This window comes from Canis lupus, chromosome 33 (assembly GCF_011100685.1).
Source record: "Canis lupus familiaris isolate Mischka breed German Shepherd chromosome 33, alternate assembly UU_Cfam_GSD_1.0, whole genome shotgun sequence".
In the NCBI taxonomy this organism is placed as follows: domain Eukaryota; kingdom Metazoa; phylum Chordata; class Mammalia; order Carnivora; family Canidae; genus Canis; species Canis lupus.
The window spans coordinates 28,913,397-29,191,035 of NC_049254.1; the positions used below are offsets into that span (position 1 = coordinate 28,913,397).

At 39.9% G+C, this 277,639-nt stretch overlaps 5 protein-coding genes and 3 pseudogenes across 7 annotated transcripts; 4 read left to right on the plus strand and 4 right to left on the minus strand.

Moving 5' to 3' along the window:
• Positions 1-10,261: 10,261 nt before the first annotated feature.
• On the minus strand, positions 10,262-129,937 carry ZNF148 (zinc finger protein 148). Of its 3 annotated transcripts, XM_038583070.1 has the most exons (9): positions 129,698-129,937; positions 88,059-88,194; positions 79,788-79,892; positions 77,851-78,199; positions 52,283-52,408; positions 43,250-43,373; positions 41,783-41,866; positions 17,395-17,513; positions 10,262-17,055 (listed from the first exon to the last, which is right to left on the minus strand). In XM_038583070.1, exons 4-9 carry the CDS (start codon positions 78,181-78,183, stop codon positions 15,457-15,459), a joined length of 2,385 nt encoding a protein of 794 aa, XP_038438998.1. In that variant the 5' UTR covers positions 78,184-78,199; positions 79,788-79,892; positions 88,059-88,194; positions 129,698-129,937; the 3' UTR covers positions 10,262-15,456. The 3 variants fall into 3 exon arrangements, with proteins under 3 accessions (XP_038438998.1, XP_038438996.1, XP_038438997.1); XM_038583068.1 differs by lacking the exon at positions 79,788-79,892 and having other exon boundaries at positions 129,698-129,936; XM_038583069.1 differs by lacking the exons at positions 79,788-79,892; positions 129,698-129,937 and adding an exon at positions 128,918-129,048.
• Positions 117,768-119,070, plus strand: LOC119867347 (annotated as a pseudogene).
• On the plus strand, positions 129,920-147,279 carry LOC119867348 (basic salivary proline-rich protein 3-like). Its single transcript, XM_038582490.1, has 3 exons — positions 129,920-130,258; positions 142,205-142,352; positions 144,698-147,279. The coding sequence occupies exons 1-3, from the start codon at positions 129,920-129,922 to the stop codon at positions 144,805-144,807; spliced, it is 597 nt and encodes a 198-aa protein (XP_038438418.1). The 3' UTR covers positions 144,808-147,279.
• A 12,140-nt stretch (positions 147,280-159,419) lies between these two features.
• Positions 159,420-161,239, plus strand: LOC111093781 (SH3 domain-binding protein 1-like). The gene is made up of 2 exons (XM_038582487.1): positions 159,420-159,523; positions 159,606-161,239. The coding sequence occupies exon 2, from the start codon at positions 159,867-159,869 to the stop codon at positions 160,515-160,517; it is 651 nt and encodes a 216-aa protein (XP_038438415.1). The 5' UTR covers positions 159,420-159,523; positions 159,606-159,866; the 3' UTR covers positions 160,518-161,239.
• Positions 161,240-170,816: 9,577 nt separating this feature from the next.
• LOC119867271 (collagen alpha-1(I) chain-like) lies at positions 170,817-186,788 on the minus strand. Its single transcript, XM_038582491.1, has 5 exons — positions 186,539-186,788; positions 182,906-182,974; positions 180,956-181,159; positions 173,086-173,239; positions 170,817-171,492 (listed from the first exon to the last, which is right to left on the minus strand). Exons 1-5 carry the CDS (start codon positions 186,786-186,788, stop codon positions 171,354-171,356), a joined length of 816 nt encoding a protein of 271 aa, XP_038438419.1. The 3' UTR covers positions 170,817-171,353.
• A 4,415-nt stretch (positions 186,789-191,203) lies between these two features.
• LOC119867272 lies at positions 191,204-192,001 on the minus strand (annotated as a pseudogene).
• Positions 192,002-194,451: 2,450 nt separating this feature from the next.
• On the minus strand, positions 194,452-264,660 carry SNX4 (sorting nexin 4). Its single transcript, XM_038583072.1, has 14 exons — positions 264,496-264,660; positions 249,413-249,534; positions 243,093-243,228; positions 242,866-243,015; positions 242,341-242,388; positions 236,145-236,200; positions 231,835-231,907; positions 225,455-225,516; positions 209,385-209,450; positions 205,832-205,921; positions 204,438-204,537; positions 202,080-202,225; positions 200,283-200,397; positions 194,452-195,635 (listed from the first exon to the last, which is right to left on the minus strand). Exons 1-14 carry the CDS (start codon positions 264,634-264,636, stop codon positions 195,588-195,590), a joined length of 1,353 nt encoding a protein of 450 aa, XP_038439000.1. The 5' UTR covers positions 264,637-264,660; the 3' UTR covers positions 194,452-195,587.
• Positions 264,661-269,849: 5,189 nt separating this feature from the next.
• On the plus strand, positions 269,850-274,898 carry LOC100856629 (annotated as a pseudogene).
• Positions 274,899-277,639: the final 2,741 nt, after the last annotated feature.

Sequence of the window (277,639 nt, forward strand, 5' to 3'; positions counted from 1 at the left end):
GGCATATTTCCTAATCCTTAAATAACTTGCTCGGCTTCCATGTGGGCTTCTGAAAACAGGAGGGCAGCTGGGAGTACTTCCCACGCCCACATGAGCCTTTGTGTGAAAATCCCTAAAAATAGAGGTTGTTCTTTTAAAAACAAAAGGGAAGGCAAAGCCATGGGAACACTGACAGAGCCCCAACATCTCCGGCTCCAGTAAAGGTTTTCTTTTGGGTGTGGAAAGATACATAACATGAAATGTGCCATTTTAGCCATTTTTAAATGTACAATCAGTGGCATTAATTACTTTCACTTTGTTGTGAGGTCGCTGCTGTCTTCTGTGTCACCCCAGGCGGCACCTCTGCGCCCACTGAGCAAGAACCCCCCACTCGCCCCTTCCCCGGCCCGTGGAAACCTCTAATCCACTTGCTGTCTCTATGCATTTGCTTCTTCAAGATAACCTCATATGAGAGGAATCAGACAGTATTTGTCCTTCTGTGTCTGGCTTATTTCACTAAGTATGTCCTCAAGTTTCATTCATGCTATAGCGTGTGTCAGAACTTCATTCCCAGCAAAGACGTTCTTAATTACCCATCTCTGCCCGAGGAAAGACTCCCAGAACAAATTCCACATTAGCAATCTGGAACCAAAGGATGGGTAGGTGGGCAGGATGACACTGTCAGATTATATCTACTATACATCCGTGCGTTACGTCTGATGGCTAGTAGGCTCCTCTTTATTATTCACTTTGGGGTCACACATGACACTTTTTTTTTTTTGCCCCACGTTGGTTTCCTATTTGCCATCATCTTCTGATGAGCTGCTCTCTGAGTATCTTGTGAACTTTGAAGAATCCACATTCAATTTCATATCAGCCCGAGTTAAAAACATTAGAAAAGGAAATCCATCCACACCACTGTTCAAACCACCTGCTCTCTGTCACTCATTACTTTCTAAATAAATGAGAAGTTCCTTTCAAAGCTTATAAGCATCTTCAGACCTAAAAACAAATATTTATTTCTTTTCTTCATATTAAAAGTAAGAGAAACCTATCCATTTGTGAAGAAAAAAAAAGTATATCTTGCTTAACGTAGATTTATCTCATAACAACAGTACTTTAAAGTAAAACCCACTTTTGTTGTATTGGAAAACAGTATCTTGCATATCCTTTGAACAGAACAATTCCATTTTTATTTACTTTTTTTAAAGAATTTTTTAATTTACTCATGATAGTCATAGAGAGAGGAGAGAGAGGCAGAGACACAGGCAGAGGGGATACTACCCTATTTGACCTCATATAAGGATGTTCACTGCATCATTAATCTGTAATAGTTAAAAAATTAGAAACTGAATGTCCATTAATAGAAGATTGATTAAGTTATGGTATAGTCATGCTATGACAGCCAGCATTAGAAAGAATAGGTGTCTTTACATGTACTGATACAAAACTCTGTTCATCACATATTAAGTAAAAACAGCAAGTTGCAAAATAATGTATATAGTTATTTTTTATAAATCAGTATATATATATGTAGCTATTATGGAAAAATACACATCAATCTGTTAATAGTGGTTATCTCTAGGAAGTGGGACTGAGATAGTGGGTGAAGTGGGAGAGAAATCTACTTTGGTGTACAAATTCTGGATTTTAAAAAAAGATTTCATTTATTTATTTGAGAGAGAGAGAGCATGAGCAGGGGTAGGGTCAAAGGGAGAGGGAGAAGCAGACTCCCTGCTGAGCAGGGAGCCTGACTTGGGCTAGATCCTAGCACCCTGAGATCATGGGCATTTTCAATGCCAAAGTCAGAAGTTTAACTGAGCCACCCAGGCCCCCAACAAATTCTGGATTTTTTTTTTAAGATTTATTTATTTTATTTTATTCATGAAAGACAGAGAGAGAGAGAGAGAGAGAGAAAGGCAGAGGGAGAAGCAGGCTCTATGCTGGGAGCTCGATGTGGGACTCGATCCCAGGACTCCAGAATCAGGCCCTGGGCCAAAGGTAGGCGCTAAACTGCTGAGCCACCCAGGGATCCCCCAAATTCTGGATTTTTTAATGAGATTTTTTTTTTTCATACAATCAGCACATTACTCTTGGAATCTGAAAAAGATAAGAAAATTAAAAGAGAAACAACATGGGACAGACTGTATTTTCAAGATGGTTGCCCTAAAATATCCCATCTCATATGCTCTTCTTGCAATATGATATTAACATTCCTTCAAAAAGAGGTGGGGTCTAGGGCAGCCCAGGTGGCCCAGAGGTTTAGCGCCGCCTTCAGCACGGGGCCTGATCCTGGAGACCTGGGATCGAGTCCCACGTCGGGCTCCCTGCATGGAGCCTGCTTCTCCCTCTGCCTGTGTCTCTGCCTCTCTCTGTGTGTCTCTCATGAATAAATAAATAAAATCTTAAAAAGAGAGAGAGAGAGAGAGAGAGAGATGGGGTCTATGTTCCCTACCCTTGAGCCTGAGCAGACCTTTGTGAGTGCCTCAACTGAGGTAGGAACGGAAGCTATGACACTGCTTGACTTCCTGGGTTTAGAATATAAAAGCAGTAGGCGGTCTATCTGGATTCTTTGCTCTCTGAGCCCTTATACTTGGAATTCAGCCACCATGTTGTAAGGAAGCTGGACCACATGGGGAGGCCACATGTGGGTGTTTCCACCAGTAGCCAGCATCAACTGCCAAACATGCGGGAGCAGCCTTCAGGTAATTCCAGTCCCCAGCTTTAGGTTCTTCCAGCTGAAGTTTTCAGCAAAAACAAGCTGTCCTTGCTGTCCTCTGTCTGAATTCCTGACCACAAAAACCATGAGACATAATAAATTGTTGTTTTAAGCCACAAAGTTTTGGGGTATTTTGTTAATCATCAATAGATAGTGAATAATACATAACACATCCAACCAAGATAAAAAAAATGGGCTAGGTTTATTCATTTCATTGTTATATATTAAAAAAATCATAATATTGTTTTTAAACTCACTTCTTTTCCATTCAGGAGCAACTCCAGCTCAAGTTGAAGTTCACAATAGTGAAGTTGTTGCTCTGTGAGCCTTACTCCACTTAGCCGCCGACAGAAGCTCCTTCGCCTCTTTCCCTTCCAGTGGTTGGTGCCAAGAATTGCCCCCTGTGTGAAGGCTGGAGAAGATACCAAGCCCTAAAAAATGACCCCATTTGTCATAAAGTCTGAACTCTGAGGAAGGATCAGAGCTTGGACAAAGTCGACCAAAACACAAATGTAAAAATGGGCTGAAAACGTTGAATTCTGATGTAAGTATGTATATAGATACAAGATTATCTCACAGCCTGGGCACTGGAACCAGAGTCAGAAGGGTCACAGGAGGGGGTCAGCTAGTCCCACGTCCTCTCCCCGGGCTGGATTCTACAGTCACCTGGGGGTGGTTTCAGAAAACACCAGTACCCAGGGCTGAGGTGGGGCCTGGGCATCAATCAGTATTTTCTCTTAATTCCTCAGGTGATTCTAAGACGCAGCCAGGGCTGAAAACCATGGAATTTCTAGCTCAGTGGTTTTGGGGAGGAGGGGGCTTCTTGTCGCCTCTCTTAAAATACTTAAGGGACAGAGTATATCCTGTCCACAGTTGAGTCTTCCTCCAGTTATAATTTTCAATGACAAAGAGAAGTTGGGAAATCAGTTACTCAGGGAGCACAAGAAATTGGTTATCTATCTATGCTTCTTTTTAGTTGGTCATCGTGATGCACCTCCCGGGGACATACCTAATATACAAAAAAAAAAAAAAAAAAACTCACAGGAATTGTGCACGCACACTCAGAAAAGTTTGCTGGTTCTGAGGGCACACCCGAGGTCTGGTTCCTGTACCGGGCTCTCCCCTCTACACAGCACAGCCTCTCTAACCCAGGTGAAGGGATAAGACGGGGAAAGGTGGAGAGGTGTCTCAGCAGCCCCAGATGCAGGAAGGACGCCGGTCTGAAGGCCTGGCCGGCAGAGCCAAACCTGACAAAAGTACGAGCCCCTCGCACAGGCTGAGGTCCCCCAGCTCCCAGAGAGGTGGGGTCAGGGCCCCCGGAAGAAGAGCTTTGCCCTGGCTTTCTGCGGGTAGGGCTGAGTGGAGAGGGAGGGGCCGCCACTGTCCTGCTGTCAGGTGTCCCCAGCTCCTGTTGAGATCCTGTTCCTCCTCCAGGATCTGTTTGTTGATTCTGGGAGTTTGCCCTCTGACAGGAGGAAGGCATTCTCTCTCCAGTAGCCACGTGGCATCTGGGTTGAGCCAGGATCTAGTGGGACAAGAGAACACGGGGGTGGGGGGGTGGGGGGGTGGGGGGGGGTGGAGAGAGAAGCCTAATGAGCCGGGTCCAGTTTGTCTCATGAGTGACAGCGACAGCTGTCCTGGACTGTGGCCACAATGCGATTAGCCTTCAGCACTTGCGTGGTTCCCCTACACGGAAGACACACTGACAGATCCTTCTCGGGTGGGGAGGAGAGGAGGCAGGCCATGATTTGAGTCCCGGTTCTTCTTTTCCGCCACGGTCTTTAATGTGTCGGAGCCTCAGCTTCCTCATTTGCAACATGGAGTGAACCGTGAGGCTGCCAGGCCTACCTGTCAGAGTCCTTATGAACATTCAGGAATTTTGATGAGGATTGAAAGCAGCTACCTTTTGTTTTCAAAATCCACCACCTTGCCTCCCTCTGTGAAAGTCACAGGACCAGTTTTCCGGTCCCACCGCCGCCGTCTCCAGGGCCTGAGTCCCAGGCAGCACCTGCAAACTCTTTGCACCCTGTGGTGTGACTCCAGGTGTGACCCTGGATGCTCTTGACAATGTTCACGGGGTATCCGTTCATCGGGAAGCACCGAGCCCAACGCTGACACACAGTGGGGAGCAAGATGGCTCTGGACAGGCAGGGGGCAGAAGAGCCACCTCTGCTGGAAAGAACTGGATGGCGGGGAGGGGATCTGCAGCGGGGCGCGGGCGCGGTGGTTGTGATCTAACCAGGGAGAGCGGGATAAGCTTTTCTGAGGAAATGAAGTGGGGCTGAAATCAGGGCCAGGGGTTAATAGGTAAAGAGTATAAAGTCTTTGTGGCAGAAGGAGGCATGACCAAATGTGAGGCTGAGCGATTCAAGAGCGCAAGAGCAGAGAGGCCTAACCTCAGAGGGCTCACTGCGGGGTCGCGGGGGCCGGGGGCAGCGGAGGCAAGGAGCTTAGCGGTTATCCGAATAGCAAATGAGAAGCTTCCGAAGGGTTTTTGCAAGGTTGTTATCTGCAAAAAGGACCGGAGGCCATCAAGAGTCAATGTGCAGAAACTTGCAGGAGCCCAGGGAAGACTGGAGGGCGGCTTGGCCTGTGGTACTGTTAAAAAGGATTTGAGAAATAGTCACTAGTCTAGGCCACCATGGGTTGTCAATCCAGTTGATCTCAACATAGAACATTTACTGAGCCACCCCCAGCAGTGAGCAAGATCACTTTCCAATAAGGTCACACCTGTGGACACGCTTTTTTGTTTTCGCCCCATGCTGCTGGGCTGGGGAAAGCGCTGGGACCTTTTGCTCATTTACGGAATTCTGGCCTCCTGTCCTTTACTTGCCCTTCTCCTCTACCAGGATCCTCTCATTTCCCTGCGGCCAGAGGGTAGTAAGGAGCTGGGGGAGGACACGGCCCTGGGGGCTGTAGTTCTGGCCACATGCTCTGGCCCATTTCTACAGTAGGGCTGGGAAAGCAGGTGCAACGTATGAGATGCCGCGTTTCGCACTAGCCACCGATCCTCGCACAGGTCTCCGGCGGGAATCTTTTCTACAAGCTTGTGGCCAAGCGAGGAAATCTGGGATTCCCGGGCTCCCTAAGCATAGCACCATCTCAAAGCCATCAAACCACCACCATCACCTCTAACACTGCCACTGCCGGCAACTCTTTCACCAAGTAACACTGTTCATTCATTCATTCATCATTCATTCATTCATTCATTTCTGCTTATGGGTGAGGCACTGTTCTATATTCTGTGAGTAAAATGCCCCCAAGCAGCTTACGGACTAATCCAGGGGTCCCACAGTCTTTTCCTGATGAACAATTGATTTTGGATTTTCCTAGAACATTAATACTACAAACACTGAAGGTAAATAAGTTGCATGAAAGGCCAGGCGTCACGCAACGTCAGTCAGCCGCTTCCCCCTGGTGTATGCACTCCACAGCACATACCCAAGTCGTTCAAGAGGAAGGAGACAAAGGAGATAGCAGAGAACGGAGAGACATGGTGCGAGAAAAATAAACACAGGAGGAAAAGGTGGAGGAGCAGGTCCAGCACGTGCACACACACCCGCACCCTTCCTCCTGCCTGGGGAGCTGCTGGGTTCCCACCTTACCGTCCACGGGGCTTTCTGCCTCACGAGCACCCACGCTCCTGCTCATTTTTTTTTAAGATTTTATTTATTCATGAGAGACAGAGAGAGAGAGAGAGAGAGAGAGAGAGAGAGAGAGGGAGAGGGGCAGAGACACAGGCAGAGGGAGAAGCAGGCTCCATGCGGGGAGCCCGACACAGGCCTTGATCCTGGGACCCCAGGGTCATGCCCTGGGCCGAAGGCAGGTGCCAAACCACTGGGCCCCCCGGCGGTCCCCTCCCTCATTAACCCGGAGCTTGGGGCCAAGTGGTTCAGTACCTCCTCACTTTGCAGGCCAGGGGATCCGCCTGTCCCCCCACGACCCCCTGCAAGTCTACGGGCTTCTCAACATTCACTCCATAGACGTTTGTTCTCCACAATGTCGCACCCCTTCCAGAGTCCCTGGAGATGGAACCTCCTCCACCAACTTGCTGGCCCTTGCTGGTCAGTGCGATGCAGACGAACCCCCCACACCCGCTCCTAGGTTCCGAAAGCTGGTAGGGCCAGCGGGTCGGGACCTCAGCCGGTCTGCGCGGCCCGCCATCCGGGCTGCCAGGGCCTGGTCCACGCGGCTCCACCCCGCCTTGCGCCGCTCCAGCAGCACGAACCGGGGCTGCTCAGCGTTTATGGCTTATAAACCACCTCAAGGGGCTGGTGCTCCTGTCAAGGCCAAGTCTAGGCTCGGGGCCGCTAGGCCTCCTGCTGTCCGGCCAGTGCGGCCTGTGCGGCCTGTGAGTCTGGCTCCTCCTCGCCTGCCCGCCCGCCCCTGGTCACCCTCAGCCCTAAGCTGCCCTCCGGCCGGGAGGCCCAACTCAGCAGCCTGCCCGGGACAGCTGCTCCCGGCATGTCCAGCCCCCAGGGGCTCCCCGTGGGTTTACCTGGTTGTATCCTGTCATTTAATTTTGTGCTCTAGCAAAACTAACTTTCACGTGGCCAGTGACGAAGGCCAAAGGACAACTGTCCTGGAGGCCTACGGGTAAACCTTACAGTGGCCCACACAGACACCTTGAAGGAAACAGTCAAGGAAAAGAGATGATCAGATAATTAGGGGGCAGTGGGGGTTATTTGACATAAAGAGCATCATAATCATGGCTGGGGGTCCTGACTAGCAATGTATAGACTTCAACAGATTTAAACTAGTACCGACCCCATGAAGACTGTGCTTGGAGGACTCCTTAGCACTGGCTCTCTACCTCCCGGAGAGCAGCCTCTAGCATCCATTTCCAGCTCCCCGCGGAGATGTAGGTGCCCCTCATGTTCACAAATCCCTAGGGAGTACGCATTTCCCATTCCGGTGAATAGGTCAGTTCCTTCTGAACAAAGGCTACTGTTCTCATTTCCACAGTCCAGGGTTGAATTGTAGCCATTAGTGTGGTATTTTAATAGGGATTTTTTTTTTTTAAAACAACGTTCTTTATTTCCACTGTATTGGCCTGTATTTTCTATCTTCTGCAGTTTGTTAAAATTATGTTTTCCAGAAAACTGCCCTAAAATAAAGAAATCTACCACTTACCCATTTGATGAGGAATAAGGTGTAAGTTACTCAGCACAGCGCCCAACACATCTGAACACTCAATATCTATCATAGAGTACAACCGCACCCCGTAACTGATATCACTATGAATACCTTTCAGATGCTCAAATAAAGATGTTAGTAGCCTCAACCATCTCTTATTTGCATCCAGCACAATGCCTGCAACTTAGTGGGTGATCGATGCTCAATGAATATTAGACCCCAGCAAATAAGAATTCAAATCATTAGAAACAGAATTACTATCACAGATAATCCATTTCTTTGGCTCCCTTCACCATCCTGACACGAGCATCAGTTTCAGAATCTTATTAAGAATGGGAGAAGCTAGGGAAAATGAAGTTATGATTTTAAAAGTTCATCTGAATAAATGGGTAAACATGCAAAAAACTCAAAATATTCCCTATTTTACCATTCAAATTCATTTCTAAATTGGAGTTTTCCCAGTAGTTGAAAATCACTTTGAAAATGGTCATTCCCACAGTATTACATTTCACATCCTAGTTCTTACACATACGCATATACATCTGCATGGGTGTGTGCATAAAATGTTTTACTATAAATGTCCTTAAGGACATTTGAAAATGACAAAAGAACGAAAATTATGAGGCCCCAAATTTTACCTTCAGTTCAAACTTTTATGCTCTACTGACTTTTATCAACCAAATGGATATAACGTACCCTAATACCTGATCAGGCCCACGGGGTAGGGGTGGGAGCAAGGTACAGGACAGCCAGTAGTCTGAAAAAAAAAAAATTTCTATCCAAACATATAGTCGTAAAAATCTTCATCCTCCTTTTGTGCATGATAAATTGTCAAGTAAGACTCCATGATGATGCATTAATTCAAGGGACTTCAATTTCATTTTTTCCTTGTAACCTTCAGAAGGTGAAAGTATCACGTAGAGTATTTCCCCACCCTTCTCCCTACCATTTCCGATCATTCAAGGACAATGGAGATCTAGGAAATGGATTAGTAGACTATCAGTGTTATGATGTGTAATTACTTACAGCTCCATGCTAATAAAGCCAGGATCCTAGGACTAGTCTCTGCAAAGGCCAGTTTAGTTTGTATCTGTACCATGACCTGGACTGTACTCCTAACTGCAGACAGCTTACTTACAAATGTGTCCGTCCCACCAGTCACAAGAGAGAGGACCGGCAAGTTGGCAAATGGATAAAAACAAAACTATCTTCGCTAATGGGGCGGGGGGGGCGGGTGGGAGGCCCAAACCCCACATATGATGGGTTAATAGAATCTTGCCCATAAAGAAGAAGAATCACATAATTTTTAATCCTGTGTTAAATGTATTTCAAGTCTCAAGTACCGGATGACAGGAATATTTGACTCCTGAATTTTAGAACTAATACATTCTACACAAAACCACATACAGTCAAGATCCTAATTTGTTACCCAACTTGTGTAAAAACTGCTAATTCCATACAAACATCCTTTTACTTCTTTAATATAAATCTATGCACCAGTTTTTAAATATTTGCCATTAGTTATTTGGTTCAGAATATTGTGAAAAATTCAGCTAGGAAATTATTCATAAAACTGTATTCTGTATTCTTTTTTTATTTTTCAAACAGCAAGTGTCCACATTTAAAATGCAGAATTTGCAAATATAAATTAGTCTAATAATTCATTTAAAAATGAAACAAAACAGCTTCCTGTAGTATCACAATACATAAAATGGTATTATAAACCCCCAAGTGGTAAGGTTAACTACATGACAACAATGCCTGAAGCTGTGAAACTCATTAAACCACTTAATGAATAATAGGTCAGTTTGAAGAACATGTCTATGTTCCATGACTATGCATGAAACAAGCTTTCATTGTATTATAAAGGCTCAGCAATTCATTCATATCATAATATGGGGTCAAGCAAGATTTTATTTTTACAATGACAATTTAAAAAATGCATTTAAACAAACAAACAGAAGTCCCCCCGATTGTTTAAAAACAATTCTATTTGGAGGGTAAAATATACTTTAAAACATACCGACTTACCAGATTTCAATTGTCAGGCTGCTGACTACTGATGTGAAAGTTTGTATTTAAAAATATCACAAATATCTTTAACAGTGAAAATTTCAATGTGATAAGTTTCATTGCAAAGCAATTTTCACCTGAGTAGATTTTGAAATTTAGTGCTCATATATTTGGGGGGAGGTGGGGAAGGAAAGACCCACTTGTATAAGATACTGAGTTTACAGCTGATTCTTTCACACAGATAATCCAGGGGGTTGAAGAAACATCTGCTGTGACCTTCCCAGGACACATGATGCCCCTCTTTCTCCTGGAGATTTGTTCTGACATTATGAATTCTCAGTATCCATAATATTTCCACTTAGTTACCCATTCAAGCATAGCAACCCAATTCATTCAGTTTTATACAACAGTGTCTATATTATGTACATGTTTAATTATCAATAGGAAATAGAAAATAAAAATTTACAGTGACTGAGAAAAGGGTCAGAAAACGGGATAGGAAAAGTAATACTGTATAATCAGAATATCCTATATTATCCTACCAGTTTTAATGACAGGGTTTTTCCTTTATTAGTTGAAATACAAAGAAGGCATAGGGGATCCCAGGAAAATAACACTATATATCAGAAAATTCAACGTGCTCCACCATCAGGATTTCCATCACACATTTAATTTCTTCTGTACAATTTTTATAAACGTGTTTGTCTTTTCAAAATCATCAGATTTCCAGATTAAATTCAGCACTACACAGTATGCCCTTGAAGTAAAATGAGGTTACCTGCTTTATTTGGATACCAAGTTCCCTTCCAGACAGCATTAAAATAAAGACAAGACTACACAGATAAAATCCAGTATAATTCAAATCCAACAATGAAAAATTTCCCCCATATTGTTGCAAAATTCGTTCTACTGAAATGCTTTGCTACAATAATAAAAAGCATACATTACATATAAAAGATACCAGTGTACTAAAAAGTGACAGAAGTGGACTAGCAAATCCTTCAAAGCACATTATATAAATGACTAGCATTTAAAAACATTTCTCCTATAAAATGTAGGTCATATACATTTATAAATTGGCGGTTTTATTTCTAAAGCAGTGATGTGTGTGTTCAAATAGTTAGCTGTTCTGTACAGTATAATATCTACTCAATTCAAACTACAATAGGTTTGTCTTTCTTTGTATTGAAGTTGAATAAATTCATCTGATCAGTTGAGAAATCAAGCTTGAAAAATAAGTATCTAAAAATCAAAGTAGAAAGTTGAGAATTATTGAAATGTAGCTATGAAATATGAAGAGAACTATTTCACAATGGAGCTGAAGTCACCTCAAAACTTATGGGCTTGAATCTAAAACAGAAACAAATATTAAAATCCAAAGCAAACCACAAAGTTAGGTAGCAGTACAGAAGCAGGAAAACAAAACAAAACAAAACAACACACCCCCTTCCTTCAGTGTGATGGGCACTAAGTTTTGCGGTCTTCCTCCATCTTGCAGAAGAGTGGTAAGGCCATTCAATGCTTAGTGAGAGTGAGTACAGATGAAGTCAGATTTAGCCTGTCTCCCCTGCAACTTCAATTATGCTGTGTAAACAGTGTTATGTTCCAATAGGAGGAACAATGGAATTTGCTTATAAAAACTGATTAAAGATAATCATTATTAAATGAAATAAGGATAATTAATAACTCTGAAATGTTTTTAGAACTTTCCTGATGCTACTTGTAAAGTTAGCACTGCTATGTATTATTGCTTACATACAGTACAACATCATATGCCTTCTAACATAAAGCAGTACTGTGATTTGTTTGTACATATTTACAGATTCTTAAAAACAAGCTGTAAAAACATTACATACTTTCAGACAATACAAATTAGCACATTGGTACTCACTTCAAAACAAATGGAATGCATAACATTAATAAACATCATAAAGGAAGACTCACATAAAAGTCCTTGATTGTCAAGACACGTTTATATATAAACTCTAACTGTGCAGAATTAAAGATTCAATCATAGGTACATCCTTATTTGATGAACCATATTTACAGCATGGTATTGCATAAAAAAATAAAATAATGTTTACAGGGTTTTACTTTTTTATCCATTGGATTAAAGAAAGCAACAAACACAACAAGAAATGTTTGTCTGCTTTAGTTTTGTTTCCTACCAAAGTTTAAGTGAAAAAAGGAAACATACGGTTTTATTTGCAGAATATAGCAAAAACAACTGGAAAATTATTTCCCTGAAATAAAGCAATTTGAAACGGAAAAAGTTTAAATTAAATTGCAGTGTCAAAAAGTTTCTCATTGATTATAATAGTGCTTCTTCAAGTAATTCTACTGTGAAAAAACAAGTTCTAGTTAAGATGTTCTATGTCTAAGAAATGTAGTACTACAGTAATGCCTACTTTTAAAGTTTCCCGGCTTTTTTTTTTTTTTTTAAACAGCCCTTTAAAAACTCAAATTGATAAAATGAAAGAAGTGGCAAAAGATCTAACCTAGCTGGCACTTGCAAGTTTCTCTCCCCTGTGGAAATGAAAGCCTACCCTGAGCACAAGACCTCTTTTGCCTCTCAGAAAGAGAAAATTACCCAGCCACTGACAGTCCTCAGCCAGAGCTAAAAGGATGGGTTTCTATGGTATCAAGTAGAAAATCTGCAAGTAAATCCAAAAGATTTAAGAGCCACCCAAATATTCTGAACCAAATGAAATATGTATACAATAGTTAAAAGAAAAAAAAAAAAACCCACAAGCTTTTAGAAGATGTTCAGCAGATATTACCTCATCTAACACGATCTGTTTCCAATCTTCAAACGTTAAGAGTAGGTCCTAAGTGAAAAAGCATACTTCACTCACATTGACCCGAAGTTTAATGGTGTGTAAGAGCATGTTTTAATAGAACAATTTGCTCACTGATAGAAATGAGAAAAACATATTGCAAAAGGGTATCTCATATCCTCAATATTCTGATCTACGGCAGCACAAAAGGCTACTTACTTGTACTATTAATGCCCAGATAGAAATGAAGGAACTTTCTAAACTGAAGCGGGGAAACCCAAACTGCTGAGATGTTTATCATATGATGATAATATAAGGTAACTCTGGTAGGCATTTAGAATTTCACAGTAAGAGAGTGATGACTACTATACTTAAATGGTGAGTCAACAAGTTATGCCAAAGTATCACCTTTCTCAAAAATGCTTATAATGTGGTAGAAAAGTCTGCCATTACGTAGATTTAAAGAAATGTGTTGAAGACAGGAATTCAACACCTGAAATTCCGCTTGCATAACTACCATTTTCAGAGGCCTTCCTTCCTTAGCTTACCCTAACTGCTCAGCAATAGAGTCACATTCTAAAAACTGTGCTGGTGATGTTAAAGCAAACATAAAACTGTATACTATACCAAGAACTACATCAAGTTGTTAACAGAACAAAATTTTTGATCAGGCTCAAATAAAAATCAACTCAGGAAATAAATGCCTATTTTCAAATAGTAGTATGAGAAAAATACAAATGCCTATATAGGATGAGCACAGTTCCATCTTTAACATCTCATCTGAATAAAGGCTTCTTGCAATTGTGTGATGTGTAACCCAACACACACCATTCTTAAAAGTCAATAATGGCAGAACTTAAATATCTACTTCAAAGAAGTCTAAAATTCTTGAGAAATCTGGCAGCAAAGAAAGCTGTCAAATAGGAAAATTAATATTTCAAGCAAAGCTTAATAACCAAAGCATAGAGGAAACCACATTAAACATAATTTATACTTATTATCACAAAACACCAAAATATTCAAAATAAATGTAAAAGATGTTAAGGGTGGTGGGTATTTCCTTTGTTCCCTTTCTTTATGAGAACACTCTGGGGATACCATTAAATAAAAGAAAAAAATAACTTAAATGTATAACATTCTATACTGAAATAAAGACTGCAGATCTATATAAGGGCCAATATAAAAAGTTAAAGTGGAAATTAGCAACAATAAAGTTTCACCTTCCAAGGATATTAATTTTAGATTATCATTGGTGCTACATCAGTATGTGCATCATGACAAAGATGTTGGAAATTAAAATAAACAAAAAGTTGGAACAAATTAAAGAGGATAGTAAAATCAACAGAACTAATGTTATTTTCCAAAAATTAAAACTGTCCAATGTGTAACTCAAACCATCAATTCTTTAGAAAAGTATATATATGTGTTTATATAAAAGCACTATTTATTGTACCATGCTGTATTATTTTAAGACAAAGTATTAAAAAAAAAAAACATTCGTGGTATAAGGATAAAGTCTGTAGTTTATTTAGATTTTGAAATGCAACAAAAAGTTTCCGATCACTCATCTAGCTGAAAAAGAAATTGTAGTTACTAGAATTAGTAAACACTTTTGGTTTGTAAAATTGTAATGAGCAGTGTTCATTAAAAAGTAATTCAAGATAAAATAAGCAATTAAAATGCCCATTTCTTTAGTTTCTCTGGATACTGTTTAATTATCCAATCTATCAAGATTCTAGAAAGAGAAGGATTAAACCAGGTTTTACAGTTCCAAAGATACCCAATTTCCTTTTATTGCCAAAATTAAAATAGTCAATTATGAGATGATTATGACACAACCATATCAAACCTAAAAATCTAATTTTTTTTTTACTTTGAGAAATCAAAAATACCAAATAGATTCTAAGTGCTCTATGTTAACTGAAGTGTATATGTAAAGTAAAATACAATTAAGCTTTAAAACGTGGAATATACATTTTGTGTAAGCATTATGTTCTTGGGAATGTAATCTACAGAATATCTTTTTACTAAAACTTCAAAACCTTGATACCTGCACATGAAAAATCATAAAAAATATCTAAGTACAACTGTACAAAGAAACTGACACCAATATGCATACTTCCATAGAGAAGTGAATGCTTCAACAGTTACGTATTTTGGTAAAAGTTTTGAAAGTATGCATATTTTAAAAGTAATTAGGCTTTTAAATAGTGGAGTCTTAGACTATCAGATTTTTATTATTTTTTCTCAAAAAAAAAAACATGTCAATATAATGCAAAATGAAAATCAAGGGTATATGGCATTATCATTCTTATTAAAAGGTGGTTTCTTGGTTTCTTTTTTTCCCCCTATAGGACACACTAATTTATTTAAGCCATAATCTCTTGACATTTAAACTTTTAAGTTCACTCTGTCTGTAAAGTATACTCAGATTCCCTGCTGAAGTGCAATGACTATGCTGAAAAACTTAGAAACAGTATGAGTAAATTTCACACAATTACTAATCTCCTAAGAATGTACAATGTTATCAGTTAGGAAACAATTGTGCGAAAGTCTTTTTTTTTTTCCTTTTAAACTCGGTGTAGGTGGAATAGCAAGTTTCTGCTCTAAAACAAGTAATGCATTGCTTCTATAAAGGTGACAACATGTAAGGCAGTTCAAAGAATGCTGACTAACCAAACAAAATGCAGTTATTGGATTATCTTGCTATTCATATCAGCTTAACTGGTTATAGCTCATTGCTCTTAAATCTGTACAGCACTCCATTTTACACAGAGTAACCCCACTCTTGATTAATCTGTTCTAAAGTGCCAGTATTATTTACACATTTTTTTAGCCAAAAGTCTGGCCGGTTGTGGCATCAGGTGAAGACGTCATCCCAGCTCTATTATCATTTACATTCACCAAGGGAAATTCTGGAAATTCAGCACTTGTCCCTGGTCCCCGCAGGTTCACCTGTCCATTGGCAGTGCTAAACTGAGTAGCTATTCCAGCTCTTGATCCGTGATACGGAGCGCGGAAGGGCTGTTCAAAGGAGCTCATTTGGTAAGCTTGGTGGACAGGCTGAGCCTCAGCTTTTTTCTGAGAAGTCACTTGATCCAAGAAGTCCTGTGTGGAAGTGGCAGAAGCATGGTTTGTCTCATCACCTGAAAAGGGAAACGAGTGCTGTGAATCACCAACTATGAGGCCAAAGTGGGACTTATCTGGAGTTGTTCTTAGTGGAGAGTTCATTCCTGATCGGAAGCTGTTGATGGGCATGGCTGCATAGACTTGCTTGTCTATGGAGGAGAACGCTGGCGGATTTGGAAGGGTCTGGTTGTCAGTCACAAAGTTAAGGCTCGGGCTATTCAAATAGGCATCATTTTGGCTAGTTCTGTCCAAAGCCTGCTGCAGAAACTTTGAGTACTCCTGCAGCATGTTGGCTTTATCTGACGAGGATGCTTGGGAGCTTGATCCAACATTCTCTGCCTGCGTGACCTCGGGGACTTCTGAGGAATTTATGGATATGCTAGAAGTCACCTCAGTGTCCGCAACACTGAACGATATCTCATGCTGTCCGTTAGCTTTATGGGAGTAATGATCCAAGAGAGTCTGCAGTACCTCATCCGGAATAACGTTCTTGTCATGGTTACTCTTAATCTCCACATTCAGCGCCTGTGAATCTAATATGGACGCCGTCGTGCTTTCATCAATGACACTGGCCACCGCCGCTTGTGTTACAGAAGGCTGGGAGGCGATGGTACCCACGTTCAGCGCATACTCCCTACTATTGTTACTTGCTGCCTGAAGATACCGCTTCTTCTTCAAAAACTGCATGGCATCGTCATAGTTGGTGCTGCTGTGCACAGGCTTACTGGGCCCCTCTTGCAAATTGTCGACCTGATCGATGTCAGCATTGCCTTCTGAGTCCAGCAAAGCCTGTTTATCCACAAGTTCAAAAGCGTACTTTGAGACTTTACTCTCTTCGTATGTGGATAAGGGTGAAATGGTTTGATTTTGCTCCAGTGGCTGTTTCAGACTTCTCTTGCTATTGATTTTTTTGAGAACCAACTTAGGTGGATGGATTTCTCCTGATGCATCTTCTAAGTGCGATCCCCCAACCGAAGAATGTGGCATTTCCACGGCGTACTCTGCTACCATGTACTCATCCTTTACTTTAGTACTTGAAGAATAAAGAGGCAAGTAATCATTTTTGTCTTTCTTCAGGTCAGATTTGTCCAAAGCACTCTCTTTGTCCATCCCAGATGACTTTTTCTCAGTTTTTTGCCTTTTCTTTTTTGGCAGTGAATTATCTTTTGGTGATGTAGAAAAGCCAGAATCTTCCTCAGATGTCAGAAGGCCACCTTTGATGGCACATCTGTTTAGTTTTTTGTCATGATTTTCATGGCACATACGTTTATGTTTCAACACACGATCTGTTCTGGAAAAATACTGTCAAATTCAGATTTTTGGCAGTCAGTTTTTTGTTTTAGTTTGTGTTTTTCGTCAAGCAAGAAAAGAAAAGAAAAAAGTAATTAATATAAAGATAGATAGAGGTAAAATAATATAAGTAATTCCAAACTAACTTGTTGAGCCAGTTGTTTATTAGAAATCTAATCAGAAGCAGCTGGGATGGGAAGTTCTTCAAATAGTTCTAGTAGTCACATTTTCTAATTTAAGAGAAGTATTTTATAATTTCATGTAGAAGAATTTCAATGTCCATCATACCTCAACAAAGTGATTTTTAAAAAACCCAAACACCAAAACCAAACATTTCAAATCACTCCTTACCTGTAAACAGTATTCACACTGGTAAGGTTTTTCTCCACTATGAGTTCTCTTATGCCTTTCCATGTGATATTTTTGTATGAATCTCATACCACATTCATCACAGCGAAATGGTTTTTCACCTAGTACATGATATAGAAAGTTTAAAACAAAACAAATATTGTAAAATAATGAATTACTTTACCACAAGAATCTCTAAAGAATAGCTCTTTAAAACTGTCATACTCTCCTCTTTTCAAGTGAAAAAATTCTTCCTATATTAAATACATCTTTCAATTTAACTTGTAAAAAATATTTTGCTTTACAAAAATAAAAGACTGGCACGTGCCACTGGAAAGAAAAGTCTGAAAGCAGGCATACTCAACTTCCCTACCTTTCTATTGTATGTGTACATAACATACTCTTTCCATGGAGAGCAGCAGTACCAGGAATTATAGCAATGTGAACACCGTTTCAGTAGAGTAGCTGACACTTTTAATCTTTTTTATTCAATCATATAAAATAATATTTTAGAATTTTTTTTGAAAAAAGAAAATGTTACCCATATATAGTCCAACACAATTCTTGAGTACACCTTTTCAATTCTTCATTTCTTTTCAACAAATATTTGTGGTTAAATGAAATCTGAATCCTAGGAAATATTCTTAAAAATCTAATTTATTAAAACATAAAAAGAACTCAAATTAGAGACTAAGTTTCAAAAGGTTTGTTTATACTCATCCTTTTTCTTAACTCAAACCAGCATTTCTCATGTCCTTTTGGGGAATGAATCAAACAGTACTGCTAATCAGACACACAACTCCTGCCTCACCTCCTCCATTTTATTTTTAAACATTTCATAAGGTCTTATTAGCTGTAAGGAACCATAACTATGGAGATCTAAAGTAGTTTTTACTGATAAAACCACAGTAAACAGAAAGGTGTGACAGTAAGTTATCTTGAATAACACTTTTTTGGGAAGCTATTGTTTCATACATTCAACAAAATCTCACTGAATACTTCCCCTCTACCCATAACCTTGCTATAGGAGATTGAAAGTGTAAGATTCATTACTTGGCTTCAAAGAGCTTATAATGTAATTTGGGAAAACAAGATATACACATTATAAAGAGACAATTAACAAAACTATGTCCAGCTCCAGTTTACCTTTACAACATTGTATCTCACTACTCTTAAAACTTTTCCTCCAGCCACATCAAAATACCTATCATCTTGAGCTATTCTACCTCTGCTGTGGATTCATGCTGCTTCTTCAGTCAAGAATGCCCACCTAGGGTCGCCTGGGTGGCTTAATCAGTTGAGTGTCCAACTCCTCATTTTGGCTCAGGTCATGATCTCAGGGTCGTGATGGAACCCAGGACAGGCTCTACACTCAATGTAGAGTCTGCTTGAGATTCTCTCTCTCCTCTCCCTCTGCCCACCATTCCCTGCGCCCTATGTACTACTCTCTCTCTCTAAAATTAAAAATACATTAAATCTTAAAAACAAAATAAAATAAAAAAAAATCCACCTCTCTGTTCAGGTGCCACATTTCCTTCAAGTATCAACCCATATCCTCTGGGAGCCTTTGCCCTATTCTTCCAGGGAAAAGGTATCTTTATTTTTTCTAAATCTCCACAGAACTTCACCTGTGCCTCTACTATAGCACTCATAAATGTCATCCCTATAATTATTTTGTACATCTCTATTCTACTAGATCACGTTTCTTTTGGTCAGAATTTGAGTCTAAATTGTCTCTACATAGCTCAAAATACTTTGTGCAATTTTTAAATGCCAAATGAATGGCATAAATTATTATTACAGTGATTACTAGGAAAAATGTTACTGAGCTGGTATGATTTGGAAAAGTTTCTTCCAAGTGTTAGAATTTAAAGTGAATAGCACTTTTAAAGAGACTATCTGTGATTAAAGCCAAAGAAAGAAAATGTAGAGGAAAATAACAAGAAACTGAGAATTTAGTTACTATAAAATGTCCAGGAGAAACGGTACCTAAGAAGAGAATTCAATTGGTGACAATTATTTGAAAATTTTCAAGAATGCAACTTCTGTTAAAAAAACAAACAAACAAACAAACAAACAAACAAAAACTTTTATAATTGCTATCAAGTTACCAAATTGTAGGGTTGAAAGAAACTTGTGGTGGTTTTCGAACTGGGTCCCCACAAAGATCGCAAAGGGTGACGCTGGTGTGGCAAATGACTTTAAGCATGCACTCAGATTTCAGGACATAATAATTCCACTTCTGTATACTGGGTTTTAAATAAGCACTCCAAGGATTCAGAGGCTAGATTTAGAGCTTAACACAACTAATTGAGACCAATTCACTTATTTCACAAAAAAATACTAAATTCCAGAAAAGTTAAGGCACTTGGCCAAAGGGTTAATAAGTGAATAACTAACGAAGTAATGGAAGCTGGGAAAGAAGACCACGTATTAAGAAAGTTGGGAAGTGAAAAAAATGAAGAAAAGGAGATGAGAAGTAACAATTAGGAGGCAATCCAATCAAGAGCAAGTATTGATAAGGCTGGGGACATTGATTTATCTGAAGGCAGAAAGGAAGGAGCCAGTGAAAAAGAGAAATGAAATACTAAAATTAAACTGAAATATTATGGTTAATAACCAAAAGAACAAGATCTCAGAAGGTCTAAGATGAAAAGCGAAAGAAAGTACAGGTTATATTTTGGAAAAAAAATAAAGCATATTTCCATATTTCTTTGAAATAAAGAATGTAGATGATAGAGCTTATCAAGGTCAGAAGTTAAAGTCATTTCCCAAAAGTGAAAAATGATAGAGGAGAAAATTAGTGAACTGATTAGAATTCAATTAATTCTGCATAATATTCATGGACTAGATTTAATATTGTTTAAGATGGTTAATAATCTCCAAGTAGATCTATAGATTTCAAAGCAGAAATTGATAACCTGCCTAAAATTCATTTGTAATGCAAGGGATACAAAATAGCCAATAACAATCTTGAAAACGGGATCCCTGGGTGGCGCAGCGGTTTGGCGCCTGCCTTTGGCCCAGGGCGCGATCCTGGAGATCCGGGATCGAATCCCACATCGGGCTCCTGGTGCATGGAGCCTGCTTCTCCCTCTGCCTGTGTCTCTGCCTCTCTCTCTCTCTCTCTCTCTCTGTGACTATCATAAATAAATAAAAATTAAAAAAAAAAAAAAAAACAATCTTGAAAACAATCTTGAAAAATTAAGTAAGAAGACTCATACTTCCTAATTTCAAAACCTAATACAAAGCTACAGTAATAAGTTAGATAGTGTGGTAATTGGGTAAGGACAGACATATAAATCAAAGAACCAAACTGAGAGCCCAGAAATAAACCTTTACATTTATGGCCAATTGATTTCCAACACAGGTGCCAATACACTTCAACGGAGGAAAAATACTCTTTTCAACAATGATGCTGGGCCAATTTGATGCCCACATCCAAAAGAACAGAGTTGTACCCCTACCTCACATCATATACAAAACTTAACTCAAAGTGGATCATAGACCTATGAGAACTAAAACTATAAAACGTTTAGAAGAAAACATAGAAATATCTTAACCCTGGATTAAGCAATGATTTCTTAAACATGACACCAACAGTCCAATCAACCAAACAAAAATTACAATATATTTCATAAAAATTAAAAATGGTTGTTCTTAAAAAAACACTATCAAGAAAATAAAAGGGAAAATAGGCAGCTGCTGTGGGAAATAGTCTAGCAGCACCTCAAAATGTTAAACACAGAATTATCATAGGACCCAACAATTCTACCCCTATATATATACCCAAAAGAAATGAAAACAGAGACTCACTCAAACAGACCCTTGTGCCCAGATGCTCACAGAAGCAGGATTCATAACAGCCTAAAGATGCAAACAACTCACTGTCCACCAGCAAGCATTATGAATGCATAAATAAAATGCGATATATACACACAATGATATATTATTCAAGTCATAAAAAGAAATGAAATTATGATACATGCTACAACATGGATGAACTGTGAAGAAATTACGCTAAGTGAAAGAAGCCAGGCACAAAAAGGACAAATATTGAATGATTCCACTTAGATGAGGTACCTGGAGTAGGCAAATTCACATAAGTAGAATAGAGGTTACCAGGGACTAGGAGAGGGAGGAAAGGAAATTTATACTGTTTAATGGTTAGAAGGATTTTTTGGTCATACAATATTGTAAATGTACTTCATGTTACTAAATTCTATCCTTAAACATGATTGAAATGATAAACTTCCATGTTATGTTGTCTTGTTTTTAAAGTGAAAAGATAACCCAGGTAATGGGGTAAATTACTTGCCAATTATATATCTCATAAGGGAAGTGCATCCAGTATATGAAATGAACACTTACAAAAAAGACAAATAATCTAATAGGCAATGGATCTGAACAGACACTTCTCAGAAGACAGGCAAATATCCAATAAGTACATGAAAAGATGCTCAACATCATTACTAATGAAGACTCAAGAAATGCAAATGAAGACCACCATGAGATACCACTTCACACTCAATAGGATAGTTAAAAACAGATAATCAGAAATGTTAGCATGGGTGTAGAGAATCTACCCATATTCTCAAGACACATTTGCAGTTTCATCTTTTACATTAAATCTGATGTATTCCGGGTTCATCCTTAAGTTCATATGACTGACTAGTTTTCCCAACGCCATTTACTGAGAAGTTCTACTTTGTGTGATCACTTTTTTTTTTTTTAAATAGACACAGGCAAAGGGAGAAGCAGGCTCCATGCAGGGAGCCCAACGTGGGACTCAATCCCAGGTCTCCAGGATCACGCCCTGGGCTGAAGGCGGCGCTAAACCACTGAGCCACCAGGGCTGCCCTTGTGATGGCTTCTTTATCAAAATCGTATACTAGTTCCACAGGTGTCTTTCTAGACCTTCTACTCTATTATGTTCCATTGGTCTGACTATTCATATGCTAGAATGAAAATGTTATGACTTTATAATACTCTTTATCATCTGGTAGGGCTTATCTCCCTCATTGTTCTTGTTTTTGTTTATCCACTTTCTGTATTATTTCATAATTATCTTGTCTAGTATTTGGGGTGGAGGGAAGGGACAGCTGCCTGAAATGTTTATGTTAACTTATAAAAAGAATTGTATCCTTTAGGATGTTGACTTTTCTCATCAAAAAAAACGGGGTGGGTGGGTGGAGGAGTATGCCCTCCTCCCATTTAACCAAATTTTGTTTCGTGTCCTCAACAGTGTTTTAATGATTTCTTCATATGGGGTTTTCTACATTTTGGGGGGATTTTCTACATTTCTTGTGATATATAAACAAGGTACTTTTTTTCTGTTACATCTTCTACTGTGGGTGTATACAAATATATGGTTTTCTATTTTACTGAATTTATTAGTTGGCAATAATTTTTCAGTTGATTCTCATGGGTTTTTCAAGTATAAAATAATATTGGTTGCAAAAATAGTTTTTTTTGCCTCAAATGTTTTTCTTTTGCATACTTTTGCTACCTGTTTTTCTCAAACATTATAATAAAAAGTAATAGTGATTGATAATGTGTTCTCTATCTTATTCCTGACTTTGATACCAAAAGGAAATCTAAGTCAGAATCCAAAATATGGGGCGCCTTGGTAGCACAGTCAGTTAAGCATCCGACTCTTGGTTTCTGATCAGGTCATGATCTCAGGGTCCTGGGATGGAGCCTGTATGAGCCCCTGTACTCAGCGTGGAGTCTACTTGAGATTCTCTCTCCCTCTGCCTCTGCCCTTCCTGTTTGTGATTTCTCTCTAAAATTAATAAATCTTAAAAAAAAAAGGAATCTAAAAATGTAAAATAGATTTTAAACAATAGTGAGCCAAGTAAGCACTACCTTGACTTATAAACATTGTAGTCGGATTTTGAACTTATAAACCACCATTATCCAGCTACTTATTGAAAATAAGTGTTCTAGAATAAAAGATCAACAATGGAGATTACATTAAGCACATAAAGACGTTACCAAATCAACTGACTCTATATCAAATCCCATATGCTGCGTTCCATAAAAAGAAAGAAACCCATCATCAGCTTATTTTCTTTCTTATTTATGGCATTAACTTCATATAAGACTGGACAAATGCACATCAGCTTTCTTTTCTTTAAAAGAAATTAACTAGGGTATCAAATGATGAAGAGCCACTCTCTCAAAAACATATTTTTATCATTAAATTTTTTTTCCTAATTTGCCTTTTTACATTAACTACAACCTACATTTTTATTTCATATACATTTAAGAAATATGATATAGGTGCTCTAATGTGGACAAGGAGCATAACAGAACTTTTAGGCAAAAAACCCAGATAGTGCGACTCAAAATTAGTGAAATTTCAGGTAGTTATCTTTTCTGATTTCAGCTATCAATTAAATAAAGACAAAAAACAAACGCTACAGTTCTAGGAACACAGCATGAAGTAGTCTCCCTCAAGTACTCTATTTTTTAAAGTGTCATCTTAAAAATACATAGGAAATATGCATTCTAACCTAGAATACCTGTCTTATTTATGTCTTCATTCTTAACATTTTACTGAGTCACCTACTACGTGCCAAGCACTTGCTGGGCACTCTTACACTTAAATCAACTCTAGTCTTGTCAATTAAGTACACTGTCCCCATTTGCCAGGCTAGGAAACTTTTGCCCAAAGTCATGGTATTAATAAATCAGGCCCAGGAACAAATCCTGATGGCATTCTTTCATCTCCAAAAAAGCCCATCAGCAACAAATGCATCTACCTCATGGTTTCTCTCAGAGCAATCTCAAACTGTGGATCAATAATATAGTAAGTTGCATCCCAGGCTTTCATCAGTTCATTTAGCAAGTACTAAGTGTCTGTCAGTGTCTGGAAATGATAGGAAAACAAAAGGAGTGGAATGGTTGGGATCTAGGTCTTCTTGTTTTTTTCCCACACTATCTGGTAGTTGGTAAGTTTTTACAAAGGAATATACCACCACAATCAACACAATGAATTCATCTAAAACCACAAAGTTTCCTGTTACTCTGTATAATCCCTTCCTCTCGCCCTTGTCACTCCATTCCCCCTTCTCCAGGCAACTGATTATCTGTATCCTGTCCCTATAGTTTATGTTAATTATTATTAGGAATATTTTCAAACATATACAAAAAGTAGAAAAGAATATACTCATGTGCCCATCACTCAGCTTTAATATAATTACCAACACTCCAGTCAATTTTATCTAACTCTTCCCATTATTTCTTTCTTTCTTCTTTTCTTACTTTAAGCAAGCAAACTTTTTATTGGAGTATAACAGCCACAGAGACATTAAAGAAATCATAATCACAGCTCACTGAATTTTCACAAAGTCCACTGACTCCTTTAACTAGCACCCATAATTAAGAAATAGAACATTACTAACATCTTCTAAGCACCATATGAAGCCTCACCTGGTCACAATCTCTCAAAGATAACCACTAACACCAGAGATTAGTTTTGTCGTTTAATAAACTATTACGGAAATCTTAAAGGGTGCAAAAAAGCACTCAGAAGATACCATTATCATATTCTGAAAAGAGATTTATTGAGCTGTAATATATCCACACAAAAGTATACAAATACATAAATGCAGTTCAATGAATTTTCTCAAAGAGAACATACCTATATAAACAGCATCCCACCCAAGTAACAGAATATTATGAGTACAGAGCCCTTCTATTCCCTATCCATCAGTAATCACTATCCTGATTTCTAGTACATAACTCATTTTGCCTTGTTTATGAACTTCAAGTGATTGGAGTCATGCAATATGTATTCTTTGGAGTCTGGCTTCCTATACTCAACGTTATGCTTTTAAGATTTATCCAGAACACCATGTTCTGGATTCTGGATTCTGTCATAGGAGTGTACTTGGATTTATTGATTCAATTCTTGATGGAAATCTGTGTTGTTTTCAATTTTGGGCTATTAATAGTAATGCTGCTTTAAGGTTCTTGTACTTGCCTCTTGGTATATATATGTACACCATATAAGCATAAAACTAGGAGTGAAAACGACAATGTCTAGGGTTTGTGTATTTGCAGCCTTGGCAGATACAGTTGACTATAGTGGATGTCCCAATCTACATACCTGCCAGCAGTATATAAGAGTTCTAAATGATCCACATCCTTTTAAGTACTTTGAACAGTGTGTATTTTTCATTTTAGCCAATCTAGGGTGGTTCAAGTGATATCAGATTGTAATCTTAATAATCTTTCTTATGGCTAATGAAACTGAGTACCCTTTCGTATGTTTACTAATCATCTGGATATCCTTTTTTGGTGTGTTAAGTGACTGCTCAAGAGTTCTCCCACTCTTAATATTAGCTTATCTTTTCCATAATAGATTAATAGGAATTCTGTACATGTTAAGCTTAGTTTTCACTTTTTTTGTATTTATTCATGAGAGACAGAGGGGGAGGGGGAGAGACACAGGCAGAGGGAGAAATAGGCTTCATGCGGGTAGCCTGATGTGGGACTTGATACTGGGACGCCAGGATCACGCCCTGAGCCAAAGGCAGACACTCAACAACTGAGCCACCAGGTGTCCCAGTTTTCACTTTCTTAATGTAGCCTTTAATGAAAAGAAAGTCTTAACACTAATGTAGCCCAATTTGTCTATTTTTCTATCATGAGTAGTGCTATCTATATCCCAGCTGAAAAAGGTTATAGTCGTGTTTTTTTTCCCCTCTGTGATATTTTCTAGTGGTATCTTCTATTTCACTAACCTTCTCTTTCATTGACTCTATTCTTCCATTAAGCCTATGTTATATATAGTCTGTATATCAATTATTTTTTTCAGTTCCAGAATTTTCATTTTCTTTTTTTATGGATTGCAATTCTCTGGTAAAAAAATCCCCATCTTTTTTGCCTATTTTCTATGCCTTTTCTACCATTTTCTTAAACATATTAGTCATAGTTTAAAATTTAAAGTCCTGAGGCAGCCCAGGTGGCTCAATGGTTCAGTGCCACCTTCAGCCTGGGGCCTGATTCTGGAGACCCAGGACTGAGTCCCACGTTGGGCTCCCTGCATGGAGCCTGCTTCTTTCTCCCTCTCTGCCTGTGTCTCTGCCCCCCCCACCCTGTGTCTCTCATGAATAAATAAATAAGATCTTTAAAATAAATAAATAAATAAAATTTAAAGTCCTTCTCAAATAACTATTATTTCAGCCACCCAAGAAATTTTTATGGTTTCTATTTTTCCTCTTACCTTTCTGTGATTCTGTGCTATCATTTGGTATGCACTGAACGCAAAACACTATGTATGAAAAACTATAGAGGCTCTGGATGATGTCAATGTCTTTTAAAGAGGGTTCACCCTTTCTTCTGAGCACTTAATGTAGGGGCTGATAACCTAAATCCCCAAATGGATTAGGCCAGCTTGAGGCTGGGTTATTTTATAGCAAGACCAAGATTCTGGCTTTTCAAAACAAATGCTTTCTTCTCTTCTCCATTTCCTGTCAACTTTTAAAATATGGTCAGTGACAAGCAAACGGTCTTACTACTTTAAAACTTAGTAGCAACTACAATACTTTTACAATAATATTTCTAAAATTTTACATAATCTGTTTTAATAGTACCAAGTCTCTATGAATTTCATTATAGACTTTTAGATTATTCACTGTGAATGAGGATCTTTGCTGAGATTGTGCCATTTATTTAACATATAATGTGGTAAAAGCATTTTAATTGCTGCAAACAAAGCATGAATCTCACTAATTACTTCTATAAAATGAGAATAAACACAAATAAGTTACATGTTAAAAATATTTTCCAAGGTAATTTATTTTCCATGTGATGTAAACTAAATTCTTTTAGTGCTTCAGTCTGGTACTAAAGATTGACTGATATGAAATAAATACAGTTTAATTAGTTTTTAAGATAATAGATACTACATTAGAACACTTATATTATCTGCTGCATACAGAAAATTATTCATAATATTCTTTAAAATATTAAGCTTATGCTCCTTATTAATAGGCAGAAAAATGAAGCCTAATATTTCTACCTAATTTTTAGCTTGGATTTCTGTATATTTCAGAAAATAACTAATGTAGATTCATTACCATTTTATTTTTTTCTTATATTAGACTTAGAAATATGAAGTTAATAAAAAAGAAATATGAAGTTAATATTGCATATAAAAATAAAATTAAATGTAACATTTTGAAAAATACCAAGAAGTCTTTCAAGAAAACAAAGAATTTTCCAATCAATTCAAAAAAACAAGTCTATGGGAGAAAAAAAACTGCAAATCACATATCTGATATTAAATAAATACATAAAGAACACCCAAAGCTCACAGTAAGAACAAACAATCCAATTTTTTTAATGGGTGAAAGAATCAAAGAAACACTTTAACCACTCCCCCAACTATGTACATTTGCACACAGATGGCAAATAAGCACATGAAAAAATGTTCAACATATTTGGTCCTTAATGAAATGCAAATTAAAACCACAGTGACAGACAAGTGCATGCCTCTTAGAATGACTAAAACAAAGAAATGTGACAATGCTAAGTGCTGTCAAGGATACAGATCAAATGGAAGGCTCATAAGTTACTACAGAAAGCAAAATGTGATGTAATACTTGGGAGAACAATTTAATGGTTTCTTAAAAAGTTAAACATACACTTAAAATATGACCCAGAATTCCACTTCCAGGTAGTTTCCCAAGTGAAGTGAACACATGTTCACACAAAAGCTGTAGGCAAATTTTTATAGCAAACATTTATAGAAGCTTCATTCATAAGCACCCAAAACTAGAAACAACCCAAATATACCTCAGTTGGAGAATGAATGAACCAACTGTGGTATAACCATACAATAGAATAGTACTCAGAAGTAAAAAATAATGAAATTCTGATGCATCAACAAAATGGATGACTCAAATGCACTATGGTAAGTGGAAGAAGCCAGACTCAAAGATTATCTCCCATATGATTTAATTTATAGAATATTCTGAAAGAGGCAAAGGATAGGAATTGATGAGGGTTTAACATGAAAAAGATACAAGGAATTTGCAGGAGTGACAGAATTGTTCTATATCTTTTTTTCTCTTTCTTTTTTTGAGAATACAAGCTGGGGGAGGGGGCCCAGGGAGAGGAACAGAATCTTAAGCAGACTCCATGCCCAAAAAAGAACCAAACACAGGCTCAATCTCAAGATCCTGAGATCATGACGTGAGGTGAAATCAACAGTTGGATGTTTTAATCTACTGAGCCACCAGGCACTCCCTCACCCCGCTTTTTTTTTTTTTTTTAAGATTTTATTTATTCATGAGAGACACAGAGAGGCAGAGACATAACATAGGCAGATGGAGAAGCAGGCTCCCTGTAGAGAGCCCGATGTGGGACCCAATCCCAGGACCCGGGGATCACGACCCGAGCCAAAGGCAGATGCTCAACCACAGAGCCACTCAGGTGTCCCTCACCCTGCCTTTTTAAGTAGGCTGCATGCCCAGTGTGAATGAAGCCCAATGCAGGGCTTGAACCCCCCGAGATCAAGACCTGAGCTGAGATCAAGAGTTGGACACTTAAACCAACTGAGGACCTCATGTTCTGTATCTTGACTGTGGTAGTGCTTACACAAATGAATATATTTATACATTTGTATATGTAGTATATACGATAAAAACAGTAAAGCTTATTATATGTAAATTGTACCTTAGTTTAAAATAATTGAAAGAAGTCTGAAGTCAGGAAAACATACTTCCCTTAAGATGAAAAAGGTAATGAAAATTTAAACTATCTAAATGTTTATCTATACAAAACACTGGAAAAATTCTCAGCTATTTTGCAAAATGAAATAAATCACTATTATTAGCCTGTCTTCCTCCAAAAGATCGAAACTTTCCAACTCACTGATGAATACGTAAGGTACTAGGAACTAACTGAAGTTCTCTTTTGATTATTTTTACTTTCTCGGTGAAGTAGGAATCAGGTAATCAACTGAAAGTGAGAGGGTAGGAGGAAATGTTGGGAGGTTTATGAAAATAAAGAAGGTATGGAATATTGTTTGGGAGTAAGGTAGGCAAGCTCTTTCTGTAAAAGATCAGATAATAAATATTTTAGGTTTTGAGAGTCCTCCAATCTCTGTCACAGCTAATCAACGCTGCTACTTGTAGGGAGAAAACAGCCACTGACATTCCATAAAAAAATGAATAGGACTATGTTCCAATACAATTTTAATTACAATTAACAGGCAGCAGGTGGAACTGGCCCAAGAGCTGCAACATGGACTCTATGTAGGTGAGCGGTAGATTGAATGGACTAAGGAAATACATTATTTCAGCAGGCATTAAGGACCCCACTTAACAGTTAAAGTGACCCTAATTCACTATAGCTTTCTGTTTTATTCCTGAGATGGAAAGAGTTAAATTTCCCAAAGCTGTGATTTAGCCAAGTGAGTACTCTGTAGAGAGAGAGCAAAAAGCATGAGTGTAAAGCAAGAGAGTGATTGTGATAAATGAAGATAGAATTTAAACTGGAAAGAGGTGATGAGGAAAAGGAAAGCTACTGAAAAGGGGTAGAATCACCAGAGTGTAGGTCCTAGTAGATATAAAAGATTGTTGAAACCTAAGCACAGAAGGCATCAGCAGAAGTGATAGGAGGTGGTGCCTGGAAAATGAGAAACTCAAATCATGAAGAGATTAAGGTTTTGTAGGTACTAGCCTATGATATGACTAAGAGCGAGACAGAATGAACGACAAGGTCATCAACAAAGCAGAGGTCTAAGAACTGAGATAGTAGGACTTCAAAGAATAAATTTTGACAGCAGTCAGCAAACTAGTCAATAAAGAGCCAGAGAGTAAATATATTAAGCTTTGTGGGCAAAGAGGTAAAAATCAAGGATATTGTATATATATTTATATAACAAAAGAGAAAAAAACCTTCATATTTTTACTGATGAGATTCCACATTTAAATGAGAGTAATAATGATGATAATGATAACATAATAATAATAGAACATAGAATTTTGACCACACAGATGTACTAATGAGAAGACTGGAATTATGTTTTATGGGAAGAGGTAGTCTATCACTGAATTGGGTTTCAAAGTCAGTGTTCCCTACCATCAAAGCTGATGACAAATGTTTATCGGCTAATGTTCATCCGTAATATTTTACATATTCTTTAAAACGGTTTTGTCACAAAAATACTGACATTAATCCATGAAAATGTAATTTTAATTAAAAGAGTCACTCATCACTTGGAAGGCATTTATAGAATTCTGTTAGATTCTTTTCTTGATATCTGCCTTTTGCATGCCATTACATTGCAGCTTAATTACTTCCTACTGAAGATGAGGTAGATGAGGTATGGCTTAATGGTTTGTGAAACACGGAAATTTCTTTTGCATCACATCAAGGTCTAAGATCTGACAAAAACATAGTTTGAGGCTGGAAAACATATCTACCCTGTATCTGTGTAGGAATGGAGATTTTGCTTCTTGTAGCTTGTAGCAGCATGGGAAGTGTACAAAGCAGCATTTTGTGATGCAACATTAGCAGCTGTCAAAACAACTTTACAATAGAAGTTTCACTATAAGCACCGTTTTCCCCTCATAGTATTAGGTTTAATTAAGAAACACTTTCAAGTCTTCAGCAAAAGCTAATTTCCAAAGCCATTTTTTAGTGTGGTTGAGAGCAGTTTTTCTCATTCAGAAAAATTTAACCTTAGATCTATACTCGCAAACTCCTAATGAAACGTGATCAAATCTAACATTAAACTGTTATACAGTAGGTTAAGTCAGGATATTTGCTTCTGTATCAGACAAAAATTCATGAGAGCAATAATGGTTAAATCCATTAGAGTAAATGAAGATTGCTGTTGACATTACTGGTTCAAGGACACATAATAAATTTAAATGCTTTCCACAAAGTACTGCTCATGTAATACAATGAGTAGCCCAAAAGCTTTAAATGCTTTACATTTTCTCAAGCTTTGTAAATCAGTCCAACTAAACTTTTTCAGCTCTATATATACTTCTCCCACCATGAGCTGGAACACATCTTAGTGAAGTCCACTTTGGATTATACCAAAATAATATTCACATACCATGCAATTCAACCATTTAAAGTGTATTATTCCATTTTGAAAATATTCTTGCCTATCGTTGTTCCACAAAGGCTAATTCTTCAGTCACTTCAAACTTGACATGTTAAGTTTGGTAACATCTGTCAACTCATCGAGTCAAGGAAACCATTTGAAATCACTTGCCTTGTTTTTTAATTGACTACTGATGTTGCTCCATGTAGGATTTTATTTGAAAACCAGGATAATCCTGGTTTATCACAATAAAAGTTTAAAAACCAATAGCCTTTACTACTATAACTCCGTTAGTTGCTTGTGTTTAAGCTATTAAATTTCACTTGTACTTATTATTCTTCCTTTAAAACATCTTTCACATCCATTTCATTCAATTTCTAGTCTTTTTTTTTTTTTTTTCAATTTCTAGTCTTAATGCCTTGTTCATAAGTTCAGGCCCTCATTACTTTGCCAAAGTATGACAGTGGCATTCCTAAGAAATCTCATTATAAAAGCAGTAAGAGAAAAAAGAAAGACTGAGATTAGTTTTAGAAATTATTTCCCTATAGGGGGAAAAAACCTAATAGCTAATTAATTAATCTGAAACTGAAATATTGCTGAACAAATAAATCCAGACTGTTAAAAGAAGCGATAGCTTCAACTTTCAATTCAGCACTGCATTTGATATAATGTAAACTTTCTTTATACACAATATTCAGGAACATATTTACCATTCAACAACTGTCATCCAAAATGTAAAAGCAAAGCAAATGTAACAGATTAGAAATACAAACTATGATATGAAATACAAGAGAAGAAATGACCCCAAATGCTATTATTGTGCTAAAATAGTCTGTTACCATTGTCTGTTTCTTGGCTACAATCTTATCCTTTTTAATATCACAAAGAACCTAAGTAACGTCAGTTAGCCACTGACCAAGTTCTCCTATAAATAATAGTCTAAAAAATTAGTCTCAGTGATTAAGCAGAACATCAGGCAATGTAGGTAGGTAGTCTCTACTCCTCCCTGCAACAATCATTCTCTTCTCCACTCCTGCTTAGCAAATCATTTCCTTAATGAAAGCCCCTAAAATGTCTCCTGCCTAGTCCCTAATTTTTTATACCCATGGCTTCTGCATGAAATACCTTTGTATTTTTCACTAAATCCTAACATTTTAAAATAATAACTTTCATTTCCAGGTTCTCAGGAGCCCATCCCCCATTTCCTCCCAATCCTGGCATTAGAAAAATAAAATGTCTTAACAGGCAGGTTTTTCTAGGGATAAATAAGTTAGACCTCAAAACTCAAAGCGTTACTGATCAGGCTCATGATCTCATGTTCCCTCATCAGACTTAAGTCCCTCCCCTCTATCCAATGATAAAGCACTAAAAGGTGATGTAGACAACAACATACCAGACTGAAACTTAAGGATCAAGACAGTTCTTCATTATATAAGTACAACAGGCCTATATAGAGAATAATATGCAGCTTCAAATAGCAATATGTGTTGCTCCTTTTGTCCTGGTATTCATTTTATTTTTTCATAATTCCATCTGTCTTTTTTTAAATTTTAAATAATTAATCTATAATCTACTCAATTTCCCCACAATAATTAAGAGTTGACTGAATATATTCTCTAAAATAATTTAAAACACATACTGATCTTGCTCAGCAGTTATTCTTCATGCACCCTTAGAACATCAAAATCAAAACAGATAATGAAAAATAGTTAAAGAAGAATCAGGGGGCCCCCGAGTAACTCAACTCAGTGGTTGAGTATCTGTTTGCCTTTTAGCTTAGGGCGTGATCCCGAGGTCCTGACTCCATCCCACATTGGGCTCCCTGTATGGAGCTTGTTTCTCCCTCTGCCTATGTCTCTCCCTCTCTCTGTGTCTCTCATGAATAAATAAATAAAATTTTTTTAAAAATAAAGAAGAAGAAGTTAAGCCCTGTAGAGAATTTAAAGACAGAGGAAAATACATGGTGGTGGTGGTGGTGGGGGTAAATCAATAAAATTCTATTTAATTTGTCTATCAGCTCCTTTACACAGCTGTGATGAAGAGACAGCAGCAAGTCCTGTAAGAAATAGAGTAGGAAGTACTTTCATCAATAACCAATAACACAAACAACATAAAAGCACTACGGGAGATGAAGCTGGAGAGAAATAACTACCTCCTACTACATTAGGATGTCAATCCTATGATATACAGTTGTTTCTTTTTTTTTTTTTTTTTTTATACAGTTGCTTCTTAACAGTGTCACGGAAGCTCAACTCTCTCCAAAAAGATCTACAGAAGAGTAAAACAAGTTATAAAATATGTAGAAGCAGTTACTATTAACACATCTGCCTTCAAAGAATGTCAAAACATTTCCATAAAATTCCAATCAGAGTTGAAAATGATAATAACACTTAAGAATTTTTGAAAAACAAACTCTTCAGAGATAACAACTAAGGATCTTAAAAGTACTCAGAAAATAAGAATGAATGACCTTGATAAGTAAATTTAGATTGCCTTAAATATTCTAAATCCTATTTCTTCATCCTGTACCCATACAGTACATTTTGTCACTCTTCTACCAAAGGCCAAAATAAATTACATGAATTCTGAAACTAAATGTCATTAGAAGTCAGTCAAATGAAAAACTTTATCAACAAATAAAAAAACATTTCTGTCAGCCAATTCAGACATCTGAAAACTTAATGAATTTAGATGTGAAAAGCATGAATGTTGGTCATCCACTCAACTGGTTTCTAGAATACTAAGTAGTAGTTGTTAAAAAGACAGCTTCAAATATTGGAGAATCTTGGAGGTCTCCAAGATTGAATTGTGTTTGAATTCAAGGAAGTAATTGGGTATTATTTTTCCAAAAGAATCTGTAAAACAGCATCAGATCCAGATACAACTGTCTTAATGCTTCATCTTCTGTAGAGTGTGAAATAATAGGGGTACAGGGGGGTTAGGGAAAAGCCCACATTAAAGAAAGGCAAACTAACAAAAAAATAACTTGTCTTGTTCTAGACGGACATGTTCTAAAGTAACTGAAAATGATTTAAAAAATTATCAAAACAAACAAACAAAAAAATCAAAACTGAGAAATCGCTGCCAGAAGTAGCTTTCAAAAAATTTAGGAAGTTCTATGCTATGTGTTAACTCAAATGTGGGGAGTCCTCTTTCAGCTTTTTTCCTGAAAATTAGTGCGTCCTATACTGTTCAAAAATGAAGAGGATCTAAAGTCCAAAACACATAACTTTGTTTCACTGTAATAATCAATGGTTCCCAAGTTTTGTCTACTTCTCACAAACTGGTCAAAACTGAAGCAATATCACATTTCTTGAAGATTAGCAATGTCATTTGTTTTATTTTTTTTTTTAATATTTTATTTATTATTTATTTAAGTCACAGACAGAGAGAGAGAGAGGCAGAGACACAGGCAGAGAGAGAAGCAGGCTCCATGCACCAGGAGCCCGATGTGGGATTCGATCCCGGGTCTCCAGGATCGCGCCCTGGGCCAAAGGCAGGCGCCAAACCGCTGCGCCACCCAGGGATCCCAATGTCATTTGTTTTAAAAACTTTTTTAAATACCTGAGTATAAACTTAATTAATAAATTTGCAATTTTCTGAATTATTCTTTATATTATTATAGTTAACAAAATATTCTTCCAATATGGCATTTAAATGCCCTGATATTTTAATGCTTACAGGATCATAAATTAGGCACTCCTTAGCCTGGCATCAAAATCAGACAACAGAATTCTAAAATCAAGCTTTCTAGTCTTATCTCTTCATCTCCACTCTTACCTCCCCCTTTTCTGTTCTACTCAGAATGGTTATTTACACACTGTCCATCTTGTCTTTGTTTATTCCTTATCAGGTGGAATGTGTTCTTACTCCTCCTACATCCACAGACTTCATTTCAGGTAGCTGTACCCAATCACATGCAAGCTGTAAGCCTAGGTCCAGGAGTGGGGCTCTGCTCTTAGTAGAAAAAAATAAAAACCTTCACATTTAAAACCAAAAGTTTTTGGGACACCTGGGGCGGGGGGGGGGGTGTGTGTGTGTGTGTGTGTGGAATCAGCGGTTTAGCGCCTGCCTTCGGCTCGGGGCCTGATTCTGGAGTCCCTGGATGGAGTCCCGCGTCGGGCTCCCTGCATGGAGACTGCTTCTCCCTCTGCCTGTGTCTCTGCCTCTCTCTGTCTCTCATGAATAAAGGAATAAAATCTTAAAAAAAAAAAAAAAAAAAAAAGTTTTGGGGAGCCTAAGTGGCTCAGTCAGTTAAGTGTCCAACTTTTGATTCACCTCAGGTCATGATCTTAGGGTCATAAGATTGAGCCCTGCATCAGAATCCAGGCTGGGCATGAAGCCTGCTTAAGATTCTCTCTCCTCTTCCTTTGCTCCTCTCTGCCTTTTCTCTCCCTTTCTTTAAAAAAAAAAAGAAAGAAAAAGAAAAACACCCAAAAGTTTTTGTCAGTCAACTCTAAATTTCCTTCTTCTTTTTTTAAAAGATTTTATTTATTTATTTGAGAGAGCAAGAGACAGAGCATGAGTGAAGCCATAGGGGCAGAGGGAGAGGGAGAAGCAGATTTTCCCCTGAGCAGGAAGCCCAATGCGGGACTCATGATCTGGGATCATGACCTGAGCTGAAGGCAGACTTAACCAACTGTTGGTTCAATAGCCTTTCAATAGCCTAATGGTTAAGGGCATGAACTTTGAAGACCTGGATTGTGTCATTAACCAGTTGCACACACTGGGGCAAGCACTTAAATCATTTTGACCCTTAGTTTCCCTATCCACAAAAAAAAAGAGTAACAGTACCCCCTTCTCATAGGACTGCTGTGAGGATAAGGTGAAATAACTTATGTACTGTGTTAATTCAGTGCTTGGCACAGAACAGGAACTCAAATTTATTTGAGTATTATTAGGGTTATGATACTGAATTCGTAAGAATTTCCAGCTTTTTAACTAAGTTAAAAGTTTCTGGTTCTTTTAACTTAGCATATCTGACACACTGCTTGTTATCCTGTTATCTGGCATCTGAAATTGTCTTGATAGCTGTCAGATTTCTAATTAGCTACTCTCTCTGTTTCTGAATTTATCAACTGCAGATCTGCTTACCTACCCTTGTCCAAACACATTCCCAACTTCAGTACACCCCAGATTTTTCTCCTGGTCCTGGCTTCATCATGTTTGGGCTCTACCACCTATAGTTCCCAACGATGACACTTAACTGCCATGTAACACACAGACTACAAAGTCTAAATCCAACCTCGCAGGACTATGTAAGTTCTATGTCTTCCATGAAGCCACCAGACTGAATCCTCACTGGTCTATTTCTTCTGAACACCTAAAGCACACGTTGTCTGTGCTACTTGTATAGGATGTGTCAAATTGTGAGTCATGCAGCTCACATGTTTGTTCATTCAGTAATGGTACATAAATAAGAATGAGACCACTTCAAGAGATTCACAATTTGTTAAACTAGAGACTTGTCAAAACAAATGATAAACTCCTTTTTAAACTACAGACACTTATGTACTAACAATGAACATCTCATATGGATTTGAGAAGGGGTATTCACATAAAATATAAGCACTTAATGGAAAACCAGGCAACCTTCCTCATACAGCCTCTGGTTCCCTGTATTTTAGCACTAATGTAAAATGTTAAAATGGAGATGATTTTCAGAATAACCTCTCTGATCTTGTGTGTAGATGTATGAGCTGGGTATGTGATTACTTTTGTATCTTTACGGAGATATTCTGTTATACAGTGTTAAGCTTTTACATGTATTTTATGTGTAATCAAAGCTTTTAGTGTGAATTATCAATAGTTTTGCAGAGGAAAAAAAAAACGGTTTCTGAATGCTTTGTTAAATCAGACAATGTCAGTGACAGCAATCTGTAGTTCTCTGCTTAATCTTTCTTGGCAAGCTCTGTCCATGCTAGCACTATCTAGGTTCAACAATCACAATGCCAGCAGCTCCTAGTACCGGCAACATCCTCAGTAGCACAAACAGCATTCACTCAGTCCCTTCATCTCCACGAAGAAGATAACTCTAACTAGGTCTGTAACACTTTCTTTCAGTAAGATCTCCCTATTAAAGCTCATACACTACAGATTAGGGATTCAAATAAGGAGAGGAAAACCGTAAGTTACATTAATAACAAGTATAATGAAGGAAATAGTGTTGAGCTAACTTAGTCAAGGGTGAATCAACATTCTTACTCCACTCCACTAGCCCAACTGGTTTAAAAAAAAAAAAAAAAAGGCTATTGTGCAGCTTTTTAACATGATTGTGAATAAAAGTCACAGTCAAGAGGAAAAGCAGATCAACATATGTTTTCAGGCATAAAGAAGTGTTAACTTAGGAGACACATTTACCAGTGTTTCTTCCTATATTTGTATCTATAGAATTGTATACATTAAGAACTAAAGCATTTTTTAAAAAGGGGGGGAGAAACTAGTGAATATGAGTTAACTATGAATGATTTATTTTCAAAATCCTCTTCATTGTGCAGAGCAAGATCATTCTATAAAATCTTCCTCACATGCAAAGATGGCTCATAACATTTTTACCAATAAAAAATTATGCAAACTGCCATACAATAAAATACAACCATAATTTGCTAAAAGAGTCAGACTATCAAGACAGGTATTCTGTGGCTTACTATTTACAGGAATTTAGAGAACGAATATCAAATTAAAATAAAATACTGAAAATTGTATTAGGTTCTTTACTCCTCAAACCCACACCTCCTCGCCCATGGCAATAAGACTGGCATTTTCTTAGGGTAAAATGGTGACAAGGTGACTAAAAAGAATACAACTGGATATATGTCATTCTAATATGTAGTCTATACGATTGGAAGTTGCAAAGGAACAGGCACCTTAGATAAAATAAAAACACCTGATCACATCATAAATCTGCCAGTGACAATGAATGTTTAATCCCAGTGTGTACCTGACCCTAAACAAAATGATCAATTAGATTTTTATCTTCAGGGACACCTGGGTGGCTCAGCAGATGAGCGTCTGCCTTTGGCTCAAGGCATGATCCAGGGGTCCTGGGATCGAGTCCTGCATCGGGCTCCCCGCATGGAGCCTGCTTTTCCCTCTGCCTGTGTCTCTGCCTCTCTGTGTCTCTCATGAATAAATAAAATCTTAAAAAAATTTTTTATCTTCAACCATGGCTTCAAGTCTTCACCTTCTCACCCATATCCCCAAACATACCATAAGTAAATCTATAATACATTCACAAAAAGATATAAATCTCCCATAGTTGCCAAAAACAGCAGTCCCAAGAATATTTGCCCTTTTCAATGCCTTAGGCTAAAGGAATAAAGCTTTAACCAGAATTTTAGGCATAGCCTCTGGATGCAAAAGTACTCTCCCTTAAAATGACATTTCGGAAAAAAAAATTTTTTTTTCATAGGCTAAGCCAAATTTTGGAAACATAATTGATAACCTGTCCAGGCTGAGTTTTAAAATTTTCTATTTGAAAACCAAATCAAGCTAGGTTCTCAGTTTTCAAAAGCCACAGATTGCTTGACTGCTGGCAAGAGTAGCCAAGTAGGTAATGATTTTTAGTCATGTTGCAAATGGAGCAGAGTACAGGCTTGGGGGCTGGGGAGACTGGAGGAGACAGTACAATATATATAATGAGACCTAAAAGAATGAGGCAGGCAGTTAAGGAAAATGGAAACTGTACGAACTAGCAGTTCTTCTCACAACAACTTTGAGAAGAACTAACTATTATTGTGATGCATTCTTCTAAACTAAGAACCTACGGAGAGAAAGCCTTGACATGGGTAAACTTTAGAGCACTACGCCCTCTCCAAAAATGAAAGCCATTTAAAACATGAAAGAATAGTAAGGACTGAATAATTAACATTGAAGAACATATACGTGGTTCTAAATATACACACCTTCAGATAGGTATAGGTTCTAGTTATCTTGATTACAAGACAAAAATACCTTACTGTCCATAGACTGAGAGTCCATAAAAGGAACCAAGAAAATGAAGAAGGAAAGCCAATTCCCTTTTTATCAGCTCTACCTGGGGCATTGTGGTGACAGTGAGCAGTGAAGCAAAACTGAGTCTCCATAAGAAACCGTCAGTGACCAGTTAAGGAACCACAGTGACCGGTTTGCCCTGGTTCCTCTCAATTTCTTCTCTCCTTCTAACTGTATTGTCTATAACATGAAAACCCCAGCCTTTGCTTCCACCCCTTTTAGATATTCTAAACCTGGTTATGGCTTAGTGGCATAGCAAGAAAAACTCAAAAAGATCAAAAGATACTGTTACGCTCCTAGTCCCATTCTGCAGTTAGTAATTTCACATGTGTACCTGGAGTCACAGATTTAGACTGGAATCTAGCTCCATCATATATATACTAGATTATACACATTTAGAAAAGTTTCTCAACTTTTTGTGTGCTTATTACTTCTTCATCTAAAAAAATGAAGATAGCAATAGCTCCTCTCAAGCTTAATGTGAGAACTAAATGAGATACTAACAAAACATTTAGGACAATATCTGGTCTTAGTAAATCCTCAATAAATATTAACTATACCAATTATAATGTTTATATCCAAGATACCCACCCTGGCTTAGCACTGTTGTTTTTACAGTGAGGTTACAGAATTGTGACCAGCACATTAAAAAAGAATTTACTAGAACAGAACAGAAAATAGCAGAGTGCAATATGGGAAAGTACTGTTTCAAAATCTTTTTTGTCAGACCCACACAAACTCTCTCTCTCCCCTCCTCCTCTCTCACATGCTGCTGTCTTTCTCTCAGCTGAGCATCCTGCAGTCTTCCTGTGTCGCTTTCCCTCTGTAACCTTCAACAGCTAACACATCTGGCTCTTGCTCAAGGGCACAAGAACATGTTGTATAAAACTCTACAACACTCATCACACTGTGCCTGTTTATATGTATGTCTCTCCCATTAGAATATAAATTCCACAGAAACTATTTTTTTTTAAAATCTATTTCTGATACCTGAAAAATACTGAAGGCTCAGTAAATTTTTGTTGAATGAATGAGTAAATCATCAAAATCTAATGGTATTAAAAACGTGCAAAAATTTTTAACTGCTTTATCATTATTGGATCAGGTTTTATTACTGTAAAGAAATATAAATTTAGCTGTTAAGTCACATAAAATCAATAAAGTTGGTCTTCCAAAGTGCCTTTCCACCTGGAAGTGATGAATAAACGTTTACTTAAGAAACTGAAATAGGTGTTGTACATAATAATCTTTGAAAAGTAGAACTTTATTTAAAGCACACGGATGTGCTGCACAGTTGAAGTTGTACTTAAGGAGACCAGCCACATTCATGCTTCTTTATTAGGGACAAAGAAAGGAAAGTGATTAGATGGAAGAAGTTGCTTCTTTTACGTGACAAACTGTCTAGGATCCCCTTTCACAGGTACTGTAGGGACCATGAGAACACATCTAAATAACAACAATGGGCAGGTTCTGCTGAAGTACTTAATATAGAGAAATATGAAGAACTTTCATATTTTCAATATTCATATATCACCATCATTCTCAATTCTACTTAAATGTAAGAATCAAAGTAATACAAATACACCAACTCTTCTTTCATTCCATCACAAAAAGGCAAAACACTAGAAGTAAATTCTAAAGAAACACTTTTCACCATGCTTACAAACATCAAAGTCAAAAGCTGACGGTCTACTAAATCAAGGTTACATATAACACTTGGTTATACACTTGTCAAAAAATTTGTCAAAAAATAAAACAAAATAAAAGTCTGCTCTAAAATGAGACTTAACTTTTTAAGGTATGGGTTCCTTTAAAGTGATCTTCTGAAATACCTGTTTCTAAATCAGTACTTAGCTAACACACTAAAAGCTCCAATTTATCAGGATTACAACTTTCTTAACACAGTAAAATATATACATAAAACATTAGCACTTTGCTTCTTCTCCAGACTAATGAAGAAGAATGATAGTTTTACCTAACCCTACACTTATTAAATATCTTAGGAAATAGCTATTTCACAAAAATCTCCTTTTGTCATTTCAAATATATTTTAAGCTGTTAGGAAACTCTATTTGAAAGTAATTTACTGGGCTTGGACATTAAAGCCAAGTCTTAACAGTTGGGACTGATTTATTGAAAGAAAAAATAAGAGTTGTGATACATACTCTTAAGAAATAAAACCGGTAAAAAAAAAAAAAAAAAAAAAAAAAAAAAGAAATAAAACCGGTAACAGTGGCAACACTCTGCTGCTATTTGTTAACCATTCTCTCCTGTATTTGGAATGGGAATTTTAATGACCCTAGGAAGGGTGGCAACACTCACCAGTATGAATCTTCTCGTGTCTCTGTAGCAGGTACTTCTGTATGAAACGCATGTCACATTGACTACATTGAAATGGTTTTTCACCTTAAAATAATTTCACATCCACAAATTAGTTACTGGATAAAACACAGTTTATAGTGACTATTTCTGAGGAAAGATAAATCTTAGAAGCCCAAATTCTGGAAAATTCCAAATTATCTACACAATATTTTTATACTGTTCGTTAATTTAATACAATTTTGCTCAATTTTCCCCCACAATTATAAAATTCACATTCTCACAATCACACATAGATTAAATCAAATCCGCTCTATATCCAAAAAAAAAAAAAAAAAAAAAGAAAGAGAGAAGAGAGGAGAAGAAAGAAAAAAAGAAAGGAAAAGAAAAAAGAAACAATTTAAAACAATGTAAAAATCAGGAGACTAAAAAGGGCTCTGGGTTCTCTACTGTGTTTTAAAAGGCTCCTCTCTCTTTTTATCTGAAAAAAGACCCGCCTACCTTGTTCTCCATGGCTAACTATCCCTTTATATGCCCTTTCAATTATTTTCTCTGGAACCTTCAGAACTTTCGAACATCTTCCTCCCCCTCCCCCCGCCTTTTAAAAAAAATCTTGACATCATTCTTCCTCTGCTAGAACCTTTCCTTCTAAGTATTCTTGAGGTTTGCACTATGCAAACAAACTTTTCAGAGATCCTAAAACATTCTCACCTTATTACTTTTTCTCCTTCCTTTCCAACCATAACTTCTGAAGAGTAGTTTACTTCAGTTCTCAAATTTTCCACCACGTGCCTGTGCTTTAACCCTTATACTCTGCTTTCTTAAAAGCTATGTGATCTCTTTAGTATTTATTCCAATATTTTTTTCCCCCTCAATTCTCTATCTTCCCTGCTGGTTGTGTCATTGCTCATCACACCCTCCCTTGAACTATTCTTTTAGCTTTTGAGACACTCTATTGCCTAGTTCATTAAACCTACCTTACTCCTCTATCTTCCTCACCCCACATCCCTTAATTTAACCTACATGACTAGTCTGTTTCCCCAAGGATCTGTGATTAGTCCTTAGTTCTCTGCTCTCTACAATGTCATGGTCTTAATGATCATTTTTTAATATTTGAAATTCATATTTCTTAAATTCATATTTCGAATTCCATCTGGACGTCTTGTAGAGAAAAATAAATGTTGACAGGCTTTTAATAATACATTCTTTAACTGTTTCTCTAGCTGAAAAGAACACATTAAGCCAGATAAGTGTCCAATTAAGACTAATTAATTTTGCACATCCCTGCTCACTGTTTCCTCATTTAAAGTTTTTCCTGGTTTCCTTCTGACATTCTGGCCTGTGGTAATCTCTGATTTAAAATGCCAGGTTAGCTACAGTCTTAGAAATGAATGACATTTACACGAGAAGGTGAAAATAGCAACAACAATAATCTTAATGGCTATAAACCCATTTTAATTCAAGAAATACCTGTATGAATGAAGACATGTCTCTGTAAGTGATAGTTCGTTCTAAAGGCAGCATTGCAGTGCTCACAAACGTGAGATTTAGGGGTTTTCAAACCAAGTGATCCATCCTCATTTATTGTAAGGATCTAGTTTAAAAAAAAAAAAAAGGTAAAAACAAAAGTTTTAAAAACAATACTAACCTATAAAAAAGGTAATGCCTTTTAATGCAAATAATGGTCACCAGAAATTATGAAAATTTTTTCCCTAATCTTGAAAAGGCTGTTAGAATAATGTTATCATTAACTGTAGAAAAGTACAATGTGACTCAGTAGTCTGTCCCCTCTTCTCCAAAGGTAATCTCTGACAAGAGTCCCTAAATGCTCTCTGCTGGGGTGATGATAATTTTATTTTCAATTTCAAATTCTCACATAGGTAGGACAAAAGTTTTATGCTTTGGATAGACATGCGGTAAATATCAATCAGTACAGGACTGGCTAAATCATGGAAAATGAAAGCCATTTATCATTATGTGGTTATAAAATTAAATGAGAAAGCTCCATATATACTTATATGGGAAAAGCTCCAGGATTTATTAAGTATGAAATGCAAGGTTTAGAATACAGTACATAATTTTGCAAAGTTTTGTGCATAAGAAAGTACATCCAAGGATACACATTTGTATATGCATAAAAACTATTTAAGAAGGACACACATGTAATGCATAAAGCCTCCGTTTGTGATGGCTGGGAAACTTGGCAGAGGGAAGATAAAGTGGAAGGGGGACTCTATATTGTTTATACTTAAACACTTTTCTGAACCATATAAATGCTTACCTATTTTTTTTTTTTTTCTGACTAAAGAGAAAAGAGCAACCTAAGTTTTCAAGTCATCTAGCAAAGAATTTGAAATGTGATTCAGTCTAGGATCTCTAAGATTATTCATTCTAGGACTACTAAACTATTGTTGAGCAAATTCCTAAAAACATTTGCTGGATAAATAGAATGGGTATTGGAAGGAAGACAGGTGACGACAAATCGTATCTTCCTGGGCTTCCTGAGGTTAATATTATGGGCCTGGTCAGGATAGTGCCAGAGAGAAGCTCACCTTTGGGTTTCACGTATTCCAATTTCTCAACCATTTGTTCCACATCCAACATTAAATTGTCTCTCTCATCAGGCACATGGCAGAGTAAAAACAATCTTTTTTTTTTTTCTCATTACTGAGGAGACTTACAACATGTCAGAATATGGCGTGAAGATAAGCAGCAAAGAAAACCAGTAGGAGATCAGATCATGAGGAGCATGGCAAGTAAGAGGGAAACAATATTGGAGGTGGGCACATGTAGCACAGGAGCTACGAAACTGTCTCCCACACAGGATAGAAAAATCTAGGGAACATCTCGAGAAATACAAAGGCCTGTGGAAACTGATTAGGGCCTGTAAACACACAGCTATGATCCCCTTCTCAAACCTAGAAAAAAGGAGAGCTAAAAGGGAAAAGTCTTTAATTTTTGAAACATTTTTTTACTTTAAACTCAAGAAGACAACTCAGCCTGTACTGTATGTAAATCAATGGTAATTATTATGCAAATTATACAGGATATTTGGGTTCTGGGCAAACTGCCAATGTGACCAACAATGCTTCAAAGTCTATGCACCAGAGCCATAAAGAGAAACATTTGGCACAAGAATGGAAGTGGGTGTCACAGCTTCCTGATGAGAGTCAGTGAGAATAGAAAGTTCCATCCCTGGCCAGTCGGTTTAAATTTTTTGATCCCTCTAAGTCACAAAATAATATGCAAGTTAACACTGTACAAAACAAAAAAACATAAAATCTTTCCAAAGAAGATTCAAAATACTTCTAACATAAAACAAATCACAAAAAGATGTTAAACATTTTATATAAAACAGAACTAGAACAAGATAGCACCAGGTATTTTTTCACATATGTTGATAACAAATAAGAAGATCCAAGTGCCAAAACACATGGCAGCTCAGTAGCTTTCTGTGGCATAGCAACTGCGAGGAGAGTCTCTGTAAGGAACAAATGTGGCCCAAGTTACTTAATGTGAAACGGATGTTACCCCTGACTGTACAAAGCCCTTTTATGAAGAGTTAAGGAGTTCTAGGTCATTGTTTTCTGGCAGTGGAGGTAATGCTGCCTTTCACTGTGGATTCAAGCCTTAAGTCAAGGTGGATTTTATGGATGAAACAGCTAACACTGGCTTGTGAATAAAAAGACTGAAAAATCTAGCACATTTAAACGTTCAAAGACAGAAAAATCAAATTCTTAGACATTTTATATTTATTTATTTTTAAGATTTTTATTTATTTATTCATGAGAGACACACACAGAGAGGCAGAGACATAGGCAGAGGGAGAAGCAGGCTCCCTGGAGGGAGACTGACAGGGAAGCCCAAGGTGAGACTCAATTCCAGGACCCCAAGGATCACACCTGAGCCAAAAGCAGATATTCAACCACTGAGCCACCCAGGTGTCCCAACATTTTTATATTTACTATTTCTTTCCCTTTCTCTTTTTTTAGGCCAGAAAAACATATATTTGTATTATGGACACTGAATAAAATTCATCTTGTCTCAGAAGAGCACTAGTGGCTCTTCCAATGTGTAATCTGTTTTAAATATAACCACATGATTTTGTCTTTTTTTTTTTTTAAGATTTTATTTATTTATTCATAAGAGAGAGAGAGGCAGAGACACAGGCAAAGGGAGAAGCAGGCTCCATGCAGGGAGCCCAACATTGGACTCAATCCCGGGTCTCCAGGATCAGGCTCCGGGGCTGAAGGCAGGAGCCAAACCACTGACCCACCTAGACTGCCCGATTATCTCTGCCTTATTCACCACTATTACTCCCAGTATCCAAAATGGTGTCTGAAACATAGTGAGACTCTATAAAATGTCTAATGATATTGTTGCCTGCTACCTATACCAAATACCGTCACAGCTCACCACTTTCATTCTTTTTAAAGATTTTTGCCAAATGTGATAATTTCTCAAGGTGATAATTCCCAAAACTTCAATTTCTGGAAGCCACTAAATAGTGCTATAGAGATGTGCCTATACAAAGAACAAGGCCCTTAGTGGATAAGAAATGGCACATTAATATAAGCAAAATTTTTTTCCTTGGCATAGCCGTGGTTTCCTTTCTTGTTCACACCCTTTCAAGATCTTTGAGTAGAATGTGATCTACCTGTTAAATGTGTTTGCCTTAGAGATTAGCAATCTCATTTGCTACTAAACCAGTACCATGAAATACTTTTGCTTTTCTTTTTCCTCTCAACACATGAACATTATTACAACTAAAGACTTTAAATTTTAAGGTTTAAATCCTAAGATGCCTGCTATAATATTTCCACATGATTTATCTTACTTCCTCTCATTCCTACTTTTGGAGAAATATGGTATATTATAAAGACCAAGAAATCAGGTTTTATCAAGAGTGCAGAAATTAGTAATAGTCTAAACAGTACTTAACATATTTGATTTTCTTAACAGTTTATAAATTTAAAACACAATTTTTCAGTAAAAAAATTTAAAACCAAATGGAACTCTTCAATTAATGTGCTTTCTTAACTTCATGGTCTATTAGTAGATACATTTTTTGTTCTGAGTCAAATCTATTACCAGCTAGCTACTATATACAGTGATGACTGTCTTAAATAATACATCAATTTTCATAAGGCAAAGCACTAACAAAGCTTTATGAATTTAGAGATTTTTTACTCAAGTGTCACTGCTACTGAAGAACCTAACACCCTTCAGTGAGAAAAAGTTTTGCTGTCTAAAAGGCAGAAATGACTTTCTCCATTCTCTTTGTTACATACTATTAACATTATTAAGGTATATTTTAAGGTAATGATTATTGGTTTTATCATACATTTTCAACCTAAATAATCTAAACCACCAAAACCTAAAAGACAATGTAGAGGAGATGGTTTAAATTTCTCATGTATTCTGAGTCAGCTCACTGCAACTGGGGGTAGAGAATGAGATCTTCAAAAATTCTCTTTATTTTTCAAATCCAATTAGAAATAAAAGAACAAAATAAATAAATAAATAAACAAACAAACAAACAAATAAATAAATAAATAAAAGAACAGTGCCATCCCAAAGACATACAACAAAATAACATAGCCATAACTGTCCACAGCAATAACCAGCACAACATCTGAGCCTCCTGGTCACCTCTAATATCCCACCCTGGCACTGTCAGTTTAATTCTTGAAGATTTTCACTATCTCTCCATACTAGATTTTACACATTACAAATTTCATTTTTAAACAAGCTTTTGACAGTTCCAGAACACAAAAGTCACTCTATTGTAAGCATGGTACAACTACTAATACTCAGCATAATAACCCTGAGTTTTGGAAAAGGTCTTTTAGGTTTCCTATGTATTTGGCAAAAAAAGTATGTGATATTTTTTTAAAAAAGATTTACATCAAAATGTTTTAAGTTAGGATTCAGTTTTGTGAATCCTAATATGTCTTTCTCAATGAGAGATATTAGTAAAACCAACACATGACTTTGTCAAAGTGAAGTTATAGGTAATTTACCCAGAATACATAACTCCCTAAGAAAACCGGAGAAATAAAATACTAATACACTACTTTACTTTTATCTTCTTCATTTTTCTCTTAAGTAGTGTTTTGTACTTCCATTCCCCATATCTTACAATCAGTTCTTCAGCTTCAAAGTTACTTCTTCCACAATCAAGTCAACACACAGAGAAAATATGAAATATGCCTGGTATATCTATTTCTCTATATCCTTTAATTAAGTTTTCCTCATTTATATAGTTCAATTTAAGATCTTTTTGATATCTACATCGCAAATCTTCTCTGGGAACTAATCGTGTATAATATATTGCTAAGAAAGGACTCTATATAATTTATAATCTATTTGATTTGTGGAATACTTTGGTCATTCTTGAGTTCAGCAGAACTCTGAATAATCAATTCCTACTCAGACCGTGTAAAGGGTTAAACAAACTACAGCTCCTTTCTTCCCACCTGATAAGAAATTCTGCACATAATAGGCACCCAAACTGCTGAGGGAATGAAAAAGGAGATACAATTCAAAATAAGAAACAAGGAATTAAAAGTACTCTGCTCGATCTCATGCAATTACTAAGACATTTGAAAAGATCCATACAACGTACTGGATTAAGGTAATATTGTTATATTTTTCTAAAAAAGATTCTTAAAGTTCATTGATGTTGACTCAATAATCCTCACAGAAACCTTCTGTGGTGAGAAACATTATTTCCTAATTCACCTAACAAGTCAGTATCAAAGTCAAGTGGTAAGAGCCATTCCTTACTTCTTATTCCAGAAACTTCTAGTATTGAGACTTAAAATTCTCGGAGTTCCTGAGTGGCTCAGTCAGTTCAGCAGTTACCTTAGGCTCAGGTCATGATCCCCGGGTCCTGGGATGGAGCCCTACATCAGGCTCCCTCTGTCTCTCTGTCCCCTCCCCCTGCTGTGCGTGTGTGCACACACTCTCAAATAAATAAACTTTTTTTTTTTTTTTTAAATAAACTCTTAAAAAAAGAAAGAGAGAGATTCCAAAACGTAAACGTAAATCACAATTGCCTTGGACTCTTTTCAGGTATAAATGGAAAGCCCCTCAATAAGCATCCCCAAGGACAGGACCTCAGTATATGTAACTGAAAAAATTCTATAGGTGACTCTAATGAGAGCCAGGAGGAGACCCACTGACATGAATGCAAGAAGAATGAATTAAGTTTACTAAGACTTTTCACGCATTTCTGATAACTTTAGTTCTCCACAGCACTAATTCACAACAAAACAAGATCTCAAAGGGGCAATGGAACTAGGTACAGCAATGTAAAAAAGAATAGCATGTCATTAAGGAATGAGACAACGAAGCAATTAAGCGTCAAGAAAACACTTAAAGTCTACCAGCCAGGAGTTTTCAAGGTAAGGGGGAAAAGTCCTAATATCTCAGTCCTTCCAAAGGGCGCCATTATAATACATATGATTTTTTTTAAACGTTTACACATAACAGATATCAGACTAGACATTATAGTTCAAATGCACTATATTTAAAAAGAACACATTAAAGATCCCCAACAAAGTTAAAATTAAATTAAATTTGACATTTAAAAGGGATAAGATTTTATTATGCAGAAAATTACTTTCATGTTAGCTTAATCCATAGTACCAAATAATTTGACCTAGCTAATATTCCCTAGCTTCACAACTCTCTTCTTCAGGCATGCTGCCAAATGTATTCTGGCAATTTTCAAATACCGAATTTACCTTTGCCATATTATAGAGGCTTAGAAAGCAATTACTGCTTAAAATCCATGGCAGCTAAAGATGACTTAACATCACAGAACTTTACTACAGAGCTGATCCTGAAAGGAGTTACATGGATCCGTAAGCTCTAATATTTTAACTAGAAGTCTATCACATTAGTTATATTTCCTACACAGACCCCCAATCTAATAGGACACAATGATGGCACACACTCAAAATATTCATAATGGCCAAATTCAAGATGTGGGAAAGGTTATGGGGGAGAGTAGAGTCCTCTAAGCATAATAAATTATAATTCTTAGTGAAACTTAAAAATGTTTCTAAGAAATTTAAAACAAGCAACACACTGATTTATAAATGTGAGATAAGCTTTTCTTTCTCTTTTTACAAAAAGCAGAAACCTGTTACTTTAATGAAAAATATCAAGTGTCAATTCTTCAAAACATGCTTGAGAAAATATAAACTCACTGGTTCTGCCTCAAATTCTAAGACTTCAGACACAAAAACTATTTATCCAAAGATTGTAGACCAATGTTAAAAACCATCCACAACCATTCTGTTACATGTAACATGTCATGACAATTTAAAAATAATTGTTTCTGTTATTCTCACAACCTCATCTTCCATTTTATTCCTAGTTATTTCACTCTCCTAAGAATTCCCTAAAGAGACCTCTGCAAAACATTTTCTTATATATACTTTAAATAGGCCAAATCTTTCATCTAGCAATTATATATATACTTACATAATACCATTAGAAATAGTCTAATACATTATGAGTTTATCTACAAATTAGACAAGCAAAATAGCTTAAGACCTCTAAAAATCTGATCTATATTTAGAAACACCTAGAACATACCACCAACTAAAGATTCCAAGTAACACCCTAGTAGAAAATAATAATCTGAGTTTTAGTCAGAATTTTAGGATACAAAAAAAAGCAAACAAAAAAAAAAAAGAATTTTAGGATACCTTATACTCAAGAATAGCACCAGAAAAAAAAAAAAGGTAATATCAAGAAAACTGCAAAATTTTCCAAATATTGTTTTTTTAAAGACTTTATTCCCCATAGATTGGCAGCAAACCCAAAATAACATAATTACTATCGTAATTTTATAAATTCTTTTCCTCAAAACCTTGTATTGTTCTATATATGAAGAACTTGATTTATTCGTTACTGTAAAAAAAACAAAAATATATAAGTCACTGAGAAAAAAGTTAACCCCAAAGAAACAAAGGGAAGGAGAAAGCCAGGGAGGGATTTTACAAACACAAAATATAAAATATAAAATAATTAAGGAAGAAAAAAAGTTTAGTATGGACAGTAACTAAAAAAATTAATTAAAATTTAAACTATAATGAAATGTGCATCTTAAGCCACAAAAAACGAAGTCTCACACTTGAAAGTACAGAAAGACATGCCCTCTGATTGATTCAGTAGCATATGAAGATCTATACATAAATATTTTAAGTGCAGCATTATTTAAAATGAAGGCAAAGAGAAGACAACTTCCAACAGAGAGCAATCACTGAATATGTGATATATCAAAAAATAATACATTGTGCAGCTAAAAAATCTTCACAGACCATTAATAACTTTAAATGTAAATATCTCTTACACACTTAAAAAAGATCACAACATTCAATCAATCTATATACACAAATTTGAATACAGAAAAGGAATATGGCAGAAAAATTATGTTAGTTATTTCTAGGCAATAGGACTATGGGTTATTTTATTCTCTATATTTTTTAATTTTCTATAACAGGTATAACATATATATCCCAAGAGCTGTAGTACGTTGTTAATGTTTACCAACAGAGTAAGGAATCAGGTGGTGGGAAGTGTTTGCTGATATCCATGGTGTAAATATTCTCACTATGGCTAATTTTAAGTTACCAATGATCTTAGCACTTGCTTGCAAAATTCCTGTAAACTTAGCAATCAGCTCTGGCAAGCCAACCAGCTGGCTCCAGCGTATCACTGGGTCCAAAAATAGACATGTTATATAAATGATGATGACGATCTAAATCACAAATGCAAAAACAGGGAGCCATCAAAATTAAAAGGTCATGTTATATTATCATCTTTAAAAAAATCCTTCATCACTTTACTGAGGGAAAGATGAAAATAACTATAAAGATGTAAACATACTATTCAGGGTTCAGAGATTTCCCAGGAATATCAAAATGCTACTTACACTCAACTATTAACTATACTGAAGAGGAAAAAAAGCAAGCAGTTACTACTAGTATTTACTAGGTCACTTATTTATTAATCTATTCACTTACCCATCAAGTATTTATTAAGAGTCTATAGGCTCTTGGGATACAACTGTGAATAAAATGAAGTCCCTGCCCTCATGGAGCTTACATTCTAGTACAGGTATCCCAACCTTTCCCTGATGAATAACTGGTGCTCTGAATTTTCCTGAAATCCTAATATTAAAATAAATAAAACTAATATGAATGAAATGCAAGGTCAGAAAAGAGAGACGTGGAAAAAGAAAATTTTGTTTTTAGAAAAAAGATGGGTGAAAAAAAGTGGAAAAATTAAAACCAATGGCCCACCACCTCCATGCAAACACGCACCCCGATCCTCCTGGTGATTCTGATACAACATTCCAACTTTACTAAGCCACGTGAGATTTTTGTTTGCCTTATGGTCCAGTCAGGTTCCTGCCCTTAATATTAACCAGTAGTAGTTTGGAATTAGTAGGTTAGGGACTACCGTCTTAATATATTCTCTTACTTTTGCAGGAGAACGTTGTTTCCGTTTCTTCTTTTTCTGTAAGTCTACTGGCTCTCTGATTTGTTTTTTGTCTCTCATCAGTTGCTCAGATACATCAGTAAAAGTAATTTCCTGCTTTACACTTATCTGTTAAAAAAAAGAAGCCAATTTTAGAAATAAACAAAAAGTCCATTGTGACAAAGCCATTGCATGTTTAATCCTTTGCTAAGCCTACATATAGGTGTTTCCAAAATGATTATCTATGTATGTGAGTGCAATAGTGTTGAAGAGTTCATTAATAAGAACTAGGAAAATAAGAATCAAGAGTATATAAACTAAGGAATAGACTAAGATTTTACAAAAATCTATCAGGAAAAGAAGATTAGATATCCTGGGAAAAGATTTTAAAACCAAAGAATAAAGGAGAAGCCAGGACAAAGTAAGATCAATTTCACTGCCACATCTAAGGAAACTGATGCTGAAGTTTTAGAAGCACAAAAAGAAGCTTATACTCCAAAAATCAGTAAAATACTGGGCAAGAGAGGGGTATTCAGACTTCACAGTAGGCTTTCTCTCAATTTATAAAATATCATGAAAACAACACAAAATTCTGAAAGGTAATCACATCAAAAGAAAAGTAAGACAAACAATGAAAATTTAATTATCTTTAAACTCAACACTCAGAGTATCTTAGCTTTAGCCTGTACTTTCCTGGCCTATACATCAAACCATCACCGAATGAAGATGTTTATGCATATGGCTTAAGGTCACTGCTATGTTCAAGACAATACTAAATACACAACAAATAAATGCCACAAGATGCTATCCTATCTTCAGATCTCCGTTTTCACAAATAAGAAAGATGCTTGTCCTAAAACAAAAAGAAAAAAACAAAAATGCACCAAGACACTTAGGTCAGTAATGGTAGTGCCAATTCTCATCACAACTGATCGTAGTCATCTGCTCTTTAATACTACATTTTGCATCTATCCTTGAAATGAAACACAAGAACCTTAAAACTAAAAACCTTTCAAGTCAGGTTGCCCGGGGGACTTAGTGGTTTAGCGCCTGCCTTCAGCTCAGTGTGACCCCGGGGTCCTGGGATCGAGTCCCGCATCGGGCTCAGTGCATGGAGCCTGCTTCTCCCTCTGCCTGTGTCTGCCTCTTTCTCTCTGTGTCTCTCTCATGAGTAAATAAATAAAATCTTAAAAAAAAAAAAAAAAAAAAAAAAAAACTTTTCAAGTTAACAGGCTCTGAAACATATTAAACATCCTTGACCTTTCCACCATGTGAGGTTGCAATGAGAAGTCTGCAACCTGGAAGAGGGCTCTCACTCCACCATGCTGGCATCCTGATTCTAGACTTCTAGCCTCTGAAACCGTGAGAAACAAACCTCTGTTCTTTATAAGCTAGAATAAATAAATAACTTCTCAATAACAATCCAGGAAGTACCATGTACCAGTGGCTACATTTTCCAAAACATACACTAAAGGATGGTGCAAAAGATTATAAATATCTTACAGATTCACAGTGTAAAGGTGGAAGGAAGACAGCTGTGTAAAAAGGATTCAGGAGGAAAATGCGACATAAGGCAAGGATTTCAGGATGACAAAATAATGAATCAGAAGCTTTCATAAATTCCTGAGGTGTAGGCAGTATAAGAATCAGAAATCAAAAAGAACCCTGGTACAAAAACAGGATATAAATGATTACTAGGTTAATCATTCTACCAGGTTATAGAAGAGTAATAGCGAATCTTCTTATGGCTTCTTTTGGTATCATTATTTGCAACATAAAATAAAATGGTAAAATCACCAACAACAAGGCTTTGGAATACAGACATGTTACTACCTCTGAAGTGATGTGTACTGAAATAACAAAACTTAGGCTGGGTGTGAGACAGGAGGGATGATTACAGACTATGTAAGCAGCTGCTGAACTGCTCTGCCCCATTTTGCAAGGGCACCAAGAAGTAATTCCAACATTTCTGTCAGCTTCTAAACTGTAAAAAAAAAAAAAAAAAAAGAAAAAGAAAAGTGAAAAAGAAAATGTAGGCATGAAGCAGTAAGAAATAGAGGGATTCCTTTTAGCAAAAGTGCTGAGTATAAAGCAAATTCTCAATAAATTCTGCATTTAACAGATATTCACAAACCAAGGAAGAGCCTTTATGTGTAAACAGTGAAAAGAATTAATCAATGTATCTAAACTTTTCAGTTATCTCTACATATATAGAAAGTGGTATATGTACTAGCATTTTCAAATGTAAGGCATACTTTTAACATTTGAAAGCACAGCCTCAAACCTAGAAGTATCAATGGATTGAAACACTGTGAAGGTTAGGCACACAGGAAGTTACATTTTCAGAATGTATCAACAGGCTTATTACCATAAATGGAATAAATTAATCTCTTCTACATATAACATAACCACACACTAAAGTATACACATCCAGCCTAAGGTGCTTAGAAAAGATGGAGGTAGCTCCAAACATAAAGAGATGGATAGGTATGATGATAATAGTAAGTCAGCTGGAAAGAATGAGTCACAAAAAGTCTGAGAAAACCTAAGTCTTCTTTGGCCTTAAGAAGACAACCATAACCACATGTTTTTATAAAAATATGAAAACTCTTTTTTAAAGTAGGCTCCACAGCAAGCATGGAGCCCAGCATGGGGCTTGAACTCATGATCCTGAGATCCAGACCTGAACTGAGATCAAGAATCAGATGCTTAAACCCACTGAGCCACTCAGGCACCCCAAAACATAAAAACTTCTTAAGCATGATAAAAGAGACCATAATTCATCGATGTTGTTTATTCATTCCTTTGAGAACTATCTTTACTAGAAAATCAAGTTCTCAGTGTTATTTTTCACTTAAAATAAACCAAAGTGTAATTAATCAAAGCAGCATCTACAGATACGTGATATCTGAAAAGACTAGTTTGCTGGATTTTTGAAACATTCATTAGAGCATCAAGGAAATCAACAGACTAGGAAATATGTCAAATTAAAAAAAAAAAAAAAAACAGAAACTTTGGTTTCTTCCTTATCACTTAAGCTTTACCATTCCACCTCATCCCGTGTATAACTTCTTCTCAGATGAGACCTGAATTTCAATGCTATTTTCACTACCAACCCAGACATAGCATCAAACTGTCAATCACCCATCCTCCTATCCTTCTTTCATAAGCTCTGACAAACTCACCTAAAACCTGAAGCCCCCTCTAGACCTCTCCCTTTGAGACTAGGGAAGTGGTCAGGGAGGACTCCTATGTCATACCTACCTTCCATACTCCTCTAACTTCCTCCCCAACACTTTTAGAAGAGGTAGAGTCCTTGCCCCTTGCCACAGCCCAAGCTGGTACGTTCTTGCTACTTCTAAAATATACCTATTAAATTGATGTTTTCCTCATTTTTTATTGCTCTCACTTCATTCTCCTGATCTTAAATATAAAGGCAATCTCTCTACAGGGAAAAAAAATCCTTCCCTCGATTCCTATGATCACTAGTACATCAAGCCCAGAATCCACAATGACTCTTTCAAGACTTTTTTCATTTCTGGCCCCCAAATAAACAAACTATCCTACTTTTATATTTATTTTATGCACTTGTATCTTATCTTGATATCTACAAGAAAGATATTCTTTGGTATTTCCCATAATGGCTTATTTATTCGTGCAACAGCTACTAAGTGCTTGCTATGTGCTAAACTCAGTCTTAATTTTTGTTAATAATTTAACAAAAGCTTTATAAATTTACTAAAATTCTAACACGTACAGAGCATAATTCTAGATACTGAGAATATATTCAAAATATAATAAGGTCTCTTTTTCAAAGGCCTTAAAAATGTACGTGGGGAGTTTTGATGCATTACAAAAACAAAATGAAACAAAACAAAAACAAAAACAAAAAATCCCACATCTAGCAATTTAAGATAGTACATGTTAGACTCAAACTAAATGAATGGTACCAGGAATAAGGGCAGGAATCAAAGGGAAAATTAATGAGATTGGAAAGAACCACAAAAGGCTTCATGAATGAAACAAGAGACTTAATCAGAGCTACAAGTGTATCATATATACATACTCCTTTTATTTTTTCCTTCCAAACCTGCTACCCTTCCCAACTTCTTCCTTCCAGATTCAATAATCTTAATAAGTGATATAACAAATGTGAAATATACTAAAATAAATTTGCCAGATATAGTGTGTGATGAATAAATATTTCATTTGGGTTGCACATTTTAATCTACCCTCTACTCACAACTCCCAGGTTAAGAAGGATCATATTGGATTCTTCCTTTTCTTCATTATCAGTTTAACCTACATCCATATCCAGCAACACTCTAACTTTATCAACCTTGTTGTTTTAAGGCATTATCATCTCCCCCATATACTCTCCCATGAAAAAATGGATATAAAATTGTTTTTTGGGGATGCCTGGGTGGCTCAGTCGGTTAAGTGTCTGTCTGCCTTCGGCTCAGATCATGATCTCAGAGTCCTGGGATCCAGTTCTGTGCCAAGCTCCCTGCTAAGTGGGGACTCTGCTTCTCCCTTTCCCTCTGCCACCCCCTCTGCTCATGCTCTTTCCCTCTGTTGTGATAAATAAATAAAATATTTACACACACACACACACACACACACACACCTGTTTTCCTGTCACCTCCCTAGTGAGGAATCTACAATAGCTCCTTGTTGCCCATGAAATCAATTATACACTCCCCAGCTCAGCTTTCAAGATTCTATATGATCTACTTTACAGAAGAGACTTAGGTCACTTGGCAGAAGTAGGTGGCCTTACCACCTCTCCTATTTCTGGAGCCACATGATTCTTTCCATTTTCAATTTCCTCTCTACTCTGTGCTACTCACTCCATTCTTACCTATCTCCAAAACTCTGCTGCCTTTCTAAAATAATCTCTATCACAGCTACATCTTCTCTGCCCAAAAGCACACTTACATTTCCCCTATAAAATCATTTCTCGTGAACCAAAATTTTTCTCACCCAATTTCCTTCTTCTGGCTAAACTTTTACAAAGAATAATCTCTAATGAGAATATCGACAAGATAACTGCTCCAAATTTAGAGAAATGGTTATTCCTGAGAGTAAAAGTACACATCCATATAAAAAGGATATATTTATTACTAGAAGGGAACTGATTCAAAGTATTACACCCAGGAAGCAAAATCAAGTGTTTGAATGTAAAAAGAAAGATTTAACACAATTAACTGTACTGCAAACATACTGTCTAAAGAATAATGTCAGCAATATTGGGGAATATTCATGGAGTCCGGAAAAAGAGAAAATTAAGACCAAGAGTGTCTGTGTGTGTCTGTGCGTGCACGCGCATGTGTCTATTTCCAAGATAGTTTTGGCAAGAAGAGTTAAGTGTAACTGGTCAATAAGAATATTTCTGACTCCAAGCTCACCAAGTCACAGAATAGGGCAAGGAGGGGAAGCAGCACATGATGAAACAGGCCTGTGTGTGATCCATGAACTATATAACCCTTACTTCTGCCTGACCCAGGATTGCATTCAAAATTTTGAAGGGAGCTATATTTATCAGAGTTTGACAAAGTCCACAGTTATCTTTTGATCTTGAAGGGTTCAGGGATCCACTGTTCACGGCAAATATTCTAATACTTCTTATGATAAATCTACATTTTGGTTGCTATGCTAGCAACTTAAAAGCTACATAACTGTAAGATGAAGTAGATGAAGTGCTCAAATCAAGCTGTCTTACCTAATACAGTGCTGACTACCCCCACCCTACCTGGACATTCCATTCTTTCAAATTCCATTAAATTTCTCTTCCTCATGGAATTTCTTCTCAATCCATCCTTCTAGTATATAACCTTCGTTTTGTAAGAGTTTCAGTAAATCTTTATCAATGGTTCTCAAAGTGTGGTACAGGGACTCCTGAAAGTCCCTGACACCCTTCCAGGTTGTCCAGAAGATCAAAAATACTTCCATAATGATACTGGCTTTTTTCCACTCTCCTCTCATGAATACACACTGGTAGTTTCCAAAAGCTAACATGTGCTGTCACCACAGAGTAAATGTATTAGCAAATATGAGAATCCAGTTATGTTACAATAAGCCAGATAATATACATATTAATAAAACCGCAAAATACATTCTTAACTTTTTGTTTTAGAAAACAAGGTTAAAGTCCACTAGAAATGTTGTATGTTATTTTTCGTAGAACTAGAACATACAGTACTATGTATATGGAACAACAAAAGACCCCGAATATCAAAAAACAATCTTGAGGAAGAACAAAGCCAGAGGCATCACAATCCCAGATTTCAAGATATAATGCAAAGCTATAGTAATTATAACAGTATGGTACTGGCACAAAAACAGACACATAGATCACTGGAACAGAAAAGAGACTCCAGAAATAAAATCACAATTATATGGTTAATTGACCTAGTGACAAAGAAGGCAAGAACACACAATGGGGGAAAAATCAGTCTCTTTAATAAACAGTGCTGTGAAAACTAGACAGCTACATGCAAACAATAAAATTGGACACTTTCTTACATCATACATGAAATTAAATTCAAAACAGACTAAAGACCTAAATGGGAGGTATAATACCATAAAACCCCTAGACAAAAACATAGGCAGTAACCTCTTTGATATCAGCTGGCCAAGGAAACATTTTTCTAGATATGTCCCCTCAGGCAAGGGCAAAAGCAAAAATAAACTATTAGGATTACATCAAAATAAAAGGATTTTGTACAGCAAAAGAAACCATCAACAAAATGAAAAGGTAATGTACTGAATGGGAGAAGACATTTGCAAAGGATTATGTCTGATAAGGGATTAATAACCAAAGTATATAAAGAACTTATACAACTCAACTCAAAAAAAACAAAACAAAAAGCCCTACAAATAACCCAATTAAAAAGCGGGCAGAGGATCTGAATAAATATTTTTCCAATGAAAACACAGATGGTCAACCGACACAAAAAGGTGTTTGCTAATCATCAGGGAAATCCAAATCAAAACCACAATGAAATATCACATCTGTCAGACTGGCTAGAATCAAAAAGGCAAGAAACAGGAAGTATTGGTGAGGATGTGGAAAAAAACTCTCATGCAGTATTGGTAGAATATAAATTGTCCACTGTGGATAGGAGTGTGGAGGTTCCTCAAAAACCTAGAAAGTGAAATACCTTACAATCCAGTAACTCCACTACTGGCTATTTACCCAAAAAAAGCAAAAACACTAATCTGAAAAAATATATGTACCTCTATGTTTATTGCAGCAGTATTTGTAATAGCCAACATATGGAAGCAACTTAAGCGTCCAATAATAGGTAACTAGATTAAGATGTGCTACATGCACACATAATGGAGTATTTCTCGGCCATAAAAAAGAATGAGATTGTGCCTTTGCAACAATATGCACAGACCTATAGGACAGTATGCTAAGTAATATAAATCAGAGACAGAAATAAAAATACCATATACTTTTACTTCTATGTGGAATCTAAAAAACAAATGTACAAATAAATCAAAAATAGCAGAAACAGATCCATTAATAATGGAGATAAACTGGTGATTGCCAGTGAAGAAGGGGTAGGAGGATGGCAAAATAGGTAAAGGGAGTGGGAGGTACAGGCTTTCTGTTATGGAATGAATAAGTAACAGGGATAGAAGATACACCATAGGGATTATAGTCAGTGGTACTGTAATAGCATTGTATGGTGACAGATGGTAGCTACGCTTGTGTAAAGCACATCATAACACACAGAGCTGTCAAGGATCACTACACTGTACACCTGAAACAATGGTACACAGTATGATACTGTGTGCCAACTACGCTTCAACAAAACAGTAAATTAAAAAAGAAAGATAGCCTTTGTTAGGAAGTAAAAAAATACTGCAATTGGTGGATGGCAGTTAGCTAATGATTTGCCCATATAATCTTTTAAAAGGTTCTATGTTAACTTGCAATGGGATGTTATTTATAAATTAATAAATAAAAATTTTAATTTCTCAAATGATACATAATGATATATATAACCAACATAAGCAAGAGTTGTTAGGAGCATTCAAACGTTTTTAAGAGTCAAAGAGTCGCAAGATCAGAAATTTTGAGAGCTGCTGACCTAGGTACACCTTAACTATATACTTTGTTCCCTTCCTCCTCTCCATTCAATCTCTTTTAATACAGATACCTGGACTCCACCGACATAAAGAAAGTAGTATAGAATGTGTTTGCATGCATGAGGCAGCAGACATACATGTATTTCCTAGTTTTGTCCACTGAGATTACCAAGGAGCAAGGACGTTTAACACACCTAGCACGCAGAATTTAGGTTCTAAACACTATTATCCAAATAAGAGAAACTGAGGCTCCTTGGAAAAGTAACTGACTCCAGAGCTCGGTGGAACAGGAGAAACAGAAGATGACCCTGGAACATCCAGACACTAAAGGGTCAGAAAAAGGATGGACAGGTGTCAAAAGGACATGAACCAATCTGGAGGAGCTCTTGGCCAACAAAGCTGGAACAACTTGAGCAACAAAATAAACACCACAGTACTGGATTGGAACTCATAGAATAAAATGAATATCCATACTGATGTAAATTGAAATAACCGAAAAAAATTAATAGGGGAGAAGGGTTAGCTACCATTAACACAAATACAGCAAGAAGGAAAATACAAGATAACAGTTAGGCAAACACCACATTAATAACTACGACCAGCAGGGTCCACTAATGGATGCTTAACATCAGTAGGTAGAAATTTGAGGAGGTATCAGATATTTTTTTAATAATTTTTTAAAAAGATTTTATTTATTTATTCATGAGAGACACAGAGAGAAAGAGGCAGACACACAGGCAGAGGGAGAAGCAGGCTCCATGCAGGGAGCCCCATGCGGGACTCAATCCCAGGACTCCAGGATCATGCCCTGGGCTGAAGGCAGACATTAAACCTCTGAGCCACCCAGGAATCCCAAGATATCAGATATTTAAACAGACTCAAAGATATTTTTTAATTACAAAGGAAAAAATCATGACCTTATAGTGAAAAAAACTGATACTACCTCAACAAAGAATCAATCAACCACCTCAATCAAATAATCAAGATATTATTATTATCACCAGTAATAAAACATATCAACATTTTGTACCAACAATCCTTTCGGTGGGGTTGTCAAAAATGCAGAGCTTCAATCTGATCATGAGAAAATATCAAACTCGAACTGAGAGACATTTTACAAAATAACTGACCAATACATCAAGTATCAAGTGTCAAGGTTATAGAAGACAAGGAAAGATTGAACTGCTTCAGAATGGAGATTTAAGAAGATGGAAAAACTAAATACAGTGTAGGATCTTGCACTGAATCCTTGAACAGAAAAAGAGCATCTGGAGATAAACAAATGAAATTCAAATAAGGTCTGTAGTTTTACCAACAGTAAGTTCCTGGTTTTGTTAACTGTAATAATGGTTGAATAAGCTTTGATATGAGAGGAAGCTGTGTGATGGGTTTATATGCACTCTACACCATTTCTACAACCTTTTTATATATCTAAAATTATTACAAAATAAAAACTTAAGAAAATTTCAACTTTTCTAACTACAAAAATATTTAACATTCCAAAGTTACATACTGTATACATTAAATACGTATAGGTCTTTTGTATATCAATTATTCCTGAATAATGATGTTTTAAAAAGTCATTAGCATTTACATGGTCTTCTAAATTTGTGGTTCCTCCTCCTCAGCGTGATAAACAAAGATTCATCTACCATTTACTGCGTGCTAGGCACTGTCCACTGTCCTAGGTTCCTAAGTGGTAGGGAGGGCAATGAGGAGGGAGGGCAGCACATGCTCTCTAGCCTGTACAGTCTATTGCAGTTCATCTCACAATTAACACTATTTTCATCCCATTTTAAAAATAAGAAAACTAAGGCCCAGGAAGGCTAAGTTACCTGTCTAAAATCCCCCTAATTAAGAGGGGAAATCAAAATTTATACTTATGTCTTCAAAATCTAGCAACTGAAATCTTAACTGCTGTGATCTGTGAATTAATTATTACCTCATGTTACCAATAAGAAAACTAAAACTTGAGGGAAGTGTCTTACCTAAGCTATTATATATCAACACTAGAACTTAAACCAAAATCTTGTATCTTTTAGTCCAGTGTTAGTTCCATTACTATAACAGCTTCTTAATAAATCAAAATTGTTAAAACTTATTTTAAAATAACTTTTACAAGAACATTTTACTTTTCCAAATATGAGCTACAGTTTGCTTGCTGACAGAATATGGAAAAGATTTTAGCAGTTCTAGAATGGCTACTATGAAAGGGAAAGAAAATGATTTTAACTTTTTGTTAAGTGAACAAAACATCACCAATATTTGGGTAAACCAAATATTTGAGTTTTCAATCCTAACTCTCCAATTACTATCTGGCTGAACTTGGCTTCCGGGAGTAGTATGGAAAAACAAGAAAAGCCTAAGTGGGGAGTTAAAGGAAATACAGACTAATTCCAAAAAATATCACTAGCAGTGTGAGCCTGAACTAAAATTAAGTCACTTGGAACTTTTTTCAACTATAAAATGGAGGAAATAATCCTCACGGAATTCCTGCAGAGTTAAAAGAGATTATGTATGTAAAGTATGAACTACAATACACAGCAGTAGATAGTAGACAAATTCTTGATGCCACTAATTATCATAATCATTTCTTTATCTCTTAATCATGGTAGTAATAATATCCAGCTTATATACAACAGAAAATCAAATGAGATTACATCAAGAGAACCTTGAAAACTTTCAAGTTCTAAACAAACAGTTATGGTTATTAATTATTATCATACAATTACAGATGCCTAACTGCTTAGATACACAAAGGGTTACCAATTTCTACAGAACATCTCCACTTAGACATCCTATTATCTAAATCAGTGTTTCACATCAGAACCTCCTTCCAAATTCTCTGCCTTTCAATACGCTATATTACCTCAGTCTCCTGTTTAAAGACCTCTTTTAATTTTCTTCTCCACTGCCAATCCAAGACCAAGTCCACTTGTTTTTTTCTCCCTCAACATCATTTACAAATCTAGAAAGTATATTTCCCAGTTCCCACTCTAGATCATTTATAAAGATATTAAGTTGGAAATCTCAAAAACTACAAGGAAGAATAACTGGTGAACTATTATGGACTACAAATTGACCAGGATATATCAAGACTCTTAAGAAATCTATACTAAAGAAATAATCTCACATGGCAACAGTGTCTACATATAACATAACAGCATTCTTTATGATAGTAGAAACAAAAGTGCAAACAGTCTAAATATCCAGTTAATAAAGACTGAGATATATTAATTACAACACAACTATTTGACATTATACAGTTATAAAAAATTTTAGTTTGGGATAATTTTAATGACATAGTGAAATGCTCATGGTTTGATTACTAACATGTAATTATGTAGTAAGTATATTTTACAATTTTATACCAACACACAAATACATATGCAGCAAATTTTATACAAACACAAATACATAGACAGAAAAACAAAGAAAAAGGAAACACTAAAATGCTAACAGGGAAATGTTAGTAGTGATTATCCTAGAGTAGTGACAGTACAGCAATTTTTTGCTATCTTCTTTATAGTTTTAGAATTTTTACATTTCCTCAACAAGTATGTGTTACTTTATAATCTTAAAAAAATTAAGTCCAGTGTTAGTATAAATCCCTAGTATTAACCAAAGAAAACCATCTTTATCATTATCTTAACATATTAAGTTGTTCTAAGAACTAAAATATTAAGCCAGCAAAGTGAAACTGAAAAAAATCTCTACGGGTGAATGGGGGGGGGTGGGGGGAAAGCCATCAAATAAACCTTGATCCCTATCTCACATCATCAGCAAAAATAAATTCCAAACAGATTATTAAAGCTTCTAGAAGTTAACAAAATAAAGTATCTTTGTGACTTTGGGGTAGGCAAGAATTCTTATAGAAGATACACAAAACACTAACCAAAAGGAAAATTCTTATATATTAGATATTATTCACATTAATTTCTATGTATCAAGAGTAAAAAGGCAAATCAGAGTAGAAAGATAAGAGATATACACGAAGATATATATAAATATCTCCAACAAACAGATAAAGAATTACTACAATTCTGTAAAAGAATAGAAAAATGAACAAAAGATAAACATGTGCCTTACAAAAAAATAATTATCCAAATTGCCAGTAAGTGTGAAACAAAAAAAAATTTGCTACTTTTCAGTGAAACACAACCTGAAATCACACTATAATACTACTACCAAACCAAAATGGCTAAAATTAAAAGGAATGACAATACCAAGTATCAAGAATATGGGCAATTAATATAAATTGGCAAAACTACTTAGAAAATTTTTGCCACTACCTACTAAAGCTGAATATATAAATATCCAAATTCAATCCTAAGTACATAACCAACAAAAATGAGTATATACATGCACCGAAAGACACATCCAAGAATATTCACATCAGTATTTTTAACAATAGCTCACATCCTGAAACAATCTAAATGCCTATTATACTAGAATAGGTAAATTTTGTTATATTCACACAACTGAGGCTTATATAGAAATAAGAATTCCATTACATGCCACAATGTGGATACATCTCACAATCTGAACCACGAAATCAGATACTAGAGAGTGCACACTTCTATTTATAAACGTATAAAATCAGGTAAAACCACCAGGCCATGCTAAAAGTGTTATGGTAGCAGTTATTTTCAAGAATCAGAAAAGGGTTGTGACTAAGATAGATAGAAGACAAGGAGGGCCTCTTAGATGCTAGTAATAATGTTCTATGCCTTGATCTGAGCAGTGGTTACTCAACAATGTTCACTTCTGAGAAAATTCCTCACTTACAATTTCTGTATGTTTCTGTATGTTTTATATTTCAATAAGAAGACATATGCCTAGAGAGAGTGTTACAAATGTGCAGATACATACAAATAGATATAAACACAAGGAACATGCTTATGTATACAGGCATGATCCTTTCACCATTATTACTTCATTCAAACAAATCTAATAGTAACATAAATATCCATCAATATTACCTTAAATAAGGCACACCAATTACTGGTCATTAAAATAAATTTTATATTCAATAACAAAATTTTTATGTGTTTTAAATGAACATAGCTAACCTCAAAAGCATACAAATAGCATCACCTAATATATATAAAACAAAATATATGCATATTTTCATAAGATACTTTAAAAACATATTATATAGAAATAAATATACATACATACACACTCTGCATGTTTGTTTATAAATTAACAATTCCCAGAAGGATATCAAAATAAGTAGGTATCTTTTGGGAATTAAAGTAAGTGTTGGAAACATTTTTTACTCTTTATTGTGTTCTAAATGATTTTAATCTTTACAATGACTATGTTATCATTTATAATAACCTACATCATACTATTATGAAAAAACCAAAGTAGGTATCTCTGAGGCTGATCTAGCAAAGCTGACTCTATAGCCTTGTCCATTATTATTTTCAATTTGGGTACTACTGTTGTAAGCAAGAGAGTATAACGCTCATTCAGTACCACTGTCTCATAATTCCAGATCAATTAGATATCAAAGATCAGACAGGACTATATTAAAAGATGTTATAAAACTGGCTAGGTTATTAAAGTCATCTAGAGGGACGCCTGGGTGGCTCAGTGGGTAAGCGTCTGCCTCGGGCTCAGGGCGTGATCCTGGAGTATCAGGATCGAGTCCCACGTGGGGCTCCCTGCAGGGAGCCTGCTTCTCTCTCTACCTGTCTCTGCCTCTCTCTCTGTGTCTCTTGTGAATAAATAATGAAAAATAAATTAAATCAAATAACTTTAAGAGCATGGGAGGATTCTACAAAATATACCAATGTGAGTTAGCTTCCTAATACAACCTCTTAAAAGAGATACCTTGACTCATCTGCTTATCAAGTAAACTGAAATAATAAATAAGTAGTAGTATGACTCACACTAGAAGAAACTATGAAGTACAATTATTTACACCATGTTTTCTCCTCATATATTGATTCCTATCAAATATGGCATTTTCTAAGATCTATATAGCCTGTGAATAAAATCTCATTAAAAAAAAAACGACATAAATTACCAACTCTTCCCCTTAAAATAAGCTCAATTAATGAATCTATTTATGAAAATGATATCCAAAGAGTATGCTGAAGTAAAAAGTATTTGAATGGGAAGAATAAAAACACTTCTTAAAACATAGAGCCCCAATAGTAGCCAATGCAATCACCTCAAAAGACAAGGATCCCAACAGCCAACGAACATAACAAAACTACTTCTAAATCCCTCAGATGAACTCTAAAAGAAAATGGTAATAAGAACTGGCTACAAGTAATAAATGTTAAAAAAAAAAAAAAGTATACAATGTAATGGGGATAATAAGTGGGGAGTTAGCTAGAAAGAGAAGAAACATATCCTACCAATGACTAAGCAAATAAATATGAAGGCAAACAGATTTGTTACCTCCCGGGATGCTTGTGAAAGAGCATTTGTCACCAATAAAAGCAAGCCAATTCTGGAATTCAACCAGAGTACAAAAAATATGGAAAAATAAAAAGTATCTTAAAATCACTGAAATGGGTTAGTTATTTTTTCTTTTTTTCTTTTTTTAATAAGAGGGAAAAAGGTACCCATTACAAGACAGATACTCAAATTGCTACATCTGCATATTAGGTTTTTATTGACTAGAATAAGAGGCATATGTGAAAATAACTATACAATCCTTCTGAAATAACAGGATTTAAAGGAATTTAAAATCTAAAAAACAAACAAACAAAGGTCTTATACCAATGGCCAAATACATTTTGAGCTTCCTAGGCCATTAAACAAAATAATCATAAATATGAAATGCATGAAAGTATTCCTACAGTTTTGTTCATGCTGTTTTATAGCAGATATTCATGACTAAAATAAAATGCTACACAAATGAAGTATATTTTTTCAGGAGTTATAAATACCTGAAATACTTTACATTTTATTATATCATTCTATGACTAGGACATGATTTTTTTATAGCTCCTCATTTACAAAATCCTCTTGCTCAAGTGATATAATCCAACAGTTTTCTAAAAAACAAATGTGGCATATAGCATTATGAATTACAACTTGCTCCAATTTGTCAACACAAACATGTCTTTAATCTTTATTATGCTTGCCATCAAACTGGAAAAATAGGGGGATCCCTGGGTGGCTCAGCGGTTTAGTGCCTGCCTTTGGCCCAGGGCGTGATTCTGGAGTCCCAGGATCGAGTCCCATATCAGGCTCCCTGCATGGAGCCTGCTTCTCTCTGCCTGTGTCTCTGCCTCTCGCTTTCTCGGTGTCACTCATGGATAAACAAATAAAATCTCAAAAAAAAAGAAAGGAAGAATAAAGACCATAAAGAGCTAAGATTTCTCAATTCCTACTGAATGAATATAAGAATTAAAAGAATGAACCAAATACTTTTTCCACTTTTCTAAAATAAATTTAGTTTGAGTTAAAAAGCTTTCTAGCACAGTGTTTCCACTAAAATTTTCTGCAATGTTAGAAATAACCTAAACTGTTATTAACAATCATTAACATTAATTAACCTAATTAATTAACCTAAACATTAACCTAATGTTAATAACCTAAACTGTTATTAACAATCTAAGAAAACTCAAAATTCAACTTTAGTTTTTAGTTAACAAAACAATATGAAATAAAGTTCTTTGTGGCTTCCAAATGAAGGAACAAATAAAAGAAGAAAATCACTAATACGCTCAATATTTATTTTTACAAGTCTTCAGCACAGAATCTAAAAAGGATGAAACACCTTATAACTTAAGTTTTCACACTTTTGGGGACCTGGGCCATATCATTCTAGATTAATGCCCCCTCTTTAATTCAAAAATATATATTCATGATCCCAAGACCTCCCTTCACCATTATGCCACATTAGTGGGAATGGCTAAGTAAAAATAAGTGATATGACTTCTTGTGTATGTTGTGTTGTGGTCTACTATCAAGCAATGTTATACAAATCCTAAATTCTGCTCTTTGGTATATGGTATGAGACAACTTTTCATTGACTCATTCTCAGAATGGACTCAAATTTACCTAGGAGGAGTAGCAGAACTCAGTTACAAATTATCCGTACATGTGGAATATGAAACAGACATTTAAGAAGTATTAGAAGAATAAGAAGTTAAGAAAAGTTCAAAGTATACTGGTAAATGGAAACAGTAGATAAAACAGCATGATCCTATGTCTGGTGTACATATCAAAAAAGCACAGAAGTAAAAAAAAAAAAAAAAAAAAAAAAAAAAAAGGCACAGAAGTACATATACCAAAATGTTAGGAGTGTATAGCTATCTGGTGTTGGGAGTATGATAGGGTATTTATCATATACCTATATTCACACAAAAATCTAATGAATGTTCACAGCAGATTTTTAATAGCCAAAATATGTAAACTAAAATGTCCTTCAGTAAGTGAATGGTTAAACTATGGTACATCAACACCATGGAATACTATTCTGATAATAAAAAGGAACTAAAATAAATAAATAAATAAATAAATAAATAAATAAATAAATAAATAAATAAATAAATAAATGGGAGCAAGTTACTAATACGCACAAGAACTCAGATGGCACTCAAAGGCATTTGTTAAAGTGAAAAAAGTCAAATCTCTAAAGGTCATACACTACGTGAGTCCACTGATAAAACATTCTCAAAATGCCAAAAACAGAGGTGGAAAATGAATCAGGGAGAGGATAGCCAGGGGTTAGAAATGGTGGAAGAAGTGTGACCACAAAGGGGTAATACCACAGAGATCTTTGTCATGATGGATTGATTCTGACTCCTGACTGTGATGATGGTTATACATACCTACATGTGTGATAAAGTATACAGCATGGACATATTATAGCAAGGTCAGTTTCCTGATTTTGAGACTGTACTATAATTATGTAGAATTTAAGCACTAGAGGAAACTAGGTGAAGGGTACATGGGACCTCTCTACTAATTCTGTAACTTCCTATGAATCTATGTAGTTTCAAAATTAAGTTTAAACCAAGTAAAAGGATAAATCTTTTCCCTTCCTCCCTTCCTCTTCCTGTCCCTCCCTCTTCACCTGCTCTCCATGGACCATTCACTCCTAAAGCCATAAGCTGAAGCATCACTAAGTATGAGATCCTGGACAATATAAACGGGCATGTGCTGCACAAAGCAAGATGTCAAGGTGTAAGCAGGGTGAAGAGGTTCTTCACAGAAGACAACTCAGGATGAAGTGCCAGAACTCAAGCACCATAAGGGTCTACGTTATAGGGGAAAGGTAGCCTGGAGCAAGATGTTGGAAGCTAAGTGAGGCGAAGAAGGTACAAAGTGTGAGCATGGACCAGCACAGTGAATAAGGAGGACTCCATATGGTGATGAGGTCCAGTACAAGTTGTCAAAGCACACGCAGGCAGGAGGGTATGGACTTCCATGGAGTATAGTAACCTTGACAGAGGAAGAGGGCATCTACACAGGAAGATGGAGTGACAAATGGTTTACACAGGGCAGGTGGGGGAGATGAGATCAATAAGGAAATATATTAATGATAAAGAAAGCCAGGTTTCTCACTGTCTGAGAAGAGTTATAAAATATGGAAGAGAGAACCTAAAACGTACTCTCTGGTAATGGGCTGTAATTGGAGGGATCAGAGTGATTCATAGTTTTAGAATACTGATAGATATAGAGATAATTACAGGTAGAAGGGTGTGTGTGTGTGTATATATACACACACACACACACACAAATGTATATAACTATATAAATACATATATTCTCTGGCTTTGTTCCCTGACAGGCCTGGAAGCAGCTGTATCTCAACAGCAATGAGCAGCACATTAGGCACCCAGATCTTGCCTTCTAAAAGCCATTCTCCACTAAAATGAACTAGGGCTCCTTAAAAAATGCTGATTCCAGTAGTGAAGCAGGAAACGTGTAAGTCGGGCCTAAAACATCTTATGACAGAAGGTAAGGATGTGCTAAAAAGATTGATGGGACATGTCAAAAGAACATAGAAGTTAGCTTGAAGAAGCTCCAAAGGACCAAATCTTAAGCCAAGCATTAAAATAATCACAGTAATAGAGTTTCACCAAGTTAATAATACTCCTAATCCCATTCTGATACAATAAACAAATTAAAAACTGTAATGAGGAATAAGATTAACTTTACAGTGACAAAATTTGCCAGATGCCACTTTACTCAACTTATCAAAGTGAACCATCACAATGGGGCAAATAAAAATCACATGCCACATATTAGAAATGCAATGCAGAAAAAACACAGCATCACTTTTTGCAATATACGTCCCAAAGATAGTAACTTAAGTACCATTAAGAGGAAAAATCAGATAAACTCAAACTGAGAAACATTCTACAAAAGAAATGGTCTATAATCTTCAAGTATCAGGATCATAAAATTTAAAGTGAGGAACTAATACAGAGTAAAGAAAACTCAAGAAACATGTCACTTAATGCAATATATAGTTTTCAACTGAGTCATTTTACAAAAAAAACTTTAATAGATGGAACACAACTAGATCGGTAAAGGATAAAAAAGTGTTGAAGACCAATCTAAAATATATAAATAACTTATAAAACTCAACAAAAACCAAATAATCCAAATAAAAAATAGGCAGAAAATATGAACAAACATTTCTCCAAAGAAGACATACAGATGGCCACAGACAAATGAAAACATGTTCAGCATCAGTTACCATGAGGGAAATGCAAATCAAAAATACGAGTTATCACCTCACACAGGTCAGAATGGCTAAAATCAACAACACAAGATACAGGTGTTGGCAAGGCTGTGGAGAAAAAGGAACACTCGTGCACTAGTGGTAGGAATGCAAAATGGTGCAGCCACTGTGGAAAACAGTATGGAGGTTCCTTGAAGTTAAAAACAGAACTACCATCCAGCAATCTCACTACTGGGTATTTACCCAAAGAGTACAAACACACTAAGTCAAAGGGATACATGCTGCCCCCCTATGTTTGCTGCAGCATGATTTACAATAGCTGATTAATGGAAGCAGTCCAAGTGTTCATTGATTGATTGATGAATGGATGAAGAAAAAGTATACATATACAATGGAATGTGATTCTGCCATAAAAAAGAATGAAATCTTGCTATTTGCAACAGCATGGATGATTCTAAAAAGTATAACGCTAAGCAAAATAATTCAGCCAGAGAAAGACAAACACCATCTGATTTTACTCATGCAGAATTAAAGAAAACAAATGAAGAGGAAAAAAAGAAAAAACAAATCAAGTAACAGATTCTTACTTGTATCAATATATTAAGTTACCAGAGGCAGAGGAGTGGAAGAAGGGGTTAAATAAATGATGAGGATTTAAAAGGGTTACTTTGATTACTGATGTATGAATTGTTGAATCACTATACTATATACCCAAACTAATATTAACTGTGTGTTAGTTAACTAGTTGGAATTAAAATAAAAACTTTAAAAGTGTCGAAAACCATAACTAGGACAAAGTGATCTACTTGACATTTATATAATAACCTACCCAATAGTTTCCAAAATACACATTCTTTTCAAGTGAGTATAAAACATTGACCAACTAACCATATATTGAGTCCTAAAACAAGTCTCAATGAATTTAAAAGGACTGAAATCATACACTGCACATTCTCTGACCACAACAGTTAGCTATCAATGACAAAAACTTTGAAACATTACAAGCTAAGCAAAAAACTTCTAATTAATTCATGGGTCAAAATGAAATCACAAAGGAAGTTTATAGCTCAAATGCTTTTATCAACAATGAAGAATGACCTAAAATAGTCCTCTAGCCTACTTTAAAAGGTAGGAAAAGAAGATCAAATTAAAAACAAAGTAAGTAGAAGGAAGGAAATAAGAAAATAATAAAGATGAGTTAAAGCTGAAATGAACAGGGCACCTGGGTAGTTCAGTGTTTGAGCATCTGCCTTTGGCTCAGGACGTGATCCCAGGGTCCTGGGATTGAGTCTCGCATCAGGCTCCCAGAGGGAGCCTGCTTCTCCCTCTGCCTGTGTCTCTGCGCCCCCCCCCCCCCTCGCTCTGTGACTATCATAAATAAATAAAAATTAAAAAAAAAATAAAAATAAAAATAAAAATTGAACTTGGAGGGACGCCGGGGTGGCTCAGTGGTTGAGCGTGTGCCTTTGGCTCAGGGTGTGATCCTGGAGTCCTGGGGTCATGTCCCACATTGGGCTCCCTGCATGGAGCCTGCTTCTCCCTCTGCCTGTGTCTCTGTCTCTCTCTCTCTCTGTGTCTCTCATGAATAAATACATAAAATCTCAAAAAAAAAATGAACTTGGAATTTAAAACTTCTCACAAAGAAAACTCAGTACAAGATTAGCTTCGGTGGTGAAGCTATCAAATATGTAAAGTAGAAATGTACAATTCCTACACCAACTCTTTCAGAAAATGCAGTAGGAAATACTTCCTAACCCATTTATAAAGCTTGCACACCCAAAACAAAGATATTGCAAGAAAATTAATATCCCTCATAAATGTACACTTAAAAACTATTTTAAAATGGGCAGCCCTGGTGGCGCAGCGGTTTAGCGCCATCTGCAGCTCGGGGTGTGATCCTGGGGACCCGGGATCGAGTCCCATGTGGGGCTCCCTGTGTAGAGCCTGCTTCTCCCTCTGCCTGTCTCTCTGCCTCTCTCTTTCTCTGGGGCTCTATGAATAAATAAAATCTTAAAAAAAAAAAAACTACTTTAAAAAATTAGTTAACTGAATCCAGCAATGTATAAAAAAGATGACACATCATGACCCAGTGCAGTTTATCCCAGGAATACAAGGTTGCTTTAATTAATACCATGTAAAAATCAACATTCACCTTAAGATAGTAAGGAGAGAAAAACAAAATCATGATCACTTAATAGATGTAGAAAAAGCATCTGATGAAGTTACAAATTATTTTTGTTTTCAAAACAGCAAACTTGAAAATTTCTTCAATGTAACAAAGATCATCTATAAAAAAACCTACAACTCAAATAATTCAGTGAAAAACTGAATGCAGTCCCCTAAAGATAAGGAACAAGGCAAAGATGTCATCAATTCAATATTGTACTGAAGGTCCCAGTCAGTACAACAAAACAAGAAAAAGAAGGTATACTGGTGGTAGGGGTAAAGGTGGGGGTGCGGGAAAATATATTAGAAAGGAAAATGTAAAATGTATGAACAATATGATCAGACATATGACTCTGAATAAACCTAAGGAATCAAGAAAATGACTACTAGAACTTCTATATACATGTAACAGTCACAGGATACATAGTCAATATAAAAAGAATCAACTACATTTCTATATACTAGTCATAAACAATTAAACATTGAAATTTTTTTAAAATGCCATTTACAATAGCATCCAAAACACGAAATACTTAGGGATAAATTTAACAATGTATTTCCAGTAACTCTACATTGAAAAGAACAAGGCTAAGATAAATTATAGATAACCTACACAAACATAACAATATACCATGTTCATGGATTGGAAGCCACTATTATTTAGATGATGTTTTTTATCAAGTCAATATGTAGAATCAATGTAATCTCAATAAAACCCTACTTGGTTCTTTTTACAGAAACTGAAAGGCTGATTCTAAATTTCATATGGCAATACAAACAACCTCGAATGGTCACAAAAGTCTTGCAAGAACAACAAAATCAGAAGACCACAATACCTGACTTCAAGATTTACTATGCAATATTCAGCAATTAAGACAGTGTAATGCAGATGCAAAGACAGACACTAGATCAAGCAAAGAAAATGAAAACCCAAGAAAAATGGCTTAAATTCTATAAAGAGGTACCCAAAAGAAACAAAAAAAGGTCTTGTACAAGAATGTTCATCACTCAAGCAGCTTTATCCATAAAGACTGAAAACTAGTCATAACATGAGCATAAAAGGGGAAATGAATAAACAAATTTTAGGACAACAACACAAATAATATTACTCAAAAAAAAAAAAAAAAAAGGAATAAACTACTTACTGATACACTCAACCAACATGGAAAAACCAAAAACACTGTGCTGAACAAAAGAAGCCAGACCCAAGAATGACATACGATTCTATTTAAAGTTCTCAAGGGTATTGATCTGGAAGAAACAGACAGAAATCCTCTAGGATGACAGAAATATTCTGTATCTGGATGGGCTGTGGGCTATACAAGTCTATGCAGCTGTCCAATACACATACCCACAGACACACATATACATGTTTTTTCACTCAAAAAATATTTGGCTGCCTACTATAACCCAGGTATTGAGAACACAAAGTTAGAAGGCAGGATGTGGAAGAGCAACCTTATAGTCCTGCAAGCAAAGAAATGCAAAATGTTAGTTATCATAATGAAAACCAAACAAAAGAGAAGTCTTTTAAGATGAGAAGTAAAAACCAGTAGATTGCTAATCAAAGAATATTTCAAGTATATACAACATATACAGAAGTAATAGAGGGGATCCCTGGGTGGCTCAGTGGTTTGGCGCCTGCCTTTGGCCCAGGGCGTTATCCTGGAGACCCGGAATCAATTCCCACGTTGGGTTCCCCGCAGGGATCCTGCTTCTACCTCTGCCTGTGTCTCTGCCTCTCTCTCTCTCTCTCTCTCTCTCTGTGTCTCTCATGAATAAATAAATAAAATCTTTAAAAAAAAAGAAGAAGAAGTAATAGAAAAACTCATAGTGGAGCTGGGCAACTAAAGTAATTTGATATGCTTAAAGTATGAACGGGGAGAGAAGCTACTGAACTACAACCTAAGGGGTTGTTAGAAGAGATCTGATTATGATTATGCAGGCTCTCTCTGCCTCTGCAATAGGCTGTATTTTAGCTGTTTGGCAACAGGAACCTTTGAAGAAGTATTCATAGGGAAGTGAGAAGTATAAATCTCATTTGGAAAGATCACTACAGAAACTACCTGAAATACAGACTGGACAAGTCAATCTATATTTATAGGACAGTCAGTCCTATTAAAAGACTAATGCAATCTACAAAGGACTTCATCAACAGCAAAACACACAATCTTCTCAAGCTCACGTGGAGCACTCACAGACCACTTTCAGAACCATAAAACACACCTTAACAAATTAAAAAGAACAAAAATCATATGATATATGCTCTTAGACCACAAAAGAATTATTCTCGAAAGTCGTAACAGAAAAATAGCTGGAAAATCCTCTAAACACTTGGGGATTAAACAACACACTTCTAAATAATATGTGGATCAAAGAAGAAATCTGAGGAGAAATTAAAAGATATATTGAATTAAATGAAAATAAAATTACAATTTATCAAAATTTGTGGGAAGCAGTAAAAGCAGTGCTTACAGGGAAATTTATAGCATTGAATGCATATATTTGAAAAGAAGATCTAAAATCAATCATCTAATCTTCCCCCTTAGAAAACTAGAAAAGCAAATTAATCCAAAATAACAGAAGAAATTATAAAAATTAAAGCAGAAATCAGTGAAACTGAAAACTAGAAATCAATAGAGAAAATCAAAAGCTGATTTTTTTTTTAAGATTTTATTTATTATTCATGAGAGACACAGAGAGAGAGAGAGAGGCAGAGACACAGGCAGAGAAGTAGGCTCCATGCAGGGAGCCCAATGTGGCACTCAATCCTGGTCTCCAGGATCAGGCCCTGGGCTGAAGGCAGCACTCAACCGCTGAGCCACCTGGGCTGCCCCAAAACTGACTCTTTTAAAATAGCAGTAGAATCAGAAAGCCTCTACTGGGGTCTGGAGAAAAACAGGGAATTGTTGTCCAACAGGTATAGCGATAACTCAGTTGGTTAAGCATCTGCCTTCAGCTAAGGTCATGATCTCAGGGTCCTGGGATCACAAGCCCTGCATGATGCTCCCTGCTCAGCAGGGAATCTGCTTCTCTCTCTGCCCCTCCGCCCACTCACATTCTCTCTCTTACTCTTTCAAATAAAAAAAAATAATCTTTAAAAATAAAAAATAAAAATATAACAAAGGAATATTATGAACTCTATGCCCACAAATTTGATAATCTAGGTGAAATGGGATCAATTCCTTGAAAGGCACAATCTGTAAAAACTCACACAAGAAGAAATAAACAATCTGAACAGGCCTGTATCTACTAAAGAAATGGAGTCAGTAATTAATAACCTTCTAAAAAAGAAAGTAGCAGGCCATATGTACTCACTGGTGAATTCTATCATACATTTATGGAAGAAATTATACCAATTCTCTACAATCTCTCCCAGAAGTCAAAAGCAGAGAAATACTCCTAGATCATTCTATGAGGCCAGAATTACTCTATTTTAATCAACATCAGATACGAAGATAGTACAAGAAAACTAAACCAATGTACATCATGAACATGGATACAAAAATCCTCAACAACTTATTAGCAAAATGAATCCAACAATATATAGTACGAATTACATACCACAACTGAGTGGGATGTACTACAGGTATGTAAGGGTGGGTCATCATTCAAAAATCAATTATGTAATGCATCACAAGAACAGACTAAAAAAAAGGTAAGGCCACTGCAATAGGCTAGGTAAAAATTGGCGAGCACAGATATTAGAACACAAGTATTATTCATTCATTCACACAATGTGCCAACACCCAGGATGCACTGGAAAATAAGACAAAACTCATGCTCTCCTAGAGCTACAATCTATGAGAGAGACAGACCCTTAACAAGTAACCACAAGTCCCTATTGCAGGAACTCAACCTAGACTGAACAGAAGGGGAAACGTGGATAATGATGAACCACTAACTAGATTAAAAAATACAGAGCAGGTATGGCTGAGGGGAATACTACAAGCAGGATGTATGAAGGTTCTGAAGCAAAAGAAAAAGCAATAGTGTATTAAATATACTGAAAGAAATCCAGGCTTAATATCACAGAAAGAACAGAAGAGGATTACATTATGGTTATGGTTTTGATGGTCATCAGGAAAAAATAAAAACACAAGGATGCAAAAGAGTCATGGGTGCCTACAAGAGAACACATTAGTGATTAAACCATGACATCTAGGATAAACAGGAAAAACTAAAGAGCTGATATAGTTTTTAAAAAGATAATAAAAAAAATACAGACACTAGGAACTGCCAAGTTAACAGAATTTGAAGGAAAAAACTCTCGTGTCTTATCTTTTTCTAGTTATGTTCAAGATTCAATCTTTCTACTCTTCAAGGAAACCCAGAACTTAAAACAAAATCTTTAAAATTTAATCACTTAAAATTTAATACATAGTAATCCTGACAGAGAAATAAATTTCATCCTGGAAAAGAGAAGTTTCTAAACTGTATAGAATACAAAAACTTAATTTTGCTTTTTCAAATGTGACTTCTGTCAACATTTAGTATACCTACTCAAGAACACTCATTTGAACTATTAAACCTTTAAACATTTTCTGATATTTCCTCAATGATTTGAAGTATTACTTAACACAAAATTAATTATGATTCTAGCTATAAGTTATATTAATCTTATAAAGGAATTACTTACAGGGACATTAAGTGCATACTGTAGTCCTTGAGGAAGTCTTTCATGTGTTTCCATCTGCTCTTCATCATTTTTCACTGTCTCCTCATGGACCATGAGTTCATCATGTGATATCATATCCTGTTGTCTCATTTCACTTTCTTGTAACACTTCATCTGCAGCAAGGATCTCCTGGTGAGGCATACTCCGGTCTTGAAGTACTGACTCCTGCAGTTCCCCAGACACGGTAGACTGGCCAGACACTCCACCCATTACAACCATTGCCCTGGAAGACTGCATTTCGTCTATGCCGCCACATTTAAGAAATAATCCTTCCAGTTTGTCGTCAATGTTCATGCTTAAGTATAACTGCCTAGAAAGACCAAGTTTGGCAACAAAGCATAATAAATTAGTTTTATATGTCTACTTGATTCTTTTTAAAATTTTAATTATGAAAGGTACACACTTTAATAGAAAAATTTTATTCATGTAATTCAGTATTCATCTCCAATGTTAAAATTACCAAGGTAAGTTTCCAAGGCTGGTAGAGTAAAATGCAAATTTTCATTTTTGACATTAAGGCATAAAATCTTAACCTATATCATTATGAAAAATGAGTATGACATAAAGCAAACTGGAGATAGCTGTAACAAAGGAGTCATATCTTTTAATATAGTAAAATATCTTTTTAAAAATTTTTGAAGTGCATTCATTAATAAATAGACAAATCACCATCAGGCAAATCACTAAATATATAAAATATATAAAATAATAGCCACATACAGTAGTAATAAAAAATGAACATTAAAACAGAACTACCATATTTTATCCACCAAGATGGTAGCGCCTCTCTAAAAAAAATATGTTCAATGTTGAGGTAGGTTAAAGAAAAAAAAGACACTCATTTACTAACAGTAGGAGAATAAATTAGCTCAACTATTTTCAAAGGCAATGAATGCATCAAAAGCCGTAAAATATGAAATATTCTTTGGAAATGGAAATACATTATGTATTCAACAAAATGAAGCTGGTTAAAATATCTTCATTCATACATTATGTTTTAAACTATAGTGATGGCTGTATGACTTGGTAAATTTACTAAAACTCCCTGAATTGAACACTGAAAATGGGTACATTTTAGAACATGTAAATTATATCTCATAGTTTTTCTTAAAAATAGAAATCAGAAGAATAATAGCTACCTTTGGAGGGTTGCTATTGATATTAGGTAGGAAATGGGGGGTATCTGAAAGCTGGCAATATTTTTTGAGTTGAATTCTGACTGCACAGGTGTGCACACTTTGTAAAATTTTCAAGTCGTACATCTGCAATATGTGCAAGTTTCTGTCAATTATACTACAATGAAAAGTTAAAGTCTGCTGAAACTCAAAAAACAATGTATACAGCAATAAAAGTATTCTTGAACAGTATTTGAAAATGTGGGAGGATATCCCAATATATTAAAGGAAATACGTGTGCGTTTGAATGCACATAGGTTTATCTAAAATGCTAACAATATTAACATTACCCCTGGGTAGTGAAATTGTTGGAAGTTTTTTCCATATTTATATTTATCTATATCTATAATTTGAAAACTTACTATAATAGAATTTTATTTTTTATGCATGTTTTTAAATTTGTTAAAATGAAATAAGTGATACTTCCATTACTAATATAATCTTAAATAGAGCATGATTAAATTTAATAGGTCATAAGAACTAGACGTTATCAAATAATAACATTACCTTATTTATTCATTATAGAAAAGACACGCAATATTAAATCTGCCCTTCTAACTCATTGCTGTAAATTCAAATTCCACTGTGTTACCCTAGGAACTAACATAATAATCAGAAATCCAAAGAAATTCATCTTAACAAAGGTGAAAGCACTGTCACAAAGTTTGTTTTCCAAAATCAATTTCTATTGTCAGCCTATGTAAAATTAACACACATACCTACCCAAAGGGAAGGGTCCATAAGTAGTAAATGCATTAACTAGGTTTCAGTTTGGTCACCTCTCTCCTGAATTAATCAGGTAGGTTACGGTTACTATTTTGATCATAGCTTTCAGAGGTAAAAAAAATGATCAGTTACATTCTTATATATTACTGAAATTTAAATACTCTTTCATTTACTAAGGTTATCATTTACTGAGAAACCTGTACTTAAATGAACAACTCAAAAAAACACATAAACAGCTAAGTAAAAACATACAAAAATATAATTCATACTTGCTAATCTTATCTTCCCTGGTACCAGGTAGTATCAGTCTAGAATACATAAAACAAAGAACCTACAATCTGATTTTACTTTTCAAAATACTTAAGTAGAAAACTTGAAAAAGCTATAGGCCAAAGATTTTAAGTAAATCACCAAAAACTTGTTCTTTTCTAAATATTCTATTTATCACAGTTCTTAGAAGATAAACTATCCCACAAGTAAGTGAGACATGAAGTCTTTACAGGGCTAAAATTTACTTATTCTGGCCATTTCTTTGGAGGTTCTTACCAAGTCAATTACATTCTTCTCATCTATTTAACGTTTTCTTAAAGAATGTGGAAAGCAAAAAAAAAAAAAAAAAAAAAAAAAAAGCAAAAGAATGTGGAAAGCCCCTAACTTAAAAGGGAATTATGTATACAAAAAGCCACCCTTTAAAAAAAAAAAAAAAAAAAAAGCCACCCTTTACTGCAATTCTTCATTGCTGCTATTGTCACATACACCATTATTAAAAACAAAACACAAAAAACTTTTAAGGAATATAGGAGAGGTCAAAGACGTCATTAAAAGGTCAACTTAAAGAAACTGACTTAGTGCAGAACTTAGTTTGAAGAAAAAGTAGCCCGGTTGAAGCTGACCTGTTAACCCCACACAAGGTCTACATTTCCCTAAAGCAAGGGTCCCCAAACTCCACTGTTTTTGATCATGCACCTCATCGCTTTTTATAAATTGAGCATATCCTAGGGATGCCTGGGTGGCTCAGCAGTTGAGTGTCTGCCTTTAGCTCAGGGCATGATCCCAAGATCCGGGATTGAGTCCCACATCGGGCTCCCTGTGAGGAGTCTGCTTCTCCTTCTGCCTATGTCTCTGCCTCTTTCTCTGTGTCTCTCATGAATAAATAAATAAATCTTAAAAAAAAAAAAAAGAAAAATTGAGCATATCCTAGTATATGCATACTATTTAAAACTATACCTCTAAAATATTAACATAAAATGTACATATGAACACAAACATTATATTTTAATTTTTTTACTAATGTTATCCCTAACATGAGGATAAAAGAGTTAAGTACTGGGCAGCCTGGTGGCTCAGCGGTTTAGCACAACCTTCAGCCCAGGACGTGATCCTGGAGACCCGGGATCAAGTCCCACATCAGGCTCCCTACACGGAGCCTGCTTTTCCCTCTGCCTGTGTCTCTGCCCCTCTCTTTCTCTGTGTCTCTCATGAATAAGTAAATAAAATCTTTAAATAAAATAAAACAATAATATAAAATAAAATAAAATGAAATGAAATGAAAAATAAAACCCTAAGTACTCAAGAAGTCAAAGTACTTTGAGGACAGAGTCTATTTTGAAAAAAAGGCAGGCTTACATTAAGTGCCAGAGTGAGGGACTTGGAACAGGAAGATACCACACTTCAGGATAGAAAAAGTAAATGGAAAAGGGGAAAGATTGTAAATATATGACAAATATGATCTCTTCAAAAAGTTTCTTGAAAAGAGGCTATAGACACAGAAAAAGGAATCTCTCTCCCTTTTTTACATATAGTTTCTTATTACTATGACCCCAAATTAAGCCATACATTTTAAGTAATTGGCTAGCCAAGAAACTGTTTTGAGAAAATTATTTCCTTGAAATACAAGAAGATGCTAAGATACAGATTTCATTATCAGTGAACACTACTCTGACAAAGGTTTAAAGCAAGCCTTGGAAATATCTATCAAAATGAAAACCGCACATACCCTGACCCAGCAACCTCACTGCTAAGAATATACACAATCCTATAAAGTAATTCATCAAAATTAACTAAAGATGTATGTACAAGATATCTGGTGCACTTTTAGTGGGAAAAGACTGGAAACAACCTAAGCATCCACTGACAGATTATCTCTTAATCATGATTCAACCATACAATGAACACACATGGTCATAAACGGAATGAAGACACTGTATGTGCTGGGTGAAAAGTTCTCCGAGGCACATTACGTGAAACAAAATCGAGGAGAAGATAAAGTGGCCCATACTTGTATCACACATCTCAACTAGTAACTGGGCAGTGTAAGCTGGACAGGAAATGAGATAAGGCTCTCATACAATAGTTAATTTCACCAAGTTTATGGTAAAAGGAAAAAAGGACAAAGCCACACTAAGAAAAATGATAAGACCTTTTTTTTTTTTATTGTCCTTGAAGCTCTCTTACATACACTTATATAATCTTTAACTTTCTCCCTTCTAACTCCTACGTGGTGGTCTCAGGCAAAACTCTCATGTGCTTCACTGCACATTCAACAGCTGGAATACAACAAAAGATCCCATGCTCAAGAGTTAACACAGGCTACTTCCCTTCTCTAATTTCAGCTACTTTCAAGGAGGATCAATCAGGTGTAAAGAAAGGAAACTGATGTAATCAATCTACATTAAAATGCAAATAGTTAAATGTCTCTTCCTGCTAAACTGTCAAAAAGGCCACTGCTTTTTGACCCAAATAGCTACACAATTAATGGAAATTCAGGTGTTAGGGATATTACACAGCAGAGAGGAAGAAAGAAATAATGCTTCCTTTAAATCATGTCACTTACATGAAAGCCTGCTCTGGAAGAAAAAAAAGAAACAATTTTTGTTCCCAGGAGCCTCTGTCCAAGGGGCAAAAAGAACGGCCTGGTGGAGTAATAAAGCAACCAGCCACCCTGAGTTCTTTGCAATGACATATTCTTTTTTAAGGGGCTGTGGGCAGCTGACAAAGTATAAAACGTCACAGCTGTTAAGAACCAAGACAAGACAGACAATGACGTCCTAGGGCTAATTCAGCTAAAGAGCCCTCTTTCTTCTGAAGTTTAGAGTTACCCAGAAAAGGGATCATTAAAAACTAGAATACAGCAAAAGAGAGGGAAAAAGGAAAAGGCCAGCCCACCTTGGGCCAATTTCTCCTAAATTGCACTTTACCAGATTACTTCAAACTGTCTTCTTTTCCCCCTTCTAAGTTTTATTCTTCCCTCATTTCCATCACTCTGTCAAAAAAGCTGACAGATACAGCAATAGGCATATTTAGGGGGCCATAATAGTTTCTTGCTCCACCCCATGGTCCCTCGCCCATACACTCCTTACCATCCTTTCCTACTGAAAAACGTTTGGTTCAGCTATGTAAAAGTAATTCAAATTGTGGTCAAGTAGGTAACCCCTAGTCATTTAAACCTAATGGCAATGCTCTACTAAAAGAGAACATAAATTACTAGCCATCACTGTCTCCTGTCTTCCAGAAGAGACAGCTGACACTCCTTGTCATCACCTTCTAATTTAATGCTTCTAATCAACTGTGTGCAAGCAATTAAAAAGTAAGCTTTATAGATTTATAAGATGAAATAGAGTAAATAAGCTTTGAGTCAGGGTTTTCAGTAAGAAATTAAACACATGGACTTTTAATTCAAGCATCTGTGATCATTATTTCTACTCTAAGCTGAGGGGACTGTTTGGGCTAACTTTCAGAAGACAAAGTTAACAGAAACAAAACATATGGACAAGTTGGCCACTACTACTCATTTTTAATCAACTATGCAAAGCACTTAAAGCAACTACTGATTTAAGGGAGTTCTATACAATTAATAAGAAAAATATCTTTCTAAATTTATTAATAGGTTTGAGTCTATACTATAAAGTTCAGAGATTATCATAACCTGGAGTGGAAGGGCAACTAGTATGTGTTGAGGATCTACTACATGTAAGACAATGTGCTGAGTATACTTACATACATTTACATCACTTAACATGTGTATAGTAACATTCAGGACAATAATAGTATATCCCTATTTAACCGATAAACTGGGGTTTTCCCCAAGTCACGTAGCTAGGAGGTACACTGGGATTTCAAAACAGGCTTAGCTGGTTTAGTGCACTTTTTGCCACACTATACTAACCTTCGCTACTTGAAAAGGCTCTGAATGCATTAGGAACTCAGAGAACTCCTCTTCTCACTCACCTACTCTGAGGCCACTCTGTCACCATTGCTCGGCTTGGTAAAGCAATCCATGCTCGGCTTGGTAAAGCAATCCAAGTCTCCTTAGCTGGCTACTCCCACCTCATGGTACCATGGGAGAACTTTGTGACACAAAATAGCTTTTTCTCTTTTGGAAGAAATGGACACTTCCTACATTTGCTACTTTCCCACTTCCATCTATTACTCACATCTTAGTAAATTTCTCTTATTCTTTTTTTCATAGGCTTACATATACCGTCTTAATCCTTCCATTGTCTTCAAATCTTTACCAAGTTACTTCAGGAAACCCTCTTCCTCTTACCTCCCCATTTTCACTTGGAAATCAAACAAAATAATCCTAACCATGGTTGATAAATATATGAGTGGTTCTAAAGATATACCCATATGAAAAGAAAGAGGGTTGTACGTTTTAAGGTGAAACTGATTTGTAAGACTCCTGTCATAATCCTCTAAAATTTTTGAAAGCAGCTAGTTCCCGTTCAGAACATACACAAATATTCATCTGCCACTTTATCACCTTTAATTAAATCTTGCATTCAAACATGAAAGAAATATTTCTCACTTAAAAATACTCCTTTTGTGTTTTATTTATTTAGTTTGGTTGAATTATTATTTTCCATCCAACTTTTACTGAACAATGTAGAGCTTCCAACTTTATGAATTAAAACAGATTATAGTGGGCAAGCTTAGGAATTAAAAATTATTCTTTTCCATGGAAAGAATAATTTCCAACTCAAAATATCCCACCCCCCACGCCCAAATCAACAATATCTCTGCCTTGTACCAGAATCCATTCAACCTATAAACTTCACTTGGAGGCAGAATTACTCAAAGAAACCTATTCTGGAACAGTAGAAAAGCTAGGCTTTACAAATTACTTCTGACCCAAAGCATGTTCAGCAAACTCCTTGTTGTCTGAAGGATGCCAGTTGTATTAATTTGGATTCTAATATTTCTAACCCATGTAAGGGGTCAGTGAGGAATTATACCTTAAAAATAGCATTGGAAATACAGATATCAATCAGCCTCAAGATCAACTGGTTAGACAAAGCAAGAGACAAAGAAAACCATGATCAATATGGAATTAACAATTTGCCCTGATCATTCTTATGAAGTTTCCTATTTTTTCATCCTTCAAAAGAATCATTTTATCTATACAGAGAATGTTTCATCTCTAACTTAAAAACAATGCTTATTTCTTGTGTAAGTATATTCCACATTCTGAAACCCCTTCAGCTACACCTTTATGTAACTACCGTTTTGCATCCATAAAGCATTATCTTGTAAACTATGCTCCTTGATGATTTTTAAATTACTACTTGTTCAAAATATTATAATAGTATCATTTATGACAATGACAATTGGACAAAATGGCCTTTCTGATCAGTGCTAGCAACAATAAGACATTAAATAAGAGAAAGTATAGGCTAAGATCCATCATTTCACACAATATAACAAGAAAAACCCCTGACCCTTTTTTAACCACAGAAAAATAATTTGTAAATATTTAAGTCAAAATTAACAGGCATTTCTATATGCCTGCATCCCCCCTCAAATAAAGTAGAATCTAAGTATATTCTATATTCCAAATACCCATCACTGATGTCTTCTAAAACAATGTTAACAAGAAAACAGTGATGTTTAAAAATATTAAAACATCAAATTTTTGGCAACTCATACTATTTAAGAAACAGCTATAATTTATCTTGAAGGGGGAAGGGGTGGTAAACAAAAAAACAAAAAAAAAAAAAAAAGGTCCAAGCAAAACAGAATCCTACATTCTGTTGGATCTAGTTTTTTCATTCACCACATCTTATGCCAATATCCACAATTCAAACATTAACATTAAAAATACTCTGTTAGGAAACTATGAATTTTCTACAGTCTTGTATAATAAAAGGAGTAGCAAAAAGACTTCTTAAAACAAACTTCCCTGTACACTATGAACATTAAACACCTAAGTTATTTTTATTATGTACTACATAGTAACCAAAACCCATTTCAGAACAGAGAACTGTTAACTATTAATATCAACATGTTTTAAACTTAGATAAATGCTCTCACTTTAATAATACAAACCCTGTTTGTTAAGTACAGAACTAAGGATGCATTTTTACCTTCATTACCAAAAACACCTATAACATCTTATACTATTCAGTAATAAACTTAAATCAAGGCCTACTATAAAATGCTGTATACAAGTACAGAAATTTATCAAAACTAGCTGTTATCTCCAGTTTCTTAAAAAGGGTACCAAAGGTAAAATATGCTGACATAAAACATGGTGGCAAACTGACAACTAGTTTCCAATTCTTTAATAAATTCTGTAATAGAATATATAGTATTTGATACTTGTTTCAAAATACAGTATTTAAAGCAAGACAAGAACCATAAAAAACAATGTATGATGAAATATTTGTCATCTAAAAATAACTATCTCAAGTGTGTAATGTCTTAGAGAATAAATTGTTCTAATCTTATCTCAACATTTAGAATAACAGACTCTTTAGAATTAGAAGGAACTAGTTACAGATCATTTTGCTCTACGTGTATCCAAAAAGATCCTCCTAGCCAAGGCCCCCACCCTTGTTTTATTTTTTTAATAATAAATTTATTTTTTATTGGTGTTCAATTCCATCCTTGTTTTAGACTTTAAAATATTAGACACATCATTTCAACCTATTGGCAGTTCAACAAAATGAGGAATTATCTCAAGTCTATTTTAACTTTTAATACCTTCTGCCTAGGTCTCTGCCTCTGTGTCTCTCATGAATAAATAAAATCTTTAAAAAATATATTTTAATGTTAACCTAAACTAGACAAATAGAAAGTAAATCTGATATAAATCCTAGTATAAGAGACAACAAATTCCTCCTTCTTCCCCACCAACCTGTTTTCTCCTTCTTACCTAATAGTATGGCTACCAGGTAAGACTCATTTCCCAGCCTCCCTTACAGCTGATTGTAGTCATGTGACAATGTTATAGCCACTGGAATATGAGTAGAAATAATATATAGAACTCCTCTTAAAGGGAAGGAAATGTACTTCCTTCTCTCTGCTGACAGACATAACAGTAACCATCTTGGACCCCAACAGAGAAGCCACATATTACGAACAGCAGAGCAAGCCGGGGCGCCTGGGTGGCTAGGTCAGTCAAGTGTCTGCCTTTGGCTCAAGTCATGATCCCAGAGCCCTGGAATCAAGCCCCACCTGGAACTCCTTGCTCAGTGGGGAGCCTACTTCTCCCTCTCCCTCAGCTGTCCTCTTGCTTGTGCTTGCTCTCTCTCTCTCCAATAAATAAAATCTTTAAAAAAAATTTAAAAAAAGAATATCAGAGCAAGATAAAAATGTCCAGGTCATGATTCTGGAGCTTCTAAAAATCTCAGTACTGTTTACACATGGACTTTTGAGTAAACATATTTCTACCTTTAAAGCCTCTGTCATCACGGCCAAGTCTATATTTTAACTAATACCTCTAATATAAATGATTAATGAATTATCTACGTGACTACTTCCTTAGGGTAGACAAACTTACAATTATGTACAAATGTACAGTATGGTATGTTTTCTTATATTTTAAAAACTGTATGCCAAACACCATTAAATTTTACTAACAGGTCTAATTTCCCCATGTATGAAAACAGAGTTTCCATGGAAATTCTGAAAAATTTAATGTAGGTTTATATGTATTAATGATGGGTGGGTGAAAAATACAATACCCTACTGAGAAAAGGGTTAAAAGAGAAAACAACTTCCCACTTAAATTTCACTTCAGATTACATAATAAGCTACACATATTTTTCTATGCTAAACTTAAAATCTAAAATGATATCATTATTCCTCAATTTTCTCTTTAACACTGTTTTCTCAAGAAAAAAATTTAAAATCCCAAGTTTCTAACAGATACAAACACCAAACCATAAACTATACAAAAATCAACATGAAATTTTATCACCAAAAAATGGTTTCATATTTGAAAAAAATAATTCATTCATAATTATGAAAAACAAGTGGTGACATTACCTGAGACTAAGGTAAAAACGAAGACTTCAAGGAAGGGAATGCTGTAGAGTTGAAAAAGAAATCATGGTTGAGTTTCTACCTTTCATAAGTTTCAGGGACCCTCAACACCACCTTAATCACTTATGCCATCCAAGTCCTACAAAAGAAAAGAAAAGAAAAACATACAACAAAATACATTACTTATGAAGGGAAAAAATACTGTAAAAATACAACATGGAGAAACTGGTATGAATAATGAAGTGATCATTCTTTGTAAAAAGGAAGCTAGGTCTGAATGACCAGTACAATAACTTGCTTTTAAGTCTGAAACCAGGAAAATAAAATAGGTAAGTAGTAACTAAAATAACCTTGATCTTATAAAGAATAATTTGCCTAGGTGCACCTGGGTGGCTCAGTCGGATAAGCAGTCAATTCTTGATTTTGCCTCAGGTCATAATCTCAGGGTCCTGGGACTGAGCCCCCCCGCCCCCCCTCAGGCTCCATTGTCAGCAGGGAGTCTGCTTCTCTCCCTCTGCCACTCCCCCTTCTTGTGAAGGTATGCACGTAAGCTCTCTCTCTCTAAATTAGTTGTTTTTAAAAAATTTTTTAAAGAATAATTTGCCTAAATCTGGAGTCTACAGCTTCAGAAATATGTGACATTGAGGAAAGTTCAGAGACATATAAAGTTCAGAACACATATAAAACTAGAAAAGATAGGATCCCTGGGTGGCGCAGCAGTTTGGCGCCTGCCTTTGGCCCAGGGCGCGATCCTGGAGACCCGGGATCGAATCCCACGTCAGGCTCCCGGTGCATGGAGCCTGCTTCTCCCTCTGCCTGTGTCTCTGCCTCTCTCTGTGTGTGTGACTATCATAAATAAATAAAAATTTAAAAAAATAAAAAAATAAAACTAGAAAAGAGAAGCAAAAAAAGAAAAAAAAAAAAAAGAAAAGAGAAAGCAAAGATTAAAATACCATTTAATAGTACTACTCATACCTGTTTTGCAAAGTCTATGAAAAGGGAAGCAAACACAATACCAAGCCTTACAAATAACAAATAGAACTAGTCTGTACAGAATATGTATTTATTCACCATAGAAACAAATACAGTTGTAAAATTCTGTTAAATATTTATAGAAACATAATCAGCCAGGTCATCTCTGACAGGAAAAGGTGACAATAAGATGAAGCTACTCAATCAACAATCACGGGGAGATGGTATACCAGATCCAAAAAATAAAAATAGAGAACATGAGCTATACACAATAAATCTTCCTGACAGTATTTCTGAGCACAGTAACAGACACAAGAGTTTATGGAATTTCCTACCATATAGGTCTTTATTAAAAGTTATTAGATTCCTGGGGTGCCTGGGTGGCTCAGTGGGTTAAGCATTTGACTTTTGATTTCCATTCAAGTCATGATCTCAGGGTCATGAGGTCAAGCCCCATGTCAGGCCCTGCACTTAGTGTTCCTTTCCCTTTTGCCCTCCTCCATTAGTGCATAACTCTCTCTCAAGTAAATAAAAATTTAAAAACCAAATAAATAAAAAATAAAAATATTAGGTTCCTATTTGTCCATAAGTTTATAATACTCCACAGGAAGCTTGGAGACCAGATGACATATAAAATATTCTATGACTTGAAATCAGTTTTTACAATAGTGTAAGGCAAGAAGAATGGTCTTTCTCACCTAAAACAAGCCAGTAATATTTCTATCTTTGAACTTCTTGAAAGTATAATATTAATTCATTTTTTAAAAACATTTCAACACTGTATCCATATTTGTTTAAATGTTTACTTATTTGGGGTGCCTGGGTGGCTCAGTCATTTAAGCATCCAATTCTCGATTTAGGCTCAGTTTATGATCTTAGAGTTGAGAGACCAAGCCCCACATAGGGCTCTATACTGGGTGTGAAGCCTGCTTAAGATTCTCTCTCTCTTCCTCTCTCCTTCTCTGCCTCTCCCTCATCCCTCTCTATATATAAATAAGTAGATTTTATTTTGGCCAAAAGCCTATCTGGAAAAATAGACATGAGTATTCAGGAAAATTCTGAAATGGAAGGATACAAAGGGATGAAGAGTCCCATTAGAATTTAAACTTTAAAAAAATATGGATACAGGGGCACCTGAAGGCTCAGTTGGAAAGAGCATTCATTCAACTCTTGATCTCAAGGTTGTGAGTTTGAGCCCCAAAAGTTCAGTGTAGAGATTACTTAAAAAATAAGGAAGGGGCAGCCCGGGTGGCTCAGCAGTTTAGCACCGCCTTCAGCCCAGGGCCTGATCCTGGGAACCGGGATTGAGTCCCACATCGGGCTCCCTGCATGGGGCCTGCTTCTGCCTCTGCCTGTGTCTCTGCCTCTCTCTCTCTCCCTCTCTCTCTCTCTCTCTGTCTCTCATGAATAAATAAGTGAAATCTTAAAAAAAAAAAAAAGTAAACTTTATATTTAAAGATTTCAAAACATCTATAATGTGAAAAGAATGCATATTTTAAAATTTTTTAATTATGAAAATAAGAGATTCTCAATAAATGTACGAAAATTACATGGAAGAACAACACTGAAAGAAAACCTGAAATTGAAGAGTATAGTAACTAAAAAAAATATTTTCTAGAAAGGCTCAATGGCAGATTCAAAATGGCAGAAAATCAATGACCTTTAAGATGTATCTACTGAAATTATCCAATATGAAGAACAGAGAGAAAATAAGTTGAAATAAATTGAACAGAGCCTTGAAGACCAATTAATTAACATGCTGGAGTCCCAGAGGAGAGAACAGAAAGGACAAGAAAAAAAGATTTTAATAAAATATTAGCCAAAACTTCCCAGATTTTATTTTAGTAAAAAGACATCAAATCTACAGTCTGAGAACTTCAGTGAATCTCAGATAAATACAAAAAGATCCACACCTAGACATGTCATAGTCAAACTGCTGAAAGCAAACACGAAGAGAAAATAACACAAGCATAAAGAACCATCAATCTGATTAACAGCAGATATTCAATGAGAAACAATAGAGGCCAGAAGATGGTGGAATGACATATTCAAAGTAATGAAATAAAAAAGCTGTCAACCAAGAAAGTAGCAGAATCATCCTCCTATAACGAAGGCATAACAAAGAGTATCTCAGGCAAAAAAATGCTGAGAGAATTTTTTTGCTAGCAAACCTGCCTAACAAGAAATACTACAGGAAGTTCAGCAAGCTGAAAGTAAAAAGACAACAGATTTAGATACCCAGGAAAAAAAGAAGAGCACCAGAAATGGAAAATATGTGGGTTAAACTAAAGGACTCTATAAATATATTTTTCTCATTTCTTCTCTCAACATCCTTAAAAGACCTAAGAATGTATGGCAACGATTATAATATGGTATTGCTGGATCCACAGTATATATAAATATAAAATATATACAATAATAATGGCACATTAGAGGAGGGAGAAAATGGGGCTGTATTAGAGCAAAGTTTCTGTATTTTACTGACAGTGAATTAAAGTTAATATTAAGCAGATTGTTAAAATGCATAATGTAAACCCCATGGCAACCACAAAAAAACTATATTTGTATTTATATTGAATAAAGAAAAAAGATCAATGGTACACTAAAAAACATTTAACCTTGGGACACCTGCTTGGGCTCAGCAGTTAAAGCCTCTGCCTTCGGCTCACAGTGTGATCCTGGAGTCCCAGGATCGAGTCCCACATCAGGCTCCCTGCATGGAGCCTGCTTCTCCCTATGCCTGCGTCTCTGCCCCTCTCTCTCTCTCTCTCTCTCATTAATAAATAAATAAAATATTTTTAAAAAATTAATGTAAAAGAGAAGCACTAAAGGAGGCACAAGGGAATAAAAATAAGAGACATATTAAAAAAAATGGCAAGGGCAGCCCAGATGGCTCAGCGGTTTAGCGCAGCCTTCAGCCCAGGACATGATCCTGAAGACCCAGGATCGAGTCCCACATCAGGCTCCCTGCATGGAGCCTGTTTCTCCCTCTCCCTGGGTCTCTGTCTCTCTCTCTCTCTCCCCCTGTGTCTCTCATGAATAAATAAATACAATCTTAAAAAAAAATGGCAAATGACAAATATAAACCCAACCATGTCCATAATTAAATGTGAATGGTCTAAACAGCCCAATGAAAAGGCAAAGGCTGTCAGACCAGACCAAAAAAAAAAAAATGTTGTCACCAAGAGATATACTTTACATTCATGACTGAAAGTTAAAGAGGGATGGGAAAGGATAGACTATAAAAACAGTAACCAGGGATCCCTGGGTGGCGCAGCGGTTTGGCGCCTGCCTTTGGCCCAGGGCGCGATCCTGGAGACCCGGGATCGAATCCCACGTCGGGCTCCCGGTGCATGGAGCCTGATTCTCCCTCTGCCTGTGTCTCTGCCTCTCTCTCTCTCTCTCTCTCTCTGTTACTATCATACGTAAATCAAAATTAAAAAATAAAAAATAAATAAATAAAATAAATAAATAAATAAAAACAGTAACCATAAAAGAGTTGGAATAGTTCTATTAATACTAGATAAAGCAGGCCTTAAGACAGATATTACTGAAGACAAGGACAAATATTTCATAATGATAAAATATCAGTAAGCCAGGAAGATATAACAATTACAAAGGTGCACCTAAAAACAGAGCTCCAAAACAATGAAGCAGTAACGTTCCTGAAAAAATAAAAAACTCAACAACAATTTGAAATTTCAATATTCCAGTCTATATAATTGATAGGATAACTAGACAGAATTTTAGAAAAGATATATAAAACTTGAATCACAGTACCAACCAACTAGACCTAACTGGTATATACAAAAAAGTTCATAAACAATGGAATAATATTGTTTTCAAGCACACACGGAACATTCTCCAGGTTAGACCAAATACTAGGCAACATAACAAGTCGTATAAATTTCAAAGAACGGAAGTCATACAAAGGATGTTCTTGAACCAAAACAAAATTAAATTAGATATCAATTAAATTAGAAACTAGAAAATCCTCAAGTGTTCAGGAATTAAATTTCACACTTCTAATAATTTGAGTCAAATACAAAATTAAAAGAGAAAATAGATTATATTTTTAACTGAATGAAAACAAGAATCTCAAAATCTAAAATGCAGCTAAAATAGTATTTAGCAGGAAGTTTATAATTTCATATATTTGAAAAAAATTTCTCAAATCAGTAATATAGGCCTTCACCTTAATAAAACAGAAAAAGAGCAAAACTAAATCCTGAAGTAGACAAAAGGCAATAATAAAGGTCACAGCAGAAATTAAGGAAATACAAAACAGAAAATTAGAGAAAAACTTGGTTCTTTTAAAAGATCAACAAAATTGACTTCACAAAAATTAAGAGTTCTAAGACTGAAACTAAGATTATGTTATTATATGTTATTATACCTCAAAAAAATTTTTAAGAATTATAAAGGAAGGAATATTATAACAATTTAAACCAACAAAATTACACAACTTTTATGTAAAATGGACAAATTCCTAAAAAGACATGTATTATCAAAACTGACTAAAGAAAAAAAAAAAAAGGGATCCCTGGGTGGCGCAGCGGTTTAGCGCCTGCCTTTGGCCCAGGGCGCGATCCTGGAGACCCGGGATCGAATCCCACGTCGGGCTCCTGGTGCATGGAGCCTGCTTCTCCCTCTGCCTCTCTCTCTCTCTCTCTCTCTCTCTCTCTGACTACCATAAATAAATAAAAATTAAAAAAAGAAAAAAAAACTGACTAAAGAGAAAATAGAAAAATCTGAATATAACAAATAAACAAAGTGAATTAGTATTTTAAAATTTCCCACAAAGAAAAGAACAGGCCCAAATGGCTTCACTGATGAATTCCTTCAAATATTTAAGGAAGAAATACCAATCCCTCACAAACTCATTCACAAAACAGAAGAAAACAGTATATTCTAAAACTCAATCCATGAAGCCAGAATTACCCTGATACCAAGTAAAGACATCACATGAAAACTACTCAATGTCTATAATTATAAAATTAGATATAAAAATCCTTATAAAATATTAGCAAACATATAAAAAGGCCTATCTGTCTTGACCAAGTAGGATATATTCCCTGAATGCAAAGGTGGTTTAACATCTGAAAAACAAGTAAGGTTAATACATTATATTATGAGAATACAGGACAAAAACCACATGGTTGTTTCAAGAGACACAGGAAAAAAGTATCTGACAAAATTCAGCACCTATTCATAATAAAAACTCTCAAAAAACGAAGACTAGAGAGAATAAGTGAGTTCAACAAAGTCACAAGGAACAATTTCAGCAAGTCATAAACTATTAAAGCAATAAACAAAAATCAATTTTATTTTTGTAACGAAATTAGTTTAGTATCACAATTTACTACTATAAATTTGAATTGATTCAAATTTTCTTTCTTATCCCTCAGTAGTCTCAAAATGTTCAAGTAGATTGCTCCCAGACATTTTATCTTTTTAGTTATCATGAATGTCTACTTTTCCTTCCATATTAGTCCTAATGCCTATTATTTATATTAAAAAATTACTTGTGTAAATTAATTTCATAAGCAGTTCCTTTACTGAATTCTCTTAATACTAACAGTATACAAACAAGCAAGCAAAAGAAAAAAAGAAATGATTTCAGACGCATGCCCTTCAAAAACATGGAAATTCAGATATAAAAAATGTGGCATTTCAAATACACAAAAGAAATGCATCATTCAATAATTGGAATGGGGACAACTAGTTAGCCAGCTGGAGAAAAAGTAAAGCTAGTATTCTACATTTATTGTTTAAACCAAATATATTCAAAATAATATATTGAGATTTTAAGCAATCTAAACCATAAAAGGCAATAGAAAACCTGTATCTCTTTTCATATCATAGTTCACTGAATCTAAAACTACCAATCTTAAGCTACATGGCTATTTTATGGATTATTAAGAAAAAAAATAATAATGTCAACCCATGACAAACCAGTGATTCATGTCTTTCAGAGATGTGACAACACAGAGGAAAAAGTGAGTCCTGTAACCAATGGTGAAGATCTTTTAAACTGTACACAGAAACCCTCAGCCCCAGCCATAAAAGAAAAGATCACTAAATTTAATCATAAAAAATGAAAACTTCTAAAAAGGCAAAAATAAAATCAAAGGATAAGCAAAAATTTGGTGAAAATAATTTGCCTAACAAATGGCTAGGGGCTCAGCACATAACCAGAGATCACTGAAAATATACATATGGCCAATAATAACGGAAAAATGCTCAAGCTCACTCATGATGAAATTCTGGAAAGCAATACTAAACAACAAAATACTGAAAAATATTAAAAAGTTTGACACTAACTAGTGTTGTCACAGAAATAGATTCCTGATAAAGATTTTCCTGATAGAGATTTCCTATCAATAATCTTTAGTTAAGGGATCCCTGGGTGGCGCAGTGGTTTAGCGCCTGCCTTTGGCCCAGGGCGCGATCCTGGAGACCTGGGATCGAATCCCACGTCGGGCTCCTGGTGCATGGAGCCTGCTTCTCCCTCTGCCTATGTCTCTGCCTCTCTCTCTCTCTCTCTCTCAATCTCTCTCTGTGTGTGTGACTATCATAAATAAATAGACATTAAAAAAAAAGATTAAAAAAAAATAATCTTTAGTTAGCCAATTCATGCACCTAATTATCAAATGTACACACTCTTTGGCCCAACAATTTTTCCCTTAGGAATTTATACTGCAAATTTATTTCATTTAATTTTTTTTTTTTTTTTTTTTTAAGAGAGAGAAAGTATATGTGAATGGGAATGGAGGAAGGGCAGAGTGAGAGGGAGAGGATCTTAAGCAGACTTCACACATGTAGCCCAATGTATGGTTTGATTTTATGACCCAAGCCAGAATCAAGAGTCAGACACTTAATTAACTGACTGAGCCACCCAGGCACCCCCTATAATGCAGTTATATTTTAAAATACATGCAAAGACATGCCCAAGAGTATCCAACATACTACCATTATAGCAAAAAAACTAAAAATCTAATTATCCCTAAATAAGTTAGTAGTTCAAAAAAATAATAATAAGTTAATAGTTAATTTGATTATGGTATATCCAAATACTGGAATAGTACACGGAATGAAATGAGAAAGAATGATATGCAAAAATATAAAGTTAACAACAAAAAAGGCATATTGCTTATGTATGGTGTGATCTCATCCATGTAAAGAATGTGTAAATACAGGTATACATATAAATGTCTGCATATATATAGAAAATGTCTGATAGGATACACACATACAACACACACACACACACACACACACACACACACACACACGTTAACCCTGAGTAGGAATATGGAGGGTCTTTTTAAAAAATCTTGTAACATTCTCTATTGCCTAAGTGTGTAACCTCTTACAATAAACCTGGATAAGGAGAGATGTTGAACATGACAATTACTAAAATATATGGAAAAATAAAGAAATCTTAAAATAGGCCACTGTTAACTATTATTTTCACATTCTCATTTTTAAAAAAGATTTTATTTATTTATTCATGAGAGACAGAGAAGCAGACACAGGCAGAGGGAGAAGCAGGTTCCCTGCGGGGAGCGCAGGACTCGATCCCCGAAGGCAGATGCTCAACCACCGAGCTACCCAGAAGTCCCTTCACATTCTCATTTTTAAGGAATTCTCAAATCAAAGTTTATGAGAAACTTTAGAATTTTTATGATCATTAAAAACCGACATGAGACTATGTGCCATTGACAGATATGTAAATACCCTGAAAACTGTTAAATATTTAATTTTCTTTCATTTATCTGAGGATAAATGCACAGGCCTAACATATGTACCAACATAAGCCAAACAGAAAGGAGAATCATCAATCTTCCTAAAATAAGGGAACTGGGGCCTAAAAAAAAACACATGCAAGTAATCTAGTAAAGTGGGAAAGGATAATGATCTAAATCCTATAAAACCATTAACATTAACTCTTTCAATGTAGATATTCATAATCCATATATAGCAATACCATGCTCGCTCGCTCTCTCTATACACACACATATATATATTATTCATGCTTATATGTAAGTGGGTATAAAAGGAAAAGGGATTGTCCAATAGATACAGAGTACTATCCAACAGTTGTGATCAGTGCAGTTCATAAGCAAGCACATGGGCATCTATCACAAGTAAAAATTAAATATTGAGTAAAACAATGTTGGATTACCCCTATGTTAGACAAATGCCCATCCCACCAGATTACTTGGCTCAAATTCCAAGCTCCTAATTCCACCCTCTATCCCATAAAAGGACAACATACAGGTTACCCTTCAAAACAATCAGGATTAGACATATTCTTAAAGTCAAGTAAAATAGCAGTATCTATATATGCTAAATATGCTAAATCTAACAATTTCTTTCCATAGTAGATACTGTTGGAGTAAATAAAATTAGTAGTAAATGATATTCCAAGGAAATGAGGAGACACTAATTGGACTTTTCCTAATTTAATTTCTAGTTGAGGACTAAGATTTCTTTAAAACCCTGGCAATAACCCAGAATTATCTTAAACAATTTGAACAAAGAAAGTACAAGTGGATTGGTGGCTCAGTTGGTTAGGTGTTCGACTCCTGATTTTTACTAAGGTCATGATCTTGGGGTCATGGGATCAAGCCCTGTGTCGGGCTCCACACTTAGCAATAAGTCTGCTTGAGAATCTCTCTCCCTCTCCCCTTGCCCCTTCCCCAGTTTGTGTGTGCATGCATGTGCACACACGCTCACTCCCTCTCTATAAAATAAATACAATCTTTAAAAAAATAAAAAATAAGTAAACACAAAATGTGTTTCATTAAAATCTTATGTTGATACTCTACATTATTCAAAGAGTATGTTTCCCAATGAAACCCCAAAGTAATGTTTCCCTCAGCTCAAAAGTCTAACTACATTAATATAGTTTTTAAAAATACGAAAACATTAAGTATTTAAACTTTCAAAGCAAAGGTATTTAATAATGCTGAAATGATCTATATATTTTTTTTAAATGCTATGCTATATAAACCTTTTAACAGAGACTAATAAAGAAAGTTAATACCCTGTGTTGATACTGCACTGATACTGGACACATACAATTTCTTTTATGTAACTGTAGTATTTTTTCCTAGCATATGAAATGAAGATAATGAAGACTGAAAACTGAGATTTAATTAGAAACAAAGAAGAGGCCAAACACAATTTTTTAATTCAGAAGTAATAAAATTTATATAGTAGCCCTAACACATTTTTAGGGATCCATAAATATCAGGCAAATCAATAAAAGCTATAAATGAAAGGCAAAACAATTAAAGAAACTTTAAATCTTTAGAAAATAACCAATATATTCAAAGTTGTGTTTATATCATTTTATCAAGGGATCACAAACATGACAGCATTTTCTAGTCCCTCAGCCAGTCAGTAGCTTTGTTAGTAAAATAGTTACAAGCCAAAAAAATCCATTTAAAAAAAAATTTATTTATACTAAGCTCTTAATGGCTGGCTCAAAGTTTTGTTTCCAAGAATTCAGAAAAGCATATATGCCACCTTCTCGATTATATTAATTTTTTGAATATGTATTTGCCATAAAACTATACTATTGTGGTAGACATTATTAAAAACAAGTAGAGCAAAACTTGTACTACACGGTTATTCACTATTCTATGCTCTTCACTTTTAGAATTTTTAATTCAGAATTAGAATTTCTAAAGCTATAGGAATAGTGTAACTTGAATAGAAAAAGCATGGCAAAGTATATACAGGAAGTAAAAAATCTCTTCAAATTATATATTTTAGCATTACATTATGAGTCTCTTTGAAAGTTGATTGGATATATTTACTTCACAATCAAGACATTATTACATACGCCATCATCACAGAATATGGTAAAATCTACAGACTGGACAAATGTTTTCAAAATGTTAATATTCTGTTGAAAACATTTTCACAAAAAGCCTACTCATCTTCTTGCATCACTTTTTATTGAAAGCCCTAAATTAAGTCTCTCATACATCAAAGAACATAACTAGACTTGTTAAAAGAGAATGAAACAAAAAAATAAAACAGTAAAGTGATAAGGAAAAGGAAACAAGTCTCTCTGCCACACATGCACGCACACACACACGTATACACAAAATAATATAACCTCAAAGTCTAAATGTGTAAACAGAAATTTGGAGTATCATTCCCATCACCTTTCCCCTACCACGGAAACATACAATTTCCTCTAATTCACCTACCACAGTCTGTCTCTGGAACCCTAATTCATTTAGCATCATCTACCAATTTCACTTCTCCTTCCAACTCTCTATCATTCCTCCTCCTCTTCCACACCTCTCCTATCAAGCTGAAACTAAGGCCCTGTAAGTACAAAAAGAGATAATAGAATAAAATACAGTTACTTGGACAACCACCTAAAGGTCAGTTATGATCTTCCTCTTCCATGCTTCTCTCCCTCACATCAGGAGTTAGTGAATATTCCTTCATAGCAATTCCTCTGATTTAAGATTTTGCTGGTTAAATATTCTCTAATTATATCACTTGTGCAGATATAAACAGTGAATTAAGACTAAAAAATATGTTTTAAAGCAGGAGCATTATATTTATGCTATCAAGATTTTTTTTTAACTTTTATTTATTTATGATAGTCACACAGAGAGAGAGAGAGAGAGAGAGAGGGGCAGAGACATAGGCAGAGGGAGAAGCAGGCTCCATGCACCGGGAGCCCAGCGTGGGATTCGATCCCGGGTCTCCAGGATCGCGCCCTGGGCCAAAGGCAGGTGCCAAACCGCTGCGCCACCCAGGGATCCCAAGATATTTATTTTTAACCAGTCAATGACAGATGTTAATAAATCCATACTCTACTGTAAATAAGATTTTTAATTTTACATGCTATGAACCCAAACACTTACTTAAAAATTAAGGTGATTTTTCTACCAATACCAATTTTAATAACTATGGCACAGAAAGAAAAAAAATGAAATACTTTGCAGGAACCATTTAGCTATTGTCCTTCCATTATTTAGTTCTGAAAGACTGGCAACATTCCTATATATCAGCAAGCGGACTGATTCATTAATTAAGCCAACATTTTGTCATTAATTGAGTTGGCATTCAACCACCCGATATGCATGTACAACATGCTACCTAAAATGCATAAGACATGCATAAACATCATGGTCTCCACCCACAGGAGTTCATAATTTAGCGAAGATGGTAAGTATACATACAACAAAGTGTAATAATAACATGATATGGGCTATAAATGATGGTGAAGCAATTTATTATAGAAAAAAATCAAAGCAGAGAGCAATCACAGGTGCCTGGGTGGCTCAGTCAGTTCAACATCCAACTCTTGATTTCAGCTCAGGTAGTGAGATTGAGTTCCATGTCAGGCTCTGCAGTTAACCTCGAGTCTGCTTGAGATCTCTCTCTCACTTTGCCCCTCCCCACCACTCATGCTTGCTTGCTCTCTAAATAAATACATACATACAATCTTTTTTTAAAAAAAGGCAGAGAGCAATCAATTCTCCTTTGTTACCAAATGAAAAAGAAGTAATATTTTAATGATGATTCCACATTTAAAAATGCAATGAATATATGCTTCAGACTTTGCTTAGTCCTAGTTTTTTGTAGGACTTTGCAGGTATTAACTTACTTAATCCAAACAACAAACTTATGAGATTGATACTAGTATCACTCACATTTTAACAAGAGAAAAAACTGAAGGGTTAAATGACTTACCAAAGGTTTTAAAACTAGTTAGTGGCAGAACCAAGATCCTTATAATGATCTGTAAGGCCCTCCACAATCTGTTGTGCTATGGTCTCCTCCTCCTCCTCCTCCTCATCACCACCACCACTACCACTTTCACCGCCTTTCAGACCTCATCTTCTATACTCTCCCCTCTGTTCACTCCACTTGAGCCTCACTAGCCAGACCTCTTTATCTCCATAGATCTTCTAAGCACGCTACTGCCTCTAGGCCTATTGTACTGGCTGTTCTAGGCCTGGTACACTTCCTCCCAGAGATACTCCTAATTAAATCTTTACCTACATCAAGTCTTTGCTTAAACATTATCTTATTTAAGAGGCTTTTTTCTGCCATGCAATTTGAAACTGTAACCTGCCACCACATATACTTACCCAATTTCCCTTTTATCTGTCATATTCTTGCATAGTAGTTACCACCTCTTAACATACTATATGCAATCTATTTGTTTATGATTTTATCATTTTTCTACCCCCAACTATAAGCTCCACAAGGGCAGGAATTTTGTTTTGTTCAATGATCTATCTTAGGTGCCTAAAACAATGCCCTGCACATAGGAGATATTTAGGATTTTTAATGATTATACAAAGTGTAACTCCAACGCAGAAATCAAGCTCCAGAATCTTAACCACCACACGACACTATCATAGGTAACAAAACTAAAACATCTAGAAAAGTCACATTAACCTAATGATGCAGCAGAACTTGGTATCAAAACCAGTCTAGTGAGATTTTGGCAATACTGCCCTTCAACTTGGGAAACATCCCCAAAAGGGCTCGAAGATTCAACCTACTAATGACTGAGTCTACTATAAGCTTTATGAAACCTTGTATCACGTACAAAATAATTCTTAGCAATGTAAAGAACCATTTAATCCTACCTAATTTCCAGTCTTTCTTTTAAAAGAATGCTAATAATGAATTTCAGAAGTACTGTTGGAAAAGCTACAAAAACTGTTTGCACTTTACAATAGAACAGAAGAAACTTTTTTACTTTTTTCATATACTTCACATTTTCCATGCTTAGTTCTACAAACCTAGGCAACTTCTACCTCATTAAGTATCTTCAAAGTATATCCGGATGTTGTTTGCTGGTGTATTTCAGCCTACCCAATTGTTTCAACTGTCATCTTTGCCTAGAAAACTAAGATTGCAAAAGATGAGGTTTTATGAATTAATGATCAAAATCCAGAAAGAAACCCCTTAAGAACTGTCAAGAGTATGAATTTCTAAGAAATAAAAATATCAAGAAATATAGTAAAAATTTAGCTCTCTTGTAAGTATTTCATTATATCATGTACCTTAAAGGTTACTTCCAAATATAACCATTCCAGGAAAGCCATTCATTGATAAAAACTATAATTCTTGGTTAATTACCTCTTTTAAACCCCATCTTTTTAAAAAAGATTTTATTTATTCATGAGAGACACAGAGAGAGAGAGGTAGAGGGAGAAGCAGGCTCCATGCAGGGAGCCCGACATGGGACTCAATCCCAGATCTCCAGGATCATGCCCTGGGCTGAAGGCGGCGCTAAACCGCTGAACCACCCAGGCTGCCCCTAAAATTCCATTTTTAGTTTTACTGAAATGTGAATGCTTACAAGATTTTAACTATTGATGCTCCTATATTGTAAACATGGATTTTTAATTTTACATGGTTAGTCAAGTTCTAGTCTTAAATTAGTTCTTTTGTGATTTAATGATACTTTCTGAATGATGTGTTAAAAAAAAAAAAAAAAAAGCTTGTTCCAGGCAAGAGATTTCTATGAATATGATTAGAATTTCTACACAGTACCAAACCACAGACATATGTGTTTTTAAATTTACACTGGCTGCGTAAAAAATTAAAGTTATTAGAACTCTATGTGAATGATGGTCTAACAGTGTATTTTTCATCACCAGATCTTTCCCCAGTAGGAATGACAGCCCAACAAATTCAAATCAACCATCCTAGAAATTACCCTGTTCAGGTCCTTCTAGAACTTGGACATTTCCATTTCTACTCTCAACAAAAATGAGGCCAATATCTTATAAACTTTGCAATTAATGTAGCTAATCCAGTTAGTTGAGGATGAAAATCCTACAAAGGAGTAATCAAATTCTTAAAAGAAAACTGACCAAAGTGAGTAAAATAAACCCATGAACTGAAAATGTTCACCTGCCCTTGACCTTTTCAAATTACCTAAATAAACACTTGTCAAACAAGAAACCAACTGTCTATGACAAGCATTTTTATAAACTCCTTAGACTATACATCGCTAAAGAGAGAGAACTAACCTAAATTACCTGTTGAGGAGAGACACCTCCCAAAAACGATGACAACTATCAAGGAACTATGTAATCTTTTCCCAAATTTTACTAAAAGAAATTCATTTTTAAGATTGGTAAACCACACTCTCAGCCGGTAAAGCTTCCAACTCTGGGTTTCAGGTCCAGTTGTGATCTCAGGATCCTGAGATGGAGTGGAGTGCTGTGTGTCAGGTTCCATGGTGGGCATGGAGCCTGCTTGGGATTCTCTCTCTCCCCCTCTGCCCTTCCCCCTCCCACACCTGCACAGTCTCTCTCTTAAAAAAAAAAAAAAATTAGTAAGTAAAATTACGGGAAAGTTGCTTTACTTTTACTTGTACATAAATTTTTACTAAATGTACATCAATTTGTAAACAATCATATTTTATACAGTGATGATCAAGATCACTCAAGCAAATTTTCAAATGATCTCCTCAAAGATGGTACAAGCATACTCTGGTAAAGTACTTCATGGTATACTAAAGTGCTTTCACTTGTTGCATTTCATCTGACCCCCTATAGTTATCTAGACAGGTATTATTGTTTATCTCCGAGGTTCATGGGATTAAGTACCCAAGTCCTTCCCAAGTTAAAACATATTTAATGTTACCCTAAACAATATCCTGGGAGGGACCCCTAGGTGGCTCAAGCAGTTGAGCGTCTGCCTTTGGTTCAGGGATCGAGTCCCACATGGGGCTCCATGCGGGGAGCCTACTTCTCCCCCTGCCTGTGTCTGCCTCTCTCATGAATAAATAAATCTCTAAAAACAAACAAAAATGTCCTGGGAGTAAAAAAAAAAAAAAAAAAAAAAAATGTGTGTGTGTGTGTGTGCACGTGCATGTGTGTGCATACATATAAACACACATGTGAAGTATATAAATGAACATAAAAATTTAAAGTGCTATCTACAATAGTTACCATATAAACAGAAAATTAAATGCATCTGAGTTTTGTAACACAAAAATTATTCCACACTAACTAAAGAAATCCTTAAAAATTATAGTATCCATTTAAAAATTAAAGTTTATTTACATTTGATTTTTTTGTTTTATAAACAAAAACGTTAAAAAATTAAGTCAAAGATAAGAAACTGGAGTTATTACCTCTCATAAGAAATATAATTAAAAACTCTCATTTAAAAACTTGCGAAAGGTCCACAAAAAGCCAGTTCATTCATCTTGACAATTTTCATCTTAACACCACAATCATTTTTATCTCTGTCTAGAATGCATGCCCAGAATTACACTAGACACAATGTAGAGGTATGCCCACACATAAAACAAATGGGTTTTTTGTTTTGTTTTAAGATTTTATTTATTTATTCATGAGAAACACAGAGAGAGAGAGGCAGAGACACAGGAGGAGGGAGAAGCAGGCTCCATGCAGGGAGCCCTACTTGGGACTCATCCCCGGTCTCCAGGATCATGACCTGGGCCAAAGGCAGACGCCAATCCGCTGAGCCACCCAGGGATCCCCCTGTTTTGTTTTTTTAAAGGAGAAAGAAGTTTACTGAATACAACACAAGGGAGCAGCAGGCAGGACAGCAGAGGAGAGGCTGTCTGCAACAAATGGTTTTTAATCTGATTAGGAAACTGATGATTTGCCATCAGAGTCATTCAGAGAATACCTCAAAAAGTGGCTGCAAAGGAGCACAGTGATTTCTCTGTAATTGTAGTAACTATATTAAGTTTGAACAATTCATGAAATATGTTTGTGAGGCTTTTTCTAAATAGAAGTCAATTTAGCAAGTCAACTCATCATTTAGAAACACAGGTTTATGCTAAAGTAGAATGGGCATTTTCTTATTTGGGCCAATTTACTCAGAAAAGTCGGAAATTTCTGCCCTTTTCAATCTATGAATCAGAAACAGATTAAACTGGTTGCATAATACAAGATTTTCAGTACTGCTCTGAAAAATGTAATATATATTTAATATAATATACCACTGGAATTATTAAACATCTTAGGTGCAAATAATTTATTAAACAAACACACCTTTGAAGAAAATATTCAGGATTTATAACCTCATTTTAACTAACTACATAACAAAATTCTGTTTATGTGACAGATGCCTAGTAAAATAGCACATATCTATTCCCTGGCACCGTCTTTAACAGGCTAGGGCTGACTTGCCAAAAACTTCTTAGGTGTCTGATATTCTGATTTATAACCAAAGCAAGCTTTAATATAGTGCTTAAAACTTCACAAAGCACATATCCATATACCATTATTTTCAAAACTGATATAACCTGACTGGAGATCATGTAAGTTCACAAAAATTAAGGAACTTGAACTCCCACTCTAGACAAGATGGTGCAAATCTGTTTTTCCCTGCCCCTCCTCACTATGCACAATTATAAACCACTGAAATAATACAAGAGACAACCAGAGGAAAACTGAAAATGGTAAGGAGGCAGTGAACCAGTTTGGGACAGGAAGACAAAAAAAAAAACAAAAAATAGCAGGGTGTTTTTAGTCCCCACCCCCAACAGAAAAAGGCAATCCAAACTGGCATTTCCCGACCACCAACTTAGCAACAGAAGGCAGACCAGATAGTCACATTCCTCCCCCAAATTAAACTGGAGTCCCTCTACAATATAAGGAGGAGATCCAAACAGAAGTCCAGCCAACAACAAAGACCAGGGGAAGAAATTTTTCCTTATCCACTTGGCCTGAGCAACCGGTTTTCCACCTAGAGATACAGAGACAAGCAGGCAAAACTGAGGAACACAACCAGAGCAAGCAGCTGAGTATAAGCCAAGCCACTCCTCCCTCACCCAGAGACAGGGTGGCAGGGAAGAATGCGGAGACGCTGTATGAATAGTAGAAGGATCCTACCACAATCCTCTCCCATCTCAAGATACCAGAAACCCTGCATGGGGAAAACTCTTTTGCTCCCTTAGGCAGCACCAGCAAGGACTAGTGGGAGCCTAGCAGCATCGGATCAATTAAGGTGACCACAAAGGCTCTGAAAATTAAACTGCCACTGGAAACACAGCCTATAAAAGTAGGCCAAAATCTGTATGCTAAACCTAAATAGGGTATGTCTGCTAAAATAAAAATATAAATAGCACCCAGAGCCTCCTAACTAATAGATAAAATAGAAATGACTCAAGACGTCACAAAGTGAGAAAAGATTATCAACTAAGGCCAACACAGAGATGAATCAGACACTGGAATTATTTGACAAGGATTTTTATTTTTTTATTTTTTAAGACTTTTTTTAAAGATTTATTTATTTATTCATAGAGAGAGAGAGAGAGAGAGAGAGAGAGGCAGAGACGCAGGCAGAGGGAGAAGCAGACTCCATGCAGAGAGCCTGACATGGGACTCGATCCTGGGTCTCCAGGATCACGACCTGGGCTGCAGGCGGTGCTAAACCGCTGCACCACCGGGGCTGCCCTGACAAGGATTTTTAAAAACTGTAATAAAAATGCTTCATCAATCAATTATAAATTTTCCCAAAACAAGTGAGAAAATGGGAAACCGAAGCAGAGAGAGTTTATTTTTTAAAAGCAAAAGAAAATTATACAGCTAAAAAATACAGTAAGAAAAATCTGAAGTCACTGGATAAACTTAGTACAAACATGGAGATGACAGGGAGAATCATTGAACTTGAGGACAGAAAAACAGAACTTACCCAACGTGAACTATGAAAGAAACAAGAAAAAAAACCACCTAAATCTTGGGTAACTGTAGGTCAATAACAAAAGATCCAACATTCATATCACTGGAGTCTCAGAGATAAAGTAGAGAGAGGAGGTAAAACAGTATCTGAAGAAATGATGGCTGAAAACTTCTCAAATGTGGCAAATACAAACTTACAAATCCAAAAACCTGAGTAAACCCAAGACAGGATAAACACAAAGAAATTTACACTAAGATACACTATAATTAAATGTTCAAAATTAAAAACAAAAAAAACTTTGAAGGCAGCAGACAGAAACAACATACTACTTATAATAGAACAACAATGCAAATGACACCAGATCTCTCATCTGAAATCAGAAAGACCAAGAAAAGAGGCATATACTTTTTGAATACTGGAAAAATAAAGAACTGCCAACCAAGAATTCTATATCTAATGAAACTATTCTTCAGGAATTATTAAACATTTTTTTAAAGATTTTACTTATTTATTCATGAGAGACAGAGAGAAAAAGAGAGAGAGAGAGACAGGCAGAGGGAGAAGCAGGCTCCATGTAGGAAGCCCGACATGGAACTCCATCCCAGGTCTCCAGGGTCAGGCCCTGGGCCGAAGGCGGTGCTAAACCGCTGAGCCACCCAGGCTGCCCCGGAATTATTAAACATCTGTTTAACAATCCATTTAAGCTGCTACAACAAAATACTACAGAATGGGTGGCTTATACACAACACTAGTTTATTTCTCACAGTTCTGGAGGCTAGAATTCCCAGATCAGGATGTTGGTATAGTTGGGTGAGGCTCTCTTGCAGGTAACGGAATTCTCTTTGTATCCTCACAGGGCAGAAAAGGGCAAAGGAATTACTCTCTGGCTTCTTTTATAACAGCACCAATTCCAATCATGAGGGCCCCTCCCTCATGACCTCATCACCTCCCAAAGGCCCCAACTCCTAATAGAATTTCAGTGTATGAATTTTAGGGAAATGCATTCAGACCACAGCAAGGAACAAATAAACCATTTTTACAAAGCATTCCCAAAACAAGAAAAACTAGAAGAATGTGTCACTTGCAGCCATACTTATAAGGACTGGTTGAAGAAAACATTCCCAACAGGAAGAAAAGAACTATTGGTATACAACAGATTATCTTTTCCATCATTAGTTTTATAAATCATACTTGATGATTGAAACAAAAATTGCAACACCATTTCATACCTAAGACAATTATGTTTAAAACTTGAGAAGGTAAAGGGTAATATAGAAGTTTACACACATCTGTTGACGTTGTAATCTGCTGATATCAGCAGACGGTTATAAATCACCCGGGTAATAACTACAACAACCACTGCAAAAACTACACCAAGACAGTCTCAAAAACATTGTAAGTAGATCTTCTACACATTATAAAAGATGGGATCCTAAAGAATGTTCCAATAATCTGCAGGAAGGCAAGAAAAGAGAAGCAAAAACCAAAAACCAAAACAAGCAAAAAAAAAAAAAATTGCAGCCATAAGTGATGACACATCAATAATCACCTTAAATGCAGATACCCTAAGTAAACTCATCAAAGACAGACTGGCAGAGCAGATTTTTTTAAATGGCCCAACTGTATGTTGCTAACAAGAAATCTGATAACATATGCTGAAAATAAAGTAATGAAAAAGCTGTAACAATACTTTTCAGAAAAGCACAGTGGCTATATTAAAACACAACCAACCAACAGAATATAAATGATATACAGTTGATCCTTGAACAAATCCCTCACCCAGACAAAAATCCATGCTTACCTTTGACTCCCTCCAAAACTTCACTACTAAAGCCTACTTGTTGACTAGAAGTCTTACTGGTAATATAAATAATACATCAACACAGAGTTTTTTATCTTACATGTAGTATATATTCCATTTTTACATAAAACTAGATAAAATGTTAGAGAAAATCATAAAGAAAACACACTTACAGTACTGTAAAAAATCCATATATAAGTAGACCAGCACAACCCAAGCCCATGTCATTCAAAGGTCAACTGTATACAGAATACCCTACCCAATGACAGCCTAACACACTTTTCAAGCACCCAGAGAACATTTACCAAGACAGACCATACCCTGAGCTACAAAACAAACCTCAACAAAATTTTTTTAAAAAACATTTTATTTACTTCTTCATGAGAGACACACAGAGAGAGGCAGAGACACAGGCAGAGTTTGGAGAAGCAGGCTCCCTGCAGGGAGCTTGATGCACAACTGGATCCCAGGACCCCGGGGTCACAACCTGAGCCAAAGGCAGCTTTTCAACCACTGAGCCACCCAGACGTCCCAACCTCAACCAATTTAAAAGAATTAAAATAATAGAGTGAATTCTGTGACCATAATGGACTTAAACTAGAAATCAGTAACAGAAAAACAACAGAAAAACCTCGTAACACACAGGAAAAAACCAAAACACTTCTAAAAAGTTGATACATCAAAGAGGAAATCTCAAAGAAAAATTTAATATACACAGATACATAAAAATGAATGAAAATAAAAACGTCAAAATTTGTGAAATGCAGCAAAGCATTAGTTTAAAGGAAATTCATAGCACTAACTGCTTACATTAGAAATGAAGATCTGGGATCCCTGGGTGGCGCAGCGGTTTGGCGCCTGCCTTTGGCCCAGGGTGCAATCCTGGAGACCTGGGATCGAATCCCACATCGGGCTCCTGGTGCATGGAGCCTGCTTCTCTCTCTGCCTGTAACTATAATTAATTAATAAATAAATAAATAAATAAATAAATAAATAAAATATTAAAAAAAAAAGAAATGAAGATCTCAAATCAATAACCTCATTACCTACCACAAGAAACTATAAAAGGGGGGGGGGGACATAAACCCAAAGCATGCAGTAGGAAGGAAATAATAAAGAACAGAAAATGAATGCAACTGAAACAGGAAAATGGAGAAAATCAATGAAGCAAAAATTTTAGGTCCCTAATACGACTAACAAATAAAAACAGAAAAGATACAAATCACCAATATAAGGATTAAAAAGAATTATCATTGGGCCACCTGAGTGGCTGAGTCGGTTGAGTGCCCAATTCTTGGTTTCATCCGACTCTTGGTTTTGACTCAGGTCATGATCTTGGGTCATGGGATCTGGGATTAGACTCCATGCTGGGTGCAGAGCCTGCTTAAGGTTCTATCTCTTTCTCTTCTCTCTGGCCCTCCCTCCATGCACACATGTACTCTTTCTCTATCTCAAAAAAAAAAAAAAAAAAAAAATTCCAAAACTGGTTTAACATCTGAAAATCAAGTAATATAAATAATACACCCTATCAACAGAATAGGACAAAACCTTTATCTTTTTGTAGATCATCTCAGCAGATGAAGAAAAATGTGACAAAAATCTAACCTCTTAACAATAAAAACTCCCAGGACATTAGGAATAGAAGAAAATTTCTTCAACCTGATAAAGGTCATCTATAAAAAAATCTAACAACATTATACCTAAGGGTGAAATAATTAATGCTTTCCCCCTACAATTGGAAACAAAATGTCTATTCTCTCTTCTTTGATTCAACACTGTACTAGACATTCTAACAAGGAAAATTAGGCAAGAAAATTAAATAAAATGCATTCACAATGAAAAGGAAGCAGTAAAATGCACCTCTATTTACAGATGACATGATCTTATATACATAAAATCCTAAAGAGTATACTGGGTGGCTCAGCAATTGAGCATCTGCCTTTGGCTCAGGGCGTGATCCTGGAGTCCCGGGATCAGGATCCAATCCCACATTGGGCTCCGGGCAGGGAGCCTGCTTCTCCCTCTGCCTAGGTCTGTGCCTCTCTCTCTCAGTGTTTCTCATGAAGAGATAAATAAAATCTTTAAAAAATAATAATAATACACTAAAAAACTACATTAATCAAGACTGTGGTACTAACAGAGGAACAAACATATAATATAGATCAGCACAACAGAAAATCCAAAACTAGACCAACAGATAATACAATTCAATGGAAGAAAGATAATCTTTCCAACAAATAGTGCTGGAACTACTGGACATCCATCAGCAAAAAAAAGTCTTGACCTAAAATCTCACAACTTTATATAAAAATTAACTCAAAATGGATCATGAATTTAATGTAAACGTAAAACTACACAACTTTAGATGAAAACACAGGAGACATCCTTCAGGACTTAAGGAAAAAGGTTCCTGGACGTGGAACCAAAAGCATGATCTATAAAAGAAACCAGACTTCATCAAAATTAAAAGCATTGCCCCTGCGAAAGAACTTGTGAAGAAGATGAAAAGATGAGCTGAGGACTGAGAAAATGTTTTGCACACCATGTCTGATAAAGTCTTATATCTAGAACATATAAAGAACTCTCAAAACTTACTAATAAAGAAATAAATGTATTTCAATTAGCAAATGAGAAAAAGGCATGAACAGACAAGTAAGTTCATATGAAGATGTTCAATATCATTAGCCATTAGGGAAATGCAAAATTAAAGCCACAATAAAGCATCACTATATACCTAATTAGAACAGCTAAAATAAAAAATAATGATAAAAACAAATGTTGGCAAGCATGCAGAATAAGTAGATCTTTCACACATGGCTGATGAGAATGTAAAATGGAACAGCCACTCTGGAAAAATAGTTTGGAACTTTCTTATAAAACTAAATTTGCCCTTGCCATATAACCTAAAAAGCTCACTCGAGCATTTATTTCAGACAACTGTTCACAAAATCCTGTACATGAATGCTCATGATCACTTTATTTCTCAGTAACAAAATAGTAAATATACCCAAAGTCCTTCAAAACATGAGTTTTGGGGGGGGGGGCATCCCTGGGTGGCTCCGCGGTTTGGCGCCTCCTTTGGCCCAGGGCACGATCCTGGAGTCCTGGGATCGAGTCTCGCATTGGGCTCCATGCGTGGAGCCTGCTTCTCCCTCTGCCTGTGTCTCTGCCTCTCTCTCTCTCTCTCTCTCTCTCTATGTCTGTCATGAATAAATAAATAAAATCTTTTAAAAAATGAGTTTTGGTTCAATGAAGTATGTGTTAATATATCATTCTTGAAATAACAAAACTAAAGAGATGGAAAATAAGATTGCAAAGAGACAGAGAGAGGCTTTGGGGTGAGATGCAAACATAAAGGAGTAGCATGAGGGGTTTTCTTTGTGGAGATGAACAGTTCTGTATCCTCACTGTGGTGGTAGTTAAATGAACTTTTATACATGGGGGGAAATGCAGAGAACCACACAGGCACACAAATGAATTCAGGTTAAATAGTGCAAAATGAGTAAATCCGGCAGTTAATAGTAAGATTAATGTATCAATGTCAATTTCCTTGTTTTAATGTCTTACTAGAGCTTTATAAAATTTGTCACCACTGAGGGAAGCTGGGTAAAGGATACATAGGATTCTACTAATTTTGCAACTTCCTGTAAGTCTATAATTACTTCAAAATAAAGTTTTTTTAACAAATAATATGAAAGGGGAGAAACTGGGTAGAGGTATAGATGAAACAAGAATGGCCATTAATTGCTAATTGTTGAAGCTAGTTATATGGAGGTTCACGATACTGTTTAATTTTTTATTTAAAATTTTCAATTTTAAAAAGTTAGTGAAAATATAAAAAGGTCATATATCAAAATATTAACAGCAGCTTCTCCAGTTGATTTTTTCTTTTCATTAATACGGATTTCAATTTTTTTTCTATAAATTTTTTATTTAAAAGTTTTTAAAGAAATCTTTGTTTATAAGATCCTTTGTCGGGACACCCGGGTGGTTCAGTGGTTGAGCGTCTGCCTTTGGCTCAGGGTCGTGATCCTGGGGTCCTGGAATCAGGCTCCCCGCAGGAGCCTGCTTCTCCCTCTACCTATGTCTCTGACTCTCTGTGTCTCTCATGAATGAATAAATAAAATCTTTAAAATAATAATAATGAGGGATCCCTGGGTGGCGCAGCGGTTTGGCGCCTGCCTTTGGCCCAGGGCGCGATCCTGGAGACCTGGGATCGAATCCCATGTCGGGCTCCCGGTGCACGGAGCTTGCTTCTCCCTCTGCCTATGTCTCTGCCTCTCTCTCTCTCTCTCTCTCTCTCTCTGTGTGACAATCATAAATAAATAAAAATTAAAAAATAAAAAATAAAAAATAAAAAATAAAATAATAATGATAAGATCCCTTGTCATTTTACTCATTTCAAAAAAACACTACCAAAAATAATTTTTAAACATAAAAAGAACCCACTGATACATATTCCTCTGACAATACACTGCTCAATTTAAAAATATTTCATCTAAATACTCAATTTATATTTCATCCAATTACATTTCACCTGAAAGTTCCAGTATCTTTTTCTACAATTAAACCAAAGGATCCTGCTAGAACAGATTGACAATTAGCACAATAACTCATAGTTATAGGCAACACTTCAAGACACCCAAAGATGATTCCACTTTGCAATGCTGCCTAAGAGATCATAATTAACTTTGAATTGTTTTAAAACTGTATTTGGTCCTTTTAAATTTTCCAAACACTTTTTTAAAAAGCAGATGCTGCCAAGTTTACAACAGTTACAAAACCATGCTGATGAATTCAACAAACACATGGGAATCTGAAAAAGTAACAATTCACTAACTACTGAGAGTCTCACCATGCAATTATTTTGTAATTCAATTATTTATACGTATTTGTATACCAAGCAGAAATGATCAATACTATTTCTCTCAGTACTAAAATTTTAATTAAATAAATTATAATAAAAACGAGAGACTTGAGCTCTGCTTTATCCATGAGAACGCGTATAGGTCACAATCTCTCTGAAACCCCATTTCCTAATGTACATACCAAGAGTTAAATTTGTTAATCTTGCAGCTCCCAAACCCCAAGTACTGATTACCTAAAATATATCCATAACCTTTGACCCGTGATCATTCTAATGACAACTTTGGAAAAAAGTTTATAACAATGTGATACAGAGATTTCAATCACATTATAAATAACTTTTATAAATTTAAATTATTTGGGAGAATGTTATTCTCAACCTGAAGTCAGGGTTTCCACCTGCTGGATACCAATAGAATCCCCCAGCACTGGCAACCAAAAATGTCTCTAGGGGTTGCCAAAATCACCCCTGGTGAAGAACTATCGTATTAAATTATTAAAAATGTCCAGGTTCTTTGGGAGATGGGAAGGAGGAAGAAGAAAGATGGGTTTTGTTTTTGTGATACAAGAGGAAAGGGATAAGAAAGGTTAGGAACGAACAAAACAAAAAAGCCCAACTGCAACTCCTATACTATGAAAAGGTACTGCTTCGGGGGATCCCAGGGTGGTTCAGAGTTTAGCCCCTGCCTTTGGCCCAGGGCCTGACCCTGGGGTCCCGGGATTGAGTCCTGCATGGGGCTCCCTGCATGGAGCCTGCTTCTCCCTCTGCCTGTGTCTCTGCCTCTGTCTCTCTCTGTGTCTCTCATGAATGAATGAACAAATAAATAAAATCTTAAAGAAAGAAAAGGTACTGTTTCGTAAAAGGCACACCAAAACACCAGATAACCAAATATTGTTGTGCGAAGCTAATGCAGTAATAGGGAGAATAACAGTATATAAAGCTGAGAAGAAAATCCACAGGTATTCCGTCTCTACCTTTTCAGGCATCTTCAGTAAAAAAAAGAGCCAAAATTTTTTGAACCAGAGAGAAATGAACTTAACCTAATTCCTCTTCTCCCTAGCATTTGTGAGGCTGAACATTCACAAGTTACCTGCTATTCTCCAGCCAGAGAATACCCACGTGAAAAAGTTAATTACAATAAGCATCTATTTTAATCAAGTGTAAATGGGCTACAAACGCCGAGAAAGGTTAGCCTCGAGGAATATCCTAAGGTGCCTTTTGTAATTCAAAGAAAGGCCGAAGACCACGTGGAGAACTACCTTTAAACGTTGCAACAGAAAATCAAACGTTCACACATTCACTTTCCGGCTCTTTAATACTCACTACGAAATCAACTCCGCCTGCATTTTGCACCAAACAGAAAAATACCCAGTTTCCTCAGTCTATTCTCGGATAGGTCACCAGACTGGGAATGAGAGACCCAGAGTCTATTCCCGGTTGCAAAACAGACTGGTAATCTCAAGCAAATTATTCACCCAGGTTAAGGTCCTGCACCCGAATCATGCTGACAATCCTGAAAATCTGCCCAGAAACAAGCACCGCGGAACCCAGGGCTTCCTCCTGCACCAAGGGACAACTGCAAACGTATTTTTAGCTATATTAAATCTAAAAATCTGCATAGGATTTTATTTATAGCAACATTTAACATAGCTGAAATTTCACAACTGAGCGGTGCCTTTACCATTACCCCCTAGAAGATTAATGCTTTAAAAAAAAAAAAATCACGCCGTGCCCAATTTTGCAAGACTCCCTCTATATGCAAACTACACAATCATAATTATGTAAAACCAAAAAAAAAAAAAAAAAAGCTGCTTTTAATGGACGGTCTGGGGACGAGGCTCCAACTGTTGCATTTCCGGAGCGCACCCCGCGGTGGTTCCCGACGCGGCAGGAAGTCCCGGGGGCGGGGGCGGGGGCGGGGGGCGGCCGCCTTACCGCGGCTCGCGGGCCCCCCTCGCGGGCCCCCCTCCCGCTCCCGCCCCCGCTCCCGCTCCCGCCCCCGCTCGCCGTGCGAGTCCGGCCAAGGGCGCCGCGCCGGGCGGGGACCACGGGGACCACGGGGACCGCGAGCCCGAGCCGCCCGCAGAGCACGTGCGGGAAGGGGGCGGGGGGCGGGGGGGCGTGAGGGACGCCGCGGCACGCGCCGGCCGCCAGCTCGCAGGGCCGCGACCCGGAAGGCGGGTGTCGCGAGGCGGCCCTGCCCGCGGAGCCCGACGTCCCTGCGCCCCCGCCCCCGCCCCCGCCCCCCGCACGCGGGCGCTCACGCACGCGCACACTCACAACAAAGGGAGCCGGCGAGCCGCGTGCGTGCGTGCGGCGGCGGGGGGGCGCGGGGCGGCGGGGCGCGGGCCGGCCCCCCCTCAGGCCAGCGCCTCCTCAGGCCGGCGCCCCTCCTCCTCCTCCTCCTCCTCCTCCTCCTCCTCCCCCGCCCCCGCCCCGGGAGGCCTCAGCCCCTCCCGCCCCGAACCACCGCCCGGGAGGCCGCGTCCCGCTAAGGCTCCTCACGGTAAGACACGACTCGGGAACTCTTGCTTAGCCCTTCCGCCCGATGCTCCACACCGTACCTCACTCGTCCTAAGTTTTCCCCTGCCTTCCGGTTTTTGACCTATGTCCCCCCCAAAAACACGATCTCCCCAAACCGCCTCTCCAATGTTACTCTTCAAGTTCACTCTTCTGGTATAAACAAGCTTCCTCACGAATTCCTTCCATTACTTCTCCCACTGACCTACTCAAAACCTCTCCACAATGAACTTTGACAGTTTACATCAGCTCCCACCAAACCGACTCCTGGCTCTCTCAAAACTGCATTTCGTGGCGTTCCCTCATTCCCTCCGAGCTGATGCTCTCCAACTTAACACACAAATTTGCCCCAAACTGCCCTCAAATTTTGTGAACCAATTCCAGAGAGGCTACTAGTCCCTGAAAAATCCATTTCCCAAGCATATACCCCCAATAACCTGACAGTGATCTTTCCAAACATTCTCTACCACGCCAGTTACCACTCCCAACTCAAGACTACCATTTCCATTTCCCCAAATTATAGAATCTAATCAAATTAACACTCTATATCATTAAATGTATCTACACACGCAGGCGTGGATGTGTTGACACACACATAAAGGCCCCTACAAAACATCAAGTGTGTAGTTCATCCTAATCTCTGGGATACCGGCTCTTGTCAAATTTACAAGGAAAACTCCTTGATGCCAACTAAGATTTTCAGGCATCCAACCTCTATCTTGTGAAGTCACTTAATCTGTGAAATTAATACAATTACCAGTAAAACCGTCTCTCTCCATTTCCACTACAATCATGCCCAATACCTTCCTTAAGATATCCATCATTCATCTAATCCGCGAACCCACTCAGATATTCAGAATATACTCTCACTCAGAGGCCAAGCTATGTCAGAGGCAGGTCCTGGTAAACCACTCCAGACCAAATCAGGCAGGTTACAGCAAAAACATGAAATGGTCAAAGTGCCCTCCCTGGACTCTCTTAGGCTTTTCAAAGTTCCTGGTCTCCATAGGTCCTTCATCATTAACTTTGGTGACTGACTAAATGTAGAAGGGATGGAGGGGGAGAGTGATGAATGACCTAGGACTAGATTCTGGAAGGAATCCTGAAGCAAAGCTGCACTTAGGTGGAACAGCAGTAACATGTATTTTGTGTCTTGTCATATTTGTCTCACTACCACTAAATATGCTCTCTCTGAAACGTGCGTAACATCAAAAACAGGGAGGCTCAGAAAGTATTCTTTGTTCAGAGGGTGAAAGCATGACTTAATCACATAAGGAATATAATACAAACGCAAAGAGTTTAAAGAATACAGCATTGGGCCAGTGAATGGTTTAAAATGTCAGCTGCCAGGACCACAGCAAGGCACTGGTGGAGAATCTCAAAAACCACAGTTGGGTCAGCACTGAGAGTCAAGCCTTTGAAAGTACAAGGGAAAAGTTGACAGACAACAAAGTGATAAAAATGAACACTACTGCAGAAGTGGACAAGCAAAAGTTTGAGAGCAAAGACAAAGCCAAAAAATAAAGAGCCTGGTCCAGGTCTTAAATACCATCAATGGAAGATGATGAAGGCTTCAAGCACTGGGATTTAAAAACAAATCAAAACAAAACAGTTTGTTTTAACTATATTTTGTTTTTGGAATTGGCAATACAGCTCCTTTAAACATGTTCAATCAATAATAACTACAAACAAGCCAGGGAAGCATGTTTAGAACTGTACATCTGGGACTTAACTTCTATATAGGTAGTAAGTGAAATGAGAAAACACAACCAGCCTCCTAAGAACACTAAGAAATATATGGGAACTTTCCAAAATGCTTGGAAATGCGCTCCTTCCCACTCTCCCACACCAGCCTCAGCCCTCTCGCTGGCTGTAGAAAATGGTGAAAGAAACCACTTCCTATGATGTTGGGGGGGGGGGGGGTCAAACCCAATGCCACCCAGGAGGAATTGAAAAAGGCTTATAGGAAATTGGCCTTGAGTACTACCCTGATAAAGAATCCAAATGAAGGATTTCTCAAGCTTATGAAGTGCTCTCTGATGCAAAGAAAAGGAGGAGAAGAGGCAATTAAAGAAGGTGGAGCTGGTACTGGTTTTGGCTCCCCCATGGAGATCTTTGATATGTTTTTTGGAGGAGGAGGAAGGATGCAGAGAGAAAGGAGAGAGAAAAATGTTGTATGTCAGCTCTCAGCAACCTTAGAAGATTTATATAATAGTGCAGCAAGAAAACTAGCTCTGCAAAAGAATGTGATTTGCGATAAATGCGAAGGCCAAGGTGGTAAGAAAGGAGCAGTCGAATGTTGTCCCAATTGCCAATGTACTGGCATGCAAGTAAGAATTCATCAGATAGGACCTGGAATGGTTCACCAAATTCAGTCTGTGTGCATGGAGTGCCATGGGGAACGGATCAGTCCTAAAGATAGATGTAAAAGCTGCGACAGAAGGAAGATAGTTCGAGAGAAGAATCTAGTAGAAGTGCATATTGACAAAGGCATGAAAGATGGCCAGAAGACAACATTCCATGGTGAGGGAGACCAAGAACGAGGACCGGAACCAGGAGATATTATCATTGTTTTAGGTCAAAAGGACCATGCTATTTTTACTCGACCAGGAGAAGATCTTTTCATGTGTATGGATATACAGCTGGTTGAAGCCCTGTGTGGCTTTCAAAAGCCATTATCTACTCTTGACAATCGTCATCAACTCTCATCCAGGTCAGATTGTCAAGCATGGGGATATCAAGCATGTGCTAAACAAAGGCATCCAATTTATCGTAGGCCATATGAGAAGGGTTGCTTCTTAATCATCGAATTTAAGGTAAACTTCCCTGAGAACGGCTTTCTCTCTCCTGATAAACTTTCTTTGCTGGAAAAACTCCTACCTGAGAGGAAGGAAGTAGAAGAGACTGATGAAATGGACAAGTAGCACTGGTGGACTTCGATCCCAATCAGGAAAGATGGTGCCATTACAATGGGGAAGCATGAGGATGATGATCATCATCCTAGGGGTGGTGTTCAGTGTCAGATCTCTTAATGGGACCAGTGAAGAATAACACTGCTGCTGGCATTTTATATGCAGTAGTGAATGAGTGAAGGACTATAAGGATGCTGAAGTACTTTCTACAACCTGAGCTTCCTCAACTCCTAAAACCTTCAGCCGCACTTCAGCCACCCACACACATAAAAAAAGGAAAATAGAAAAAAAAAAAAAAAAAAGGAAAATAGGTCATCAATTGGAAGTGCAATACCTAGGATTATCATTCAGAGACCTTCTTTTTTGTTGTTTTTTAAACCACAACTACTTTATAGTTCTACACCTGCTCCTTATATCCTTTTGGCTTCCCTAGTCTCCCTTCACAATTTAAATCTGTCCGTCAGCCATTTACTACTCCCTTTCAGAATATCATGACCTTCCATTACATTGACCATGCACCTCCCCAATGACAATCTTCACCATCTGTTTTCTTTACATCCGCACACTGGGTGTCAAGTGCTACCAGAAAGCTATGAAATCTTCCATGGCTGATTCATTCTAAATGTAATTCTCTATTTCATTGACTAATCCAAGTCATTTTCATATTTAAATCTTTAATCCCATCAAAAACTCAATCTCTTCCATAAAATTCCTTCAAATCACACCTTCTCCACCTGTAATCAAATCCTCTTTACAGCTTCTAAAATGCTGTATCTTCATCCATCTGTTACTTCTTGCCTCTAGTTTTGGAAAAAGAGCTGTTGTTCCTCCTTCTTAAAATAAACTTAATACAATTCCTACATTCAATGTTTCCATATTCTCCCAACCCACTCAGTCCTTTACCTCCATGCACTGTGGTCTCTGAACTGCTTTCCTGAAGACCAAAAAACAATTGTATGTACCAAATCATATGACCCACCACCCAAGTCCTTATCCCCTCTCTGGCAAGGACATGTGAACGACCTCTTTTGTTTTATGTCACTGTACCACAGTATTCTACTGTAGTCTCTCTAGTTGCTGCTTCTGTCTCCAAGAAGCACTGGTCCTCTACTTAGGCCAAATAGTGGATATTTTCCCCAAGTTCTGTCCGGTAGCTTTCTCTAATTCTCTCCCCCTTCAGCGTCTCATCCCTTAACATTGCTTCTACATTTTCATTCCTCATATGGATATCCTCCCTCAGCTCCCAAAAATAACCTTTAAACCATCCCCCTCTGCTACAACCTAATGTATTCCTTAGGAACTGGAATATGTGATGATTTCTTTTTACCTGTATTCTTCAATCATTGCTTCAATTAATACCTTAATTATTAGTCCAAATAACTTTATTGCCATTATGACGCTACCAAATCCAGAATTAGTGGTAGCTTCAATTACCAACTCGAGGTACATATTCCCAAGTCTCTACTGGACCTCCTTCCTCAGTTGAATCTGGTATTTCTAACTCTGGCTAAGTAAGTCCCCTTGCATACTTCCACTGGTGCCTCACACACTGGTCATGTGTCTTAAAACCAAAGTAATTATTCTTCCCCACCAAAATAGTTCTGCTAACTGATCCAATAATTTTTATTAATGGCACTACCATCCTCAGTTACCCAAGAAAAGCCCCAAAATTTTCCTTCTCTTTCTCTTTTCCTCTAGTTCCCCAAAAGCCACTTGCCATCAAACCTTCAATTCTTTCTTCTATATATCTCATTTCTTTTATTCCCACTACCACCACCAAAACTTAGGTTTTCAACACTTCACACTTCTGTCATAGCCTTTTGACTTGTCTCCTAGTCACGAGGTTCTCTTCATTGCAAAAACAAAACATAACGAAACAGGTCACCACATATGTCTTCTTAAATCACCTCATTTCCGCATCAAAAATCATCAATGGTTCCCCAATGCAAAGTTAAAAATCCTTAGACTTCCAAAAAATAGAAACTAGCCAACTCTCCAATAATCGTGAAATGAATAAATACACTGTGATATGTTCATAATAGAATCCCACAGAGAAATGAAAAAGAATGAACTACTACTATATGCATCATGGATGAATCTCACAGACATATGCTGAGCATAAGAAACCAGACACAGATGTATGATACCACTAATAAGAAATTGAAAAACAAAACTACTCTGTTGTGATAGAGACCAGAATAGTACAGCTGACCCTAAACAATGCAGAGGTTGGGGAGCCAACTTCTCCCCACAGTGGTCAAAAATTCAGGCGTAATTTTTGACTCCCAAAAACTTTGCCAATAGCCTACTGTCGACCAGAAGCCTTACTGATAACTATAGATTAACACATATTTTGCATGTTATATGTAATATATACTGCATTCTTATAATAAAGAGAAGAAAATATTAAGAAAATCATAAAGAAAATACAGTACTATGCTGTAATTATCAAAAAAATTCCAGGGCAGCTCTGGTGGCTTAGCGGTTTAGCGCCGCCTTCAGCCCAGGGCATGATCCTGGAGACCCAGGATCAAGTCCCACATCAGGCTCCCTGCATGGAGCCTGCTTCTCCCTCTGCCTGTGTTTCTGCCTCTCTGTCTGCCTGTCTCTCATGAATAAATAAATAAAATCTTAAAAAAAAAAAAAAATTCCACTTGTAAGTGGACCTGTACAATTCAAACCCATGTTGTTCAAGGGTCACTATAGTTACTTTTCATTGAGCGGGACATCAACTTAGAAGTGACAAACGAGAGAGCCTTCCCAGGTGTTGGAAATGTTGAACTGGATGGCGGTTACATAAAGGTCTACCTACAAAAACTCACTGTCTTGTAACCTTAGGATTTCAGCACTTTATGTAAATAAGGTTGTAACTCAATAAATATTTAAAAACCCATTTAGACTAGATTGTGATGTTTCCTCTACTTTACAGCCTTATTTCCCTCCATTCATAACATGAACCCTAAATTCCAGCTCATCTAGACCACCAAACCCTAAAAGCATCCGCAACTTTTCTGTCACTCATTATCACACTCCCTCTTTTTGGAATACCAACCCTCACCACTTGCCTGCTATAATCCTTTAAGGCCTAAGCTACACACCAACTCCTCTCCAAAGTCGAACCTGCCATAGGTACTTCTGTCATGGACAGATGTGTACACATTTTTGTCCCTGGATAAACTCCTGAAGAAAATGATGTCATTTATAAACATATATCCTTCACAATGCCTACCATGGAACCTTGTGCACAGTATATACAAAAATATTCCCTGAAGAAATTATTGCAATCCCGCAAAAGCACCCTTCAATCTCACCCCTCCTTCTCAAACCAATCCATTACTGTCTCCATTTGCAAATCACTCCTCTGTTTACGTATTTAATCATTCAACAAATAATTGAGGACCTGCTATATGCAATAAACTTTAACTTCCCACTCAAACATCCCCCACTAACCTACCCCAACCTATATTCCATTTTCAGTTGCTGCCTTTTGAATCTTACCACAGCTCTAAATTTCCAGTCATCCTCCCCTCCGCTCACCGTCCAATCACATTCTCCCCCCTCATTTCTAGTCCTACTGCTATCAAACAAATTCAAGCCCTTAAGTTTCTCCAGTGGCCTCCTAACTGCGTTTCTCACCCCCCTCAATCTTACTATACCACCACACTGCCGCCAATCTCCCCTGTACAGTACAGCTATCATCAGATGAAGGTATTTAATATACAGGCTTTTATTCCATTCTCTACTCAAAAAAGTTGAGTAGCTATACGTTAATGATACATGAACGTACTTTAATCCTACGTTAGCATACTTTAATCCTCAAATCGTCACCATGACCCTTGCCAGAAGGTATAATAATTATCAATTTCTTGATGAGAAAGTGGAGTCTCAAAAGGAAGTAATTCTCTCCATAATAATAGCACAGGTAAAACAGAAGGGCCAAGACTACAACCTAGCCTGTTTGCTTACTAAGCACAACATCAGATCAAATACAAACTACTTGGCTTAGCTTCCAAGGCCATCCATTTCCTACCCAACCCCACTGACTCTTCCTACCTTTTATCATATTATGGCCTATTCACGAACTCTGTGTTCCAAGCTATAAGTTGTGATCAATTGTTTAGTCATGAAATCAGTGTGTGAGCGACAGCCACCTTTTTTTATTTTTTACTTTTTTGCCAAACAGAGCAGAATGGGAAACATACGCGTGCATCCAGCATGGTAAGGGATATGGTTATTGAAGCTTTTTGTTTTATACATACACATATTCATACATGCATTTTATTAGCTGAAGATGAGGATCATGGTAAAAAAAAAAAAAAAAAAAGTTAAACACTAACTCACTATTTCCCATAAATCCTTGGCTTTCTCACCTCTAAGTCTTTGTTTTTGCTAATCCCTCAGACTGGAATGCTCACTTTCCAGATATTTCTACCAGCCAGAATCCTATCCATCTCTTCAAAGACTAGCTAAAATACCACTTGCATGCCATTAAATGTAGTCCCAGGTTTTCCCCTAGTCAAATGTTTTTTCCTACCTTTTAACTTGAGTAACATCGTTTTCCTTCTATGTTGATCATAGTGGAGTTATTTGTGCACAAGTCCAGCTCCACTACTAGACTATAAATCCCAAAGGATTTATTCCTGACTACACTGAACAATGCTTTTACATATAGCAAATGTTCATTATCTGTTGACTGAACTCACCCCATCATTTTCTGAAAACTGTTACAAATCCACATCATAAATAAATTCTGCTACATTCTAAACTCCTGTTTATTCTTATCCTTCAAATTGTCTTACCATCTTCCTCCCAAAAATAACCATTTCAAGTAATCCTTTACACTTTCAATCTTCTTTGCTTTGCACTAAACATAAGCTATCATATATCAATAATCTTGTTCTTCTTTCATAATCATACTTTCCGTGGGATAACACCTTTCCTTCTCCATCTGGTTATCCTCCACTTTATTCCTAGTTTTCTAGCATTCATAATAATAGACCTTATATTTTTTAAACAGATTCTTCTTTCATTTTCTCTTCAACTAGACTTCCTCAATTATTTCAACTCATATTATAGCATACATTTATCTGTCAGCCCCATTAAATCCTTTGCAGAAAAAAGGCAGGTTATGAATAAATAAACTGAAACTATCAGAAACATATAGATCATTTAGAGCTCCTGAATTATCTGATATTTTCTCATTCATTCAACAAGCATGTGTCTACTAGACATATGCCCTCAATTCTCTGACTATTCTATTCTGTAATTCAGAAAGCAGATTTGAGAAAAGCACGCAGGAAAATGCCAAGATAGCAGAGCCAAGTTGACTCATGCTCTTCACTCACAGAGACCAAGTAATTTGTGGGGTACAGGCTCATAAAAGGAAAAACTAAAAGTTACACTAGACATAGATGGAAACAGACCCCCTCCCTTCGTTGTTCCAGGGAGCTCAAAATCTACCCAGCAAAGGAGAATTTGAAGAGGAACAAACCAGTAGGAGTAGCTAAAATGAAATAGGCAGAAAGCATTTAGACAAAAATAGATCCAGACTCTAGGTTCATTCTAGGGCTGCAAGAGAAATTTGGAGCAATTTAGTTCCTCTCCTGAGATCCCTAAGGAATCCTTTCAGATATCTAGCTAAAGTATGGTACACTTAAATCCTTTCCCCAAACCTCAGCCAATATTCATTTCTCCATTCCCTAAACTCCTACAGCATTTACTGTCCATAAAACTCATTTGGGATCTTAACCATAAACCATCCTGTTCACAGTAATCAAAGTGTTTGTTAACAAATAAACCCAGAATTTATTTACATATTAAACTCAGTGAGACCCTCTGGGAGGTACCACTAGCCTATTTATTCACTCTAACCATCCAACCATCTGATGCACTTCACCAACATTTATTCGATGTTTGACTACCTACAAGTGAAACGAACACCACTGCTCAACATATTTCCAACTTCCTCTCAGAGTGTTTTCCAAAATCAGTTAAGTCAACCAAGAAAACCATTCCTATTTCTGTGACTAGCTGAATTTAAACCAAAACTATTCTTTATTCACTCTATTTGCTATTGATAGATCTTCAGCATTTTTTTTTTTTTTAGGACTTTAGTTATTTATTTGAGAGAGAGTGAATGAGAAAAGAGAGAACACAGGCCTGGAGAAAGGGAGAGGCAGAGGGAGGAGCAGACTCCCCACTGACCAGGAAGTCCCTGTGGGACTCCATTCCAGGGTCTGAGCTGAACCCACTGAGCCACCCAGGGTCCGATCTTCAGCATTTCTAAAAATCAAATCTTTCAGACTAAAAAGATTTGTCACCAATGAGACTATTCAGTGTAACATTATGCCTCCTATTATTTATAACTGTGCCGTTCTGAAGGGATAATGAACTCTGAGGGTAGGGACCATGTTTAACCCACCTTTACAAGTCCAGTCCCCCCACAACACACAACAGGCACTAAATAGATAAATTCATAGAAGGTGCTAGAGGCTCAGAAGGGAATTCAGAAAAAGTGATCCAAAAAAGTTCTGAATGCTACTAGTAAAAATGACTACCAAAATACATAAATTCTCCTCTGGAGGCATACTTTTGATTTGTTTTTTTTTTTTTAAATCAACTTTTTGAAATCTTACACTATTACTAAATTACTTCATAACTGTCTTTCTCCGCCTAAAAGAATAAAAATACTATAAATTCCTTAAGGGAAGAAATTTCACCTAACAGTTTTTTATTATCATGCCAAAAATGAATTAAATCAGACATATTCTTAAAACAGCTAAGTCTCTAAGCAGTCATTTAGGTAAGAAAATCCAAATTAAACCAGTCACCAACTCCAGATCCAGATTTCAAATTTACTTCAGATTGGTGTGCCTGGGTGGCTCAGTCAGTTAAGTAAGTGTCCAACTCTTGATTTCCACTTAGGTCGTGATCTCAGGGTCATAAGACTGAGCCCTGTGTGAAGCCTGTTTAAGATTATCTCTGGGGCGTGGGCGCCTGGGTGGCTCAGTCAGTTAAGCATCTGCCTTCAGCTCAGGTCAAGATCCCAGGAGTCCAGGGCTCCCTGCTCAGTGGAGAGTCTGCTTCTGCTCCTCCCTCTACTCCCACATTCCTTCCTTCCCTCTCCCTCCCTCTCTCCCTCTCATCTCTCCCTCTCTTCCCCCCACCTCCTTCGCAGGTATGCACATGCATTCATTCTCTCTCTCAAATAAATAAATAAATAAATAAATAAATAAAATCTCTTTTTTTTTTAGAAAAAGATTCTCTCTCTCCCTTCCCTCCCCGCCATGCTCTCTCTCAAAAATAATAACAATAATAATAATTTACTCAGCTTAAACTAGCCTCAGATCAGACAAGAATCTTTGGTCCCACCCCTTCAATGTTTCAGCAGGATTTTTCCAGTCCCATTCCAATCCATTCTCTCTTCTTCCCTTAAATCTAAAGGCTTCAGCAGTCAGCTATCCCCTTTGTCCCTCACTCTCTCAAACACACAACACACACACAATTTCGTCTACAGTACTCCCATGGTACTTAGCAATTTGACACAGTCCCATTATTTTAACTAACAGTGAACACTACTTTCTATCAGTCATTCAACAGGTATTTAATATAAGCACTTAAAAATCAAACTGTTGTGAGTTTCCCCATAGATAAAAGAAAGTCTGGGCTCCAGGGTAGGTTAGTAGCCCTTTCAAAACAAGGAGAGAATAATTCCCATAAGCAAATACAAGATTTAGCAGTATATAATCTGCATGTGAATGCTGTTCTTATCCAAAGTAAGGATTCTCCAGAGGTGAGGTTACTTAAACAAGACTTCTGAAAAGGGGAGCAAGTTTTCTTTCTATTCTCCCCATCTGTCGACAGACTTATTTTGTTGGTGACGTTAAACCTCACACCTAAATTTCAAAAATCGGTATTTTATGAATCAACCCTAAAATATGAGCAGCATACTTTCTTCCACCATTATTCCCACCATATTAGTGACTTAAATATGCAAATTTCCTTGTAACTGCCACAAACCTCAGTCTCACCACTGTAATTTTAAATCTCTTTCACATCAACTATATCCAAATGTCCTCAGAATCCTTCACCCTTTCTTTAGCCTCCTACAAAATTATCACCACCTCCATCATACCCTGACCTTCATCCTCTTCCCCCTTTTATCACATTTCCCCATCCCTCCCTCCCTCCCTCCCTCCCTCCCTCCCTCCCTCCCTCCCTCCCTCCCTCCACAAAAAAGGAAACACATTATCCACACCAATTTATTCCTTCCTAAAAACTCCTGTAATAATTGCCACAGAAGCCTGGAAAGAACAATCAAGGGTCATTTTAATCCATTCCCAGATTCCCCACTCTAAAACTCTCCAGAAGACCGTCAAAGAACACTGCACAGTCGACCTGTAACTAATTCCAAGATGAACAACTATCATTGCCGAGCAACTCCTCCTCAGATCTGTAACCAGGAACCCTTATGCGGCAAAGATGTTGTTTCCCACAACCCAATGTTTCTTACAGGTCCATCCCTTAAACTTCACTTTACCTTCTCACCCAGTCTATTTCCAGTCAAATTTTAAATGCTCTCTCTTTAAGCACATTATCTAAAGATGTAAAGAGAGCTAATAAAAAAGGTAAAATAATAACCATCAAAGGCTTGAAAGGAGGAAAATGGGGATAACAACGCCAGCGACACAAATCCTTTCCATTCATAGAAGTCTTCTGACTCCACAATGTCATTTTGATCAATCGAGAAATAACAGTACACGCACATTACCCGCAGACCTGAGGAAAAGCATGATAAGAACTACAAAAATTAAGTAGTAGCCTCTGGAAAGTGGGACCACAATAGATGGGTGAGACAGGGGCTACTGCTTTTCATTATAAGCTCCCTCAGGACAATTTTACTTTTTAATTATGTATGTATATTATTTCATGCAATTTAAAAGGGAATAAAAATAATAATGACATGCTATACTTAAGTCTGTTAAACTTCAAACATTAAGTGATAATATACAGTGCAGGTGAGGGGAAAGAAAACAGACCCTCTCATTCTGTGATGACAATAAAAGTGGTTATATCCTACTATATAATATGCTGAAGCCCTTGAAGAGAGTAAACCTAAATGTACTGACAAAAGTTTTCCAAATAAAAAAAAAAAAAATCTTGGATTATTTCCATTAAAATTTTTTTAATAAAAGCCCCTCTCATCTCTAATGCTACATTCTCAACCTCCTTTAGATACATTTGCTAAACAAACGAATCACTGAATTTTCCCATCCCTGTCCCAAATTTCTTTCCATCTTTCCCATTAGTCCCTCCACCCTCTATCTACTTCCAGAAAATGATTTTTTTCATACCACCTTCCCCTCAGTTGAATTAATATCACAGTGTAATGTGTGGTCTTTCTTAATAATAAAAAGTGAATGATTTTTCGGGTAGATCTTAAAAGAGTACGGGTCTAGCCTCTATTTGCCTCTTGAAAATCTGGTCTGGTGGAAGCTCAGCAAATCCAAGAGGCCCTGGTTCAGTTCCTGATGTGGAAATGCTAATACTCCCTGTAACCTGGCTCTAGAATCGTGCAGTCTCTTCAGGTTCCCCTAGACCTCGAGACAACCAGTCCTGACCTCCTTGCAACCCAAGACCCACACAGATATTCTAGATCCTCCACTCTGCAGGCTGATGCATTTTCCTCAACACCACAATGCCCGCCTCAGTGAGAGTACACATTCAGGAGCCGTGAATGGCAGAAGGTCTCCCACCGGCCTCGGAGTTAGGGAACCAATCCATTCGGACTAATCTGAGCTCCAAATGCAGCCTCCAAAGAAAGGCCACCGTGCACCGACCCCCCCACCCCACCCCCCTCCTCCTCCACCACCACCACCACCACCACCACCACCACCACCATTAATTACAAGCCTGGGTACTGCGACCCAGGGCGGATAATATGGCATCAGTTCTCCTGGACCAGATAAGCTGAAGAAGAAAACCGCCAAGTCAAGTAATTTCCATTCCAGCGTTCCCGTTCACCCGGCCTCTAGCAGATGACAATACTTCCAAATTCGCTAAAATCTAAACTCCTCGCTCAGGGAGGGAATCCCCTGCAGGCCAGGCGTCTCCTTACCGTCTGTTTCAGGAATTCTCCCGGTCACCGGCGGCGCAGGTCTGCGAGGTCCCAGACCAAGACCTACGGGCTCACGTCTGATGGTCAGTGACCCCCGAGCACTGCGGGGCCGCAACTTACCAGGTGTCACCTACGGGGGAGCCCCAACAGGTCCAGAGCTAGGCCGCCCTGGCCCGTCTGGGGACGTCCTGGGTCCCCGGGCCAACCTCTGTTAATCCCAGCACTACATCTGTCTACGCTATCAGGCACTCTCCGCATAGTCTCCGGCGCCGAGCACTTCCTCTGGCTTCAATCGCGGTCCTCTCTATGCGCGGAAACTCCTGGGGTCGCCTCCTTCCCTCGCCTCGCGAGCGCCTCGGCTCCTTGCAGGGCGGCAGGCCCGCCGCGGCCGCACAATGAGCGCCCCCGGGCTCCCCGGGGCACCGTCCGCGCCCGCCGCGGCCCCCGCCCCCGCCCCCCGCGCCCCGCGCCCCGGGGCACGCTCGGGCTGCACGGCCGCTGCGGCCTGCGGCGCGGAGGGCGCGGAGGGCGCTGCACCAGGCGCGGCGGCCCAGGCCGGCGGCGGCCCCCGGCCCTGCACACCCACGCCCGCAGCCTCGCGCCCCGGCCCGGCCGCCGCGCCGCCCCCCGCCGCCCCCGCCGCCGCCCGCCGCCCCCCGCCGCCCCGGGCCTGGCCGCCCCCCGCCGCGCCCCGCCGCCCCGGCCCGGCCGCCCCCTCCCCTCCCCTCCCCTCCCCTCCCCTCCCCCCGCCCGGGCCCGGGCCTCCAGGCCCAGCTTTACCGCGGGCGGCCGCCGAGTCGCGCGGTCCCCGCCTGCCAGCGGCCGCAGCTCCAGCCTTCCCCGCGGCCCGGAGAGGAGGGCGAGGGGGGAGGGGAGAGAACTTCGGCTGTGGCAGCTCCGGCGACGGCTCCCACCCCTGCGCCTTTCTCCTCTTCCTCCCCCTCCTCCTCCTCCTCCTCTTCCTCCTTCTCTTCCTCCTCCCAGAGCAGTCGAGACGCAGACATGCCGCGGCTAGAGCGCCGCCGCGGTCGCCGCCGCCGCCGCCCGCGCGGTGCATTGTGGGACGCCTCGCGCCCCGGCCGCCCTCGGCGCGGCGCCCGCCCTCGGCGGCCCTGGGGGCGGGGGGGACCCGGCGGGGAAGCCCCGGCGCCTGCGTGTCACTGCGCCCCAGCCGCGGGGCCGCCGGGCGGGCCGGGAGGGAAGGCGTCCGAGCGACCTCGGCCGGGCCGGGCCGCCTCCTCTCTCCGCTCTCACCCGCCGTCCCCCGGCCCACCTGCGCTCGTGGACCCCGCTCCGCAAACCGGCCAACGCCGTCGGGGCCCGCACCCCGGGAAGCAGGAGGTGAGAACCACCCGGCTCCTGGGCAGGTGCTGCGCAGGGCCCCGCAGGTGTGCATCCCCCCCGGCCCCCCCCCCGCGCTTCACCTGGGCCCCCTCCCCCGGAGCTTCACCTGGAGCCCCCCCCCGCGCTTCACCTGGGCCCCCTCCCCCGGAGCTTCACCTGGAGCCCCCCCCGCGCTTCACCTGGGCCCCCCCCCGCGCTTCACCTGGGCCCCCTCCCCCGGAGCTTCACCTGGAGCCCCCCCCGCGCTTCACCTGGGCCCCCTCCCCCGGAGCTTCACCTGGAGCCCCCCCCGCGCTTCACCTGGGCCCCCCCCCGCGCTTCACCTGGGCCCCCCCCGCGCTTCACCTGGGCCCCCTCCCCCGCGCTTCACCTGGACCCCCCCCGCGCTTCACTTGGGCCCCCCCGCGGCGCTTCACCTGGGCCCCCTCCCCCGCGCTTCACCTGGACCCCCCCCGCGCTTCACTTGGGCCCCCCCGCGGCGCTTCACCTGGGCCCCCTCCCCCGGAGCTTCACCTGGAGCGCCCCCCCCCCCCCCCCCCCGCGCTTCACCTGGGCCCCCCCGCGGCGCTTCACCTGGGCCCCCTCCCCCGGAGCTTCACCTGGAGCCCCCCCGCGCTTCACCTGGGCCCCCACCCTGGCGATTCACCTGCCCCCCCCCGCGCTTCACCTGGGCACCCCCGCGGCGCTTCACCTGGGCACCCCCCTGGCGATTCACCTGGGCCACACACACCCGCGCTTCACCTGGGCCACCTCCTCCCAGCTTCACCTGGGCCCCCCTGGCGATTCACCTGGGGCCCCCCCAGCTTCACCTAGGGGCACCCCTCCCCCGCCCTCCCCCGGGGGCCGGCCAGGCAGACGGAGCTGCAATCGCACCGCCGCCCCTCCCCTGGGGGGTCCTTTAAGTGACCTCAGCCAAGCCGTGGCCCTCTCTGAGGACGCCCTCCTTCAGCTGAGGCTGAGCACCCGGCCTGAGCCGGGCCTGAGCTGCTCCGCTCGCCTCGCGGGGACGGCTCCAGCGGCTCCTCTCTGGTCCCCACCTCGGGCAAGGTGGACCAGGCCCGCCGCCTAGACCTTGAGGGATCCGGAGCCTCGGAAACTCACCACGGGACGAGGCGCCTTCCTCGCCGTCTCCTCCGAATCCCCCGAAGATGTGTTCAGCATCCCTCTGCGATCCGTAACCGTAAGGGAAAGGAAAGGGGTCACAGTGTCTGTGCGACCATTTCTGGAGTTCTCCTTCCCTCGTCCACGCCCACCTTCCCACCCCTTTGCCAACTGCACGTTCATTGGAATAGTGCTTTTTGGCGAAACTCCAAACTCCCGCATTCTGCGCTTGAGATGGCACTGAATTAGATTAGTGTCTGCAAGGTTAATGTTCCCCCAGGCCGAGCCTTAGTAAATCGGGAGTTTACAAATAGCGGAGGCCCCCGAGGTTCAGCCTAATTTAGACACAGGTAACTAAGAAGAGCACGGATAAGCCAGAGTTCCAGCATCAGCTCTCCATGTGATTTGTCCAGTCGAAAATACAAATTTTCATAAAATGATGGTGCATCTCGTGAATGCTAATTGCAACAAAGCAGTGACACAAGGTAAGGCAAGAGACAGTTATCTGGAGGACAGCCTTCTGGCAACTTCTAGCATCTGCAATGACATGGAATTCAGATGTTAGAATATAAAGCACCTCTGGCAGCAAAGAAACAGACTGAATATTAGGTAATAGGAAAACTAATAACTGAAAAAGTATTGAAGGCCTGGCAGTCCCACTCAGTGGGTTAAAATTGGTTAGTTTGCCGTGAGGAGTAGATCTAGTTCTCTGCTCAGCACCACAACAGAAACAATAGAGAAACAATTGCCTAACAAGGGCCGACTAAAGAGCACCATAGAGGTATGACATCAGGAGTGATGATGGGGGGACGCCTGGGTGGCAGTGGTTGAGCGTGTGTGCCTTCAGCCCAAGGCATGATCCCTGAGTTGTGGGATCAAGTCCCACATCAGGCTCCCTGCATGGAGCCTGCTTCTCCCTCTGCCTGTGTCTCTGCCTCTCTCTCTCTCTCCCTGTGTCTCTCATGAATAAATGAATAAAATCTTTAAACAAAAAAAAAAAAGAGTGATAATGGGGACCAAGTTTATGGCTTTTCTAAGTCAAACTTCTGGAAATATTTCTCAGCCCCAATTTGCTTCTCCATGCCCCTCTAGCTCACCTCCCCAAATGCCAGTCTTAGGCATTCAGCCTCCTTCCTTTCCTTTTTTCCTTAAAGTTTGAAAATAATTACAGACTCGCAAGAAGTTGCAAAAATACTACACTCATATTTACCCTTTACCCAGCCTCCCCTAAAAGTGACATAAAGTTCAAATAAGATGTCAAAACCAGGGCAGCCCGGATGGCTCCGTAGTTTAGCACCGCCTTCAGCCCAGGGCGTGATCCTGGCGACCTGGGATGGAGTCCCACGCCGGACTCCCTGTGTGGGGCCTGCTTCTCCCTCTGCCTGTGTCTCTGCCTCTCTCTCTGTGTCTCTCATGAATAAATAAATAAAATCCTTTATTTAAAAAAATGTCAAAACCAGGAAATTGGTGATGGTATATTACCTCAAACTAGACCACAAAACTTACTTACCTTTTTTTCTTTAAGTCTGCATTTGTGTGTGTGTGTGTGTGTGTGTGTGTGAAGTCTTATTCCATGTATGGATTTGTATAACCACCACTACAACCAAGAGCTAGAACTGTTCATCCCCACAAAAGAACTCCCACCTGCTACCTTCTTATATTCACAAATCCACCTCCCCTTCCATTCCTCCTATTCCATCCCTGTCCCCTAGTAACTACTGTTTTTCATCTCTATAGCTTTGCTATTTCAAGAGTGTTATATAAATGGAACCACACAGTATATAACCTTTAAGTTTGATGTTTTTACCTAAACAGAATACCCTTGAGGACCAGCCAGACTGTTGCAGATAGCAAACATTCACTTCTTTCTATTGCAAACTAATACCCTATTGTATGTACCAGGGTTTGTTCATTCCCCAGGTGAGGTACAGTTGGGTTGTTTCCAGTTTTTTTGCCATTACAAATAAAACTGCTATGAACATTTGTGTACAGGTTTTTGTGTGAACTTAAGTTTTCATTTTCCTGGCATAAATGCCTTGAGAGTATGATCAGTGGGTCATGAGGTAAGTATGTATTTAATTTTTTAAGAAACTGTCACTATTTCCCAGAGTAGCTATATCATTTTACATCCCCACTAACGATGTATGAGAGATCCAGTTTCTCCCCCATCCTCACCAGTACTTTGTATTATCACCCTTTTTTGTTAACTGTTTTAACTGGTATATAGTTCTCTCTTCCCAAAACTGGCTCCTGAACAGGATGCCAGACATCTCTGTAACTCCTCCTTTCCTTGGTATGCTTTTTTTTTTTTTTGGTATGCTTTTAAATAAGCATACAAGATCACAGGCCCTTTTTGTTGAAGGATTTCATCATGTATCGCTGTAAAGAAACACAACTCTTAAGGGTAAATTATATTTCTTGAAACACTTAAGTTTATATAGCTTATGTCTCTTTTGACACTCTTTTTGAGATAGCTCCAGGAAACCTCTGTTAAGTGGGCCTAGAAATGTCTTCTGGGAGATGTCCACATTAGACTAAGCTGCTCAGGACACAGTCCACAGGTAGCAAACTTCAATGCCCAACAAGCCAAGCAGGTAACATGAATAGATGACACAAGCCAGATGCAAAGACAATTGACATTGGAGGGACTATGAAGAGCCAGAGCTAATCTGAAGGGCACAGAAACAAACTACTCATTTCCAGCTGATGATTTCCAAGTGGGATGCGAAGATCAGAAAATGAAGAAAAATCAGGAATCTGAATTTTGGGGTGAACTCTCCCAAATATCGGTGTTGGCAACTAATTCCACTTTAAAACAGGGAAGCATGTCAGACAAAACAGGTCTGTGGGTCAGATTCAGCCTACAGCCAGCATTGTATCTTTTTTTTTTTTTTAAGATTTTATTTATTCATGAGAGACACAGAGAGAGAGAGAGAGGCAGAGACACAGGCAGAGGGAGAGGCAGGCTCCATGCAGGGAGCCCGGCGTGGGACTCGATCCTGGAACCCCAGGATCACACCCCGGGCCGAAGGCAGATGCCCAACCGCCGAGCCACCCAGGGATCCCCCACCAGCATTTTATCTTATCTGATGTGGACTAACCCAGAGAAGGCTGGCAGCACTGCCCTGACGGGGAATTCTGAGTGCCTCCCAGGGCCTCTTTCTGTTCCTCTGGTTCTGGAATGGCTTCTTTCAGCCTTGTGCCTCTGGCTTCTCTTGGAAAGGAATGTACCCTCTCTTGTCCCCAAAGACTTCACGAGGTCTTCAAAACCTTCTATACCAACCATCTTCCAAATTTCCTGGACTTCCCAGGCTCAGGAGTATGTGGAAGCACTATCTTCTCTACCCATGTGGTTGCCTGCGGCACAAGCTATTTGTGAAGTCTGTTTCTACCTAATGGGAAAACATGGGCTTCTTTTTTGCAATGCTCTAAATCCATAGCCTTGGGATCCCTGGGTTTCGCGGCGGTTTGGCGCCTGCCTTGGGCCCAGGGCGTGATCCTGGAGACCCGGGATCGAATCCCGCGTCGGGCTCCCGGTGCATGGAGCCTGCTTCTCTCTCTGCCTATGTCTCTGCCTCTCTTTCTCTCTCTCTCTCTCTCTCTCTCTGTGACTATCATAAATAAATTAAAATTTAAAAAAAATTAAATCCATAGCCTTGTCAGAGATTGGTCCAAAGGAGCCTGCCCCCCCCACCACCACCACCCCGCTACATCTTGTCATTCCTACTAGACCCAGGGAAACGGCTTTTCCTGTTCCCATGGACCATCTTTTCCTGAGACACCTCCCCGAGTTCCTGCTGCAGATCTGAAGGGCACTTCACATCATTGATATGTTCTAAAATTAATGACCAAGATAGGGAAACAAATTAAATGCTCATCAACAGATGAATAGGTAAAGAAAAGGTAGTGTGTATATATGCAATAGAATATTTATTCAGGCTTTAAAAGGAAGGAGATCCTACCATTTGTGACAACATGGATGAACCTAAAGGACATTGTACTAAATGAAATAAGGCAATCACAGAAAGACAGCTACTGCATGATCCCACCTACATCAGCTATCTAAAATAGTGTCATTGAAAAAAAAATAAAAATAAAAAAAAATAGTCTCATTGAAGCAGAGAATACAAAAGTGGTTGCCAGGGGCTGTGGGGCAGGGGAAATATGGACTTGGTATTCAATGGGTATAAAATTTCAGTTATGCAAGACAAATAAGTTCTAGGGATCTGCTGTACAACATTGTGCCTGTAGTTAACAATAAGGTATTGTGCATTTCAAAATTTGTTTTCTTAACAAATCTCAAATGTTCGGGGAGGAGGGTGGGGGGTGGGAGTGAATGGGTGACGGGCACTGGGTGTTATTCTGTATGTTAGTAAATTGAACACCAATAAAAAATAAATTAAAAAAAAAACATACTATTGAACAATTCAGAAAAAAAAAATCTCAAATGTTCTTACTGAAAAAAAAAAAGAGAGAGACAAATAGACAAGGAAACTCTGAGAGGTGTTGGATATGTCTACTCTCTTGAATGTGGTCATGGCACCGGGGTTTGCATGTGTCCAAACCCAGCAAATTGCACTCATCAAATATGTGCAGTTCTCTGAATATTAATCACACTTCAACAAAGCTGTTAAAAAAAAACATTTAAAAAACATCATGAATGGCCTACTCTCTCCTACTTAGGATATATAGTTTAGGTGGTAAATCCCTCCACCTCCCTGGAGCATCTGAGTACTGAGTGATGCTAATTTTCATCAGCTGGGAAATAACTATAGTTTTCAGGGATTCAAGGGAAGACATGAGTGAAAAGTCAAGATGCAAAGGAACACAAGAATGAATGAAAAGAAGGCCGTAGGGGCGCCTGAGTGGCTCAGTGGTTGAGCGTCTGCCTTCGGCTCAGAGCATGATCCCAGGATCCAGGATCGAGTCCCACATCAGGCTCCCTGCATGGAACCTGCTTCTCCCTCTGCCTATGTCTCTGCCTCTCTCTCCGTGTGTCTTTCATGAATAAATAAATAAAATCTTTAAAAAGAAAAGAAAAGAAGGCCTTGTAACAGAATCATATTGGCAGGAAAGGAAAACATAAAGTCAAACATTATGAGGATAATATCCTATTAGGACCTGGTGGTTAAATCCACAGCTGCAACTAACCCCTCCTGGATTTGAATCCTACCTCTACCATTTACTAGCTTTGCAACCTTAGCAACTTTACTTCTCTGGGCTGTCAAGTGCCCCATCTAGAAAATGGGACTAATAATAGTACCTTCGTCTTAGAGTTGTTAAGAATAGCAAGTATTAATACATGTTTTAGAACAATTTCTGGCGCAGAGTTGAATGTTCTGTATTTTTTCGGATACAGATGGTCCCTGACTTCCAATCACTTGGTTTACGATTTTTCGACCTAATGGTAGTACAAAGGCAATATGTATGCCAGACTTCAAATTGTGCAGTTTGACCTTCTCCCGGGCTAGCAGTGTACAGTGTGATGCTCTCTCGTGATGCTGGACAGCGGCTCCCGGTCAACCACAAGACCAGGAGAGTAAGCAGCAGGTATGCTTACAACAATTCTGCACCAGGTGACCATTCTGTTTTTCACTTTCCCTACAGTATTCAATAAATTACATGAGATATTCAACATCTTATTATAAAAAAGGCTGTTGTGCTAAACGGTTTTGCCCAACTGTAGACTAATGGAAGTGTTCCAAGCACGTTTAAGGGAGGCTAAGCTACGACGTTCAGTGGATTGGGTGCATTAAACGCAGTTTCGATTTATAGTATTTTCAACTTACAAAGGGTGTATCAGGACCTAATCCCATCATAAACTGAGGAAGATCAGCGTTATTATTCCTGTTCTTGTCCTTGTTATTGTCACTGCTAAAAGGGACACAAGTATGATGCTGAACCAAATTTCCTAAAAATAAAATTTAATAGGGAAAAAAAGTCAGTTCCGCAAGTGGATTGAGGCAAGGGAAAAGAGAAACTATACAAGTACTCCCTCAAAGATTATTTCCATGGAGAAGTATTTTACAGAATGTTTAGCATGGGGAATAAAAACGTTATATGATAGCTAGATGGAGCTAGGAAAAAAACTAAGCAATTAAGCTGCAGAGAAAATATGTAACATTATTCAAAGAATTTATTTCTGAGCATAATCTTTGCCTGAATAATTTTATTTATAAGGCTGATGAAATTGGTCTATTGTGAAGATGCTTGCTATTTTCTACTCAGAAAATACCAATAAATTAAGTTCCTACCTCTTCTCTCTCAAAGTTCAAGCAGAATGAAGAAAAATTAACTACTCATATATATTAAAGCTGTGGGTTTTATAAAAAAGAAAGAATGGCAATTGGAAAGTTTTATTATTCTAGAGCTTTCAAAGATTTCATACATTTGCTGACTGCCAGGTAGTGCAATATAACGCCCAGATGAATTTTTCTTTTTTATTTTTACTATTTTCTTATCATTTATTTTTATTTTTTTAAAAGATTTTATTTATTTATTCATGATAGACATAGAGGGAGAGAGAGGCAGAGACACGGGCAGAAGGAGAAGCAGGCTCCATGCAGGGAGCCCGATGTGGGACTTGATCCCGGGACTCCAGGATTGCGCCCTGGGCCAAAGGCAGGCACTAAACCGCTGAGCCACCCAGGGATCCCCTATTTTCTTATCATTTAAATTAAAAAAACATGTCACAGGGATCCTTGGGTGGCTCAGCGGTTTAGCGCCTGCCTTCAGCCCAGGGCGTGATCCTGGAGTCCCAGGATCGAGTCCTGCATGGAGCCTGCTTTTCCCTCTGCCTTGTGTCTCTGCCTCTCTCTCTGTGTCTCTCATGCATAATAAAAAATCATAAATAAATAATAAAAAGCATGTCAGAATTTTGGACTTCCCAGAAAATATTAAAACTACCCTGTCCACTGGAAGGCCTGTGCAATAGAGTGTAGACATTTTCATGTGCTACACTGAACACCTAATACTGTAAACATACTATAATGATAATGTCTCACATGGAAAAAGAGAAAATGCTGGGGTAGCAGTAAGCCATAGCTTTTTAAAATGTTTTTAGTTAAGCTTTGAGGAGAAAAAAGACTTTTCCCCTAAAGTATCATGTATGAACCTACAACACCCTGATCACTTTCTCTCCTTCTGGACTATATGGATAACCTGGATCACCTCTTAGAACTGGTCCTAGGGGCACCTGGGCAGCTCAGTCAGTTGAGCATCCAACTCTTGGTTTTGACTCAGGTCCTGGTCTCAGTGTCATGAGATGCAGCCGGGGTCCTTGCTCAGCTCAGAACCTGCTTGAGACTCTTTCCTTCTCCCTCTCCACTGCCTCCTACTCCTCCCCCCTGCTCAAGTACACACACAGGCTCCCTCCCTCTCTCCCTCTCTTGCTCTCAAATAAATATATAAAATCTTAAAAAAAAAAAAAAAAAAAAACTGGTCTTAAACTTTAGCTGCAGTGGCTGCACTGCTACGTGTGTATACATAGGACATTGCACATTGCACATACCCTTGGATCACCACAGTTTGGCCCCCCTCCCAGCTCCCGCTGTATAGTATGACTAGTTAGCAAGTTGGTGACCTACACAAAGGGAGACACAGCCATTTAATCTCTTGCCAGACATCACCCTCTTAGTGCAATGCTGAACAGGTCTCTCTAAAGAGCTCTTGCTACCTCTGCAGCCAGTCAACTTAATAGTTTGCTTTTTTTTCCCCCTGGGTTTTTGTTTTCCTTTCTTTTCTTTCTAAATGAGGTGTGAAAAAGCTCTAGGTTCAGTTGAAGTTCCTGATGAAGAAACACACCTGAGATTTTTTTTTCAGTGATAAAATCTGCATATTTGTATTTCAAACAATGTTGCCAAAACTTGATGTAAATTCCCTTTTCCTTTTTTCAGCTTAATGAATTCAGCCTAAATCTTTATAACATGTGTTCCATGTCTTAAGAATATATGTACATTAACAAACAAACAAACAAACAAACCTGGGCACCTGAGTGGCTCAGTCAGTTAAGCGTCTGTCTTTGGCCCTGGTCCTGATCTCAGGGTCCTGAGATGGAGCCCCACATCAGGTTGCAGCTCAGTGGGGAGCCTGCTTCTCCCCCTCTGCCCTTCCGCCCAGCTCGTGCTCTGTCTCTCAAATAAATAAATAAATTCTTTTAAAAAAAACCAAAAACCTACCCTGTTGCTAAACAATTGTGGACATAACACAGAGAAAGTTTGTTTCCCAAAAAGTGACCATTTTCCTAGCTACCGATGTTCACTATAAACATTTATTACAAACCCACGTATGTGCAAGGCTCAACAAAAGAGGTAAAAAAGGTACAGGGTTACCCTAAAGTTCATCAGCTCTGAGGTAACTATGGTTTGAAGGGATTCAGAGGAAGAAATGAGTGAAGGTCAAGATGCACAAAAGCACAAGAATGAAGTTCTCGGGGGGAAGCTGTGTCACCCTTTCTTTTTTTATTATTATTATTTTTTTTTTTTTTTTATTTATGATAGTCACAGTGAGAGAGAGAGAGAGATAGATACAGGCAGAGACACAGGCAGAGGGAGAAGCAGGCTCCATGCACCGGGAGCCCGACGTGGGATTCGATCCCGGGTCTCTAGGATCGTGCCCTGGGCCAAAGGCAGGCGCTAAACCGCTGCGCCACCCAGGGATCCCTGTGTCACCCTTTCTTTGATAGCGATAATTGATGTTGCATAAAGTCAACCATTTTACACTTTCCTGAAGAAAATTATATAGCTATGTAAGCTTCATTCTTCCCTTATGAAAAAGAGGGGAAGGGAGGAGCTCAGAAATCAGCCGATTTGGGCTTTAGTTTTGTTCCTAAGAAAATGTTTCAATGTCACAGCTAAAGTCATTACCCGTTTAGCCTCAGACCCGCTGCCATCTGACTCTGCACGTGTGCCCCGCAGACCTCTAGCAAGGATGGCTCTGGCATCCAAAATCCTGGAGTCCAGGGGGATCCCTGGGTGGCTCAGAGGTTTGGCGCCTGCCTGAGGCCCAGGGCGTGATCCTGCAGTCCCAGGATCGAGTCCCACATCAGGCTCCCTGCATGGAACCTGCTTCTCCCTCTGCCTGTGTCTCTGGCTCTCTCTCTCTCTATGTCTATCGTGAATAAATAAAATAAAATCTTAAAAAAAAAATCCTGGAGTCCAAAGGGAGGGCTCCCAGTCAGCATGGAGCTGGTAATATTTGGGGCATTTTGTTTCAAAGGCCAGAGAAGTGTGCAGCGTATTGGGAAAGTTTTCTTTTTTTTTTTTTCTTTCTAATGTTTTGGTTGTTTACAAAATTAAACATCAGTTATTTGGAATTTCCATTTATACCAAATATCACAGTCCCCGAGATGCCAGGTAGTAGAGCTATTACAGAAAAGAAATAGTTGGGATGCCTGGGTGTCTTATTTGGTTAGGTGTCTGCCTTCAGCTCAGGTCATACTCTCAGGGTCCTGGAATCAAGCCCTACATCGAGCCCCACATCAACCCAACATCTTCAAGCTCCTTCCTCAGTAGGGAGTCTGCTTCTCCCTCTCCCTCTGCTCCTCCCCCTGTTCATGTGCGCCTCTCTCTCTCTATCTCAAATAAATAAATAAAATCCTTTAAAAAAAAAAAAAAGAAAAGAAAAAAGAAAAGAAAAGGCAGCCCAGGTGGCTCAGCAGTTTAGCGCCGCCTTCAGCCCAGGGCGTGATCCTGGAGACCCAGGATCGAGTCCCATGTCGGGCTCCCTGCATGGAGCCTGCTTCTCCCTCCTCCTGTGCTTCTGCCTCTCTCTCTCTCTCTCTCTCTCTCTCTCTCTCTCATAAATAAATAAAATCTTTAACAGAAAAAAAAAAGTGCACGTTATACCAACTCTCTTCTATGCAAGACCTACATTAGGACCTGTTCTGGTGACTGAAAGAAATCCAAAGGGGATTTTCGTTTTTACCAAAAAAGGCAAAAAGTGAAAAGAGAATTCAGGGCTCGTTCTGCAGCGAGCTGTCACCCGGCAGCACGCACCCTTGGCCCCTCAGCCTCCTTCCCTGGGGACTACACCCAACATCTCAGCATCCAGCTGCACAGCTCTGAACTGTGTCTGTGACCACCTGTGCTTTCTCTCGACTTATTCTGTGCATCCGTTAGCAAGATGTGTCCCTAAGATTTCAGAAAGGCCTAAGAGAAGTCATTTTTGGGGGGGTCTGATAATGCTCAAAACTTTTTTCATATACATTTGTGGCAATTGCTTCCTTGCTTTATACCGTTTCAGCTTACAAGTTTTCGAAGGAATGCTCTACTTCCAGATACTGGGGGGAAGAACTGGGCATAATAAAATAACATTAAATGTACTGAAAACACGCATGGGGTATGGATTTTAATATTAATTCAAATATTTGATATTGATCTTATAGCTACTTCACACTGAGTAAGAGAAAGCATGCCCAGATCTGTCTCCCCTCTGTGCTGTAGCTTTCCCTACAAACCCCGTCCTCTGTCACCAGAGGGACCAAAAGTCTCTTAGGCCACAGACAAACATTTTACCTCATTTATGACCTCTTCCTGGGCAGAGAAGAGAGAACAATGTCATGTGAAGCAAAGACATTAGAATTTGAGCCTACCTGTCTCAAATAGCAAAACCAAAGGTAATGTCCCCAGGGCGAGGAACAACCCTCACTGCTGTCACTCAACTATGTTTTCTGAATGGCTGGTATGTGTCAGACTACGTGCTGAGTGTTAGTGACATTCGTTTCCTTGAGAAATTTGTGTATTTGTTTTCCTATTCATTAACCAAATTAATACTGCTTGTCTGGTACCAGACACTTAATACCCGAAGTGCCATGGTAACTACAACACTCCCCCTCCCCAACAGGAGCCGGCAGTCTTCGGTGGGAGCACAAGATATGAAGACGACACTTGCTTCAGGGGGATGCACTCTGAGCCAGGGAAAAGCAGGGGATCCCAGACCCAGCTTCTCGATGGCTTCTCCCAGGTGACATTCATGCTGGACCTGAAAGGAGGTGACTTGGGGGTTCTGGTGGAGTTCTGGACCAAAAAGGACCAAAAGGAAGCAGAATGCAGTAGAGTCCTAGAGCCAGAGAGCTCAGTGCAATAACTGGGACCTGCCAGTTATTCAGAATGAATGAGCGCAGGAAGTGGTAAAGAGAGACAGAGAGAAAGAAGGGGAGACTGGGCTGGTGGAAAGCACCAGAAAGCACCACAGTGGCTCACAGGCCCAGCAGAAGCATCTAACCTTTGTCCTGAGAGCAGGTTTCCCCCAAAGCACGGCTGGGGTGGCAAGGAAGAGGAGTGTAGGCGGTACACAAGCCAACACTTTTTGTTGATGTTGTTGTTGGTAGTTAGTAGATTTAATATGCATTTGAAAAATATATGACTCATGCATCTGACATATCACTTCTCTTAGATTATTGCTTAAGGTGAGGCTGAGTGACAAGAATGATTCAATTCATAGGCAAAATATTAAATATGATCTATTAGAGTTGGTACATGAATAATCATAAATGACTGATGTTGGGGAAAACAGCCTAAGACCAAGAGAGTTCCAGGGGAAGATTTCATGCAGGGAAGCAACCTGAGCCGACTTCCGAGTTGGAAGGAAGACTCTGGCTGTAGAGAATGCTAGAGTAGCATTTGTCAAACCTCCACTTACAGTCCAGACTCTGAAACCAAGTTTAAAGCTGTAACTGGCAGGGAGTTTCTCAGTGAAATATAATGGGATCGAATAAATAATATCACACAATATCACATATAACACGACACACACGGATACACATACTCGCAGTGGTGTGTTCATTTGTTCATTCACTCAAGTACTTTGCACAGAGCATATACCATACGCGAGGCACATAGAATCCAGCTGCTGAACACGATAGCGTCCTTGGGCTCACAGGGTTGACACATTGGTGAAGCGAGGACACAATGAGACGGCAACCAAATACATACATAAGACAATATTCTTTTTGCAGGAAATTTTTTTAAAGATTTTATTTATTTGAGAGAGAGAGAACAAATGGATGAGGAGCAGAGACAGAAGCAGACTTCTTGCTGAGCAGGGAGCCTGATGCATTACAGGTCTCAATCCCAGGACCCCAGGATTATGACCTGAGCCAAAGGCAGACACTTAACCAACTGAGCCACCCAGGCCCCCCTGGTGTGCAGGAAATTTCTACATACAAAAGACAATTTAAAAGATGGTACGCTTTTGGTTTTTTTAATTGAATTTTTTAAATTTAATTTAAATTCAATTTATTAACATATAGTGTATTACTAGTTTCAGAGGTAGAGTTCAGTGATTCATCAGTTGTGTATAACACCCAGTGCTGGGATCCCTGGGTGGCGCAGCGGTTTAGCGCCTGCCTTTGGCCCAGGGCACGATCCTGGAGACCCGGGATCGAATGCATGGAGCCTGCTTCTCCCTCTGCCTATGTCTCTGCCCCTCTCTCTCTCTCTCTCTCTCTGTATCATAAATAAATAAAAAATTAAAAAAAAATAACACCCAGTGCTTATTCCATCAAGTCTCCTCCTTAATGCCCATCACCCAGTTACTCCACCTTCCCACCCACCTCCCCTCCAGCAACCCTCAGTTGGTTTCCTGGCTAGGAGTCAAAGATGGTAAGATTTTAAAGGCAGTAAATCCAAGAGAGGAATGTCAGCTCCACATAGGGTGTTTCTCACTCTGTGTCTCAAGATTAGAAATAGTGCCCAGAACATAATAGCTGCTCAAATATATCAGTGGAATGAATGAATGAGAGATTTTGTTGGTTCAACTTAAGGAGTAACAATAGAAATTAAGAGAAATAGATGGGTTCAGGGCACTAGGGTAGCTCAGTTGGTTAAACATCTAACTCTTGATTTCAGCTCAGGTCATGATCTCACGGTCGTGTGATCAAGCCTGGCATCTGGCTCCACGCTCAGCAGGGAGTCTGCTTGAGATATTCCCTCTCTCTCTCTCCCTCTACCCCTCTCCCTGTTCATGTACTCACTCTTGCTCTCTCTCACTCTCTCAAGTAAATAAAACTTTAAAAGAAGAAATATATGGGCTCAAGGATATATTTAAGAGATAAAATATTTAAGAGATAAAAATATTTAAGAGATAAAATACACAGGGCTTAGTGTGCAAAATAGATTTAGGGGCTGAGAGACAAAAAGAAGAGGAACTGGCCTATTCTAGACATAGTAACCAGAGTGATCATGGGATTTCTCCACTTAAACCCTCCCACGGCTCCCCACTGTCCTCAGAGTAAAACCCAAAACTTTACAATGGCAATCAGGCTATACGTGATCTGACTTGGGTACCTCCCTGACCTCATCTCTAATCATCTCCCCCTCGTTCTCTCTGTTCCAGCCGCACTGGCCAACTTGCTGTTTCTCAAACCCCCAGTTCAATTCCTGGACAAGGCTTTGAACTTGCTATCCTCTCTTCTTGAAATGCTATTTTCCCAAATATTCATATAACACAGTCCTCGTCCTTGGAGGTGTCTCCTTCTTCATAAGATCTATTTCTGACCGCCCCCTCTAATACCACAATTCACTCTCCATGGCATTCCTTGGTCCACCTGCTCAGTTCCCCCAACGGCATTTATTGTGATACATATCTCACTCTAACACGGTATATAATTTATTTATTATCTTCATTGTCTGTTTCCCCACAAGACTGTAAACTCTCCTAAAGCCTGTAACACTGCTTGGCACATTGCAGGTGCCCCATAAAATGTTTATTAAATAAAGAAATGAAAGATGACGCTTAGTTTTCTGGTTTGAGTAACCGGGTGGATGGTGACTCACTGAGGCAGGAAACACAGGAAGATGAGGGATTTAGTGGGAAAAAGCAGTTCAGTTTGGGACATGCTGCCTCTAAGTGTCTTTGAGACCAACACCCAGGTGGGAATGACGTTTAGGCAGTTGCATTTATGGGCCTGGCGCTAAAAAGAGGGTCACTGGAATATAAATTCGAGGGTCTCTGGATTACAGATGGCATGTGAATGAGTGTCACTGGCAAGAAAATGTATGTAGAGAAGAGAAGAACTTTGAGAAAAAGTAGGAAGGGAGAGAGACAGCATGGTCGGGAGAACCCGTGAAACAGAGAGAAAGAAGAAACAGGGAATGAGGAGGAAAAACAGGAGTTGTGAAAGTCCGTGGGAAACTCCTTCTAAGAAGGAAGTTATATTAGTTTTCTGCAGCTGAGGAACCATTACCCCAAAACTTAGTGGCTTCAAACAATGCACCTCTAATATCTCACTCTTTCTGTAGGTCACGTGTCCATGTACCACTTAGCTGGGTCCTCCGTTTTAGGGTATCCTACAAGGCCACAATCAGGGTGTTAGCCAAGGCTGTCGTCTCATCTGAAGGGCTGACTGGAAAGGGACCCCCTTCAAACTGTTAGCAAACTGTTCCTATTATTGGCAGGATTCAGCTTTCTGAGAGCCGTTTGGACAAGGGCTCCTCAACTATCTCATCCTTCTCAACTATCTCACAACCCAGGAGCTTGCTTCAACAGAGCAAATGCTCAAGAAGACTCGGGAAAAGTGTAAGCAAGTCTTTCATAACTTAACCTCGAAAGTGCCACGTCATCCCATCTCACTTTTGTCTTACTCTCTTCATTAGAACAAAGTTCCCAGGCTCAGCCCACACGCCAGGGAAGGGGATTACAAAAGGGAGTGAATACTAGGAGGTGGAGATCACTGGGATCCATTTTCCAAACTGCCTCCTGCAGAAGATATGTCAGCAGTGTTAGGTGTCGAAGAGTAATCAAGTATCCAAGGGATCTGGCAATGAGGGGAAGCCATTTGTTATTTTAAAGAGAGCTAGCTTACAGTCCCGTAAGCCAAGGCCAGATCATAATATACTGAGGAATGAATCTGAATAGAAGAAGTAGAGACAGCAATCTGAAACAATTCTTTCAAGATGCTTAGATATGAAGAAAAGGATAGAGATAGGGTGGCAAAAGGAAGGAATGATGGGTTTTTAAAAAAAAAAAAATGAAAGAGATTTAAACGTGTTTAAATGTTATTGGGTAGTCATGAATAGAATGGAAGAGATTGTGGTCAGTCAGAGACAAATCACTCAGACAGTTCAATAACGAGTAGAGAAGACCAGTAGTGAGTCTAAGAGAAGATGATGAGGGCCTAGATAATCGCCTTTTATCAAGCCCGTGCTGTGCTGTCCAGGCTTATTGTACTATCTCTATTATCTCACTTAATTCAACTCTCAAAGGTAAGACCTTTATCACCATTGTATAGATCAAGAAACAGGCCTAGAGAAACTAACTCACCCAAGGTCACATAGTAAATAAGAGGAGTAAAATTTTAAATCAACCTGTAAGCCAGTGGCTCTCAAAGTGCAGCCCCAGACAAGCAGCGACAGCTAACAGGAACTTATTAAAAATGCAAATGATCAAGTCCCACCCCAGACCAAGTGAATCCGAAACTCGAAACTCGAGGGGTAGAGACCAGTGACTTGTGTTTTAACATGCTCCAGAGAACTCTGAAGTCTGAGCAGCACTGCTCCAGGTACTACTACCTCTCAAGGCCCAAACTAGGGCGGGTGAGAGAATTAGTCAGGAAGTTAAGGGAGAGTATCAAGGTAAAGAAACCCAGGATGCCTTCTAGGTTTCTAGCTTAGATGACTGACAGAGAAATCACCAGAAGAGGGAGGAGGTCTGGTAGAGAAAGATGGTGAATTTAGTTTTGGACAAGCTGATTCTGAAGTTCCTGTAGCCACAGGTGGAGCTATCTAGCAGACAAATAAATATATGTGTCAAGTGGTTGAAAGACAGGCCATGACAGACAGGCCTGCCCCTAATATTTGCAGGGCCTGGGACAAGAGTAGAAGTTACCATACAGGCATACGAGCATCTAAATATTTAAAAGTTGTAAGTCAAACTAACTTATTGTTAAAATATTTGGTCTCTTGGGATCCCTGGGTGGCGCAGCGGTTTAGCGCCTGCCTTTGGCCCAGGGTGCGATCCTGGAGATCTGGGATCGAATCCCACGTCGGGCTCCCTGCATGGAGCCTGCTTCTCCCTCTGCCTGTGTCTCTGCCTCTCTCTCTCTCTCTCTCTCTCTCTCGCTGTGTGCCTATCATAAATAAATAAAATTTTTAAAAAAATAAAAAATAAAATAAAATATTTGGTCTCCTTTTACCCTGACCCACATATCTTCATGATGACAAAAACTGTTAAATCATGCATAAATCAATGGCTTTTATATGACTGAACGTTGGCAAAATGGCCAGGACACCATGAGAGTTCTCTTGATCGGTTGGCAGTTAGGATAAGTCATAATAAAATATATACATAATTCATGAATTGCTGTTTATTTCCTCCGTGAAATTTATTTATTTATTTATTTATTTTTAAATTTATTTTTTCATGTCTTCATTTCAGCAAAATTTTCAATAATGTTATAATGAGGTTTTTCACATAATTTGTGTGCAATTGATAGTGTGATTCAAAAAGTTAAAAAAAATAAATGTAATAATATTCAAAGTACCCAAAATTTTAAATAAGTTGTCATTAAAAATGTAAATCAAAGAAATAGTAGTCTTTAAATATCATCCTTCATATAAGTTTCTCAAAGTTCTTTTCTTCAAAACTATTCAAAACTATTAAAATTAAAAAGCAAAATACAAATTATAATTATTATCAACCATTTAAGTCAAAACTACTGGAAGTTGAAAGTTTTAATTTTCTGACAATTTAAGTCTTACTGAATATTTTTATCAAGATAGACTTATTACCAATTCCAGCAATGTTCATTTTTTAGTTATCTTCTGCTGCATAACAAAGCACCTCAAAACTTAGTGGCTAAAAATAATCTCTTAATTTCTCATCATTCTGTGGATTGGCTGACTGGTTCTTCTTTTAGTCTCTCTTAGGGTGGCTCAGCTGGAGCTGGGGGGTCTAGGATGATCTCATTCACATCTGTGAGGCCTTTGCGGGAATGGCTAGGAGGCTGGGACATCTCTCTCTACATGGTTTCTCATCATTCCATAGTCTGAGTGTGCCTTTCTTATATGATGATCGGATCCCAACAGGAAAGCAGAAGTTGCTAGATCTAAGGCCCTGTCCCCAAACCGACACAGTCTCTTCTGCCCTGTTCTACTGGTCAAAGCAAATCATAAGGTCATCCCAGATTCAAGTGGAGAGAAACAGACTTCTCTCTCTCTCTCTTTTTTTTTTAATATTTTATTTATTTATTTATTTATTTAATTATTTATTTATTTATTTATTTATGAGAGAGCACGAAGGAGAGGAAGAAGCAGACTCTGTGCTGAAAATAAGTCAATCAGAGAAAGACAATTATATGATCATATGATCTCACTCATATGTGGACTTTAAGCAACAAAACAGAAGATCATAGGGGAAGAGAGGAAAAAAATGAAACAAGATGAAATCAGAGGGAGAAAAACCATAAGAGATTCTTAATCATAGGAAACAGACTGAGGGTCCCTGGGGGGGAGGTGGGGGTGGGGTGGGGCAACTTGGTGGTGGACAGCAAGGAGGGCACCTGGTGTGATGAGCACTGGGTATTATATGCAACTGATGAACCACTGACCTCTACCTCTGAAACCAATAATACGTTATATGTTAATTAATTGAATAATAATAATAATAAAATGACTACGCTGAGTACAGAACCTAATGTGGGGCTCAATCTCACAACCTTGAGATCTTGACCTGAGCTGAAATCAAAAGCGGGAGGCTTAACACACTAAGCCACCCAGGCACCCCTCCTTTTTTTTAAAGTAGGCTCCATACCCGTCATGGGGCTTGAACTCACAGCCCTGAGGCTGAGTCCCATGCTCCACTGACTGAAGCCACCAGACACCACAGATGCCAATTCTTGATGGGAGAAATGGCATGAGTGAACAAAGATGGGAAGAATTCTTGGCAGCTATCTTTGAAAATAATGTACCACAAGCCATCTGGTCGGTTATCTACAAAGCCTCACACATGTTATGCCTAGATCTACATATACACAAATTTAAAATTACCCTATTAAATGATAGGATATACGATTAATAATAATGTTTAATATTGTAAAATTCCTCCGTCACTCTGTGCTACTACTGGGGAATACCAAGAGAATCACAATTTAGAATGTGGAGAGTAGCAAGAAAATGATGTTCAGCACTACTGGGAAACACTTTGTTATGCAATAATCTATTATACTCATGCAGTCTGAGAAGGATTTGACAAATTAATTGTCTAAATACTTACCCTGCTCCAATCCTCTCCAAACTCAGAAGCAGCACGCATCTCCAATGTCAGAAGCATAAGTTTGGAGGCAGTTGCTTTTTATTTGAGGAACACAGGGCAAGCAAGGTGGAGAAGGGTTTCCCTGGGACCTGAACAGTGCTAGTTAGCAGAGAGGATGTTTAGAGATACAGGTGACACCATACCTGTGCTGAGTGCTGGATCCTGAACGATAACGGTGCCTAGGGAGTCCTCAATGAATTTACACTGTCTGTGTTTGCACAATCAGGGGCCATTAAAGTACATAATCTAGGGCAGGACCCTCTCGTCTAAGTGTAACGGAGGTGCTGGGTAGGTCCCATTGGAAAGGGGTAACGGGAGATTGAAAGACAGAGAATCCAGGAAGAGTGGTGGGAGCGAGAAGAGTTGTGGGCCAACAGAGATGAAACTCTGGGGAATAGACACAATGTTTATAGAATAGAGGGGCTGAAAAAGCCATCAACAGAGAAAGTGACTAAATTATGGCATATTCATTCTATGAACTATTAAGGAACGGCTTTCTCTCATTCTCTCCATCCCTCTGTCTTTGTTTCTCTCTTTCTATATATGAATGGACCAATTCCTAAAGTAAAACAAAATAAAAACAACCAACAAGGTGTTGAATAATAAGTATAAGATTACTTACATAATATTTATGTTTTTAAGATTTAGTTTGTTGGAGAGAGAGCTCAAGCACATGAGTGGGGGGCAGATAGAGGTAGAGGGAGAGGGAGAAGCAGGCTCTCCACTGAGCAGGGAACCTGAGCATCTCGGGGCTCAGTCTCAGGAGCCCAAGATCATGACTTGAGCAGAAGGCAGATGCTTAACCAACTGAGCCACCCAAGCGTCCCAACTTATATTTATACCACACACACACCTGCATAGAAAAAGGACTAGGGACGCCTGGGTGGCTCAGTGGTTGAGCATCTGCCTTCAGCTTAGGTCATGATCCTGGAATCCTGGGATCGAGTCCCACATCGGGCTCCCTGCATGGAGCCTGCTTCTCCCTCTGCCTGTGTCTCTGCCTCTCTCTCTGTGTCTCTCATGAATAAATAAATAAAAGTTAAAAAAAGAAAAGAAAAAAAGAAAGACAGACAGACTAGAAGAAAATACACCAAACTGCCAAGAGTTTGGAAGTGCAAAGGCAAATTTTCACATTTTATTCAGCAACTGAGAATAATTTGTTGCCTCTGAACATGAGTTTTCTTTTATGTAAAGCAGAGATAATAGTCACCTTATGGAGTTCTTTCTTAAAAATTGAGACATAATTCACTCACCACAAAATTCACCCCTTTAAAGGATATCACTCAGGTTTTTAATACATTCACCAAGTTGTGCAGCCATCACTACCATCTAATCCAGAATGTTTCGCCACCCCATAAAGAAGCCCTATACCCATTAGCAGTCATTCCCTACTCCCCCCTTCCTTCTAATCCCTGGTGACCCCTAATCTACTTTCTGCCCCTCTGGATCTGGCTATTATGGACATTTTATATAAATGGAATAATATAATATTTCAAGGCTCAGGGCAGCCCAGGTGGCTCAGCGGTTTAGTGCCGCCTTCGGCCCAGGGTGTGATCCTGGGGACCCCAGATCGAGTCCCACGTCGGGCTCCCTGCATGGAGCCTGCTTCTCCCTCCTCCTGTGTCTCTGCCCCTCTCTCTCTCTTTCTCTCTCTCTCTCTCTCATAAATAAATAAAATCTTAAAAATATATATTTCAAGGCTCATCCATGTTATACCATGTAACAGTGCTTTATTCCTTTTTTGGCTAAATAATAGTCCATGGGATGAGTGTATCACAACCTGTTTATCCATTCATCAGCTGACAGGCTTTTGGACTGTTTCCATCCTTTTGCTACTATGAATATTGTTGCCATGAAAGTTCCTGTACAAGGTTTTTTTGTGAGCATGTGTTTTCATTTCTCCTGGGTATATATCTAGGAGTCAAATTGTTGAGTCATATGGTAACTCTATGTTTAACTTTTGAGGAACTGCCAAATTCTCTTTTCTTAAGATGTATTTATTTATTTTAGAGAGAGAACACGAGCAGGGGAAGGCTAGGGGGAGAGGGAAGGGGATCTTAAGCAGACTCTGCACTGAGCACAGAGGTCCACGCAGGGCTCGATCTCACGACCCTCAGATCGATCTCATGACCATGTGCCACCCAGACGTCCCTTGCCAAATTCTTTTCTACAGCAGCAGTACTATTCTACACTCCCATCAACAATGTGTGAAGGTTCCAATTGTTCCACATCTTGTCTACATTTGGAATTGTTGGTCTCTTTGAATCACAGCCATCCTAGTGGGTGTGATGTGGTATCTCAGTGTGGTTTTGATTTGCATGTCTCTGACAGCTAATGATGTTGAGCATCTTTTCACACGCTTATTTTCCATTTGCGTATCTCCTTTGGAGAAATGTGTATTTCTTTTGCCCATTTTATTTATTTTTATTTTTATTTTTTTAAACATTTTATTTATTTATTTATTTATAAGAGACACAGAGAGAGACAGAGAGGCAGAGACACAGACAGAGGGAGAAGCAGGCTCCATGCAGGGATCCTGACGTGGGCCTCGATCCCGGGACTCCAGGATCACGTCCTGGGCTGAAGGCGGTGCTAAACCGCTGAGCCACCCCAGCTGCCCTCTTTTGCCCATTTTAAAATCATATTGTTTTTCTCTCCATTACACACTGGATATTATCATATAGGATATATACTGGATATTAATCCCTCATCAGATATGGGACTTGTGAATATCTTCTCCCATTCAGTGGATCATCATTTCACTTTCTGGATAGCGTTCTTTGAAACACAAAAGCTTTTCATGTTGATGAAATCCAAATTATCTCTTTTTTAAAGCTGCATTGATGTCATAGTCTGAAAAATAATGCCTGAGGTAAGGTACCAAGGATTTACTCCTACGTTTTCTAAGAGTTTTAGCTATAAAACTATATGTTTTAGCTCTTACATTTAGGCTGTTGATCCATTTTGAGTTAATCTTTTTTTAAAAAAAAAGATTTTATTTATTTATTCATGAGACACAGAGAGAAAGAATCAGAGATGCAGGCAGAGGGAGAAGCAGGCTCCTCGCAGGGAGCCCGACGCGAGACTCGATCCCAGGACCCCAGGATCACACCCAGAGCCAAAGGCAGACACTCAACCACTGAGCCACCAGGTGTCCCTGAGTTAATCTTTACGTGTGGTGATAGGTCATAGAGTTCTTATGCTGATTCTACAAAATGAATATTGCATACCCCAAGGCATATAGTAAGCTCTCAATGACTGGCAGTTAGTATTATTGTTGTATGATTTGTTTTTAGAAACCACCAAACACACAGTAGTTATTGAACAAAATGCAAAGGAAGAGCAATCTTATTATTCTGTGGTCACACCTTCTTTTTTGAGAAAAAAACAATCACTCACACTGATTGCCCACCTTATTCACCATCTTTGGCAACTGCTGCTTGTTTCTTTTTTTTTTTTTTTTTTTTTTTAATTTTTTATTTATTTATGATAGGCACACAGTGAGAGAGAGAGAGGCAGAGACACAGGCAGAGGGAGAAGCAGGCTCCATGCACCGGGAGCCCGATGTGGGTTTCGATCCCGGGTCTCCAGGATCACGCCCTGGGCCAAAGGCAGGCGCCAAACCGCTGCGCCACCCAGGGATCCCCTGCTGCTTGTTTCTGAAGGATGAAGACTTGCCTTAAGTAGAGACTTCACAGCAGAGGCAGTTCCCAAGGGCGCCCCCAGCACCATCCTGGGAAATGGGCTACCTCTGGCACAAGCACAACCCTTCCCAGGGTGACTGCACAAGAAGGAAAACATGCATTTTGACGTAAGCGTGTGTCATGAAACTTCCCCGTTGCATCCTTGGGTTTCCATTTTCACACGATTGTGTATTTCTTCATAGGAGTTTCATGTAGAATTAATTAACTTTTGAGGATTCACCTACTGCCCAGATGCTCTGATCATCTGTACTCCAGCTACCCAAATACGTCAAATACCTTCTCTGAATTTTCCGTATTCCCAGTGGCTCCACACAGGTCTGTCTTTGGGATAGTCTTGCTGAAACCTCAGTGTCTTTGATGGGAGGGTGGGGTACAGTTAGGGTGGGGTAGGGGAAACTTTGCCCCCAGAGTACATTTGGCAATGTCCAGAGACATTTTTGGTTGGGACAGCTGAGGGAGTACTACTGGCGTCCAGCGGGTAGAGACCAGGGACACTGCAAAATATTCTGCGATGCACAGAACAGCCCTCCAAAACAAAACTTATCCAGCCCCAAATGTCACTTGTGCCAAGGTTGAGAAGCCCCAACTAGCTGAGAGGTGATTAGGCCCCCATGTTGGACTAGGGCAGCAAGATGGGATGGTTCTCGAATCAGACACGTCTGGCTTCAAACCCCAGCTCTACCGCTGAGCACCCCTATGGCCTTGAACAAGCTCCTTAACCTCTTTGAGCCTTAGTTTCCTAATCTAATAACACAGCTGATAAATACAACAGTCATCTAATACATACTTAAAATTTTCTAATATATGGAATCTATGACATAGTAACTGGCACTAGCTCACATTAACACAGGTGACAATATCTTTATAAAAATAATACCTTATTTTTTTTGGTCAGGTTTATTGAGTTAATGTGGTGACAGTAAATTCATTTTTTTAAACTGTATAGTTCAATGAGTTTGGACAAATGTACACAACTGTGTAACCACATACAATCAGGGGATCAGTTCCAGTGTGCCCCCAATTCCCTCTTACCCCTTCATAGAAAAAAATCCTTACTACGTTGATCTACTTTCTGTCCCTGTCCTTTTTTTTTTGTCTTTTTCAAAATGTGACATAAATGGAATCACAGAGCGTGCGGCCTTTGAGCCTGGTTCTTTACTTCCATAATGCTTCTGTGATTCCACTCTGATTTTGCATGCATCCCGGTAGCTTTGTTCTTTTTTATTGCTGAGTAGTATTCCATAGTTGAATTGTACCACAGTGTATTCATTTACCAGCTGACAGCCTTTGGTTGTTTCCAGCTTTTTGGCTATTTTGAATAAAGCTGTTATAAACATTAGCATAAAAGTCTTTGTGTGGACAGGTGCTTTTAGTTCTCTTGGAATAAACCCGTTTAACGCCAAGCATGAGACTTCTGGGTGCTATGGTGAGTGTACGTTCAACTTGGTGAGAAACCACCAAACTTTTCCAAAGTGATTGTACCAAGTCCCATCATTGATCTGCAACCTCTACAAGCTAGCTAGCACTTGGTGGTGTTGATTTTTTGTTTTGTTTTGCAACTTAATTTTTGTTATCCTAGAAAGTAGGTGGTGGTATTGTGGTTTTCATTTGCATTTTTCCTAATAACTAGTGGTGTTGAGTTCCTTTGTTTTGATTTCATTTTACAACATACAGACCATTTTGGATGCTTTAAGTCTCACAAAAACTATATTAGGTAGGTAGAAATAAAACAGCATGTTCATCCTGAGCAGAATTAAATGTATGCCTTCTCTCCACCCCACCATCTCCAAAGGGACTGCTTCCTCATTTCCCATAAGAAAAGAAACGTCTGGTTTTGGATACTCTCTAGCAACCTCGAGCTGCGGCCAATCTGCGTCATCCCCACTGTGTAATTAGAGGCTAGGTGCCCACGTGTCTCATTTTTAGGATCCTGTGGGCTACACTTGGCCCAGATTAGGTTATACTTTAGGCATTTTGCTGCATATCTCTTCTTTCTCCCTCCATGTTCCATTTCTCAGAAGGCACTTCAAAGAACAAATAGATCTGGGCTGGAGTGAATGAAGAGTCCCACTCTCTGAGGATGGTGGGGTGATAGAGACCTCCATCGGGCACATTCTCGAAGTAGGGAAGCAAAGAAAAGCAAAACCCACCAGCCCACTAGGGCGCAGGGTCCTGGCCTCAAAGCCAGCAAGAGCAAGCTGCCTTGCACCCTAAGGTCGTCAATCCATGGGGATTCCGCTTGTTTCTCTAGGTTGACATTGGCGTGCCCTCGGTGTCTGTAGTTCCTTCTCCGCCTTCTCACGTAGAACCCCCCCCCCCCCCGGTTATGGTTTGCCAGAGAAAAGCCAAGATTTGCAGTTAAATTCCAATTTCAGATAAACAATAGATAATTTTTTGGTGTAAGTATATTCCCTGTGACATTTGGAGCTTTCCTTCACTGCCAGTGTTGGAGAAGTTAGCATATTTTTATGAAGGAAGTCAAGCTCTTACTTGGGGAGAGAGACAAGCACCTATCTGATTTCTGTTAGACCTATGTTTGTTTCTGTTTTGTTTTTTAAAGATTTTATTTATTTATTCATGAGAGACACACACACACACAGAGGCAGAGACACAGGCAGAGGGAGAAGCAGGCTCCATGCAGGGAGCCCGATGTGGGACTCGATCCTGGGTCTTCAGGATCACGCCCTGGGCCGAAGGCAGACACTCAACCGCCGAGCCACCCAGACATCCCTTGTTTCTGTTTTGTATTTTCTTCAGGGGCAGGTTCTATAAACAACTACTTATGGTCCCCACCACCGCATCAGTCATGACACTTCAGAAGCAAAAAGGACCAGAGCTGAATAGCAGTGACCTACCTTTCATTAACAATTCCTGTAAAAAGGCAAAAGAGCAAAGCTACTTCTGGGCTGGCTCTGTGTAAAGTCAGATGAACAACTGACTACCCTGCCTGTTCGCCTCACGCGGCCAGGGAGGGAAGCAAGCCGACCTCTCCGAAAGGGTCACTTAAATTCATTCCACCAATCGGCCTGATATACATTCTATTGCTTCAACATTAAACTTTTTGAGTTATTGCACTGCTTGCGTCCCCACTAATAGCGAGCCTCCCCTACAGAGAGGGCACAAGAAAATTCAAGCTCACCAGTGTCTCACACAGGTTAACAGGAGGATAAGTGCAAAGTGCAAAAAAAAAAGCAAATCCGATGAGCATAACTTTTAAAAAAATGTATCCGCTGCCTCCTATGCCCAAGTTCGTCTGTGCATCGTCCAAATGCATCCAATTTTACTGAACATACTTAGGAGTGTGTGTTATACAAGTCTGAATAGTTTAGTAATTCCCCCCAATGCTAGTGGAGTAGCTTGGATTTGAATTAGGATCAGTGTCATTCTTGAATTGGGTCCCCCTCCTAATCTACAAGCTCCTATGCCATAATTAACTAGGGGAAAGAAAAACGTCCTAGTAAAAATGCTCAGCAGTGTTGTAGGAAAGACCTCGGTTGGTCAGCCCCATCGCACAAAGCCCGTGATTCCACCAAGTAGGCAGAGGCCACCTATGTGGCTTTGACAGTGACGTGAAAGATGGGTTCCAGGTGCCACGGCCATGGATTGTTCAAGAGGCAACCCTGGCACTCCCGTCAAGTGTCAGGACTAGATACGAGCGGCCAAAAATCATTAACACAAAGGGAATGAAACTATCCTACAGTTTCCAGAGACCAGAGCAGGGAGGAAATGAGGAATCCAGGCAGGCAGGAAAATCCAATCACGTTTCTAGCCACTATGAGGTGACTGTGACTCTGAGGTAATGTCTGGGCCAGCCACGGCTTGGTCAGGGACCGGGACCCGTGTCCTCAGGTGTGGGTGCCAACAATAACAAGACTTACCGCTTACAAAGCACTCTGCAGGTGCCAGGCTCTGCTGCCAGCACCGAACATCTATTAACCATTTAATCCTCACAACGACCCTTTGAGAGAAGTCCTCTTATTCTCTTCCTTTTGTCCATGAGGAAACTGAGGCAGAGAGAGGTTAAATAATTTGTCCAAGATCCCACAGTAAGTGACAGACCCGGGATTCCAAGAGGATGGTCTGGCTTTAGAAAGTCTACGCTTTTCACCAGCCCCTGCTGCCGTGTGCTACGTATCTGCACCTGGCAGGAGGCGGACCCAGGGGCCCTGAGAAGGTCTGCAGAAAGGGGTGAAACTATGAGTTGGAATCAGCTTAGCAAAGGAGGGCACTGAACATGGAGGAGAAAGTCAGTGGAGAATGGCCGTGGTTAAGGGAGGGATAGAGAACGGGAAGCCACTGAGATAGAGAAGGAACCAGCAGAGGGGTGGGGAGGACATCAGGATTGTGTGCTAGCAGGGGAGCAGGAGGAGGAGGAAGCTTCGGGAAGAACGGGCATCTATGGTGCCCAGTGCTACAGGGAGCTGAAGAACAGTAGGGTGTGAGAAAAGGACCCTGGGATTGGCACTTTGAAGAAGTTTGCATCGACACGATGAGGCTTATTCTGTAAGAATATAGATTTGACAGCTGTCATAAAGGTCAGACGACAGTGTCAACTGTATTTCGTCACACAACAGGCCAGCATAAGGAGTTCAGGGCTGGGGCGCATGGGTGGCTCAGTGGGTGAGCGTCTGCCTTTGGCTCAGGGTGTGATCCCGGGGCCCTGGGATCCAGTTTGGTGTTGGGCTCCCCGCAGGGAGCCTGCTTCTCCCTCTGCCTCCCTCTCTGTGTCTTTCATGAATAAATAAATAAAATCTTTAAAAAAAAAAAAAGAAAAAGAAACAAGGCTAATAAGGCCATGCCGCCTTCGTGGGGACCCATGCCCCTTCCCACTTGTTTTGCTCTGTCATCTTGAGCAAATGGTTTCTATCTCGGGTCTGAAATGACAGTTCCCACTGTCCCTCCACAGTCTAGCCAGGAGGAAGGTAAAAAGGAAAGGGGGATAGCACGCCCCTTCCTTTCAAGGGGTGACGGAAGAGGAAGACGGCCAGCTCCTGGGACACGAGTCTCTATGACGGAGGTGCTGGGTCACTCCTGCAGTTAGATGCATCTACGGGGGGTTTGCAGGGAGCGGATGGGGTGAACCGATAGAAGAAAGTGCCCCCCGAGGAGCTGGGGCGCCGTGGAACCAGGGCAAGTGAGGGGAGTCTGAGGAAGAGCGGAGAGAGAGGGGGGCTGAACAAAAGGGCCAGAACTAGGTAGTGAGTGGGAAAAGGGGGGGGATCAAGAAAGAAGAGAAAGGCCAGCTGCTGGAGAGGGTGCGGACAGCTGGAGAGGTCACGCGGACTCGCTCTCTCTGAAACCAGAGGGCAGGAGAAGGCCATGAGGGAACACAGAGACATCCTAATGTGGGGAGCAGGGAGGTAGCCCGAGCTGCGGCTCGGGTGGCCCCAATCCCGGGCATGAGGGTCCCGGCATCTGCTGGCATCACGCTCCATGGGCCCGACCACATCTGGTGGCTGGAGCTGCCCCCCCTACCGAGTTAGAGCCCTGAGGGCCCTGCTCCCCCTAACCCGGGCGGCTCGCGGTTGGTCTCAGCTGCTGCCTGCTGACCACGGCACGCGGTGCTCGCCCAACCCGGGAAGACGTGATCCACGCCCGGCCCACGGGCCCACACCTCTTCAGCTTCCCCGACTCCGCGGTTACACTGGTTCAGGGCACGCAAGTTCTCCTCCCAGCAGAGTAATTCCTGGCGGGCGGAGTCTGTCCCGGGAGATTCCACTTCCAGGCCTGCTCCCTTCCTCCCTGAAACCGGAGAGTGCGACGTTGGAGACATTGTGGATTTCGCCGGCTCCATCTAGGTCCTTTGCTATGACAGGATTTGTGAGGACCCACTCGAGGTCGATGTCGGCTCCCTCCAGTGTGATAAATAGCATCGGGGCCCCTGGGTGGCTCAGTGGGTGGGCGTCTGCCTTCGGCTCAGGTCATGATCCCGGGTCCTGGGATCGAGTCCCGCATCAGGCCTCCTGTGTGCTTCTCCCTCTCCCCCTGCCCCTCCGCCCCACTCGTGTGCACGCACTCTCTCTCTCAAATAAATAAATAAAATCTTAAAAAAAAAAAAGAAATAGCATGAATAATAGGTGCGGGTTTTTTTTCCCCCTAAAAGGAAAATATCCATTCAGGGAAGTCCTTTGTGTGTATTCGTTTCCAAATGCCGTCCGTCCCCACGTTTGAGATGTCAGGCAAGCCAGGACAGAGCTCAGGAATCCAGGTACTGCAGACAGGGAAACCACCTGCCCCAACCCCTGCACCCCCGGTTTATGTGTTCATTGTTTCTTGTCTCTGTATTTCAGGATGATGAAGTTCGAGGAAGAAAATCAAATCAGATGTCCCCTTGTCAGCCGTCGAGCCCCCAAAACCAGAAAGTCTTTTATTATAAGGTGATTTTCTGTGCTGCTGTATTCAGGACCCAACAAGACGACTGGGAACTGGGGCTGCCCTGAGTCGGGTCAGCCTGGGGTCAGAGGCCCCTCCTGGGGGACGCTCGGCCCCACGACCCCGGGGGACCCCGGCCCCCCCAGCCTCTCCCCGACACAGGCCCTTTCTGCGGTGAGATGCAGAAGAACATGCTCGCTGCAGAGAGACGCTCTCCAGGTCCAACTACGCCAACTGCAGAAATCACGTCATTTCTGACCACCCCTCGTCCCTCGGCCCGAGGCCAGGAGGCAACGGCGTGCGGCTCTGCCCCCACCCTCGGACGGACCAAGCCGCCTCGGCCTCTGCCCTCCGTGACCCCTCTGACCTCGCCTCCAAGACAAGGCATCTTGAGAGTACCCGCTAGGCCCCGACCCGCTGGCAGGAGCCGACGACAGGTGTGCGGGCGGCCAGGCCGCCTTCTTCTGGCTTCTCGAAGAAGAGTGACTTCTGAGCCGGTGGCTGGGCCACTGCCTCTGCTGCTCGGGGCCTCCTGCAGCCCCAGGCCCCGCCGCTCTCTGCGGCCACCGACACCCACTATTGGTCTCAATCCCTTCCCGCCTTCCAGAGTGTTCCAGGAGCGCCGGGCCGGGCACCCCCCCAGTCGCCCCATGTCACCTCTGTTTGTCGCCAGCCCGCACCGCAGAGGGACCCACGGGGTTCCTTCTGCCCCCTGCAAGGGGAGCACTTTCTTACCTTTGCTCTTCGTTACTTTCCACCGACGGACCCCCCTCCTTTTCCGTATTACAGAGACAAGGCACAGAGCAGACCACCCGTTTTCAGGATGTTGACTAGCAACAGGGCAATTGAACCAAAACTACAAAGTGGTAGTTATGTCTAATCCTTGGTACCAAATTGGCGCTAAATCTCGTCTGTCCTTCTCTGACCGCACAGTTCTGGCCACTGGAGATCCACACCTCCTGCAGGCCCCTGCCAGGGTCTCCGCTGCCCCAGCCTGCACCCTCCCGCTCCCCCCCACCCCCAAATCACAGAGAATCCTTGGTACATCTTGATACTTTGTGATACAACAAGGGGTGTTTCACGGCCCTTGCTTGGCTCTGGGTGTCACGTCGTGAGAAGTACATTGACAAATTTTGATAGTTTTGAGGGATCTGGAAACCATCTTACGCCGAGAATGTCAGAGAAACTGAGGACGTGGGCTAGAGAAGAGGGCACATGGGGAGTGGGCCTGGCCGGCACAAGTGCCCCGACACTGCAACAGGGCAGACGTACAGCTGAAGGGGCGTATTTGCTGTTTTCAGCTCAACCCAAGCGTGTGTACACTAACCAGCCACAGGGGTACAGACTGTTCCAAGAAAAGGTAAGTGCCTCTTTATATAAATTGTCCCAGCAAGATTAGCTGACCCTCCAGCAGAGATGTTCCCGACACCATCCTTTTGTCGGGTGAGGGCTTGGCCTTCCCAATCCATAATTGTTTATTTCTATGAAGAAGATGGAGAGAGGGCAGCCCGGGTGGCTCAGCGGTTTAGCGCCGCCTGCGGCCCAGGGTGTGATCCTGGAGACCCAGGATCGAGTCCCACATGGGCTCCCTGCATGGAGCCTGCTTCTCCCTCTGCCTGTGTCTCTGCCTCTCTCTCTCTGTGTGTGTCTCTCATGAATAAATAAATAAAATCTTAAAAAAAAAAAAAAAAGATGGAGAGAGAATCTGGAGGTTTTGGGGTAACCATGAGCCCGTCAAACCTTGCTGCCTGCTTGCCTCTAGACATCAGTCAGCTTTTACCTATTATTATTATCCTTTGAAAATTCTGACACGCTCTCCAGGAATTTAAAATATTCCTTTCTGCAGGATGACACAGCTTTGCCAGCTTTAAATTTTAAACTTCAAATCTGCTTTGGAGCTAAAAGTTTGCTTTTATAGTTTTTAAAGGTTTCTAGCCACAGGAAAGGTGACTTGAACTTTGGAAATTTGCTTTTGAAACTCAGACCTATCGACCAACGTACTGGTGAGCCTGAACGTCCCCCTGGCATGTACACGTAGCCTGTTTGACTTACCTTTGCCCTCCGACAGACTAGGCCTGCCTCCCACGTAGAGCAGTGGTTCCTGAATCTGGCTGCGCATCAGCATCACTGGGATTTAAAAAACAAAACAAAACAAAAAGGTAAAGTAAATGACCAGGACCCCCGTTCAGAGCTACTGGCTTAACTGAGCTGCATTGGACTTGGGTGTGGGTAATTTTTTAAATTCTCTGGCCCATTCTAATGTGCAGCCAGAGGTGAAAAGCCGTTCTCAACAGTTTGGGGGCTGCCATTTGAGCCCATGTTCCTCTCAGACATCCCTTCAGATCAAGCCGGTTTGCCTGGATTCTAGAAGCTTAACAGTGCCGTCATATTCCAAGACACTATCCAGGAATGAATGAATTCCTTAAATCTGTTGCTTTGATCCTTAGTGGACCTCATGCCTCAAGTCCAGCAGACCCAACTATGATGGTGGAGGGACAGTGGGGTGGAGGCTGAGGGATGTTTTTACGTCTCTAATGACAAAATCGATGGGGTCAGCATCAAGCTAAACTCAGCTACCAGTGTTCTGAGAGTTTCTCCTGCGTCCCCCTTTGCCAGCACAGAGTTTCCCGATGCCTGGACGAAAATGTCTTTCTCTGAAGCTTCAAAGTATCAGACAAGAGAAAGCATTCCTTTAAGGAAGCTTTTTGACATGCTGATGCACAGCTGTTTATATTCAAGAATAGCTATCCACTCGGAAAATCACATCTGTGCTGACTATCGGAATAGAGCTGCCCATGGGAGCTGATGAGCCAGCAGGACCCATCCTTTTGGATGGTACTAAATCCATATCATCCCCACACAAAAGTAAGCTCCACAGACCTACAGAACTCACAGGTCTTCCCCACTTTTATAGAACAGCACATGACACAAAGAGGGTGCTCAAGAAATTTATTCAACGGATGAATATGTGAATAAATGAATCAAATCATAGTCAAGGCCCAGAAAGAACTCCAGAAGCTATCAAGATTGCTTAAAAATAAATAAAGTATTGATTTCCAAATTCTGGTTTCCCCAGAGCTTCACGGAAATGCTCAGGTCCCCGCAGAGCAAGACCTGAATGACTTCACATGTTAACTTGGAGAGCAACTGGGTGGCAGGACAAACAGGGGTCAATCCATATGAAGCCTTGGATCTACCTCCAAATGCTCAGCCCAAGCTCTGTCCTTGTCAGAGTTTTCTAGCCCCTATCCCCATTGGCCTGAGTATCACAGAGTCCCCCTCCACAGAGCTGCCTCCCTCACCCCAGGCTCCCTGCTATTAACTATACTAACTAACCCGCTCCACTCCAGGGGTAGCCCCTCTCAAATCTACTTCCTGTGCCCCAGGTCTCAAACCCATACCCCCACACCCTTGCACAATTCCAGTTTTAGCAGGGATAGAACACTCTGCCCTGCCCAGCTGGGTGATGCATCACCAAGCCCTCCTCAGAGAAAGCAGATTAGAAAATCTTTTTTTTTTTTTTTTTTTTTTTTGTACCTCAAAAAATTAGAACTAGGCTTGTCCGGCCCTGGCAGTGTTAGCAATCATGTGCTAGAGAAGCATACAAATTTGAGTAAAAAAAGCCAAGCAGCTGCATTCTCTCAATCCGCGGGGCCCCAGCACACACCCCATAGAGAGTAGAGATCCTTTCCTGGAATATGGAATGTGGGACTCAGTGGAAAGATCCTGACCTAACCACCTTTCTCCTGAGCTTTCACATCATCCACCTAGAAGAGACCTGGGCATAAAGGGAAATGTTCACATCCGGTGCTTTTTAGTTTCCCTGTCGGCCCGGCCGCTGCCCACATGACTGGGCTGAGCCGAGCCGTCCTCTGAGCCTCTGACTGGTACAATAAGGAACCTTCACTTTGAGGCTCGCTCAGCTTTCTGATGAAAGGAAGTCACTCTGTCCCCGTGGAGGTGTTGCCCGTGTCATGTGCAGTTGGAAAAATCAGATGCTTGGGCCCAAGAGTTAACGCACTGAATCTCTTCTTGTCTTCGTCACACTCTCTGTTGAGGTTCAAAACGAGGGACTTAAATGCTGGCGACCTAGGCCCTGGCATTACCGGCTTCACAGATGTCCCCTCCCCGCCGCACCCGTCACACTGCGAAGGCCTGTGAATCTTAATCGAAGAGGGAAATAGTCCAGCAGCTTGATCCGTAACAATAACCTGCGCTCGCGAACTACAGGTTGTGGCCCACGAGGAGCAACGTTCAGATTTCTACTCAAGGGGCCCTTGTCACTGGGGACGTCATTCCCTCCCCGCTGGTGCCCCGCTCTGGGCCGCTCGGAGGGAGGACGGGGGAAGCGCCCCTCTGTCTGCGGCATCCTAACCTCGGAGAGGTCGGGGCCCTGGCAGGCACCACATTGAAAGTAGCATCTAGTTAGCAGCCGCCTGAGGTAGCTTTCCCCAACTCTCCCCTAAAATACACACAGACACGGAAAAAGATTAAAACTCTAAGTCATCCAGTCATTTAAAAAATATTCGTCTGGCAAGCACTGAGTAAACAGTCGCTGCTTTCAAGGAATTTCTGGTCCAGTCACTATACCAAACTCTGTCTTCCTAACGATTGCTGTGTAACAAACTACCCCAAAACATAGGGGCTTAAGACAACATGTATTTTCCCACAGTTCCTGTGGGTTGGAGTCCAGGAATGGCTTAGCTGGGTGCTCCGGCCGTAGGTCTCTCACAAAGCTATAGTCACCCCCCCATTTTTTTTAAGATTTATATTTTTCTTTATTTATTTATTTGAGAGAGAGAAAGAGAAAGAAAGCACACAGAGGGAGAGAGAGAAGCATACTCTCCGCTGAGCAGGGAGCCCAACATAAGGCTCAATTCCAGGACCCTGGGATCATGACATAAGCCAAAGGCAGGCACTTAACCAACTGAGCCTTCCAGGAGCCCCAAAGACATAGTTATCTTAAGACTCAACAAGGAAGGACCCACTTCCTCACTCATGGGATTGTTGGAGGGATTTGGCTCCAACAAATGGTCGTTGGACTGAGGATCCCTTGGGTTCTTGAACCAAGGATCCCTTGGGTTCTTGAAACATAAGCTTCTCCACAGAGCATATCACAGCATGGCAGCCTTTGAGGAGTTTAAGATGGAATGGAGTAAACCTGGTGACAAGCAGGAGCACTTCTAGATTCCCCACCCATCCCTGCTCACTGCTGAGATTTAAGGGGGGGTCTTTAATATCTCATGCCTACCCATCGGCATCTAGACTTTCTTCTTGTCCCTTCCCTCTCTGATTTTCCCATTCAGGTAATGTCATGGGCCTCTCTCTCTCCGTACCAAGAACTATTGTAGGCAGTGAGTGAACAAAACACATTTCCAATTCTTAAAGAGTTTACATTCCCATAGAGAAGATAGATAATAAATGAAAAATGTGTAGTGGACCAGAGGATAGGCGTTGTAGAAAAAATAAAGCAGAATAAGTGGGGAGAAAGTGCTAAGGAGTGTGTGTGTATGTTATGGGAGGTTTTAATGTGAGAACTGAGCAAAGCAGCACAGGAAGGTGCAGGTCTCGGGGTGGTAGGGTGCTTGGCATGTTCAAGGAACAGCAGTGAAGTCAGCGGGGCTGGAGCCAAGTCAGCGAAACATAATAGACACAAGGTCAGAGGGGTAGGTGGGTCATGGAAAGTAGTGGAGTTCACTGCACAATACTTTGAAAGGCTTCATAAACCACATTAAGACTTTGGATTTTCCTCCGAGATGGGACACAATGGGCAGATTTGGAGAGAAGCAGTAAATGTGATCTATGTAAGACCGCTTGGTTGCTAGGTTTGAGAACAAACAGTAAGTGGGGCAAGAATAGAAGCCAGAAGAGCAGTGGCAAAACTACGGAAATAATCCAGGCAAAAGTGGTAAGAAGTGATTGGATTCTGGATATATTTTAAGGAAGAACAAATAGGGTTTAATGAAAGACTGACTATGGGATGTGAGAGGAAAAGGGGGCATTAAGGACAGCTCTAAAGCTTTTGGCCTGAGCAACTGGTGCCATTTATAGGGAAGAGGAGCACTGGAAGGGGAGCAAGATGGGAAGGATTTAGAAATCAAGAATTCTGTTTCAAATATGTTAATTTGAGATGCTTATTAGACTTCCAGATGGACATGTCAAGTAGGCAATTGGATAAATTAATCTGGCATTCAGGGGAATGATTCTGAGCTAGAGATAGAAATCTGGGAGTCATCAGTTTACAGACATTATTTAAAGAAATAAGGCTTGATGAATTCACTAGGAAGTTAGGGTAGATAGAAATGCAATCTGAGAACTGCTCCCTGGGGCACTCCGACATGGAGAGGAGGATGACGGGAAAGCAGCAAAGAAGTAGCTAGGTGGGAGGAGAATCAAGAAACAGTGGTGTCCTGGAAAACAAGCGGAGAAAGTATTCCAAGTTTTTGGATCTTCCTTTTGTTTTTCAAATCTAATGTGCATAAAAATCACTCTACAGGGTTTGTACACAATGCCTTATTTACTTATTTTGTGGGAAATTTAAAGGATTTTCAAGGCACATTTTGACTTGGCTTGATCTTAGCTTGATCCCCATGTACTGGAAGGGCACAAGCACTGTGTATTAGAGTCAAGTGTCAGGAGGCTAGTTCATTGAATGTCTTTGGATTATTGCAATTTTTTAAACTGTTCACTGAAGAGAATATCAGATGCGGAAAATTAGCAGGCTAGTATAATCATATAAAAGCCTCTAGGGTATTCCTTTTTAAAAAAAATATTTATTTATTCATTCATTCATGAGAGACACAGAGAGAGGCAGAGACATAGAAAGAGAAGCAGGCTCCTCACAGGGAGCCCGATGTGGGACTCGATCCCCTGACCTGGGATCAGGACCTGAGCTAAAGGTAGATGCTCAACGGCTGAGCCACCCAGGCATCCCCCTCTAGGGTGTTCCTATCACCCAGTTCAACAATGATCCATTCACGGCCAATCTTGTTTCTATTATATTCCATTCACTACCCTACCCCCAATACCATTTTTTCCCAAAACCTTTTGAAACAGACTCTCAACAGCCTATCATTTTGCCTATAAATATTTTAGTATGTAACTTTAAAAATAAAGACTTTTTGAAAAAGATTTTATTTATTTGAAAGGGAGAGCACAGTGGGGAGGAGCAGAGGGAGAGAAAGAAGCAGGCTCCCTGCTGAGCAGAGAACCCTACTTCCAGGCTCCCCACCCCATCCCAGGACCCTGGGATCACGACCCGAGCTGAAGGCATTCACCCAACCAACGGAACCACCCAGGCGCCCCCAAAAATACAGACTTTTTTTTCCCCATTAACACAATATCATCATCAGCCAAGCAGTTAATATAATTTCTTAATATTGTAGGAAATCCCATCAGTGCTCAGATTCTCAACCGTCTGATAAATATGACTTTTTAAAACAATTTGACTCAGGATCCAGGCCATACATTGGGGATGTGTCTTTTTAGACCCTATACTTTCTCCCTTTCCCATTATATGTCCTCTGGGAAGTTATTCGTTGAGGGGAGAGGGGAGAGCTTCCCTCAGTCTGGATTTTGATGATCGCATCCTCGTGTTGGTGGTGGTGAGATGTTTAACATGTTTCTGATCTTCTGAATTTCCTGTAAAAAGGGAATTGAATCTAGAGGCTCGATCAGGTTTGTTAGATTTTCTTTTTGGCAAGACTACTTGATAGATGCTGCTGTTTTCGTCCACCAGGAGTCCCTTCAGGTCTGCGGGCATCTCTTTTTATGCGATTGTTAGCAGCTGCTGGTGATTGAAGTCTAGATCCATTATTACATTACGGGTCGCAAAATGATTATAATTCTATCTTTCCTTCTTCATTTATTGACTGTAATGCTTCTATAAAAAGAAATTCTCTACAATCTGTATTTGGTTTCTCAGTGATACAGTTCATACAGGAAAGGCAATATAAATGCTTGATTTCCTACCTTGATTTAAAATAATGAGTTGGTCTCTAGCACCCTCCCACAGAGACCAATCAGGGCTTGGAGGGGGCGGTAGTATCGTGAACTCACGGATTTAATGATGTGATGTGTTTCCATCCATTGCAACTATCCTGACAGAGGTTCAAATTATCCGTCACTGGCATTGAAAGCCCCTTCGAATCAGTTCCTGAGTCCTTCGGATGCATATAACCTTCACTATCTGGTATGACGAGAAGTTCAGGTTTATTTTGTATGTTTCCAACCTAGACCTGGAATCAGTGTTTTCCCCTAGAAGCCTTGGTTCCTTTTCATGGAAAAGGAATTGAAGTTGTTATGTACCATATGGGGTCACAGAATCAAAGAGCCAGGCAGTAGGTGTTGAAGATGTCACCTCAGTGAGCAAAGCTGTACTAGAGTCCTCTAGAACTCAGAATTTGACTGGAAACTATTCACACCAACCTCCTCTCAAGCTGTTGATCTAAGAAAAGGATGCTATTATCTCCCAAGCAAGAGATAATTGTTTCATTCAATCCAAGTAAGTAAAAAGAGAAAAAAAATGGAGCCTATGAAAAAATGCTACTGAATAAGAGAAGGGACATATCCCTTCCTCCCTAACTAACGAACAAGAAGAAGGGACAAATTCCTGAAAATGCAGGCTACTGCAGGATGAAAAAGAAAATAGAGGGAAACTGTTTAGCATCCTTGATACAATGGAGGAAGAGCAGTCTTTCACAAAACATGAGCAGACAGCCACAGGATGAAAACAAGCTGAGAAGAAAAATAACAGAATAAATAGAAAGGTAGACGCAAGAGTATAAGAATTCTCAGGGAAAACTAAAAACACAAGAGCAAAACCATGATCAGACTCCCTGTATGCACTACTGTCATCCTCACCTAACAGTGTATGAGAAACATCTTTCCAAATGTCACTGAATATTTTTTTTTACCGTGATATTCCTAATGACTGGACCGCATGGGTAATTCAATATATGAAGGGTCATACTTCATTGAACTTATCCCTTCATGTTAGAAAATTAGGTATTTTCTAGGTTTTTCTGCCATTTTGAGCAATGTGAAGAGGACACATCTTTGCATGTCTTTCCATGTATTCAGTAACTGTTTACCGAGCATCTAATGATGGGCTCAGGGCCAAATGCTAGCGCACATGGTGGTGAAAAAGATAGACATAGTTCCTGTCTCCATGGACCCTGCAGTCCAACAGGGAAACAGGGCAATTAAGAAATTTCAACAGTTTTACAATAAATCATAGAGAAATTTTATAGTCATAACGAAGCACATGGCCAGGATGCCTGAACTACTTTAGATTTTCCTGAGAAAGTGACATTGAATCTGAAAGCTGAATTATGAGAGGAAGTAAGCTAAGGAGAGTGGTGTAAATAATACCTTAGAGCAAAGGAACAGCATGAGTGTAAAGAGAGTAAGGCACACTCGAGACAAAAGAAATTCAGTGGCAGGTCACAAAGGGACTTGTCTCTGAAGGACGTTAGGCAGGGAAGTGTCACGGTCAATGTTTTTGTGATAGAAGCAGCACTCTGGAACACCGTAGACACTGGGTTGTAGTGTAGCGTGACTAATGTAGGGAGGACATTTCCAAAGCTGCTCGGCAGGCCAGGCAAGAAAGGGCAAGTGGGCTTCCAAAGAAACAAATGGACTTTGGAAAACATTTAGGAGAGGCTGGTCCATTTGATGTGGGTGCTTAAGGGAGAAGGACTCAAAGCTGGATCCCAGATTTCCAACTTTAGCAGCCAGGTGGTACCACTTACTAGTAGCAGGAAAAAGAAATGGGAGAAATGACAGATTCAGTTGGGCAATGTTGAGTTTGAGAGTCCTACGAAATTCTGAAGTAGAAATGTCCAATATGCAGTTGGACATACAGATCTGGAGCTCAGGATCTCTCCTGAGACCAGGACTGGAATTCTAGATTTGGGATCCATCAGCATGTGAGTGATCATCAAAGCTTTAGGAGTGTTTACAGAAAGAGAGAAAGAAAAATAATCTAGGACAGACCCCCGAGGAAGAGTGCCAACATTTAAGAGATGGGCAAAGGAAAAAGATACTTAGAAAGGGTAGGCAGAGGGATAGGAAGAAAACCAGAAAACATGCAACTTTATATAAGCCTGTGTCAAGAGGAAGGATGCGGCTAATAGCACCAGATAGTTCAAAGAAGTTAAGAAAGACAAGGGCTGAAGAGACTCCATTGGGTTGAGGGACCATCTACACACCACGACAAGGGGAGAGTCTGGGGCGAGTTGGATGTGGGAGCTAGATTTCACAGACATGAGGCAGCTGAAGGTGACGAAGCAGTCAATCTCACGCATGGCTTCTGGCCCAACTTGAGAATCACTGTCTTTTACTCAAGGCAAGCTTAACCCACCCACGTTTATTGTCCTAATGGTTTTGTTTGGGTTTGCATCTTTCGTTTTGTTTTATGCTTTCTAGTTCTTATGTTCCCTTGCTATTTCGTTTCTATTTTTTTCTGAGTACACCATTGTGTTTACTATTATCTCTCAGAGTAAACTTTTATTTTTTTTTAATATTTTATTTATTTATTCATGAGAGACACAGAGAGAGGCAAAGACACAGGCAGAGGGAGAAGCAGGCTCCAAGTGGGACTCGATCCCAGATCTCCAGGACCCGGGCCGAAGGCAGGCGCTAACCCGCTGAGCCACCCAGGGATCCCCTCAAAGTAAACTTTTAATTCTACTCAGTAGGGGAATGAGGACTTGAAGCCAGCCAGAACCCAGCGGAACCAGAATCTAGGGTCGAGTCCTGGCCACTGTGTTGTTACACTACATCTCTTGTGACCCAAAACATCCTCATACACAATAGCAAATTAATTTGCCCTTGAGAATCGTTACACCAGAAGGGGAATCATTTCACTTCCAGAAATATACGTTCAAGAACAAATCAGAGGTTTATGCACATAGGTATTCATTGCAGCATTGTTTATGATAGCAGAATAAGTGAATGTACATAGATTTTCCTTTTTTTTTTTTTTAAAGATTTTATTTATTTATTCATGAGAGACACAGAGAGAGGGAGGCAGAGACATAGAGGGAGAAGCTGGCTCCATGCAGGAAGCCCGATGTGGGACTTGATCCTGGGACTCCAGGATCACGCCCTGGGCCAAAGGCAGATGCTCAACTGCTGAGCCACCCAGGCATCCCAGATTTTCCTTTTTTAAAAAAGTAATATCCAAAAAAATAAAAAAATAAAAAAAATTAAAAAAATTAAAAAGTAATATCCATCAGCTGTTCCTCTTTAGTGCTTGACTTGTCTTTTAGTCTGTGTTCATGGCTTTTTGGTCTTACACCTGAATTCTGGTTGTAAATTGATCCCATCCTTTTTAAAGCTGATTGAAAAAAAAGATTTTCATTATAATTTGTGCCCCACTCTCTTCCTGAGTAGGCTGTTTCCAACACCAAAACAAGACTTGACGTATAGGACAGGAACAGCTCAGAGTCCATCTGAAGGTGGCAGAAGGAGCAGGCATTTGCTGGCATCAGAGTTGAACATATTATAAGATCTAAGAAATTTGGTTTTAAGATTTCTGGCAATGAAGCAAAAAAGAAACACAATAAGTTACATAATTTTCATTGTCCAGTATGACAAAGAATTCTAACGAATTCTTCTGTGGAGGCAGCTTTCTCTGGGGTCTAAGATCAAGCAGCCATTGATTATGCAAATCCCCAGGTAAAGGGTATCGAAGCACCCTGCAGGCTATCTGTGACGATGTAATTCATAACAGGAAGTGTATATTTGGTCTTCATCCCCATTCCTGGCTCAGAGCTGCCCAAACCTTTGGAATTTCCTGAACTGGAAGAGAAAGAAGAGCATGTTTTGTTGTAATATTTGGTCTCTTGTCCTCAGTTTCTGAAATCACTTCAGTCAGAGCCAAGGGGTGAAACGAGGGTCTTGTTATTCACAACAAGTCCCTTTCAACCACAACCGACTTTATGTTACTGCGGTGACTTTTGGAAATCACCTAAAGATGGGGGGCTGGCTACCAAAGGAGCCAACTATCGGGGGAGAGCTTTTAGTCCCACCTCCCGACCTCGAGGAGGGGAGATGGATGGAGGATGGAGCAGTTGCCAATGGGCAATGATTTAATCAGCCCTGTCTGTGTAATGAAGCTTCCATAACAGGTCAGAAGGACAGGGTTCGGAGAGCTTCTGAGTTGGTGAACATTTGGGGATCCAGGGAGAGTGGTTTACCCAGAGAGCATGGAAGCTCCATGACCCCTCCCATCCCTTGTCCTCTGCATCTTTTTCTCCTGGCTGCTCCTGTTCTATCCTTTCATAAGTAACCAGTAATCTAGTAAATTAAATGTTTTCCTGAGTTCTGTGAGCCGTTCTAGCAAATTAATTGAATCCAAAGAAATATGGGCAGCCCGGGGGGCTCAGCGGTTGAACGCCTGCCCTCAGCCCAGGGCGTGATCCTGGAGTCCCGGGATCCAGTCCCACGTCGGACTCACTGCATGGAGCCTGCTTCTCCCTCTGCCTGGGTCTCTGCCTCTCTCTCTCTCTCTCTCTCTCTCTCATGAATAAATAAAATCTTTAAAAAAAAAAAAAAAAGAAAAAAAAGAAACTAGAAAAGGGGGGATCCCTGGGTGGCTCAGTGGTTTAGCGCCTGCCGTAGGCCCAGGGCATGATCCTGGAGTCCCAGGATCAAGTCCCACATCGGGCTCCCTGCATGGAGCCTGCTTCTCCCTCTGCCTGTGTCTCTGCCTCTCTCTCTCTCTCTCTCTCTCGAATGAATAAATAAAATCTTAAAACAAACAAACAAAACAAAAAAAACAAAGAAAGATAGCTGGAACCTCCAATCTATAGCCTGTTGGTCAGAAGCACAGGTAAGAACCTGGACTTAACCTGGGCTAGTGACTGAAGTGACAGGATTGGGGGTGCAGGGTGGAAGGGTTACAGTCTTGTGGGACTGTGCCCTTATCTTATGGGGATCTGACACCATCTCCGGGTAGATAGTGTCAGAACTGGGTTGAATTGTAACACCCCCAGCTGGTGTTGGAGAATTGCTTTTTGGTAGGGGAAACATATCCCCTACACACCCACCCCCCGGAACTGGATGCTCAGATCCCTTACTATCTTTAAACAGTTTATTTTTTTATAAGATTTTATTTATTTATCCATGAGAGACACACACAGAGAGAGAGGCAGAGATGCAGGCAGAGGGAGAAGCAGGCTCCATGCAGGGACCCCGAAGTGGGACCTGATCCTGAGATCCCAGGACCACGCCTTGGGCCAAAGGCAGGCACCAAACCGCTGAGCCACCCAGGGATTCCCTCTCTAAACAAGTTATAAAGAAATCCTGTTAAGCCCATTTGCCTGAACGGCTCTCTATGAACCTGCCATAAACATACAGGGCAAGAAAGCTGCCCTAACCTCGGGAACGTACTTATGCGAACAGCTGAGAGGCAGGGTGCAGGTGTTTTGTCTTCTGGTCATATTTTGTCTTCCTCCCCAACGTGGAGCTCTACCACCAGCAAGGCACTTGCAGATCCTGTGCTTCTTCAAGCTTTGCCATGAAAGCACCCTCACGTGAAGACGAGCTGGGGGTGGGTGAGAAGAGGTTGTAGCCCAAAAGGGCCAGCTGTAAGCTAAAATTTCTTTGAAGATTTGCAATTTATATTTAAAATTCATGTGAATTTTACAGTCTGTTTCATAATGTGTTATACATAAAAATGTGTTTCCCCCTTAAAAGTTCTAACAAAATTGGTGCTCTGGGAAGATGGGCTATATTTATCCTATTTGAGGATCCCTTGCCATGCTCCCCACCCTGACAGACACACCATTATTTTAATTTGATGTTGGGCCAGTGCTCTGAGAGTCTAGTAAACTGTTTCTTTCCAATATTAGATGTCTCAGAACAGAACATCATAGATTTTTCTCATATACAAAGGGTCTATGTACATTCTACTTGACAGGTGTTTTTTTAAGTTGACAAAACAAACAAACAAGGAGCTCTAACGAGAGGTCTAGGCCTATGTACTAGTTGTAAATTCTTCTCTATTTTTTGAGGGTTGATTGCATCCACCAAAAAGATAGGACCAAAGGGAGGGTCCTAGCCCTCTCAGAGTGTGATCTTATTTGGAAATAGGATTGCTGCAGGTGTAATTAGTTAAAACGAAGTCACGCTGGAGGAGTGTGGGCTCTAATCCAATATGACTGGTGTCCTCATAAGAAAAGGGACACAAAGGGAGGACAACCATGAGAAGATGGAAGCAATTGCGTTGATGCTGTCACAGGCCAAGGAACAGCTGGGTCTCCCAGAAACTGGAAGAGGCAAGGAAGGATCCTCCCCTATAGACTTTAGAGGGAGCACAGCCCTGCCAAGACCTTGATTTTGGACTTCCAGCCACTGGAACTGCTAGAAAACAAATTCCTGTTGCTTTAAGCCACCCAGGGTGTATTACTTTGTTGCAGCAGCCCTTGGAAACCAACCCATCAATTATCCTCAAATTGTCAAGAAAGTTTCATTGAAAGTTTGTAAGAAAGAGCTAACATTACCCTGTGACTATTTATGACTTTTGGACTTCCTATACAACCAGCAGAGCAGGCCAGCGTTGCACACAGTACAAACATCAAGAGTGACCACGCTGGGCAAGAGCCAATACTTACTTCTCAAGAAGGGGTTTTTAATCTCCAGCATTGGTGATTAACCATGACCTATCCGAAGTCCCAAGGAAAGGATGCCTGGGTGGTGGACACTTGGTGGAACTGACCTCACTAGAATAACAAGGCTCTAATGAGAGAGTGGAGATCTCCAGTTGGCATAGGTTTTTTTTTTTTAAGAATTTATTTATTTATTCATGAGAGACACAGAGAGAGAGAGTGAGAGAGAGAGAGAGAGGCAGAGACACAGACAGAGGGAGAAGCAGGCTCCACGCAGGGAGCCCAACGTGGGACTCGATCCCGGGTCTCCAGGATCACGCCCTAGGCTGAAGGCGGCGCTAAACCGCTGAGCCACCCAGGCTGCCCAGCATAGGTTTTCTGTAAGAGCAAACACAGTTCCAGAACTTTGCAGCGAGTCATGTATCCTGTAATCTCAGTGCTGTTCAATTGGCCCTTTCCCTGGTGAGGACTCCTGGGTAAGCTAAAGCAGCTCTGGAGGAAGGGATGTCGCTGTGCAAATCCTCTAGCTGGATTTAGGACTAGGCCAGGCCATCATATGTGTTTGTGGAAGGATGAGGGCCCAAGATCATTCGGGAAAAGATGTGCTGTCCTGAAATTGGAGACCACAATCCTCATGAGCAAGACTCTTAAGAGTGAGGCCATGAGTAGGCCAATAGGCATCTGAAAGTTCCATCTAACAAGGAAGAAAATTCGTCCTTGTGAAAAAGTAGCTAAGCAGATTCTGTCCATTTCATTCATTCATTCATTCATTTATTTATTTATTTATTTATTTATTTATTTATTTATTTATTTATTTATTTATTTATGATAGTCACACAGAGAGAGAGAGAGAGAGGCAGAGACACAGGCAGAGGGAGAAGCAGGCTCCATGCACCGGGAGCCCAACGTGGGATTCGATCCTGGGTCTCCAGGATCACGCCCTGGGCCAAAGGCAGGCGCCAAACCGCTGCGCCACCCAGGGATCCCCAGATTCTGTCCATTTCTTGCACAGAAGAACTTCAAAATGGCTTCAGCGGTACAGCTCTCCTAAGAAAAATCTCCTCTCAATGAACCATCAAAATGAGTAAGCTACAAATTGCACCCCTAAAGAGCTAAAAGACGGAGCTGTTGGGTACCATTTTTAAAGGGTCATTTAAACAGGGTCGACACCAATCTTGAGCCTACACAGGCTGGCTGGTGGAAAGCCCCAGCAGGAGGGAAGGTTGGATGTTTGGTCTCCAGAGCCCGCCCTGCAGGGCTGTTGGCGACCAGCCGCTGCTTGTCTTTACCAAAGGTTACTGGTCAGGGTCCTATCAAGTAGGCCTCTCCTGCAGCTAGGCCGCTCCCCCAGTTCCGGCAACTACTGCGTCCGCTGCCACTTCAGGTTGGGGCTGGTAAAGCGGGCCTGAGATGCTTCACCCTCCCCTGTTGGTTTCTGCTAAGCAGGAGCAGGAGGAGGTCAGGCCCGTGGCTGGTTCTGTCGCAAAAGTCTCCTCAACGTCTCTTCTGTCTACGTCATCTTTCCCCTGCTGGGCCGCTGACTCCAGGGCAGGCCGATGAGGCTGCCACCAGGTAGAAAGTGACTAGGAAAAAAACCCCACAGAGAACTGTACCTTGTTCTTAGGGCTTCTCCCTGCAAATGACACTTCTGTCCGTCCTTCACAGATCAAAGCAAGTCACAAAGTATCAGTCACGTGTTGCTGTATAACAAATAACCCCCAAACTTAGTGGAAAACAAGAAACATTTGTGGTCTCAAACTGTTTGCAGGGGTAGGAATCTGGCAACAGCTTAGCTGGGTTTTTCTGGCCTGAGGTCTCCCACGAGACTGCAGTCAAGACGCCAGGGCTGCAGGTGTCTGGAGGCTGGACAGGGCCTGGGGGATCTAAGGTGACTCACTAACACGCCTGGCATTGGTTGTGGGCGGCACACCATTGTTCCTTGCCACATGGGCCTCTCCGAAGTGCTGCTTGAGTGTTCTCCTAACATGGCAGCTGGCTTCCTCTGGAATGAGCAAGTCAGGAGAGAACCCAAGAAGGAAGCCCACAAGCCTTTGTTGAACTAGTCTCAGAAGTCAGATACCATCGCTTCCAGAATATTCTGTTTATTCTAAGTGAGTCATTAACTCCAGCCCATACCATATGGGCAAAACTAAGACCTACCTCCCAAAGGGGAGAGTGCCAAAGAACATACGGATGTTTTCAAACCATCACCCATGCCTGCACCTAACTGTGGCCAGATGAAGCACAAAGATTGGGGGAGGGTGCCAATGACTAGAAGCATCCCAGGAGATTTTATTGGCAATTTAAGAGTTAAGAAGAAGGGATCCCGGGATGGCTCAGAGGTTTAGCACCTGCCTTTGGCCCAGGGTGTGACCCTGGAGTCCCGGGATCAAGTCCCACATCAGGCTCCCTGCGTGGAGCCTGCTTCTCCCTCTGCCTGTGTCTCTACCTCTCTCTCTCTCTCTCTCTCATGAATAAATAAATAAAATCTTAAAAAAAAAAGAGTTAAAAAGAATCTGGATCCAAGCTTTACTGTTATGTTTATATGAATATATGAATCCTTGCTAGATGAATCTTGGGGTTATGGTATTGAAATATCATTTGAACCCGATCTGGACATCCTTCGGAGTGGGGAAAGGGGCAGTGCGACATCCACACTTCCTTGACACGATGTCATTGCCAGGGCGGATCCCCTCTGGGAGGAAGAGGTTCTTCAGCTAAGAAGATGGATTATTAAATGAGGCCCTAGGCAGGAGGAGGGGGGAATCCACTTTTCCCCCAACCAGCCTCATTGTCTTGACCTCAGACTTCGCAGGTAGAGGTGGCCGAGGTGGCCCAGGTGGCATCCACCCTCCCAGCCAGGAGGTCTGGGATCAGAGAGGAACTTCTGGAGAGTCACAGGTCCGCTCTGCCTGGTGAGCCAGATGGCTGCTCCCATATTACTCTGTTCATTTCTCGTGTGTTCGCCCCGAGCTGTCGGCAAGACCCGTTCCAGTGGGCGAGGCGTGTCTCAGCTCCCGGATCGTGAGCCAAGGGTGACGGATGGATCCACAGCGGGGGCATCAAGGGGGAGCTGTGCGCGGGAGGCGGGGGCGCTGCTCCTTCACTGGCAAGAGCGGCTGCTCTCGTGAGGGGACCCTGCAGCTCGGGCTCGCATCGCACTACCGTGGCCGGCCTTCCCGGGCCACCGCTGCCCTCGCTGGCCCCGCGACCGCACCGTCAACCAGAGGCCCGGCCGGGGCCACTGAAGGCCTTGCCCCGGCGCGCAGCCCAAGGCCGGTCGGCGACAGGTGAGCGCCACCGAGACCCAAGGCAGAGAGAGACAGACCTCCGTGCCAGGGCCGCAGGGCCACAGGGTCGGAGGCAGTTTTTTTTTTTTTTTTAAGATTTTATTTATTTATTCATGAGAGACACAGAGAGAGGCAGAGACACAGGCTCCCTACGGGGAGCCCGACGTGGGATTCGATCCCGGGTCTCCAGGATCAGGCCCTGAGCCAAAGGCAGATGCTCAACGGCTGAGCCACCCAGGGATCCCTGGAGACAGCTTTTTGATCTGATCGATCCCACGCCCGACAGAGAAACAAAAACCCTTTCTACCCCGAAGCCTTGCCCAGGACGCGGGTGAGCTTGCTGGGGAACTGCTCCTCCCCGCCACCCGCTCCCCCCCCAGAGCAAGGTCAGAGGAAGAACCTCCTGCGGGACACTTTGAGCCACGCGGGCCCCGCTGTGGCCTTGGACTGCAGGGTCGTGGCCACGTTCCAGCTGTGGAGCAGCGGTGTAGACCCGCCGTCTACCCTGGGCTCATCGTGGTACCACTCGCTGATTGTATCTGTAGGACGGACAAGCTTGGTTTGTGACTAAACTGGGTTGTTTTTTGGGTTTTTTTGGCCTCCCAGTGCCCTTTAAGCTTCTCTTCTGCTACAGGATGAAAACGGAGCCGCCTGAGCCCCTGTGCGCCCAGGTGTAGGCGAGACCCCGCCTGCAGTCCTTAGCCCTGAAGGGCATCACCAGGAGTTAGAGTCCTCCCCCCTCTCAGCAGCTGGTGCCACTGCCTCTGGGAAAGGCTCCTTCCCTGACCCACTCCGTCGCCCCCACCTCGCCGGGGGGCCCATCAGCAGATGAAGGAGAGGGCGGAGGAGGGAAGCGGCGGTGGCTCGCTGGGCACCCGGGCACCCTGGCCCCCGGCACCCCGGGGCTGGGCTAGAGCAGACCTGCTGCTGCGGGTGCTTCTATGGGTCCTGCAGAGACTCTCACCCCAGGACCCTCCTCCCAGAGTTCCCTTGACCCGCAGGTGCATCTGCACCCTGGGTGGCCTCTTGTGCCATCTCACCTCGAGCCTCCCGCTGGGACCCCGTGGGCTCCCTCCTGCGTGGTCGCTTCTGACCCGCGGGAAACACTCCCGCTCGCCTGGATGATCCTGACGCCAGCAAGCCCCGGGTTCTGCCTCCAAGCCCTGAGCCAGCACGACTGTGTACCCCACTGCAGAGCAGGGGGCAGCTCCAGGCTCCGCACACCCCCTGGGCTCCAGAGGCCTGGCGGTGTGGCCGTGGCCCCGTCTACAAAGATGCCACCATCTGCCTTTGCACGCGGCCCGCTCGCCCATCCAGCAGAGGCACCTGCTCGCCTGCCAGAATCTGAGCTGGCCTGAGACTGCTGCCCCAGCAGCATGTGCTGGAAGGGACCCTGTGGGCTGGGCCCCGAACCGGCCTGGCAGCCCCCTTCCTCCCTGTGGGCGCTCGGCCTCCATGCTGTGAGGAAGCCCAACGCCACACGGAGAAGAACCCGAGCCCCCAGCCGACAACCCGGCTGACCCCCCAGCCAGGGCTCAGCGCCAGCCCACGGCCAGGTCACTGGGTCACTTTGGAGGCGACACCGTGCAGAGCAGACTGTTCCCCCTGAGCCTGGCCCGGGCTGTAGGATCACGCACAAGTCAACGGTCGTCATGGTCCTTCGGAGGCTCTGGTTTTTGCAGCGCTTTGTTTTACAGCGACAGGTACAGAAGCAGCAGGTGACCCCACGGAGCCTTTGTTGGAGGTGAAGTACCCGGCACCCCTGGACCTCCCGGCCAGGATGATGGACTGGAATCCCCCCTCCCCACCCATCCGCCTGGGGAGTCCTGGGAGGTGGGGCCAGTCTTCCAACTTCTTGGTGGATCCCCAGAGGTGGAGAGAGCTTTCCCGTGAAGGCCCCGCGGAGGGAGACGCGCAGCTGGGGGCGCTGCGGCCTCGCGACCCCGGAGCCCGCACCTGGGCACCTGGGCACCTGGGCACCTGGGCACGGCGCTGCGGCCGGCAGTGGTTCCGCCCCGGCCAAGCCTTAGCAGCCCGAGCCCGCTGAGGCCGAGCCACCGTCGGGGAGGGAGTGGGGTCCACGCTGGGGCCCCCCAAAGCCACGCGAGTGCATCTGCCTCTCGGATGCTCACGCCGCTGCGGACCTCACAGGCGATGAGCCGGGCGTACCTGGCGCCCCACAACCGCGCCCCCGCCCCCCGCCCCCCGACTTGCCGGGGAGGGGCCTGCGCGGCGGCCTGGGGGCGGGGCTACGGCCGACGCCCCGCCCCCTCGGGCCGGCCGCCAGGTGGGGGCGGGGCCGCGCTGCCCGGCCGCCAGGTGGGGGCGCCCCCCGCGGGCCCCCGGGCTGGGCGCGCCACGGAGCCCACGGGAAGCTCTCGCCGACGGCTTCAGGGCTGGAGACCTGCGGAGCCGAGGGGTGAGCCGGTCGCCTCCCAGCCCGGCCATCGGGACCCCGCGGCGGCACAGGTGTCTCTTCCCAGGTGCAGAGCTCAGCTCCGTAGGGCGCGGGGTCACACGCACTCCAGCAGGAACACAGCACCGGGACGAGGGCCAGGGTGCACCCCCTTGCTCGGGCGCCCCCCGACCCCACCCTGGCCCCGGACACCCAAAGCCAGAGCCGGGACGCGGGCCTGTCTGGGGGAGGTCCCCACGCTCGGCCACAAGCTAGCGCCGTCCCAGGTCTCAGGGCCGAGCCCCTCACCTCAAACGGCTCAGGGTCCCTCGGAAGGTACCAGGCGGGGTGCCACCCCAAGAGCGACAGGTGCACGGAGGGCGCACGGAGGTGCACGGAGGGTGCGCGGAGGGTGCACGGACGATGCACGGAGGGTGCGCGAAGGGTGCACGGACGATGCACGTAGGGTGCGCGGGGGGTGCACGGAGGATGCACGGACGATGCACGGAGGGTGCACGGAGGATGCGCGGAGGGTGCGCGGAGGGTGCACGGACGATGCACGGAAGGTGCACGGCGGGTGCGCGGAGGGTGCACGGACGGTGCGCGGAGGGTGCGCGGAGGGTGCGCGGACGGTGCGCGGACGGTGCGCGGACGATGCACGGACGGTGCACGGAAGGTGCACGGAGGTGCACGGAGGGTGCGCGGAGGGTGCACGGACGGTGCACGGAGGGTGCGCGGAGGTGCACGGACGGTGCACGGAGGGTGCACGGACGATGCGCGGAGGGTGCGCGGAGGGTGCACGGACCGTGCGCGGAAGGTGCGCGGAGGGTGCACGGACGATGCACGGCCGGTGCACGGAGCAACACATTTCTCCCAGGCTTCTTGCCCACGGGCCTGCGGCGAGCGCCCCGGGCAGCTGGGATGCCCCCCAGGAGCCCCAGCCCGGCGCTGATGCCCTCCTTGCTCACCTGCGCCCCCGAGCCCCGCGACGCTACGTGGTCCTGAGCTGCTCCGGGTTTCAATACAGAAGAGCACCCCAGGGCGGGGGCGGCGCGGAGGGGTCCGGCCCAGCCGGCAGCACAGGTGTGACCTCCGGCCTCGGCCCCGCCCCCCAGGGCTGCGGGAGGCCCCGTGCGGCCTGCGCCCAGGCAGCTGCGGGGGATAGAGCGAGACTGTGAAGTTCCCGGGTCCTCGCGCTCCCCGGTTGCGTGATTGTCCCGAGAGCAGTTGCAGACATTTGCGCTAATTAGTTAATTTGATTGTATGCGCGCCTTGTTAGGGCCCAAATTCAATCTACAAATTCCTGGCAGCTCCTATGCAAATGAGCAGAACTCACCGTCCCCAGCCTTCATGGTTTTGCTTTTGGTTTTTAAGCAGCCCCCACAGCCCATGAACCTGCGCGGGGTATTTCCTTCTCATCTTCAAAAAAAAAAAAAAAGAAAAGAAAAAGTGCTTCTGATTCATTAAGCACCTAATTGCACAACTCTTGAGGAACTCTTGAGGGAAGTTCCTACTAAAATTGAAAACCAGCATCCAGTGGGCCCCTCATCACTTCCACCCTCATCAACTGCTCACGCAACACTGTGCAGGGCTGACTTAACTGCCCTGCCCTGCCCCCTGCCCCTGCCCTTCGCTCTTCCTTGCAATTTCACTGTTCTCCCTGGGCCCATTGCGTCTGGGGAAGGGGTTCCAGGCTGGGTGTCAGGAGTGTGGGCTCAGCCCGATGGCTGGCGGGAGGGGGGGGGGGGGGTAGTGGGCAGCCACTTACCTCCCTCAGGCTTCCCTTCCCTCATCAGAACTTAGAGGCAACAGGACGGCTGTTTCTCCCGAAGGGAATGGGCAGGAATGAGGGTGGCCCTTAGGCCTGGGAGAGCAAGAGCCTCCTCTGCAGTATTAGGGCCCCCACTTGGGTTTTGGGAGGGCAGGGAGCGCTCTGGTGATGCGGGTGAGTTGATCCTGCCTAGAGGAGAGGGGTTCCTAGCATCACTGGGCTCTTTTTTTTTTTTTCTTCTGCCAGCAGGTGCAGCGAGGGAAAGTCCCAGCCTGGGGGAGGGGGGGGCTTCTCTTCCTGAGCTATGGGGGAGACTAGCACCGGCTGCCCAGGGCCTGTGTGTGGATGAGCTCAACGGCTCAGTCTCCCCAAAACACCGGCTCCGGGGAGCCCACGCTGCCCGGTGCTGCCCGTCCTGCTGCCCGGAGAGGACTCCTCGTCCCAGTCCCGGCCCCAAGAAACCCCTGCGGTGAGGGAGGCAGGCCTCGGTGGCCCACGGCTGCCTGAGGGGACGCAGCCTCACACTCGGCTGCCGGCCACCTCAGCACAGCCACTGAAGGGTGGCCCCTTTGACCTGCTCCCATCTTCTCAGAGGTCAAGTGACCAGGACTGCGAAGCACCCCGGGGTCTCCGATTGGTTTCCTACTATTAGTGTAGGATGCTCTCCTTTTTAAGAGAGTTATTTATTTATTTATTTATTCATTCATTCATTCATTCATGAGAGACACACAGAGAGAGGCAGAGACCCAGGCAGAGGGAGAAGCAGGCTCTATGCATGCAGGGGCCCGAGGCAGCACTCGATCCCGGGACCCCGGGGTCACGACCTGAGCCGAAGGCAGATGCTCAACTACTGAGCCACCAACAAGCATCCTTCTTTTTTTTTAATTTTTGATTTAAACATTTACCTCTTGAAAACTTTATTAAAGTACATTAGACAAATAAGGGGAAGGCACTCTTAATACGTAGTGTATTGGCTGCTTGGAATCACTGATTTGCGCCTTAAAAGATAGAGTCTTATTTTCATTCAAGCTGGTAAAGCAAGACATCTAGTTATTTGAGAAAATTAGACTCTCTTCTTCCTTCTGAGCTGGTATAACAAAATACCACAGACTAGGTGGCTTATAAATAACAGAAATTCCTTTCTTACCGTTCTGGGTGCCAGCATGGTCAGATGCCTTCAGGGTTGCCAACTGCCAGCTCTTTGCTGCATCCTCGCCTGGCAGAAGGGGCAAGGGAGTTCTGTGGGGTCTCTTATATAAGAACACTAATCCCGGGTCGTCTGGGGGGCTCAGGGGTTTGGCATCTGCCTTAGGCCCAGGGCGTGACCTCGGGGTCCCAGGATCGAGTCCCACGTTGGGCTCCCTGCGAGGAGCCAGCTTCTCCCTCTGCCTGGGTCTCTGCCTCTCTCTCTCGGTCTCTCATGAATAAATAAATAAATAAATAAATAAATAAAATCATAAATAAATATATATATATACACACACACATATAATATAAGAGCACTAATCCCTTTCGTGAGGGCCCCAACCTCAGGACCAGCAGTGTCATCTCCTAATTCTGTCCCGTGGGGCATTAGGACTTCGATCTATACATGAGCTGGACACGACACTGAGACCATGGCACAGACTGCGATGCTCTCTGTGGGCGCAGCAGCAGCAGGGGGCCGTGATCTCACGCTCTCCCTGACTCCTTAAACTGAACCACAGCCAACGTTACTGAGCACTGAGGCCGGCGGGCCAGGCACGTCCTAAACATCTGACGTGCGCTACTGTGTCTGATGCGACATCTCTGCACAGTAGGTGCTATATTAGCCACACTCTGCACCGAGAAAGCGGGCTCGGCCCCCTAGATAGATGACCTGAAATCACAGAATTTCTAGAAGGTGGAGCCAGGGGTCAACCCAGGCCTGAAACTCCACTTCAGAACCCCTGGGCTGCAGCCTAGGGCCTGCCCCCGCCCCCCCAGAGCCCCCAGCAGGGACACCCTTCCCCAGGCACGAGGCGGTGGGCCGCTCACAACCAGGGACTCCCCTGGGAGCAGCTGGGTGCCCAACCCTGGACCATCCGGGCAGAACCAGCATGTACTGGAATGTTAACAACATCCCTGTTATGCTCTATTTCTGTTGAAATATAGTACAGTTTGACAATACGAGCGTGTGCTTGTGTTCAAACGGTTTGAAAAATATGCTGCTGATCAAGCGGGGGAAATCAGAGAGCAAAACCCTCAGGCTTGTTCAGGAACTCTAAAAAGAAAAAAATTCAAAAAAAATTTTTTAAGGATGCAGAAAAATCTCAAACTGTAACTGGAAGGCTGGGGAAATGATTAGAGGGGGTTTGTGGGGTCTTAGGTCAGAAAGAGGCAGGTCAGGACGCCCGGGTGGCTCAGGGGTTGAGCACCTGCCTTGGGCCCAGGGCGTGACCCCGGGGTCGTGGGATCGAGTCCCCCTCCCTGCAAGGAGCCTGCTTCTCCCTCTGCTTCTCTCTGCCTCTCTCATGAATAAATAGATAAAATCTTTAAAGAAAAGAAAAAAGAGAGAGGCAGGTCCTTCCTCCCAACCATGGATGTTAGTGCGTGGGGATGGTCTCCCGAGATCTGCGAACCCCCAGGAGGGCCCAGACCAGAGGCCCGGGCCCTAGCCCCCCGCCCAGGTGGGCCCTGCAGCCTCAATTCCCGCCGAGGTGCGTCGGGGTCGGGGTGGGGGGGGGTAGCAAACAGTGGGCAGAAAATTAGGGCGCATCATGCAGGTGCGGATGACTTAGGAGCACTTTCCCCTAAGGGATTTTATTGATGAAATCTGGGCTAGAAGGGTCCAAGTTCAAAGGTCTGTTTATTATATGTTTTTTTTACCCCGAGAAATGTGGCTTCTGGGTTAATGTTTATTCTATTGAATAATCCAGTTTTAAGCATGTCAATAAGAGCCGGTGCTGCTTTGACCGGCTTGGGGGGGGAAAAGGCAGCTTTAGCTTTGCCCTGGGTTCAGGTGGCTGCGAGCGCCTGGCTCGTTGGGCACACTGCCACCTGGCGGCAGGTGCGAGCGGCGCGGGGCGGGGCGGCCCCTTAGGGCTCCTCTCTCTGATTTCCAGTTTCTGCACCTTCACATGGAGACCCTAATACTTACCCTGGGGTGTGGGGGCGGGGGGCGGTGTGTGATGATCAATGAGCTAACAAATGTGTAGTGCATAATGCATAGTACATGGTTTGGGGTTTTTCAAAGATTTTATTTATTTATTCATGAAAGACACAGAGAGAGAGAGAGGCAGAGACACAGGCAGAGGGAGAAGCAGGCTCCATGCAGGGAGCCCGATGTGGGATTCCATCCCAGGACCCCAGGGTCACCACCTGAGCTGAAGGCAGACACCCAACCACTGAGCCCCCCCAGGTGCCCAGTAGATGTTTAATAAACTGTAACTTCTTTAGTCTTATCGGAAAAGAGCTTGATATCCCCATATGAGTCTCTTCTCATCACTTGCATCCTGACTCCAGGGAGAAGCTGCAGAGGCCACGGAGCCCACCTTGGTGGCAGTCGCCGCCAAATCAGAGGCTGAGATATTGGCAAGTTGGAAGGGATGGGCGAGTCTAACAGGCGATGTTTAGCAGAGATCATTAAAGTTCTCAACGACGTATGTTGTCCACTAAGTGCACAGACATGAGGGATGCCCTGTTGTCAAAGACCAAGCCAAACACACTGAGGGATTTTAGGAAAAGATAGTTCAATGAGCGTCCGTTGGGTGATTTTGCCCTGAAAATTCTAATTTGACCCACAGCTGTGAAGAAGCAACACGCATGGTAAGTCATTAAGATGTTCGTATGCCATGACTTGGTAATTCCACTACTAGGAATCTACCCAGGGGCAATAATCAGAAATAACTGTATACAAAGATGCTAATCGCAGTATGATTTATAAAAAGTGAAAAACTGGAAACAGTAAATGTCTAATAATAGTGGACCAGTTCATTAAATTCTGATTTCTCCATATGGAGTATCCATATGTGTCCTCAAAATTTTCCAAGGGAACGTGCTCATTATATAAGTTGAGGGGGAGGGGTAAATCAGGATATAAATGAAAATAGAGGATCATAACGTGTGGATAAACGTTTCAATTCAATGAAACATAAGAATTAAAAGCCTGCCTACGCCTAATGGGATGGCTTATCAACTTGTGTAATATATGAACCGACAAAACTATAAGGATGAGTTGGCAAGTCCCACAGTGAAGTAGATTTTAATACGCCTTTCTCAGAGGTTGACAGATCAAGCAGATTGAAAAAATCAGTAAGGAAAAAGGTTTGAACCCCGCAATTTAAAAGCTTAATAAAATGGTCCTACGTGGTGTACCACACACGACAGCTGAAGAAGGCACGTATGTTCTTTTCAAACGCACCTGGGACATTCCTAAAACTTGGCCACACACACACTGAAACCACTAATTTCAGTGCCTGGTGCTAAATTCTAAGACGGGGGAGGAACAGGCAATTTTAGGAGCCAGAGGCTTTGGGGTTAGAAGCTCAGAGACCTCCCAGAGGTTACGGCTAAGATGGGTTTGCAAGGATGGTTCTCCGGGTGAAGGAGATGGAGCTGGGGCTGAGCCCCCCGCAGTGAGCAGCAGCAGCAGGTCCAAGGGCACCGAGACTGCCCGGAACATCCCTTGCCCTCCACGGAGCCAGGCTCTCTGAGCCCGCTTCCAAGCAGCGGCCCTGGCCTGCATATCCAGGGGCCTCACCAAGAGCTTGGTTCAGTTTCCTTCTCTACCAGGAGGCGGGGGTGGGGGGGCTTCAGTTACCTCCACGCTGGGGCACGTCCCCCGACAGGAACATGAGCTGAACGCGAGAAGAGGCCACCTGGAGCTGGGTGAGCCCACAGCAGGAGGGAAGGTCACCGGACTCCCGAGGCTCTGCCGGCGACGAAGCCCCCCTGGCCCTCCTCCCCGGGTACCCAGCGCGCCTGCCAGGGCTCGAGGCCGGTGTAGCCCTGCTGTGCCACCCGGCGGGCCCGCGGTCCCCGGGCTCAGGCCACCTGTTAAACGCAGGCATCCCTGGCTTCCTGCTTGTCGCACCCAGGTGTCGCATGCCCAGGCTCCTGTTAGGCAGGGACTCCAGCGGTGTCTGCGACAGTAACTGTCCCAAGTCCCTGGATGGTTGACATGCAGCGTTCATCCCAAATCCTCTTTTCTTTCTTTTTTCTTTTTTTTCTTTTCTTTTCTTTTCTCTTTTTCTTTTTTTCTTTTCTTTTCTTTTTCTTTAAAGATTTGTTAGAGACTGAGAGAGCGCCCGGCAGAGGGCAGGGGCCGAGAGAGAAGCGGGGAGCCCCATCAAGACCCCAGGACCCGGGGTCACCCCCCCCCACCGCAGGCGGACACTCCCCGGCTGAGCCCCCCAGGCGCCCCTGGAAACTTCGTTGCAGCCACCTGCGTTCCCAGCCACTCAGGCCCACGGGCTGGGGAGACAGGGCCGGGCCGGGCACGCTCGGGAGGGAGCCCTGCCCCGAGGCTGCAGCCGGCGGCGGTGTGACTGCGAGCACGTCCCTTCCCCTTTCTGGTCCTCTCTCCTCATTTTCAAAATGAGACAAAATCATCTCCAAGCTCATTTCCTTTTTCTTTTTCTCTCTGTAAGTTCATTTCTAACTGAAGATTCTGGGATCCGATCGCTGGAAGACCTGGGTCTGTTCTGAGGGTCAGTGGGCAACACCCTTAGCCAGAGCACCTCCCGCCCTGACCACGGGAAGGAAAGGAGGGCGCGGCCCTGACCTTGCGGAGGCTTCACAAGGGGCCGCCGCCACCTGGAGCAGCAGCCCCCCCCCGCCCCCACCAACCAACCAACACAGTGACGCGAAGGGGACACCGGGGTTTCCCTCAGGCTGGACATTTGCGAGATGCGAGGAAGTCCTACTGCGAAGCCAGGCCTCCGGGTGCGTCTATGATGCGCCCACCCGGAGGGAACCCCGACAGGTGTGGAGGGACGTGCACACCTGTAAAGGGCTGTTTCTAGAAGGACACACGGGAAAGCACAGCAGCGGTTCCCTCCGTGGAGAAAACCAGGGAGAGCGAGGGGCGGGAGGTGAGAGGGAAGGACGCAGCTTCTCTATGTAGGCCTGTCGCACGATTTGGAAAACAAATTTTTTTCTTTTTTTACCACTTTAATATATTAACTTAAAAAACATGTTAACACTGTGGAAATGTCGTGAGTACGCATCTCACGATCTGAAAGGGACGGTCAGGGATCCCCGGGTGGTGCAGTGGTTTGGCGCCTGCCTTTGGCCCAGGGTGTGATCCTGGAGACCCGGGATCGAGTCCCACGTCGGGCTCCCTGCCTGGAGCCTGCTTCTCCCTCTGCCTGTGTCTCTGCCTCTCTCTCTCTCTCTCTCTCTGTCTGTGACTATCATAAATAAATAAAAAATTTAAAAAAAAAAACAAAAAAACTTTGAAAGGGACGGTGAGCCATGCAGCACATTCTGATTCTCTTCGTGCAAGACGTTTCCCGGGGCCTCCTTGAAGGTGGCAACAGCCTGTTTCCATTGCTCAGTCATCCAGCTGCGGCCGCGCCTGCCCCACTCGCGGGCCCCAGGCGCGGCACCTGCACCACGTTCGCGAGGCCCGTACCTCAGCCACAATCCAGATTCTTTCCGGGTGCCCTGCCCCTGAGCCCCCAGCTGCGGTCAGCGGCCGCCCGGAATTCCTCTTCACCGCACCCTGGGCGTCCTTGTCATCGTCTTTATGTTAGATCTCCTGTATCCTGTATACCCCATGGCTTCCTGATCCTCGGTCTGTGTTCCTGTTTTATTTTTATTTTTTTTTAAGATTTTATTTATTCCTGAGAGACACAGAGAGAGAAGCAGGCCCCATGCAGGGAGCCCAACGCAGGACTCGATCCCGGGTCCTCAGGATCAGGCCCTGGGCCGAAGGCGGCACCAAAGCGCCGACCTACGGGCCGCCCCACGTTCCTGTTTCAGTGAAACATCCCTCAGTAGCTTCTTGAGGAAGGGTGCCGAGGGCAGGAATTGTTTTAAGAGCCCATATTCAGAAGTGTCTTTGTTCCGCCTCCCACTCCACCGACAGTTTGGCCATCGGGTTGGCTACCGTGTGTCCCCAGAACTCTGAAGGCATCACTCTATTCTTTCTTGGTGTCCAGGAAATTTTTCTTTGGAGAAGTCTGATGCGACTCTAGTGGCGATTCTTTGCATCTATTAACTGTTCGCCCGGATCATTTCACTAATGTGGGGTTTCACAGTAATGCGCAGTGGTGGCCCCTCGAGCATACGCAGGAAAGGTCAAGACCTGGACGCACAGCTTGCCGTTTCGTTCCCTAACTGGAAGCCCCTACCCCCCACCCCTTCACCCACCTTGCCCATCACCCCACTCACTTCTCTGACAACCATCAGGCTCTGTTTCTGCTTTTTGCTCACTTATGAGCTTTGCCTCGTAGATGCCACGTATGATCTAATTGCTCCTGCTGCAGACGGCCAGCCAATCCTTTCCTCGCCCTTTTTAACTTCACTCAGATCCTTCTCCCTAGTAGGCCCATTTCCTCTAATTCCTGAGTCTCTCTGGGATTCAGTTGTGTAAATCCGCTTGTTTCTCAGTAGTAGCCTCGGCTGCCGGCACGGAAGTTTCAGTGGCCACCATTTTGCTGAGTCAATTAGCACCTCCTCCATCTTTTTATCTTACAACATTTGTGAACACTTATTGTACACACTTGTATTTTCTTCCATTGCCTTGAATGGTACTTTAAAACAAAAAACTTGGGCACCTGGTGGCTCAGGTCATGATCTCGGGATCCTGGGATTGAGCCCTGCTCAGCTTCTCCCTCTCCCTCTGCTGCTCCTCCTGCCTTGTGTTCTGTCAAACAAATAAATAAAATCTTTAAAAACATTAAAAACAAAACAAAACTCCTTACTATCATCTTAGAGAAATTTCAAGAAGGCATGAAGAGAAACTCATGTCTGAATGACTGTATTAATGAGAAGTCTTCCATGATACTTGATGAAAGCCTCTGTAGTACTATGTTGGTTATTACCATATTATTTTCAGTCTTAATTTTTTAAAAATATTTTGTTTATTCAGTCTTAATTTTTTATCATTATTACCCATCTACACATCTTTATATCATTAAGGTTTCACATGTTTTAAATTTAGCTTTTGATATAAACTCGTAAACTTGGAATTAAGAAATCAGTGTTGCCTAATTTTTTTTTATTTTTTTTATTTTTTTTTTCTTTTTGTATAACTGCATTTGCTAAATAACTGCACCTAAACAGGTCTGGATTTGGCCAAACCATTAGCTTAATAGCTAGTGATATTTCACATTTTATATCTATCTATCTGTCTCTCTATTTGACAGCTGGCTACTCAAAGTCTGACCAGGAGCACTAACGTTAGCTGGAAGCGTGTTAGAAATGCACACCGAGGCTCCATGCCAAACTACTGAATCAGGAGTCTGCGTTTTACCTAGATTCCCCCAGCGATTCACCAGCACACGGCTTAGGTTGGAGAACTAGTCTAGTATTTCCCCGCAGACTGCCCCATTCTGTTCCCCCCTCCTCTCACACTCCTCGTAGTGCCGAAGGTACTTTCTTGTCAAATATCTTGCAGTTTGAGCATCATGAAAGTTACCTTTCCCGTCCTTCCCCCGCCCCTCATGGGTCTGTCCCAGAGCCTCTCTAGGTATCTTGACACTAAAGTCCCCTGCTTTTCCAAAAGAGGAAAAAAAAAAAAAAGCTCCAGAAAGTCCAGGCTCTGAATCCATGCTAGTCGGGTTCAAACTCTGGCTCTCCCGGGTACTAGCTGGGGGACCTTAGGGAAGTCACATCACTGCACTGTGCCTCAGTTTCCGCTCTAGTAGTAAGCATTTGATGCATGTTAAGCTGTGTCCTCTGAAATCAAGACCTTACTTAGCAACTGAGTTTTTAAGATTTTCTCCTTGTCTTCTGCTGAGTGGTGCTTCTGTCACATAGTTACATAAAAGGGATGTTTTATGCATTTGGGCTTTTTGCCGCTGAATCAACTAGTTTCACCTTCATCTGGGGATGGTTTTATGATTGTCTTCTGAATCAATAGATGCGCTAAACCTTCTGGACTTGGGATTGCTCACCTGATGAACACAGTCTCTGAGCTTCAACGATGGGGCATCCATCAGCTTCAGAGTTCAACAAATATTGAGGAAAAGGATCAGCAATGAGCATAGGAAGCAACAGGGGATGGGGATAGTTTCAGGAAGGTTGGGGTGAAAGCTGGACAAATGTCAGCAATGATGGGACAGACGGAAACGGGGACATATACCGTGTAGTGCGCTGTCCTGTGACGGACTTGACGTTCCCAACATTATAGATGTTAAACTACAGCTTTTCCACAGGTGCCCTTTATCAGAGTACGTTGCCCTCTATTCCTAGTTTGCTGAGTTTAGTTTTTTTTATTGCAAAAACGATTTTTTTTTCGAATTTTAATCCTTAATCTTTAGTGTAACATTGCTCTTGGTACGATGCTGACGCCAGTTGTGCAGAAAGGGCTCCGGAGAGATGTGCACAGCAGCGCACAGCTGCGGCTCTTCTTCGGTCTGGAGGCTCCAGGGCAGCCCATACGGCTCCGTCAAACACACCCCCTAGGCCTTGTGTGTGAGGGCGGGGCGCTCCGCTCCTTGACGGCCTCAGGCCCCGGGCCAGCTTCTCAGCAGTCTCTGCAGGGACAGGCTTCTGTGTGTTCTTGGCAAGTTTCTCAGTCGTAGAGGGGTCATCTCGGAGATCAATTTGGGTCCCGACAAGCAAGAAAGGAGTCTTTGGACAGTGGCGAGTTACCTCAGGCACCCACTTTTCCTTCACATTTTCAAATGAGGGTGGAGAGGCCCCTGAAAGACAGGCTAGAAATACGTGTTTGTGGCTAACTCAGCGGTCGTGGTCTGCCATAATCCTCTTGCCCTGCAGGGTCAAAGTCCAAGGGTACATGGCTCTCACCAATCCTGTGACTGCATAGTTGACAAAAAAAGTCGGTACACACTCAAGACGGAAATTTGCGTGTTGTGTAGGATACCAGGAGACATGTTTTACCAACGGCACCATCGCCCACGACGCACTTAATTGTCTGCATTGCTGGAACAGTTGTGTATCCACTTTAAATATCTCAAATTCGATGATGACCTCAGCTTCTCTGCCGGGGCGTTTGGCAGCACTGCCAGTTTGCTGAGTTTTAAATCATAAATCAGGGTTGAATCATTTTTTCTTACATACATTAAAATGATAAAATACTTCTCTTTATTCTGTTAAGATGGTAGGTCACAGTCATTGACTTTCAATGTTAAACCAACCTTGCATTCTGAGATAAACTCTACTTGATCATGATGTGCGATGCTCCGATTGCTGGGTACAAGTAGCTCATTGTTTAACAATTTCTGTGTCTATGAGGATATTGATGTGTTACTTTCTCTTCTTGAGAAGTTCTTTGGCCAGTTTTGGTACTGTGGTAATAGTGTCCTCATTAAAATAAAAGGGGGGGAGGAAGTATTCCCTTTTCCTTATTTTCTGAAAGTTTGAAGCTTTTCCTTCCCTAAATGTTTGATACAACTCATCAATAAAGCCATCCAGACGTGCACTTTTCTTTCGCAGGAATATTTTTTATAATAAATTTCTTCGGCATAACGTTATTCAGATTTTCTATTTCATTTTGTATCAGTTTTAGTAAGCTGTATTTTTAAAAGGAATTTGTTGGCTTCATCTGATTTGATTTAAAGTTGCCCATAATATTCCTTGTTATTCTTTTAGTGTAAGATCTGTAACATCTCCCATCTCATACTTGATAGGAATAATTTGTGCTTTTTCTTTTTCCATTGAGGTTTGCTAGAGGTTTGATTTTATTAATCTTTTCAAAGAACCACATTTTGGCTTTATAACTATTTTAATGCCTTTAATTTTGCTCTTCCTTTCTTCTATTTACTTTGGATTTAATTTGCTCATTTTTTCAATAGCTTATTCCTTCCTTTTAAATATATAGGCATTTAAAACTATATAATTTAGGAAGAAAGTATAATATCACGGATTTTACCTTTTATTATTTTATTTCTCTGGGCTACTCACCCTTGAAAGAAATTCCCAAATCTTTTTTATAGGGAAAACTTTTTATGAGAAATCAGTAAACTCGACCCAGGGGGAGAGTATGCATATAAATCTAAAGAATGATTATAAGGATATAAAAAGCCTAGCATTCTTGTTACATAACTCTTGGTTTTTCGTTCCATTCCAAGCTGGGTGTGTGTTTATTCTAAAGATGCTTGAATTTTAAGAACCCGCAGTTCCTGTTTTGGATGCTATGTTGTAATTACCAGTGACTCATTCAGACATACTCAAGTTTTGGATGTAAATGAAGGTTAAGTATGACTTCAGTTAATTTTAATGCTTTGACTATACCAACTGCATCACTAGTGCGCTGTCAAAATGAAATCTTCCTCTGTTACTATTTACATTAATGTAATGAGTCATTTTTCTTCAGTCATCGCTTTTATTTTTATATTTAGCTTTGAAGATTTAAAGCTCATCCTTCTTTAATAATTCATTTTAGCATTCTGATTTTTAAATAGTGAAAAGGGTTATTGCAGATTATTTTCTTTATATTTATTCTGCATAGTCCCAAAAATGATCTCCATCATAAAATTTCTTGAAGAGTTTGTTTGGGGGGGTTGCCTGGCTGGATCAGTCGGTAGAGCATGCAATTTTTTTTTTAAAGATTTTATTTATTTATTCATGAGAGAGAGAGAGAGGCAGAGACACAGGTAGAGGGAGAAGCAGGCTCCCTGCAAGAAGCTTGCTGTGGGACTGGATCTGGGATCTTGGGATCGCGCCCTGGGCCGAAGGCAGATGCTCAACTGCTGAGCCACCCAGGCGTCCTGAGCATTCAACTCTTAATCTCAGGGTCATGAGTTCAAGCCCCATGCTGGGCATGGAGCCTACTTAAAAACAAAACAAATAAAAGAACAAAAAACAAGTTTAAGAGAGTTTTTTTAGGTTGTTTTAAAGAATGATTTGTGCTGGGGATCCCTGGGTGGCTCAGCGGTTTAGAGCCTTCCTTTGGCCCAGGGTGTGATCCTCGAGTCCTGGGATCGAGTCCCACGTCGGGTTCCCTGCATGGAGCCTGCTTCTCCCTCTGCCTGTGTCTCTGCCTCTCTATGTCTCTCATAAATAAATAAAATCTTTTTTTAAAAAAAAGAATGATTTGTGTTATCAAAGGAAACTTTTAAAAAAATAAACCCAAGTCAAGGTATTGCTAAATAAACATACAACCCAAGTGAATATTTGCATGTTTTAGAAAAAATATTTTTCCTAATCCATCTTTTAAAACATAGGTAACAATGGCCTTCTCAAATTAAGTTAGCTAGTAGAAAAAAAACTAATACATTTTACATTTAGTATAAGGTTAGTTTCCGGGAGAAGGCTTTTAATTTTTTATTTCATGAGTTGTGAGATGATATAATTCAATGGAGTGAAATGAGTACCTGCAGATGATCTTTGCTTCTAACAATTTTTTTTTAAAGCAGTAAAATTTTAAAAATTGAATCTCTTTTCAGCATCTTATTTTTTGAAAAACCCAACGTTTTGGCCTAAGATAAATGTACACAACCAAACACTTCAAAATAAAATATGGCATGTATTATTTTCTCACAGGGCATCAGATACTAATATATATAGATCATTTTGTTAAAATAAAAAAATCACATGAAAATCAGCACAATACTTCATTTATTTATTGTATAAGTTTGGCAAACAGCACAAAAATCCAGCAACATTTTAAACGTGTAAAAAAGTCCAATGCTGAACAGTACTGGGGCTTTTTCTTACATAATTAGTAATAATGAGAACCCATTTAAAATACTGCAAAGCTAGCAAAATGAGGCGCTTGGCTTCTGAACATATACCGCAAACATACACACACATACGCACACACATACACAAACAATATAATTTATCTTTACAAAAATTACAGCCAAGCAATAGAAAAGAAGGATGTTAATAATGAAGATACTAACACATATGTTCACTACATATATCTTATACATTGAAATGCTACATCTTGTACCCTGAAATGCCATGTGTAGAGAGCCAAGCAGAGTAAATTTAGGCTCATCACTGAGGTTAAGAATTATTTGAAAAGAATTTAGTGCTTATAGGTAACATATTCAATTAAAACTTTCTATATAGCAATTCCTGGATCATAACAATGTGTTCCACTATATATCTGAGAAGTTGAATCTTCTTTGTTGGCAGTATAAAATTTCTGACCAGTATCAAAATTCTGGTTAAACCCATATTGAAGGCATTTTCTAGTGTATGCAAATGTTATAGGAGGCATCAATGAATGTGGGAGAAAATCTTAGATTTCACACTAAGTTTCTGCTGAGCTTTGTCAAACCAAACAGCTCAACTATAAGGCAAGAAAAAATAACCCCCTATAACAGATTAGTGGGTCTTACCAAGTAAAGATAGGAATTCAATCTTAGGGAAAAACTCCCTACATAAACAGATCAGAAACAATTGGCATTGAAACAAACAAATTACCTAACATCTTAACATTCAGTCATTGGTTCAGAAGCCTGACAAACAATCTATTGGTATATATTATCAAATTAACTTTTTGGAATCAGCACCAGTCCCCAAAACCTCAAATTATAATATTTAATATTCATTAAAATACATCCTTTTTTGTGCTATATGAACACAACTATAATCAAATTAAAGAAAGTTGAATCTATTCAACTTCTATATTTTTGTGTATACTGGGTAGCAACTTAAGTTTTTTTTAATTTACTTGTGCTTCTGTTCTGGGGCACTTTGATTGAAGAGAAATTCGTTTCACAGGATTACATCTTGCTAAAGCATTCCTTAGCATTGGTCCAAACTTGAATTCCCTTTTAAAAAAAATTTAAAATAAATAAGTAAACTTTATTTTATTTTTAAAAAATATTTTATTTATTTATTCATGAGACACACAAAGAGAGAGAGAGAGAGAGAGAGAGAGGCAGAGACACAGGCAGAGGGAGAAGCAGGCTCCATGCAGGGAGCCTGACATGGGACTCGATCCCGGGACCCGGGGTCAGGGCCTGGGCTGAAGGCGGCACTACACCGCTGAGCCACCCAGGCTCCTCAATAAGTAAACTTTAAAATAGGATTTTGGACGAATTCTGAAAGCCAGAGTATTTGGCTTCCTGGTATAGTAAATTTCACTTTTTGGAGTAACTAACAAGTCCAGCAAAGATGGCACTATTTTTCTGGCAATGGCTAATATAAGTCAATGTCTAATGCTTCTGAAAAAAGTAAGAGAATCACTTGCATAGCCTATCTTCAAAATGAGAAAGAGCTACAACAACTTCTTTTTTGGAAAACTGAGTTTTTCAAGGTTCATAACATAAATTTATTTACTCATATCATGTTTGCATCATTTCTATTTGTAAACCAAACAAGTTCTCAGGCACTTTCCCTATGTAATACTTGAAACAAAAGAAAAAAAAAACATTATTAGTTCAACAATAAAAATGAATAGACTTAAAAAAAATTAATGGCTTATTAAGTTTTTAGTCTAACAACTAATGTTTTGATAAAAACCAGTAACAGATTAACTTATCAAATCCTTCTCAGTGGTCTTAGCAGGCTTTAGCACAAAGTTAATATGATTGATATAATATACCTAATATGCCTCAACAACATAAAATAGTAAAATCTAACGAAGTGGTAGAAACAAAGGTATTTTTTTAACAAACAAGATTCTCCAATAACTGCTAATTTATGAACAACATTTTAATACTTAAACATTAAAGTACGTCAAGGCTTCAAATATTAGAAAAAAAATCAAGAATGTTTTTATTTTTTTCCTCCTGATGAAATACAAAAAGCAAATTTATAAATGTCTCAGACTGGCTCAAGTACTAATAGAGTATCCGTTGTCAGAAAGGATAAGAGATCTTATGCGCTGCCATAGGAAGACACCCACGAGACATCAAATGAGCAAACGAAAACAACACACTAGCACGTAACACAGTCCTGTTTCGGTGGGGAAGAGAAAAGTGTATATTTTCTAAACGATTGTGAATGTATAGAGGGGAAGAATTTTCACCTAATATGCTTTTGAATTTTTTAAATTTTTGCAATGAGAGTATGTTATTTTTGTGATAATTTTTCTGCTCTTTTCTTCTACTAATCTTGGGCTTTGTTCTTTCTCTAGTCCCTTTTGATGTAGTTAGATTGTTTGAGATTTTTCTTGTTTCTTGAGGTCGGCGTCTAACACCATAAATTTCCTTCTTTGTTTTTTTTTTTTTTTTTTTTTAATTTCCTTCTTTGAACTGCTTTCACTGTGTCTCAGATTTTGGACCACTGTACTTTCCTTTTCATTTGTTTCCATGTATTTTTTAATTAACTCTGTGATTTCTTCACTGACTCACTGGAGGTTTGGTGACATGCTGTTTAGCCTCCACCTATTTTGTGTTTTTCCAGTTTTCTTCTTGTGATTGATTTCTCGTTTCACACAATTGTGGTCAGAAAAAAATGGTATCATTTCAGTCTTCTTAAGTTTTATTGTGCTTATTTTGCGGCCTAATGTGTGATCAATCTATCCTGGAGAATGTTCCATGTGCACTTGGAAAGAATGTGTATTCTGTTGTTTTTAGATGGAATGTTCTATATATATCTGGGGCCAATGTGTCACTCAAAGATACTGTTTCCTTAATTTTCTGCCTCAATGACCTATCCTTTGATTAAGTGGGGTGTTAAAATCTCCTACTACTATTGTATTACCATCAATTTCTCCTTTTACGTCTGTTAATATTTACTTTATGTATTTCAGTGTTCCAGTGTTGGGTAAATACTTAAAATTGTTATTTCCTCTTGTTGGATTGACCCCTTTAACATGATATAGTGTTCTTTTTTGATATAAGTACTGCTACCCTGAGTTTTCTTCCCATTTCCACAGAATATCTTTTTCCATGTGATAATTTTTAAAATTTAAAAAGATAAAATAGCTTAAAAATCAATCAAGTATTTCTTAAAAGCCTCAGTCCTCCTTGATTTAACAAATTAGAAAATCACTATCAAAAAGGTTGATGAAAATAACTTAGAAGTGATCCTGACTTTTAAGTGCTGATAATAATACTTTTTATATAAAATATGTTTTGGTTTACTACTACTACAATACAGCCATTTGATTATATTCAATTACCACTTTGGATAGCTGACATTATAACAAAGTATGGCATATTTTAAAAGTTAATATACAAGTAAAATAAACAGAATATAGATACCCACATTATTCTGAGAAAAACTAATAATCTTATCTTCTTGTACTTAATTTTAAGTTTCTAAAAAATAATAAAAAAAAGAATACTGCAGATTTTCAAATATAAAAATCTTTTCAACTTAAGGAAAAGAATAAACATGATGAAACTTTATAGTATTGTTCTTGGGAAATAAGGTATACACATTTTTCTAATCTCATGTGAGTGAAGTATGGTTTACCATGGTTATCTTAGGACACGAGGAGACAAACAAGACATCCAACAGTATATCCAAATACACCTACAACGGTATTTTTTTATTCAGAAATCAATTTCTAGCACTCTCAACCATCCTACCCTAAGTAAAGTGGGGAGAATAGTTCTTTGAGCCACTACATTCTACTTTGGAAAAGCAGCAAACAGAAGATCACAAGGGACTTAGATCACAAGACTCTTATATAAGAGTCTTTTATAAAAACAAAATAAAAACAACTCTAAAAAAAACTTGTCTTATCTGATCTTTTAGACCTCCTGAGATTAAAAAAGGCAGGTTAGAAAAAAAAGACAAAATGTGGAGCAATCTGTGAATCAGGGAGGCAGCAGGAGTTGGCAGGAAGACAGTAACAGATAAAAACATTATCAAGTTGCGGGGCTCTGGGTGGCTCAGTCGGTTAGGCGTCCGACACTTGATTCTGCCTCAGGTCATGATCTCGGGTAGTGAGATTGAGCCCCACGTCGGGCTCAGCACTGAGCATGCTGTCTGCTTAAGATTCCCTCCTCCCCTGTGCTCTCTCTCCCTCTCCAAAGAAAAAATATGGGGGCACTTGGGTGGCACAGTTAAGCATCCAACTCTTGACTTTGGCTCAGTTCATGATGTCAGGGTCATGGGATCAAGTCGCATGTCAGGCTCTGTGCTCAGCGTGGAGTTGGCCTGGGATTCTCTCTCCCCCTCTGCTTTTCCCCTCCCTGCTTGCACACTCACTCGATCTCTCAAATAAATAAGTAAATAAAATCTTTAAAAAAAAAAAAACACTATTAAGCTGTTACAATTATACTCACCTGTCAGCACGTACAGACGGATCAGTCATGATTTTAACTTCTCTTAACTAACTCCAAAGATCCACTATGTGAAATAACTTAAACACTTTAACTGAGGCATAAATATGAATTTGCTCAACACAAAAGGAGCCCACATGACCTAGAGTCTAGTATTTACATCTTAAAATATCTTTGTTCGATATGCTATTGCTGGTGATACCAAGTGGAAAGGGCTAGTAGGGAAGTGATGGTGCCTAACCAGTAAACACACATTTTGGTTGAATTAAATCACAGATTGTTTATAGGAGTATGATTTTTCCCTCTAAGAAGGTCTTCATAACTGAAAGAAATAATCTTGCTATATATGATTTACTGAGATAATGCATGTTAAATCTCTTGGTAAGTTGTGAAGTGCTAGACGTATGTAAAGCACTGGTACTAACGAACAGACACATACAGGCAGATCGTGGGCATAAAAAAGGAATTAGAAAAAGATTTAATTATCGATTGATTGATTGGTTCATCAGAGAGGGAGAGAGAGCAAGAGCGAGAGTGCACGCGCGCACACAAAGGGGGGAGGCAGAGGAAGAGGGAGAAGCAGACTCCCTATTGAGCAGGGAACCTGCCTCAGGACTCGATCCCAAAACCCCAGGGATCATGACAACCTAAGCTGAAGGCAGACACTTAACTGAATGAGCCACGTAGGGGCCCCAAGAAGGAATGTTTTATATTTTGTTCTTACATCAGCATTTTAAAGATTTCAGCATTATCAAAACACATATTGAAACAGGATAAGCCTCCATGTTCTTATCATCTACTACGGATATCAGTCATATGAAAAAGACTTACGATGGCAACAAACCATATCATAACCACATTTTCCCCCAAACAACGTTTAAGGTATTTTCCAATCAAAGTACTACATATCACTGTTAGGACAGTATCTTATGCCCCGTCCAAGAACATCATATAATTTAAGTAATGTTGTTGGTATGTATTTTCAAATACAAGATACAATAAACAGGGCATACAAATTTGGAACGTTAGGTGAATGAAGACTCAGTAATTAACATTCTGGTTGTAATATTCTTTCAAAGTTAAGAAACCAGAAAATATTCCAAAGGATGGGGGAGAATTTTTTTTTTCTTTTGAGAATGGGTTCTAAAACAAAAATAAACACCCTGGTTCAAATAAGAGAAATTAGTTTTAAAGGAATTTGTAAGCACTTTTGAATATACTTGTACCTTCACGTACCTTTTTGCACATACTGATCTGCATGACTGCATAGCTTATGAGGGCTTCCTTTAAATCATGGTTCTTTTGTTCTTTGAAGCGTTCAATATCAGCCCAAGCATTTTTCACAAATTCTCTGAAATAAAATGCATAATTACTATTACTCTTATTCAAATTAAGAGGACTATATATTATAAATTCTAATAACCAGTTCTCATTTGCATTGGCTTTTATTTATCTATATGAAGGAAAAAGCTATCGTTTGTATAAGATAGTTCTATTTTTCCCTTGCTAACAATTATACCACAAGAAGAAGCAGAGAGACAGTCATATATTCATCTACATTTTAATAATCAATATTTTTGCCACAAGAATCCCGGCTTCAAATTATTCCTATAAAACAGCTGTCGATGGCTCTCTGAACCGGCTCACAAGCCCAACAGATGCCATGTGAAGTTGCCTTCCAAGGGTCACTGGAAAATATACTTTTTGACAACACGGATTATGTATCACAATTATTATACATCCGCTTTAAATGATAACTAGAGCTTTAAAAATTGTGAGAGGCATTTGTCTTTTTAATTTCATTCATAAAAGTTTACTTCTACTTATTTGTTGCCAGCAGTTCTAAAACTTAACAAAATTCCTCAAAACCAGTGAAACATTCTTGGTCTGCCTTGACCTACTCATTATCAGATAAAAAAACAACAATAAGAAAAATAAGCCAAACAGTAAATTTCTAAATTCAGAAATGTTTATGGAACAATTACATGCCAAGCCCAATGCAAGATGTTGAAACATAAAGATGAAAAGACACAGCACTGACTTGGAAGGGCTCTTGGGTTAGCCAGGGACAGTCACAGAGAACAAGCCACCACCCACAACAAAACTACCCCATGCTCTTGTAGCATGAATCAAGTGCAAGGCTAGGAGTAAGCCTCACAGAGGAAGTAGCACAAGAGCTGGGCAATGAAGAATGATCAGGCTTTCGTTAGGTGATGGAGAAGAAAGGACGAAGGGAATGTGCAAAGGACAGAAATCAGGAGAAGCGCAGGAAAATAGTATTATAAAGTTGAAATTCTTTCTTCTTACTCTTCCCCCCCATACAAAAACTGTTTTTATATAACATGATTTTTAATAATTGAAATTTCTTAGGATTCAATCACTATATTTATTTTATTTTGTTTTTTTAAGATTTTATTATAATAATTTATTAATAAATAAATAATTAATTATATTCACGAGAAACACAGACAGAGAGAGGCAGAGACACAGGCAGAGGGAGAAGCAGGCTCCATGCAGGGAGCCCGACGTGGGACTCAATCCCGGGACTCCAGGATCACACCCTGGGCTGAACGCAGATGCTCAACCGCTGAGCCACCCGGGCTGCCCGACTATATTTTATTTTAAAAACTGACTGATTGAGAGAGAGAGAGAGACTCAGAAGCAGAATCTGCACTCAGTGCAGAGTCTGATGGTGCTCAATCCCACAACCACAATATCATGACCTGAGATGAAACCACGAGTCTGATGTTTAACTGCATCACTTAGATGTCCCTCAATCACTATGTTTTAGAAGAACCAACAGAGGGGCTCCAGGCTGGCTTAGTCAGTGGAGCCTGTGACTTTTGATACCACGGATTTAAGTTCGGGCCCCACACTGGGCGTAGGGATTCCTTAAAAATAAAACCTTAAAAAAAAGCCCTAGGAGAATAGGCTATAATGCAAAAATGTTAATGAAGATGGGAAATGGTATTAAAAAACAATCTGCCATGTAGTACATATGTGTAGCTTTGTTCAACATCTCAGCATTTTTACCTGCCTTCCAGATTTTTAGACTTTAACTGCTGTTCTCCTTCATTTATTTGTTCTTCTAGCACCTTTATTCTGGCTTCTCTCTGCTCTGGAGTTTCTTGACCAAAGAGCTTAGTGGTCATTCCCTTCAGAGAAAATGTTCTCACAGTCTAAAAAGGAAACAGAAACAGGTGAGTGGATAAATAAAATACGGCACATACATACAAAGAAATATTATTCAGCCTGAAAAAGGAGGAGCATTCTGACACAAGCCACAAGGATGAACCTGAGAACATTATACTAAGTGGAAATACGAAAGTCACAAAAAAACAAATATGATATGATTCTACTTAATTTACGCTTTCTCAAGTCAGAAAGACAGAAAGTAGAATGGTGATTGACAAGGGCTGGAGGGAAGGGACATAGCTGACATCTAATGGTACAGTTTCCGTTTTCAAGATGAAGAGAGTTCTGTAGGTTGGTCGCACAACAACATGAATGTATGTACTACTGAACTGTACCCTTCAAAATGGTTAAGATGACCTTTAGTATAACCATTCATTAACCTACGCCCTCAAAAAATTGCTCTTAATTTATATCAATGTAAATTCAATAGCTATACTAAATTTTTTCCCACTATTTTGTAAGTCTGAAATCGTAAGAGCAAAGATTATTTTTTAAACAGAAAAGTAGGAACACCTGGCTGGGTCAGTTGGTAGAGCATGTGACTTGATCTCGAGGTTGTGAATTTGGACCCTGCAATGGGTGTAGAAATTACTTAAAATCAACATAGATGGATAGATACATATATTCATAAACAGAAGAAGGAAAAGAAAAAAACAGGTTAAAAAATGGTTAAGATGACCAATTTTGTTATGTATATTTAAACCACGATTAAACTTTTTTTTTTTTTAAGGTAACAGAAAACTTTTGCCATTTCCCCCCTACCTCAGATAGAAGCATTGTAAGTCTTAAAACCAGGGGGCTCCTAAAAATGATTACTAACACTGGAATAATATAGAATAGTCAAAAAGAAAAAAGAAATTCTAACCAAACTTCTTAACCAAATGGAAAACTTCTGGGTGAAGTTATTAGGCAAGTTATTTCTTTAGAGGTCATATTTTTTTAAATTTCTCTACAACATTAAAAATAGGTAAAATTCGGGATCCCTGGGTGGCGCAGCGGTTTGGCGCCTGCCTTTGGCCCAGGGCGCGATCCTGGAGACCCGGGATCGAATCCCACATCAGGCTCCCGGTGCATGGAGCCTGCTTCTCCCTCTGCCTATGTCTCTGCCTCTCTCTCTTTCTTTCTCTGTGACTATCATAAATAAATAAAAATAAAAAAAAAAATAGGTAAAATTCAACAGGTCACAAAGGAAATAGACCAAACTAAAATAAACAAAAAAACATTAAAATCTGCATAACACACACTGAAATTTGAGTATCGTTCAATAAAATAGGATGCTTTCCCTTGGAAGGAAGCCTCCAGCATCACTGCCTTACACTTCCTCACTCTCTAGAGTTTACTGAGAGAAACATTTTTCCCTTCACATGTAGGAGTACAGAACCATGCTCTTTGAAAATGGCCTGGAAATTTCCCGAGCTCTAAAAATAAATCAAGCCTAGTGCATACATGTTTTGTGGTCAATGGTCTTTTCCCACATGTATCTGTGACTTTTTAGGCATACCAAAATACTTGTTAACTATGAAGTGACTGATAAATGGTGGCACTGTCACTATTTCATTATTTCCAGATTGTATATTCTTAATATAATAGCTACTTTATTCCAATAAAATGGTTGGACAGTAGAAAGCTGATTATAAAAACAATCTAAGGTTCATACCATAAGATACAGAATTTTCTTCGCAAGGATTCACGGTACACCAAAAGCTCCTTCTTAGGAGAGTTGCACTGATTCTAACTGGGTAAGGCTTTTCAAAGTAAGCCAAAATTTTCATCATATACTTTGTAAAATTAAACCTGACAAAGGTCATTATTTCAATCACAAAGAATGTTTTTTCATCTGGACTTAACATAAATGAAAAGACATTTACTACATAGAGCAATGTTGGCAGAATTGTTTTGCTTTAAGATTTTATTTTTAAGTAATCTGTACACCCCATGTGGGGCTCAAACTCACAACCCCAAAGTCGAGTCACAAGTACCACCAACTGAGCCAGCCAGGTGCCTCGGTAGAATTTCTTCCAATGCTATATAATACAATGTTTACTGGCCTATGTATTTATATAAAGATCACAACCCAAAGAATTATAAATTATTACCCTATAAAAGCTACAGACATCTTGAGTATTACAGCTGCAACTCACTCCTTGTATGGCTTGCTGCAATGATATGCACTGAGACCTAAATGGAAACACTCACCCCTGTTGCCAGTTCCTCACATTGCTGCTTTTTGGATGCTAAGTCCTGAGCAGCCATCTCCAAGTCATACTGCATAAGCTCATGTTTCCTGCATACAGCCCTAGGATGAAAAAAAAGTGCTACCATTTAATTTTTGTGGTTTCTCTTTTAACATATTAAAAAAAAAATTTAGGGATAGAGGGGTAGGATTCACAATGTCTTAACAGGCTGAGAACTTGTGCACACAGGATTTTCAGGTTTAAAATGGAGTAGCCCAATATAAAAATTAAATCTAGCATGATGCCTGGGTGGCTCAATGGTTGAGGGTCTGCCTTCGGCCCAGGGCATGATCCTGGAGACCCGGGATCAAGTCCCACGTCAGGCTCCCTGCATGGAGCCTGCTTCTCCCTCTGCCTGTGTCTGTGCGTGTGTGTGTGTGTGTGTGTGTCTCATGCATAAATAAATAAAATCTTTAAGAAAAAGAACTATATAGAATCCACTGTATTCAGCAACTTTCTTTTGCTTGGTAACTTGAAAATACCTTGGTGAAACTCCTGACTACTCAGAGAATGAACAAGGCTAACAATGTGTGGATGTTTTTACACCAGTTACTAAACAGCTAAAGGAAAACAGGTACTCTGCTGTACTAACAGAATTCTTACATTGCTTTTAAAAGTGACAGGAAAATAACCAAAGTGGCTGTGACCAAAAGCCATCTATTCCAAGAAAATTATTCATTTTTCAAAATTGGGCAGAAAAAGTATACTAATTTCTTCTTAAATAGAACTGTGTACCAGAGAATGTTTGGCTCCGTAGGAGATACCATAAAAAGAGAAGACAAAGTGCTGATATTAAGAACGAATACAACCTTAAGAGGATAAGCAGATGTGGAAAAAACCACAGAATAAAAATGGCAACATATTGCCTAGTGACAGGGCTACATACACTCAATCTGTATTTTGCAATCAATCTTCAAACTTAAAAAAGTAGAAAGAACAACATACAGATAGACCTGGAGACTGACGAGTTTTATCAAAATTATGTTTCAAGAACAGGGCTTGTCTTTTTTTTTTGTTTTTTTTTTAAGATCTTATTTATTTATTAGAGAGACAGAGAGAGAGAACAAGCAGAGGGAGAAGCAGGGGGAGAGGGAAAGACAGACACCCCATTGAGCTTGAAGGAGGGAGGCTCAATCCCAGAACCCCAAGATCATGACCACCCAGATGCCCCAAACAGGGTTTGCTTTAAATATCTATGCTTAGCACTCTGCAATACAGAGGAATACAATGAGACCTCATTCAATACCTGGGGGGTGAATTCACTCAAAAACCACCTTACTATCTTTACTTTCTGGAAATGTATGAAGAGAGTGGTGACCAGCCACAGGGCTGCATCTGAACATTTACTATACTTACCGCAATGCTTCTGCATAAAACAGATACTCCTTTAACTGATCTGCATAATGTTCTTCATCTTCCAAAATATCATCTATAGAAGATGCATACCTATTTAAAAAACGATGCACACAAACTTTTATCACAATACAAAGTATTAATGATCAGAAGAAGTGCTATTCAAAGTGTGGTCCACAGACCATTTGCTACCCATCAGTAACAAAAGTAAGTACACAAAGTGAGAATAGCATTCAGAAATATTCATGGCAATGTTTAATTACCATAAAAATTTTACTGAATTTTACCAAAATGTTTTAATCAGCAATGGCTTGGAAATAAAAAACAAACAAAAAAAGGTCCTTCTTACAGGCAGCTTAAGAAGCACCATAAGACTATACTATCTTTTGTTCAAAGGTATTTTATGAAAGGGCTACAAAACCTGTAGAAAAAATAAGAGTTTAGGATAATTGGTGCTCAAATGTTCCTGGCAGCAACTATATACAGTAATGCCAAAAGCTACAAAAAGGAAAAATAGAGTAAAGAAGATTACAAAAAACTTGAGTAGTCTTATTTTATACTAATTTCCAATAGCAACTTCTGTTTTGACACAGACAAACCCCTCTTTATCATCCCATTCTCGTTCCTGGACTTGACTGAGTTCTTCCTTGTACAGAAAAGTGCAACTCTCCACCCTGCTTCTCCAAATCTTACAAGGACATATCTCAGCACCTCTAGGAAATCTTCCCAGACTACTTAAGTCCTTAGTCATCACTCCACTTTTAATCTTTTATTTTTTAAAGATAGTTTATTTATTTGAGAGAGAAAGAGAGAGCACACACACTCCCATGAGTGGGGGTGAGGGACAGAGGGAAAGGAAGAAGCAGACTCCTTGCTGTGCAGGGAGGGCTCAGGTCTCGATCCCAGGATCATGACCTGAGCCAGAGTCAGCCACTTAACCAACTGAGCTACCAAGGTGCCCCCCACCTTCCGATCTTTTATCAACAATTCAGAACCTAAATTTTATCACATGTCTCATGAGTTAGTTTTATTTCTTCAATCATATTATAAATTCCTTAAGGACATGGGTTATACCATGTACTACTTCTGTATGATATAATAGGCAACTTTTTTTTTTTTTCCAAATTAATTCTGATTTGTTAGCATGGGAAGAAAAGAAAAATATACCCTATGTCTCCACACCTGCTTCATCTTCTCTAACACTAACTCCCCAGGAGTTCTTTTTTTTTAAAAAATATTTTATTTATTTATTCATGAGAGATACAGAGAGAGGGAGAGGCAGAGACACAGGCAGAGGGAGAAGCAGGCTCCATGCAGGGAGCCCAATATGGGACTCGTCTCCAGGATCACACCTCAGGCTGCAGGCGGCGCTAAGCCGCTGCGCCACCGGGGCCGCCCTCCCCAGGAGTTCTTATCTTTTGATAAGCAAAATGTTTAATTTTGATAAAGAACAATTTATCACTTAAAATTTTTTTTCTTTTCATGTTCTCTTTAAGAAATCTTTACTAATTTGAAGGTTGCAACAACATTCTCATGTATTTTCTATTAAAAGCTATACTTTTAGCTTTTATACTTATGTATGTGATTCAAATTGCATTAGTTTTTTTTTTAAGATTTTATTTTTATTTATTTGACACAGAGAGAAAGAGCGAGCACACAGTAGGTGGAACGACAGAGAAAGAGAGAGGGAGGGAGAAGCGGGCTCTATAAGCAGAAAGCCCAGTGCAGGGACAGATCCCAGGATCCCGGGATCATGACCTGAACCAAAGGCAGGCACTTAACAGACTAAGCCACCCAGGTGTCCCTAAATTGCATTAGTTTTTAGTAACATATGAGATATAGCTCTAGGCTAACTTTTTTTTTCCCATGTAGATAATTCCAGAACCCATTTCTTAAAATGCACTATTTAAAAAAAATTTTTTATTTATTTATTTATTTGAGAGAGAAAGAGAGGAGAGAGTATGAGCAAGAGGAAGACAGAGAAGCAGGCTCCCCACTGAGCAGGGAGCGCGATGCAGAGCTCAATCCCAGGACCCTGGGATCATGACATAAGCCAAAGGCAGACACTTAACTGGACTGAGCCACCCAGGCACCCCGAAATGTACTATTTAAATGCCAGTCTATTTTGGGACTTTATTCTGTTCCATTGATCTGCTTCCCTTTATGTCAATACCTATCTTGATAATTGTATCTTTATAGTAAGTCTTGAAATCAGGTAAGATATTCCAGGTTTGTTCTTCTTCAAGACTATTTTGGCTACTCTAAGTCCTTTAAATTTCCACGTAAGTTTTAGAATTAGTATACCAATTTCCATTAAAAAGTTATCAGAATTTTGATTGGGACTGCAGTTTGGGAAGAATGGACATATTAACACTACTGAGTCTTCCAACCCATGAACACATATATTTATTCTCTTCATTTATTTAGGTCTTTAAAACTTTCTCTCAGTAGCAGTTTTTTTTTAAAGATTTATTTTTTCATGAGAGACAGAGATAGTGGCAGCGACAGAGGGAGAAGCAGGCTCCATGCAGGGAGCCCGATGTTATTTATATATTAAGTCTTCAGTGTAGAGGTGTAGAGGTATTTCACATCTTTCATGAAATTAATCCGTAATATTTTGTTTTGATGCTATTATAAAAAGTATTGTTTCCCAATTTTTATTTTCCAATTATTGTTGCTAGTATATAAAAACTTGTTTTTATATATTGATCTTGTATTCCGCATCCCTGTTAAATTCAGTTGTTAGGGGCAGTCTGGGTGGCTCAGCGGTTTAAGCACCTGCCTTCGGCCTGGGGCATGATCCTGGAGACCTGGGATCGAGTCCCACGTCGGGCTCTCTGCGTGGAGCCTGCTTCTCCCTCTGCCTGTGTCTCTGCCTCTCTCTCTCTCTCTCTCTCTGTGTCTATCATAAATAAATAAATAAAATCTTAAAAAAAATAATTCAGTTGTTAGTTCTATAATATTTTTGGCTGATTCTTTATGATTTTCCATGTAAAAGATCCTGTTAACTATAAGAAAAAAAGATACTTTTAATTCTTCCTAAATTTATGCCTCTTATTTGATTTTCTTGCCTCTTTCTTGCCTGACTAGGACCTCCAGTACAATGTTTACTAGCAGTGGTAAGAGCAGACAACCTTGTCTTACTCCTTGATCTTAGGAAAAAGCATCAGTATTTCACTATTAAGTACAATATTATCTATAAGTTTTCAAAATTTCACTATTAGGTACAATAGTAGCTTTAAGTTTTAAACTGAAGAAATTCCTTTTATTCCTAGTTTGATGAGAATTTTTATTATGAGTGGATGTTCAAATGTTTTTCTACATGTATTGAAATAAATATGCATGTTTTCTTCTTTATTCTACTAATATATGAATCGGACTGATTTTTGAATGTTTTAAATTAACTTTGCATTCCTGAAATAAACTTGTGTAAGTCAGATCTGGATACATAGCGTATAATGTAAAAGTCAGCGAACTTGATAAAAACAAAAGAATCACTAACATTTCACCACTAAACTTTACCTTCGGTTTTACCTTAAATGCTCTAGGTACTTACACATCCATATGGTGACCAGCACTCTGCAGTCCATCCCCCATTTCTTTTTCTATGGCACTCCACTCACTAGGGGAAAAAAAGATAAAACCAAACAAACCATGAATTAGATATGGAATATTATTAAATGGAATATTTCATAAGGTTTTTTCTTTCTAGCTAGCTTTTAGACAATATTGGATTTGGATTTATTTTCTGTGACCCAAATATGTTGCTTTCCCCTTAAGTCTAACAACTAAATGCAGGTGAAAGCTTTAAATTGTTAGTTCAAAAACTGCTATCTGCTGCTGCTAAGTGCAAAGTATCACACAAAAACAGCTTCTGCTTATAGACAACTTTCTCAGCTAGGGTGCCTGTTTAAGTCAATTGTAGAGTTTAAGAAACTATGCATGCTAATCTTGCTCTTGATCTACTTAATCAGAATCTCTGGGGGTATGTATACTTTCTAAAGTTCCATGGATGATTCTGATGAATGCATTTCAGCTAACAACAACAAAAAAAAAATTGTCCAGAAACATTAGATACGCAGTAAAGCTTCAGTAGTTGCACTAAAATTGATGAGAAAGTCTACTAAAACCACAGATCATTTTGTTGTCATTTCTTTAAGATTTTATTTATTTATTCCTGAGAGACAGAGACAGAGACAGAGAGAGAGAGAGAGAGAGAGAGAGAGGCGCAGAGACACAGGCAGAAGGAGAAACAGGTTTCATGCAGGGAGCCTGACGCAGGACTTGATCCCGGGTCTCCAGGATCATGCCCTGGGCCAAAGGCAGGCTCTAAACCGCTGAGCCACCCAGGGAATCCCAAGATTTTTTTTTTTTTTTTTAATTTTTAAGTAATCTCTATACCAAACGTGGGGTTTGAACTCACAACCAACCCCAAGATCAAGAGTCACATGTTCTAGCAACAGAGCCAGCCAGGCACCTCTTGTTGTTATTTCTATGGAATGCTTCTCATAGAAATTCTTTTTGGGGAGTTAATTATGTATATTATAGTAAACTAAAAAAAATAAATCTGTATCCCATATCCCAAGAAGTTACATAATTTGATATATTTCCTTACAGTCTTTTTATTTACTCATTTTAATTGGCTGAGATCATATGATATGCAATTTTGTATCATGCTTTTTTCTATTCAGTGTTTTCCCATATTATTAAAACAATTTATTCTAACATTGTTTCATATGGCAACTCAATTTTTTAAAACCATTTCCTAGTATTGCAATTATTTGTAATTTTCCTCCTACCTAAAAATTACATAAGCCTCTTCAATTGTACCATATCAAAGAAAAAAATTTAAACACTATTTTGTTAACATGTAGTGTTTAAACACATTTTTGTTGCTGAAATACCAGATTATATACTTAGTGTTAGAATGCAGAAAATCTCACATGATTTTTAGTACTGTCAAAGCAAAACAAACATAAATCACCTATGCACAATATTATGGTTATGATTAAATAACAAAACAGGTAAGGCTCCCTCTAATAATGTTCTTTCCTTATATGTTTGTAACTATTCTCAAGACAGTAATAGCAACCTTTTTTTTTTTTTTTTTTTTTTACTAAAGCCACATTTATAATGCTTACAGGACAACTCTGTTTTTATATACCTCTGTCATCTCAAATTCAATATATCCGAAGCCCTGTTATTCACATGAAAAAGGAGCCTATTCGTTTTGGCAGATGACAAATATAACTAGCCAAATATGAAATGCAGCACAGTAACTGTAGGTTATATGTAAGATTCTCTCTCTCCCTCTTGCTCTGTCCCTTTCCCTGTCCCTACCTCCCTCTAAAAAAAGAGAAAATAAAAAAGAACTAAGAATAGTCCAGATCAAATGTCTACTGGATATCCCACAAGTACTTCATTCATCTAATTAATCTTTGAACACCTTACTATGCACAACCAACTCAAGGCCAACATAATCAAATTTAATTCCTTTGTTTACCAAACAAGACTAAAAACTAGTTCAAGGAAGACAGAACTTACACTTTATCACATATGTATGCCTAGTAATTTATACCTAATAAATACATATTTACAGCTTGTAGGTAAAATGAAAACAATAAGTGAATTAACAAATGTGAAGAGGGAAACATGCTGGATTCTGTGTATTAGCACAAGGCCTCTCCCCTCAAGGTACATATAGTCCTAACCCTCTGCTACTCAAACTGTGGTCTAGCAATAGCATCATCTAAGATTTCATTAGAAATGCAGGATCACAGGGGTGCCTGGGTGGCTTCATTGGTCAAGCATCTGCCTTTAACTCAGGTCATGATCCCAGAATCCTGGGACTGAGCCCCAACTCAGGCTCCCTGCTCAGCGAGGAGTCTACTCTCTCTCTCTCAATAAACAAACAAACAAACAAATAAATAAAATCTTTAAAAAAAAAAAAGAAAAAGAAATGCAGGATCACAGAACCAATTCCAGATCTACTGTATCAAAATATTCATTTTACATACCTCTATCACCTAAAATTCAATATATATAACTCAAGATAGTTCTCCAGGTGATCGGTATGCCCATTAAAATGTAAGAAGCACTGCTAAAAAAAAAGATTCTTTTTTTTTTTTGAAGGATTTTATTTATTCACGAGAGACACAGACACAGGCAGAGGGAGAAGCAGGCTTCAAGCAGAGAGCCCGACATGGGACTCGATCCCGAGTCTCCAGGATCAGGCCCTGGGCTGAAGGTGGCGCTAAACGGCTGAGCTACTCGGGCTGCCCTAAAAAAAGATTCTAATCTGGGGTTCAAGGTTATGTCTAGGACTGGAAATAGAAAACGTTAACCAGTTTATTGGGGAGAGGAGGAAATCACTAACATACAAGGAACTATTAAAGGGTAGTTGACTTAGCATCAACATTATAAGAGGAATAAGGAATGCCCGGTTGGCTCAGCGGTTGAGCACCTGCCTTTGGCCTGGCGCGTGATCCTGGAGTCCTGGGATGGAGTCCCACATCAGGCTCCCTACATGAAGCCTGCTTCTCCCTCTGCCTGTGTCTCTGCCTCTGTGTGTCTCTCATGAATAAATAAAATTTTAAAAAACCGGGATCCCTGGGTGGCGCAGCGGTTTGGCGCCTGCCTTTGGCCCGGGGCGTGATCCTGGAGACCCGGGATCGAATCCCACGTCGGGCTCCCGATGCATGGAGCCTGCTTCTCCCTCTGCCTGTGTCTCTGCCTCTCTGTCTCCCTCTGTGTGACTATCATGAATAAATAAATAAAATCTTTAAAAAATAAATAAATAAATAAATAAATAAATAAATAAAATTTTAAAAAACCGAAACCATAATAACTGAATCTTAAAGTGGTTTAATGAGTAATTGTCACAGATGAACCAACCGTATCAAAAAGGGTCTTGGATCTTTTGTACAATCTGAAGACAATTATGGACTTTTTCCCTAAGAAGGAAAAAAATCATAAACACAAAATTTGGAAGAAACTTCTGACAACCTGAAGTCCATCTTCACCACTTAAGGGGCACCTAGCTGGCTCAGTCAGTAGAGCATGCAACTCTTGATCTTGGAGTTATATACTCAAGCCCCATACTTGGTGTAGAGATTACTTAAAAATAAAGTCTTAAAAAAAGACTTATGAATTATAAAAACCACCAAGGCCCCTCCTACTCCAGCACTTTACAATTCCATTAAAAGTAAGAAAGAAAAAGACTTCAAAAATGCCCAAGCATCAAAATTTAGGACAAGAATTGAAAATATTATTTTAACAAAAATAAAAAGTTTAGAAATAAATCTACTCACCCAATCAGATTTTCATTAGGGATAGAGGTACAGAGGGAAAGTCACCAGCCTAAGCAGATCTATGGTTAATAGGTTTGATGTTTACAGTGCTATAGAAGATTTCATGTAAACATAAAGTTCCATACATACTAAGAAAGGATCTGGAAATCACTCCCTATGTAATCCCAAAATTGGATATTTAAAATCAGGTTCAGAGATCTAACACTGATTATTCCAAGTCAGGCAGCTGTTCAGACGCAGACCTGAGACTAGAATCAACTGCCAATAGTGTTCTATTAATCCCAAACTATGACATTTCCTTTTTTGTTTCCTTAATCAAAAGAATTCTTTACCCCCCCACAATGCATACAACCAAAAAATTAAAAATACATGATCATTAAATTAAATAGATCCTGTGTCTGTGAGCATGCATGACAAGTGCATGACAAGTTTTGTGTATCCATGATCATGTGTCTTTGCACATGGCTTTTTGAAATAAATTTCCCAGAATCCCTTGTAAGGAATTATACCAATTAAATCTGAAAGAGATTTTTTTTATCGCTTCTATATGGATTTATAATCTATGAATTAAGACGAGTATTTTTAAAGGTTCAACTAATAGAATCCACCAATTCAGGCTATGAGCTCCTAACACCTTTCATTAGCTACAAATGCAGTTACCAGGACTGAAAACTCTTTCCCCTCTTTTTTCTAAGTCTTTTTTTTAAAGATTTTATTTTTTCACGAGAACACAGAGAGAGAGGCAGAGACACAGGCAGAGGCAGAGGGAGAAGCAGGCTCCATGCAGGGAGCCCAATGCGGGACTCAATCCCAGGTCTTCAGGATCACGCCCTGGGCGGAAGGCAGACGCTCAACCGCTGAGCCACCCAGTTGTCCCTTTTCTAAGTCTTTTGGAGAGTGAATCCCACCTATGTATTCAGTCCAATTCCGAACAAGTGGATCTGAGTGCTCACTTCGGCAGCACTGAGATCTGGAGTGGATCTTGGAGTTATATATCTGAAAGTTCCTAGCTCAGTCTAAAACTAGTGAAAATAAATGTAAGTCCTATAAAGCACCTGTGGGGAATGGCCCTTTGGCCTATCCTATATCAGATCAAGTGCTGTAATGCAGGGAGAAGCTGTAAAAAGGCCAGGAACTCAAGAAGAGCACACAAAGAACACCTGACCTACAAAAAACAAAACAAAAAACAACAAAACAACAAAAAAAGAAGTTAACAGCAATGTATGACAGAAAATATTATAAAACTTTCCCCATTTCCTTTCTGTGCACCTAATTCCTGCTTATTTCTTCCACATATTTTCACATCAAGTGCATGTAAGTCAAATAAGTGTATGTCTCATCAACTGTCTTAACCTGGACAGTCTTTTTCCACTCACAAAACAATGCATCCTGTTAGTCCATCCTCTCACTCCAATCTCTCATTTAGCAACAAGCCATAATTTTATAAAATTACTTGAGATACAGGTTGAAAAACTTTAATTAAGAAACAAAGCGGGATCCCTGGGTGGCGCAGCGGTTTGGCGCCTGCCTTTGGCCCAGGGCGCGATTCTGGAGACCTGGGATCGAATCCCACATCGGGCTCCCAGTGCATGGAGCCTGCTTCTCCCTCTGCCTGTGTCTCTGCCTCTCTCTCTCTCTGTAACTATCATAAATAAATAAAAATTAAAAAAAAAAAAAAAAAAAGAAACAAAGCTTAGGGCAGCCCGTGTGGCTCAGTGATTTAGCACCACCTTCAGCCCAGGGTGTGATCCAGGAGACCTGGGATCGAGTTCCACATCAGGCTCCCTGCATGGAGCCTGCTTCTCCCTCTGCCTGTGTCTGGCTGGGCCTCTTGGTGTGTGTGTCTTTCATGAATAAATAAAACGAAACGAAACGAAACGAAAAGAAAAGGAAAGAAAAGGAAAAGAAAAGAAACAAAGCTTATGAGGGGAGGAGGGAGGGCACCTGGCTGGCTCAGTGGGTAGAGTAGCAATTCTTAACCTCAGGGTTCTAAGTTTGAAGCCCACATGGGGTGTAGAGATTACTTAGTATCTTTAAGGGGTGGTTCAGTTGGTTAAGCACCTGACTTGTGATATCAGCTCAGGTCTTGATCTCAGGGTTTGAGTTCAAGCCCCACCTTAGGCTCCACTTAAAAAATAAAGGGATGCTTGGGTGGTTGAGCATCTGTCTTTGGCCCAGAATGTGATCTCAGGATCCTGGGATCGAGTCCCACATCGGGCTCCCTGCAGGGTGCCTGCTTCTCCCTCTACCTATGTCTCTGCCTCTCTCTCAGAATAAATAAAAATAAATAAGTAAAAAATAAAAAATAAATAGCCTTAAAAAAAAAAAAAGAAAGCTGATGAAAAGCAGCTTTATATTTCTTCCCTTCTCAAATTTCAAACCAAAAATAACAACAAATTAAGTTTTTTCCCAATTATTTAACACTCAACTTGAATTTTTTCATTACTCTTACAGGTCAGTGGCATTGAAAAAGATAAAAAACATTCCCCTATCAACTGGCATTACTCAGAGATCCTCTCTCACATTCCTGAGTAATACCCCAAACAGTGCTTTTCAAACTGGGATACTTCATAATGGATATTTGAAGCCATACGATAAACATGGCACAATTGTTCTGAAGAATGAATTTTACTTTCACATTTGAGGAGTGGAAAGTTTTACATATATATGTAAACAACTGTAGATGTTTTATGCCATAAGATGCAAATTTAGCATGTACTGATATAACTCAAGCCTTCAAAGAGATTATGCTCTTGCCACAGGTCCTTCCAGCCAATCCCCGGTGAAGCTGGTAAGGGGAAGTAAAGCATGGTACACCAGAACCTGTGTTACCAAGTTTAAGACTTCTCTGCATTTGAGAGAGACTGCTCTGTATCACTCCCCTCAAGCTTTCTAACCAAAGAATCACCTGACTTGTTCTCACCAGAGACACCTGCTTCACTGAGACAGAGGCCAGCTAATGTTGCCTCCTACAACTTAACACTCCTCTGCTTTAGGAACTCTGTATCTTCGCTGTCTTCTCTATCTACCCTTCCCCCCCGGATCCCCCATGCAAAACACAACAGGTTCTGTTTCTCCCCTTCAAGAAAAACCCCTTAAAAGTCTAATTAGTAACTTACTGTCTTCCCTTCCTTAATACTTTCCTTATTCTTAGAATTACTACAATATAACATCATACCACTTAAATAAATTGCTCTCCAAATTAACACCAAAGATTTACTTACCATTTTCCCTTTTTATCAGACTCAATTCCTCTACAGTAGGACTCTAATTTTTTTCTTTAAGTGTTCCCTTCACTTGCTTGACACTGCACACTTCTAGTTCCTCACCAATTTTCCAATGTCTCCCTCAATGGTTCTTTTTCTTTGCCTGATCCCCCAGCCCTCCCTTTTTTAAAAAAAAAAATAATCTCTATACGCAGTGTAGGACTCAAACTCACAACCCTGAGATCAAGAGTTGCATGCTCTACCAACTGAGACAGTCAGGGGCCCCTCTAACATGATCCTTGAACACAAGAGGTATTTCCCAAGGTTTGGCCCTGAATCATTCATAGACTTACTCTAAACCCTTAACATTATTACCTAACTCTACAATTTCCAATATCACTCTATTAAGATTCATCCTTTATACATAATTCATATTCTCACCAACCTCTTACACTGCAGATCCAAATTTCTAGTTGCTTGACAGAAATCTTTTTGACAGAAATCTTTAATTCAAATGCAATCTATCCAAAACAGAACCCTTTCATGGATCCCTCAACCGTGCTATTTCTCCTATATTTTCTATCACAATCTCTCTAGTCACTCAGCTGCTCACAAGTTAAATATTAGTATCCCAGCACCTACCATGGTAGCAGGAGTCCAGCAAATACGTCTACTAGCAACCACTCTGGTTCAGGCTCTTGATCACCTGTTTAAGTTACCTCAACCGTCCTGGTCTCTCTGGCTCACTTTTCATAAAATATTTTAGATCGAAAATGGTTTTCTATTAACTTATTGAGTTGGAAAAAAGACCAAACTGTACAACATTTCATCATGAGAAATTAATGCAAATTAATCTCTTTGAAATTTGATTCAACCAAGTGACCTTTTATCCACTTGTTTCTCAAATTAATACAAGTCCATTTTTCTAGTATAATAAATGTGCTAGCTTTGGGAGTATCTGATTTATGTTAAATTTTTTTTCTTGCTGGTTTTATTTTTTATTTTTTTTTAATATTTTATTTATTTATTAGAGACAGAAAGAGAGAGAGAGAGAGAGGCAGAGGGAGAAGCAGGCTCCACGCAGGAAGTCTGACATGGGACTCAATCCAAGGTCTCCAGGATCACGCGCTGGGCCGAAGGTGATGCTAAACTGCTAAGCCACCAGGGCTGCCCGCTGGTTTTATTTTTAAGCAAGCTCTACACCCAATGCAAGACTCAAACTTACAACCCATGCTCTACGGACTAAGCCAGCCTGGTCCCCCCTATTAACTTTCAAATGAGGTTATTCCCAAGCTTAACTGGAGTTCCACTCTGGGATTATTTTAAAAATCAGGGTGGATGCATGTGCATAAGTCCAAATGCAACTGTAGATAAGTCAAACATAATGAAGAAGATGACTACTATCTATCTTTCTTCCCATTATGCTATTCCTTCACGTTTAGCCATATATTCCTGTTTACATGTTTATAGTATCAATACACTTCTCTTCATTAAAAAATATCTCTTCAACAAATGGCATTGGGGAAACTGGACAGCTATATGCAAAAGAATGAAACTGGACCACTCTCTTACACCACACATAAAAATAAATTCAACATGGATTAAAAAAATGTGAGACCTGAAACAATAAAAATCCTTGAAGAGAGCACAAACATTAGTCTCTGATGTTGCCATAGCAATATTTTTCTAGATAGCTTCCTGAGGCAAGGGAAATAAAAGCAAAAACAAACTACTGGGACTACAACACAATAAAAAGTCTCTACACAGAAAAGGAAACAATCAACAAAACTAAAAGTCAACTGTCAGAATGGGAGAAGAGAGCTGCAAATGATATATCTGATAAAGAGTTAGTATCTAAAATAAAGAACTGATACAATTCAATACACAAAAAAACAAATAATCCAATTTAAAAATGGGCAGAAGACATGAACAGACATTTCTCCAAAGAAGACATACAGATGGCCATAGACACATGAAAAGATGTTCAATATCACTCAATATCAGGGAAATGCAAGTCAAAACCATGATGAGCTATTACCTTGCACCTGTCAGAATGGCTAAAATCAAAAACATAACAAACAGCAAGCGTTGGTGAGGATGTGGAGAAAACAGAACCCTCTGGCACTGTTGATAGGAATGCAAACTGGTGTAGACACTCTGAAAAACTATGGAGGTTCCTCAAAAATTAAAGATGGAAATACCATATGATCCAGCAAATATACTACTGGGTACTCACCCAAAAAATACAAAAACACTAACTCAAAGGAATATTGCAGCATTATTTATAATAGCAAAACTATGGAAGCAACCCAAGTGTCCATCAAAAGATAAATGGACAAAAGAAGACGTGGTATATATATAATGGAATATTATTCTGCCATAAAAAAGAATGAAATCTTGCCATTTGCAATGACATGGATAGAGCTACAGAGTATAAAGTGAAATAAGTCAGTCAAAGAAAGACAAATATCATATGATCTCACTCATATGTGGAATTAAGGAACAAAACAAATAGGCAAAACAAAACAAACAAACAAACAAACAAACAAAAAGACAGAGACAAACCAAGAAACAGACTCTTAACTATAGAGAACAAACTGATGGTTACCAGAGGGGAGGTGGGTGGAGGGATGAATCAAACAGATGATGGGGATTAAAGAATACATTTCATGATGAAAAAAAAAATGTCATATAATCCTTTTTTTAAAAAAAAGATTTTATTATTTATTCATAGACACAGAGAGAGAGAGGCAGAGACACAGGCAGAGGGAGAAGCAGGTTCCACGCAGGGAGCCCGATGTGGGACTCGATCCGGGGTCTCCAGGATCACACCCCAGGCTGCAGGCGGCGCCAAACCGCTGCGCCACCAGGGCTGCCTGTCATATAATCCTAATATTGTCCCAACCTGCATTTAGTTTCAATGTACTGATCAACCAAAGACTTATGGATAATATGCTACTCTCATAAGTTAAATAAATTTGGCTCCATATCTCGTATCTGACATTCAAATAAATTTCAGACGAATCAAAAATTTATGAAACCACAAAAAACATACAAGGAATGAGAAGTAGTTTTGTAATCCATAGTGAGCAAAACCTCATTAAGACATACACAAAAACCAGAGGCTATTGTTTTTGAAAGGAGAAAAATTAATCATCTATATGTAATTGAATGTAATTAATATATTTCTGTATATCAAAAGTCACCATAAGAAAAGTCAAAATACTGGGATCCCTGGGGGGCGCAGTGGTTTAGCGCCTGCCTTTGGCCCAGGGCGTGATCCTGGAGACCCGGGATCGAATCCCACATCAGGCTCCCGGTGCGTGGAGCCTGCTTCTCCCTCTGCCTGTGTCTCTGCCTCTCTCTCTCTCTGTGTGACTATCATAAATAAATAAAAATAAAAAAAATAAAAAAAATAAAAATTAAAAGTCAAAATACATATGACAAAAGTAGGGGAAAAAATTGCAAATCATTTCACAAAGTTCTAATTCTCCCAAAAGATAAAGAACTCCTATACACCAACTAAGAAACCAATTAGCCCATCATCACTCTCAGTGCAGTATGCTTGTCCCTCTCCTTCCTCCTCCTGCTCCTCCTCCCATTCGTGCTCTCTCTCAAATAAAAATCTTAAAAAAAAAAAAAAAAGAAAAGAAACCAGCCCAATAGGAAAAAAAAAAAAAAAAAGAGAGAGAGAGAGAGCAAAAAAGATAAGTACAGGCAGATTATAAATTTTTTTAAAAAGTTTGACTGCATTCATAATTAAAGAAACGCAAATACAACTACAGTGAGAAATCATTAAAAAAAAAAAGCGAGAAATCATTACTCATCATCTGTCTGGTAAAGACAAAAGTTTGCTAAAACTCTTGAGTAATGGTGTAAGAAAACAGATACTAATACGTTGCTGGTGAGAGGTTAATAGCTTTTATACAGGTAAATTTGGCAATATCTACCAAAACTACAAATGCAATTACCCTTAGAGCCAGTAACAATACCTGTAGAACCCATAGAATTTTATCATACAAATATGCTAATACATGTAGAAAATGACACGAACAAGAATATTTATTGCAGAAGACTAGAAATCATTAACAAAAAGAAATTAGTTAAGTAAATCATGATCCTCCTTCTCCTCAATAAAACTCAATACAGTTATTTACTGATAACAATCTATCTTGCAGAGCGATTCTTAAGGAAAAAAAATAAAGCAAAACAAGTGAACATAGCAATGTATACAACATGCTCCCTTTTCATTAAAAAAAAAAAGAAAATGCAGGTGTTTGTATATTAATATATTTATAGTTTTAGATTTTACTAGAGGGATACATAAGAAACCAAAAAACTAGTATTAGCTGTCTCAGAGGAGACCTGGATGATTAGCAGACAAGGGAGATTTTCCCCTTGAGCTTTTATTCCTGTTGAATTTTGTGCCATATGAATGTATTACTTATTTAAAAATGTAAAATGGATCATTTTTAAATTAATTCAATCAAAAGGACTTATAATGGAACTTTAACAAGGACATTTTCTTATAAAAAAGATTCGGATAACCACTTCTTAAATGTCACCACCAAAATAAAACACAGAAAAAAATCGCAAAAAGAAAGGTTCAAAAATAACCAAAATATGTAAGCACTATACACAAGTAGATATTCTAAATTACTTTACACTAAAATTACCCCAAGATGGAAAAACTCATCTTGCAAAATCCTTCAGAAATTATAAAGTAACACCAAGAAAGAAAAAAAAAGAAAATCACTAATTCTATAAAACAGTGATTTCTAATGAAATCTTCTTGGGAATTCTCCCAACAAAGTAAAGAGCACTGGTCACTGCTGCAGAGTAGTTTCATTTTTATCTGCTCAAAATATTGGACTTGTGTTTTTTTACACTTTTAAAAAAAGATTTTATTTGTTTGTTTTTTTGTTTGTTTGACAGGGAGAGAGAGACAGAACAAGCACAAGCATGGGCAGGGGGCTGGCAGAGGGAGAGAGAGAAGTAGGGAGGCTCCCCACTGAGCAGGGAGCCAGATGTCCTGGGATCATGACTTGAGCTCAAGGCAGACACTTTGACTGAGCACCTACACGCATCAAGGATTACTTTCTCTTTTCTTTTTTTTTTTTTTTTAAGATTTTATTTATTTATTCATGAGAGACACAGAGAGAAACAGAGAGAGAGAGAGAGAGAGAGACAGAGGCAGAGACACAGGCAGAGGAAGAAGCAGGCTCCATGCAGGGAGCCCGACGCGGGACTCGATCCCGGGACCCCAGGATCAGGGCCTGGACTGAAAGCATCACTAAACAGCTGAGCCACCCAGGCTGCCCCAGACTTCTTACTTTTTATTGAAAGAAATACTTTAAAACAAAAACTTTAAAAACTACTACTATAGGACATCATTTCAAAACAAAACTCTGATTTTTATATCGTAAAGAGCTAGTTATTTGAAAAGACAGAACTGGTATATCTTTAGCGAGACTCAAGAAAAAAGAAAAAAGAGACTCAAAATCAGAAATGAAGGAGGAGAAATAAAAACCAACATCTCACTCACTCACACACACACACACACACACACACACAGAAATCAGTAAGAAAAAATTAGTATAAATCAAAACCACAATGAAATATCACCTCATACCTGTTGGAATGTCTAAAATAAAAAACACAAGAACTAACTACAAAAAACCCCCAACACCACAGGTATAAAAAGAATTATGAGAAATTATGAAAAATCATATATGCCAACAAATTGAACCTAGGAGAAACTAGAAAATTCCTAGAAACATAGCCCTCCAAAACTGAATAAGAAATAGAAAATTTGAACAGATTGATTATTAGCAAAGAAAATGAAACAGTAATTTTTAATAATCCCAACAAACAAAAGTCCAGGATCAGATGGCTGCACAAGTGAATTCTATCAAACACTTAAAAAAACAGCTAATACCTATTCTTCTCAAACTATTCCAAATAAAAAAAAGAGGAAGGAAAACTTCCAATTCATTCTATAAGGCCAGCACTGCCCTGATACCAAAACTAGACAGATACTTCCAAAACAAAACAAAAATCTGGTATCTCTGATGAACATAGATGCAAAACCCTCAATAAAACATCAGCAAACCAAATCCAACAATACATTAAAAGGATTTTTCCCCACAATCAAACAGGGTTTATTCTAGAGATACAAAGGTAGTTCAATATTCACAAATCAATCAACATGAAATATCATATTAACAAGAGAAAGAATAAAAACCAAGCAATCATCTCCATAAATGCAGAAAAAGCATTTGACAAAGTATTACACCCATTCTTGATATTCCCCAGAGAGTACGTTTTTTTTTTTTCCAGAGAGTGCGTTTAAAAGGAACATACCACAATATAATAAAAGCCATATATGAAAAATCCATAGGTAACATCATACTCGACACTGAAAAACTGAGATCTTTCCCTCCAAGATCAGTAAAGGAACAAGGATGTCAACTTGTACCACTGTTACAGTACTGGCAGTTCTAGCCACAGCAAGCAGACAAGAAAAATGAATGAAAGTCATCCAAAGGTGCCTGGGTAGCTCAGTCAGTTTTGTCTGACTTTGACTCAGGTCATGATCCCAGTGCCCTGGGATTGAGTCTCACATTGGGCTCTCTGCACAGTGGGGAGTCGGCTTCTCCCTCTACATCCCCACCGCTTGTGCTCTCTCTCTCTCTGAAATAAATCAATTTAAAAAAATAATAATAATTTTAAAATGTTTTAAAAGTCATCTGAATTGGTAAGGAAGAAGTAAAAATTTCACTATTTGCAAGTGACATGACACTATACATAGAAAACCTTAAAGACTACCACAAAACTACTAAAACTGCTAAATGAATTTGGTAAAGTTGCAGGACATGAAATTGATATACAGAAAACTACTATATATTTTTTAAGATTTTATTTATTTATTCATGAGAGACACACAGAGAGAGGCAGAAACACAGGCAGAGGGAGAAGCAGGCTCCATGCAGGGAGCCTGATGTGGGACTTGATCCCAGAACTCCAGGATCACGCCCTGGGCTGACGGCAGATGCTCAACCGCTGAGCCACCCAGCATCCCGATATACAAAAAGACTACTTCATTTCTATACACCAATAACACAGCAGAAAGAAAAATTAAGAACCATTTGTAACTGCACTAAAAATAATAAAATACCTAGGAATGAACTTGACCAACAAAGTGAAAGACCTGTCATCTCTGAAAACTATAAAACATTAATGAAAGAAATTGAAGAGGACACACAAAAAAGACATTCCCTATTTATGGCTTGAAAGAACCAATATTGTTAAGATGTGCCATACTACCCAAGCAATCTATAGATTTAACACCATCCCTATCAAAATGTCAAACAGTAGTTTTTCATGGAACCAGAACAAATAATCTGTAAAATCTGTATGGAACCACAAAAGACCCCAAATAGCCAAAACAATCTTAAGAAAGAAGAACAAAGCTGGAGTTATCACAATCCCAGATTTCAAGACATATACTATAAAGCTGTACTAATCAAAACAATATGGTACTGGCAAAAAAACAGATACATACATAGACCAATGGAACAGAAGCCCAGAAATAAACACACACTAATATGGTCAATCTGCAATAAAGGAGGCAAGAATATACAATGGAAAAAAAGACAGTCTTTTCCACAAATGGTGCTGGAAAAACTACATAGCTACATGCAAAAGAATGAAACTGGACTACTTTCTTTCACTATCCACAAAAATAAACTCAAAATGGATTAAAGACATAAACAGGAGACCTAAATCCATAAAACTCCTAGAAGAAAACATAGGCAGTAACATCTTTGACATCAGTCAAAGGAAATATTTTTTTCTAGCTATGTCTCCTCAGGTAAGAGGTAAAAAAAAAAAACTAAAATAAACAATTGGGACCACACCAAAATAAAAAGCTTTTGCACAGTGAAGAAAATAATCAACAAAATGAAAACTCAACCTACTGAGAGAAAATATTTTCAAATGATATATCTGATAAAGGGTTAATATCCAAAACATATGAAGAAGCTATGCAATCCAACAGCAAAAACCCACAAATAATCCAATTAAAAATAAGCAGAAGACTTGAATAAACATTTTTTCCAAAGACACAGATGGACAACAGACACATGAAAAGATTCTCAACATCACTCATCATCAGGGAAATTTAATCAAAAGCACAATGAGCTATCATTTCACATCTGTCAAAACGGCTAAAACCAAAATGACAAGAAGTAACAAGTGTTGGTGAGGATGTGGAAAAAAAGGAATCCTGCACTGTTGGTGGGAATGCAACTGGTGCAACCACTATGGAACACAGTAGGAAGGTTCCTCAAAAAATTAAAAATAGTATTACCATATGATCCAGGGATTCCACTACTAGGTATTTACCCAAAGAAAACAAAAACACCAATTCAGAAAAATATATATGCACCTCTATGTATATTGCAGCATTATGTATAATAGCCAAGATACGGAAGCAACCCAAGTGTCCCTCCATAGACGAATGGATAAAGAAGATGTGAGCTAGATATATATAAATATAAATACAAACCTAGCTCACACAATGGATTATTACCCAACCATAAAAAAGAATGAAAACTTGCTACCTGCAACAACATGGATGAACCTGGAGAGTATAATGGTAAGTGAAATAAGTCAGACAGAGGGAAACAAATACTATATGATTTCACTAATATGCGGAATTTAGAAACAAAACAAAACACAAAAGAGACAGACAAAAAGAAAACCCAGACTCAAATGCAGAGAACAAACTGATAGTTGCCAAAAGAAGGTGGGGGTGGTGGGAAATGGGTGAAATATGTGAAGGGGATTAAGAGTATACCTATCAGATTAGCACTGAAAAATGTAAAGAATTATTGAATCATTACACTGTATACCTGAAACTAATAATAATACTGTATGTTAAGCTTACTTGAATAAAAAAATTAAGTAATTAATTATAACATTACATAAAAAAATAAATAAAAACTAAACTTAAACATTTCAGACCCAGAAATTTTCAAGAATTATAGTTCTCAGGCAAAAAGCTAATTAAAGCTAATCATTATTTTAAAAGTTTATATAATGCTTACCTGAAAACTCGTCCATAATTCCCATGCACTTTATATACACCATACAGTCGATCTGCTACTCGCTGGAATAAATTTTTAAAAGAAATTACTATTTGGTCAAAGTTATATACAGATTACTCTTTTAAAAAATCATCATTAAAAAAAATGCTTAGTACAATAAACTTGGAAAATATGAAAAACTTAAATTTCCCAAAGTCTCATCATGGGGGGAAAAATACCTACTGCGGTCATCGTATTTATGTAATTGCTTTCATTCACACACACAAACACACATACACATATAAATACATACACATATATATAAAAATAAAGAACATATATATATAAACATGTTTTAATTATTGTTTTAGAATTTCCTATATGAAAAGTGATAATATTTTTTATCTAGCAGATCAATATTATTTTTAATAACTATTACATTAAATAGCTGCATAAAAATCCACCTGGCAGTGTAAAAAATATATAAGCACTCCCTGTTGGATATTTAGCTATCCCTAATTTTTTTAGTATTATAATGTCATAATAAATATCTGAGAGTAAAGTTTTTTCTAAATTTCACATTGTTTCCTTATGATAAAGTCCTCAAAGTGAATTTACCAGGGGTAAAAATAAACATTTTCAATTTTATTGATATTTTTATACATAAATGCTGAATACATACAACATACTTCTATGCTACTTTATCAAGATAACTCCTAACCAACACATTAGATATTTTAATAAAATTAGAATTATAATTTAGATCAAGATGAAATATACTTCCTAGCTATTCACACAAATTTTACAAAAGACAAACACCACATACTCTCTTGCAAAGTGCTGTGGACATGAACTGAAGACCAAAAGGTAACCCCACATAAAACCCTAAACAGTAAAAAAAATTCCTACTATGCAAAATAAATTCTTGGTACAGTTTCTAAATGTAAACCCTGAGGAGAAATTACATCCCTGATTCCTTACTCAAATGTGAATAATCTGAGGAATTAAGCATTAACCATACAACAAATCCTACCACTTTCAATACCGTAACTTAAAGTGAATGAACCAGCATTATAAATACTTGGAACAGGTATAAGAGGAACATAAAATGTTTTCCATCCCTCCTTGGTTTGCTCTACAGGAACATATACCTACTAGACCAGAGAGCAGCACACTACAGGACTTCAGCTTGTTTCTATAAAGCATTATAAGAACATTCATATCAGCATTCTTGCTGATATGGCTGCTTTCATAGCAGAGCTGAATAGATTTAACAGGAATCATATGGCCCAAAAAGCTGAAAATATTTACTATCTGGCCTTCAGTAAAAGTCCTCCCATCCCTGCACTAGACTAGGGACAAAGCTCATAGTCTTCATTCTGCTCGAAACACTCCAGAGTTGTCCCCAGAGCTCTCAACTGATTTCGCTAGGATGTTATTTCCCAATTATTTTTTGAGTCCTATACAATGTCAAAGGTTGTTTCTTTTAAAGTTGTTTGCCAAGTAAGTCTGGGAAACACTGAGATAACAAAATTTAATACTTTTCTTTTCTGGAGGACTTTTTAGACTTTAACACCATATATGAATCGTGACTATTCAGAGAGAGATGGTTAGCACTAGAAAACATCATATAGGACTGGCATTCCACAGAATAGAAAATAGAAAATGCCATTCTACACCACTAACTTTTCTAGTTCTTTGTACTTTGAAGATCAAACCTCTTCTTGAAAGTTGAGCATTTTATCATCCACTAAGATATTAAGTATGGAAGAGAGGGAGAGCACTTATTAATAATAACCACCTAAGAACAGAAACTACAAGCAACTTAAGTACAAAATGCAGATCCAAAACAAATGGTCAAGACAAAGTTTGTAAATCCCAAGGATTTAACAGTTTATTCCTTTAAAGTATATCTATCACTCCTGGCACCTGGTAAAAGAGGAGCTTCTACCATAGTAACTAAAACTCTGAAAAATAATTTGGCCCACAGAGCATGCCCAAAAAAGGCAAAAGTCTTCCTACACCGAAAAGGTGAGCTACCTACCCAAGAACTAGACAACAGACACTCAGCAGTGGTTATGAGACCAGCAATATTTCTGGTATCAACTATTCAAGGAAACAAATGCATCTAACCAACTAAAACATGAAATGACTTGTACCTAGATCATTAGGCAGTGGGAAGGAAGATGAAACAAAGAAAAAAGTATAACCAAAAATTATCATTTCTAGAGAAAAGGAAAAGCAAAAATGGCAGAGAAATAAAACAGGAATGATTAAAACCTAAAACCAAATTAATTCATTAGTCATCGGTAATCAAGAATACTGGTATCAGGGTAAAAGTGCTGTACTCAATGGTTTAGTCCAGACTGCTACTCAATTTCATTTCTGTTGACAAGTCTTTCTTTTTGAAAACTGATCATCTGACAACTGACAGGGAAAAAGTGACACCTAGCAAATTCTATGACAGCAGAAGAAATATGACAGATTCATCCCATCATTCTACCCAACTCAGAATCATTTGGAACTGTAGGAATGCCTTTTCTATCCTCACTGAACTAGTAGCTGATTAAATATTAAAAAGGACAGTTTCTGGACATTCTATTAGATGATTCTGAAAATCTAGACATGCATAGCTTTTTCTTTCTTTTGAACTATTCTCCTAAGGATAGCTCAAGCTATCTTTAATGTCAAAGTTTCTGAAGCCTGTTCTCATAAAGTTTAGGATGGGGTGCCTGGTTGGCTCAGTCGATTCTTGGTCTCGGGGTTGTAAGTTTCAGCCCCAAGCTGGGTGTAGAGATTACTTAAAAATAAAATCTTAATAAAAAGACAAATAAAATCTTTACTCCTATTTTTTTTTCTTTTTTTTTAAATAAAATCTTGAGTGCCTGGATGGTTCAACTGGCTACGCATCTGCCTTGGGCTCAGATCATGATCCTGGGGATCATGGGACTGAGCCCTGAGCAGGACTCCCTCCCTGCTCAATGGGGAGTCTGTTTCTCCCTCTGCCCCTCCTGCCCCGCTTGTGCACTCACACACGTACACTCTCAGCTCCCTCTCTCAAATAAATTAATTAATTAAATCTTTAAATAGATAAATAGAATCTTAAGCAAAAAACAAGCCAACAGGGATCCCTGGGTGCCGCAGCGGTTTAGCGCCTGCCTTTGGCCCAGGGCGCGATCCTGGAGACCCCAGATCGAATCCCACGTCAGGCTCCCAGTGCATAGAGCCTGCTTCTCCCTCTGCCTATGTCTCTGCCTCTCTCTCTCTCTCTCTCTATGTGACTATCATAAATAAATAAAATTAAAAAAAAAAAATTAAAAAAAAAAAAAAACAAGCCAACAAAAGGCTTGGGCTAAATATCTATACACAGAATTCTCTTACTTGGGTATTACAAACTCGTTGATGACAAGGTTGTTTTCTTCAAAGGTTCTTTTCGCATATAAATTACCCACCAGTTCTCCCTGGTTGGTTATAAATTCAAGAAACAATTTATCTTAACTATAGAGAATAAACTGATGGTGTTGGGGGGGTATGGGGGGGTGAAACAGGTGATGGGGATTAAGTAATGCATTTATCCTGATGAACACTGGGTTATGTTTGGAATTGATGAATCAATATACTGTACGCCTGAAACTAATATAACATTGTATGTGTTAACTAGGGGCACTGGGTGGCTCAGTGGTTGAGCATCTGCCTTTGGCTCAGGTCAATCCTGGGGTCCTGGGATCCAGTCCCACTTTGGGCTCCCTGCATGGGGCCTGCTTCTCCCTCTGCCTGTCTCTCTGCCTCTCTCTCTGTCTCTCATGAATAAATAAATACAATCTTTAAACTAAACTAAACAAAAACACTGTATGTTAACTAGAAGAAGCAATTTAACTGTTTTTTCAGATTTTTTTTTAAAGATTTTATTTATTTATTCATGAGAATACACAGAGAGGAGAGAGAGAGAGGCAGAGACACAGGCAGAGGGAGAAGCAGGCTCCATGCAGGGAGCCTGACGTGGGACTCGATCCCGGTTCTCCAGGATCACACCCTGAGCTGTAGGCGGCACTAAACAAAACCGCTGAGCCGCCGGGGCTGCCCTATTTTTTTCCGATTTTTTAAACACAAAAATGTCAGCATATATATTCATTTGTTCACTCATTCAATGAATTATATAGTGAGTGTCTACTAAGAGTTGGGCATTATTCCAGGGATTTAGCAGTGAGAAAACAAAGCTGCTCTTGTGGAGCTCACATATACTAGTAGGGGAGATAATGAACAAGTTAATACAGAACACAACATCAGATAGTGTTGCTATAAAGACAACAGCAGTGACAGACTATGACAGAGGAATGCAGAAAATGATAGAAAATTGCATCATATTTTATATAAGACACCCAGGAAAGATTTCTCTGAGGGAGGCATTTTAGGTGAGAAATGAATGACAAAAGAGAATAGGCTAAGACAGGTTCTTGAAGGTGAGGCATGTAGGAAAAGTGATACGGGCATGAGGAAGAGCAAATAAAAGTCCTAGGGCAGAAACAAGTTTGATATGGTTAAACTTTGCCATAATCTTCAAATGTGATTAAATATTAATCACATTTAAAAATATACTTTTAACAGAAAACAAGACATAATCACCATGGTTATCTTGCCTTGTAACACTTTTCTCAATTGTTCTATGAAAGCAATCATGTATACCTTCCTTCGAGCTAAATGATCTGTAACACAGTCTCACAGTAATGACAATCATGTCTCCTCTGGGTCTCACTTAAATTTACTACCTATACTTCACAGATTTTGTGAGTGTTTAACTGTTACACTCTGTTCAATTCACCATTCATCTCGGAGATTTCTAATAAATCTGATTCTAGCAAGTTTGCTGCTTTGTCCTTTAGTTTTCTTCTGGGTTGGAAAAGCTGTTTAAGAACCTCTCAATAAAAAAAATAAAAAAAAAAAAGAACCTCTCAATAGCTGAAGTTAGTTATGTGAGTGCAAATACTACACCTCTCCCTACTCCAACTACCAGAACTGTTAACCTTCCTGCTAAACAAGGTTTTCTACAGTGTTCTCTGCCCTTCCCTTTGGATGAAGGCCTTTAAAAAGAACACAGCCAGGGATCCCTGGGTGGCGCAGAGGTTTGGCGCCTGCCTTTGGCCCAGGGCGCGATCCTGGAGACCCGGGATTGAATCCCACGTCGGGCTGCCGGTGCATGGAGCCTGCTTCTCCCTCTGCCTATGTCTCTGCCTCTCTCTCTCTCTCTCTGTGACTATCATAAATAAATAAAAATTTAAAAAAAAAAAAAAAAAAAAAAAGAACACAGCTTTCACAATCAGCCAGACCTCTAATTTTAAATCGATTCTCCAAGGTTTCTAGCATAAAAGACAAAGCTGAATGAATTATTCTTCCAGTCTTCTGGGGGTATCTCTGCCCTCCTCTCCCAACTTTTGACAACAACTGTTGTCTAATTACCTTATCAATCCAGTTTCCCAATATCCCACTCTTGATTCTAGCCTACTAATTCTCACAGGTACCTTTTCTTTTATTAGAAAGTATCTCATAATTTATTTAGGGAGTCTAACAGTATTCTGATGGTTAAACAGGAGACTGAGCCAATAAAGATACACAAAAGGATTTTTCCCCTTATTTTTTTTATACTTTCTATTATAGAAATCTTCAAAAAAACAAAAACAAAAACTGGAACACAGTAGAACATACTTCCATTTCCAACACGTACCTTCAACAATTATTAATTATATGGCCAATCTAGTTTCATCTAAAACCGCCCACTTTCCACTCCTCACCAGTAGACACTCTCATTAAAGCAAATCCCAGATAATATATTTCAAGAGGATTCCAGTCAGTGTAAGTTGTGATCCTATTCCTGGTATGCTGGTGTCTTTCAGTCTTTAGTACAGGCAAGGTCTAAGGGTTCCACGTCTACCACAGCCAAACCATATGACTAGTCCAGTGATCAGGCCTTGATTTCTAATTTTTGTCATGGCAAACCATTACCCTAAATAAGTTTATTTAGGAAAAATTAAGAGCACAGACACAGGATAGCCTAACACATATAAACTATTTCACAAACCTTTAAAAAAAAAAAGAAACCTTTAAAGTAAAAGGATATCATTACATGTAGATCTAATCTCCCATACTTACTTAATTATATTCCAATACTGAAATGGTAGGCCTTTGACAAGACAACAGAGAAAACAATAGGCTAAAAACTTTCAAGTTGTGTATACCAGAAAACACTCCACATTTTTTTTTTAAATGCAGTTTGGATGAACACCACACCAAATCAGAATGCAATAATCAGCTATTCATGATAAATGCCATCCATTATTTAAAAACACGATTAGGTGAGAAGCACTTCCTTATAAATGTGCGTCAAAAAACTCCTGGGGACCACTTACAGCTCTGACTCGAAGAAGATGTGAGATGACAGACTGTAGTTCATCACTGTAGTGTTTTAGTTCTGTAAATCTCCTAAAAGAGGGAAAAAATAAAACATTATTTTTTCTCATGAAAACAATCAAAAACCGAAAAACAAAACAGTAGTACCTGACAATAATGAAACTGATTCTACTGAATCATACGCTGGCCTTAGTACACTCCAATAAAAATTCAAAAAACTTTAAAATAAAACAATCATACTGTCTTTTGATATTTGTCAAGATAAGAAAAGATGTCCTACTTCATAACTTTTACTGTGGAACTGAGCGATAAAACTTGTTTTATGAAAAATTACTTGAAAATATTTATGGTGCTAAACTCATGGTCTCTAAGCTCAATCAATCTGCATGCAGAGGTGAAACCGCTCCCTGTCACTCTCCAACCAAGCTTCACATATTAAACGCGGCCATTAGTAAGATCTCCTGCCAATAAATACATCTACACCTGGTGTTCCTTCTTTGCCCGAGGACCCTCCTTCTCATCAATACTCTAGATTCTACCCAACTCTCTCCCATATTCCTAACTTCCTTTCTCTGTGCAAGCTCCTTCTCGTTAGCGTATCAATTAACTCTCCTATATTAAAATTCATACACACATTCCCCTGACAACACCACCCACCTGTTAACACCTTCTCACACTCAGCCCTCCCACAGGTACAATTTGGCAAGGCATTCTCTCAACCAACAACCACCTCCCATTCACAGTGTAACCCAGGGCAATTTAGATCTGCCTCCAGCATCAGAGTGGAGAAATCCTCCTGACAAACTCACTACCTAGTCTCATGTTGCTAAAATCCAACGATATCCTTTAGTCCTCAGTCTTTCTTGGTCCTTTCAGCAATGTAACAACTGATCTCACCCTCCTCAAAAATGTGTTCCCTTGACATCAGTTTTATTTTCTCAAGATTTTCCTTTTACTCTCTGGATATGCCTGGTCTCTTCTGCAGTACTCATTTCCTTCACCCACCTACTATACCTCCAACTTTAGTGTGCAAAGAACCCCTGAAGTGTTTGTTAGAAACACTACAGAGGGCCTCTCAGCAAGAGCAGGGTGTGAACAAGCAAAACTGTACACAGAAGCCCTAGTGGAACTCAGGAAGCCGAAGGTTTAACAAGCTCAACCTGCAGGATTCAAGATGCTACTGATCCTCAGATTACACTTTGGAAAACACCCTCAAAGTGATAGCGGCACTCCTTAGGGTCCAATCCTGGGTCCTCAGCCATCTTAATAATCAATCTTTCAATCTGTACACTCTTATGTATTCATAAAGCTTCACAATTATAGCATACATGCTACTGAATTCCAAATTTCTACCTTCCGCCCAAATATCTCTCCTAAACACCAGATCTACAAAGCCAACTGACTAGCACACGTTTCTACTGGCTTACATACCCAAAGCTCAACTTATCTTCCCCTATCCCTCCCAAATCTCTCTTCCCCTATGTTCTCCAGCACTCTAAAGAATGAAACCTGGATGCTACCTGTATTTTCTGGCCCTCTCTTTTGCCCCATTCATTCTACTAATCACTCAGTCTACCTCCTAAATATTGCCAAATATTGTCTAAATATTGCCACATAAAAGTAGAAGACTCGGGGTCCATCTCCAAACTGCTCTTTAACTGTCTAGTTTGAAGAAACATATTTAAGTTCTTTTTTTTTTTCAGTAATCTCTACACTGAACATGGGGCTCAAACTCACAACCACAAGATCAAATGTCGCATGCTCGTCCAACTAAGCCAGCGAAGAAGCCAGTTTGAAGAAACATGAAGCTAGTTATCATTTTGGTAAAATGATACTCAAAAAATCTTTCTAGTTTTCTACATTTTAAGAAAGGACAGAATAAAAGTATTTTAGTGCTACAAAATATTTTAGTAATGGTATGAATAATATATACTGGGCCAACTAGACCCAGTATAAAAAATATATATATAACATATAACATAGCTGGAACAGAGATTCTGTAAATGAAGAATCTGTTTTAACAACGAATGATACAGGGGTGCCTGGCTGGCTCAGTTGGGAGGAGCATGTGACTCTTGACCTTGGGGTCATGAGATCAAGCCCCATGTTGGGTGTAGAGATTACTTAAAAATATGTAAATTGTTTTTAAAAACCCAATGAATGATATAGACAATCCCCTTAACTACAATTTATGGCACACAAATTCCATTGCTAATTATACATTAATTACACACTTAATAAGAACAGGAGCAAAAAACTGCCTTGGTTATATTATTGGTCATATCAACTTTAAAATTTTATATATAATATGGATATTAAAGAAAATTTTACAATCCAAGAACCTGGTTTTGACCAGAGAAGAAAAACAACATTCAATTGATAATATATTTTTCAATTTAATTGACAAAATATTAATTTAAAAAGTTTCCTCTACATGCTTGTTCCTCTAATGAATGTACATCCACCAAAGTCATAAAGCTAGCTTACTAGGTTTTTCAAAGCTTTATTTGGAGTGTGACTTAAAATTGTAGTTCTTTACCTAGAGAACATCTCTTATATACCATGCATGTTATTATAACCCTTAGAGTGGAACCTTAAATGCCTATTATTAAGTGAAAAAAGCCAATCTGAGAAGGCTACCTAGTGTATATGACATTCTAGGAAAGGCAAAACTATGTAGATCACCAGTTGCCAGGGGGTGGGAGAGAAGGATAAATACACAGATCACAGAGGATTTTTAGAACAGTGAAAATAGCTTGGGGTTTTTGTTTGTTTGTTTGTTTTAAGTAGGCTCCCTGCTCAATGTGGGGTTTGAACTCATGACCCAGAGATTAAGGGGCACATTCTCTAGGGAGTGTGCCTGCCAGGCGCCCCAGGACACTGAAAATACTTTGCATGATACTATAATGATGAATACATGTCATTATAAATTTGTCAAAACCCATAAAATATACAACACTAAGAGTGAACCCTAATGTAATGTCTTTAAGTAATAACAGTGTGGTCAATATAGGTTCATCAATTGTAACAAATGCACCATTCTGGCAGGGGACGCTAATAGTGGGGGTGACTGTGCTTGTGTGGGGGCAGAGGGTATATATGGGACCTCTGTGCTATTCACTCAATTTTTTTTGTAGAACTAAAACTCTAAAAAAGTCTATTAAGGGGCACCTGGGTGGCTCAGTTGGTTAAGTATCTGACTGGCTCAGGTTGTGATCTCAGGGTCCTGGGATCAAGCCCCGCATTAGGCTCCCTGCCCAGCAGGGAGTCTGGCTCTCCTTCTCCCCCCCTCCCTCTGTCCCTATCCCCACTCACGTTCTCACTCACTCTCTCTCTCAAATAAATAAAATCGTTTTAAAAATAAATAGGTCTATTAAAAAAAAAAAAACCTCAATGGTTACCGTCACAATTACCTGATTACCAAAACTTTATTTACTTGTATTTTACATTCAAAATTTATATTAAAAACCAAAGGCATTATGTTATTGTGTTCGGATTTATAAAGTCAGGCATAATATGTAATGCAAACCTGGCCTCTGGTAAGAATTTATACCACACAGAAATTAATGCTGAAGGCTTAACTAAAGATATTCTAACAGCCCTCATGAACTTGGTAGCCAAAAAGGGAAAACCTCATCTGCCTGAGCACTTTTCTAACTGAAAAAATTAGCTGAATCAAAGGCAAGGCTAGTTACAGGTCCATTACTGAAGAGCCTGAATTATCCACATAATTCAGAGAATAAGTAAAACCAAATATTAAGAAATGCCTAGGTTCCATCCTAAGGAAATTTTTTTCTGAATTCACAGACTTCTTTTATTATAGAAATGGTCTCACAAACACTAAACTGACATTAATGAAGTCAAGTAATTATCATATAAATATGCCTCCAGAAATTCTTAGTATGCATTTATCTATCAAGTTTTCCTGGTATACAAAGTAGATTAGTATCAAATACATGCATAATACATAATCTTCCTGAGCTTTGGACATATTTGACAGGTAAAGCCTATTTCATATTTAATTAAAATCATTTCTCTCATTTTTCTATCTTCAACAACATTTTAATAAATCTTTCTAGGAAAAAGCAGTGGTTTAATTTTCTAAAACTTTAGTTACTGCCAATCTTAAACTCAATTAAGTTACCAAATCTCAAAATCAGTTTCAGACTGTAAGAGGATTTCACTAAATGTGAATTACTATTTAAAATAGTTAGCAAATAAAGTGCATACATTCAGAAATGAAAAATTAAATACATTGATAGGCACCATTCAAAACAACATTGTAACTGTTATTAAAACAAAACCTTACTTGTCTGGGTTTTTCACTCTGAATGTTGCATTAAGCGCTTTTAACCTGGAGTCTGCCTGGAAAAAATAATTTGTTTACTTAATACAATTACATTTCAGGGTACAAATCCAAACAATTTTACTTTCCCTTTAGAATTAAGATGCTTAATAAATATAGTTTTCTTCATATCATTTGTGTCAAACACAATAAACATATCTTAAAAACAGCTTATTTTTTTAAAATACTACAAAAACAATATTTTAATAAATTAAACTGAACACATGCCATTCAATAATACCAAAGTAAAACAATTATAAACATCAACACACTAACAGGTGTCTATGTATATATACACATACACATATACATATATATATATAGTTCTGCAGTATCACAAGTCAGAATAGGTCATGTGAAAAGTAGTTTACCTTTCTCTAAATCAAGAAAAGCAATGATAAACTAAATAAAACTACTGCTCTAAAGCAAACGCATTACTGCAGGTAGTTCTCAGATGGAATCCAAACCAAATATACACTGTTTTTTTTTCACTGTCATGATCAGTACTTAAAAAAAATATATGGAAATACCTGTACTAAATACTGTAGACTGAAGTAAACCAAGAGGACTTCAAATTACTTTCTAGTTGAAAGAAAATGTTACAAGACAACATAACTTTTTAACTATCTTTTTTCAACTTTTCAATTATTTTTACTTATTCTAAGTAATTGCTCTCAGAGGAACAGAGGGATCAGCATGAAATAATAATTGCATTTTATAAAATTTGAACTTAATAGATCCAAATCCTATCCTAAGTTCTCACAAACAAAACCAGTGAATTCTGACTGGGCACAGAAACTACAGTGTTCATAAAAGGTGGCTCAATCAGGAATTAATTTTATAATGTAGTCTGAATCTCCCAATCAGCTTGAAAATTTTAGATTATTCCAACTTCCAATCCATAATTACATAAACTCCCAAGTTAATAAAACAAAGACAAAACAATCCTAGGACTCCTCAAATTACTTGGCAAAGAAAATAAAAACAAATGCAACAAATAAGTTACTCCACAAACTCAGCCTCTTAGAACTTCAGATCACAAGAAATTCAAAAACCTATCAAGAGTATCTATAGAACTTGGGGCAGCCCAGGTGGCTCAGCGGTTTAGCGCTGCCTTCAGCCCAGGGCCTGATCCTGGAGTCCCAGGATGGAGTCCCACGTCGGGCTCCCTGCATGGAGCCTGCTTCTCCCTCCGCCTGTGTCTCTGCCTCTCTCTGTGTCTCGAATGAATGAATGAATGAATGAATGAATCTTTTTAAAAAAAGCATACCTATAGAAACTTAATTTATCACTTATTTCTTGGGATCCTCTTATTTCTAAAATCAGTATTTCACCAATTCTTAACCTTTCTCACTTCTCAAGGGCAAACAAGCTAGTGCATGTGAAAGTCCTTACATATAAAAATACCCATATATTTAAGGTATATATTACTCCTTCATGTTCTTTTAATTCATTAAAATAACTAAACACCAAGTGTTAAAGACTCTATATTCACATACAAAGGTTACTCTTTAAATGATGATGAAATTACATAAAAACTATGAGTAAAGAAGGATATTTTCATCTGTACCTTTTCTGGAATCTCAAATTCTTAACCGCACCAATTTATTTTTTACTTTTAATATCAACAGTTTACCAATTTAGAAGTCATATAAAATGTTAGACGTGAGCATCCTAACCTTTGCTTACCCAATATTCTGTTAGGTCAGGTCCATCAGAATACTCAACTCACAATGAGGGGGGCACTTGACGGGATGAGCACAGGGTGATATGCTATATGTTGGCAAATTGAACTCCAATTAAAAAAAAAATTAAAAAAAAAAGAATACCCAACTCAGCACGCTCACCATTTCACGAGATTTCACAAACCGGAAAGTTGCCTAAAATGTCCCCAAAGCCAGATCTCAAAAAAAGTACCTGGACTATTCCAAACCTAACAGTTTACCAACCCTCTTTCAGATTCCTCATTAAATACCTAAAGAAAACCCCGGTCCATCATTGTTTCATAGAACCTTCCTTTCACTTCCTTTAAAACAGCACTACACCAGGACACCCGGGTGGCTCAGCAGTTGAGCATCTGCCTCTGGCTCAGGGTATGATCCCAGGGTTCAGGATCAAGTCCCACATCGGGCCCCCTACTTCGCCCTCTGCCTATGTCTCTGCCTCTCTCTGTGTGTCTCTCATGAATATATATATAAATATTATATATATAAAAATGAACACTTATGAATTCTCATGAATATTATATACATATAAATTAAAAAACCAGCACTACCTGAAATAATCTTAGTTGTTTACTTGTCTCTTAGTTGTCCACTAGAACATAAGAGCCATTAAAAAGCACAATGTGAAAAAAAGAAAGCACAATGTGTTGGGGCACCTGGTGGCTCAGCTGGTTAAATGTCTGCCTTCAGTTTAGGTCACGATCTTATTCTCAAGTTCTCCTTTAGTTCCCACTTCCTTTTCCTCTCTGGTTCCTATTCCATATTTCACTTTCCTTGTCCTGGATCTTGTCTCCCCTTGGTTATTTCATTTTCTGATTCTTCTCTTCCCCCAAACTTTGCCTAGTAAACCACCACCCAGCTTGGGCCTCCAACATTACTCTTCCCTGGCTCCCAAGTTGACTCCTCTGCACGTTTCTTACTCCTGCCTCAGCTCAAATGTTATCTCTTCAACCATGTGACCCAATTTACCCAGGACAGTGCTGGTTTATGCCTGTTGTCCTAGGCTCATTAATAATACTGCCCCTTTTTGCTCTTAAAAGTGTCCCCATTTGGACAGTAAGTTTTATGGTCACTTATCTCAAAATAATCCCTGGGGAAAAAAATCTCTGCTGTTATACTCTTTAACATAGATGATTTAGAACTATTTTAAAGGATATTATTTAAATGTTAATTTAAGGTCTCCAACTACTAAAATATAAGCTCCATAAGAACATGGGAGTTTACGAAGTTTTTCTGCTCATTCATTACTGTTTCCACAACACCTAGAAAAGCACCTGATACTCTGTAGGCACCCAGCATGTGGAGTCACTACAATGGCTCTCTCAGTGTTTCTGTGTAAAACAGAGATTAGCAGAGATTTTAAATGTCCAGACTGTGGACATCAGCATCTCTACTCCAAACAACAGACAGGGTTCTAGATTCCTCTGAGTCAACCTAAAATCATTTACAGTTTGGGTATATGGATGACACTTTCATGTAAGTAATTTATTGAGTTAATGGGAGTTAAAACAATATAATCTTATACTAAGGTAATTAATTTAAATGTTCATTACTCTAGATAACTCTTTCCTCTTTCACTAAATTGGTTAACATGAATATTTATATAAATATTCAAGACAAAAAAAACACCAATGTAAAGCAGTGATGAAACAGTTGTTGCTCATGTTTATATTAAACAAAGCATTGATAAAAAAGAAACTAGAGGGACGCCTGGGTGGCTCAAGTGGTTGAGTGCCTTTGGCTCAGGTCGTGACCCCGGGTCCTGGGATCGAGTCCCATATCCAGCTCTGCATGGAGAGCCTGCTTCTCCCTCTATGTCTCTGCCTCTCTCTGTGTGTCTCTCATGAATAAATAAATAAAATCTTTAAGAAAAAATAAAAGAAACTAGATTTTTGGGGCACCTAGGTGACTCCGTCAGTTAAGCATGGGACTCTTGGTTTCAGCTCAGGCCATGATCTCAGGATCGTAATACTGAGCCCCACATTGGGCTCTGCACTCAGCAGGGAGTCTGCCTGAGTCTCCCTCTCCCTCTGCCCCATTCCTCCAATCTCTCTCTCTCTCTGAAATAAAATCTTAAAAACAAAAAAGGAAACTAGATTTGTACAATTATCTTGCTGGGTATAATAATTACTCTAAAAAAACTTAAGAAATATCTAGTAGGCCAAAACTATATATTAAATTAAACGTGTGAAAAAAGGAAAATTAAAGTAAGCTGACATTTCAGTTTGAGAATGATAATCCAAAAGCTAGGGCCAAAGTCAATTTTTTTTTTAAGTAGACTCCATGCCCAGCACAAAGCCCAATGCAGGGCCTGAACCCACAACCCTCAGATAAAAACCTGAGCTGAGATCCTGAAACAGACACTTAACTGACTGAGCCACCCAGGTACCTGCCAAGGTCAAATATTCTTATAAAATATAAGTATTTGGCCTAATTCAGAACAATCTCATTTTCACAAAAATAGTTTCCAATATTCCCTTTATTTTTTAAAAAGATTTTACTTATTCATTTGATAGAAAGACAGCATAAGCAGGAAGAGCAGAAGGCAGAGGGAGGAGCAGGGGGCTGGATGCAGGGCTCTATCCCAGAACCCTGGGATCATGACCAGAGCCAAAGGCAGACGCTTAAGTGACCCAGGCATCCCTTAATACTTCCTTTACCAACCATTTTTACATACATTAATTACATAATTTATAAACAAAAAGAGAGGTAATATGGGATGGTAACATGTATGTACATGACTCTTATATACATGTTTGCATGTATGCATGTATTTACATACAAGTGTGAGGTTGTCTAAAAAAGATTCCATTTCACTGATGAAAGAACTTAAGAAACACCCACAACAAAATAAGGAATACCATAGGACTGAAGGATTTCCAAAGTCTCTTCATACATCTTATTTCTACTCTATTTCATTAAAAGTCTGGCTTTTCAAATTATTAATACTGCACGTTAAGTATTACCTTTCAAAGGCTTTATAAAAGTGAAACTGAGATTTCACCATAAGGCAACCCAAATATGAAGTATTTTAACTAAACTCTTAAATATCACCTATAAACAAGATTCAAAGCACTCAGTGAATAAATAGCATAGTCTATATAAATGAAGAAACTCAAGAACTTTCTCAAGGTCACCAAAATCATGGTCAAAAACTGGGTTCAAAAAAAAAAAAAAAACTGGGTTCAAAGACAAACAACTGTTAACTAAACTAATGTCTAAATCGATGACTATTACATAAAGAGAAGTCACCAAAACAACTATGCTTTACTTTTCTCTTTTCCTTAATATTAGCTCCTAACATCTTGGACTAGTGCCTAGAAAATCAAAATATAAACATTTTTTAAAGTTTTGAGTTACTTCAAAACCAAATCTAAATTGAAATTCCAGTATTCTGTGTGTCATTAAGTAATGAATTATAGCCAATTCTAATTTTTTCATACAACCTGTCAACAAAATATTTATATATTAGAATCAGCTTGACAGAATTAAATACTTGATTATACTTTCCATGCAGAAACAAAATTTTCTCTTCCTAGTTTTTTTGTGCTACGTTTCAAATACCTATGTGCCAATATATAAATCTCTACGGGGTGTTTCAAAACTATTGTAAAGGCATTTTGTTCTTGTTGCCTAGGTCTATTAAACTTTTGTTACTGTATTACCATGTGAATTCTTTATTGATTTATACATCAATTTACATCACGTTTTTCTACTTACCTGTTCAGTTTACACAAGAGATTGAAAATTTTCAAAACCTTACCAACAATTTAGGTTACATTACTTTTGAGGACAACAGGGAGGATAGACAGGAGTTAGGGTAGCCATCACACCATACAATGCTTTTCAATTTTTAGATAACAATTTCATTCCCAAACATGAATTATAATGATTAAATTTGAAAAGCTACATCACTAACAGACACTAATTCAAAATGACTCCTATGCCCACTCAAAGCTGATCATTATGACCCAGTAGACAGAAGAATGACACATGCCTCATCTTTCAGTCTGCTATGAATGGGAACCCTAAGCTCAATTCTTCAGAAGTGTCTTTCATATCTGATAAAGAATGAGCAAGTGTGTGGGCAAGAATGTGAGTGGAAATGGTAAAGACGGAGTAAAAGAAAGATGTAAAATATATGAGCATACTGCAGAAAAAAATCTACAGCTCGTGTCTAAATTACTGTTTCAAAATGTTCCTTCCAAATAGAATGAAATTCATAAATATAGCCTCACTAAATTATGTAAATCCAAAGTGAATTTACAGCGTTTCTTTGAAAACCTTACTAATGACATTAGACCCAAAGTCTATTTCAACATTCACGCATTCAATAAATATTGAATACACAAGTATGCACTAAGTGTGTGGAACTGTGCTAGGAAAGGAACTTGTATAAAGGAACTTGTCAAATTATTTCATACAAATATTCTCACCTTCAGTTGAAACCCAGTTTCATTCACAGTCTCCTTCCAGTTACCTTCCTAAAAAAAAGTTAAAGTTAATTTTAGAAATCATTGCAAAATAAACCCATGAGGAATACCCAAATTAAATAAACTACATATCTATCATCCTGTTTTGTTTCAGGGAAAATGGGAGAAAGGTTAAAAAGAAAGAATTCATGTCAAAATTAAACATATAATCCAGATTCCAAGATTACCAAAAGACAGACCCAAGATTTTATAGATCTGGGCTTCAAAAAACTAAAGACTAACTTTGATTATCATTTAAGGGATGCCCCAAAATACCATCTTTAGTATCTTTAAGTATAAAAATGTTAGCCGGGTGATGTCACTCAGTAATTCTGAAATTTAAAACAGATTAAGAAACACAATTAAATGCATATACATTAATAAAACTGCTCCAAAGAGATACTTAAGCCAAAACATTCTAGAGTTTAAAAGGAAAAAAAAAAATCAAATGAATTTTTTAAAAAGACTATAAAAATAAAAGAAAAATACCTGTGTTAAAAACAAATAGAAGATTTTGTCTCTACAAAGGATGGGATGCGAGGCAACTCTCAAGAGAAAGTTTTCTAAACCAATCCTTCGTCTTTCCACAAAATCCGGGTCCATGTTGTCAGCAGAGAGTTTATGCCAAACAAATTCTGCCTAGGTAAACAAAACAATCATGAAGACTCGTCTCAAGGCTAAATACTACTGAACTATACTGCTATTTCATTTCTTACCCTTTTTTCTGGTAGAGGTGGCACAACAACATGTGGATAGTAAACTAAAAGGTAGTTTCTCAACAATTCAAATTCACTATACCGCCTCCATAGTGAGTCTGTTAAGACACTTTGGCCATCAGTGTGATCAACTGACCTGAAAAGGAACAGCAAAAGATCTCTGTTACTTTTAAAAAATACAAATATATGCACACAACCTCCATTAAAATTTGTACTCCGTTTACTAAATGCTTATGAATCAGGTACTCAGTAAACAGCCTTTTCTAGATTATCTTTTTTAATCCCCTTTTTAAATTATTTATTTATTTATTTATTTATGACAGTTACACAGAGAGAGAGAGAGAGGCAGAGACACAGGCAGAGGGAGAAGCAGGCTCCATGCACCGGGAGCCCGACGTGGGACTCAATCCCGGGTCTCCAGGATCGCGCCCTGGGCCAAAGGCAGGCGCCAAACCGCTGCGCCACCCAGGGATCCCATCTTTTTTAATCCTTATAACCACCCTGTGAAGCAGGGATTATTATCCCATTTTGCAGATGAGGAAGAGCCATTCTTGCTACAATCACAAAGATCTCTGGATAAAGCACTCAAATCTATCTGATTCCAAAGCCCTCACTTCTACCCACTTTTCCTTCTGTTGCAGAAAACCTATTTGTTGAACTCCAGAGAAATAGTCCTTTTAGAAACATTCTAAAAGCCTCAATGTATAATAATTCAATTTGTGTATAAATATTGATTTTACAATACAGTAAAATCTGGCTTAGCTACTATTTCATTAAATAAAAACTATTTTTAACTACACTTCTGCCACAATGAGCCAAAAACATTTATGCCACAGTCCAAGACACTGCAAAAACCTCGATTCAAAATTATAAATGCATCAGATGCATCCATGAACCTGGAAATATCCTCAAAGGCAAAACGTTAACTCAGAAAGGGCAGGGGAAAAAAGATTTGTAAAAATTCATTTCTAGTCTTATCTTTAACATAAAGAACTATAGGCAATGCCATATGAAAAAGTTCAACTTCCAGTTGGGAGAAAGTTTGCTTAAAATCACACCAAGGACATTTGAAGTTATTTTGACTTTATTTTGACTACTTAACATTTCTATTAACATAATCATTGTTAGAAAATATCAGTCTTCTAAACATTATCAGGGCCTTCTTACTTTCTAACTGGTTGCTTGATAATCTCAGGCCCTCCAAAAAATACACATATCACCACAATGTACATTTGTATACTAGGGCATAAAGGCACAGAAGCTAAATCAGTCTTAATGTAGTCTTAAGAAAGTATATACATCATGCCATGCTAAGCACAATAGATGTTTAGTGTTTTTATCATTTATATATTAAGTTTGCCACTAAATTTCCTCATTGCCTATCAATAAAAAGGAAGCAAAATATGACATTCAAACTGTACAAATGTCTCCCATGGCACATAGATTATTAAATCGTAAATCTTTTTTTTTTTTTCGTAATTCATTTTAAAGAATTAACCCAAACATTAGCCAAAACTAATACTATTCCAATTCAGATTCTCAAACGTTAGCTCAAAAATATCTGGGTTAATATCAAGTTTCAAATTATTCAAAATTATTATCAACAGAACCCACATCTTACTAATAAGCAAATTAATGTAGATTAATATATAGAAATACACCTATAAGGCTGTTAGAAGACCTGCTTAAGTGATTTGGTTTTCTTCAAAGGCCATTTAAGGCAGTCTAGCCATTGGAGACTGATTAACCTCATAAAGAAGGCTTACTCTAGACCCTAAAAGTAACCCATTTATCCAATCATTCGACAAATATTTAATAGCACATAACTGGTTTTACATGTAGTATTTAACGCTCACAATACACTGTATCACTAGCCCCATTTTACAAATCAGAAGACTTAAGTAATGACATCATACTGCCTCCAAACCATCAAGGCATTCTTACCTATTCTAAAAGAGGCAAATTTTTTTTAAAGATTTTATTTATTTATTCATGAGAGACACAGAGAAAGAAGCAGAGACACAGGCAGAGGGAGAAGCAGGGTCCTTGTGGGGAGCCTGATGCATGACTTGATCCTAGGACCCCAGGATCACGGCCTGAGCCAAAGGCAAACGCTCAACCACTGAGCCCCCCAGATGCCCTAGAAGAGCCAAATTTTTATCTACCTTAAAACGGTTTCAAAAAAAAAAAGGGGGGGTTCATATTTAATGAAGAGAAAAACATAAAATCTCTGGAGAAATTAAAAACCAGTGACTTTAGCCTTATTAATCTTAGCCTACAAAACTGTAACACTATGGACTTTCTACTTCTACCTAAAGAGTAGGTAGGTAAGCTAGATGATAAAGTTGAACTTTTAAATATCAAGGCTCAGGGATGCCTTGGTGGCTCAGTGGTTGAGTGTCTGCCTTTGGCTCAGGTTGTGATCCTGGGGTTCCGGGATTGAGTCCCGCATCGGGCTCCCTGCATGGAGCCTGCTTCTCCCTCTGCCTGTGTCTCTGCCTCTCTCTCTCTCTCTCTCATGAATAAATAAAATCTTTAAAAAGTAAAAAATAGGGATCCCTGGGTGGCGCAGCGGTTTGGCGCCTGCCTTTGGCCCAGGGCGCGATCCTGGAGACCCGGGATCGAATCCCACATCGGGCTCCCGGTGCATGGAGCCTGCTTCTCCCTCTGCCTGTGTCTCTGCCTCTCTCTCTCTCTCTCTCTCTGTGACTATCATAAATAAAATAAAAAAAAAAAAAAAAATTAAAAAGTAAAAAATAAGAAAATAAAAAAAATAAAAAAATAATAAATTCAGAAATTTGAGGATTCTGTAGTTGTTGAAGGTCAGTCAACCATAGGGATACTGTACTTATAAAATAATCTATTCAAAAACCGTATTTCTCAAAGTGAGTATCCATATTATAGGAAATAGGCAGAATTTCTTAAAATAGGGAAACGACAAATCATAAAGAATAAAGATAAATTTGGCTATCTTGAAATATAAAGCCTCTGTACTTCAGGCTCCCGGCATGGAGCCTGCTTCTCCCTCCTTCTGTGTCTCTGCCTCTCTCTCTATGTCTATCATAAATAAATAAATAAAAATAAATCTTAAAAAAAAAGATAATTAAAACTATGATCCAGGACGCCTGGGTGGCTCAGCAGTTAAGCGCCTGCCTATGGCCCAGGGCATGATCCTGGGGTCCTGGGATCGAGTCCCACATCAGGCTCCCTGCATGGAGCCTGCATCTCCCTCTGCCTGTGTCTCTGCCTCTCTCTGTGTCTCTCCTGAATAAATAAATAAAATCTTAAAAAAAAAAAAAAAAAAAGTATGATCCATGGTCTACCTGTATAAAAAACATCTGGAGCTTTGGTTAAAAATGTAAATTCCTGGACCTTACTCAAAACCCTGCAGCTTAAAAATGCTTCAAGTGATTCCTATGTACTTTTAAGTTTAAGAATCACGGTCTTAAATTTATGATTTCATGAAAAAAATTGTGGAAGATAAATAAATTTATAATGAAATTCAATGGTGAAAGTAAACCCAATAATTCTCCTGTGTACCACACATTTACCAATGATCCACTTAAATATTTATTCAGAGGATAGCTACATTACTCAAGTATGGTCATTTCTAACCCTGTTATAAATTATGATGCTCTATTCAGTTCAAAGTCAAAAGTGAACAATTATAAGTCATTCTAGAGTATTCAAATCAAGATTCTCTTCCAGCAGTAAAAGTAATCAACAGCTAATTTCATTGCTCAATTGGGTGATAAAATAACACTAAAAATAAAAATATCCTTTTTAGTTTTATATTTAAGAACTTATAGAACAGTGACTACAGTTAATACTGTATTGCATATTTAAAAGTTGCTAAGAGAAAATCTCAAGTTTTCATTACAAGAAAAAATTTTTTATAACTATATGGTGACAGACATTAAGTAGACTTATGATCACTTCACAATACATACAAATACTGCAATGTAATGTTGTGTATCTGAAACTATTATGAAGTTATATGTCAATTATACCTCAAGAGTAAAAAGAAGACAGGAAAAAATAATTTACTGAGAAAGCTAAAGTTAACACTAATTTCTAAAGTATGATTTTTTTCAAATGGCTAATTTAACTTTAAGAAAGAAAAAGAAACAAAACCCTCTAATAGGACCAAATTTTTTTAAATCACTTTAAAAATCTCTGTAAGGGATGTCTGGCTGGCTCAGTCAGCAGAGCATGCAACTCTTGATCTCAGGGTTGTAAGTAAAGCCCCATCCTGGGTGAAGAGACTACTTAATTAAAAAAAAATTTTTTTAAATCTCCGTGACACACATATATAGATACATATGTCACAAAATGACCTAGTTTTGGTAGCAGAATGTGTTAAATAGGTGATTTAGGAGTGCACTTGTGAGGAGCACAGGGTGATATATGGAACTGCTGAATCACTGTATTGTATACCTGAAACCAACATAACACTGTATGTTAACTGGAATTTAAAGAAAAACTTAAAAAAAACAAAACAAAACCAAAAGTGACCTGATTTTAAAAAGACTGACCTTACCTCTTACTGTTCCCAAAGTTTCTATTGTACATAAATTTTCTCTCGTTTTGGGAAGATTCTTTCTCTGTTGTTTTTTTATCTTTTTGGTGGAGGAAGGAAAACTACACTTACAAAGACAACTTTCAGAACTGCTTATAGGTTAAACATTTACCAAGATTTTAACTCTGTGTAGAAATACAGACCTGGAGAAAGCCTTAAAAAGTCACAGTGTTCAGCCTTAAGACAAGCTCAATTACTTTTGGTAAATCCATGGAAATGTGGGGCTTAAAAATTTTTTTCCTTTAAGAATGTATTCACATTAAAACATGGTTATATCTATCTATATCTGGTAGTTTTATTTTATTTTATTGGTTGTAAAAAAAATCTCACATATGTCTATATTTTAACTGAAAGCATTTTTGCTCAGTCTCTGCAGAGAGAAAGGACCAGTTAGTATACAACCTTTACATAAACTGTTTATAACTAGCAAAATAAGGGATCCCTGGGTGGCTCAACGGTTGAGCGCGTGCCTTCGGCTCAGGGTGTGATTCTGGATTCCCAGGTTCAAGTCCCACATCAGGCTCCCCGCATGGAGCCTGCTTCTCCCTCTGCCTGTGTCTCTGTTTCTCTCTCTGTCTCTCTCATGAATAAATAAATAAAATCTTCAAAAAAAAATAAGAGTCTTATCTTGACTTTCTCTAGACAAAACAGTCTAATTCCTTTAACTTTTTCCTTATGAGGTAAAAGACAATTTTCCTGGTGAGTTTTGGTTTCTTACTCTACAATTTACTCTTTTCAATTTTATCCCAGTTTAAAGTTCTAGTCTCAATCAATTCTTTCCTGTTAAATTCTTAATGACTTAAACCATAATCTCTCCTTCTCTCCTCCTAAACTTCTCTGCTAACCATCTTACTTACCTAAGTCCACTTCATGCATACCTGGGAACCTGGTCTCCTTTCCCAAAACTGTTATATCGAACAACAAAAATTCTACCAAAGCATGTGTCAAGTAACATTTCCGATCCCAAAAGTATTCTACTAACCTTCTCTCTACCTCCAACACAAGTGCATTAAAATACAGCTATCAAGAATCTTCTACCAAAAGACACAACTGTTTACCTGCTATAAAGTAAAGAAACAGGGGTGCCTGGGTGGCTCAGTTAAGAATCCATCTGCCTTCAGCTCAGGTCATGATCCCAGGTCCTGGGATCAAGCCCCACACTGGGCTCCCTGCTCAGCTGAGCATCTGCTTCTCCCTCTCCTTCCCCCCACTCATTCTCTCTCTCACACAAATAAATAAAATCTTAAAAAAAAAAAAAAAAAAGTAAAGAAACAGGGGCACCTGGATGGCTCAGTCATTTGGGTATCTGACTCTTGATTTCAGTTCAGGTCATGATCTCAGGATTGTGAGATTGAGCACCTTGCCAGGCTCCACACTCAGTGTGGTGGGATTCTCTCTCTCTCCATCTGCCCCTTCCAACTCAGATGCTCTCTTTTTAAAAAAAAAAAAAAAAAAAAAAAAAGAGGGGGATCCCTGGGTGTTCAGTGGTTTAGTGCCTGCCTTTGGCCCAGGGCGCGATCCTGGAGTCCCGGGATCGATTCCCACGTCAGGCTCCCAGCATGGAGCCTGCTTCTCCCTCCTCCTGTGTCTCTATATCTATCATAAATAAATCTTTAAAAAAAAAACAATATCTAAAAAGACAATGACCTATAAACAATTCCATTATATAACATAATCTGCATCAATAGCTACCAGACAAAACTTTTTCTATCTAAATCTAGGCCTAATTCTTATCACCTACCTTGTTTCAATGAGGTAAGCAGTATATGTTTCCTGCATGTTCATGGCATTTCTTCCAGTTCGCTTTTCTGCTTCTGAAACACTAATTTCTATCTTCTTCAACCAAAAATTATTTTCAGTCATCTGGGCAAAAACAAATGGAAGAACAATAATAAAACTTTAAGACAGTATTTGAAAAAAAACAGCGACTGTAATAAAATCCATTATTGGTAGGTATTTCAAGCAAATTTCTTCTATTTCTTGAGTTGCAAAGTCTTGCTAAATGATAATAGCAAATGATATATATCTCATTAGCAGCATTTTGTAGCATATCAAACTCTTCTAAAAGCTATTTTAACATGTATTACATATTTAATTATTAAAACATAAACATTTTGTGTGACCAAGAATCAATCAAAAAAAAAAAATCAATCAATATAGAAGTGCCTAAGAAAAAAAATCTAAAAACATTTTATACAAAGATGAATAATCCTCAATACTAAAATCTAGGGATGGATTGGTGGCACAATGGTTAAACATCTGCCTCTGGCTCAGGTCATGATCCTGGCATCCTGGGATCAAGCGCCACATTGGGTTCCCCCAAGGGAGCCTGCTTCTCCCTCTGCCTGTGTCTCTGCCTCTCTGTGTCTCTCACGAATAAAGTCTTTTAAAAACAAATTAAAATCTAATTTTCAGTTTTACCAAAGTCGAATCTCAATCTCTCAAAAAGAAAACACTATACATGTGCCAAAAGGCAAGATTTTCAGATTAAATTTAAATACAAAAAAAATAAAATAAAATAACAGAAGTCATTTTAGATTCAACTTTAGTTTTATTTTTTTATTATATCCAACTTTAAATTCGCTAAACATTTTGGCAGTGGTTAATAAGCTCCAACTGTGAGACAGCAGCAAGTTTAAGAGCAGACCCCTTTCTATTCCTGCTAAACCATCCCCAGGCTTATGCTGACGAACCAAAAAGAACAATACACATACCCCTATTGGTTCAAAGGCTGTTATGTGTGCAAAGTGTGCCACTGAGGAAGGTTCTTAAAAATGCCAGCTAACTCCAAGTATAAACAAGGAAGACAAAATGAGACCATGTGATAACTGCTCTTTGGGTTTTTTTTCCCTTTGTTCTCTCTCAGAATTCAGAGGTGGGTTTTAATAAAAAATACTGCACTACATTCTAGCTGGGGGCAATTTGTAAAGACAAACATGAAAAACTGATATGAATGGAACCATTTTAAAAGGGAGCCAAGTGACCACTACAGAGAAATGGCCTTATTCCTCTGTTTGTACCAGGCAAAAACCTTTGGACTAGGCAAAACAGTAAATGTTTTAAGCAACTGCTTGATATGTCAGCAGGAGAACAAGTCCACAAGATTATGGACTTTCTGAAGACAGAATCTGTAGTAAATCTGTATCTGTAGATACTGTAGAATCTGTAGTAAAATAATGTATAATTAAGAGTTTAGCCCTTTTTTTCTCTTAACTCACGTACCTGCCCCCATCCTTTCTTTTTTCTTATAAAAGCTCCTTACTTTCACCCTAGAAGCAAGATACCATTTGGGTTTCTACTGAAACTGTATTCCCCAACTGCAATTCTTTGATCCCAAAAAACACTTGTTTGCCTCCCACTGTGGCTCTTTATTATGAGGTTAACAAGAGACAGAAGTAGAAAGATGGATGCATCAAAACATAAGAGAAAAAACTATAATAAAACCCATGGTGATGATTTATACAGAAAATTAAACCCATGTGCTATATAAGGAGAGAAAAAAGCTATGTGATACTATAAAAAATTAAATGAATAAATTAATGATTTAAGTGCCCCCAAAATGCTGAAAAAAAAGTGAGAAGATAAAAATGCTAAACGATGATAAAAAGGACAGAGAACTAAGAACCAACCCAATGAAATTATTAGTTGAAAAACAGAAATCACTCAGTTGTCAAGTAAGACATTTTTATAAAGTATAAGCTGTATGTTTAGGTACTGAGAGAAAACAAAGAAGTATTTCCACCAAAAGAAATTTCAAGGGGCACCTGGGTGGCTCAGCTGGTTAAGCATCTGCCTTCGGCTCAGGTCATGATCCTGGGTATTGGGACCAAGCCCCACATGAGGTTCCTTGCTCAGCAGGAAGTCTGACTCTCTCTCTCTCCCTTTATCCTTCCCCCCAGGCTCATGTGCGGACTCTCTCAAATAAATAGAATCTTTAAAAAAACAAAAGAAAGTTCAAGAAATCATATAAGCACAAAACACCCAACATCATGTTTATGAAGCCCTCGATGGTTGAGATACACATATAATTATAAATAATAACTTTGGCCCATAGCCAAACACTTTGATTTACCACCATCTACTCCAGTGAAAAATCCCTCCAATATTGTAAACACGACTGATAAAGCAAATTATCTCTCCAGCCAAAAAGATAATGCATATGAGTCATGAATTTACCCTCATGCCATCCAATTACAGAGAAGGAAAAAAAAAAAAAAGAATAAAATCAGCTAAAGAATGAAAACAGGAACACAACAATAACAACGTTAAGGACTTGGAAGATGATATAAATTGCTTATCCTCTCAGTAAAGCGCAGAAAGTGCCAAGAATAACCCAACTAGAAGCATAATTGTTAGGATACATTCAACAAATTTAGAGATAAGACTGACGACTGGAAGATGAGCCAAGGGACATGTTTTAAAGAGAGACAGAATCAGTTTAGATATATTCAAAGCAGATTTCTCATCAGAGTAAAGAATATCATTCAAGAAAGAGTGATGCTATACTCTGACTCAAGGAATAATGTCCCAAATGTAGATGTTTGACATGTGAGTCACTACTTTCTACCTAAGACTAAATAAATAAATGTGGAAGAGGGACATACTTAAAAGACTAATGAAATTCTTTATTTCCAACTCAAAGAATGAATACTCAAAGAAAATGAATACAATCCATTTAAAGTTTTAAAAATGTTGCAAACCATTAAGAAACAAACAGTAAAAAGCAGATAAAAGTGATAAAAAGAAAAAAAAGTGATAAGAACTATAAGAAACTATTAATTCAATAAACATGTCTTAAGTATGTACCATGCCAGTCATTAGCAATGGAAAGAAACTTGATGCCTGACACTTCAGGAGTTCACGGCTTGCATGAAGAATTCTTAGCCCGCATAGTGACCTTCTTTAAGATTAAAGACAAAATGAAAGCTAACCTTTAATATAACTTTATGGATTAAATATTAAAAGAGTCAGTATTTATAGCATTTGATTTAATTTTATTTAAATCACACACTAAAAAAATGTTTATTGTTACATTGAAAATTACAGGAAAAAGATAAAACCGGCAAAAAAAAAAAAAAAAAAAAAGGCCAGTTGAGATGGAGGTTGAGCTAATCAGAAAAGAACAATGCAAAGAAAAATAAAATATATATCTGGGCAGTAAAACTGACAGTGCAAGAAATCAAGTCAGTAAAAATATGACATAGTTGAGAAGCTTCCACAGAATGGTGATGGAAAAAAAAGATCCAAAAACAGGTAAAAATGATTTAAAACAATTAGAAAAACCCCAAAGAACCAACATTTAACTCATGTTGGCTCTTAAAGAGAAATTAGAAGACAAAGAACAGAAATAATGATCACCAGGGTAATTTAAAAGAAAAAGAAACAAGCAAACAAAATCTTTCCTGGACTGAAATAAAGTTCTAAGTTTTCAAACTGAAAGGCATGTGGTTCATGTAGAATGAACTGGAAAATTTAAACATCCCAACAAGACTAAGGCAGAAAAATAAGAAACAAGACCACCACAAAAGAATAAATATCAAATCTGCCTTAGACTTCACAATAAATCCCAAATGACAAAGGAGCATCATGCACAGGACATGCTTGAAATCTAAACATATTAACATACTGTTCCTTCAAAACTCCTAGCAGGATTTTTTGTAGAAACTGATAAACTATTCCTAAATTTATATGGAAATACAAAGGATCTATAATAGCTAAAACAAGTTTGGACAAGTTGCAGGACTCAATTTCAAAACTTTTTAAAAAGTGAAAGTAACCAAGACAGTGAGTATAGTACTGGCAAAAGGAAAATCAATGGAACAGAACTGAGAATCCAGAGATAAACCCTTACATTTAAGGTCAATTGATTTTTTTTTTTTTTAGGTCACCTAATTAAAAAAAACACACACACACACAAAGGCAAGTCAGTAGTGAATGGAGAGTCTTTCAACATATGGTGCTGAAACCACCAAAGGTCTATATGTCAATAAAGGAAAAAAGGGATTCCCTGGGTGGCTCAGCGGTTTAGCGCTTGCCTTCGGCCCAGGGCGTGATCCTGGAGTCCCAGGATCGAGTCCCACGTCCGGCCCCCTGCATGGAGCCTGCTTCTCCCTCTGCCTGTGTCTCTGCCTCTCTCTCTCTCTGTGTCTCTCATGAATAAATAAATAAAATCTTAAAAAAAAAAAAAAAAAAAGGAAAGAAAGAAAAAAAGATTTAGGCCATTTAACTCACAGTATAGGCAGAAATTAACTCAAAATGGCCCAGATATAAGAGCTAAAACTGAAATTTCTAGAAAAAAATCTAGGATTTTCTAAGAGAATCTGGGAGATTTTTCTCCTAGAAAAAATATCTTTTTTCTCCTAGAAGAAAAATCTTTGTGATCTTGGGATATGCACAAGTTCTTAGATATAATACCAAGAGCACAATCCATAAAAGAAAAAAGGGATATACTAGACCTCATCAAAATTAAAACTTTTACTCTTCAAAGGACACCATAAAAGAGGGGTACCTGGGGGGCCTGGATGGCCAGTCAGCTAGGCATTACTTCAGTTCATGGTCTTGTGGTCCTAGGACTGAGCATTACATTGGGCTCCCCACTCAGCAGGGAGTTTGCTTCTCTTTCCATCCCTCCCACTGCTCGTGCATAAGCACTCTCTCTCTCTCCCTCTCTCTCTCAAATAAATCTTTAAAAAAAAAAATTAAAAGCTAAAGCAAATTTCATGTTGTATGTAGAGATTACTGAAAAAAGAAACTAAAAAACCAAACATAAATTGACCACATAACCCATTAATTACACTCCTACAAATCTTAACTCCAGAGAAATGCAAACATACGTCCACACAAAGACTGTATATGGGGGGCAGCCCTGGTGGCGCAGCGGTTTGGCGCCGCCTGCAGCCTGGGGTGTGATCCTGGAGACCCAGCATCGAGACTCACATAGGGCTTCCTGCACGGAGCCTGCTTCTCCCTCCACCTGTGTCTCTGCCTCTCTCTTCGCTCTCTCTGAATGAATAAATAAATCTTTAAAAAAAAAAAAAAAAAAAAGGCTGTATATGGGTGAATGATCACAGTTCAACTCAATTCATAACAGCTAAAAACTGAAAACAACCCCAATATCCATATAATAGTGAATAGATTAACAAAATGTGATATATTCATACAATCAAATATTATACAATATTAAAAAGGAACTCATATATGCTATAACATGGTTGAACCTCAAAAATATTGTAAATATAAGCCAGACTCAAAAGACAACATATTGTATGATTCTATTTGTATGAAATACAAAAAAACCCAAATTTATACAGAAAGCAGACAGTGGTTACCTATAGCTAGGAGTGGGAAAGGAGATTAACCACAAAGGAAAGAGGGAATTTGGGGGGATGATAGGAATGTTCTAAAACTGGATTGTGGTGATGGTTGCATAACTCTAAATTTACTAAAAATTACTGAATTAGATACTTACGAGTGAATTTTATGGTATATAAACTATACCTTAATAAAGTTATTTAAAATAAAATCTGAGTCCACTGAAATAGACAAATAGAAAGTCTGATGAGGAACAAGATATTTTCAGTTCCAATGTATGTCCTACAAAATATTAATTACAAAAGGGTCAAGAGAAACTTGATATTGAAGATGACTGGAAATAAAAGTGATTCCAAAGTACTGGGCAAATACAAATCACGTGTGAAACTCTTAAGATGCAACCAGAACACAGCATCACTTTCGTGGCAATTTCTGCAAAAGCAGCATAACCTGAATTTAATTATAAGAAAACATCAAGCAAACCCAAATTGAGAGGCATTCTACAAAATAACTGGTTTCTAATCTTCAAAAGAGTCAAAGTCACCAAAGCAAAGACTAAGAAACTCTGCCAGACTGAAGGAGACTAAAGAGACAACACAATTAAATGCAATACATGGGTCTGGACTGGATTATTTTGCTGTGAAGAAAACTACTGGAGCAACTGGCAAAATTTAAACAAAGTTTGAGGATGAGATAGTAGTCATTCATCAATGTTATTTTCCTGATTTTTGATGGCAGTATTGCGGCTACATAGGACAATGTCCTTGTTTGCCCCTAAATACAGAAAGGTTTTTAGTAATCTCTATACCCAACGTGGGGCTCAAACTCACAACCCCAAGATCAAGAGTAGCAGGTTCTACTGACTGAGCCAGCCAGACACCCCTCATACTGAAAGTTTTGGGAATGAGATGAGGGAATATGATACTGGTTCACTATCAAATAGCTCATGGGAAAAAGGATCTTCATACTGCCCTTGCTTATAAATTTGGTGACACTTCTGTAAGTTAATTTCAAAAGTTTTAAAATAATCATTTTATGCACATAATTTTTATTTCAGTTATGTTTGGGGGGAGAAAAAAACAAAGATACATGCCTTCCAAATCATTACGGAGGATAAAACCAAAGAAATTATCGCCCACAAAGGAAAAACGCAAAAATAAAACCAAAATAAGAAAGTATGAAACCTCAGAGAAGAAAATCAACTAAAAATAAAGCCAGTTAGGATAATGCAAATGTTTTAAATTCCCTATGGTAAAAGAGAGAAAGATCTAAAATATAACACAAGGCATAAAAATTACAACATGGACACACACGAGTAAACTGAAATCAAAAGAAATCAGTGTAGCATCAGACCAAGTAAGTAATCAAAATAACTGGAAATCAGAAAAAAATAAAAGTTGATGATTAGAAGAGCCAAGAATCAATTCACCCTCAGATTAAGGGCCAGTTTGCCAGAATTTGAATCCCATCTCAGCCACAGATTAGCTGTGTAACTCTGGGCTAATTTTTTAATCTCTCTGCCTCAGTTTCCTCATCTGTAAAATGGGGATAAGAGTACTTACCTCATAACATTAGGAACATTTAATGAGTTAATGGAGGTAAAGAGTTCTAAAAGTTGCCTGGGTTTAAGTTTTTTTAATTATGAAAATAATATACTCTTAATGTATAAAAATTGAAAAATAAAGGAAAAGTTACGTAAATATTAATCATTTGTATCCCACAACCCAGCAGTAACCAGTTAATATACTATTGTTGGGATCCCTGGGTGGCGCAGCGGTTTGGCGCCTGCCTTTGGCCCAGGGCGTGATCCTGGAGACCCGGGATCGAATCCCACGTCAGGCTCCCAGTGCATGGAGCCTGCTTCTCCCTCTGCCTGTGTCTCTGCCTCTCTCTCTCTCTCTCTGTGACTATCATAAATAAATAAAAAAAAAAAAATTAAAAAAAAAAAAAATAATAATATACTATTGTTGGTGTACTTCCTTACAATCTTTTTTTCTAGATTTGATGCTTCTGTGTTACTGAAACAAATCAAAGATCTTAAGTTTAACAGCTACCCAAAGAATTTACTTTCCTTGGTTAGGGTATCCATCTACAATGGTCAAATGTAGCAGGTAATATGTTAAAAATAATGTCTTTACTTAGCCTAAGAGTAAACCTTATCAGTTATAGATACTAAGAAAAATACAGTTAAAATACATGACCTGTTTTCTTGTGCTTTTTTATCTATAAAAATATGTATTTTAAAAACAACAATGGGGATGCCTGGGTGGCTCAGTGGTTGGCCCAGGGCCTGATCCTGGAGACCCGGGATCGAATCCCGCATCGGGCTCCCTGCATGGAGCCTGCTTCTCCCTCTGCCTGTGTCTCTGCCTCTCTCTCTCTGTCTCTCATGAATGAATGAATAAATAAATCTTTAAAAAAATATAACAATCATTTATAAAACATTAATTTTTATTTAAAATAAAATATATAAGGGGCACATGGGTAGCTCAGTCAGTTAAGCATTTGTCTTTGGCTCAGATCATGACCCCAGGGTCCTGGGATGGAGCCCCGTATCAGGCTCTCTGCTCAGCAGGGAGCCTACTGCTCCCCCTTGTGCCCTGTACCCTCTCTGCCAAATAAATAAATAAAAACTTTTCTAAAAGAATAAAATACATAAGGCTGAACAATTTTCCAAACTGAGTCACAATACATTCATGGTTCATGATATCAATTTGTGGTTTGTGATCATTATTTCTTTTTAATAATAAATAGAAGAAGGGATCCCTGGGTGGCGCAGCAGTTTAGCGCCTGCCTTTGGCCCAGGGCGCAATCCTGGAGACCCGGGATCGAATTCCACGTCGGGCTCCCGGTGCATGAAGCCTGCTTCTCCCTCTGCCTATGTCTCTGCCTCTCTCTCTCTCTGTGTGTGACTATCATAAATAAATAAAAATTTAAAAAAATAAATAAATAATAATAATAATAAATAGAAGAAGGTCAGAGGGTACTACATGAAGTAATGATCAAGTATTGCCTCCTGGAACAACACTTACATATAGAAGGATATGTATGTGATTAGGATGTAGAAATTGTATTTTGAAAAAAAAAAATAAAAAATAAATAAATTAAAAAAAAAGAAATTGTATTTTGTACTGTGAGTCACCTTTGAAAAAAATCTGCGTTAAAAAAAAATCTGAGAGCTACTGAGGGTAGAAAATGAGGAAAAACTTTTTTTTTTTTTTAAGATTTTATTTATTTATTCATGAGAGACAGAGGGGTGGGCAGAGACATAGGCAGAGGGAGAAACAGGCTCCATGCAGAGAGCCCGACGCGGCACTCGATCCCGGGACCCCAGGATCACACCCTGGGCTGAAGGTGGTGCTAAACCACTGAGCCACCTGGGCTGCCCGAGAAAAAAAGTTCTCGAATGTGATTTAATCACCTGCTACTGAACAGGTATATTCTGTAACTACGCCTGTATATTTTCTTTTCCTTTTTCATGCTATTCTCACCCGCACAAGCTTCAAACCTTGCTCACACTCAGAACTCTCTGCCGCCAATGGTGAAGATGTTGTGGCACCAGTTGCACAAGAACTCTTTGCCCCCACGGGTACTCCCAGGCCTAGAGTGCACTCCCTGAAAAATCACTCATGACTCCCTCAGGCAATGAATTTTCTCCGGACAAACACTTAACTCTCAATGCAATGGAATCTTCTGGCCTGAAAAAGTTCTCTTGCTTCCATTCCCTTGCTGTTTCATCCCTCTTCTGCCAGGACTAATTGCTACTTTCTTGGAGGTTGGATTCCTCTCTCATTTTTCCATTTTCTAAATTATTTTAAATAGACTGACAATACTTTAAAAGAAATGCACTCTTCCCGACAGGGGAGAAAGTATGAAAGGAAAAAAAAGAGACTTCTCATCCAACAATGGAAAGGAAAAGGACTGAAGGACTCACAGAAAGAAAAATAAGACTACAGAAGAGCTGATAGCAGAATTTTAAAAGTCTTGATTAGTGACATTTAAAACCAAAGTAGATTTGAGATTCAGGCAGTGATTGTTTCTATTACATCTTTGGGTTTTCAAAGTTACCCCTCGGGGCAACTGGTATAAATTACTGCTCAAGTCTGTAGTCAAAAATAATTACGATGAGGCAAGCTTTCTGCATCTCCACACACCATCTGCACAGATATTTTTGTGGTACAAAACTGCTTGATAAATCCACACATCTTTCACCCTTTTTCTCCTTAAAATTGCAACTTAAACTAAAACACTTAAATCCAGTATCGAAGCAATGAACAAATCTATTTTTAACTTTTTTTCCTTGGAATGAAGCAGCATGGCTTACTGGAAAGAGCACTGATTCCAAAGCCAGGACGACCTGGGCTCAAATCCCAGCCATACCACTGACTCACTTGTGACCTTGGCAAAATTACTTCTCTCTGAACCTCTGCTTCCCCATCTTTATCTGTCTTTTGGGGGTAATTTACAGATTTTTTTTTTTAAGATTTTATTTATTTATTCATGAGAGACAGAGAGAGAGAGGTAGAGACCCAGGCAGAGGGAGAAGCAGGCTCCATGCAGGGAGCCCAACGTGACACTTGATCCCGGGACTCCAGGATCATGACCTGAGCTCAGGTTTAGACCGCTGAGCCACCCAGGGATCCCCAAATTACAGAATTAAATGAAAAGTAGAGCTTACTGTCCATTGCACACACAAACAACAAATCTAACTTATCTTTCTGCTCAGACCACAGTCCTATCAATAACAGCAATAACATGGTAAAGGTTATTGCAATACTTCTCAACTGGAGAAGAGGAGATAGAAGAGGAAAGAGTAGGGGCGCCTGGCTGTCTCAGTTGGTACAGCATACCACAGCTCTTGATATCAGAGTCATGAGTTCAAGCCTCATATTGGGTATGGAGATTACTTAAAAATAAAATCTTAAAATAAATTTTTAAAAATTAAAAAAAAAAAAGATGGAAAGGGAGTAGATGACCCTCTAGGGGTGGACTTGGGGGTTTTGACAGGAAGGAGACAAAACATACAGTATAAGTGAATGTATGTGTTTAAACTCAATTCTGAAATAATTGATTCTGAAAATATTCGTCCAAATGGACTAGACAAATCCATTTAGAATCACTAAATTAGGGCAGCCCCAGTGGCGCAGCAGTTTAGCACCGCCTGCCGCCCAGGGCGTGATCCTAGAGACCCGGGATCTCTGCATGGAGCCTGCTTCTCCCTCTGCCTGTGTGTGTCTGTGCCTCTCTCTCTCTCTGTGTCCTGTGTCTCTATGAATAAATAAAATAAAAATCTTAAAAAAAAAAAAATCACTATAGGGAACTGCTTTAAGAAACCCCATATGGGTGGCTCGGCAGTTTAGCACCACCTTCGGCCCAGGGTGTGATCCTGGAGCCCTGGGATGGAGTCCCATGTCGGACCCCCTGCATGAAGCCTGTTTCTCCCTCTGTCTGTGTCTGTGCCTCTCTCTCTGTCTCTCATGAATAAATAAATAAAATCTTAAAAAAAAAAAAAAAGAAAAGAAAGAAAGAAAGAAAAGAAAGAAAAGAAAAGAAAAGAAAGAAAAGAAAAGAAAAGAAAGAAAAGAAAAGAAAAGAAAAGAAAAGAAAAGAAAAGAAAAGAAAAGAAAAGAAAAGAAAAGAAAAGAAAAGAAGAAAAGAAAAGAAAAGAAAAGAAAACGAAACGAAACCCCATAGGTTGGGGCGCCTGGGTGGCTCAGTGGTTGAGCATCTGCCTTCAGCTCAGGTGGTAATCCCAGGGTCGGACCAGAGCCTGCTTCTCCCTCTGCCTATGTCTCTGCCTCTCTCTCTGTATCTCTCATGAACAAATAAATAAAATCTTAAAAAAAGAAAAGAAAAGCCCCAGAAGTCTGGTCACTGATGAATGGTACATTTACAAACATTTTCCTAAAATGTCAGGTAATACAATTTTTACTGTAGGATAGCATCTTTGGGTTTTCAAATATCTTAAAGTGAATATACATAAGTTTTTTAATGAGGTATTTATAATCACTTTTAAATTAAGATAAACGGAGTTTATACTACAGTTGTGACTTCATGTTAATTATCTAAAGGCTTTCACCAAAAAAAATTACCAAAAAAAAAAAAAATCTTTAAAAAAATGTTAAGTAATCTCTATACCCAACGCGAGGCTCGAATTTAGAATCATGAGATCAAGAGTCACATGCTCTACCAACTGAGCCAGCCAGGTGCTCCAACAAAATTTTTATCATCATAATCAAATCAAAATTAAACTCATGATGTTGTCAACGAAAGATGTGATCCTTGCCTTTTTAAACAATCTAAAATTGCTTTTCCATATACCCAAGAGATTGGCAAACATTTTAAGGTCTGAAAATATTAAGTATTGATAAAGACAGAAAGCATCAGGCACTGCTGATGGGAAAATAAACTGGTAAGGGATTTGGTATCACCTACTAGAGTCGAATGTGCTAATAACCCACAATCCAGCAACCCCACAACTAAATCTATATTAGACATTTGCACCCAAGACATATGGAAGAAGTTAACGATAGTAATTTTTAGAAAAAGCAAGGATCTTGTAATCATGTCTGTAAACACAAGAAGAAATCAACTGCAGAATATCTATAAAATGGCAGACGACAGAGTTGTGAATATAAATGAATTAAGCCACATTTTGGATGAATCCCAAAAACATTTAGAGCTAAGAGGAAATAACAAAAAAGTTGTATCACTTACGTAAATTTCAAAACCAAGTAAAACTAAATAATATGTTGTTTAGGGATGCCTGGGGGGGATGCTAAGTGGTTGAGTGTCTGCCTTTGGCTCAGGTTGTGACCCTGGGGTCCTGGGATCGAGTCCCGCATTGGGCTCCCTGCATGGAGCCTGCTTCTCCCTCTGCCTGTGTCTCTGCCTCTCTCTCTCTCTCCGTGTCTCTCATGAATAAATAAAATCTTTAAAAAAAAAAAAAAAAACGTTGTTTAGGGATATATATGGTAACATATATAAGAAAAGCAAAAGAACCAGTTAATACAAAATGCAGATTACAGGTTACCTCTGTGGTGGAGGGAGTAAGCTGTAACCCGGGAGAACACAGGAGGGCTTCAGTTATTTTGTGGAATAATTACTTATTATTTTGTGAGATACCTTCTCTGCAAGGATGATGTACTTCACAATAAAAGTTCTTTATTTTGTTTTGTTTTGTTTTTTTAAGGGGAAACACAAAAACTAAGTCACAGATGGAAATGCATAAAGAGCAAATCACGGGGATGCCCGGGTGGCTCAGCAGTTTAGCACTGCCTTCAGCCCAGGGCCTGATCCTAGAGTCCTGGGATCGAGTCCCACGTCCGGCTCCCTGCATGGAGCCTGCTTCTCCCTCTGCCTGTGTCTCTGCTTCACTCTCTGTGTCTCTCATGAATAAATAAATAAAATCTTAAAAAAAAAAAAAAGGCAAATCATGTAGGAGCCGAATTTATGAACTATGGAATACACATACTTCTCTCACATTTAATATGCAATCCTGACCTTTCCACAAATAATTCTACATTTTGGGGGAAAAAAATTAAATGAAAAACTTAAAATTCACCCAAAAAAGTTTTCATGGTGACCTATATGCACCCACATTTCCCCCAAGAAGGCCAAATCTTCTAACTACTATGTATGAAGTTCCTGGTTATCTGGTCTCTATAAACTTTTTAAGAGTCTTTCTAGGGCAGCCCAGGTGGCTCAGCGGCTTAGCACCTGCCTTCAGACCAGGTCGTGACCCCGGGGTCCCGGGATCCAGTCCCATGTCGGGCTCCCCGCATGGAGCCTGCTTCTCCCTCTGCCTGTGTCTCTGCCTCTCTCTGTGTCTCTCATGAATAAATAAATAATTTTTTTTTTTTTAAAGAGTCTTTCTAGTTACATTCAGCAAACGAGTGCAAGTCCCCTTTATCCGTCTACCGTAAGAACGGGCGGCCTCGTCACAGCTCCAACACCTGCTCCCGGGGCCAGGCGCGCACCCGTGTACCCCGGCCTACCTATCCCGCGTTCTGCGTGCAAACACCCTCGCAACCCAAGCAGCCACAGACACAAAATGCTGCGTTTTCTCGTCTCCTCACCCAAGGAACACCGTAGCTGCCAGGGGCTTCCCAGGGCAGGCACAGGGCCACGGACGACCGGCCTCCACCGGGAAGCACCGGGAAACTGCGGGCAAACGCGGAGTTTGTTTAACTTGTGCCTCTTCTGGAATCCGACAGTCGCTTAATTCCCTGGCGGCGGCGGCCCCGAGCCCACCAGCCTTTTCAGGCCCCCACGTGGTCCGCGGGCCCCTTCCCTTCCCTTCCGCCGCCTCCGCACGACCAGAGCATCCCCCGGGCCCGCGCTCCGCCGCCGCACCTGCTGCAGCCCGGCCGGCCCCGGGGCCTCCACGCGGCCGACCCTTCCTCCGTCCCGCGGCTCAGGGCGCTCCCCGAGGCCCCCCCAGCTCCCCACGGAGCCCCCCTGCTCCCCACGGAGCCCCTCTCCCCGAGGGCCTTGCTCCCCACGGAGCCCCCCCCTCCCCGTGGCCGCCCTCCCCATGCAGCCCCCTCCCCGAGACCCCCTGCTCCCCACAGAGCCCCCCTCCCCACGGAGCCCCCCCGCACTCCACGGAGCCCTCCTCCCCACGGAGCCCCCCTCCCCGAGGCCCCCCCAGCTCCCCACGGAGCCCCCCTGCTCCCCACGGAGCCCCTCTCCCCGAGGGCCTTGCTCCCCACGGAGACCCCCTCCCCACGGAGACCCCCTGCTCCCCACAGAGCCCCCCTCCCCACGGAGCCCCCCCGCACTCCACGGAGCCCTCCTCCCCACGGAGCCCCCCCCCCCGAGGCCCCCCCCCCCGCTCCCCACGGAGCCCTCCTCCCCGAGGGCCTTGCTCCCCACGGAGTCCCCCTGCTCCCCACGGAGCCCCCTCCCCGAGGACCCCCCCCGCTCCCCACGGAGTCCCCCTCCCCACGGAGCCCCCCCGCTCCCCACGGAGCCCCCTCCCCGAGGACCCCCCCCCCGCTCCCCACGGAGTCCCCGTCCCCACGGAGCCCCCCCGCTCCCCACGGAGCCCTCCTCCCCGAGGGCCTTGCTCCCCACGGAGCCCCCCTGCTCCCCACGGAGCCCCCTCCCCGAGGACCCCCCCGCTCCCCACGGAGTCCCCCTCCCCACGGAGCCCCCCTCCCCAAGGGCCACGCTCCCCACGGAGCCCCCCTGCTCCCCACGGAGCCCCCCCTTCCCGAGGGCCTTGCTCCCCACGGAGCCCCCCTGCTCCCCACGCAGCCCCCTCCCCACGGAGCCCCCCTCCCCACGGACGGAGCCCCCTCCCCGAGGCCGCCCTCCCCACGGAGCCCCCCTCCCCACGGAGCCCCCCCTCCCCGAGGCCCTGCTCCCCACGCAGCCCCCTCCCCACGCAGCCCCGGCCCCGAGCACCCGGCCCCGCCCGGCCACCGCGGCCTCCCCGGCCGACCCACCGGCGCAGCCCGCTAGGCCCCGACACCAGGCCCCGCGCCGCCGGCCGCCCGTCCTCCTCACCGTGCCGTCCGCGGGGCCCTCCTCTCGGGCCCCCTCCTCTTCCTCGCCGGCCGCGGCCTGCAGCCCCGCGTCGGGGAGCCCCAGCGGCTCTAGGGGCGCCGGCTGCAACTGCCGCGGGGCGTCGGGAGGTGCCTGCTCCATGGCTGCAGGTCGGCGCGGCGGCCCCACTGCGCCTGCGCCGCCGCGCCGCGCGCCCCGCCCCCGCCCTCCTGGCCCCGCCCCCTCGTGGCCCCGCCCCCTTCCCGGCCCCGCCGCTGACCGCCCGCGGGCGGAGAGGCTCCCGGGGCAGGAGCTGCTCGGCTGCTGAGCAGGGGGGCGGGAGGGAGGGGTGCGGAGGGAGAGGGGGTGAACACCGAGGGCAGCCTGCACCCATCGCGGCTGGCCGGTGCGACAAGAAATGGGATCTCAACAGAAATCGAGGCCGCGGTCTCACCTCCTCGCCCTCCGCCTGCGTCTCCCGCCCGGCCGGTTCCAGCTGAAAACTTGTAGCAGGTGGAGTAACACGTTCAGCAAAAAGGCAGCGCCTGCGAGTTTTTGGAGACAAGTGAAGAAGCGGAGCGCTTGGCACAAGCGGTGCTTGAAATCTGTTGAGCTTCATGAAGCCCTGGAGATCTCTGATCATTTTCTTTTTTTTTTGTTTTTAAGATTTTATTGATTTATTCATGAGAGACACAGAGAGAGAGAGAGAGAGAGGCAGAGACACAGGCAGAGGGAGAAGCAGGCCCCATGCAGGGAGCCCGACCTGGGACTGGATCCCGGGACCCCGGGGTCACGCCCTGGGTCGAAAGCAGGCGCCAAACCGCTGAGCCCCCGGGGATCCCCCCTGAGCATCTTCTATAACCATCTCTTACCGAATTTTCAGAACCCACTTCCTTGACAAGCACTCACCATGGTTACCTAAGGGGAAATGCTCACTGGGTGCACCAGGCTGTGTGGTAGCTCGGGTTCCTTCCATACCAAGTCTGGTCGTCAATTTTTCAAGGACAGAAAGTGATCTTTCTGCCCAAATCCTTAGCTGTTTCAAGCTGTGACATTCCATTTGCTCTTCCTGGATTGCTTTTTCTGCCCCATCCCTCCACCCGGCGAGTTTCCCATTCATCCCTGAAACCTCAAGTCATAAAGTCCAAATGCTAATATCACTTTGTTAATAAATGGGTAAAGACCTTTCTCGTATTATTTTACAATTTATTTACATGTCTATCTGCCCCAACTGGAGTTTGGACTTTTTTTAAGGCAAAGGACCTGTCTTTTTTTTCCCACTCTCTGGCCATTTACTCATCTTTCAAATGGCATTTTGTCAGTTTATCAAGGATTACTCATGCTAGGCAAATTCTCAGGAAACATTTTTTTTAAAGATTTTATGGGGATCCCTGGGTGGCTTGGCAGTTTGGCGCCCGCCTTTGGCCCAGGGCATGATCCTGGGGTCCCAAGATTGAGTCCCATGTCAGGCTCCCGGCATGGAGCCTGCTTCTCCTTCTGCCTGTGTCTCTGCCTCTCTCTCTCTCTCTCTGTGTGTGTGTGTGTGTGACTCATGAATAAATAAATAGAATCTTTAAAAAATAATAATAAATAAATAAAAATAAAAGATTTTATTTATTTGTGAGAGGGAGAGAGAAAGGGCACACAAGAGTGGGGAGCAGCAGAGGGAGAGGCAGACACAGGCACCCCACTCAGAACTCTGGGATCGCTACCTGAGCCAAAGACAGATGCTCAACCAGGTGAGCCACCCAAGGCACCCCAGGAAACATTTTTTTTAAGATTCTATTTTTATTTATTTATGATAGACATAGAGAGAGAGAGAGAGGCAGAGACACAGGCAGAGGGAGAAGCAGGCTCCATGCAGGGAGCCGGACATGGGACTCGATCCCGGGTCTCCAGGATCACACCTTGAGCCGAAGGCAGATGCTCAACCGCTTAGCCACCCAGGCGTCCCAAACATTACTATAATTTAACATTATTATTCTCTATAGTTATAAATTTTAAATATTTTATTTATTTATTTATTTATTTATTTATTTATTTATTTGAGACAAAGAGGAAGAGAACACAGGTAGAGGGAGGGGGACAGAGGGAGAGGAAGAGGGAGAAGCAGACACCCCACTCAGCAGGGAGCCTGATGTGGAGCTTGATGCCAGGACCCTGGGATCACGACCTGGGCTGCAGGCAGATACTTAACCAACTAAGCCACCCATGTGCCCCAAGATTTTATTTTTAATAATTTCTACACCCAACATTGGACTCAAAACCCCGAGATCAAGAGTTGCATGCTCCACTGACTGAGCCAGTCACACATCCCTCTATAGTTACCAATTTAAGTTGATTTCAAGCTTTACCTTTATAAACAACACTGCCATGACCATCCCTCTATATAATATCTTTGTGTACCTAAACTATTAGTTCCTTAAGCTAAATAGGAATTGGGAGATTTTAAGAGAAATTGTATTTAAGCTTTGATAGTGCATGAGGAATTATTTCTGCTCTATTATAAAATACAATATTCCTCAAAAATTATTATTTGTATCCACTAGATAATATGTCTCACCTTTGGGGCTGCCTATAAGCTAACGCTCTTTTTGATAGAGATAATAACTAGTGTTTAAAAAGCCTAGGGTAGGGACGCCTGGGTGGCTCAGAGGTTGAGCATCTGCCTTTGGCCCAGGGTGTGATCCTGGGGTCCCGGGGATCGAGTCCCCACATTGGGCTTCCTGTGAGGAGCCTGCTTCTCCCTCTGCCTGTGTCTCTGTGTCTCTCATGAATAAATAAGTAAAATCTTAAAAAAAAAAAAAGTAAAATCTTAAAAAAAGCCTAGGATAGGAGAAGAGGTGGTGTCTGCAACTTCTTCACCATCTTTTGCACAACCTGCCATGCAGTTTTATGGGGTTTTTTAATTTAAACATTTTCTTAAATTTTTATCTTATTTTATTTTAAAATAAAGCTCCATGGGCAGCCCCAGTGGTGCAGCGGCTTAGTGCTGCCTGCAGCTTGGGGCGTGATCCTGGAGACCTGGGATCGAGTCCCACATCGGGCTCCCTGCATGGAGCCTGCTTCTCCCTCTGCCTGTGTCTCTGCCTCTCTCTCTGTGTGTGTCTCTATGAATAAATAAATAAAATCTTTAAAAATAAATAAATAAATAAATAAATAAATAAATAAATAAAATAAAGCTCCATGCCCAATGTGGGGCTTGAACTCATGACCCTGAAATCAGGAGTCACATGTTCTACTGCCTGAGCCAGCTAGGCACCCCTGGCCTGAAGCTTTTTTTTTTTTTTTTTTAATGTATATGGCATTTTAACATACATTTTCATGATGCTCCTTGCAAGAGAAACATTATTTCCCCCATTTCACAGGGAAAGAAGCAGGCTTGGGTAACGTTTGACACACAGCGATCAGATAAGGGGAAGACCTGAGATTCAAACCCAGACTTATAGGACATCAGTATCCAAGCATTTGGGCCATGCTGCTCTGCATGGAGGAGAGGAAGAAGAGAGACTCTTCTGGGAAAGGAGGAAAATAATTGGCAGAAATTGAGGTTTGATTTCTTACCACATAACCTAGAGGTAGAAGTATATTTCTTTGGAAGATAAAGGAAAAGTCACTCTATTCTGGCTGATACAGGGAAAGCCCAATGTTAACTCTACAGACATTTTGGATACAGATGCTCCCTATTCTTCAGATCGACAGAGTAAGCATAGCCACCCCCCCACACACACCCCTTACTGAGGGAGGGCTTGAGGTTATTCCCTCCAGGTGAATGGGAAAGGTCTCAGGAGGAGGGATGACTCGCCAGGCTGGCCCTAAGGATGAGTCAACCTCTGTGGGGACACATTCCCCACGTCATCCAGCCAGAGGAACTTCAGTCTCCTTCTATCTGAATGGTGTGATCTATACTTCCACTTTGTTATGAATTTAACAAGTATGTATTGAGCTCCTGTGTTAGCCAAAGAACACCATGGAACACCTATTCTCTGCTCCTCACCATCCAGGTTCGGCTACCCACTCCCCGAGATTCCCCTGCTATCTTGCTGGCCACCCAGGGTTTCTGAAGGTCATGTTCTTCTTCCTCCAAAACTACAAACAACTTCTCCTTCAACCCTGACCAGCAACCAGCCCCAGCCCCACCTCATCTCTCACTTTAGTGTCAATGTGGATGACATTCATCCTTGCTCACAGCATAATATCTAATTTGCCCTTTCCCATTAATATTACCCCCTTCCTTTCTAGCAAACTCCCCATTGTGTGAAGCCTCCTTTGGGAACCAAGTCTTAGTATGTTCCTTCCAGGCTCTCACTGCAGTTGAAGAGCTCCGACTCTTCTTTTGCTACCTGTGGGCAAATTACTTCAACTCAGCCATTCGGATTCTGAAAGTCCCGGAACTTTGAATCTTGGGTCAAAAGGGATGCTGGAGATTAGAGTCACCATCGGGCCAGTCATGGTGCAAGGGTCACATTGTTCTCAAGCCATGAATTTCCTGTAGGTTCTGTGCCGAGTCTCCAGAGCTACCCTGATTCTAAAATTTTCTACCCCCAGATCACCTGCCTTAATTCTGTGAGTTCCTGATCCTTTCCAGGATTTTCTCTGTTTGATGTGACTAGTATTTGGTTTCTGTTTTATGCAGCATAGAGCCACGACTGACAGAGTGAAGCTCCTATCTATTCAACTAAGCACGCAATAAATATTTATTAGACACCTGCCCAGGCAATCTCATTGTCTGCCAAAGTGATCATCTAAACTGATTCATGGCTGTATGCCTGTGGAGAAGATTGGAATATACATGCAAAACCTATAGAACCTACCCTAAACCCCTATGGCTTGAAAAACTCCCTGAAAATTCTACAGCAAGCCAGGCACTAGAATTTTCAGCAGCTAAAAATCGTGAAAGTTGCCATGGGATTAAAATATTTCTCCCCAGGGCATCTGGCTGGCTTTAGTCAGTAGAGCATGAGACTATTGATCTCAAGGTTGTAAATTCAAGTCCCACACTGGACGTAGAGTTACTTAAAAATAAAATATTGGGAAAAAAATACTCCTCCCCCCCTCAGATTATTTTTCTATAAAGATTTTGTTTATTTATTCATGAGAAACACATAGAGAGAGGCAGAGACACAGGCAGAGGGAGAAGCAGGCTCCATGTAGGGAGCCTAGCTCGGGACTTGATCCTGCAGGCTCTAAACCACTGAGCCACCCAGGCATCCCCCTCTCAGATAATTTAAATACACTTTGATATAGGTCTTCTGAAGCAAATAGTTGTTTACAAGCAGGAAACTGAAACCAAATAGGTTGAAAGGGAGCTCTGTGGCAGGTCATCGGCCAAGGCGCTTTGGCATAAGTGAATCTAATGGTGTCCATCAGCTAATATGGGTAACAGCCTATCTACAGGGTAAATAGGATGTTTTGCAAGCTCAGAAGAGCCTGGTGAATGACTTTAGAAATGGAGGGGGGGGTTATATTCATAAGCTATCAGACCACCCAATCTTTATTTGAAATCTAGGGCTTCCTAAAAGTTCCTAAGGATTTATTACCTGATTCTGAGTGTGTGTGTGTGTGTGTGTTTTGGGTTTTGTTGTACTTTCTTTTTCAAAATCATACATCAATCGATTTGGGTGTTTTGTTTTTGGAGATTTTTTTATGACTTCTTTATGACTTCTTAGACAGAGGTCATAATTATTCCTCTCCCCACCATCCCAAGTAAATGTGTAGAGAGTCTGCTCTGAAAAGAATAAAATAGATCCCATTCAGGGGAAATTAGCCTAGAGGTTGCAGCATTGCCGCCAGAACAAAATCTCATCCAACTATGTTTGTTTATTCTGAACAAATTTAGTAGGAGGAGAGATCTAGGTACATGCATATGTAGCCACTGTTGTAACAGCAGGAACTGTTTTATATGATGAGACATGCAGACACAGAAACGAGTGCTATCAAAGAAATTTTTTAATGCCACAGATCCCTAAAAGCAGGAGGCACAGCAATCCCAGGAATAGGGACCAGAGAGAGGCAGAGTTAGGGGGAAACACCTAGGAGCCTTTATTGTGGTATCTGTGGGAAGAAATGCTGTCGCGGAGTATAAAAAGGTTTAGGATTGGCTAGCTTAAATAAATTCAGAGGGCTCCGGGGCTATAGGGGTTTCCCTAGTTGTCTGGCAGCTGGCCCTGGGGTGGTTAGGTAGGAGAACCGTGGCCTGGGGTATAGGAGCCCATAAAGGAGATGTTTGCGGTACGGACTCTGGTTTGGTTGGTTTGCCTTGAAGGGTAAGCTAGAAATTGGCTAGCCCTGGGAGGAGCAATCTCTCAAGGATCAGCAAGGTCCCCACGATGTTAAAGCACTAAAAATACAGAATAAAAAAGACACTATTTTCACAGACACACAAAGACACAATACATTCACAGACACACAGACTTGCACTAACATTTACAGAGTCATAGGGTCACATACGTAGTAACTTATCGGTCTACAAAAACATAAAATCCCAATTAGATTAGAAGGAAGTTCAGAAGAAATCAAGTCCACCTTGCTCCCTGATGATACACTTCCTGCCAACAGGAAGGGTCCTGCCACCATAGGGCTATCCAGACTAGGGTTGGTAAACACCCCATGGACGAGAATTGCACTATTTCTTTTGATCATTAATTTTACTCTTGCTTCAGAAACAACATCATTTTTAAAATTCAGGATCTCAGTCAGTTGAGCACCCAACTCTTGATTGCGGCTCAAGTCATGATCTCAAGGTCCTGAGATCCACTCCTCGTCCACATTCAGCAGGGAGTCCCCTCCTGTCCCTCTCCCCCTACGTGGGCGTGTGTGCATTCTCTCTCTCTCACAAAAATAAATAAACCATAATATCAAAATCCAGAAACAATCACTATCGCTATCTTTTGAACAGTCTTTCCCCACCATGGACATGTACACAAATAAAATCCATAAAAATAAGAATAGGTCTTGTACAATGTTTTGGGGCATCTGGGTGGCTCAGTCAGTTAAGCATCTGCCTTCAGCTCCAATCGTGATCCTGGAGTCCTGGGGTCGAACCCTGCATGGGGCTCCCTGCTCAGTGGGGAGTCAGCTCCTCCCTCTGCCTCTCCTCCTCCTCATACTTAAATAAATAAATAAATAAATAAATAAATAAATAAATAAATACTTTTTTAAAAAATAAAACAATAAAAAGTCTTGCACAATGTTTTGTATGAAATCTTTTTTTTTACCCTTAATACTGTGAACACTGATACTCACTCGGTCTTGCCCTTTGCCCATATAGGAAGCTGGATCTAAGAACAGAGGGTGCATAAATCCCCACTTTTAACAGACATTGCCCAAGTATCCTCTGAACGGTGTATATATTGTGTATCTTGAGCTGTCTCCAGAAAAACTTCAACCACTGTTAGCTCATATTTTGACAGATCTATTTATGTAGCCTGCATTTATATTCATAAAGGATACTGGTCTAGAATTATCTTTTTTTTTTTGTAATTTCTTTGTCAAGTCTTGATATTCAGGTACTACTGGCTACACAAAATGAGTTCAGAGTGTTATGTTCTCTATTTTTTAATAAAGTTTGTGTAAGATTAGTGTTACCTCCTCCTCAAATTTCTCGTAGATCATCACTGAAACAGTGGGTGCATGGAGCTTTCTTTGTGGGGAAAGTTTTGATAATTAATTAAAATTCTTCCATAATAGATATACGGCTGTTCAGATTTTGTCTCATTTTGTGTCAGTTTGGGTAAAGTTCTACTTTTCAAGGAATTTGTTTCATCCAAACTTTCAAATTCATCTGTATAAATTTATTATATTTTCTTATCCTTTTAATGTCTGCAGGATCTATACATAACTCCTTTTTAGTTCTGATATTTGTATTCTGTAACTTATATTCTCTTTTTTTTTTTTTTTTCTTGGTCCATGAGGTTAGGGCTTCACAACTTTGTTGCTGGTTTTTTCAAAGAACCAACGTTTGGCTTTGATCCTTTTCTCTCTGGTTTCTCTATATGCATTTCTGTTCTTTGTTATTATTATTGTTACTAATTAATTTATTTTTCTTGTCTTGGGTTTACTTTTGCTTTAGTTTCTTGAGGTAGAACCTTAGGTCATTGATGATAAACGTTTCTTCTTCTTCTTTTTTTAGTAGGTTCTACACCCAACATGGGTCTTGAATTCACAGCCCCTAGATCAAGAATCACCTGCTGTACCGACTGAGCCAGCCAGGCACCCCAAACCCTTCTTCTTTTTTAATATAAGCATTGAAAGGTAGAGGTTTCCTTCAAGAACTACTCTAACTATATTCTACAAAAAAAAGAATTTTAAGCAATCTCTCTGTCCAATGTGGGGCTTAAACTCATGAGATCAAAGTCTCATTCTCTACTGACTGAGACAGCCAGACACCCCTTATATTCTATTAATTTTTTTGATCTATTAATTTTTTTAAAGATCTTATTTATTTATTCATGAGAGACACAGAGAGAGAGGGGCCCAGACACAGGCAGAGGGAGAAGCAGGCTCCATGAAGGGAGCCCGACGTGGGACTCAATCCCAACATCCCGTGATCTGATCTGAGCCCAAGGCAGATGCTCAAATGCTGGGCCACCCAGGTACCCCTAAATAATTTTTTTTTAAGTATGGAAAGTCACCCTTTGGTATCCTTCCAAGTGGGAATGGGAGTCGGTGGGAGGAACGTTCTTTATATACTCATCTCTAACATTTGAAATGTTACAATGAGCATCAGTTGGTTTTTCCATTAAAAAGCAAGGCATTTAAAAGAAAAAAAGCGGGCAGCTAAAGCTGGTGGCAGAGGGGAGGCCCGCGTACTGCCCTTTCATGGCTCGCTCCCTTTCTGTGGTCACGGTCACGGTCACGTTGGGTTCCTGGAGGAGGAAACAGAGGGACAGACGTGGAGAGCACAGTGCTTAGTCGTCCCACAGCTCTCTCACCACGCTGGGCCCTCCCTTTGAATGCAGAAGCCTGCTGGCCAAGAGCAGTGGGAACTGTTGCCTTGGGATATATTTTCCTTCCAATATATTGATCGAGCAGAGTTGGAAAAATATGATGGTGTAGATGCTAGAAAGTCTACCCTTGGCTTGGGCCAGGCCAAGCTGGGCTTCTGCACACACAGAGAAGCTATCGGCTCTCTTTGCCGGACTGTGGTTCAGTCGTACGGAGACCCACAGCCTCTCGTAGGACTGCACTGGGCGCTGAGAAGTTGGAACAGAGAGCATCATCGACAGATCAAAACCCGTGCAGGCTAGTTTGAGGCAGCCCTTAGAGGAGTCGGGGAGCACAGGTACAGAAGGAACATAATGCGTGCGGTGGAGGCGCAGCTGCGGTCTTCAGCGCGGGTAAGTGGATTGGGTGCAGCTCCTGGATGGACGGTAGGCCCTGGGGGTTGCGGAGATGTTGCTGCATGTGCCCCAGGACGTTAGACCCACAGGTGGAGTGGGAGCTGTTGCTCGGCTCGTCGGGCCAAATGGGCCTTTAATCTTTGACCGAGGACTTGGTGGGACCCACGCAACATGCCTATGACTTCCACAGGCCTGACGTGCTTCCGGATTATCGGAAAAGTGGATGGGAAACTCCCCATGCAGCGCTACCCCGGCGCCCCGGACCGCTGCTGCTGTGTCTACCGCCAAAAGATCCAGGGGCAGAAGGAGGGAAGTGATAAAGGTTCTACCTTGAATGATTTTGGTCTCATGATCTTCCCCTCACCCTGCTGTAGGCTGCTCCAGAAGCCTCTCGCTCGGCTGCTGCTGAATGACTTCCTTCACGACCAGAACAGAGATGACAATCGTGTCGCCAGTGGCCTGGAAGCCTTTGGGGATGTGAAATTAGCAGATGCCTGCCCCGACGGAGACGTGGCAAAGGCCTCTCTGGAGCCCCGAGCTGAGCCCCTCAATCAGAAAACAAAGGCATCTTTGCTCGTGTCCAATCAAAATGGAAATACGGACACATCGTGTTTCTGGCTCCCTCGGTTCTGTTCCAGCTCAGCCCTCCCCTCAGCAGCTGGCAGGAAGGAGGACTGGTGTGTTCTCTCACGGTTCTGCCTTGGCTGCCTCCCTGTGTCCCCTCGGTCACGCAAGATGCCACACCCGGGGCTGCTCTTGATAAGACAACAGCCAGTTTAGGTGACCTCAAATCGGGGCTTGGCTCAAGAACTTGTGGGGCAGCAGATGTCTTTGCTGAGAACACGAAGCTCGGGGAGGACACTCGTCACCTGGTCAGGGGTCAGCAGACTCCCTCTTCGAAGGGACCTGGTACCTCGTCGGAGTGGACGGAGGCACCTATGCCCGGCGTCCCTTGCCCAGTGGCGATACTCTGGGTGAAGGACGAGGGCCCGGACGTTCCAGCGCAGCCCCTGAGCACATCCACGTCCTGCCGAGAAGGTGCCAGGCCTCCCCGCCCGGCAGCACAACCCGGAGCCGCCGTCCCTAGGGAGGCCTACTTCCACCTCGACGCGGGTTGGGGTCGGGGTCGGGGTCGGGGCGCCTGTATGGGATCAGTTCTGGGAGCGGGACGTCTGGGGACAACTGTGAAGGATCACGTGTCGTGTAGCTTTTATGTGACTGACATGAAGCCTGGAAAACTATCGTGTTCTTGGCAGAGTCTCTGCCCAGTTTGCTCGCCCGCTTCCTCCTGTGGTCCAGCCGGGGCCACACGCTCGGGAGTGATGCTGAAGGGCTCCGCGCGCCTCCTCTCTGGCCATTCGTATGCGTGAAGCTTAGCCTCCAGATGTGGTGCCTCCAGATGTGGTGTCATGAACCGTGTGCTTCAGGCGAAGAAAGCATCAGACGTTTGTATTTTGAACCAACAAGCTTACTGAAAGTACCTGTGGTTTTTGGAAAAAAAAAAAAGTTTCTAATTTAGGGGATGTAGTCTTAAAATGTGCTATGCACATACCCTCTTTAAAAATGGCAAAAAAAGGGATCCCTGGGTGGCGCAGCGGTTTGGTGCCTGCCTTTGGCCCAGGGCGCGATCCTAGAGACCCGGGATCGAATCCCACGTCGGGCTCCCGGTGCATGGAGCCTGCTTCTCCCTCTGCCTGTGTCTCTCTGTGTGACTATCATAAATAAATAAAAATTAAAAAAAAAAAAATGGCAAAAAAATAAAAAATAAAAAAAATAAAAATAAAAATGGCAAGACAAGCACACTCTTTTTTTTCTATAATTTATAAATCTTCAAGAGGGAGAAGAGTTGGGACGGTAACACTGCTTCTAGAAACTGGAATGCTGCTTCACATGCAGGCCGGCAGTGTCGAGTTATTGTAATGACCTCTGAACGGGGAGATGCCAGCACCGAGCAGACGTCTGGTACAGACAGTCGTGGTACACGGACTGAGGACGCAGCTCTGGGTCTGCTTCGGGCTCGCTGGCCCAAGGTGGAGATGGCACTGCAGCGGTGTAAGGAAGTTGTTGCAATCCTTCTTTGCGCCATAAAGAATAAATAAAACATTTTTTTCTGGCTGTTTTTTAATATTTTAAAACAAAATAGAAGGATGGGGTGCAGGACATTATTAGGTTACCTGTAATGCTTCAGTGCTCTTTTCTGGTATCTTTTCAATGAAAAGAAATAGAAGGGGCAGCCCGGGTGGCTCAGCAGTTTAGCGCCTCCTTCAGCCCAGGGCCTGATCCTGAGACCAGGGATCAAATCCCACGTCGGGGCCTGCTTCTCCCTCTGCCTGTGTCTCTGACTCTCCCTCTCCGTGTCTCTCATGAATAAATAAATATTAAAAAAAAAAAAGAAATAGAAGGACAACCCAAATTTTATATAGTATGACCAGCCAAAAAAAGTATTCCATTTCAAGGTTTGGGAATAGGATTTATAAAGCATTTTTTCAGACTTTCACCTTAAAAAAAAAAAAGACAACAAAAACCATCACATGAAATGAATAAGAAGACTGGTTAGACAGTTTTGTAGATCTTTTTGGTGCTGAACTACGACATGAGCCTTATAGACTGTAAAATAGAGATAGCTGGAACTAATGCACAGAACTAAATTTTTTAAACTTTATTTGCTGTTAAATTCTGTGAAATTTCAGTTATCTAAAATAAACATACACAAACATGAACTGTAATGTTTCAAAGGGCAAGGTAATACATAGTTTGTAAAATACTCTTGTCTAATATTAACTAGTGGTATTTTGATTTGTACAGGCATAATTTCTTAAGATGACTTCATTTTAACATCCACTGATGTAGATTAATAATATAAGTTCACATTTAAGATTAATGGGAGGGATCCCTGGGTGGCTCAGAGGTTTAGTGCCAGTCTTCAGCCCAGGGCGTGATCCTGGAGATCCGGGGATCGAGTCCCGCGTTGGGCTCCCTGCATGGAGCCTGCTTCTTCCTCTGCCTGTGTCTCTGCCTCTCTCTCTCTCTCTCTCTCTGTCTCTCATGAAAAAATAAAAATTTTAAAAATCTTTAAAAAAATAAAAAAAAAATAAAGATCAATGGGAAAATGGTGCATGTAATACTTTCACAAGTATTGCGAGTTTGGTATGTTTCAAAAAGAGTAATTTAACTTTTGGGTGTCAGGAAATGGGTTTTCCTCAAAATCCATTCCCAGCAACGGGCAAGCCTCATAATATTGGCACAGAGCATTAACTGTACACCTTATTAACAGTGAGGTGAATAACTTTGGATAAAGTTTTAGAGAAATAAAAAAAAAAGAAAAAAAGCAATGATGATATTATGTAATAAGCATAGGAACACAGAGGAGCCCTCATCCAAACAGGAATGGTAGCAAGAGAAGGAAGAGGGAAGAATTTACGTAGGTCAGGAGGTGGAGTGAGTGGGGTGTTAAGGGTCATGGAAGCACCGTGGGAGAAGCACTAAGGCATGAAACATATATTTTGGGCAAACATGATATTATCATGTCCCAGAGTACGAGGACGAGTCATACCGGGAAATGATGGAGAGATGGCAGGAAATAAAAGAGATGGCAGGAAATGATCCATTTAAGCACAACCATTAGGCATGGTCCAGGCTCGCTGGTTATCAAATATTTAGCAAATAATATTAACTGAATTATATAGGACAAGTCTCTCCTTTTGGCCTCAGAATTCATACTCAGCTGCACGCTTCAATTCACCTCCACTATTTTTTTTTAAGGTTTTACTTACTTACTCATGAGAGACAGAGACAGAAAGAGAGAGAGAGAGAGAGAGAGAGAG

Bases quoted from the DNA above. Each gene is read 5' to 3' on its own strand.
- ZNF148 (XM_038583070.1), bottom strand. From the start codon at position 78,183: ATGAACATTGACGACAAACTGGAAGGATTATTTCTTAAATGTGGCGGC. The intron at 17,514-41,782 runs GTGAGTGTTGCC...ATCATGTACTAG, and splicing joins ACACGAGAAGATTCATACTG to GTGAAAAACCATTTCGCTGT. The intron at 17,056-17,394 runs GTAAGGAGTGAT...TGAATTTGACAG, and splicing joins AGTGTGAATACTGTTTACAG to TATTTTTCCAGAACAGATCG.
- LOC119867348 (XM_038582490.1), top strand. From the start codon at position 129,920: ATGCCGCGGCTAGAGCGCCGCCGCGGTCGCCGCCGCCGCCGCCCGCGC. The intron at 130,259-142,204 runs GTGAGAACCACC...CCTCCCCAACAG, and splicing joins CGCACCCCGGGAAGCAGGAG to GAGCCGGCAGTCTTCGGTGG. The intron at 142,353-144,697 runs GTGACTTGGGGG...TCTCTGTTCCAG, and splicing joins CATGCTGGACCTGAAAGGAG to CCGCACTGGCCAACTTGCTG.
- LOC111093781 (XM_038582487.1), top strand. From the start codon at position 159,867: ATGCAGAAGAACATGCTCGCTGCAGAGAGACGCTCTCCAGGTCCAACT.
- LOC119867271 (XM_038582491.1), bottom strand. From the start codon at position 186,788: ATGCCTGCGTTTAACAGGTGGCCTGAGCCCGGGGACCGCGGGCCCGCC. The intron at 173,240-180,955 runs GTGAGCAAGGAG...ACCCACCCCCAG, and splicing joins CGCGGGGCTCGGGGGCGCAG to CTCGTCTTCACGTGAGGGTG. The intron at 171,493-173,085 runs GTACGTTCCCGA...TTTCTCTTCCAG, and splicing joins CCTCTCAGCTGTTCGCATAA to TTCAGGAAATTCCAAAGGTT.
- SNX4 (XM_038583072.1), bottom strand. From the start codon at position 264,636: ATGGAGCAGGCACCTCCCGACGCCCCGCGGCAGTTGCAGCCGGCGCCC. The intron at 236,201-242,340 runs GTGAGAATATTT...TATTTTTTCCAG, and splicing joins AAACTGGGTTTCAACTGAAG to GCAGACTCCAGGTTAAAAGC. The intron at 200,398-202,079 runs GTAAAAATGCTG...ATTTTATTTCAG, and splicing joins TCTAAAAATCTGGAAGGCAG to AGAATTTGTGAAAAATGCTT.